The sequence below is a fragment of the Carcharodon carcharias genome, chromosome 8, assembly GCF_017639515.1.
Source record: "Carcharodon carcharias isolate sCarCar2 chromosome 8, sCarCar2.pri, whole genome shotgun sequence".
Lineage (NCBI taxonomy): Eukaryota > Metazoa > Chordata > Chondrichthyes > Lamniformes > Lamnidae > Carcharodon > Carcharodon carcharias.
The window spans coordinates 70,610,575-70,898,932 of record NC_054474.1 but is presented as its reverse complement, the minus strand read 5'-3'; the positions used below and the strand labels follow the sequence as shown (position 1 = coordinate 70,898,932).

Genomic DNA, 288,358 nt, shown 5'->3' with positions numbered 1-288,358 from the left:
TGATTTTATGTTGCCCGTGCGACTTCGCACTCATCGCTTGGGCAAAACAGGCAGGTGGGCAGCCTATTTTTAAACGAATTGTCATCCAAGGGTGGGATAAAAAGGGTCTGGAGCATTGCCATTGTGGCTAGTGAGGAGTTTAGAGGATAGTTTACTGCTGGTTGCTTAGTGAAACTTGACAGCTTTACCTTTGTTTTGAGCCTCAGTCTTTGTATTACGAGTCTTCATTTCAGGAGTCATAGGTGTTTCCAAGGCCCTAAGGATTTATACCATGTGGACCCTTCCAGTAACCAGACAGCCTTCTGTTTCTCTGGTAATGGGGATCGTGTACTCCACTAGCGGCAGTTCCTCTGAGGATAGAGGGGCAGAAGGGAGAGGAGGCCAGTTGTCCATAGACAGCACCCTAGGGAGTGACCTGTAGGAGGAAAGGCCCAGGCAAAGTGCCAGCAGGGAGTCCAAGGTGGAAGGGGCTGCAGAAGATACCACTATCCTGCTGCCAGTGTTTACAGGCAGTGATGCAGCTACCTCAACATGTCAGAGGTGCAGTGCTGAAGGAGGCTCTGCCTCTCCAGGGAGACTGTGACCTCCATATATCAGATGATTGGGCCAGAGGTCACCTCCAACTATGTGGGTGGTCACCCCTTGCTCTGAAGGTCATAGTGGTCCTCAACTTCAATGTCTGGCTCTTTTCAGGGGTCAGTGAGGGATCTGTGTGGAGTGTCCCAATCAGCTGTCCACAGTTGCATGAAGTTGGTGACTGACGCTCTGCTCAGGCAGGTCCTGACATTTATTCATTACTGGACAGATAAGGCCAGCCAGACTGAGCGAGCCAGGGGCTTCGCTGTAACTGCAATTGCTGGGTTCCCCCGTATCCAGGGTGCAACTGACTGCACATATGTAGCCATCAAGGTGCCAACAGGTGAGCCGGGTGCCTTTGTGAACAGAAAGGGCTTTCACTCTATGAACAAGGCGCAAATTCTGCAAGTCTGTGCAAGGTACCCTGGCAGTTCCCATGATGCACACATCCTCCGATACTCACAGGTACCAAGGCTTTTCATGGCTCCAGCTCGACTGGATGGATGGTTGCAGGTTGACAAGGGCTATCCATTGAAAAGGTGGCTTATGATGCCTCTCTGACACCCAAGAACAGAAGCAGAGCAGAGGTATAACAGGTGTCATGTCCCCACAAGGGCAGTGATGGAGAGAACCATAGGTCTGCTGAAGATGAGATCAGATGCCTGGACCGCTCAGGGGGTGTGTCTCTGATAGTCGTTGCATGCTGCACTCTCCACAGACTGGCTCTGGCAAGGGGGGTTCCACCAGAGGAAGAGGACCTTGAGGCAGCTCCACAGGCCATAGATGATGACTCCAGTTGTGGAACAGAAGAGGACCCCAGGGAATAGCATGATGCGGACATGAATGCAGATCTCTGGAACCTTCAGGGAGGCAGGGAGGCCTTGATTCAACGGTCCTTCAGCTGGGCTGCCGAGGCACTGCTTCCACCTCATGCAAGGGGTGCTGCCTCCTTACAGAATGTTTGAAATAACTCCATTGAACCCTAAGTCCACTCAGTACCAGTGCAACAAAGTTTAGAACCATTCACTTCCAGGATGAGATACTGGTGTGCCCTGCATCTACAAACAAGTGAAGCTTGCTCAGGCCATTAACAAAAAGCAAAATTTATATAATATTGGCTCTCACAGAAAATGAACATAACAATGTAAAAATATTAATGGTCACACCAGTGAACAAATTAAAACATGGCAGAACAGCAGATCACCCGTGAAAAATCCCTCTTGTGTTCATGGTGCCTTAAACTTACATTTGTGAGTGCTGTGTCTTGGTGACCACCACCCCCCCCCGACCCTCGCTAGCAGCGGCATTGGAAGCAACCTGCTGACTGCGCTGTCCTGTTGGCCTTGATGACCTTGGCGGTCATCCTCTAGCCAGTGGAGCCTGTGCAGGCCCCACCTGGGAGGGAGTGTCCAGCGCCACAGCTGGGCACTCCTCAGTCATTGCAGCCTTATCAGAAGCCACGGTCACTGGCAGAGGGGCAGAGGAGCTGCTGTTGTCATCCAGAACGCCCTGAGAGGAGCCCGCAGAGATGACAAGCAGCTCATGTGCCAATGTGAGGTTGGTCTGGACCTCCCTGCTCGCCATTGATGAACAGGCACCTAGCAGAGATACTTGGTGCCTGATCCATCTCCCACCTTGGCAATGACCTCCTATGTGAGGGCTTGCAGGTCTGAGTGCAAATCCAGAAACCCCTGACTCTGTTCCTGGAGTTGCCTCTCCATGAGAGTCACCACTCTCTCAATGGAGGAAGCAGTACGCTCAGCCGTGAGGGTCAATGCAGTACTGTTCCACATGGATTCCTCCATGACAGAGACCATGGCACACAAACCCTCAGGAATCTCTGCCAGATCCTCCTGTGCACCCCGCTGGACATACAGCATCTGCTGCCTAATGGACAACTCTAGAGGCTCATCGTCTGTCCCGGAGTCAGCATGGTCCTGGTCTCCAGCATTCCTCTGACTGCTGGTGTCCTGGACACTCTCTGCCTCCGCCTGCCCCTCATGCAAGTGTGCCATGGCCTCACCGCTGTGCACCTACATTGTAGCCAACCATCTAATGCCCACCAAGGCGCTGGTATCTGCACTGGTACAGAGAGGGGATGTGACGCAGGTGCACCTGATGGGCACTGGTCCTCCAATGTCAAGGGTGGTGCATCAGGGTCCTGCAATCATTTACTGGATGGCATTTCTAGGGTAGAATTAGTATTAGTCGTCACACTGTCACTGTGAATGCTAGGTGAGCTGGTGAGACAATGGAGATCTGCATTATGGTGCTATCAACTTTCAATGAACAATGGGGACTCCAAGTTTGAGGTTTCCATTACAGATGAGACAACACAAAAATGTATGCATACTTTGACACTCTCACTTCTGTGCACTGGACTCTTACCTTCAGAGACCCCTGCCTTTCCATGACCGGTGGAATGAGCTGGGCACCAGAACTTCATCTCTAAGGCATCCAACTCGTTCCTCATCAACGTGAGCAGGTTTGGGGTGGGGGGGGGGGGGGTTGCCTCCACCTGCCCTTGACCTCTCGATGTTGTTAAGGCTTCTCTTCTCCTGAAAGGACAGAGGAGCATTGATTAGTCCACAGTCTACCTGCAGCGCCATTACAGCCTGGCCAACCCCGCCTGATGCACACCTTGCAGGGTCCATCTTACACCTCTGAGCACCATGGGAGCGGAGGGGGCGGGGGTGGGGGGTGGAGGAGAAAAATGGCCAGCTATTAACACTTCTCCACGCTGATCGATGCCAACTCGGTACTCACCATTGCTGAGCACAGCAGATTGTTGAATCTTTTGCAGTACTGCGCCCATGTGCGCCACACAACATCATGGCCACTGGCCTGGGCTGCCACCTCTGCCTATGCTTTCTTGGTCAGGCGTGGTGGCCTCCCCTTGCCATCCCTGGGGATGAGGATGCCCACCTGGCAGTGAGCTCCTCCATGGGGATTCCCAAGCACGCACCTGAGAACTGGGGGGCCAAGTGCCAACAGGACTAGCCCTCCCGCCTGGTGTGCCCAGCAGGTGCAGACGCCATTGCAGTTCAAAAAGAATGTTGCGGCAAACAACTCCAAAGTTACAAAGTGTCCCCTGGCAGCCTTCAGGGAGTTGCCTCTGCTGCTTTTATATCCCCCACTGGGCTGCCATTGGACCCAGCACCCAACAGGCTCCCGCCCCTCCAACCATTGAGAAGACGTGTTTCAAGCTGGGCAGCTATTAATTGGCAACCTAGCTTGAAGTCGGGTTGGAAACACAATCCGACCCAGGTGCAGATTATACATCCGCTTCCAGGCCTGCCAACTTGGCGCACACACCAAGCATGAAATTCAGGCCTTGGTGTTTCCAAATTTAGAGAGGAAGGTAGCTTCAGAAATTTAAGCATGACATACACAGTAAAGCTCACACAGCGTAGGTGACACGGTATACGTGCAAATTGCGGCAGTGGACCCTGTTGGTCTCCGGGAGCCATTGTTTTTGAGGCTGGTCCATTATCTTTCCAAGTACAAGCGGGAGATAGAATCATCTGTAAGTACATAGATCATATCCATCCCAGAGAGACATTCCAACAAGTAACTGATCAATCTGTGATTAATGTTGGACCATTGACTTCTGAGGTGTGTGATCGACAGATGTTTCAGAGGTGTTGCCAAATCCTGAACTGCCCCATTCCGATGGTGCGTCTGATAGTGCAGCTCCAGATTCTGTCAATCCTGTTCAGGAACCTCCAGTGGTAGAGCTACACCGGTTTAGCCGTATACGAAGAGCACCTCAAAGGCTTGAATCACAACCACCTGAAATTGTATACAAAACAAAAACAGAATTACCTGGATAAACTCAGCAGGCCTGGCAGCATCGGCGGAGAAGAAAAGAGTTGATGTTTTGAGTCCTCATGACCCTTGAACAGAACTGGAAATTGTATACATATGTTTGTTGGATGTTCAAATATGTTTTGTAAAGAGTAATTTTAAAAAACTAAAGGGGAAGGAAATGTGGTAACTGCATGTATTTCCCTCCCTCCTGTCAATCTCAGGTTATGTGATGTACTGTGGGGTCTTCGACCAATGAGCTCTTAGCGCAGGTAATCTGGGGGTGGGGAGGGGGGGGAGGGTGGGGTGGAATCTTTTGGAGGAGAGATTGGGTTTAGGTGCAAACACTCCTAGATGTCTCTTTAATAAAGTTTTACTGTTTCTTTACAAAACCTATCTGCTCCATTGAGTCATCACATTATCAATATGCAAATCACACAATATTGAAATTTAATGAGAAATGCTTGAAAGATTGAATTCATAAGTAAATAGCAACTAAGTTGCAATTTCAGCCTAAAAGCAGAATGCTGGGAGTCAGGGTGGCTGGGCAGAATGGTACTAAAGGTGATACTAAAGGTATACTAAAGGTGATCAGCTCAGTTACTCTTTATTAGTAAAAGAAACAAATGAGATTCTGACAGTAATAAGACTTCAACAAGGACAATGAAAGTATCTCATTAAAAAAATTAAAGTTTAGTGAAACATGTATTTCAAAATTATGGAGGACTGAAATGTTCAAAGTCATTCCTTTGGAAGAGAAGACAATTTTTCCTTTGCCAGAAAGACTGACACTGGTTTTAGTAGTCCCATTTGGAGTTGAGACAAAAAGGATTTAGAACCAGTAAATAATTAACAAAAACAGCAACTTGCATTTAATTAGCATCTTTAATGCAGTAAAACATCCCAAGGTGCTACTCAGGAGCATTATCAACAAAATTTGACAACAAGCCACATAAAGAAGGGAGATGACCCAAAGCTTGGTAGGAGAGGTAGATTTTAAGGAGCATCTTAAAAGGAGGAAAAAGAGGTAGCATGTCAGAAAGCTTTAGGGAAGAAGCTCCAAAGCTTAGATCCTCAGCAGCTGAGGGTACAGATGCCAATGATTGAGTTATTAAAATCGGGGAAGCACATGAGGCCAGAAGTGGTGGAGCACAGATATCTTGAAGGATTGTAGGACTGGAGGAGGTTAAAAAGATAGGGATGGGCAATGCCATGGAGAAGTTTGAGAACAAGGATGAGAATTTTGAGCTAGAGGCAGAGCTCAGCCAGGAGCCATGTAGGATAGTGAGCACTGGGGTGATGGGTGAATAGGACTTGGTGCAAGTTATGAAGTGTGGAATAGAGTTTTGGATCAGCTTAAGTTTATGGAGGGTGGAAGATAGGAGTCCAACCAGGAGCGAAGGTTAGCAAGTTACATTGTTCTGGAATTGAGATAATAGAGAAGCCATTAGATCTTTTATTCTTGATCTCTACCACCCAACTATTAACACAATGATGCACTTTGATACAGTGACTGATAAATTCCTTTGGAGGGATGTTGGGTCAGCTTAAGGAGAAGGCTCAGGGATATTGGAGTGATAACCTACTCATGTGTTTAAATAAACACCATGGGCAGAATTTATACATTCCGGTGGCGGGCGCAATCGGGCATGAAATTGCATGAGATGAGGTCGGACGAGCGTCCTGGCGTCATCGCACACTCATGTGACATTTCACTCAGTGGGCATGCGCAGCAGTCGAAAGCGCGCCCGCCAACAATGCCCGTCAATTGGCCAGCCAGAGTGAAATCAAGTTGGGGGCCCGATCCTTGCGCGCACCTGATGAGGGAAATATTCAGGCCCATTTATTAAGCAACAGTGTCCAAAACTAATAAAAAGAGGATGAATGATAAGTATGGCTCATCCTGGAGAGAATTGAACTAAATGCTATGAAGAGGCATATACACACATTTATGTCTGGTAGCATGGATGGATCACACATTTCCTGATCAGTAGCTATTTCTAAACACTGTCATGGCAATATAGGATTACATACTCGGGTTTATGAACAGATAGTGTTATGAACACATAGTTCATAAATAGTGGGATATGTCAATACACTATTATCATTGGTTTTATAATAGGGATGTATAACTGTGGTCTTCTCTCCCCATGATTTTATAAATGGGCAGTTTTATGTACAGATGGATTTATGTTTTAACCACTTAGGTCAAAGAATGTACAACACAGAAACAGGCCAATCAGCCCAACAGATAAATCTATGCCAAAATAAAAACAAAATACTGCTGGAAACCTGAAACAAACACAGAAAATGTTGCAAAAACTCACGTCTGACAATCTACGGAGAGAGAAACAGAGTTGACAGCATCTGTGGAGAAAGCAACAGAGTTGACATTTCGAGTCCATATGACCCTTCTTCAGAGCTACAGAGAAGTAGAAGTGTGATTAAATAAATCTATAACAATGTTTATGCTACACATGAGTCTCCTCCCAGCCCTCTTCATCTAGCCTTATTAGCATAATTTTCTATTTTGTTGTCTCTCATGTGCTTACAGAGCTTTCTCTAAAATACATCTAAGCTATTCACCTCAATTACTCAGTATGGTAGCGAGTTCCATATTCTACCCACTATCTGGGGAAAGACATTTCTCGGAATTCTCTATTAGGTTTATTAGTGACTATCTTTTCTTTATGGCCCTTATGATCTCCCCCATAAGTGACAACATCTTCTTTACATCTCCCCTATCAAGCCCTTTGATCAGATTACCTCTGTGCCTTCTTTTTTCATCTTGTTCCATTTTTCCTGATCTCTCAATTCTAATATTTTCCTTGTAAATATCTATTGCACCCTCTCCACTGTATCTTTATAATATGTGGACCAGAATTGTGCGTAGTATGGTCAATTTTTAAAGATATTGTATTTTGTTAAAAAGGGATTCATAAACAACAGTAATTTTTAAACATGAAGTGCATTTTGAAACCGGCACTTTAAGATGTTTAGCTCCACGTGAAAATGTTCGCTCAACCTACAGTCTAGAACTATAAAGCACCAGCTGAACAGATCTGCATCCAAGAAGCGTGTGGAGGTCAGTGCCCTTGCTGTCATGAAAATATGGAAATCATTCCTCAATCAAAAGAAAATTGCCATGGAAACTAGCTGCTGAAAAACATAAGGTCCAGAAACCTCTGTTCATTCAGAATTGTTAAAAGTTAAAGACTGGTATCTCAGATTCTTTGGAAGCTGTGTTATTTTCTATCATATAAATAACCTAGAAGTCAGCATGAAATTGTATTAAAGTTCTGATTTTGTGTTCCTGACAAAATCTGTGGCAGGAATAGATGGTTGGCAGTGCTGACAGCGAACTGGGCTGACTAATTCTGTCAGATTATTTGGATATGACCTTAAGCTCCCGGAAGAAATTTAGACTTGCATCAGCAGCTAGCCAAATGCAGAAAATTTGGTTATTATCTCAAATTTAATGGGATGTACCCCATTTAAGCAAAATGCATCTATGACTCCCTGCACTGTTAGGATACAGTAACTCGAGGTTGATGTAAATGCTGCTCGTCTGTTATTTGGTTGGTGCAAACAGTGATGGCTTAGAAGGATCTGGTTGCATAAAATTTTAATGCTGTAGCTGTTGTAATATGCCTTTAAGGGCTAGCAGCATGCCATCACTGGGAATTGTGCCATGTGATCCAGTTTCAGTTTCATTTTTGGCTGAGCATACAGAGCACAGTGCTGATGTCTTCAAGCTTTCTACCTTTGTATAGATAGACGTTCTCATGTGTCCAGTCTCAATAAATGAACCCATGTGTTTACCCAACATCTTATGAGAGATTGGTGCCTTTTACATCGTTATAAAAATGCCATATGGTGGTAAAACAACATGGCAGCAAGATTAAGTACAGGTACGACATGCTAAACAGCCTTAGATCATGCTACCTGGCATGAGAAGACCCTTGATGTTTTGGTCAGACTGCAATGAGTTTGTAGCATCGGAGAGTGTTGAAATTATAGTGTGGTGACTGCACAGAATTGTTTTGAAGGTACAGGCTGGAATAGTGTTCAAGTAAAGAGCTGGTAAGCAGATAGATCCCTCATGGTGAGATTGCAGTGCATAGACCATCAGTTCCATAAGCGGGACAGCGCATCGAGAGAACCAGCACCGGGTTAACTCAGTCGGGAAAGATGAGTGACCAGGGTGTGGATCAGATCAATAGCACGCGAGGGAGAGTCAAACAAATGTTAAGGCCAGACAAGGCAGGCAAACTGTACTTCTTTCCTCTCACCAACTGTCTGTAAGCAGAAGGTGATTTGAGTTATTTTTAAACCATGCTGTGGCGTGTTTTTTCAAACCCTCAGTCTGTGCGATCCAATTTACAATAACTCACAGCAAATCAGATTAGCTCAGAAGGTTAGTTTATTCACATTCAAAAACTGGGGGGGCGGGGGGGGGGGGGAAGGAACACATGCACACACAGAAAGGAGGGGATAGTTGCAAAACTCTTTTTTCTATGGATTGCAACAGTAAAAGAACCACTGAATTAGATATTAGTTCACATGATTTCCAGAATCCGAGAAGTCAAAGTCCAAAGGATGTTTTCTTCATGGTGGAGTTCAGTCCTAATGAGTTTCTGGTTGGAGACAACAACACAAAAATCCTTGGAACGAATGACACTGCAGCACAATGGGATTTCTGTGCTAATGCTGCTTGGTAGGCATTGATCAGAGACTTTTAAAATCAAGCAGGCTTCGAGGAAGTGAGAGATGTTAACCAGATGCTTGCTCAGCCAGGCAACTGGAGTCCTTTTCAGCTGGTGTTAAAATAGCAGTCTGAGGATTTCTTAGTTCTCAAAAGGAACATAGAGATTTCAAAATGGTCATGAGTCAAGTGACTGCTTCTATCCATAATGATTTCAAAAGGGGTGTTTGTCCAGTGTCTGGAACTAGCTTTGATTTCAGGACTGATAATGTCCCAACCATTAACTTTTGACAGAGTTACCATCCATATTGAGATACTTGTGTCAGAAAGCTATTGTTTAAGCAGACCATCTGACTCTGCTAGCAGGGTAAGCTTATCAAGCTGCAAACATACATTGTCCCTTCAATGGTCCCCTTTTGAAATGGACCTGGACAGTCCCAGGTGTGGGATGGGTCTGTTAACAGCTCTGCAGGCATAATGAGTTTTGATCTGAGTTTTGTGATTTTGTGATTATAATGTCCTTGCAATTGGTTAAGATTCCACAATGATAAGGGGAGAGTTCTTTTGCAATTGTAACTCCTGCTAGTAGCTTCCAGAACAAAGGGCCAACCCTATGGTAATTTGATTTGTAGCTGCCATTTTTTTTTGTTCAGCAGAAAATCCATGTTATAGTGCAGCAATGGTAAATGCTGAGCCACTCGAAACTTGAAGCAGCTGCCACAATAATTTGCAATTTGTATGTATTTCAAGATGCAGGTTTTGAATTCACTAGTAATAAGAGCACTGAGTCTTATAGGTTTCTTACAAAACTAAATTAAACCTTTAATAATAGAAGGAATGATTTGTACATACACAAATCTACAAATTACTACAATAATGTCTAAATCTCTTAGTTAATCTAACTCCCAGTTACACTTTCATTAAGGCAACAGTAAGACACATAGATTTTAAAAGACCCAGGCAAAGTAACACACAATGCCCTGAACAATCAAATTCAAAGTGAGTTTTCTCAGCTACAGTTCTTTGTAGACATTAGCTTGAGGCTTGGATGCTGAAGGCTTTTCACACTGGTGTTAGATCTTAGAATGCCTGCCTTTACACACAGCCTTCTCTCCTTTACACATATTTTCCCCTTTGAATGCAAATCCCCATTATTTCACTATATCTTTAGACTTTACCTCTCTTATATTAAAAATCTCTCATAGTAACAATTTTACCAGCAATCTTTGGGAAAAATAAACATGCTGGGCAAGATTATTACCTCATCAGACAGGCACTGTTACTCACAATAAAAAAATTATAGTAGCAGAATTAGTCTAGGCTGGTCTGTTTTTTTTTGTTCAAGCTGGTTTATTTTCAAGACAACTCCCCAATGCTACTAACATCCAAATAACTTCCCCACAAAGCATTCCAGCTGTATCTTTTTATTCTGTTTCGATGGGATAATCAATGCCCATCACCTATTTAACTAGCAGTTGTCCTTAACAAGGTGATTGGCATGCAGTGTGATTATTTATACATTGACAGATTCTCCTCTTTTCTTTTATAATTAAAGCTTTGAAAAAAATTAAAGAACATTCTTTTTGAAACAAACAGAAGGAATGTCACGTATCTTCACATCTATAGATTCCATATTTTCTTCACCAAATATATACATAAACAATAAAACAAAAAAAATAGTTTTTTTCATTTCAGCATAGCATAAGACACCCCTCTTCCAATACATTAATAAGAGAAGGCACTTCTTTTCGTAAAGCAGTCTGATAGTTGTTCTTTTGAAAGTTGATCTTTTCATTGAGAACAGTTGGCGTGACATCAGTCATCTCAATTTCTCTGCACTTCTCACCCACTCTAACCTGTCTCTCTCTGAATTTGTTGCATTCCGTTCTCTCAGGTCCAACCCTGACATTGTCATCAAACCTGCTGACAAGGGTGGTGCTGTTGTTGTCTGGCGCACTGACCTCTACCTCGTAGAGGCTGATCGTCAACTCACAGACACTTGCTCCTACCTCCCCCTGGACCATGACCCCACCACTGAACATCAAGCCATTGTTTCCAGGACTGTCACTGACCTCATCTCCTCTGGAGACATTCCTTCCACAGCTTCCAACCTCATAGTCTCCCAATCTTGGACAGCCCGCTTCTACCTCCTACCCCAAATCCACAAACAGGACTGTCCCGGCAGACCAATCGTGTCAGCCTGTTCCTGCCCCACGGAACTCATTTCTTGCTATCTTGACTCCATTCTCTCTCCCCTTGTCCAGTCCCTTCCCACCTACATCCACGATTCCTCTGACACCCTACATCATATCAATAATTTCCAATTCCCTGGTCCCAACCGCCTCCTCTTCACCATGGACGTCCAATCCCTCTACACCTCCATCCCCCACCGGGATGGTCTGAGGGCTCTCAGCTTCTTCCTTGAACAGAGGCCCGAACAATCCCCATCACCACTACTCTCCTCTGTCTGGGTGAACTTGTTCTCTCACTGAACAATTTCTCCTTAAACTCCTCTCACTTCCTCCAAATAAAAGGTGTGGCTATGGGTACCCGCATGGGCCCCAGTTATGCCTGTCTCTTTATGGGGTATGTGGAACATTACTTGTTCCTACTCTGGCCCCCTCCCACAATTCTTTCTCCAGTACATCGATGACTGCTTCGGTGCTGCTTCATGCTCTCGTCTGGACCTGGAAAAATTTATTAATTTTGCTTCCAATTTCCACCACTCCATCATTTCACATGGTCCATCTCTGACACTTCCCTTCCCTTCCTTGACCTCTCTGTCTCAATTTCTGGTGATAGACTGACCACCAATATTCATTACAAGCCTACCGAATCCCACAGCTACCTTGAATACAGCTCCTCACACCCCGTTTCCTGGAAGGACTCCATCCCATTCTCTCAGTTCCTTTGCCTCCATCGCATCTGTTCTGATGATGCCACTTTCAAAAACAGTTCCTCTGACATGTCTTCCTTCTTCCTTAACCGAGGTTTTCCACCCATGGTGATTGACAGGGCCCTCAACCATGTCCGGCTCATCTCCCGCGCATCCGCCCTCACACCTTCCTCTCCCTCCCAGAATCACGATAGGGTCCCCCTTGTCCTCACTTATCACCCCACCAGCCTTCGCATTCAAAGGATCATCCTCCGCCATTTCCGCCAACTCCAATATGATGCCACCACCAAATACATCTTCCCTTCACCCCCCCCAGCGACATTCCACAGGGATCATTCACTCCGGGATACCCTGGTCCACTCCTCCATCACCCCCTACACCTCAATCCCCTCCTACAGCACCTTCCCATGCAACAGCAGAAGTGCAACACCTATCCCTTTACTTCCCCTCTCCTCACCGTCCAAGGGCCCAAACATTCCTTTCAAGTGAAGCAGCATTTCACTTGCACTTCCCTCAATTTAGTCTACTGCATTCACTGCACCCAATGCGGTTTCCTCTACATTGGAGAGACCAAACGCAGACTGGGTGACCGCTTTGCAGAACACTTTCGGTCTGTCCGCAAGCTTGACCCAGACCCCCCTGTCACTTGCCATTTCAACACTCCACCCTGCTCTCATACCCACATGTCCATCCTTGGCCCGCTGCAATGTTTCAGTGAAGCTCAACGCAAACTGGAGGAACAGCACCCTCATCTTCCAACTAGGCACTTTAGAGCCTTCCAGACTGAATATTGAGTTCAACAACTTTAGATCATGAACTCCCTCCTCCATCCCCACCCCCTTTCCGATCACCCCTTTTTTCAATAATTTATATAGATTTTTCTTTTCCCACCTATTTCTATTATTTTTAAATGTATTTCCATCCATTGTTTTATCTCTACCTTTTAGCCTATTTCGATCCCTTCCCCCCACCCCTTCCCCACTAGGGCTATCTGTACCTCACTCGTCCTGCTTTCTACCCTTAATGTCACCTATTAGCACATTTCTTAGCTAATATCACCACCGTCAACAACTCTTTGTCCTTTTGTCTATGACATCTTTTGGCAATCTCCACCTATCGCTGGCCCTCTATCCAGCTCTACTTGTCCCACCCCCCACCCCCTTAAACCAGCTTATATTTCACCTCTCTACTATTTTTCCTTAGTTCTGTTGAGGAGTCATACAGACTCAAAATGTTAACTGTATTCCTCTCCACAGATGCTGTCAGCCCTGCTGAGTTTTTCCAGGTATTTTTATTTTTGTTTTTGTTTTGGATTTCCAGCATCCGCAGTTTTTTGCTTTTATCTGATAGTTGTTGACTTGTGTCAACCATTGTATCTTAGAGATCTCTCTTCTCTCTAACATTTCTTTTATGCTGGCTAGGTCTGTTCTTAGCCTTTTTTTCAGTGACACTTTTCGTCGAATGAACATTATCCCAAAGAGACCGATTATCAACACAACGTTCTATGGGCAAACCTTTATCACATTGCCCCTAGTTCTGTCAGTATATTGGATAAGTAAACCTCCATATCTAGCGCTTCTACTAAGACCAGCATTTCAGCAGCTAAGGTGCCTTTCACTACCCTTTTTATTTTCTTGGCCTCCCAAGCCAGCGGGCAACATTTATCATTCTTTCCCAGCAAAAATATCATAAACCCTTCTGTGCTAGAGTACCCACCTGGAAGATTGGCATGTGAAGCATCACTAAAAATGACCAACCTCATATCTTCTGGATCACCCAAGGCTGGAAACTTGAGCACACATCCCTCCGAATTTATTTTTTAAGATGTTTTATTTGCTCTCAGAACTCCCTCAACCATAGCATGTTTCATCATGGTACTCAGCTCCAGCACATCTTAACTAGCATCAGGCCTAGTCTGAGTGCACAACCAGTTCAACTGCCCAATGAAACTTCTCAACTGTTCCGTTGCTTCCTTGGTAGCAGGATCCTCTTTTTATGAGCATCCAACCCGAGTTATTGGGATATTGTTGATTCAATGTCATTCCTAACTTGCTCTCCTTAATGTCTAAACCTATGTATTTAAAGGCCCCTGAAGCCTGACTTCCAACAGTGAATTCCTTCTTTATCTTCTCGCTTAACCATTGTTCAAATTCTACAGAGCCTCCCCACAGAAAATCATCAACATTCATGATAAAGATTCCAGCTAGTTTTTCCATATGGTACCTGTAGAACATCGTGGGATCTGCCTTTATCTGAACGCAACCTGATTTCAACAGGACAGACCTCATGGAAAAATATCATACTCTTGATGCCTCATTCAATCCATAAACACACTGGCTCAATTTCCATAGCTTTCATTCTACATCACTGGCTTCATTGGGCGGTTTCAAAAAAATTTCCTTTTGAAACTTCTCCCTCTATAAAAACACAGTCTTTATGTCAATCGATTTGCACTCCCAGGAATAGGATGCCAAAATAGCTAAAAAAAAAACTTCAAACTCACTTTCCCCACTCTGAGTCCACTCTGACATCCTGATCCCCTAATCTCTCTTCAAAGCCTCAGGCTACCAATTTCACCTTGGCCTTATATGTGGAGTACCTTTTCTGTACAGATTACCTGTGAGATAAAGCTGGCTGTTCTCTGTCAGGTATTTCAGAATATACCCCAAATTCCTTCTAACTTTCTAACTCTTTCCGTTTGGCTTCCTTTATCAGCTTGTTTTCCCATTCATTAGCAGCTACTAGAAACTCTCGGTCATAAAGACTTATACTTTTATTGACATTGCTAGCTTGCTCCCTAGTCCTCGTTCTTTAAAGCTATGGCCTCTACACACATTCCTCTCCCTTTCTGGACTACTACTATATGATTTTTCTTCCATACGAGCAGAACCCCACTCGCAAGTCCATGATTTTGTTTCTAGGGTCACGGCCACTTTCTGGTCCACTGTCAGAACTCATACTGCACTTCCTAGGTTTCCACATCTTTACCTCAGTTTGCCAATCGATAGGCCTCGTCTCCTGTCCTTCATCCTGCACATTTAGCTAATGTTTGTATTTGGCAGTGGCCTTTCCTGCTCTCCCTATAATGGTGGTATCCTTCCATACAGTGGTTCTTTCTGGCATGTATGTTATCTTTGTTCCTACTTTGGGTAGTTGCCCTTTTGGACGAATAGCATTACGTTGTACCTCAGTACTTTGTTCATAGTGAATGAATCCTGTATCTGCCATCATCTGCTCCTCATAACTACCGTGTGTGTGTGTGTATGTGAAGTGCATGATGCCTGCTCACGTTCTATGTCCTGTTCAGAACCTGTAAAGGTATAATCAGTACCAAGTAACTGCAAAGAACATACCCTAACAGTTTGATTGCCATGTTGCACAATTACTACTTTCCCATCACTCCCTATTATCTTACCAAGTCCTTTCCACTCTTTCCGGCCTTCTGTTTTTTGGTATACCATGTCTCCCTGTCTAAACTGTATTTCCGATGGTCTTAGGCGGTGCTGTAGGGCCGGCCGAACTTGTTCTGAAACCTCAGCTTTAATGAAAGCTTTTCTGACCACATGCAAGGTGTTCAAATGAGCGGAAAAGGTGGAATTAATGCTAGTCCCTTCTAGAACAGGGAAGCATCCAATAACACCGAAGGCAACTTCAGATTTCTTCTGTTTACCAACTGATACAGACATTTGCAGGGAGCCCTTTGCGTGCGCCGCCCGTGCTAGTGCCTTTTGCAATTTACAATCTGGTTGATCAGTCAATAATTTATGTAACATGTCATCTATTACTGCATGGCTTCTTTCATAAAGACCATTACTAAACAGGTTTTCAGCTGCAGTGTGCATAACTATGATGTTTAAATTTTCACACATATCTTGCAATCTCTCATTGGCAAATTCCCCACCATTATCTGTGAGGAACTTTGTTGGTGTTTCTAATTCTGTTCCTACCCATTTCTCCATGACCTTATAAACAATGGTCCTTTTGTTTTTACCATGTATTACAGTGGATAGGCTAAATCTGGTTGCCATATCTATGAAGTGAAGTAAAAAAAAAAACCTCTATCCTTGCTCCAAACTTTCAAGTCCATTGCCCCTGCATTGCCCTGGCTAGTGGCAAGCTCATAACAGGATGCAGTGGTGTCTTGCAATATTTAAGACAAATTGCACACTGAGCAGCTATTTGTTCAATAAAGTAACCATATCCTTTATCGACCACTCCCGCATCTCGAAGTAGAGTCTTCAGTTTCTGTGGTGCTGGATGTGTAAACTGTCTATGTAATTTCCAAATGATCTTCTCTTTGTCCACCAAATTCGCATTCTCAGCAGTTAACAGAACGTCATGAAATTTTTGATGAGAAATCTCTGGTTTCCTTAGTGGCAAGCAGTAATGGCCTGTCTGAGTAAAATGGAGATCCACATTTTTTCCAAACGTAACTGCTCTATCATTCTTCATATCTATCATCATCTGAGCCTTCTTCATTGCAGATCGACTTAACAATAGTGGTATCTTGCTAGAAAACACATCAGTACTGATAAACAGATTGATCCCTGCCATCTTACAAGGTAGGGCCACCCGTTTGGAGGATGTTAATGGGGAAAATTTTCTTCCCGTCGGGCGGGCTGGGCGGGAGCGGGCACGGGCGGGAGTGCAGCCGATCGCCACTCATGATCGTTTGGCTGCTGCCATTTTGCATGGGGGCCCAATGACTTGTTTATCAATTCACTTGAAACAATTTATTAAATTAATAAAGCCTTCAAGAAACCTCATCCCACCCATGGATGAGGTTTCATGAAAAATGCGTAGGCCACCTGGTCTCTTCACCTTAAGGTTGGACGGGCAGCCCTGTTAATCATTTCAATTAGTTTTTAAATGGCCTTAATTGGTCTTTGACAGAGCGGTGGGCACAAAGCCGACTCCAGCGCGCGGCTGCCGAACTGAAGATCGGAATGATGCACGGTGACATCAGGACGCCGTACATCACCATGCGTCATTTTACGTGTTGGTGAGCAGGGTCCGCCCCCACACACCAACCAGAATATTCAGGCCAATGAATTGTCATCTCTGAACCAAGCATGTCGAGATTTCATACTCCTTGACCTCTGTCAATCTGCCTCATCGAGAGACTCCAGATCGCAGTCAAGCCAGCCCATGCCTTATGAAAATTATGACAGTCCATTTTAAAAATAACAAAAAGAATAATGTTTTGGATTTCTTTTATATTGACACAACACGGAATATAAGAAACAAAGCCATCATAAAAATTCGGCCAGAAAAGGTTGCGATTATAATGGGTGGCTTCAGGAGTTGCTGAACAATAAATTGAATAAAACAAGAAGGAATGTCAAAGGGATATTGTCAAAATATCTACACAATTCCCAGTTTGAATTGGGATGCAGCTGACCTACTATCCAAATTCAAAATGTTTAAACGGCATACAGACCTATGGTTTCTTAATTCAGGAGTGTCTGAACCAGACAAGCAAGCCATAAAAATTCACCGCGCAATTGGAAATGAAGGTCTACACAGGCTGAACATGTCAGGATTAACAGAAGAGCTAAAGGATCCCCAAAAGTTATGGACTACATTGGAAGACAACTTCAGAATCAGATTAAACTTCCCTAATCATCGACTAGAGTTCATGTCATTTCAACAACAGCTTACAGAATCCATAGGCCACTTTGTTACCAGATGCAGAGAAAGTGTATGTACTGAGAGTTTTCAAACACAGAGCTAGCAGAGCTAGCAGACAGAATTGTTGAGTTGGTGATCACATTCACTCCCATGGAAGCATCCCAGAAAAGGGAGGTGGTGGCATTGTGATATTGTCACTGGGCTAGTAATCCAGAGACCCATGGTAATGCTCTGGGGACCCGGGTTCAAATCCCACCAGATGGTGGCATTTGAATTCAATCAAAATCTGCAATTAAAAGTCTAATGATGACCATAAAGCCATTGTTGTAAAAACCCATCGGGTTTACTAATGCCCCTTTAGGGAAGAAAATCTGTTGTCCTTACCTGGTGGCCTACATGTGATTCCAGACCTATAGCAATGTAATTTACACTTAACTGTCCTCTAAAATGGCCTAGAAAGCCACTCAGCTGTATCTAACCGCTACAAAGTCTAAAAGGAATGAAATCCAGTGGAACACTCGGCATTGACTTAGGCACTAACAATGGCAAACTCAGCACTGTCAACCCTGCAAAGTCCTCCTTACTAACATCTGGGGGCTAAAGCCAAAAGTGGGAGAGCTGTCACACAGACTAGTCAAGCAACAGTCTGATGCAGTCATATTCATAGAATCATACCTTACAGACAATGTCCCAGACACTACCATCACTACCCCTGGGTATGTTCTGTCCCACTGGCAGGACAGACCCAGCAGAAGTAGTGGCGCAGTGGTAGAGTGATGGGAGGGAGTTGCCCTGGGAGTCCTCAACATTAACTCCAGCTGCCTTGAAGTCTCATAGTATCAGGTCAAACTTGGGCAGGGAAACATCCCATACCAACAACCCCCCCAACCCACTCCCCCCATCACCCCATCATCAGCTGGTGAATTATGTTGAACACCACTTGCAGGAAGCACTGAGCGTGACAAGGGCACAGAATGTACTCAGATGAAGGAACTTCAATGTCCATCACCAAGAATGGCTCAATAGCACCACTGCAGACCAATCTGGCCAAGTCCTAAAGGACATAGCTGCTAGACTGGGTCTGCAGCAGGTGGTGATGGAAACATCAAGAGGGAAAAACATACTTGACAAACCTGGCTGCCGCAGATGCATCTGTCCATGACAGTATCGGTAGGAGTGACCACCGCATAGTCCTTGTGGGGACCAAGTCCCGTCTTCATATTCAGGATCCCCTCCATCATGTTGTGTGGCACTACTACCATGCTAAATGAGATAGCAGTCCATGTCTAAATGCAGCAAGACCTGGACAATATCCAGGCTTGGCTGACAAGTGGCAAGTGCCAGGCAATGAATATCTCCATCAAGAAAGAATCTAAACATTGTTCCTTGACATTCAATGTCATTACTATAATTGAATCCCCTGCTATCAATATCCTGGGGGATACCTTTAACTAGAAACTGAACTGGACTAGACATGTAAATATTGTGGCTACAAGAGCTAGTCATAGGCTAGGAATCGTGTGGCGAGTAGCTCACATCCTGACTCCCCAAAGCCTGTCCACCATCTGCAAGGCACAAGTTAGGAGTATGATGGAATACTCCCCATTTACCTGGATGAGTGCAGCTCCTGCAACACACAAGAAGATTTATACAATCCAAGACAAAGTAGCCCACTTGATTGTCACCACATCCACAAACATTCACTCCCTCCACTCACGATGCACAGTAGCAGCAGTGTGTACCATCTACAAGATGCACTGCAGGAATTCACAAGGCTCCTTGGACAGCACCTTCCAAACCCACAACCATGACCATCTAGAAGGATAAGGGCAGCAGATTGATGGGAACACCACCACCTGGAAGTTCCCCTCCAAGCCACTCACCTTCCTAACTTGGAAATATATTGCTGTTCCTTCACTGTCGCTGAGTCAAAATCCTTGAACTCCCTTCCTAACAGCACTGTGGGTATACCTACACCACATGGACTGCAGCGGTTAAGAAAGCAGCTCACCACCAACTTCTCAAGGGCAACTAGGGATGGGCAATAAATGCTGGCCCTGCCAGTGAAGCTCACACCCCGTGAATGAATTAAAAAAAAGATTCCAAGCAGATCTAGCAACTCAAGACTGGACAACCAAGAGGCATTGTGGGCCATCAGCAGCAGAATTGTACTCAACCACAATCTGTAACCTCATGGACCTGCATATCCCCCACTTTACTGTTACCACCAAGCCAGGGGATCAACCCTGGTTCAGTGAAGAATGCAGGATGGCATGCTAGGAGCAGCAACAGGCATACCTAAAAATGAGGCGTCAACCTGGTGAAGCTATAACACAGGAGTACCTGCATGCCAAAAGCATTAGCAGCAAGTGATAGACAGAGCTAAGTGATCCCACAACCAACGGATCAGATCTAAGCTCTGTAGTCCTGCCACATCCAGTCGCGAGTGATAGTGGACAATTAAACAATGCAGTGGAGGAGGATACTCCACAAATATCCCATCCTCAATGATGGAGGAGCTCAGCACATTACTGTAAAAGATAAGGCTGAAGCATTAACAACAATCTTCAGCCATAAGTGCCAAGTTGATGATCCATCTTGGCCTCCTCTGGAGGTCCCCAGCATCACAGATGCCAGTCTGCTGCCAATTCAATTCACTCCACGTGATATCAAGAATGGCTAAAGGCACTGGATACTGCAAAGGCTATGGGCCCTAACAATATTCTGGCAATAGTACTGAAGACTTGTGTTCCAGAATTTGCTGTGCCACTGGCCAAGTTGTTCCAGTACAATTACAACACTGGCGTCTACCTGGCAATGTGGAAAATAGCTCAGGTATGTCCCATCCACAAAAAGCAGGACAAATCCAACCTGGCCAATTACCATCCCACTAGTCTACTCTCAATCATCGGTAAAGTGATGGAAGAGGTCATCCACAGTGCTATTAAGCAGCACTTGCTTAGCAATAACCTGCTCACTGACACACAGTTTGGGCTCCGCCAGGATCACCCAGCTCCTGATCTCATTACAGCCTTGGTTAAACATGGTCAAAAGAGCTGAACTCCAGAGGTGAGGTGAAAGTGCCTGCATGGGGAATATAGCTAAATTCCTTCTAGTTGTGGCAAAGAAGTACCAAGCCTCGCATAAATGGCAGTGTTCATTCCCCCATGGATTCCAACACCCAGGAGAATCGATCAGAGAGTTTTGTCACTGAGATCAATGAGATTGTCAAAACTATAATTGTTTTAAAGTAGAGATAGATTGCTGAAGTAAAGCTTTGATAATTAACGAAATTTGCTGTGTTTGCTCTTGCCTCTGCTTTTTTCACTTATTGATAAACCTTATTCATACCTTGTAGTCTGAGATACAAGTTCTGTCAGAATGTTATTTGTCTATCAGTTGAAGAGTCCAGGAGAATATGTGGGCATTTTATGCAACTCAGATTCCCTGCAAGTGAAATTTAACTTCGGCAGATGTGTAAAATGGTGATAATGAACTGACCGCCTGTTATATAAACTTCCTAGTTTTCTATTCCATTGAAGTTAATGGAAGATCATTGAGTGTACTTCAGGTGGGATTGTTGCTTGCCTGTTTCCTACCCTCTCCAAAATCAGGCTGGGGTGGGAATTCATGGGAATGGGGCAGTAAGTGTAGTACCACAAATTTCAACTCACTGCTCCTCCATTTTTGTCCAAAAATGGGGATGAGAATCATCTCCAAGTAATATGTGTGATGTTGAAACAACTGTAAACTTAAAATTGAAACAAAATCGAGTGGTACTATAAGAATCTACCCTAAACATGCTCAGTTACAGCTGAACAGCAATCAGCAAGACAAATGGAATGTAGCCAAAATACAACGGAGCATGTTATATTTAAATTGCAAAGCATTTTGGGATGTTCTGTGGTTGTGAAAGGCAATATATAAATGCAAGTTCTTTCGTTCATGCTTCAAATATTGTGTCTAGTTATGATACATATACAAGGAACATGGGTAAACCCTGGAAATGGTGCAGCGAAGGCTGCATTATGAGCTAAAGATCAGAGATACATAAGTTTTTCACCAATGAAAGGTGATTGAAAGAAGACCACATGATGGATTATCATGGCAAATTGTATAAAAAAGGAACACTACCTCAAATTAAAGTGTGACTGTAGTGCAAGGAGCACAAGCTCAAATTAGCAGAGGGCAAATTTTGAACTCATTTGACAAAGTTGTTTGTGTAATGAGTAATGAACACTAAAATTGGACATCTGCTTAAGATAAATGGGCTAAGAATGATTAAATAATCGAAGAAACAGCTCGATGCTTTGATGGGACAGCTATATTTTTTTTATTGTAAGGATGGGCCAAATAGTTTTCCTCAGTTATAGCTATCATGAGGTCCTTTGCGTTAAGCTTTTAACTGGTTCCCAAAAAAGCATTGCGAGCAAACTATTTGTAAGTTGATTAAATTTTGCAAATTAGTGCAATAGTGCCTGTTTGTCAGAATATAATTGGCTTCATATTTCATGAGATCTCCACTGACATTGGAAACAATATTGGTCTGAAAGCAACATCTGAAAGATTAAGTACTTGTGTCTTCAGGACTGAAATGTAAGATACATTTTTGTGCAGGGTGACATGTCCACTTTGTATATTGTTAGTGAGATAGCACAAGGCACAGGGAATGGTGCTGCACACTGAGATTGATATTTCTCAGGCTGCATTAATACTCTAACAAATAAAAAATTGGTTTAGATGGGTGCAAACAAAAAGTGACAGTGTAATTTTGAAAATTGCTCAGTATACCAAAGTCTTCTGTTGTGAGATTGCACCACCTCCTGGTCCCCCACCCATCGTAAAAGTTTCACCCTTTTTTGAGTTTCCAAAGAAATGTAGGTAGTCAGGTTGCTTATGTTTGGGTCTGTAAATACTACAAATTAATTTCAAACTTCAGATGTGTGATGTTGCTTTCTTCCTTCAGCATATGGTTTTTGGTCTGTCTAGGATCAGTGGGTCTCATTGAAAGCATTGTGGTGGAGGAAATGAATGTTTAAGTTGGCGTGTAGGATGCCAGTGAAGTGGGCTGTTTTGTCCTGGATTGTGTCGAGCTTCTTGAGTGTTTTTGGAGCCGTACTCACCCATCACACTCCTGACTTGTGTCTTGTAGATGGTGGACAAGGCTTTGGGGAAACAGGAGGTGAATTCCTCACCACAAAATTCCCAGTCTCTGACCTGCTCTTGTAGCCACTGTATTTATATGGCTGGTCCGGATCAGCTTCTGGTCAATGATAACCCCCAGGATGTTGATGGTGGGGGATTCAGCAATTGTAATGCCATTGAATGTCAAAGGGAGCTAGTTAGATTCTGTTTTTGGAGATGGTCATTGCCTGGCAGTTATGTGGTATGAATATTACTTGCTACTTATCAGTCCAAGCCTGAATGTTATCCAAGTCTTGCTGCATATGGAAACAGACTGCTTCAGTATCTGGGGAGTTGCAAATGGTACTGAAAACTGTGCAATCGTCACAAACATCAGCATTTCTTACCTTATTATGAAGGGAAGGTCATTGATAAAGATGGTTGGACCTAGGACACTATCTTGTGGAGCTACTGCAATGATGCCCTGGGACTGAGATGATTGGCTTCCAACCACCGTAATCATCTTACTTTGTGCTAAGCTTGACTCCAGCTGGTGGAGAATTTTCCTCCTGATCAATTTTGCTTGGGCTCCTTGATGACACACTCAGTCAAATGCTGCTTGGATGTCAAGGGCATTTATTCTTACCTCATTTCTTGGTGCCCTTTCTTAACCTGTTGATGTGGCACAAATACAAAGGAAGAAAAAAGAAGTAATCATGATTAGATAAATTGTATAATTTTCATAACTCCTGTTACAACCATGTGAGGAGGGTTGAAATGATTCCCCCATTCCCCGACTTCAGGTTTGACTGTAACAGGGGGCAGAATATTGTGCTCGTCAGGCGGATGTGCACCTGACTTGAACGAGCGTAAAATGACGCGTGATGACGTCGGGCAAGAGTCCCGACGTCATTGTGCACTCATGCAATATTTCAGACAGCGGGCGCATGCAGGAGTTGGCAGTGCATCCGCCGACAAGTAATAATTAAAGTAATAATTAAATGAAAATTTTGGTGAAAAGGCCAAGTGGCCTTTGGATTTTTTAGGAAACCTCATTCATGGGTGGGATGAGGTTTCCAAGAGCAAATAAAAATTTTAAAATTTCATTCATAACATGTCCCTGCTCATGTGACAGAGTCACATGAGGGGAAATTTTTAACTTACTTAAGTTTTTAATTTTTAATTTTAAAAATCTTCAGATCCCTGAAGCAGCCCTGTGCCTCAGGGAGCTTTTTTTGCGTGCAACCACGTGCATGCACAAACCCGTGCACATGTGCAAACTTCAGCGCCTGCTCTCCTCCCACCGCGCCCCGGCAGGGCTGAGCACTACAGCACGTGTATCATGCTGGCTGGCCATTAATTGGCTAGCCAGCATGAAATTATGGTCAGAGCCCAATCGCGGTCTGCGGTCAGCTTCCCGACCGCTCCCGGGCCCACCCACCGAGCCTGCACAACCAGCGGAAAATCCTGGCCAGGGTTTTGTGTGAATTTAGAGAAGATATGCTTTGCCAATTCGGCAGGAGTCCCACTATTTATGCTTTCAAATTGTAAAGAATTAGTTGGACAGGTTTCCTTAGGTTAAACAAAGAACAAGATAAGTTTATTGAAACTGTTCCCCGAATTAAAAAAAAACTGTATAATTCGCAACCACCATTCATACAGCACACACATTTGTCTGGGCCCACACGCACACCAATACAGATGGCAGAGTAAGACAATAGGCTAACAGCATGTAAATAGTTCATAAAATATGAAAGAAGAGTATACGGTTAGCTGTTCCTTGGCTGATCTCGACAAGGTGATTTCACTATGTGGCCATTTTGTTCAGTTGCCTTACTGGGTATGGAGCAGAATTTCACATTTTTTCCAAAAAGGTCTCAGTTTTGCAGTAGATTTCTCTTCTCAGGATGGTTACTTTGCAAAATCAGACACAATACTTCCAAGAGAGAGAGGCAGAGAGACACACAGCTTCAGCAGCCTGTCGAGTATGATGTTATTTTGTTTCTCTCTCTCCTACTTGGTAAGCAGTCCTTAAAAATACCTTGTTAGCTGAATATTCCAGAGAAATTCTTTTAGTTCATTTCTGCTGCAGTTTTTGTTTCAAAACAGGTAATTGCATTTTGCGTCTTATCTCAGAAACATTTGAACAATCTCAGGTTGGTGTGAAGCCAACAGGGGAATGGGGTCTTTCACACACCCCAGGTGGTTGAGTGTCTTTTCTTTCCATCCCACTTGGTGGAATGCGATCTTGTGTATTGTAATAGTCTGGGCAGTTGCTATTGTTGTTAGGGTTCCAGTTTCTTTAAAATTCAGCTGAAAAAGAAAATTTTGAAACTATATTTTTAAAAAGCATACCCTCGTAACACTTTTTTATCAAAGCTAAAGCATTCACCATGCATTGTGATGACAGATTTCGGTTATGTTGCAAGAGCTGAAGAGGCTATTGTAGGTTTTTTTTTTCCTTTTAAGAAGAAAGTAAAGAGGGTAAAATGCCTTGGTTGCCAATTTGTGGAATGCAATCCAGGTGTTAGAAATCACTCCTTAATAAGGGTAATAACAGGTTCCAGAAATGAGCAAATTTGTATCATACTGTTCTCTTCATGATTAGCTGTGAGTGAATGAACACTTGCAAGAAAAAGAAAGGGATATGAAGATCATTGTGGACATTTTGCATAACCAATAGATGCTTTTTATGAGTTAGAAGGAAATTATTTTATTGCATTGTTATAAAATATCACTGTTTTCTTTTACCTGGGTTAATTTGGTCAGCTCATTGAACTTCTGGCACTAAAACTATATAGTATTGGCAAAAATGGTACTCATTGTAAAGGCCACCTCCTACCAGCACCTTATTGTTAACATCATTCCTTCCATGCTAAATATCTATTGCCTTCTTTGTCTTATTTTGGACAATAAAATCTCTATAGAGAAGTCAGAAAACTCTATTGTAGCACCCTCATTCATGCTTCCTTTGTTCTCAATAGTTCAAGACCTTATTCCATGATAATCTCTTGGGGTGCAGTCTTGACTTAAATGCTGCAGTAGACCATGTGGTCATCCCTTCTACAGACAAGGTCCCAGTAGAAGTAACAAATAATGTTAGAAACATTCTCTCGGATATCAAAATTAATCTGATCCAGGAAAATGTTACAGGTTCAGGGTGGAATTACACCAGAGAACAGCAGTCCTGATGAATTTTCAGCAACTCATCCTCTGCAATGTGGGAAGTCAGGGACACTTCCAGTGTCCAGGGCAACCATGTGTGCAGGAAGTGTCTCCAGCTGTAGCTACTCGAAATCCACATTTAGGAGCTGGAGATGTGGCTGGAGTCACTGTGGAGCATCCGCAAGGCTGAGATCTTTATGGATAGCACATACAAAAAGCTGGTCACGCCGCAGGTAAAAGTGCACAGGCAGAAACAGAATGGGTAACACCAGACAGAGTAAAAGCAGTATGCAGGTAGTGCAGGAGTCCCCTCTCCCTCTCTAACAGATTTTGCATTTTGGATACTGTTGGGGAGATGGTTTCTCAGGGGAATGCAGCAAGAGCTAAGTCCGTGTAACACAAGTGGCTCAGCTGCCTGGTTGGTGGGGGCGGGGGCGGGGGCGGGGGGTGGGGGGGTGGTGGGGGAAGTAAAAAGCATGGAAGAGCAATAGTGATTCGGGGTTCTATCATAAGGGAAACAGATAGACATTTCTGTAGCTGCAGATGTGACACCAGGACGGTATGTTCCCTCCCTGTAGCCAGGGTCAAGGATGTCACTGAGCAGCTGCAGGGCATTCTAAACGGAGATGGTGAACAGCCAGAGATCATGGTCCATATCGGTACCAACAACATGGGTAAAGAGAGGGATGGGATCTTGAAAGTAGAATATAAGGAACTAGGAAATGAATTAAAAAGTAGGTCCTCAAAGATAACAATCTCAGGATTACTCCCAGTGTCACATGCTGGTGAGATCAGGAATAGGAGAATTGACCAGATTGAATGCGCAGCTGGAGAGATGGTGTAGGAGGGAGGGATTTAGATTCCTGAGGCATTGGGACAGATTCTGGGGAAGGTGGGACCTGTGCAAGCTGGATGGGTTGCACCCCAGCAGGACCAGGACCAGTATCCTAGCAGGGATATTTGCTAGTACTGTGGAGGAGGGTTTAAGCTAGAATGGCAGGGGGATGAGAGTCTGAGCGGGGAGACACAAGAGAGGGAAACAACTATAGAAATGAAAGACAGAAAAGTGGAAAGCAAAAATGGAAATTAGAGGAAATAAGGGCTAGCAGCAGATGGGGCCATAGTACAAAAAATGTGTAAAAATGTTAAAAAAAACTAGTCTAAAGGCATTATCTGAATGCACAGAGCATTCGCAATAAGGTAGGTGAATAAACAGCGCAAATAGATATAAACGGGTATGTTTTTTGCAGCGAGGTATTAGGAAGGGAGGATTTGCAGTCGGGAAACTCAAGTTAAACATCACATCAGGATTTATGGAGTCATCCAATTTATCGTAACCTGAAATCATTGGACTGTAAACATGGAAGAAAAAAGCACTCTTCACAGTGGGAGAAACCATACATATGTTCTGTGTGCGGACGAGGCTTCAACTGATTGTCAAACCTGGAGAGACACAAGGACACCTGCACCATGGAGAAACCTGGGAAGTGTGGAGACTGTGGGAAGGGATTCAATTATCTGGTTATGCTAGAAACTCATCGGTACATTCACACCAGGGAGAAGCCATTTAGTACACTGAGTGTGGGAAGAGATTCACTAATTTAACCAACCTCCTGAGACACCAGCTAGTTCACAGCGGGGAGAGGCCGTTCATTTGCAATAAATGTGGGAAGGGATTCACTAATTCATCCCACCTGTTGAGTCACCAGCTAGTTCACACTGAGGAGAGACCTTTTAAATGCACGGACTGTGGAAAGTGCTATAAAAGTTCGAGGGAACTGATGCACCATCAAAGTGTTCACACTGACAAGAGATCATTCAGCTGCTCTCACTGTGGGACTGGGTTCAGGCTTACTGTATGCCAGCAAATTCACACTGGGGAGAGGCCATTCACCTGCAAGGAGTGTGGGAAGGAATTAATTCAGTTGTCGACTCTGCTGACACACCAGTGAGTTCACACTGGGAAGAGACCATTCACCTGCCTCAAGTATGGGAAGGGGTTCATTAATTCATCCAACCTGCTGAGACACTAACTCATTCACACTGGGGAAAGGCCACTAATTCATCCCACCTGCTGACACAGCAGTGAGTTCACACTGACAAGAGACCTTTGGAATGCCTGGATTGCGGGATGTTCCGGGAACTGACAACCCATCAACGAGTTGACACTGACTAGAGACCATTCAGGTGATGTCATTTTGGTCTGAATTTGGGCAATCATCTCATCTCACTGTACGCCCAAGCACTGACACTGAGGAGAGAATGTTCAGCTGCCCCGAATGTGGGAAGGGAGTCATTTATCTGTCTCACCTGCTGAGACACCAGCAACTTCACAAGTACCTACACTAATTGGATTTTACTGTTAATCACACCCGGGACTGACCCCCATTCATTGGGTTCTGTTTCTGCTGATGTCCATAAACTCCAAACCAGTTATAGGCTTTAATATTTTGGTTAAAAGTCAAATAAATCAGCTTTGTGTTAGAATAAAATGATTGCGAATAAGAAGACATATCTGCAGAGTGACATGCATATCCAAGAGTATCCAAGAGTACTTGATATTTAGGAAGGACAGGCAAAAAGGAAAAGGAGGTGGGGTGGTGTAGTTAGTTAAAGATGAAATCAGTGCAATAGAGAGCAAATCTATATGTAGAATCAGTCTGGGTAGAGCTAAGAGGTAACAAGGCGCAGAAAACATTAGTGGGAGTTGTCTATAGGCCTCCTGTTAGGAACTAGAAAGTTTAAGTCAGTTGTATCTGTATTTGTGTGTGTTAGGAATGAGTTTTAGCTTTAATGTTTAAGTTTGAATTGTATTTCTGTACTTGTGTGTTAAGAAAGGGAGAACTTAATTTTAGTTTCACTTTAAAAGGTGTCTGCATTCTAATGAGATTTTATGACTCTTAAAGGGGAGTTAAACAAACAAGGTAGAAGAAGAACTGTGTTGTTGCTTAGCAACAGGGGTTCAGAGGGAAACCCCCCCCCCCCCCCCCACCCCACACACACACACACACACACACACACACACACACACAGAGAAACCGAAAGAAGTTTGAGTTCAGTTGGTCAGTGTGCTCTAAAGTTGAAAGGAGTTGCCAGCAGAAACAGTATAGGAGAGGGACAGATAGCAAGCCCAAACTAAAGTTGAAATTAGCTGCCAGAAGAGGCTAGACAGGAGGGAGCTGCAGGAAGTAGGTTTCCCAAAGAGCAGAAGAAGGGTCCCAAGAAGACTTTCTAGTCAAAGGGAAGGAATCTGGAAAAGGTCCTGTTAAGTGAAGTTAAGAGTGAGAAACAAATAAAGGCTCCAAGCTTAAAGGGAGAACACTGTAGGACACAGAGTTGAAGTAAAATACGCTTGTGAGAAGCCAGAAGACCCAAGGAGACAGTTGAAGGTCTGTACTATGGGCATGTGAAGCAATGGTGTTCTGTTGGCATGGCTGAGTCAGAGAGAGAGAGTGCATGGAAGAAAGACTGAATGCATGTGGCAATCCAGGGGAAAGGACCATCAAAAAGAGTGTTTGAAACTCTGGAGCTGGACACATGTGGAAGGTGTCCAAGAGAAAGCTTCAGTTTGGGAGAAGATTCTGAAGCGAGTTATTTGAGGGTGGAGATTGAAAAACTTTGTGTGAAAGGCATAGTTCAGTGAGACAGTGTGACAAGTGCCTGGGGGGAGTTGATGAGAGATCAATAGCATTTGTTTGGGGTGGCATCTGTCACTTGGTTTCAGAGTGTGGCATGCTTGACACAGGTTACCTATTGGTTTACATGGACTGTGTAGTTATTGTGAACATCAGCGTGTAAGATAGCTTTTTTAACTTGTGTTGTCCTTATGAATCTGTATATATCTGTAAAGATATAGTTGTGGGTGAAGGAGTATTGTAATATAGTTCATCTTTTCCTATTTAATAAATGGTTTGTACTTTTGTTTAAAGTTTATCAGCTGACTCCTGTGACTCTGTTCAGTATCCACTTTCCACATAGCTAAACAAAAAGTAAAAGTGAGGATCTATCAAGCCGGGTTCCACACTGGGATCTGACTTGTCCAGTAGTAACATCAGATGAGATCATAACATTCTAAGCAGTATTGGTAAGGTAAGGGAATGCATTACACAAGAAATTAGAGATGCATGTAACAAAGGTGCTACAGTAATTATGAGTGACTTTAATCTAAATATAGACTGTGCAAACCAAATTAGCTATAATATTGCCGCAGATGAATTCCTGGAGCATGTACAAGATGGTTTTTTTAGACCAGTACGCCGAGGAACCAACTAGAGAACTGACCATTCTAGATTTGGTATTATGCATTGAGAAGGGGTTAATTAATAATCTTGTTGTGCGCTTCCTTTAGGGCCCAAAACTAGGGGCGGAATCATCCCAGGTTTGTACTAACTGAAGTAGTGGGCAGGTAAAATGGCGGGTTTTCACATCATGTTAGCCCAAACCCACCGCATTAGGTTTGCATTCCCAGGAAGCGTGCCATTTTAATGGCAGGGATGCTTTATTTGCCCACCTCACCGTCACCTCACTGCTTCATCAAGCCGGGCGCCATATTTAAAGTCCAGCCGTGTGTACACATCTCAGTGCTTCCAGCCCATGACTACTGCAGAGAAGATGTCTATGAAAGGCAAAAAGACTGCAGCCCCCAGGTTTAATGATGCATCACTAGAACGCCTTTTAGGTGCTGTGGAAGCCCGCCGTGATATCCTCTACACCAACCCTGGCCACAGAATGAGCAGCGGCATGACCAACCAAGCTTGGGAGGCGGTGGTAGTGGTAATGCTGCACAGAGGAGGTTGGCCATTCAATGCAGGTAGAGGATGAATGATCTCATCCGTGCAGCCACGGTATGGCAACCATCTCATCACTCTAAACTCACACACTCAAGCCCATCAGTCATTGACTGGCATCTCACTCACTGCCAGCTCAAGGGACATCACCACCCATTCTCTCATACATACCCTCACATGTCCATCTGGCCTCATCTCCTCAGCCCTCATCATCTTGAGGCCACTTGCACAGATCAACATATGCCCCCACACACACCCTGGGTTACCCTCATTCCCCAGTACAGCCCTCATCCTGCAGCTTCTTCCCTTGGCTGAGGCCACTTCTCCCCTTTCACCAAGCAAGACCAAGCTGCCATTGAAAAACCACCCACATATGGCTGATCTGGTAGGTAGAGACTTGCCATGAGCCCTCCTAAATTTGATGTGGTGCTATCTGTGAAGCCTGGCACTGAAGATTGCGAGTGCTGACTGAAACAAGTTACGCAAACAAACCTTGAAGTCCTGAGCAAAGTGCAGCCCACCAGGTGCATGTGGCTTATGTGCTGTTGTGAAACACATCGGTGTGTTTTCCTGCCAATGTGGGTGGACAATCCACCAGGGGGAGGGGGAGGATGGGGGACGATTCCGGCAGGCAGGCCTAATAATGATATACTGATGTATTTCAATGAGGTTCCCGATGTACATCGGCGAGCTGAGCAAACGATTGTGAACTGTTTTCATGCCTTCGTGAAACCGATCTCGCCATATTGTCTGCTCACGCCACCAAACACTTCCAATGCCAGCAGGCACAGAAAATCCTGGCCTAGGGCTCTCAGTCTCAACAAAGGAAACTATGAGGATATGAGGGATGATTGGGGAACTTCATTAAAAGGAATAACAGTGGATAGGCAAAGGCTAATATTTAAGGAACGAACGCATGCATTACAATAATTATACATTTCTTTCTGCAAAAGCACAACAGGTAAAGCAGCCAAACCATGACTAACAAAAGAAATAAAAGATAGTATTAGATCCAAAGATGAGTCATATAAAATTGCTGGAAAAAGGAGCAAGCCTGAGAATTGGGAGCAGTTTAGAGTTCAGCAAAGGAGGACCAAGAGATTGATTAAGAAGGGAAAAATAGAGAGAGTAAACTTGCAAAGAACATAAAAGTGGACCATAAAAGCTTCTATAAATATGTGAAAAGAAAAAGATTACTGAAGACAAATGTAAGTCCCGTACAGTCTGAAAGAGGGAAATTTATAATAGAGAACAAGGAAATGACAGAATAATTAAACAACTACTTTATTTCTGTCTTCATGGAGGAAGACACAAATAACTTCCCAGAAATACCAGGGAACCAAGGGTCGAGTGAGAAGGAGGAATTGAAGGAAATTAGTATTACTAAAAAAAACAGTGCTGGAGAAATTAATGGAACTGAAAGCCAATAAATTCCCAGGGTCTGATAATCTACATCCAAAGTTTCCTCAGGGAGGTGGCCATGGAAATAGTGGATGTATTGGTTGTCATCTCCTAAAATTCTGTGGATTCTGGAACAGGCCTGGCAGATTGGAGGGTGGCAAATGTAACCCCACTATTTAAAAAAGAAGGGAGAGAGAAAACAGGGATTTACAGACCTGTTAGCCTAGCATCAGTAGTAGGGAAAATGGTAGAATCTATTCTAAAGGACGAGATAACAGGACATTTAGAAAATATCAATGAGATTAGACAAAATTAACATGTATTTATGAAAGGGAAATCATGTTTGACAAACCTACTGGAGTTTTTTTAAGAACATAATTAGCGTAATAGGTAAGGGAGAACCAGTGAATGTGGTGCATTTGGATTTTCAGAAAGCTTTTGATAAAGTCCCACATAAGAGGTTAATGTGCAAAATTAAAGCACATGGGATTGGGGGTAAAATATTTGCATGAATTGAGAACTGGTTAGCAGACAGGAAACAGAGAGTAGGAATAAACGGGTCTTTTTCAGAATGCCAGGCAGTGACTAGTGGGGTACTGCAGGGATCAGTGCTTGGGCCCCAGCTGTTCACAATATATATGATTTGGATGAGGGAACCAAATGTAATATTTCCAAGTTTGCTGATGACACAAAACCAGCTGGGAATGTGAGTGATGAGGAGGATGTTAAGAGGCTTCAAGACGATTTAGGCAAGTTGAATGAGTGGACAAATACATGGCTGATGCAGTATACGTGGATAAGTGTTAAGTTATCCACTTCGGGAGGAAAAACAGAATGGCAGAATATTATTTAAATGGTGATAGATTGGGAAATGTTGATGTACAGAGGGACCTGGGTGTCCTTGTACACCAATCACTGAAAGCAAGCGTGCAGGTGCAGCAAGCAGTTAGAAAGGCAAATGGTATATTGGCCTTCATTAAGAGAGGATTTCAGTACAGGAGTAAGGATGTCTTATTGCAGCTGTACACGACCTTGGTGAGACCACACCTGGAGTATTGTGTGCAGTTTTGGCCATAGAGGAATGCAGCAAAAGTTCACCAGACTGATTCCTGGGATGGCAGGATTGTTGAATGAGGAGAGATTCGGTCGACCAGGCCTATATTCACTGGAGTTTAGAAGAATCAGAGGGGATCTCATTGAGACATGTAAAATTCTGACAGGGCTGGACAGACTGGATACAGCGATGATGTTTCCTTTGGTTGGGGCCTAGAACAAGTGGTCACAATCTCAGGATACAGGGTAGGCCATTTAGGACTGGGAGGAGGAAAAACTCCTTCACTCAGAGGGTGGTGAACCTGTGGAATTCTCCACCACAGAAAACTGTGGAGGCCAAGTCACTGAATATATTTAAGGAGAAAATACATTGATTTCTAGACTCCAAAGGCATCAAGAGATATGGGGAGAGAGTGGGAGTATGGCGTTGAGATAGAGGATCAGCCATAACCATATTGAATGGCAGAGCAGGTTCGAAGGGCCAAATGACCTACTCTTGCTCCCATTTTCTATGTTTCAGTGTTTTAACTCAGATGCAAAACCAAGTCCAATATGTTCCAATGAGATTTAGAAACCTCCACCTCTGTTTGAAAGCTAACAGCACAGCTCCCAAGATGAGAATAATACTGTTCAAATTATTTCTGCTTAGAGGTAAAGACCAACTATTTTTGTGCAAAACTATTCAATAAACATGTTTCACGCCTTATCATTATTTACATCAGATTGCTCTACAAACTGGAGGAATCACCTAAAGATGAGACAACATGGGCCAGAATTTTCAGGCCTCATTGGCGTCAGGCATCATGGCAAGCAGGGGCGGACAATATGGCAAGAAGGCCAAAAATCGGTTTTATGCCTTCATGAAATCAGTTTGCAATTAGCTGCTCCACCAGTCAATGGTCGCATATCAGGAATAACATTTTAATATATTTGCAACCAATTATGAGCCCTGCATGCCAGAATCATCCCCCCACATCAAATTTACCACACACACATTAGCATGACTTCCAAACGGCATGCTTCATGACTGCCTTTAAAAGGCATGCACCTGTTGACCTGAACTTCGAGGGGGATACAGAAGTGAGTGCATGCAACCATGTGCAGTGCTCATGAGTACTGCCAGTAGGACATTAAGGAAGAGGTGCTGCGCATTCATGGGTGGCACAGGCAATTCATTTTTTTTCTTGTCTGGTTTTCAGTGCAGTGACGGGCCAAGGGTTCCAATGGAGGTCAGACCGGGTGGTGGGAGGCAAGGCAGCACAGATACACTGAAGGAAATACTCAAGCACATGCCAGGGATGTGGGGAGAGGGAGAGTTGAGTGAAGTGGCCAGGCAATTGGAAAAGCTTGTCAAAAGTGTGCATTTTTCCACAGCTGAGACTGTTCAGCTGCAGATCCATTGACATGCTTGGAGTCGGGCCTCTGTAGCATTTCTGCCCACTCAAGCAACACAAAAGCATGAATATGCCACCAAATACTCCAGAACTTTTCACCCCTCAGGCGCAGACTGCAAATTAATGTGTATTTTAGGGGGCAGTAGAACAATTGGCCGAAAGGGCAAGTTGTTGCATCCCCTTGCAAAAGATTGCCATGGTGCTGTCACTGGCAGAGGTGCTCACAGCCCCTTGCAATGCCTTTATTAAGATTTGGACCAGTATCCATCATGGTTCATGCTAACAGCATAACCTTGCAGTGCGGTTTAGGCAAATACCTGTGCCTGAGCTGAAAGCACAGCATGCAGTCCAATGGTCAAAGCTACAGCCAATCGGTAAAGTGGGAGGGGTTTTGGACTGCCAATGAGTGCACTACACACTGGCCATCCAAGTGGTGGCCAGTGCTCTCATGCATGTGGGAATGGGCCTTGACACTTAACTAACAGAGGTTCTTAGTACACCCATGCTAACCCATGTGTCCTTCTCTTCAATTCTGCAAGAGGAGAACATCAGGCTCATGGAGCCTGGTGATTTAGCGGTATGCCTCATGGCTTACAGAGACCAGAGGAGAAGAAGAAGGGAGCAGCGGAGGCACCTGGCTCAGCAAAGGGATGAGCACCTCCCTCAAGTTGAAGGGACGGTAGGGCCTGCTATGCACACAGCTGAAGATCCACAGCGAGCCGTTGCTCATAGGCACCTCGCTAGACCTGGTGACCATAGAAGGTGCCTATGATTCCTGTAGATGACTGAGAACGAGTGGCACTGAAGACTGCACATGTATAGGGAAATGATCAGGCACATATGCCACCTGTTGCAGGATTTAGTGCCATGGAGACATGGAGGGCATCCACTGCTTGTAGCCGTGAAAGTGACCACGGCGCTCAATTTATACGCCCGCTGCTCCTTCCTGGGCTCCACAGATGACCTGTGTGGAATCTTTCAAGCCTCTACATACAGTTGTTTCCAGAAGGTCATGGACTTCATCTTCACGAAGGCACAGAACTTTCTTCATTTCGCCCAGGATCAGGAAAGCCAGGAAGCAAGAGCACTGGGATTTGCGCAGATCTCAGGTTTTCTTCAGATGCAGGGTGCCATCAACTGCACTCACGTGGCGCTTAGATCCCTGTGGCAACAAGCAGTCAGTTACGTCAACTGCAAGAGCTTCTACTTGCTAAATGTTCAGCTGGTGTGTGACCACCAAAATGCATCCTACAGGTCTGTGCATGATTCCCAGGGAGCATCCATGACTCCTACATCTTTAGCAGGTCTCAGATCCCTGACATTTTCCATGGTCCAGAGAGGCTGCAGGGTTGGCTCCTCGGGGACAAGGGCTGCCCACAGAGGACGTGGCTGATGACAGCTGTGCGGCAGCATCAGAGTGCAGCAGAGTGATGGTATAACAAGGCTCATGCCGTGACCCGGACTTTGGTAGAGCAAACGATAGGCATTTTGAAAATGAGCTTCTGGTGCCTCAATAGGGCCGGTGGAGCACTGTAATACAGTCCCCAGAGGGTGTCGCACATCATCATCGCTTGCTGCACACTCCAAAACCTGGCGCTGCAAAGGGAGAGTACCTGGCAGAGAGTGAGATGAAGGAGTTGCACATATCCTCCAATGAGGACAGCATTGAAAGGGATGTCGATGATGAGGTCCTCATTGGTGAAGATGCTGGCAATGAGGCCATTGCACTGGCCAGATGAGGCAGTCGCGCTCAGGAGGCTCCCATGGCCGCAAGGTACTTTTTAAAATTAATTTACGGGACGTGGGCTTTGCTGGCTAGGCCAGCATTTATTGCCCATCTTTAATTGCCCTTTTGAAGGTGGTGGTAAGCTTCTTTCTTGAACCACTGCAGTCCCTGTGGTGTAGGTACACCCACAGTGCTGCTAGGGAGGGAGTTCCTGGATTTTGACCCAGCGACAGTGAAGGAACGGTGATATATTTCCAAGTCAGTATGGTGTGGGCTTGGAGGGGAACTTCCAGGTGGTGGTGTTCCCATGTATAGCCTGCCCTTGTTCTTCTAGATGGTAGAGGTCATGGGTTTGGAAGGTGCTGCCTAAGGAGCCTTGATGAGTTCCTGAAGTGCATCTTGTAGATGGTACACACTGCCACCACTGTTCGTAGGTAGTGGAAGGGGTGAATGTTTGTGGAAGGGGTGCCAATCAAGCAGGCTGCTTTGTCCTGAATGGTGTCAAGCTTCTTGTATGTTATTGGATCTGCACTCATCCAGGAAAGTGGAGAATATTCCATCACACTCCTGACTTGTGCCTTGTAGATGGCAGACAGGTTTTGGGGAGTCAGGAGGTGAGTTACTAACTGTAGAATTCCTATCTAGTGAACATTAAGTACAAGTAATTCACACCCCTGCACCGTTGCACTGCATCTTCTTAACTCTGTTGCTACATCTTGGTGCGCCCCCAACATCCACAGTGGAGGTTGAGACAGCATGCTGTCTGTGATGACCTTGGCAGGCCTCGAGTCTGCTTTCGGGATTCTTTGTGTGGCAGTGGCACCCTTTTCGATCTGTGGGAGAGGGGATTCAGATGGGCTGGACACTCTCAGTGTCACCCGGGTGGATGGCCCTAGGGTGTGCACCTGCTGATCCTCTTCCCTATGGATGTCCAAAGGCCCCTGGCTGACTCCTTGAGAAAAAGGGGAAGCCAAGATTGAGCTGCCCACACCCCTCTCGTGTTGACACTGTTGGAGGCCAACTATGGCATCAGCGCTGGAGTTCAGCCCGCGCAGCAATGCAGGACCATGGTCCTGGACCAAGGCCCCCATCCAACCAGTGTTGACCTCAGTGCATTGGCATGCTTGCGCTAGCAGTCCAGACTGAAGGCAGACGGACTCCTCCATCATGCCTTGCAATCTGAGGAGTGCAGCGGATATCCATAGAACCATAGAAAAGTTACAGCACTGAAGGAGGCAATTTGGCCCATCTTGGCCATGCCAGCCCAAGGACACCCAGGTGCCCTTTCTAATCCCTTCTTGATGCTGTGACTGAGTCCTGAAATATGACGCGGACTCAGCAGATTTCTGGCCTCCAGCTTTCCTCCAAGTGCCGAAAACCTGGGAAGTCCCTCCTGCTGCCTGCTGTGGATCAGACAGTGCAATGTGCTTACTAGGTTGTGACCCGAGGCTAGAACAAGATCCCACTGAGATGTGTGTTTCTGCGCTGGTGGACGGTGTGGGTGAGCACTGTGACAGGTCTTCAATGAGGATGCCTTCATATTCCTCTTCTGAGGTGTCGAGTCAAGGACCTGGCTTGTGGACCCCCCTCGGCTGCTTTGCAGATGTGCTGCGAAAGCAAGGAGAGATAATTAGCACATGGCAGGGGACTGCGGAATAGGGGAAATAACTCACAGCATGGCTGTCTGATGGATGTTGCACTGTTGGATCCTCACTTGGTTGAGCACTACTGACCTCATTGTCAGCACAGGAAAGGTCCAGATCATCACCGGCCAGCTGGATGACTCTATTTTCAAAGTCTGTGAAGACCTCGAAGTCAGGCATTCCTCCACAGTCCACGACTTTTCCCTTTCGTTGTGTGCCAGCTTATCCTGCATGAATACAGATGGAGAGAGTGTAAGCAGGATGTTGCCAGGTCAGACAATAATTTGTATAATAGACAGGATGCCTGTCATGTGTGGTTGGTGAGTCGTGCCATGGATAGGATGAGGACATGATCTGCAGGGCAGATGAAGGTGCGTGTGAGAGTGTGAATGATGATGTCCCTTGAACCGGCAGTGAGTGAGATCCCTGTGGATGTGTGATGGGTTTGTGAGTTTGTGAGTTGAGAATGATGAGAAGGGTGACTTACCCTGGTGGAGAGGGTGAAATCATTCATCTTCTTTCAGCACTGGGTGGCTGTCCTCTTTTGTAGCTTGTTGGCGCTGACCACTGCCTCACATGCTGGATTGGTGACCTTGCTTGCTGGCCTTTACCCAAAGCAGGGGTAGAGGACTTCATGGCGGTCCTCCACTGCATCCAGTAGGTGCCAGAGGGAGGCAGCATGTTTCCTCCCTTTGGCAGCCAAGGCTTTGTAGCAGCTTACGATGCCTTAGACAGTGCTAGCTCTGTGCAGGGGCACCCTTTAAATATGGCATCCGGTTTAGTGAAGGCCTGAGGTGACAGTGGCGTGGGTGAATCAAAGGCTGCCCCGGCAGTGTGTTTCCTGAGACTGCATTATTACTGAGGAGGGACATGCCAGGAATGGGCCGATATGGCGCGAAAACCCGCCATTGCAACTGGCAGGTAAAACATCCTTTTTCCCGCCCACTACTCCACTTGGTGCAAATCTGGGATGATTCTGCTAGTGCAATCTGACATCTCAGCTCACTTTTAATGCCTTACACAGGAATTGCAATATTTGCTCATTCCATCTAAAACAGCAGGGCCTGGATTTTTCAGTGCTAATGATAACAAACTGTTAGTGTTTGCCATCATTATTCCACTGAAACTGACAGCAACTTTGGGCGTCTGCATAAAAAACACAGAAATTTAGAAGTTGCTGCTAGTGACTCTATGGACTGAATTTTGGGAGCTCCCGGCTGGCATGTTTCCAGTGGGTTGGCATGTAAACTGGGGTGGGTACCCATCCCATCATCTTTGCACCCACCCCCAAGCTTACCCCTATATACAAAAGTTGGGTGGGTGCTGAAATTGGCAGCCCACCCACCATATTTTAATCAACAATTAAGCATCAATTAGGCTTGTCATCAAGCCTATTGACCCTAATAATATTCTGTCCACGCCATAATACATTTGGCATGGGCAGTAGAGCAGAAGCGAGAAGCCCGGTTTTTAACCTGAAATGGTAAAAGGGTGGTGGTGGGTAGGGGGCGGTGGTTGCTCTTCATGGGCTACCCTTTGCCGATCGCGGGGCCCACCCTTACACTGAACACTCCCTTCCTTCCTGTCCACTCCCTCCTTTAAAAACACTCATTCCCCCCACTGCCCTGCTCCCTAACTTCCCCTAACCCTCCTGCCCCATGACCTCAGACTTACCTACTCTGGGGATCCTAGGCCTTGGTCTCCACTCCTCACCTGGAGTCCCAGCTGATGCCTACATGACACTGCCAGGACTGAGGGAGCTGCCGGCCAATCCCCAATGAGGGGCGCAAATCCCACTCGGCAGCACTTTATTGCTGTTGGGCGGGTTGACATGGAGCATGTCAGCTCCATGCTGACATGGTTTCTGGGGGTGGGGGAGGTTTGCCGTCTGTCCCTGCCCACACCCCTCCCCCACCCCGCGTATTATTCCACCCTATGTCTCTCCAGAAGATGTGCTGTTATGGTGCAGCCTGTGTGCAATCCCTATGCAATCAATGAATTGACAGAAATGTCACTTTTACACTGTTAATCTCACTGCAAAGGCCCCTGGAAAAGTTACACCTTGTTAGATTAGGTATGACAGGGTTGTTATTGGTGTATCAACTTCATAATTACTATGAAACACCCTCACTGGCTCAAATATCTAATTTTATACTGCCATGTGATTCAAAATAGCTATTTGGCCCATTTGAAAAATGAATATAAAATTCTAATGCACCTGGCAATAATCTTGCTGTACTTTCTGATGATATTGGCATGCTATTGGAGCCATCTGTCAGTTAACCCAGAGTTCACCAACCAGAATTTGGTGCAACCAAGTAAAGAATAAACTAATTAATGGCAATAAATTAATTAATGGAGAGGATCAATTTAAAAAGCATAGGTGATGTTGATGAAATTCCTATCAAAAAACATGTGGACACAATGTCCTAAAATTTCATTCAAATTTCTGGAAGTTGTTATTAAATTGCTTTTATTGCTAACTATGGGCATGTCAAATATGGATGTTGAAAAAGATATCCCCTGTGATGTTTGAAAAAGATTAATAATTATTAATCCATGATTATATTATTATATTAAGATTATACTTTTTAATGCTTAAGATGTAGCATAAAGGGTTATCTGTAATGATAGCTACTGAGCATGTCCATAAGGAGCTATGTCACATGCTCAGTAACTATCATTAGAGACAGTGATGTCACAGTGATTTCACTCACTGAGAGAAGATGAGTGAGAAGCCTATGTCTTGGTCTTAACCTTCGTAAAAAGTCATAATGTAAATAAATATGTTTTTCAACAAAAGACCATTGCCTCCAGCAAGATCTCTTGCAAAGTAAGAAGCTAACGAATCCCAAGATAAAACCGTGATAACAGATGGTGGAGCAGTGACTACACCCACAGAGATACAGTAGAAAATGGTGGGAGAAGCCTCAAGTGAAGCCCAGCAGCAGTGCATCTCTGTGGGTGAAGGACATCAAGGCCAATCCAGCAACCACACCGGAGACGATAAAATAATGAGGGAAGCCCAGCAACTGGCAATTTAAGCAACACGGGAAAAGACAACCTCGGATTAGGGTGAGAAATGGCTACTAATTTGCCCCTACCAGAACTATTTCAAAATATAGAGGGCCCCAAACAGGCTGAGCAATGACAAAATTGGCGAAGACATTTCACCCAGTATTACAAAGCCTCAGGTCTTGCAAGGAAAGGGAACAAAGATTAAGTTAGCACTTCATTATATGCTGTTGGAAGCATAGCAGACGATGTGCTGGCTAGACAGTGGATAAGTGAAGAGACAGCCTCCTACAAGAGATGCCATCAGAGCTTTTGATTCATACTTCAATTTTTGTAAAAATATTGTCATTGAGAGGGCGAAATTTAATTGGTGCAGTGAAAAGCAGGGTTAAGGGAAATGCCCTGAAAAGGCACCAACCACCATTTTCCAATGTCCCCATTGTGGCAGGAAGAAAGTCCACAGGTAGGAACAATGTCCAGACAAATTGCACAGTAACATGGCTGTGGCAAGTTAGGCCATTTTAAAGTTGTCCGCCATTTCAGGAAATTTGTATTTACAAGACAGAAGGAGAGATATGTTAAAGAAACCTCCATTCAACAAATTTGAGAACTTGGCAACCAGAAAAGCACCTTCCTTGGAGAAATAAAAGAAAATACAAACCAATATTGGAGTGCTGACATTGATGTCAATGAGCATCTAACCAAATTCAAGCTAGACACAGGAGTTGGTTTCTCTGTGTAATCTGATAGAGTTTCTTGGCTGAATAAAGTGACACTGCAATTCCAAGGTCCAAGGGGGATCAAGTTAAATGTTCAAGGCCAGCTAGATACAACAATGAAATAAAAGGATAGAGAAATTTCTGAAACAACATACATTATCAAGAATCAACAATGCTCTTTTTTGAGCAGTAAAGCTTGCATAGCTCTGAACCCGCTTCTAAAGGTTGGTGAGGTCAATGCAAAAACACATGATAATGAATTAAGAAAGGAATTTCCCATACTTTTTGGAGGTTTAGGTAAGTGGAAAACCATGTATCACATTACACTCAAGATGCATGCTAAGTCCCTTTGTCTAGGAAGGCCCCACAACCACTTCTGAAAAGAGTCAGGAGTGAGCTTGAGGCGATGCTGCAACAAGGAGTCATCTTATCAATCCTAAACGAACTAGGTGGTTCTCTGGTATGGTGTCAGTCCCTAATCTTCATGAGCCTATTCATATCTGCATTGATCTAACACACCACAAGGCAGTTGAAAAAGAAATACATGCATGGCATCAGTGGATGAGAATTTGGCCAAACTTGCAAAAAGTACCATCTTCACAAAACTTGACACCAACAGCAGATTTTAGCAATTGCCATTGGACCAGGAGTTCCAACATTTAACTACTTTCATTAAGCCCTTTGGATGGTACTATTTTAACTAACTGCCTTTTTGCATCACATCAGCTCCTGAAGTGTTCCAAAGGAAAACATCTAATATACTGCAGGGCATTGATGGCATTATATGCCACATGGATGACATCTTGATCCATGGATCAATGAAACAGGAACAGAACAAACAGGTCAAGGAAGTTTTACTCATGCTGCAAGAGGCTGGCTTGATGCTCAGCGACAAATGTGAGTTTTCTAGGTCCATGATAAAGTTCCTAGGGCACATTATGAAAGTAAATAGGATTACCGGAGACCAACAGAAAATGAAGACAATAAAGGAATTCGTGCCACCTAGAAATGTTACGGAGCTACAAAGGTTTATGGGCATGATCAACGAGCTAGGCAAATCCCTGCCTCACATTGTCCAAATAAATGAACCCCTCAGACATCTGTTATGACAAGACCAGGCATGGTGCTGGACTGAGCATCAGCAACAGTCATTCGAAAAAATCAGAATAATGCTAACATCTTCAGAGGTCCTAACCCACTATGATCCAGAGCTTCCTACAATTGTGGCTGCTGATACATCTGTAATGGGACTGGGAGAGTGCTATTCCAGGTCCAAAGTGATGGCAGAAGAAAACCTGTTTACTACTCATCCAGTTCATTAACTGAGACTGAAAGTGTTATGCTGTGATCGAAAAGGAAGCCTTCGCAGTGACTTGGGTGTGTGAAAAATTTTCTTATTATGTATTGAGCATGTATTTTAAGATTCAGACTGATCACAAGCCATTAGTAACCTTTTTGAACACAAAGGAAATAGCAACAATGCCACACAGGATTCAATGATTCCGACTTCGACTCAAGCAATGCAATACTACTGCGGAGTACGTACAGGGTCAATATCAGACCACTGTCCAGGATACCTGCCACATACCCAGTATAGGAAGACAAAATCTTCATAGCGGGAGTTCAAGCCGTTTTAGACTTGGCTACCAAATACTTGCCAGCAACTGACCAGAAGTTGTACAAATTTCATATGGCCCAAACACAAGATGAAGACTGTATCTAGATTTGCACATTCTGCCTGGATGGATGAACACATAGTACATTCCAAGCAACCCTGTTTTGAGGCAGTATTTTGAACAGCAGCACCACTTCAGTGTTGTAGGCAACTTCCTGGTATATGATGCAGAGTGGTGATACCACAAGCTTTCCACTGGAAGTCCTCCAGAAGATCCACCAGGGGTATCTTGGCATAACCAAGTGTCAAGCCAAGTCACAGCAGTCTGTATGGTGGCCAGGGATTTCTCACTCTATTGAACAGATGGTCTCCAGCTGTGTCACCTGCGCCATCCACAGGCAAGAGCAGAAAGAGCTACTTCTGTCCTCTTCCTTACCATCAAAGCCTTGGGAACACCTTGGCATGGATTTGTTTGACTATATGGGAAAAATATGTCTATAGTGATAGGCTATTAACCCACTGGATAGGGGTACAAAAGCTACATGGCCTCACCTCTGAAGCCGTTATTACCTCAATGAAGAAAATGTTCTCTACACATGGCATTCCTGACGTTGTCATCTCTGATAATGGACCATAATTCACCAACAAGTGTTTTCAATCTTTTGCAAAGTCGTATTGATTTGCACATGCCACAGGCTCCCCAAAATATCCACAGTCTAACAGAGAAGCTGAATGAAGAATATGTACTGTCAAAGACCTCTTGAAAAAGAATGAGGACTTCGAGCTCATTCTGCTTAGCTATCGTCCGACACCATTACATATTGGGTATGCCCCATGCAAGCCTCTGATGCAAACCAAAGACCCAACTTTTTCCTTTCCTTCCCCATTCCTTACTACCAAATGTCACATTGGAAGACCATCATTGAGCTAGGAAGAAGGAAGGAGCCTATAGAGCAAGTCAAGCTCGTACATTTGATCATAAGTTTGGGCTCAAGACCTTCCAATTCCTGGAAGGGGAGAGGTATGGATCAGAGAACAGAACCTTGCAGGAATGGTAATTAAGAAGCTATAGCATCCGAGATCATATCTGGTCAAGACACAATCAGGCATCATTCGAAGGAACAGATCTGCTTCTAATCTCAGTGGACAGAACACCATTAGCAGCATGGGGCAGAGTGCCCCAAATCTCAAGAGAGTGTCTACTGAAAAAAAATGAGGGAGACCAGGAGTGACAACCCCACGAACTGACCTCAGAGCAACAGGATTCCCATCTACCTCAGAAGGAGCTCTGCACCTGTTCAGAAAGACTGGTGAAACCACCAAAGAGACTTTCTCTTTAAGAGAAGAGACTTTTGGGGTAGGTGTAGGGGAATGTATGTATAATAGTATGGGGATAAAGACTCAGGGAATTAGGTTAACTCTAATGATAGCTACTGAACATGTGCATAATGAGCTATGTCACAGTGATGTCAACAGTGAGGGAAGATGATTGAGAAGCACATTAAAAAATAGCTTCCACTATTAGAGAATAGCTTTTGCTATTAGAGAATAGCTTCCATTATGTTTTTGTCTTACTTAATCTGTTTAAATAGTTAGTATATAACAAAAGAACATTGCCTCTAATAAGATCTCTTCTGGAATAAGAAGCTAACAAATCCCAAGATAAAACCACAATAACAGAAAAAATAGTTCAGTAGCAAAGTTGTAGAAGACTTACAATTAAAATACCATCTTCCATTATTACACTCCAATATAATAAAAAGTTGGATCCATGACTTGGGTGCAATTTTACCATGCCTCGTTCAGCCATTGTAGTTGACTATTAATGGAGTGAGAATAGGTTACTAACTTAATGGCTAAATAAGCAAATGCACAGTAAACTGACTACTGCAATGAAATAAAAACAGGAAATGCTGATAATACTCAGCAGATCTGGCAGCATCTGTGGGGAGAGAAAAGAGGTTATGGTTCAGGCCAATGACTTTCTGTCAGAACAACAGTGATCTAAAATATTAATTCTGCTTCTCTCTCCACAGAAGCTGCCAGACCTGCTGAGCATTTCCAGCTTTTTCTGTTTTTATTTCAGATTCCCAACTTCCACCATATTTTGCTTTTACATAAGTAATAGAATTGTGGCAAATTTTATCTTAGCTCTGGTAATGGGAAATGTATTTGGCACTTTGAATGGGGTGTTACCATGTACACTAAAGACTATAGGGAATTACAAGTGGACAGTATGGTTTTAGAAGCCATAAGCCATGCCTCAACAAACCATTAGAGCTCTAAACTAGTGGATGGGTACATTTCTGTTGGCACTTTAACCAGCTGGATTGATAACTAACTTGGCAATTAATGTCAATTTTCTTCCATTTCATCCCATCTCCACCTGAAATTGCTGATTCAGGATAGTCCCATTAGCTCTAGCACCAGATAGATTTGCTCTATCTCCTTTGAGTAGCTGTTCTTCATCTGTGAGTGTTGCGAGACTTTTCAAGCATGGAACATCAAAATTGAGTTAGATTCAGTTTTTACAAACATCTTCATGTCCCAGCTGTTGTTATACACATGGATATCCTGACTGACTTTTCCCTGTTTAGTTTAGGACTACCATCATGACTAACTCCTTGAAAGAATGAGATGATTAACACAGACCCGAGATTTAACCTTTCTGATCTGTTTGCCACCATAGCATTCCATTGAAAAATTGTGGAAAAGAGAAGAGTTGGGTTTGTATCAAACATGCACTGAAAGTTACTGCAGAGCTGTCAGCAAGAAAGATAAATGGGTGCTGGCATGCATCTCTAGGTGATGTGATAATAGGCTGAACAAGTTATTTTAATTAACTCTGTATAATATATTGGCAAAGCTACAATGTGAATATGTGTAATCATTTTACTTTTAGAAGGGCATTGACGCATTGGTAAGGTTCAAATAGGAGGAACCCAGAAAAAATGCAAATAGTCTGACAGAATTGGGCTTGTTTTCATCAGAGAAAAGATTGTGAAAAGAAACAGTCTAGATCATTAAAAGTCTGAAAGGCATGATCAGAATAAATGTAATCTTTGAACTAGAGAGATAGGAGGACAAAACTCAGAAATATCAAGTAAGATAAGAAATATAAGAAGAAGCCCTAGAGAATAGAAGATACACCTGATAGACTTACACCATGCCAATACTGGAAATCTGAAATAAAAACAGAAAATGCTGGTACATAAGATATCAGAGTAGGAGAAAACCACACAGCGCATTGAGCCTAATCTGTCAAAGGCTTCAACTCCACTTTCCTGCCCATTCCCCATATCCCTTGATTCCCTGAGGGACCAAGAAACTGTCTATCTCAGCCTCAGATATATTCAATGATGGAGCTTCCACAACCCTTCAAGGGACAGAATTCCAAATATTCAAATCCCTTTGAGGGAAGAAATTTCTCCTCAATATTCAGTAATACTGAACAGGTCTGGCGGCATCTGTGGAAAGAGAAACTGAGCTAATGCTTCAAGTCAATGCCCTTTCATCAGAACTGAGAAAAGTTAGAGACATAATAGATTTTATGCAGGTGAAAAGGGGGTGGAGGTGAAAAAGGAAGGGGAAAAGGTAAGATCTGTGATAGGTGGAAGGCAGGAGAGATTAAATGACGAAAGGGTTCATGGGACAAAACCAAAGGGAGTGGTAATGGGATAAGAAACAAAAGATGTGTCCAGAGGTGGTGGAAGAATAATGAACCATTGCCATCTGAAAGCAAAAAGAAAGAGAAAAACAAGAGAAAAATCAAAACCAGCAAAGAAAAAGGAAATAAAATGGGGGCACAGGTTACGATCTGAAGTTATTGAGTTTTTCCAAAATTTTCTGTTTTCTATTCCACCAATCCTTAATAAGAAAGCTGGAGAAACATCTGCTTTTAACATCACAAAGATATTAAGTTAGATATTAAAGCTAGTGCTCTGCCTATCTGTTCAAGTGCTCTGTCTATCTATTCAGGGATTTCAGGTAGATAATCCCATGGCACAATTTGTATAAGAACGAAGAATTCTCTAGATATCCAAAGGACTTTCATTCCTCAGGTAACATCATCTAAAAATAGATTATGTAGAAATTAATCTCCTTGCTCTTTGCGGAATCCATGTGCAAAATAGTTACTGTATTTTCCTGAGTAACAATAATGACTACACTGCAAAATAATTAATTGTATCTGAAGTACTTTGTGACATTTCTACAGATGTGATGAGATGCTATGATCAAAGTACTAATTAGCATCAATTAGTATTAGATATTGTTGTTGGAAATTTCCTCAGGGATTCACCCAATCAGCTACTGTAACTTCAACAGAAACCATGAAGGAAATTTAATCCCCCAAGGGATTGGAAGTAGATGAGAAGGTAAAATCTTTTAAATCTCTAACCCGACCTCAAACTGACTCCAATGTTTCCACGCCATATTGTCCACTTCCTGCCTCATTAGGTATGCACGCACAGGAAACACGCTGAATCACGGGCGGGCAGCCTTTGATTCGCCCGCCCTGCCATGAGCTCACCGCTGTCTCACTTCAGGTGGTATATTTAAAGTGCGGCCACTCACAGCATTCTCATTGTCTGCAGCCCAGGATTGCTCCACTGAAGACATGGCCCCAAAAGCCAAAAAGATGACTGCCCCCAAATTCAGTGAAGCCTCACTGGAACACCTTTTGGACACAGTTGAGGCCTGTCGTGATGTCCTCTAGCCCTGCTCTGGCTGCAGGAGGTCCAGCAAACTCACCAATCCAGTTTGGGAGACAGTGGCAGCAGTGATCAGTGCCAATGCTGCACAGAAGAATTCTGGCACCCAGTACAGAAAGAGGATGAATGATCTCACCCGTGCCGCCAGGGTAAGTCAACCACCTCATCACCTTCAATTCACACAAGCCCATCGCATATTCACTGGCATCTCACTCACTGTCAGCTCAAGGGACATCACCACTCACTCTCACACACACCCTCAGATCTCTGTCTGAGCTAATCTCCTCTGGAGATCGCATCCTTATCCCGTCCATGGTTCCATTCACCACTCATGCATGCCAGGCATCCTTATCATCTGCCCTGGCATGTGTCTTGCTTGCGCTCTTTCCATATGTCTTTATGAAGGACAAGATCACACACAATCGCAGGGAGAGTCCCAGACTGGGGGTGGAAGTCAAGGCCCCTCGCAGTTTGAAAACCGAGCCATTGAGCTGGCCGGAGAGGACGTGGACCATGCCTTCAGCATGAGGTGGGTGTCAAATACTCCCGTGAGGATCCTGTACCAGCTCATCCCTCAGACAAACATACTGTGAGTGCATTGTCTTGTTTTAGAGTCACCAGCCATGCACTAATTATCTCTATTTTCTTTCAATGGAACCTAAGTTCCATTGCTCCACAGTGCTCCACAACCTCAACTAGCCAGGCACTTAGCTCGAACCCCGGCAACACCTCAGATGAGGATCTTGAGGACACCACAGCGGAAGACCCATTGCAGCACGCACACCCTGCACTAGCGCAGAGACATACACCATGGCAGGACCTGGCAGGCTCGGGGTCACAATCTGGTGAGACCAGCACACAATCTGGTCCACAGCAGGCAGAGGCAGGGATATCCAAGGTCACAGCACTTGAAGGACGGCTGGAGGTAAGGAATCTACTGAGTCTGAATCAGATGATGAGTCTCCAGACTCGGTCCTATATCAGTTGGTGGAGCTGCAGCAGCAATCACAGGAACATCAGGAAGGAATGTCAGCTGCGTTCCTCAAATTGCAACAAACAATGGAAGAGTCCATCCAAGTGCAGACTGAGATAATAGCGCCAGCATGCCTACGCACCGAGGTCAACAGTGGCAGGATGGTGGCCACCATGGAGACCTTGGTCCAGGACATCAGTCTTGCACTGGTGCAGGAACTGCATTCCATTGCTGTAGCCACTGGTGGCATACATCAGTGGTCATGCGAGAGGGGCAGGGCACCTCGATCTCACTCCAGCTGCCCCTTCTGCTCAGACAGCCAGGGACCCTTGGGCCCATAGAGACGAGGACCAGCAGATGGACACCCCTGGACCTTCCATTCAGGTGACTTCAGGAGTGCCCAGCCAATCCCAATCCCCTCTTCCTTTGACCCATCACCTCCAGCTACACAGGCCAAGGAGAGTCTACTTGCCCCACAACAGGACACCCAAAGTAGGCCGGGGCTTTCCAGGTCAAGACCCTCCAGAGAACAGAACGTAGCAGTCAGCAGGCTGCCTCTGCTGTGGATGTTGGAGATGAACCCAGACATAGTGGAGGATTAAAAGTGGAAAGTTAAAAAAAAATGAGCACAACAGTGGCACTGGTGTTCACAATGTGAATATAATGTTCACAAATGTAAATAGAATCACACTCATTTCACATCTACTCTTGTGTTTGCCTCCTTTTTATGATGAGCTGGTTTGCTATCATTTAGGTGCGATACCGTGGTGCCTCCCCCAACTTATTGCAGATGTCACTATCATGGGCCTCTCATCTATGTAGTGTGCTTCTATATCATCACAGCCCTTTTTCAGATCATTCTAAACATCAGTGATGTTGTGACCCTAATGTTAAGTGTGCTTGTGGAAGGAACCTTGTTCACATGCTTTGCAGGGTCATTTCATGTTTATTCCTGGCTTTGTAAGATTGAGGCAGAGATGTTCTCCTATTTCCTTTGCATTCTTGAAAGATGAAGGCGTAGTGTATAAGAAGAGATGTGTTTATGCATGGAGAAGGGTCATATATTGTGCAACTCCATGTGCTCTCTGTCATCCAGCAGGGTTTTCATGCTATGAGCCCATACTCCTGTCTACCAACTGCATTTTGGACTTTACCAGTGTACATCAACTAAGTTCACGATAAGTGGGAGTGCCTTGCCACCTCAAGGTGTTGAAGCTCTGTCCCTCAGCCACATTATTGCCCTGGCATTGGGACCTACAACCTTGATCATTTCTCACCCTGTAATTGGCTGTATTGTGGCAATAATGCTCTTGTCACAATGTTCAGATGCAGCGCTGTACGTCCCATCACCTAAGCATTTGCCAAGACCTGTAATGCTAATTGCAAATGATGATTTTTGGCGGTTAATGAAGCCTTTGAGCATGCTCTGGAAGTGCACACCGTAGCTTTAGACAATGTCGAGGAGAGCAATGGGATAGGAGCGAGGATGTACAGAAGTTGAACTCTGCTCTTTATTAGCAATGACTCATCACCATGAAGGCCTCATGGTGTCTGCACATTTTGAAGTTCTTAAGGGCCAGGGCTGGCCATGAGGGAACAATGTGTACGTTAAAGAGGAGGCATTTTAATGTCTGGCATGCATGTGGTTAAACATTAACATTTTCAGGTGGTCCCCATGCGTAATAGGGTGAGGATAAAAGCAGGCCAGCATCCATAACTGATAGAAGCAAAATACTGCAGATGCTGGAAATCTGAAGCAAAAACAGAAAATGCTGGAAAAACTCACCAGTTCTAGCAGCATCTGTGGAGAGAGAAACATTGAGTCCGTATGACCTTTCTTCAAGAAGGGTCATACACAATCAAAACGTTAACTCTGTTTCTCTCTCCACAGATAGAATCATAGAACACTACAGCACAGAAAACAGGCCATTCGGCCCTTCTAGTCTGTGCCGAAATATTATCCCGCTATTCCCATTGACCTGCACCTAGTCCATAACTCTCCAGACCTCTCCCATCCATGTATCTATCTAATTTATTTTAAAACTTAAGAGTGAGCCCGCATTTACCACGTCAGATGGTAGCTTGTTCCACACTCTCACCACTCTCTGAGTGAAGAAGTTCCCCCTAATGTTCCCCCTAAACCTTTCCCCTTTCACCCTAAAGCCATGTCCTCTTGTGTTTATTTCTCCTAATCTAAGTGGAAAGATCCTACTCACATTTACTCTGTATATACCCCTCATAATTTTGTAAACTTCTATCATATCTCCCCTCATTCTTCTACGCTCCAAGGAATAAAGTCCTAACCTGTTTAATCTTTCCCTGTAACTCAACTCCTTAAGACCCAGCAACAACCTAGTAAATCTTTTCTGCACTCTCTCAATCTTACTGATATCCTTCCTGTAGTTAGGCGACCAGAACTGCACACAATACTCCAAAGTTGGCCTCACCAATGTCTTATACAACCTCACCATAACATCCCAACTCCTATACTCAATACTTTGATTTATGAAGGCCAGTATGCCAAAAGCTTTCTTTACAACCTTGCCTACCTGTGATGCCACTTTCAGGGAACTATGTATCTGAACTCCCAGATCCTTTTGTTCCCCTGCATTCCTCAGTGCCCTACCATTTACTGTGTATGTCCTACCTTGGTTTGACCTTCCAAAATGTAACACCTCACACTTTTCCGCATTAAATTCCATCTGCCATTTTCTGGCCCATTTTTCCAGTTGGTCCAGATCTCTCTGCAAGCTTTGAAAGCCTTCTTTGCTGTCCACAACGCCTCCAATCTTAGTGTCGACAGCAAACTTGCTGATCCAATTCACCACATTATCATCCAAATCATTGATATAGACAACAAACAACAATGGTCTCAGCACAGATCCCTGAGGCACACCACTAGTCACAGACCTCCAGTCTGAGAAGCAATCATCCATTATCACTCTCTGTCTTCTCCCACACAGCCAATTTCGAATCCAGTTTACAACCTCTCCATGGTTACCAAGTGTCTGAACCTTCTGAACTAACCTCCCATGTGGGACCTTGTCAAAGGCCTTACTAAAGTCCATGTAGACAACATCACAGCCTTTCCTTCATCTACTTTCTTGGTCACCTCCTTGAAAAACTCTACAAGGTTCGTTAAACACGACCTACCATGCACAAAGCCATGCTGACTATCCTTAATTAGCCCTTGGCTGTCCAAATAATTATATATCCGATCTCTCAGAACACCTTCCAATAATTTACCTACTACTGACATCAGGCTCACTGGCCTGTAATTACCTGGTTTACTTTTGGAGCCTTTTTTAAACAACGGAACAACATGAGCTACCCTCCAATCCTCCGGCACCTCACCCGTGGCTAAGGACATTTTAAATATTTCTGCCAGGGCCCCTGCAATTTCTACACTAGTCTCCCTCAAGGTCCGAGGGAATATCATGTCAGGCCCGGGGGATTTATCTACCTTTATTCGCTGTAAGGCAGCAAGCACCTCCTCCTCTTTAATCTCTATATGTTCCATGAAACTACTGCTTGTTTCCCTTCCTTCCTTATACACTACGCCAGTTTCCTGAGTAACTACTGATGCAAAAAAACTGTTTAAGATCTCCCCCATCTCATGAGGCTCCACACATAGACGACCACTCTGATCTTCAAGGGGACCAATTGTGTCCCTTACTATCCTTTTACTCTTAATATACTTGTAGAAACCCTTCGGGTTTACCTTCACATTATCTGTCTTCTTTTTGCCTTCCTGATTTCCTTTTTTAGTCTTTTCTTACATTTTCTATACTCTACAAGTACCTCGTTTGCTTCTTGTTGCCTATACCTGCTATACACCTCTCTCTTCTTCTTAACCAGATCGCCAATATCCCTTGAAAACCAAGGTTCCCTATGCCTGTTAACTTTGCCTTTAATCCTGACAGAAACATGCTAACTCTGCACTCTCAAAATTTCGCCTTTGAATGCCTTCCACTTACTGAACACATCCTTGCCAGAAAACAACTTATACCAATCCACTCTTGCTAGATCCTTTCTCATTTCCACAAAATTGGCCTTTCTCCAGTTTAGAATCTCAACTCAAGGACCGGACCTATCCTTATCCATAATTAACTTAAAACTAATGACATTGTGGTCACTGCACCCAAAATGTTCGCCTACACATACTTCTGTCACCTGACCTGTCTGGTTCCCTAATAGGAGATCAAATATTGCATCCTCTCTCGTTGGTACCTCTATATATTGATTTAGAAAACTTTCCTGAACACATTTGACAAACTCCAAGCCATCCAGCCCTTTTACAGTATGGGAATCCCAGTCAATATGTAGAAAGTTAAAATCTCCTACTATCACAACTTTCTGTTTCTTACATCGGTCTGCTATCTCTCTACAGATTTGCTCCTCCAATTCTCTCTGACTATTGGGCGGTCTATAATACAACCCTATTAGTGTGGTCACACCTTTCCCATTCCTCAGTTCCACCCATATGGCCTCTGTAGATGAGCGCTCCGGGCTGTCCTGCTTACTCACAGCTGTGATATTTTCCCTGACTAGTAATGCCACTCCTCCCCCTTTCATCCCTCCCCCTCTATCACATCTGACACAACAGAACCCCGTAACATTGAGCTGCCAGTCCTGCCCCACCTGCACCAAGTCTCACAAAAAGCAATAATGTCGTAATCCCACGTGCCAATCCATGCCCTAAACTCATCTGCCTTTCCGACAATACTTCTTGCATTGAAATAGATGCACCTGAGAACATCTCTATCACGTACGGACCCTTGATTTCTGTCTATACATGCATTCCTCGCTTGACCTTTATCCTCCTCCACCTCACTATCTGCTCTAACAGTCTGGTTCCCCTCCCCCTGCAAATCTAGTTTAAATGCCCCAGAGCAGATTTGTAGGGGGAGGGGAAACAGAGTGTTAGAGCAGATAGCAAGGTACTACTAGAGACTACTAGACCTCCTGAGATCTTCCAGCATTTTCTGTTTTTGTTCCATAACTGATAGTGTCAGATGTTAATGCCATAGAGAGGAATGTAACACAGAGGATTGAGTCATCTCTGATTAGATGTACATCTGCAGAATGTCCTCCACTGCCTTGGCCCAAGTGTCACCTATTAGTTTCACCATTTAAGTTACACAGGATGCGTTATCCAATTGCTGGAGATTTTTGTCAAACTGAAGGCATACAGCTACAACCTTGCTGAAGATAGTGGAACAGCTCTTGGCTCTTGTAGGCTGCCATTGTGACTGGGATGCTGGAGAGACGTTTGAAGAGGCAGAACCTTCTGATGTCTGATGTTGGGACTCCCTCCTCCAGTTAGCACCTCATCTCAACAAGGACACGTGCTCCCAAGACATCATCTTTCAAAGGATCAGGACAATGTGAGTGTAATTATTCATCTCATATTAAAGTGCCTGGTTGAAATGAGAGAACTAGCAATGCTGGTGTTAATGTTGGCCCAAGTTGGAAGGCAGTTGCCCAAGAGAGCAGTCGCTGCAACGCGTCATCCTCCTCGTGGAATCTGGTGGCTATGAGGGCCTCACTTACATGCCTGCCCTGTCTGGCCCATGCTATGGCCTCTTCCCCTGTGGCCTAGGCTTCCTCAAACTCAACGCCCTCACTCCCTTCAATGTCCTCCTCATCAGAGGAGATGTGCAGCTCCTCCATGTTGGCATCTAGCAAGCCCTCCCCCCTTTGCAGCGATAGGTCATGCAGTGCGCAGCTCTGACAATCTGGAAATCATTGCAAAGTCTGGTGTCCTGGTTTGCTTGATCTCTGTCAAAATTGATGTAATGGTTGGCCTTGGAAAAAAGGAAGTCTGTCACCTCATGTATGCATTTTGAGTGGACGCCTGAGAGATCATGCGGAGTTCCTGAGTAGAGTCTTGGAAGGTCCCACTCAGATAGAAGTTCAGTGCGGCGGTTACTTTCACAGCCAGTGGCAATGGTTGCCCTCCCAGTCCCTGTGGCGCCAATTCCTGAAGAATGTGGCAAATTTGAGTCACCAGATCTCTGGACATGCAGAGGCATTGGCAACAGTGTGTCTCACTGCAGATAAGACCTGCAAGTTCTGCACACCCTCAGTCTTGAGAGGCTCCTATGCATGACTTCTCTGTGAGCTTCATCCTCTGCATCTCGAGGGGGCCCTGAGGCCTCCCTTTGGTGAGCCTGATACCTCTATCACAATCTTCTCCTTCTTCTCTCCTGCCTGTATGCGATTATGCAGGCAGCAATAAATCCAGGCTCCATCTTTCCGATGGTCTCCTCTCTGCAGCATCAATGAGAAACAGACATGAGTCAGCATCAGCCTGCAAAGGTCCTATTTCTGTCAGCGACTTGTCAGTGAATGTGGGTTCAAGGGCTTTGTTCCAATGTCAGAAACTAATCACCCCAAAAAATCCAGGCCAGTGCATGGTTCGTTTCAAGGTTGTGCCTCCACCCCCTTACCCCCTTTACACGACCGACTGGTATAAGATTGCTTTGGCCACACACTTGGACCCTCAGTCCCTGCACTCTAATACCATTGGCTTTGGACTACACATAATGAAAAATGTTTAGTCAGCAACTGAGATTATTTGAAGGGGGACTGACACTTCTCTTCTGTGAAGTTCTCAGTGTCGTGATTGTAATATGCATCTGAAACGTGTCCAGTCACCCAATTGCCCTGGAGTGTGTTACCGCTCTGGGGAGTCTCCACACTGTGAACAAGGGGTTAATATTAGGAGATTGATTAGTGCAATTGATTGATTGATTGTGGGATTAGTCTCGCTTGAAAGCACATCATAGCTACATTTTCCAGATTCCCTGCATTGTCATTGAAAGCCTCCTAACATGTCTCAGCTGTGCATCTCTCCTCATTTGGGAATGCACAGTTCAACTGGATATCCCTTTAAGCACCTCCCCCCACCCCCGTGCATGCACCTGCCCTCCAATCAGCCCTCAGAGCCCTCACCAGCAAAGTATCTCCTCATTTCAATTTTGTACTGTGCCTTCACTGCAGGTTGGAAGATGGTGGTGCTGACGTCTCACTACCAGACCAGCTTGGACTTTTCCTGTGTGAATGTGGAAATTGCTCCCATTGCCCTGCAGGAGCTTAATGTTCAGGTTTCCATCCGATCTCGTGATATTTTCCACTCTTGCCTGCCATGACGCCCGCTGCGGGCAGGGCTGGAAAATCCTGTCCTATATCTTTATTTTTAATCCTGGCAGGTAAGCAGAGGCAAGAGGGCTGGATTCATGATGTATGTGCCTTTATTACACAGCTTGTTGACCAGGAGGAGTAGGAAGTTTTCTCCCAAGCTCAGAAGCTTACCTCTACAAGATCAGACCCCTGCAATTGGGTGACCTAGCTCCTCACACCACACTGCACCCCTCCTCCATTCCACAAGTTATATTCAACCCCTGTAATATCTGGTTCACCTCCCTCCACAATATCCAACTTGCCATCCACAATATTAGAATTACTGTGACTGCTTTCCTGCTTGACAGGTTGCAAGCCTATTAATCTGGCTGATTGTTGGCCAGAAAACCGGTTAAAAATGCTTAAAATGCTGCTGCTAAATTCGCTAGATCATGTGGGAAACCCTTACCTGAGTTTTTGAAACAAAATTTCTTCCTGTCCCTCCATTCTTCCCAGCCTGGAATAAATCTTGATGTCTATATTTATATGTTATTCGCTTTTCTGGTGATCTACAACTAATGTTATGATGGTTGATTCAGAGAACCCCACAGAAATTCCTGGAAGTTTCTTCTTATAAGATTTTAGATTTACCTTGTAAATGCATTTCAGAAATAATTCTTTTCATATTTAATTTAAAAATGGAGATTTAAATCATACAGAAAAGACAGACAGCATTTCATTGATCTGGTAATTAAATAAATGAGAGATGGGGAGATTTCTTTTAACAGAAGTTATAATATGGATTGAGTTAGGCTTTAGTAGGTGTGAGGCCAAGGTGATGTGTATCAAATTGGCCATGAGTAAGCCATGCCAGTCCTTTGTACAGCATCTTTAATTTTGAGTGATGGAACTTATCTTCGGAGACCCAGAAAATTAAATAAGAGCTATGAATTTTCCTGAATCCTTTAGTTGAGTTACACTAGATTTTAAAGTGACATGCAGAGAACAGGAATATTTTCTCACCAAAGTACAACTTCACTTTGGGAATTATACAAAAACTGTTTCCTCAAGCTCACTTTATGAAACTGTGTAAGAAACCTGAAGAAAATATCTTAACCTCTTGTGGAATGATACTATTTCCACATATTTGTACCAACAATAACTTCTTGTGCCTTATTGCCTCTATGTTATTACCTTACAAGTAAGTAAATATAACTATTAGCTTTATCCTGAACATAACGATCTGACACAATGAGATTTATCATTTTTGAGATATGCAAGCAAGTGTAGTGTAGTATAGCAAATACCAGTCACGTTGTACTGGTCAATATGTGCGTGGGGATTCTTACAGTTCCACACGCTATAAGATTGGTCTTAGTCATACAGCTATAGAGGTCTACAGCACAGAAAAAGGCCCTTCAGCCCATCGAATCTGCGCCGGTCAAACAAGTACCTAACTATTCTAATCCATTTTCCAGCACTAGGCCCATAGCCTTGTATGCCATGGCATCACAAGTGCACATCCAAATACTTCTTAAATGTTATGAGGGTTTCTGCCTCTACCACTCTTTCAGGCAGTGAGTTCCAGATTCCCACCATCCTCTGGGTGAAAACATTTTTCCTCACGTCCCCCTAAACCTCCTGCGCTTATCTTAAATCTATGTCCCCTGATTATTGATCCTTCCACCAAGGAGAAAAGTTCCTTCCTGTCTACCTGGATTATGCCCCTTATAATTTTATACACCTCAGTCATGTCCCCCCTCAATCTTCTCTGCTCCAGGGAAAATAACCCCAGTTTATCCAATCTCTCCTCATGACTAAAAGTCTCCAGCCCAGGCAACATCCTGGTAAATCTCCTCTGCATTCTCTCTAGTGCAATCACATCCTTCTTATAATCTGCATTCCAGAACTGCACGCAATACTCTAGCTGTGGCCTAACCAGCGTTTTATACAGTTCCAGCATAACCTCCCTGCTCTTATATTCTATGCCTCGGCTAATAAAGGCAAGTATCCCATTTGCCTTCTTAACCACCATATCTACCTGTCCCCCTATCTTAAGGGACTGGTGGACATGCACACCTAGGTCTTTCTGATCCTTGGTACCTCTCAGGATCCTACCATTCATCATGTATTCCTGTGCCTTGTTTATCCTGCCCAAATGCATTACCTCTCACTTATATGGATTAAATTCCATTTGCCATTGACCAGCCCGTCTATATCCTCCTCATTATTTACCATCCCACCAATTTTTGTGTCATCCACAAATTTACTGATCAACCTCCTACATTCAAGTTTAAATTGTTTATATATACTACAAACAGCAAGGGACACAACAAAGATCCTTGTGGAACCCCACTGGACACAGGCATCCAGTCACAAAAACACCCCTTGACCATTATCCTCTGCTTCCTGCCACTCAGCCAATTCTGGATCCAATTTGCCAGATTGCCTTGGATCCTATGGGCTCTTACCTTCGTTATCAGTCTCCCATGTGGGACCTTATTAAAAGCCTTAGGGTGAAGCTAGCTGTTTCACGCTGCTACTATGCAGTAGCAACACGAGTGGTATTCACCATTAATAGGATGCTACCTTCAAGGCAAAAAGACATTTTGCCTATCACACAAATGAGTAAATGTGGTATATGAATTTCAGTGCCACTGTGATGCTACATCCCAATGTCTGGCAGATCGTATCAAACAGCATGTCCCTGCCGCTCTTCGTAACTTGCATGCTGGCAAAACTCAAAACACAGTGTTTAACAGTAGAAGTGGTTCTGCGATTGGACATCATTTGCTAAATAATCCTCAATGTGTTAAGAATTACGCTGACAACCAATTTAAGATTGTCAGTTGGCTCACAGTGTGGCACATTTGTGTGTACTGGAAGCTACATATATTAATACACAGGGCCCTTTTCTTTGCAGGCAGAAAGAACATGAACACACGTTGTGCCTATTTCAGCTAAGCTAAATAAGTGACAGCCATTCACTGACTCATTTTTCAAGGCAATGCCTTGACCAATGAGGATCAAGTTGCCTGGTTTAAATTTCAAACAATGCTTGGCAGTTAACTGTCAGTCACCATCACTGGTACATTCTACATGGCAACGCTTCTACCAATCCACTTGCCTAACCAATCAGCACTCTCTTCACATACAGCATAAATTGTTGTTTCCCCTTATATTGATATTCTTGCAAAGTGTCCTGATGAGTACAAGACAAAAAGCTCCAACATTTCTCTTTTTTCACTAATAACAAGTTACATAAATGAAAGTGTTTTGATTATTTTATTAATTTCCCAGTTGGAGAAAGGCAGATATAAATGGTTGGGTACTAGAATCTAAGTGTAATATAAGAAGAGCTTTTTTTTCAGTGCTGACAGGGTATGCTGACAGGTACCTAGTGCAGTGTAGAAGCTTTTAGCTATTTTTATCATGGCATCATATATGCTGGTAGCACTAAGATCCAGTTCAGTGGAATTTGGAGCAGCAAACACAAGCAGATGTCTGGATCTAGCACAGTGTTACAAAAATCTGAATTTTTGTTCAGTTCCAGAGTGGGTTCAGAGAATGGAGGCAATTACAAGAACCTAGTACACTGTGCAAGAAGTCTTTTTTCAGTTTGGAGATGCGGGTACCCAGGAAACACTAGGACCCTGTGCAGTGCAGACGTAGCCTTTGTTCATTTCAGAGTAGTGTGCACTTGCAGAGCATCAAGACTCAATGCAATAAGGGACGGAACGAATGCACTATACAGTAGTAAGCCGTTGTTTAGTATCAGGCAAGGGGAGAGTGGATACTCCAGCTAGCAGAATCACAGATTTGTTACAGGACAGAAGAAGGCCAATAGGACTCTGTGCAATATGGGAAAAGCCTTAGTTTGTTTAAATGCAGGAAAGGTATCAGTCCAGCAGGAGAATCCTAGTTTAATGTAAAATGAACTTTGTTTAGTTTCATTGCGTGGCAGGGTATAGAGACAGATTAAAACTCTGCCTATTGGCGAGGAGCCTTTGGTTCCTTTCTAGAACGGGCGGGCTGACAGGGCAATAATAGCAGTGGGCGAAGTGGCAGAAGAGCCTTTGTTCAGATTCAGTTTGGGGCGGGTATTGTGCTGGCACTCGGACTCACTGCTGTAAAGGAGGAGCCTTTGTTCGGTTACAGCGTTGGGCGTGTACCCTTCCAGGCACTAGGACCCGGCGCAGTGCGGGAGGAGTCTTTGTTCAGTTTCAGTGTGAGGCGGGTATCCATCCAGGCACTAGGACCCGGCGCAGTGCGGGAGGAGTCTTTGTTCAGTTTCAGAGCGAGCGCAGCTACAGCCTCGGAGCCGGAGAGATCTCAATGGGAGCAGGGACCATGGCGCTCAACCTTAGCAATAACAGACTTGCTTTACTCACAGCCTATGAGGATGTCATCAACGAGAAGACCTCCACCGACTGGTAAGGGAATCTCGGCACTGAACGGGGCTGGATGGTAGGTCGAGAGCTGGGAGTGGAGATGAGGTTCGGGTAGAGATGAAGATGGAGGGATGCAGATGGTAAATCACAGCAGAGCCAGGCTTTGGGGATTTCCTCCTATTGCAGAATTGGGAAATGCACCAGCGCCTAGCTCTAGGCGAACAATAGGACACCATCGGATGCGAATGAACAACATTATGTAATATATACTATTAAAGACGGTGTCAGATTAAATATTACGTTCTGAAATATAAATATTTTTAAAATTGACTCAAAATGTTAACCGTTACATAACCGTTTTCAATATTGATGTTTTATTAATTAATTAATAGTATATAAAGGGATCGTCCACGATACCCTTGAGATACCATGGTTCAATATAATCAATGAAAAATCTGCAGTTAGTTACACTGTTTCATGGTGGGCTCTTTATATTTATCGAGGTGCATTTTAGTGTCTCTTTCCTATGATTATTCTTAATTGTTTCAATTGTAAAATATTAAATGCTGGCTGCTTCGATAGATAATCTTTGCTGGTAACGGAAGGCGACGCCAGTACCTGCCCTTTCTGGATTTACCCAGTGCTTGTGGTCTGAAGTTGGTGTGTCAAAAAATCTGAACCGTTTAAGGCTGTTGTGTGACGAGCAAACCTGCTCTCCAGTCGCCCTGTGATTACTGATAGGTGCCAGTCAACGAAGCGCAGATCGCTCTGTCTCTTTGTTGCATGGTAACGCAAGCTGAAAGGACAGCGTAAATGGTGGAAAGACTGCAATTTATTCACCTCCCCAACCACCAACCCCCCCCCCCCGCCCGCCTATTAGATGGTCTGTGATTTCGTGCATTAATCATTGTGCATCGTAACCGATGCTTAGTGTATTTTTATTCGCCACATGCGTTGTCCCCGTATAGTTATTTTTAAGAAGTTATAACATATCTATAATAATCATTATTCCATTGACCGGCCCCTTTTTCTGATTGTGGCTGATGATAATGCAGTCAGAGTGACTGATAACATTGGAATTTGGGGAAAGGTTGGCGTGGTTAGCAAATGTTTGAATTATATTGAGTAATTCGACTCTTTCTAGACATATTTCGCTATTAATTTCACTTCTTAAATGTTTAAAAGATAAAATCACTGGTTGCCTTTGCCACCGCTATACCTGAGTGAAATATTATAACAGTTATGGTATTGCATTCTATACATGCGGTTCTCAAAGTGCTTGCATGGCTCCAGAACTATGAAAATTGCTTGACTCCATGGAATGGTTTGCACTCCTTTTCTCAAGCCTATTAAACGTGTTTTTTTGCAAAATCCATCCAATCAGATGCGTTCTATTTTACCTGTTTAAAGCCATACCATTTTAAAGTGCTTGCTGGTAAAGCAGCTGGTAAAAAAAAGCCTTTGTACAAAGGTTGGACCAGATATGTGTAAAAGTTGCCGTTATTCACTTTGTTCAGATTTACTGTGATGAAAATTGTACCCAACGGACACTTGGTACATAGCTTCGTTCCATTTTTGATTGTTTTGCTCATCTCACTATTGTGGAGAATATCATCTCAAATTGACCTACCTGACCTCATACAGATTTATGTGCAAAAATGTAATTATCTATAATCTGAATATTTGTCAATATTTAGTTGAAATTGAAATCTCGAGAGCATTGTGTGACCAGAAAACTCTTGGAAAACAGAAGGGTTAAGTTTAGAAGAGGACTGGGCGGTAGGAAATGAGATTACTTTTGTAGCTATGAAATTCTGCCCACGATCATTTCATAGTGTAGGAATGCATTGCGCCCTCTAGTTAGTTATGATGATCATGTGTGGGTACAATCATTGCCTAGGGTAGGTAGTTATCATTTCAGTATTGAGATGCTTATCTAGGTAAGTATTCATTGTCTTAGGTAAAATGATAAATTCAGAGTTTGAGATATCGTAACAACATTTGTACTCAAATAATATCTATCCTTTTTTCTTGTCTCTATTTCATTCTTTCTCTCTCATTAAAATTATCATTAAAATGTCATGAACAACTACATAAAATAATCAAAAAAGGCTAATGAAATGCTGCTCTTTATATCTAGAGGATTAGATGTCATGCTTCAGCCCTGGTTAGACCATGCCTGGAGTATTATGAGCAGTTCTGTGCACCATCCCTTAGAAATTTTATATTGGCCATGATGGGAGTGCAGCATAGGTTTATCGAAATGATACCTGGACTCCTAAGGGTTGCATTTCAAGGAGAGATTACATAAACTAGGATTGTATTTGCTGGAATTTAGAAGGGCTGACTTGATCAAAATTTTCAAGATATTAAGGGGAACAAATAGGAAAGATAGAGAGAAACTATTTCCAGTGGTGAGGGAGTCTAGCACTAGGGTCATAGTCTAAAAATTAGGGCCAGGCCTTTCAATAGTAAAATTAAGAGACACTTCTTTACGTAAAGGGTGGTATGAATTTGGAACTCTCTTCCATTGATTACTAGGTTAATTGTTAAATTTAAAACTAAGATTGATAGATTTTAGTTAATTAAAGGTATTAAGAAAAACGGAGTTCACAGTTCAGCATAATCTCATTGAATGGTAGAATAGTCTTGAGGGGCGAAATGGGCTTCTCCTGTTGCTTTGATGTGGATAGGGAGGCAGATTACCTCACTACCCCTCCCCCCCCTAAAAAAAGTACCTTGGGACAAGTTGACCAGAAACCCAGGTGCTCTTTACCAATATTATGCTGGGAGCAACCTTAATTGGTTCGGAGTGGGACTTCCACCTCCAACTGGGAGGAAGCCCTGCCCTAGGGAGCTGCCAGCCATTCTGATTGGCTGGTAACTCTGAAGTCACAGCAGCGCCCGAAGCAAGTAGTGGCCACTGCTGGGACTACAAACAGACCAGGAAAAAGGAAAGCGATGGATTGTCAACTTCAGGCAAATCAGGGGTTTTTGGTCAGGCTTGCCTGGCAGACCCCAGCAAGGGGAGAGGAAGGGGGTGGGCAGGTTTGTGGGGGTCAGGTTTTAATGGCAAGGAGGAGGGACAAAGAGGAAGGCATGTTTTCAGGGGTGGCCCTGATGGGCACAGGGAACCCCCAAAATGAGGTGCCCCACCTCCTTGCCCAACAGCAGACCATGCAGTGAAAGCTGCTGGCCTTCCTTTCTTTGTTATTTATTGCAAAGTGTTTGGAGTACAGGAATAAGGAAGCCTTGCTACAATTATACAGGGTTTTGGTGAGACCATATCTGGAATACTGTGTGCAGTTTTGGTCTCCACATTTCAGAAAGGACAGAAAGAACAGACTTGCATTGGAGACGGTACAGTGTGGATTCACTAAATTGGTCCCTGAGGAGGCTGTCCTATGTTAAGAGACTGAGTAAATTTGGCTTCTATTCTCAGGAGTGAATGAGAGGTGATCTCATTGAAACCTACAAAATTATGAAGGGGCTTGATAGGGTAGACATTGAGAAATCATTTCCACTGGTTGGGGAATCGAAAACAAAGGGGCACAGTCTCAGGATAAGGGGCCATTTTAGAACTGAGATGAGGAGAAATTACTTCACTCAAAGGGTAGTGGATCTATGGAATTCTCTACCCCAGAGGGTTGTGAATGCTACATCCTTGAATACATTTAAGGCTGGGATAGGCAGATTTTTGGTCTCTCAGGGAATTAAAGGAAATGGGGGTGGGCAGGAAAATGGGGTTGAAGCCCAAGATCAGCCATGATCATATTGACTGGCGGAGCAGGCTCAACAGGCCATATTGTCTACTCCTGCTCCTATTTCTTGTGTTCTTGTGTTTCCCAGCCAGGCGAAAATTTGCAGTGGAGGAATGAAGCCCTTAAGTGGTCATTAATTGGCCACTTATGTTCTTCAATAGACTTAAGGGTGGGCAGGCTTCCTGATACCTTGCCCACCCACCGTAATATGGAAAACAGGTCAGGGTTGGGTGGGAAGGCAACAGGAAGGCCACCCATTCTATTTTATGAGCATCCCACCTTCAAATGGTGGGAGGCTGGAAAATTCACCCCATGTTCCTATTTTCCTCTCTCCATCTCTCAATATGCTTCTCCTTTTCATGCTTTACCCTCCTTTGCTTCTTGCATTCCATCTTGCCCCCTCTTTCAGTTACACTTTTGCTTGTATTCCTTTTGCTTCCATCTGTCTTACTGCCACTTTCCAATTAATCTTTTTCATTCTACGTTCCACCTGACAGCAGTAATGAAATGACAGAATATAGTAATTCAGAGATTAGAGAGGTTTGTAGCTAAAACATAATTTTAATGGAAGACTTTAATTCTCATATAGTTTGAGAAGAGCGGGGTAGCTCAGATCAGAAAGTTAGTAAATTTCTTGTGTGCATTCAAGGTAACTTTCTGGTCCAGCATGTTCTCGAAGCAACAAGAGAGCAGGTCCTGTTAGATTTAGTAATGAGTAATGAGCAAGGTTTAGTTAATAATCTAACAGTAAGGAAACATTTATCTAACTGATCATAATATGATCAAATTTATGTTTGGTTGAAATCACATACTATGGTTACCCAGATTCAAGATTTTGGGAAGCTAACTTGGATAACAGCAAATTCATCAAAAATGTTATCAGGTAAAATTACAAATGAGTAGTGGTGTTCAACAAATAATTTAATTTAATACAGGAACAGTCTTAGGCCCCCTGAGGACCATGAATTCTATTTATCAAATAAAATGGCCATGGTGGACAAAAGATGAGAGTTAACATAAAGCTAAAGGAAAGCGCATACAGAAGTAAAAAGATTAATGCAGATCCAGGAAACTGAGAGAGACAGCTAAAGAAGACAAAATGATATCAGCATAAAAGCAAAATACTGAGGATGCTGGAAATCCAAAACAAAAACAAAAATACCTGGAAAAACTCAACAGGTCTGGCAGCATCTGTGGAGAGAAGTACAGTTAAATGATATCAAGTGCTGCAAAAAAAGGAATATGAAAAGGAATTTGCCAATGATATCCAGATTAACAGGCAAAGTTTTTTACATTTTGGATTAGAAGAAAAAGGATGTTCGTGGGTAATGTGGACCCTATAAAAACAGATGGGGGTAATATTACAAATGAAAAAAGGTCTTGACACTTGGACTTATCGAATTTTACCATTCTTCGCTGTAGAGGAATAGAATAATATACCTGACATTCCAGGCAATGAACCAAGGACAGGAATTCACTAAAATTAACAAAAGCACAAATACAGTTTTAATAAAAGTAATGGCACTAAAGACTGACAAATCCTTTGGACCTGATGGTTTCTACCCCAGGGTATCAAAGGAAGTAAGTGAGAAAATTGTAGCTGTTTCAGCTATAGTCTTTCAAAGATTCAGAAATTGTCCATTTAAATTGGAAAATTCCAAATCTAACTTCATTTGTAGAGAAGTGTGTGAGAAGAAACCAGGAAGTTAGAGAATTGTTGTCTAACATCCATTATAGAGAAATTGTTGGAATCTGTAATTAAAGACAGAATGACAGAACACCTTAGAGAAATTTAAAACTGATTAGAAAGCGGGAACATGGATTTGTAAAGGGTAGGTGAAATAAACCGAGTTTAATTAAACTTTTTGAGGAAGTAACCAAAGTAATAAACATATCCTTAGATGTTGTTTATATGGACTTCCGGAAGGCATTCGATAAGGTTCTGCGTAAGAGGTTGTTTGCTTCAAATTAAAATTTGTGGAATTAAAAGTAAATTATTCACATGGTTAGGAGGTTGGTTAGATGATAAAAGACAGAGTCCGGAATTTTCCAGCCCTGTTGGAATTGGGTGTCATGGTGGGTGGGGCGGTGGGGGGTACAATATGGTAAGAAGGCCAAAAATCGGTTTTATGCTGTTGTGAAACCAATTTGCGATTGTCCGCTCCACCCATCAATGGTGGGCTGCGTTTCCTGCTGCTGCATGTTGAAAACATCATTTTAATACATTTGCATCTAATTATAAGCCCTGCTCACTGGAATCAACCCCCCACGTCAAATATACCACCCACATCAGGGTGACTTCCGAATGGCATGCTTCACAACTGCCTTTAAAAGGCATGCACCTGGCAACCAGAACTTCAAGGGGAACTTAGAGGTGAGTACACACAACCTTGCACATCACTCATAGAACAGCAAGGAAGAGGTGCCGCACATTCACTGGGGGCACAGGCAAGTCATTTTTTCCTGGCTGGCTTTCAGTGTGGTGCTGGGGAAAGGGCTCTAGTCCAGGTCAGGCCTGGGGTGTGATGTGACAGCACAGACTGAAGGAAATACTCAAGCACTTGCCGGGGGTACAGTGGGTGAGGGGGGTGAGGAAGTGGCCATGCATGTGGAAAAGCTTGCCAAAAGTGTGCATTCTTCCACAGCTGAGAATGTTCAGCTGCAGATCCATTGACATGCTTGGAGTCGGGCCCGCTCTGAAGCTTTTCTGCCCACTCAAGCAATGCAAAAGCATGAAAATACCACTAAATGTTCCAGAACTTTTCACCCCTCAGGCACAGACTGCAAATTAATGTGAATATTAGGAGGCAGCAGAGCAATTGGCTGACTGGGCAAGTTGTACAATCCTCTTGCGAAAGGTGGCCATGACGCAGTCATGGGTGGAGGTGCTCACAGCCCCTTGCAATGTCTTTATTCAGACTAGTATTCATCATGGTTAAAGCTAACAGCACAGCCTTGCAGTGTGGGTTAGGAGAATAGTTGAGCTGAGATCACAGCATGCAGTCCAATGGTTTTGGACAGTCAATGAGCGCACTACACACTGGCCATCCAAGTAGTGGCCAGCACTCACTTGCATGTGTGAAAGGGCCTTGAGACTTAACCAGGAGAGGCTCTTAGTACACATATGCTAACCCACATGTCTCTCTCTTTCATCCTACAGGAGGAGAACATCAGGATCATGGAGCCTGGTGATTTAGTAGTATGTCTCATGGCTTACAGAGACCAGAGAAGAAGCAGAGAGCAGCCTAGGTGCCTGACTCGGCAAAGGGGTGAGCACCTCCCTCAAGTTGAAGGTGCGGCAGGGCCTGCTGCGCATGCAGCTGATGGTCCACAGTGAGCCATCGCTTGTAAGTGCACCGCTAGACCCATGGTCTTTAAACGGTGCCCATGATTCCTGCAGGTGTCGCCGAAGACTGCATATGTCTAGGGGACTGGTCGGTCATATATGCCACCTGCTACAGGATTTGGCACCTGTGGGGACATGGAGGACATCCATTGTCAGTGGCCATGAAAGCAACCATGGTGCTCTTATTTTACACCAGTGGCTCTTTCCTGGGCTCCACAGGTGACCTTTGTGGGATCACGCAAGCCTCCACACCCAAGTGTATCCAGGAGGTCATGGAAGCCAGCCTCGAGAAGGCACAGAACTTTGTGCATTTTGGCTAGGATCAGAAAAGCCAGGAAGCAAAAGCGTTGGGATTTGCGCGGATCTCAGGTTTTCCACTGGTGCAGGGTGCCATCGACTGCACTGACCGGGCGCTTAGATCTCCGTGGCAATAATCATTCAACCACAATGGATTCCACTTGCTGAATGTTCAGCTGGTGTGTGACCACTACAAACACATCCTACAGGTCTGTGCATGATTCCATGACTCCTATATCCTTAGCAACTCTCAGATCCCTGACATCTTCCAAGGTCCAGAGAGGCCGCAGGGTTAGCTGCTCAGCGACAAAGGCTACTCACAGAGGATGTGGCTGATGACACCCGTGAGGCAGCCTCACTGCAGCAGAGCAACGGTATAAAGAGGCTCATGCCGTGACCTGGATTTTGGTGGAACAAACGATAGGCATTTTGAAAATTAGATTCCAGTGCCTCGACAGGTCCGGAGGAGCACTGCAATGCAATCACCAGAGAGTGTCACACATCATCGTCATTTGCTGCACACTTTACAACCTGCACAGCAAAGGGGGGAACACCTGGCTGAGGAGGAGATGGAGGACTTGCACATATCCTCTGATGAGGAAGATGTCAAAGGGGATGACATTGATGAGTCTGTCAAAGGTGAGGATGCCGGTAATGAGGCCATCTCACTGGCCAGAAAAGGCAGATGCGATCAGGTGTCCCTTGTAGCCGCAAGATTCGTGGAGGATGATGATGAGATGCAGTGAAGACAGATCTGACATCCTCACCTTGCATCTGTTTGACCCCTGTGTGGCTGATGGCAGTGCACATACCCTCAGTGCTCAGGTTCATGTCATGGAGGTGCAGCAGAGCCAGCCCCACCTCCAAAGTGCTGAGAGCACCACAGAGAGAATGATGGAATTCTGTGACACCAGCTCACAACTGGCAGCAAAGACAAGCACCATCGATGTGCATATATTACTAATGTGTCCAATTAGTGTGAAGCTGGAGCATCATTTTGGTTTGAAGGTTACATACCGTACAAGGAAGAGGCCCTGGACTGAGAGACCTGACATTATCTTGTGCAGGAACCAAGGTTTCACATTTGAGTGACACGAACACTGCTCAACATAACAAGGAGCCATAAGCAAGGAGACGTTTTTGGGAGTTACAATAGTGAATGTTGTGTACAAGTGATTCACACCTGTGCCCAGGATGTGCAACTACATCGTCTTAACCTTCTTAACCCTGCCAATGCTCCCCTGACACCCACGCAGAGGTGGAGGCAGTCTGCTGACTGCTGCGCCTTGTCTGTAATGATCTTGGTGGGCGTCCTTTGGAGGGCTGAGACCTGGAGGGCCACAGCCTGTTTTCAGGATCCTTCTGTGTGGCAGTGGCACCCATCTTGGCTTGTGGTGTTGGAGTTGTTTGGGTCACAGGAGGAGGGGATTCAGATAGACCAGATGCTCTTGGAGTCACCTGGGTGGATGTCCCCGGAGTGTACACCTGCTGATCCTCCAACCTATGGGTGCCCAATGGCCCCTAGCTGACTCCTTGAAGAGAAGGGAAGGCTGGAGTGAGATCGAAATGGCTCGCACTTCTCTCGTGTTGACACTGTTGGATGCCAACCATGATGTCAGCGATGGAGTTCAGCCCACGCAGCAGTGCAGGACCAATGTCCTGGACTAAGGTCTCCATGGCGTCCACCATGCTACCAGTGTTGACATTGGTGCATTGGCATGCTGTTGCTATCACCTCTGACTGAAGGTGGATGGACTCCTGCATTGTGCCTTGCAATCTGAGGAATGCAGCGGACATCTCTTCCTGATATTCCTGAGCTTGCCTTTGCAGATCCAGTATCTGAGTTATGACTGAGTTCAGAGGCCTCCAGCTGTCCTCCAAGTGCCAGAAACCTGCGAAGTCCCTGCCTCTGCCTGCTGTTGATCAGACAGTGCAAGGTGCTCACCAGATTGTGACTCCAAGGCTACTCTAGAAGTAGGTCCCACCAAGGTGTGTGTCTCTGTGGTGGTGGAGAGTTTGGGTGAGCGCTGTGACGGGTCTTCAATGACGGTGTCATCAGATTCTTCTTCCGCGATGTCTTCGGGGCTTGAGTCGAGGACCTGGGTCATGGAGCCCCTCGACTGCATCACAGACATGCCTGAGAAAGCAAGAAGAGATAATTAGTACTTGGCAGGGAACTGCGGAACAAGGGAACTGACTCACAGCATGGTTGTCTGATGGATGTTGCACTTGTGGATCCTCACTTGGTTGAGCACCACTGACCTCACCGTCAGCACAGGAATGGTCCAGATTGTTGCCGGCCAGCTGGTTAACTATTTTCAAAGTCTATGAGGACCTTGATGTCAGGCATTCTTCCACCAGTTTGTGGCCTCCCCCCTTTGATGTGTGCCAGCTTGTCCTGCATGAATACAGATGTGGAGAGTGTAAGCAGGATGATTGCCAGACCAGATGAGAAGGATTCCTGGCATATGTTGGTGGTGAGTCATGCCATGGGTGGGATGAGGACATGATCCACTGAGAGGATGAAGTTGTTTGTGTGAGACAGTAAATGATGATGTCCTTTGAACTGGCAGTGAGTGAGATCCCTGTGGATGTGTGATGGGTTTGTGAGTTGAGAGTGATAAGAAGAGTGACTTTCCTTGGTGGAACAGAGAAGATCATTCGTCCTCTGTTGGCACTGGGTGGCTGTCCTCTTTTGTAGGGTGTTGGCGCTGACCACCTCTTTCATCGTCTCCCATGTTGGATTAGTGATCTTGCTGGTCTTTGCCCAGAGCGGGGGTAGAGAACTTCATGGTGGGCCTCCACTGCATTCAGTAGGCACCTTTGGGAGGTGTCACTAAATTTGGGGGCAGCATGTTTCCTCTCTTTGGCAGCCATGACTTTGCAGCAGCGTCCAATGCTTTACAGAATGCTAGCTCTGTGCAGGGACCCCCTTTAAGTCTGGCGCCCGGATTACTGAAGGTCTGAGGTGATGGCGAGGCGGGAGAGCCAAAGGCCACCCCGCCAGCGATCTGGCGTGTTTCCTGGGAATGCATCATTAATAAAGTGGATCATGCCAGGAATGGGATAATATGGCGGAACGCCCGCCATTGCAGCTGGTGGGTAAAGTATCCTTTTCCCTGTCCACTACCACACTTTGTGCAAATCTGGAATGATTCCATCCAGAGAGTAGGGATAATAAGTATGTACTTAAATTGGAAGGAAGTAAGTAACTAGTGGTTTCTTACAAGGATCTGTGCTGGGATCTCAGCTATTCATTATATTTATATTTTTATTTATTAATAGCTTAGATAACACAATAGTTTGCTGATGACACGAAATTTGGTAAAGTAAGTAGCATAAAATTACAAAGAGAGATTGGCAGAATCAGTGAATGGACAAAACTGTGGCAGATGGATTTCAATGCAGGTGAGGGTGCGGGGTTTTCTTGCCTAAAATAAGATATAGTCATGCATTATTTAAATGGTGGAGGTCCATAGAGATTTTGGGGTGCATGTACACTGATTGCTAAAATGTAGTAATCAATTACAAAAATTAATCAAAAAGGCTTACAGAATGGTAGCCTTTTATAACAAGGGAACTAGAATTAAGGGGAAGAATGGTTTACTACATCTATACAAAGCCTTGGTTAGACCACAGCTGAAGTACAGTGTATAGTTCTGTGCTTCACAACTAAGGAAGGAATTGGCCCTGGAAGGAATGCAGCGCAGAATCTCCAGAATGTTACCAGGGTTCCAAATATTACATATATGAAGAGTGATTGTATAAACTAGACTTGTATTCACTGGAATATGAAAAGTTTACAGGGTGACTTGATTGAAGCTTTTGGGATTTTGCAGGAATCAATAGAGTAGGTAAAGATAATTTTCTCACTGCTGGGAAAGTATAGGAAAAGAGGGCATAACCTTAAAATCAGAGCCAACCATACAAAAGAAAAAACAAAAACAGAATTACCTGGAAAAATTCAGTAGGTCTGGCAGCATCGGCGGAGAAGAAAAGAGTTGACGTTTCGAGTCCTCATGACACTTCAACAGAACTGTTGAAGTTTTTTGTTTTTATCATACAAAAGAAAAGTTAGGAAACTTCTTCACATGAAGGGTGGTAGATGTGTGGAACTCTCCCCCACAAAGCAGTAGATGTACACTGTTCTGTTCTGTTGAAGGGTCATAAGGACTCGAAACGTCAACTCTTTTCTTCTCCGCCGATGCTGCCAGACCTACTGAGTTTTTCCAGGTAATTTTGTTTTTGTTTTGGATTTCCAGCATCCGCAGTTTTTTGTTTTTATCATACAAAAGAAAAGTTAGGAAACTTCTTCACATGAAGGGTGGTAGATGTGTGGAACTCTCCCCCACAAAGCAGTAGATGTACACTCAACCAATAATTTTACCCCGAGTTTGATAGATTTTTTTGCTCACTGAGGGTATTAAGGGATACGGGGCCAAGGAAGGTAAATGAAGTTAGGATGCAGATCAACCATAATTTCATTTTGGTAACTAGGGTTTTATCTAATGTGTAGTATACCTTTAAGAAGAATGTTATAAAGGAAGATCACATGAGTTTATGTAACCAATAGTGGAGTAGCACGGGCTAACTCTGTAGTTAGTTGGAAGTCGGTAGTTTGTAAGTCAGTAGCAGAAGTATGTAGATAGAGTTTGGTGTAGAAACACCCATGTTTAGCTGCTGAGTACCTTGTAAATAACCAGAATGTGTACCATCTAAGAAGTGTCTGCAGAACTACTCTATCTAAATTTCCAACTCGGTCACCCCGCAACAAGCATGCAATCGGGACTCACAAGCCACAAAATGGCAAAACAGACTAGAAGGGCTGAATGACTTACCCCTGTTTCTAATTTTACTCATTTGTCTCACTTGTACTCTCTTCCTGCTTTTTCTCTTCATCTCTTTCTCTTTTTACCAACTGTTTTAATCTCTCCCTTTAACTCTTTCACTTTTATTCCATGTTCCTTAGTTTCTACTCCATGATATTGACTTAAACTTTGGAAGACCTGCGATTCATTCTTTAGAATTCTGTAGAACATATAAAACAGAAACAGGCCATTCAACCCATCTAAGCCGTACTGGTGTTTATACTCCATGCTACTCATTCACTGGGAGTTCTTCAGTGCAGGGAACAGGAGTAATCATAGGGTAAGGTTTCTTTGTGAGCTTTTTGAGAAGATGTTCACTGGTCATGTGTCTTTCATTCCTTCGCAGGTCATGTGTTTTCTATATTCCTTTCATTTCTATTGCTTATTGTCAGTCAATGTCTGCTTTGTAGACCAGGTCATGTGCTTTCATCTGGATTAGCTGGGTCTGAGATGCTCTGCATTTCATTGAAAAATGTAATTTTAAAAATGATCTTGCAAATTTCTTCAACTCTACCTGATTTGTTTTCTGCTATTGATTCCAATAGTATGCTGAAGGTTTGTTTTTGTTGTGGTAATGACAGTGTCACTTCCTCTTGGTTAAACACTGGGATTGAGTAGGCAGACTTAGATAAATAATCGCACTTTGGTCACAGCTTGTAAACACAGGTTGTCCATTCTTTTAGAGTGTGATTGATGTATGCATAAGTATGTAGTTTGTATGTTATGTAGTGTGTACTCTAATAATTAAAAATTGCATGTTTTTTTTGCTATTCCTAACTTTTTAACCACCATTTTGAAGATCTCCTTAATGGTGATTTGACCAAAACATATAAACTGTCACAACTTCAAATGTATTGCTAATCAGAGGTTGTGAGACCATTCATTTTCTTGACTGGAGGACATCAATGATTTTTATTTAAAAAGCCTATTCTGCATTTTCTTTAGAACACAGAACTGATTAATCTTTTCAATGTTTTGAAGTAGTTTGCATTCCAAGAACGGAACATTCTCATTTAGCTCTATGGTCGCAATGAAATAAGCTTCTCTTTCGGACTTTGATCATGTATCTTTCATTTGAATGTTCATTTAAGAGTCAAGTACCTCAGGAAGAAAGGGGAGGTCTGCTTCCCAGGACTGTAGTAAGTAAACTTCAACTAATTTTAAATTAGAGATTTTCATAGAATAAACAGGGGATAATTGAAATCCCATTGATATCCAGTCATAGGGAGACATTGGGCTGAATTTGTGTGCCCCTGGTGGGCTTGTTTACTGTGGGGTGGGAGGAGGGGGTACATGTAAAATAGGGCAAGTGCGCACCCCACCACCTTCCTGCTCACCCCCACAATACGGGGGGGTGGCTGCAGGCAGGTGCCGCAGTCAGCAGCCTGCTGCCATATTTAAATGAATAATCAAGGGTCAATTTGGTTTGTTATCAAGCCAATCGACCCTGATAATGCACTGCCCATGCCATAACAAGTTTTATGTGGGCAACCGAGCAAGCACGGGAAGCCCGATTTATTTTTCACTGAAATGATTAAAGGACAGGAAGGAAGTGGGGGGGGGGGGGGGGGGGGGGGTGCGGTGGCGGGGGGCTCACTCTTCGGGCTGACCTTTGCCGATCGAGGGTCAAACCCTCCCTTCCTTCCTATCCACTCCCTCCCTTAAACCCACTCCCTCCTCCTGCCACTCCATTCCCTAACCTATTCAAACCCTCCCAGCCCAAGACCCTGGATTTACCTGCTCTGGAGTTGCATGGGTCTTGATCATCATCTTCTGCATCCAGGCGGTGGCCAGTGATGCCTTCTTGGCACTGCTGGAACTGATGGAGCAGCTGACCAATTCGATTGGCCGGCAGCTCCAGAGAACGGGACTGTCTCCCCAATGAGGGGCAGAAGCCCTACTCGGCCCTTGTTAATCCATCCCTCAGCACTTTATGTCTGCGGGTGGGTTGGCGTGGAGCATGTCTGCTCCACACTAACATTGTTTCCAGCTGGGGTGGGGGGCATTTCATAACTTGTATAAACTTTTTGCTTTTAAGTTTCAAGTGATGATTTGACATGAAGAATGATGTTACTGACCATTGAGTTTACTTTGTATTTTGGCATACATGAACAGGTCTGCTAACTGAAACTGTATTATAAGCAGTTACCTCTCCTCAAGTACTGTTCCTCACCTTTGACCCTTCTGTCCTTGTAAACTACACTCTATCTCCAAACTTCCCTCCTTCCCAAGTCCTTAAATGTATGGTTGCCTCCCAAAGTTTTGTCCATCTTTCCCATAACTCCATGTTTGAACATCTGCATCAGGCTTTTGTCCCTGCCACAGCAAAGTCACTAATTGTATCTCCTGTGACTGTAACCATGATGTACTATCCCTTGTCATCTTTCTCAAACTCTCTGCAGCCTCTGATGCAGTGGCCACATGATTATTCTCCAATATCTTTCCTCCACTGTCCAGCTGAATAGTCTGTCCACTTCCTAGTTCCACCCTTAATTATCCAGTAGTAGCTAAAGGACCCCCTGTAATTACTTATTTTCTCACCATTGTTCTATTACTTCTATGTTGTCAAACTGATTGACCAATGTCCAGTATTGAATGAGCCACAATTTTCTCTAACTAAATATTGTGTAGACCAAAGCCATTGTCTTTGACCTTTGCCATTAATTCTAACCTCCTTCCATGTTACTCTCAGGTTGAACCAGTCAGTTTGCAATATCAGTGTTGTATTTAAACCTGAGCTGAGCTTTTGACCCAGTGTTCTCTCAATCCACCTCTATAACATTGTCTATCTTCTCCCTGTTGGTAAATCCACCTCTGTAACATTGTCCATCTCCTCCCCTGCTTTTTTTTTTTACTTATCATCCACTGAAACCCTCATTGGTGCTTTCATTATCTCTGGACTCAACTATTTCTGGTGTCCACACAATAATTTTCCACTATCCATAAGCTTGCGTTGATCAGAAACTCTACTGCCCATATCCTAACTTGCATTAAGTCCCATTCACCCATCACCATTGTGCTCATTGACCTACATTGGCTTTCAGTCCACCAATTGATTTTAAAATTTTCATCCTCATGCTCAAATCTCTTCATGGTCTCCTTATTTCTGTAGCCTCCTCCAGTCCTCTAAGAACTCCTGCATTCCTCTAACTCTAACCTTCTGCACCTCCCAATCCTTTCTCCCCACTACTTGTAGTCGTGTCTTCTGCTGTATAGGCCTGAGGCTCTGGAATTTCCTCTCAAAACTTCCCCACCTTTTTTTCCCAAAGACCCTCCATTAAAATCTACCTCTTTAACCAAGCTTTTAGTCATTCTTCTAATAGCTCTTCTTTTGACTTAGTGCCAATTTTTGGCTAATAATGCTTCTGTGAAGTACATTAGTATAGTTTTCTGCATCAAAGACATAATTTAAATGTAACTTGTTGAACATGAGGTTTTTTTTGGAATGCTGAAACTTTGTTGGATTGGTAGGATTTCTCACCACTACATTTTTAGACCTTCAGCTATTGATGCTATATTTAAAACCTTTAGTCAGTTGAACCCAGACATTTTTCATCCAAGATAATGAACCAAATACTCCAAACAAAAGATAATTTAAAAACTCCTGCAAATGTAAAAAATCTTTCAGGCTCTTGTCATGTCTGTAAATTGAGATGAACGTCAACTCTGGTGCTGATATCTGGTGCTGCATATTTTTCTCTTTATTGGAAGATAATTTCAAAAGTTTTCATTGCTGCATTGTAACCTTGCCTATGCTGTAGAGTTCCAGTTACTAAGACTGTTCAAAATGCCTTCATATAACAACCCTCTTTTTGTACTTGTACACTGAATTCCCCTTTTTAAACTCAGAATATCTAGTCAGATGGTCAGGTTTTCACAAAACAGTAATCGGGTATTTATAGAGACTGAACTTTGTCGTAATGGGGCTGGTTTGGTAGCTGAGGCACTGTGCAACTCGTTAAATATGATAGCATTGCTAGGCTGTTTGTCTGGGATTACATCATGAGGCTGGTTGGATAGCTAATGTGATGGTGCTCCAACAATGGTGTTACACAGGGAATTCCAGAGTACTGAACTAGGTATGATAACAGAATAGTGATCTACATCCATGTCTGAATGGTGGAGTGCTTGGAGGTGATGGTGTTCTCCAACATAACTGCTGTTGTCCTTCTCTGTGGTATATGTTACGGAGGAAAGGAGATTATGTTAAGGTAACAAAAACCAAAATGCTGGAAAAACTCAGCAGGTCTACATCATCTGTGGAGAGAAAGATAGAGTTAACGTTTCGAGTCCATATGACTTCTTCAGAGCTTCTTCAGATGTTAAGGTAATCTTGGTGAGTTGCTGCAGTGCATTTTGCTGGTGGTACTTACTAAAGTCACAATACACAGTTGATGGAAAGGATGGATATTGATATATGGATTGATATCAATGGTTCAGTGACAAGGGCGCTGATCAAGTTAATCTGTTCATCCCTACATGGTGTCAAACTTAACAGTTGTAGCAGCTGTATGCATCGAAGCATGTAGTGAGCATTTTATCCCACTCCTGACAGAGAAAACTTAAGGCATCAGGGCATGAGTCATTCATGCAAGTACCAAGCCTTTGCCCTTCCTTCAAGCTCCAGTATTGATGTCGCTGTCCAGTTAAGTGTTAGATTAATGGTAATCTCCTGAGATCGTGATTGAAGGTTGGGGAGGTGATTGGGCTTTATGTTATTAGAGGTGGTCATTACCTAACCCTGTACCTAGTGTATGTTGGCTGCTACACGTCAGCCCACGTTTTATTTTCCAAATTTGGTTTTGGCATTTCTACACAGGGAGGATCTTCTGTTACTTTAGAATCACATAATTTTGAGAATAAAGCCAAAATCAATTTATTTATGTTAGCTTGTGGCTTATTGCAAGATTCATTTCCAATTACAAGCGTTGTGCAGTAGTAGACAAAATCATTTGTTCTTACCTTTACTTCATATTTTATCTCTCCTAATCATGCTTTTTTCTTTCCAGAATTCTGGAATGTAGAACATAGAACATAGTGTCAGTAGCAGAAACATTCCACATCTTTCATCTCTCATTTATGGAAAGAATAGGCCTGACTGAATGAAACAAACAATTCAACCACATCTATTATGTAGATTTATTGAGTGGCCTCTAGCATGATAGAACCAGGTGCATCATCCTACCAAATGTCAGGGAAAGACTGTGGCAGCAGATAATGTCTTGGACTCTGCTCCCAGGCTCAATTTACAGTTGATACTGATTCAGCTGATGTGAGCTAGGGAACAGTTGTAGTGCAAAAGTTAGTGTCAAAGCCTTGGTTGAGGAAGGGAAAAATTGACAAGGGTTTTTTGTGTAAAAGTCTGTTGAGAACAGGACTAGGTTAGGCCATGCTGCCTTTAGTTAAATAGCTGTCAAGACCTATTGTCTAAACCACTTGAATGAGGTGATTTAGGACTGACTGTACTGATGGAACTGTACCACACAAGTGCCAGCATTATCTGGAGAGTAAGGCAAGCTAGGGAGACCAGAAGTCGTGGGAGCAGAAGTAGGACATTTGGCCCACAAATCTGCTCCACCATTCAATAAGATCATGGCTGATCTGATAATCCTCCACCTCACTTTCTTACCATGTCCCCATAACCCTTGATTCCCTTACTGATTAAAAATCTGTCTATCTCAGCCTTGAATATACTTAATGACCCAGTCTCTACAGCACTCTGTGGTAAAGAATTCCACATGCTCACTACCATCCGAGAGAAGAAATCCCCCCCTCATCTCTGTTTTAAACGGTGACCCCTTACTCTGAGATTATGTCCTCTGGCCCTAGACTCTCCCACAAGGGGAAACAACCTCTCAGCATCTACCCTGTCAAGCCCCCTTAGAATCTTATATGTTTCAATAAGGTCTTCTCTCATTCTTCTAAACTCCAATGTGTGCAGGCCCAACCTACTGAGCCTCTCCTCATAAGAAAATCCCTCCATACCCGGGATCAACCTAGTGAACCTTCGCTGGACTGCCTCCAATGCCAGTAGATCTTTCCTCAGATAAGGGGGTAGGGGGTAAGCGGAGAGGGTGAATCCATTTTATCTGGTTTCATATATTATGGACACCAATTGTTTCTGTGTTGAGTTTTAGCAGGCCTGATGTAAATAAATATCAAGTATGGATTCATAAAAGTATTGTAAAATTGAGGAGAATCTGTTCTGGTGAGTTATATTAGAATTATGCACCTGCATGTAGCATGCTGTGGATTTATGGTAGTCAGGCAATCAAATGTGTATTTATTTTGCAGTTATTTTCCTTTTGAGTGTCCTTCCTTTTTACAGAAACTTTAATCCATATATGGGAATGGTAGCATAGTAGTAGTAATGCTGGATTAGTAATCCAGAGACCTAGACTATTGCCCTGAAGACATGAATTCAAATCCAACCACAGTAACCTGGGGAATTTAAGTTTAATGAATTAAATAAACTTGGAATTTAAAAAAAGCTAGTCTCAGTTATGGTGACCATAAAGCTACAGGCTTGTCATAAAAACCCATCACTGATGTCCTTTAGGGGAGGAAATCTGATGTCCTTAACCAGTCTGGCCTCCAAGTGACTCCAGATCCACAACAATGTGGTTGACTCTGAACTGCCCTCTGAAATGGTCAAACAAGCCATTCAGTTGTATCAAATCAAATTGAATAAAAATAAAGCCAGACAGACCATCTGGCATCAACCTAGTCAAAACAGTCGATCGAGCAAAGCCCTCCTCAATAACATTTGTCCCAACATTAGGAGAGCTGTCCCACAGACCACTCGAGCGACAGCCAGACATAGTCATGCTCATAGAGTCACTCCCACTGACCAAGCTGGCAAGTCTTGAAGGACAGCTTGGGCCTGCAGCAGGTGGTAAGAGAACCAACACCAGGGAAAAACCTACTTGACCTCATCCTAATCAATCTACCTGCCATAGATGCATCTGTTCATGACAGTATTAGTAGGATTCACCACCACACAGTCCTTATGGAGATATAGTCCTGTCATTACATTGAGGAAACCTTCCATTGTGTTGTTTGGCACTACAACAGTGCTAATGAAATAGATTCAGATTAGATCTAGCAGCTCAAAACTGGACACCCATGAGGTGCTGTGGATCATCAGCATATATTGTAGTCCACCACTATCTGTAACCTCATGGCTTGGCATATCCCTCACTCTACAATTACCATCAAGCCAAGGGACCAAGCTTGGTTCAACAAAGGGTGTAGGAGACCATGCCAGGAGCAGAACCAATGACACAAATGTAACTTGACACTTATCAGCCCAAGTCTTAATGTTGTCCAGGTCTTGATGCATTTGGACATAGACTGCTTCATTATGTGAGAAATTACAAAAGGGACTGAATGCTGTGCAATAAAATGAAATGAAATTTCAGCTGTTGAAGCTACAACTAAGTACTATATGCATGCTAAACAGCAAAGGCAGCATGCTATTGACAGAGCTAAATGATCCCGTAACCAACAGATCAGATCAAAGTTCTGTAATTTTGCCACATCCAGTCACTAATGGTGGTAGACAGTTAAACAACTAATGGGAGGAGGAGGCTTCATGAACATCCCAATCCTCAATATTGGCGGAGCCCCAGCATGTGAGTGTAAATGACAAGGCAGAAATGTTTGCAATCATCTTCAGCCAGGAGGGCTGAGTGAATGATCCATCTTGAACTCCTAAGGTCTTCAGCATCACAGATATCTATCTTCAGCCTATTTAATTTGTTAAACATGATATCGAGAAATGGCTATGTGCAAAGGACACCACAAAGGCTATTGGCCCCAATAACATCATGTTTGTAATGCTGAAAATTTGTCTCCAAAACTAGCCATACTCCTAGCCAAGCTGTTCTATCCAACAATATGGAAAATTGCCCAAAAACCAGGACAAATTCCATCCAGTGAATTATGACTCCATCAGTTTACTCACAACCGTCAGCAAAGTGGTGGAGGGTGCCTTTGACAGAGCTATCAAGCACTTACTTGGCAATGACTTGCTTATTGATGCTTATTTTGGGTTCTACCAGGGCCACATGGTTCCTGACCTCATTACAGCCTTGGTCACAACATAGAAAAAAGAGCTGAATTCTAGAGGTGAGGTGAGAGTGACAGCCCTTAACATCAAGGTAGCATTTGTCTGAGTGTGGTATCAAGGAGCCTTGGTAAAATTGAAGTCAATGGGAATCAGGGGAAAAGCTCTCCACTGGTTGGAGTCATACTTAGCACAAAGGAAGATGTTTGTGATTATTGGAAACCAATCATCTCAGCACCAGGACATCGCTACAGATGTTCCTAAGGGTAGTATCCAAGGCTCAGCTATCTTCAACTGTTTCGTCAATGACCTTCCCTTCATTGTAAGGTCAGAGGTGATGTTTGCTGATAATTGCACAGCATTCAGTCCCTTTTGTAATTTCTCAGATAATGAAGCAGTCTATGTCCAAATGCATCAAGACCTGGACAACATTAAGACTTGGGCTGATAAGTGACAAGTTACATTTGTGTCACACAAATGCCAGTCAATGACCATCTCCAACAAGAGAAAATCTAATCATCTCCCCTTGACATTTGATGGAATTACAATTGCTGAATACCCCACCATCAGCATCCTGGGGTTACCAGTACTGAACTGGACCAGCCACGTAAGTACTATGGCTACAAGAGAAGGTCAGAGGCTGGGAATTATGTGGCAAGTAACTCAGCTTCTGACTCTCCAAAGCCAGCACACCAACTACAGGATTCAAGTCAGGGATGTGTCAAAATACTCCCCACTCTCTTGGATGAATGCAACTCCAACAACATTCAAGAAGCTCAACACCATCCTAGACAAAGCTGCCCGCTTGTCTGGCACCTCATTTATCACCTAGACATTCAGCCTTTCCACCAGTGGCGCACAGTGGTAATGGTGCCCTAAAGCAGCTTGCCAAGGATCCTTTGAAAGCAGCTTCCAAACACTGAACCTTTAGCACCTAGAAGAATAAGGGCTTCAGGCTCATGGGAATACTACCACCTGCAAGTTCCCCTCCAAGTCACACATCACCCTGATTTTGGAAATTTATTATTTGTCACTGGACTTCTTCCCTAACAGCACAGTGGGTGTACCAAACCATAAGGACTGCAGTGGTTCAAGAAGATGGCTCACCACCAACTTCTCAATGGCAATTAGGGTTAGGTAATAAATTCTGGCCTTGCCAGCGATACCCACATCTCATGAATGAATTTAAAAAATCATTAGCATTGGATCTCTGCATTGAATGCTGACTCATTACAGAGAATGTTTCTCCTTTACTATAAAAAATCAGCATATTTTCACTAGACTGTACAGATGTGTGATTGGATGTCTTTCCTGATAATAAATAAATTGTTTACAACAGATAATTGTAAATCATAACAGCTTTTGTGGTTTCAAATTGTGCCAATACATGGGGGCAAATTGTTTTGCATCCTGTACTTCCCATTATTAAGAGAAATTAGTAACTCACTGATGTTTAGAATGTTCTATTTAAGAGAAGTATGTCCATGTTTCATTCCAGGATGCAGATGAACAAGGCGTTCAGCAAGATCTAATCTGGAAGAAGGAGTTTGATGGTACTACTAGTTACTGCCATGCTATAACAAGCCTTGTATTTCCTTCCTTTTACAAGCTGTCACTATCTACATTGAGTCCACATAGTAGACTGTTGGCAGAATGAATGACTACAAGATATCCTTGGGCCTGATTTGCACCTATGTGTTATTCACTCTGTCAATAGGCATTTAATGTTGACCATGTTATCTAATAATTCCAACCTCAATATGGTGGAAATTATTTGGACACTACAAAAACATTTGATTATCTTGCCTTGTTTTTGGCAGCTGCAATCAAACAGTAGTTTTGATAGCCAGCAATTATTTTATTATTTTAATCACAAAATTAACAAGATAGATACAGATGAGCAAAGCTATTCAAGTGTCTTAGTTCCATTATTCAGGAAGATCCAGCAGCCTCCAGTCCCTACCATATCATCTCATTTCTAAATAATTCCATATTCCTTTGTGTTCATACCCTACCAAGAATTTTGTTAAGATCCCTGTAGAGACCAATAAATCTAAAAAGAAATTCTAACTTCGAGTGAATGACTGAAAGGATCACATGACAAGATTTCACGTTTTAAGACTTCTACTGGAACAAACAAACTAAAAGCAACATTGACTAAATGTTATTTCAGCAGGCACCTTATACTCTAAACTACTGAAAAGATCTCCCATTTAACACATGCTTGTATACCTGTCATCTCTCCTCAGCTGTCGCTGCTGCAGGATGAAAAGTCATGGTTTTGCCAGTTTTTGTCTTATAACTAAGCCCTCTGATAGTAAGCATTAGCCTTATCGCTCTTTACTGCACTGGCTTTGAGACCAGAAATTCTCCCTTGTGTTTCAGTGACCAGAACTGGACACAGCACTCAATGTGGTCGATCAAAGCATTCTACAGTTTAAATGATTATTTTTTTCGAATTGTATTCAATTGACTTACGCAGTTCAATTTTCTATCAGTTCTATCTGTTTTGTTGATTGCAGCTTGGCAGTTATTTAGCATCAAGTCTACCAATGCTCTTCCTGCTTCATCAACTTCACTCCTAATTATTTCAACACAACTCATCGAGTATTTTGGCTGCCTTTTTTTTTAACCAGATGTAATATTTTCTATTTGTCCATATTGTATTTCATCTTCCACTATGCAACCCATATTCATATTTTATTCACCTCATGTTGTAGTTCCTAGATGGCCTCATTGGATTCAACTGTACTTAGTGATTCTGGAATGAATTTTCTAAAAAATAATTGCTCAACTACACTGGGTGCCAAAAGTGGTGTGATGCCCATTATGTGTTTGCTCTCCAGCAAATCAGTGCTGCAATTTTTATTTATTTTTTGAAAATTGTCCAAGCAGGATTTTTTTTAAAAGCTTATCTCAATTTAATGATTAAAAACATGAGTTTTTTTTGTTTGTGGCCATTTCAGATACTAAGCACAGATTCAAAAGATATTGTAGATATCTGAAAGATTTACAGCATCTGCAGTATTTTACTTTTCTACAGTATCAGTGTTTAATTCACTTTCAGTTCTCTTCCAGGAATGCCCACCTCAAAGAAATTCTGCTCTTTTCTCTGGATGTTCATTTGCCTCTTTTACTTTGCCCACCTTCATTGTTTTCTATTTCCTTTCTTGTCTTTGATCATGTACCTACCAAAACTGGCTTTCCCAGCCAAATCTCCTTCCTCAGCAACTGTCTCCAGCTCCACTTATTCCTTGTGGATTTCAACTCAAAATCCACCCTTTGTGTTTCAGATCCCTGCGTTATTATAGATATCTCCTAGATATTCAGAGTTCCTCAAAATGCTGTCCTCACCACATCCTGAGCTCCACACTCAATGCCATGTGCAGCCACATACACACTTTCAACCTCTCTCTTCTGTAGTACCAACTTGTTCTATTTCAAAGATGTACAGGTCAGCAGTTTAATTTCTGATGAAAGGTCATCGACCTGAAACATTGGGCTGGATTTTATGTGTCCCTGCCTGGCGTGTTTTCTGCAGAAGAGCAGGTAAAATAGGGCGGGTGCCAGCCCACCACCTTCCCACCCACCCCAAATTCACCCTAATAACACAGTAGGTGGGTTTCGGCACCCACCTACCATGTTTAAAAAAATAATTAAGGGTCAATTGAGTTTGTTAGCAAGCCAATTCATCATGATAATACTCTGTCCACACCATAATGTGGTCGGTGTGGGCAGGCGTGTGGGGGTGGGCAGGTCATTTTTTAAAGGGCAGGGAGGATGGGGGTACTGTCTTTGGGAGGTGCTCTTTGCACATCAGGGGTACCCCCCCGACCCCACCGCCAAAGATAGTACCTGACCTTTCTTCCTACCCACCTGCTCTCCAAACCCACACACTCCCCCACCCCGCCCAATACCTGGACTTACCTTACTCTGTGATCCATTAGGCCTTCATCTTGGGACTGGTTGCAGTCCTGGAAGCGCCCACTACTGAGCTCTTGGCACTGCTGGGACTGCTGGAGCTCCTGAGGGTGGGGCCTCCTCCCCAGTGAGGGTGGAAGTTCCACTGTTGCCAATTTAAACCATCTACAGTGTGTTATAGCTGCAAGGTGAGCTTGCACAGAGCAAAGCAGACTTTTCTTCCATGTCAGGGGTGGTGAGTATGGGGGGCAAGCCGTCCACCCCACCTTAAAATGCAGCCCATTAACTCTGTTTCTATTTCCACAGGTGCTGCCTGACTTGAGTATTTCTAGCACTTTCTGCTTTTACTTTAGATCTCCAGCTATTTTAGTGCTTCCTGACCTGTTGCGCATTTCCAGCATTTTCTTTTTTTATTTCAGATTTCTTGTTGCAGACTTGATGTTGACTAATCTACTGTTCCCGAGAGAGGTTCCAATGAAGAGGGCTCCCTTGCCCATTTTATCCTTTCCTTCTAGAACGCCAGGCCTTGTCCATCCGAACAAGGAAATAACAATTTGCTTTAAAAAAATTGTCGAAGGAAGGAGGGAAAAAAGGAATTCCATAGATTTAATAGATCTTAGTAGAATAAATATTGATTTCAACACAGTTAGATTTGGAGACAGAAGAGTATAGAATGGTCTGTTTGCAGGCTCAAGAGAGAAAATTGCAGAGGAAATCTGATCTTGTAGAATGGATCAATAGAGAACAGGTTGCCATTACAAAATCAAGAGATTGGAGGCTAGAGGTGAAGAGGAACTGTATGAGATAGTATGTATTTTTTGTAATCTGTCCCAGAGTGCAAGGGAAATTTAGAAGAGCCTGCACAAATACAAGAGATAGATTTTGACTTGGGTGGACTTTGCCTTTATAATGTGCTAAGAGAAGCATTGAGACCATGCTTTGCATACATATAGCCTGTGTGAACTACTAGGTTTCTGTCTGACTATGGGCACGGTAATATACACAAGTACTTGAATGTACATCTTGATGGTTCAGGGAATTTGTTGCCACTAGCTGTAGCCTTGGTCATTCACAGTGGGCTCAGAAATTCGTTCAGTATCTTTTACAAATTAGTTTTCAATAAACCCCAAGATTTTAAGTAATTAGTGCCCGTTTTAAACCTAGAGTACAAAAATGATTTACTGCTGTAATCCTTATTTTCTATTCTCTCCCTCAAGTCAATAAGTAGTTTTGTGTCATATCTCACTGTTATGTGCAGGATGCAGTAAAATGCCTATGCTGTGGAGCTATTTTTAGCTTGGTGCAGTGATGCATGGGAGCGCATGTAATCCCACCCATGTGTTGCCATTGTCTTCACTCTCCTCAAGAAAAGGTTTTCAAATCATTTGTCTTAATACCTATGGCCCTGGGGACACCATGGATATTCTTGCTTATGTAGAAGTGTATTGGTAAATGAAGTGATGGAATCCTTTGTTTAGCGATACACTAGGCCCACAGTGATGCCTGCATACATGCATCATTTTGCTTGTGTTGGGACAAGCTGTGTGTGTGTGACAGATTGATCATTGCTTGCATCTAAAAGAAATCCATACAAGTGCAAGCCATGTGAATCAACTTAATTCTGCAGCTAATATGTCTGATTGTAAATGTGTCTTACTGCAATGCTGAATGTTTCTGAAACTAAAACAATCAAAGTAAGAAGTTCGTTTTGGAACTGGAAGGAGAGAAACAGTGGGTGGTATTTAATGGAGGCAACAGGGGTCTTGTTTGCCAGCTGGAGAGCTGGCAAGAGCCCTGCATTGTCTCTTTTGGGGAAGACCCATCAAATTAGGTGCCATTTAGGCACTCAACTGCACTGGCAGGCCTTCTCTGGAATCAAGGACTTTGGGGGAAGATGTCCCACCCATTGAGAGCTGCCAGCCAATCAGAGGCCTGCAGTTTTACTGAATGTCAGCACACCGGGCGGTGGCTGCTGCTGGTATGACACCCACACAAGGCCTAGTATCACTGCTGGATCCTATGCCACAGGTGAGTGATGGCAAAAAGGGGATCACAGTGTGGAAGTTGCAGGGGAGGGGTGAGGAGAGTTCAGCAGCAAGGGCATGGAGTAGCTCTCATTGGGCACCCCCCCTGCCCCCCTAACTTCCCAATGCCAGGTCCCTTGAACAGGCACTAAGTGCCTTTGAATGAGGGACTCACCCCACCCACTGGAATCCGCAAGCAACCTTCAGGATTTGCTTGTTGTGCTCCCTGCATAGTGGGCTCCCCGTCCATTGCTAGGTAAATACCTGGCATTAATTTCCCACTTAAGGGCCACAACGGGGGCGGGGGGGGGGGGGCTGTCTATGGGCCTTCCTGTCATGGACTTAATCAGAGTGGAAGCAGGAAGGCAGTGGAATTCCCACCTGCCATCCTCACGCATGATTAAATGCCCTCCCACCACCAAACTCACCACAGAGGAAAGCATTAACTTCTTAAACTTCTCCTTAGAGGGTTGTGAATTTATGGAATCCTCTACCACAGAAAGCTGTGGAGGTAAAGTCACTGAATATATTTAAGAAGGAAATAAATTTCTGGACTCTAAAGGCGTCAAGGGGTATGGGGAAAGAGCTAGAGTACACGTTGAAATAGAGGATCAGTCATGACCTTATTGAATGGCGGAGCAGGCTCGAAGGGCTGAATAACTTACTCCGCCTATTTTCTATGTTTCTATTAAATACCACCCAGTGAGTAGGTCACAGCAACAGTGAGAGCTTGGGCTGCTATTGAGGAAAATATGTATAAACATACAGACAATAGAAAAATAGAGTGGTGTGGATGCTGATACAAGCAACACACATGTGTTGTAATAGCTAAGAGTGAAATTGACAGTGTCAAGATGGCGGACTACAGCTACCTACAGGCATATTGAACTTTTTTTAAGGAAGACCTGTGTTTTTTAAAAAAATACAAGTAAAGACTGATCAACAGATGGCTGATAATGTAAAGTGACCACTTTTTGGAAAATTCCTATGTGCGTTACACTGACAGATCTGACCTGACAGAACATGGAATATCGCAGCTGAAGAGGTGTCAAGGCCTACTTCAGAGACACTTGAAAGGGAAATATGGAAAATGCAAAAGACTGGATTGTTAATCTCCTGTGTTTACAGAAACAATGGAGACTGATTCCCACATCTCAGCAGTCATCCAAAATTCCATTTCCTGTTGATTTATATCTCAAAGTGTAAAATGAGCTGAGATGAAAGAAAAATAGACCCTGGATACAAGACATAACAATTTCCTTTCCCAGGAATACATAAGAAAAATGGTTAAAAAGCTGGCTGCAGACCAGTGTTTGAGAGTGACATAAACAAGAAGAAATAGCAGTCAGTCACCCCTGCAAAAACAAGCAGGTGATTTCTCTCTCTCTTTTGTTTGGCGGGGGGTCAAGTGTTTTCTAGCAGAGACCACAAGTGAAAAAAAAACAGTCTCTTCAGCTACCCTGCAGAGAGAATCAGGATTCCATCCCCCGGGACAAGCCAACAAGTGTCTCCAACAGACTGCAAGTCTGCCAAAGTCAGCTCTACCAAAATCACCCAACTTAACGGATGCAATTTATCACCATCTACACTTCACGGATAAACCCAGAATGAATTTGTATATTTTTAAACTTTTAGTTGGATTCTTAACTTCTCCTTTCAGATCAGAGTGTGCATGTGTGTGTCACGTCTTTATTATTTTCCTTGGGTTTTAGTAACTAATACACTTAATCTTTCTTTGACTCAAGAAAGCTTGGTTAATTTGGCTCCTTTGGACTGGGAAAAGGTATTCATGGGGAAAGGATTTTTAAACTAACTTTGTCGTGACCAACTGAGGGGGTTGAATAAAAAGGGGAGCCAGCTTATTCCTCCTCACCCAGGATCATAACAAAATTGGAGTTCCATCCCATTCACAACAAATTGGGAACCTCATCTGGGACTTTAAGAACAACAGCAAACATAGAATCTTTGGACACGTTAAGTGCCATGTTGACCAGTCATCAAAGCCAATATAGCCAAGACTGTAGAATATAAGAGAAGTAATGAACTGACTGCACAGTACTCTAGTTAGGCTCTGCCTCGAGTACTGTGTCCAGTTCTCGTCACTGAGACATGAAAGAGACATTTAGCCCTGGAAATGGTAAACAGAAGAGCCACAAGGATGATCCCAAGATGTAGAGCTTTCAGATATGATGAGAGACTGGAAAATCATGGTCTTCTCAACCTTGAAAGATGGGCTCGGAATCTGTCACTGGCTTCTGGACCGTGATGTCAAGAACAATGGGCGTCTTGAACTTGCACTTAATAACAGCATGCCTGACAGTGCAATCTTCCCAGGCAGCAGGTGGGCTCCTGATGCTACCATCCCAATCAAAGAATCGGCAGCTCTGCAACATTGGTAGTGCCACCAGGAGATGTGGGCACTGCTGAGGCAGGTTGAGAATCACGAAGGCGCCTCTACATGAAGGCATCCTTGGAGGCGTGCTTTTAAATCTAAGATTTTTAGGGATGAAGTCATTAGGCCCATTGAAGCATGGGGAAACCCCTCTAGGTGGATCTATTGGGCTGCAAGATTCTAGTTAGGCCTCATCTGGAGTATTGCATCCAGTTCTGGGTGCCATACTTGAGGAAAGGTGTGAAGGCCTTGAAGAGAGTACAGAGGAGATTCACAAGAATGATTCCAGGCATGAAGAACTGGAGCTATGAGGATAGATTGGAAAGGTTTAGAGAAAAGAAGGCTGAGAGGAGACTTGATAGAGGTATTCAAGACCCTGAGGGATATGGACAAGGTGAGAAAATGTTCCCACTCAAGAGAGCATCAAGAACTAGAGAGCATAGATTCAAAATAATTGGCAAAAAGAGTAAAAGTGACATGAGCAAAAATGTTTTCACCCAGGTGATTGGAGTTTGGAATGAACTTCTTGAGAGTGTGGTGGAGGCAGGTTCAATCGAGGTATTCAGAATGGAACTGGATTGCTATCTGAAAAGGAAGAATGTGCAAGGTTACAGGCAGGCGAGTGAGACTAGATAGAATGCTCTTTCAGAGATCCAGTGCAGACTCAATGGGCCAAATGGCCTCCTGCATTATAGACTCCATAAAAGATTCTGTGATTCTTGCCTGTGGCTCTCTTTTTGGGATCCTGGAGCCTCCAGCTCTTATAGCCCATGTTCTGATGCAGGAAGGTTGACTCTATTGCGACAGTGCCCTCTATGCAGGGTGGGGGTCTGCTCTGCTGGCAGCAAAATGCTGGTTCAGACCTAATTTGATCTGCAATTGGATTAATTGGTTGTCCGCCTCTGTGGTACAGGCAGCCAATCCAGATCCCTTCCCGCCCATGGGAAACTTCTCCAGCAGTGGTAATGCCTCAGGGAACAGTCCCAGTAATACTTCCTCCTATTTTCCCAAACCCCCCCACTGCCAATTCCAAGCCTGCCATCATGGGGCTAGGGAAATACAGCCCTTTTTGTCTGAGATTTGATTTTATGGTGTTGCACAAGATTGTAAATCAGATATAAAGTAACTGAGAGGATCACAAGGTTTAAAGTAGCAAGACAGATTTAGGGCTGATTTCAGGAAGTTTTTCTTACCTTCAAGGAGTGATCAATTCATGGATTGGAGTCCTGGCGCGGTTAGTGGTGGTAAAATCAAACTGCAGGAAGATGTTCACCGCCATGAATTTCGGCTCCAAGGGTTTCAGCCCCAGGCCACCGGATAGGGGCTCCTCCTCCCAGGACCACCTGGGTGAATGTAAAGAATTTAAGGAGAAGTTTATGAACTGCCTCCATGAGAATAAGTTTGACAATTCTCTGTGCAGAGAGCAATCAAGGGAATACCTGGAGTGCAGAATGGAAACGCAGCTGATGACAAAAGAGCCACTGGAGAAACTGGGATTCAAAGGTCTCCTTGACAGTAATGCAGCAGAAAAACAGCAGATGAAAACCTAACAGGAGAAAAGCATGTTATATCTACCAACTGCTCAAGAGGCCATTGATGGACATTTTCCTACTGAATCTGTATATGTTGTAAAAGAAGTTAAGTTTCTATGTAATAATATGTGGAATAAGTGCAGAGAATGAAAAAAAAAATCACAACCAGTTGGATGTTGCTGCAGGGGCTACACTTTCAGTCTGGATGGATGAGATAAGATAGATTGAATGACCTTCTTTATCTGTATTTACCTTTTGATCCTGCAATTTCTTTTGGGCCGGATCTGCCACTCTTTTCCTAGGTGTGTGTGGTCCATTTAATTTCATTGTAGTGAATTATCACATTTCCTGCTATTAATACTTTGCAAAAAAGCATAGGATTCTTCCAAAGACTAGGATTGCAATTATCCTCATCTCAGGTCATGAAGTCTATAAATAAACTCCACACATTTTTGTGATGCTCCATGTGCCAGGAAGAGTCCCATCTGTGCATAATGGCAGTTAAGAGCTGGATGTTGAAATGCAAAATTTTTGTATGCCTTTTAGTCACATTCGCTTTTTAAATATTTTATTGAAATTCTGGTGTCCTCCTGGTTTCAAATTTTGGGAACTATGTGTTTCTCTTGCAGCTGAAGTTCATTTATTTCAACAATGAGGTTGAATATAATAAATTGGTGATGCGCCACACTTCAAAAGTCATTTATTGGTTGTGAATCCAAGTTTAAAATGGTTATAGTTAGTTAAAAATCAAAGTTTGTTCTTTTGGCTTTCTTTCAATTAGCTTTTGGTATTTATGCATGATTCTTTGATTCTGGTACTGTAACAGTACTATTGTTAACCAGACGAGAGAAGTTAAGCCAGTATTACCGAGAATCACACCCAGCAAATGTTCTATGGGGCTCAGTTGCTCACTAAATGTTCAGCCACTCTTTATCACTTCTGTAATTGTCCTCTTACAATCCTGTCCTGCCTTGGTTTTGTAAAATTGTCTGACTATCCTCTAGCTCCCTGTTTCTAATTCATTCTTGGGATGTGGGTGTGGCAAGACCAGCATTTATTGACTATCTCTAATTGCACTTGAGAAGATGATGATGAGCTGCCACCTTCAACTACTCCAGTCTATGTGGTGTAGGTACTCTGAGTGCTCTTAGGTAGGAAGTTCCAGGATATTGACCCAGTGATGATGAAGTACTGGTGATGCACTTGCAAGTCAGGATACTGTGTGACTTGGAAGGAAATTTGGAGATGGTGGTGGTCCATGCATCAGCTGCCCTTGTCCTTCTAGGCAGTAGAGGTAGCAGGTTTGGGAGGTGCTATTGTTGAAGCCTTGGCAAGTTGCTCCAGTGCATCTTATAGTTGGTAGACACTACAGCCACGGAGCACTGCAGTGCCAATCTCCTGGATTATGTTGAGCTTCTTGAGTTGTTGTAGCTGTACTCATCCAGGCAAGTGGAGAGTATTCCATCACAATCCTGACTTGTGCCTTGTAGCTAGTAGAAAGGCTTTGGAGGGTCAGGAGGTGCATTATTTGCTATAGAATATCCATTCGCTTACCTGCTCTTGTAGCCACAGTATTCATGTAGCTGGTGCAGTTAAGTTTCTGATCAATGGTGAACCATTGGATATTGATGGTGAGGGATTCATCAATGATAATGCCATTGAATTTAAGGGAAGATGGTTAGACTATCTATTGTTGGAGATGGTCATTGCCTGGCACTTACGTGATGAGAAATTCGAAATCTGAATGTTATCCAGGTCTTGCTGCATGTGGATATAGACTGCTTCATGATTTGAGGAACCAAGAATGGAATTGAACACAGTGCATCATCATCATGCATCCCCATTTCTGACCTTATGATGGAGGAAATGTCATTGCTGAAGTAGCCGAAGATGGTTGGGCTTTGGGGAATTTCCTGAGGAACTCCTACAACGACATCCTGGGGCTGAAATGATTGGCTTCCAATACCCACTACCATCTTCCTTTGTGCTGGGTATGATTTTAACCAGTGGAGAGTTTTTCTCCTGATTCCATCTATTTCGATTTTACTAGGGTTCCTTGATGGCACACACCGTCAAACGCTACCTTGATGTCAAGGGCAATCACTTCCACCTGACCTCTGGAGTTCAGCTGTTTGGACCAAGGCTGTATGGGATCTGGGAATGAGTGTTTCTGGAAGAACCCAAACCGAGCATCAGTGAGCAGGTTATTGCTGAGAAAGTACCACTTGATAGCATTGTCAACACTACCACCTTTCAACACTTGGCTGATGATCCAAAGTAGACTTATGGGGCAGTAATTGGCCATTTGGATTTGTCCATTTTGTAGGCAAGACATACCTTGGTAATTTTTCACTTTATTTCTGTGAATTTTGTGGTATTTGTTTACTTTGCTGCATTTTTTCAATAGCTTTGTTTTATTATTGATGAGGTCAAGATTGGCTTATTTATTTTTTACCTTTTACCTTCTAACTTTTAGCTAATCTCCCTTTTTTGAAAATAAGTTTGTGTTATGACCTAAGTTCATTGGTTACTGTGTGTCAACCCAAAGATTTACTTACTGATGTTCAGCTATGAGAGCTAGGGAAAGATACTAAGATGTCAAGGACAGGGTAAAAGTCAAGAAAGAAAATTGAGAAAAGAGCTTGAGGGGGTAAAAAGATGTGAAGGAAAGATGTGAGCAAAACAGTAGAAACTGGCAAACAGGCCGGTGTAAGAAAGAAGAAGTGAGGACAGAACAATCTTGCCAATACATTTACATTGATACATTAATAGCTTTGGTGCTCTTGTTCTTTCAAGCTGTGTAATAATAATACATTGAAGTTGCTGATCGTGCAGTATTGCCACAAAGGAAGTCCCCACATGCTTTGATGCATGTCTTTATGGGTGCCTTAATTCTTAAAGTTGTAGTAAGGTGGCTGCTTAATGCAGTTTTATATGTGGGTGCATTTTAATTTGGTTTAAAATATTAAAATTATGTAAGTGCCTGCAGAGCCTGATTCTATTAGGAAGTGTATAATTGCTGATGGATTGTTGATTCCAAAGACTGTTTTGTTTAATTGATGGATGCAGGCTTTAATTGGTCTGGAAATGAGGTCTATACAGACTAATTACTGCACCATCTCCCTCCCTGCATCATGGCATGAACATAATGACTTCATTCACGCAAAAGATTTTTATATAAACCTTGTCCTTTATCCTTTTCCCAGTCCATTTAAAGCAATTAATTGTATTAAACCTCCAGCTAACTGCAAATGCACTGAATATTCCTAAACATGACAATAAAATATCAAAAGCAGAGTGATGGCATATGCTAGTGAGGTGCTGACAATCATTGAGTCACTGGACCTAATGGTACCAGCATGGTTTGTTTTATAATCTTGAAAGGGATTTATCTGAATATTTGGAGAAATTGAGTCTGGGGAACCATATACCATTTCTCTCGCAACATCACGTGTACTGTGACACAATAACATTCTCCAACATAATTTATGATGACATAGACTTTTTAATGTTGGATGTAAGGAAGATTTAACCCCCTACATCCAATTAGGTTGATTTATATCCATATTTGTTTTCAGCTATCTGCTGTAATTACACTTTTTATCTACATTGAATAGTTTCTGGAGTTGCTGCCAAGGCAGTAATTCAGCTCACATCAGTGATAAAGCAAGTCAATATTCATCTACTTAGATGGCTTTGCTGACAAAATACTGATGGGATGACCTCCAAATATGAGAGGAGGTCATTGAAATATTGTACAACTGAAGTCCCAAAGCTAATACTCTTGTTATGAAATGAAGGGGTCAGATTCTGACCTGTGGACCCACTGCTGTGGCTGTTTCCAGCCCAATGTAGGGAGGAATGTCACTCTCTTTGATAGTCCTTCAACCTCGCTGCATACTAATAGCTGGACAATTCTGTGTGCTATGTCGGCAGTGCCAAATGTGATGCCATAGTCAATCTAACTCCAGCCTTGAGCAAAAAGGTTTCCTCAAGAGAATTTCTAAATCCCACTTGAATAGGTTTTTGACAGTTTAAAAATTTAGGTATGTAACAACATTTATTTATTGTGTGAAAACTCTTTAAATTTGCTTATATGGAGGAATATAAATGAATAGAATGACATCTCTCTACTGTCCAAAACCTAACCCATACCTTTCTCAACTGCAGGCTTAGTTTCTCCAAAGTCATCCTTGCCACCCTTCCTATTTCCATCCTGCACAAATTACAACTCATCTAGAATGCTGTTTTCCACATCCTCACCCAGTCAAATTACAACTCATCTAGAATGCTGTTTTCCACATCCTCACCCAGTCAAATTACAACTCATCTAGAATGCTGTTTTCCACATCCTCACCCAGTCAAATTACAACTCATCTAGAATGCTGTTTTCCACATCCTCACCCAGTCAAATTACAACTCATCTAGAATGCTGTTTTCCACATCCTCACCCAGTCAAATTACAACTCATCTAGAATGCTGTTTTCCACATCCTCACCCAGTCAAATTACAACTCATCTAGAATGCTGTTTTCCACATCCTCACCCAGTCAAATTACAACTCATCTAGAATGCTGTTTTCCACATCCTCACCCAGTCAAAAGCCCACAGTGACTTGATTTACTCACCAAGCCTTCAAATCCTTCCATTGCAGTGCCCCAGTCTCAACAATCAATCCCTAAATGTTGCTTCTATTCCTTCAACAACAAATTAATCCTCATTTTGATCCATTTAGTTCCTTCAGAAACTCCCTACCTCGGCACTTGTGAAATCTTCCTGCTTTCAAAAGCTTCAATAGACTATAGCTTTGTGAAGTGCTCTAGGACACATTGGACATGGATGCTATAAAAATTTAAGCCACTGTTGAGACATTAAAGTAAACTAGCTTGGAATTTCCCCATTTTTGTTCAGAAACAGAACTCCATGCACCTAATTCCTGGCCGAGAAAGTGGGAAATGAGCCACCTCACGGATGTGGCTCTTGAGCCAGAGCTCTATTACAATGTCTTTCTTGCATTTTTCTCTCTCTTTCCCCCCCCACCCACTAACACACACACACACACACACACCCGCCCCCCCCCCCCCCCCCACTCCCCCCCCCCGGAAAATAAGCATCCATATATCTGATGGTGGTGGTGGTGGGCTTGACAATTTAGCATGTGAGGTATTGTGAGCACCATCTCAGTAACACAGCATGTCGCTATCCTGGTTTCAACCTGATTCAGGGTAGCTGAAGCCACCTCACTAAAGTATTTAACAACTTGTACTTTAGCTTATGCATTAGTACATCAGCATTAGCTCTATAAAAAAGGTTTTACCAAATTAGAATATGCTAACTGCTCCAAGGTTACAAGTACACTTAAAAATTCTGAATCCCTCTTTCCTGGGAGAGGGCCTAGGATACATGGTTGCACCCATTTCCTTTGTCACCATCTTTTCAAAGTATATCTGCAATGATGGTGAACAATCATCAATATAATAACTGTTGCTTTCAGAATCCCTGTTGAGCTCTCCTTCAGCAGTCCTAATTTATAGTGCTCAAGAGGAATGAGCTCAAAATATACAACATGGCTCTGACTGAACTTGGCCTTTGGATGAACGTTAATGCTTTTACTATCCCCAGTTCATCTGTACTTATCAGTATCATGCTGGCCTGGCAAATAGATTGTTATTTAAATCCTTGCAAGGACATTTGAGGCTCTAGTAAACTTTTTATTAAATTTATTATTTGAGGCAAACAATTTAAGGAATCAATCCTACAGGCTTAAGACCTCTATACTTAGCCATTAAAAGCGAACAAAAAGTAAATCTACACATGCAGACTTGTCCATCTGGCTATTGAAAGTACGCAATAAGCAAGCCTATGACCGATATTCCCAGACCCACTAACCTAGTTATTGAGATACATGCAGTATGCAAATCTACATACAGATGGACATAGTACTTATATGAAGTGAGCGACTATGAACAAATATTTGTAGGACAATAGATTGTTGCCATCTGTGCATTCTCGTCCCAACTGAAAAATTAAACCCTTCAGGTGCAGATTCCACTTTACCATTTTATTTATAACAACGGTGGTTGTGGCAGCCCCACTTGAATGGGCCATTAAAAGAAAAAATGTAAGACTACCAATAGAAAAATGCAAATAAGAATTCTTAAAATTAATTCTCTGAATGTGGGCATTGCTGTCATTTATTGTTCATATCAAACGCTTTTTGATACAAATGAGTAGCTTACTAGATCACACCAAAGGGGAAAATGAACACAGCCATCTGATTTCCATGGTAGGTTCAAACACATTAATGTGGGACTGGAGTTGTATGTAGTCTAGGTCAGGCAATGACAATAGGCTACTTTCCCTAAAGAACATAAGTGAGCTAGTTCTACTTTAATGACAATTGAATAACTTCATGATCATTTTTTTTATTCATACAAATTTTTAATTTCCAGCTTCTTTAACTGAATTCAAATTCTCAAATTGTCATAATGAGATTTGTATTTGTATCCTCTGAATTATTAGTCCAGGCCTCAGGATTCCGAGTCTTGTAACAAAACCACCATACTACGGTACACATAACTTAAATGAGATTATTCAGATGTGTTGAGATTTCAGCTGTTGTTCATTTAAATCTTGTCACATAGCTGGGAAACTTCCAGCCTTGCCATCAGTATTCGCAGTTCAGAAGAAAAGTACAAAATAGAAATCAAACGTGGGATTTTCCCATCCCGCCTGTGGCACATTTCAGGGCAGGCGGGAGCAGAGAATGCAGCAGTAGGCAAAAATTCGCAAATCTGTCATCGCAAAAACAGGTTGCAATTCTCCCAATGGTGTGTTTATGGTGGGTTGGTTATCCGGTCGACTAGTGACACGAATGCTATTCGCATTCATTGATATGTCATGAATGCTCATTAAAACAGCTGCTCGCCAGAATCTTGTCAGGCCTTCCAATCTTGCATCATGCCAACAGGAAATTACGTCAGCCTCAAATCCATTGGAAAAGGGGTGGCATGCACAAGTCGGACCTCAGTTCGCTGGTAACTTCAAGGTGAGTGGAACATACATAGCCTACCCTCATAGCGCTGCGCCGGTCTTGTTGTGATGAATGCCATTGTACTGAGACTGTAGGATTAGTCTGCTCCTGCTCTTTGCCTACATTGTCCCGAGGAACACCACTGTGCTACACACAAATATATGAACAAGGAGCAGGTGTAGGCCATCCAGCCCCTTGTGCCTGCTCTGCCATTTAATAAGATCATGGCTGACCTGATAGTAACCTGAAATCTTTGGTACTGTGGTACTCATACAGGCCTCCACTTTCAGAAACTAGTATTTCAACCATTGTTGGGCAGTGAATCAAGGGTGAGGCTCATGAACACAAGGGAGTAAAGGGGGAGGGAAGGCTGTGGAGTAGCAGTGAGGGAAAAGGGCAAACATAAGGGGGGCCTTTCTGGAATCGCTCTCTAACCTTGTTGTCGCAGGAATAAGCAGCAGTCTGCTAAGAAAGAAAGAAGGAAGACCTCCGTGTGATGAAAGCCAATGTCTGCATTAGCACTGTTAAAGGGCTACCCAGAACTTAGTGGCTTCACATCACAGCCACTGAATCTCAAGAGTAACACACAGGAATGTAGAATTTGAGAATGCAGGTAATAGTGAAGGAGCATAGCTATATCATATATGGTATTCCATCAATGAAGGCTTGTCACATGTTCACCAGAATTGACACTCCTAACAGGCCAAAGGATATCCATTCATTGACCATGAACAACTGATCAATCATTAATAAGCCACATCAGAGATTGGAGCACAGAGCTCGGTTGAGTAACTAATCCACTGAAACTTTAGCATCTCGCGCAGGGCTCAAGATGTTACATATCTGTGATGTCATCTTGGTCACCTCGATGTATGTGCTGGTGTCTCAGGGACAAGGTGGCATCAGCCACCATGCAAGTAGGGCAGGAAAAACTATGGACCCTTACAGTTTCCAAACATGTCATCTTCTGAACTTCACTTTTTTGCCCCTTAAATCATTAATGTCTTCAATGTTTCCTTTCAGAGAGCAGGCAAAAACAGATATGGATCCAAGGCTCAATGCTTCCTTTCTCAGGGTCCTAATGCAATGGAGGAGGTAAAGGAGGAGAGGTGACTCTGCGTGCAGCTCCAGCAGGAGGTACATGATCAAGCAGAGCCAGAGCATGAACAGGAGGATCAGGAGGAGAGACCCAGACAACCAGGGTGACTCACCCCCTAGGGTTTATCGTAGAAGAGTGTCCTATTTACAAGTGCATGACAGGCAACATCGAGCACGTCTGCACTTGTCCCAAGCTCTAGTATATCACATATGCCACATTCTTCGTTAAGACCTGAAGCCATGTAGAGTTGGAGGGTGTCCCGTTCCAGTGCCTTTCAAGGTGACCGCAGCAGTTAATTTCTTAGTTTCTGGTTTGTTCCAAGGATCAACAGGGGACCAATGCGGCACCTCTCAGTCTGCAACACATCAATGCATAAAGGACATCAAAGATGCCCTTTACAGGAAGGCCCATCATTATGTCAGGTTTTCTTTGGACGAAGATAACCAAGCTGTGGGATTCACTGGCTTTGCCGCCATCTCGGGTTTCCCAAGACTGCAGGGTACAATAGACTACACTCATGTGGCTATACAGGCTCCATGGCAACAGGCCCCAATATTTAAAAACCACAAGGGCTATCATTCCATCAATGTACAACTGGTGTGTGATCACCGGAAGCCCATACTGCATGTTTGTGCATGGTACCCTGGGAATTGCCATGACTCCTACATCCTGAGTCACTCCCAGGTGCCTGAGATTTTCAAGGGGCCATTACTTCTGCAGGGATGGCTGCTTGGGAATAAGAAGTACCCACTGAAATGCTGGTTGATGACACCAGTGCGTTGCCCTCAGAGTCGTTCCCAGAGAGGTACAACGTTGCTCACAGCTCCACACGCTGTCTTATAGAGCAAACCATAGGGCTTCTGAAGACGCGCTTCAGATGCTTGGACTCTACAGGTGACTCACTACAATACACTTCCGACAGGGTTTCCCACATCGTCACAGTATGTTGCACCCTTCACAATCTGGCAATGCAAAGAGGTGACCCCCTGCCAGAGGATGAACTGGAGGACCATGAGAGCTCCTGGTAGGATGAAGATCTGGAGACCCAGGAACCTCATAAGGCTATTGAGGGTCAGTATGTGCGCGATTAAGCCATGGAGGAACAAAGATATGGGAGATGTACCCATGATATGTTAATTGCTGACAGGTTCCAGGAAGAGTAAAGTTGCGAGGGAATATGACCACATCTCTCCTAGCCCTCAATGCCATTTTCTTTCAGCTCAGGGGATGTCCACCCACTTGCAGCAAGAATTGAGTCCTGCATTCACACTTGTGCATTCTGACCTCATGAATCACCAGGCCATAATCTTTGTTTTCATCTGTGGGGCCCTGTGAGTGAGCTCACTCTGGGAACTGAGAATCCATTTAGGAACAAGAGAGAAGACTTGAAGCCTCCGCCGCCATCTAATGATGAAAACATTGTTGTGACTGAGATGTGAACATAGCCTGGGGATCTCCTCCTCCCATGCATGTCTCTTCTTCTGCCACTACCACTGAGGAGACACACATGCCACTGATGAGCTATCCTCACTCAATGGTGTTCCTTGAGGAAGAAGGGTTAGCAACGCTTACATCACAGATTTCCAATAAAGATTTAAACACGTCTCCCTGACATCATACAAGGGTGCGGAGACTAGTTCAACTGAGGTTGACATCACAGGGATATGAATCTCACAGTGAGACACTATCACTGAGTGAGAGCAAGGCTAAACCTTGAAATAAGAGGATTCCAACGTACAAAATCACAATGCCTTCAGTTGACAGGAACATTCACATAACCATCAAATGTATGAACAAAAGTGCAATTTATTTACATGTCTAGCACACCAGCGACCCAAAAGTGACATCAGTTTTTCTTAACTTTTCTAACTCTACTGCTACGCCTGGGTGCAGCCCCGACATCCGCAGCAGAGATGGAGGCCGCCTCCTGACTGCTACTTCCTGATGTCTGTGATGACCTTGGCAAACGTCCTCTGGTAGCCCGAAGCCTGGAGAGCCCCAACCTGATAAGGGTCACCTGCTCAGGGACAGATGTGCCCTCTGCAGTCGAAGCAGCTGAAGTGGATGGGCGTCACTGTGAGCGGCTGCACGCCCCTGGAGTGTCCTGAGAGGAGCCCTGTGGGGTGTCTGGCTGAAATTCATCCTCCTTGTGGGTGCCTGAAGGCCCCATCCTGACTCCTGCAGGAGATGGTGCAACAGGAGATGGTCAAGGTGCCTTGTCCCCATGTCACCCACATCTTGATGGTGCCAACCAGGGTGTATGGCCATGGAGTGCAGGGCTGAGTGCAAATCCGGCAAGACCTGCTGTTGGACCAAGGTCTCCATGGTGGTCGCCAGCCTTCCCATGGTGACCTCGAGGCGCTCGCAAGTCAGAGTCACGACATCAAACAGAACATATATGGATTCCTCCGTCATTCCCTCTACTGAGTGACTGTAGAATCTCTGCCTGATGTTCTGCTGCCTGTTGTTGCATCTCGAGCATTGATTTGGCAGCTGCTTCCAGAGGCTTATCATCTGACTCGGACTGAGCAGGTAGCTAGTCTGCAGGAGCCCTCCAAGTGCCAGAGATCTGGGCTGTCCCTGCCTCCAACTGCTGCTGGGACATGTCAGTGAGGTGTTCCCCAGAAAGTGAGCCTGAGTCTAATCTACATCTGTACCCCACTGATGTGTGTGTCTCTGAGCTGGTGGAGGATGTGTGTGAGTGTCATGATGGCTCTTCTGGAGTTTCCTTTTCGGATGAAGTCTGTGGGCTTGCAATGATTGTGCTGGACTGGCTTGGTGGCCTTGATCTGCTGGTGCCTAGAAAATAGAGTTTCAGTTAATGAGCATGAGCTATATAAAACTGCATATGACTCACTGTGAATGTCAGGATTTGAAGAAATGATGGAGCTGTGATCCGTGCTAGGTTGGTGGGAGAGGGGAGAGGCCAATCTCCCTTTCCCCACAGGAGCGGTCTCCATCCTCCCAAGCCAGCTCAGCTGCAACCTCCTCAAACTTGGAGAGGGCAAAGATCAGCTGTCCCTCCCCAGGCCTGTGATCTCACTTGCCTGTTGTGTGCCAGTTTGGCTTCTTTGAAGAAAATAGAAAGGCATGTGATGAGAACAGATGGAGCATAGATTAGGTGAAATGCATGTCCCCTGTGTGTGGTGAACTCTCCCCAGGAGGGCCAGAGGGTGGAGTGTGAGCAACATGATAGATGGGATGGTGGTGATATGAAAATCTCAGTGAGAGAATGAGTGTTGATATGTGTCCCCCACTAATGGTTGTGTGAGATCCCTGAAGAGAATAGCCGTTTGAGTGCATAATGCAATGATGAGAGTTTGATATTGGAGGTAGTTGAAGGATGACTTATCCCAGCAGAGCGGATGAGATCACTCATTTTCTTCCTGCACTGGGTGGCCAACCACGCTGACCTGCTCCGCAACAGCCTCCTAAACTGGAGAGGCAAGGCTGCTGCGCTTCCTGCAGCCATCCCTGAGATAGAGCACGTGCCTTTGCACCTGCACCCCTCTGATCAATACCTGGAGGGCCTGGTGTGAGAAGCAGGGTGCAGCCTCCTTCAGGCTTTCGGCCTCCCTCTCCTGGCTGCCAAGCATCTCTGGTGGGCTGGAGAGAGTGAGATTGCGTGTTGGACGGGCTTTTGAATATGGCATCCGGACCTTTGAACCTGCCAGCTCCCGACCCGCCAGGTGATTCAGACCGATATGTGCCTTTGCATAATTAATGACCCTCCAAGCGCGGAATTGGGTGCGAGTTCCCGCCATTCCGGCCAGTGGGGTGGCTGCTGCTGAAACCACCCGCCACCACACTTAGTTTCATTTGTAGAAAATTCCACCCCAAATGTATGATTGTGTCTATTCTTTGGGAAGGGAATGATGCTCTTTAGTCAAAACAGAGACCTTTTTTAAAGAAAGGGGGCTATTTGATCATCATTTCTTCAGGATTCTGAGAGACATGAGTGGTGGTTACAGTTGATGAAGCTGTTTGTGATCTGTCAGTCACCATAAGCTGTGCATTGTATATTTTATATTCATCCAGATGAAGAAGGAACACCTGGACACTCACTGCTGTGAGTGACAATGTTAATGCGACCAATTGGTTATCTTCTAAGGATATCACTAATACAAATGATTAGATAAAATGAAAATATTCAAACCTTGTGCAGCATTGTAACATGAACCAACCACAGAATCAGATGGATGTGTACATTGTGCTTTAACTAAAATAGGTTGTAGTTCCACACTTGTAACCTTACTGCAGCTGAACAAAAGTTCAATGTTACATGCAGTAAAACTGAACCATTTATTGCAATTATCAGTATCCCATGTATGGAGTTGAGTTAGTAACCATTAAATTGAAATATAGAATCTGGTTTGTGATCTGTAGCTGCCCTGAACAGTGACACAACAAAATTATGTCTGCATAAAATAAAACACTCAAATTCAATTAAATAAATGTCCTTGGGTGAAATTGGAAAACTTATTGAGCACTGCCAAGCTTTGTTTTATTTCTCTCCCTCCTCTCTGTAAAGCCACAAACCAAGAGCACTGCTGCTGTTTCTACATTTGCTTCTAACCGTTTCCTTCCTCATCTCTTCCACCTGCTCAGATTCAGGAACATGTAGTGCAACAGCATTTTTTTGCTGTTAAACAATGTACAGTGAACTTGTGTGCTAAGTAACAATTCTACAAATACAATGGGCTGGGTTTTCACAGTTGGGCTAAATCCGGGGGCCTTAAAATGGTGTGCGCAGCCCAGATGTGAAAGTCCCAACATCATTTCCAGCAGATCTCATTTTTGCTGGTGGGGAAAGGGGCCAAGGCATGAATCATACAGTTAGGAAACCAGAACTCAACAACCCATTTGAAATTAGTGCCAAGCCCGAACAGACCCCATTTTCACTGTTACAAGGGCCGTAATCCACAGTGTGGGAGTCATGAATTTATAGAGGAGAAATAAATATTCTAGAAGGGCAGATGAGGTCTGATAAATATCATGATCTGGAATTATTTAAAACCCCAGCCCTTTAAACATGAAAAAATTCAAGCTGCAGCTTTCAATTAGAGTAAAAAAGCAAACACGTACTGCTAGAATGCATTGATTGACAGGGCTTCTGGTGTAGCTTAGAATAAACCACTACCATCTGTCTGTTTCTCCAGTTTCAATAGACTTCATTGTTGATATTTCACAAGGGCTGTTATTACACCTGAGTGCATTATGAATTCTTGGCTGAATTTCAAAAGTTTAAAAACTACTTAGCCTCGGCTCTGCTGAGATGAGTTCACATTTTAATTGACAGTTTTAAGAGGTTATTAAAGGTTAGCTGCCTTGATGTGGTTACTGAATAGAAGTTTGTTTGTTGTTATATCAGATTGACCATTTGAGGGGATTTAACATCTTTGAATAGTTGTTGTGAATAATTTTATTTCCTGTATCAAGTATGAGTGACAGCTCCCTTAGATTGTTAGAAGTTTACTATCTTTCATCTCCACTTGGCACGGAGTGTGTGCTGTTTGAAATAGGACCTGACTTATTTTATCCTTGGCACAGGGACGTGGAATTAAAATGTTAAAATGATTTTTTTCCTTTATGTCCAAGGCCTCTTATTTTCTTTAAGATAACCAGTTTCCCACTCTTAAGTACTTTACAGTCTGTGTTGCTACTAATTTTCCAGGAAAGATTAAAAGGCATATTTCTTAAAAATAAGCCTTCAGTCTCCCCAAAGCACAGGTCTTGAACTTGAGATTTGTTTGGATGAGGTTCTGTCCATCCGTTCTGCCCAATACTGTATGCAGAGTATCCTGAACCAAAGGTAGTCAAACTATCTCAATGTGTAATTTTTTGAGGCTCCCAGAAGTTTGAAATATTCACTTTTAGACTCAAACACTGGAGCTTCATCAAATATATTTCTCAGATCACACCATGTGCTGTGGACTCATACATTGTTGCTTGGTATGCTGACTGTAGTGCAATAGTGAGTGATATGGCACTCTGGATACTTATATACTGTATGCATATGCATGAATAGTTCCTAAATCATGTCGGAATAATATAACCATATAATATCCCTCTTTCTTTTAAAAAATATAGTGCCTGTATATATTAGCATAACTGTTCCAGTCGCTAACCTTTTTGTGTGTCTAGAGTAAAGAAGATTAACAATTGACTTTTATAATTAAATCGAACAGCTTATGAGTCTTTTATAGCTTGTTTTCTTTTCTTAAAACAAAACTACTCGTGATATTACTTAAGTAGGATGTTGTAGATTTGGTTGTCATTACTCTCAGTGAGGAGTTGGCATGTGACACTGGTGATGTGTTGTGTGTGTTGCTTCTGGTGTTGTAAGAGTTGTGCTTGATGTTGTGTCACTTGCTTGTGACATTGTTGACATGGCACCGCTGTTGGTGATGCTGTTGATGTGTCTGGCTTGTTAGTGATTTTGCTGGTGATCTTTTCTGCTTTTCCAGCTCAGGATGGAGTTGAATATGAACTCTGTTCCTTCTTATTTGCTGACTGGTGTTGGTCTTAATGATGTTTAACCTTGGAGTGTCAGCTTCACCAACAACTTTTGCTGATTTTATGGTTTTTATGATTGGTTCCTGTACATGTTGAAAGGACAAATTGTACAACTTAGGCATGCTTGCTGAAGTGCTGACCTCCTTCCAGCTGTGCATAATTAGTTGTTATCTTATAGCCTTCTGGTCAATTGGAGGGTGCATCTTGTTGTCTTGTACATTTGCCATTCAGTAGCTCAGCAGGGGATTTGACGCCAGCCTTGAGAGGTGTAGCTAGGAGTGACAATAAGGCAAGGTTTGCATCTTCCTTCATCTCTCGGCATTTCCGAGGGTTCTCTTGACTGTCTAGATGTAAAAGTGGGACCTAGGAGCATATCCTTACAGTGGAGTATAAACATGTGATATAATACGTAATCCAGCATGAGCTGACCTTAGGTCAACAAGCTGCCTTCGCTCTCTAGAGTTACAAAGGCTTAACTGTTACGGTCCCTTGTCCTAGTGATGTTGCTACATTTTTACAAAATTTCTCTTGATGAGTATTTATGGGGAGCATGCAGGTGAGATGAAGTTGGGAAGTGGAAGTCATGCCAGTCTTGTTGCAAACCATGTTAACATTTTGAAGCTCTACCTCCTGCCTGGCCCCCAACCATCAAGAGGCAGAAAGTCAGCAATGATGGGGAAGGAGAGAGACCAAGGACTGGGGATGAAGAGAGAGGCCTCTGATCAGGTTGAGGGAGGAAGAGGCTTATAATAAGCAAGCAGTGAATGTTGGGGATCAGATTGATGAGATGAAGACACCTACATTTAGGCCTATGAAGCTGGTGATGGGAGCTGGAGGAAGCTAGAAGCTCCCTGAGGGAACACTTCTGGTCCACAAGGAGTGCTGAAACAACTTCTTACCTTGGGGAAACTAGCAACTCTTGCCTCCATTTTACTTGTCACGGACAGAATGCACCTGCTCTCTTACTGCCCATAATCAGTATGGTTTGTATGGAAAGAAGTTTGTCTTTTCTTATTCTTGGCGTGCATATTCCAATGAAATAATCCAGCATCAAGTGTTCATGAGTTTAAAATAATGAAGGTTACTTATTCTCACACAGTTACTCTGAATTAACGCAACATCATGCATTTGGTTGCAGGCACCTATGCACTGACAAAAAAATTCACCTTTACAGATTACAGTTACTTCAGTCTCTGATTTATGATTTCCGGCCTCCCATATGGCACGCCTTTGGATTCGTGAGTGGATTTGATGATTTAAAGTTGAAGTGAGCTTCTTGTAATGCGAAGGGTTCACAGCAGGTTGTGTTTCTTTTTACTTTTAAACTGGAACAGGTTAAATACTTTAGCTACAAGTCACCAAGCAGCCAGTTTCAGAGTCTGCTTCTCAGAATGACTGACAACTGATGGTTCTGATGAAGCTGCTGGGTCCTGAGTTAATGAGGGTGCTGTACCTGAACAAAAACAGAATTACCTGGAAAAACTCAGCAGGTCTGGCAGCATCGGCAGAGAAGAAAAGAGTTGACGTTTCGAGTCCTCATGACCCTTCGACAGAAGGCGATGTTGCCAGACCTGCTGAGTTTTTCCAGGTAATTCTGTTTTTGTTTTGGATTTCCAGCATTCGCAGTTTTTTTGTTTTTATCTTAGTGCTGTACCTGAAGCCAGTTTCGATTACATGACCACAGGGATAACATTTCTGAGGCCTAGCTAGCCTGGTTTGGATGGGGGAGGCCATTGTGGTACAATGGGAAATTGATAATGGCCATTGAGTTTTGACCTTCCCTTTTGTCCAGTATGAAACATGGGGATAGGCAGTGTGGAAACTCTATAGTCTTTAGGTGTTTGCTCATCCTGAAGCAATGAGATGTGTGAATTCCACAAATGGCTATGAAGTACCCTCACCTATGTCTATATTTAATTAATTATTTGCTGGAGACTTGATACCGTCTGTAGTCCAAACACCAAAACTCTCATGATTTGCAGCAGCCATCTTAACAGCTTGTTTGTGCCAATTTTTAATAGTATTGACTGGAAGTTCATACTAAGATATGCCTGTACTGAGCATGACACACTGCTGAATTTTCTGACCCCTGGAAAAAACTGCACAGTAGGAAATTATTTGAAATCAGGCTTTCAATTACACTGCAAGAGTTTGATTTTAAATATGTTAATAAATGTCATACTCTCCACATGTGCGCCACTTGGACACCCTGATATATAGCAGCACTTGTGGCAGGGTTGAGGTTGCATTCTGCACATTTCATTTTTTAACCCCCGATTCTAACCTTTCCCACCCTTTTTGCGGGTGTTAATACCGAGGCTGGTGTGTCTGTTTTATCATTATATGAGCAGTTATTTGTTTCTGAAGGGTTATAAACATGACTCTACATAGAGCATAAAATGGTGGACTGTATGTTACGTGCCCTCGCCATGTCTGTTTTGGATGGGGGAGGCACGTAAAATAGGGCGTGTGCTCAGCCCACCACCTGGCCGCCCATCTCTGAGCTCACCCCCATAATACAGGGGGTTGGGTGGGCGCAAAAGTCGGCAGCCCACCCACCATATTCAAATAAATAATTAAGGGTCAATTGGGCTTGGTATCAAACTAATTGACCATGATAATGCACTGCCTATGCCATAAAACATTTGGCATGGGCAGCTGGGCTGAAGCTGACAGCCCAATTTTAAAAAATATTCATAGGGCGGGAAGGAAGGGTGAGTTCTCTTTTCAGGGGCTGCCCTATGCCGTTCGTGGGACAGTTCCACTTCAGCTGAATTCCTCCTTCCTTCCTTCCGACCCACCTGCAGCTTAAACCCAACCCATCCCCCCATCCTGCTCCCCTCCCTGCCCAAGACCCCGGACTTACCTGCTCTGGGGATCGATGGGCTTCTTCTTTCTTTTCCTGCAGTCCCAGAAGCAGCCATTGACATGCTCTTGGCGCTGCTGGGACTGACAGAGCTGCTGGCTGGGGCCGAAGTCCCACTTGGCCCTTGTTTAGACACCCTCCAGCACTTTATGGCTGTGGGGCAGGTTGGCGTGGAGCATATCGGCTACTCCAAGTTTGCTTCCAGGAGTCGAACCATGCACCTTCTCCACACACCGCCCCCCCTCCCCTCCCCCACCCCGGTATTATTCAACTCAATATCTCCAGATATACTGCACTTTACGTATCCGGCACTAGACTCTGTCTACAGAAGCACCTCAGTTTTCAGTAATTTCTTGCACTAACTCTTTTATATTTCAGCACGTGCTTTTGAAATTTCTCTGGATCATCCATAGATATGGGATGTCGGCTTAGGAAGGTCAGGAGAGGGAGCAGCTGGAGCACAGCTGAGCATTTGGAGCCATGAATTTATACCAAGGATTTTTGAATATTTTTAAAACTTTTTATTCTATTATTAAAATTTATCATCTTCTTTCTGTTAAAAGCCTGAAAAGGCAGATGGGAGGCAGTAATCTTCCCCTTCATTATCATTCCAATGCTCATTCTTGCTCCATGGCATCTGCTGGGAGGTGTACAGGACAACCAGAATTACAGTTTCAGCTTGACTCATAACCCGCCTTTCCAGTTATTAGTCAGTGCCTCCCCAACACACACTATATTGATTCATGCCATGTCATGAAGTATTTTTATATATATGACATAAATTGTGTTTATATGGTGCCTTGTCACATCAAAATACTTTAAAGCATTTCACACAATTAATTAGTTTTTTGAAATGCAATACCGATTGTGTAAGCAAACCACAACCTGCATTTATTTAGTGCCTTTAAAGTAGTAAGATGCTGCACAGGAATGATATCCAACAAGATTTAGCACCGAACCACATAAAAATTTATTAGGGCAGATGACCAAAAAAATTGGTCAAAGAGGGAAGTATTAAGGAGCATCTTTAAGGAGGAAGTGAGGCAAAGAGGTGTAGGGAGGGATTTCCAGAACAATGGTCCTCGACAGCTAAAGGCACTGCCATCAATGGTGGAGTGATTAAAATCATGGGATGTGCAACCATACTACAAACACCTTTGGGGCTTGGCCTAAATAGCCAAGTGGTTATGGTACTGGGCTTGTAACCCCAAGATCAAGAGTTCAAATCTCACCATAACAAATTATGAAACAATGTAACTTCATCTGAATTGGAACAGATGGAAACGTGTTTGTACTCAAAAGAGTTACAAACACCTTTGAGATGAGTGACCAGTTAATTTATCTGTTATTGGTTCAGGAGGTAGATTGGTCGAGACTCAGAGTGGACTCCCAGTTCTTTTTTTAATTTTACCAGAGTATTTAACATTCACGTGAGCCATGAGAATCAGAAGGCAGGGTTTTGGTTTTGCTTCCATTGTTAAACTTGTTACATATGAATGCCACTCTCAACACCAGCTGGGACCACATAAACTAAAGAAGCTCCTTCCCCTGAGATTCTACATGCATAACAAGTTGAATTCTGACAGAACTCTTCACTGTAACTGCCAGTGAAAGGCTTGAATGATAACACCCTGGGAAATTCTGGAAGAATTAGCCAACCCCTACCTAAGTCAGTGCTGCATCATGCAGTAAACTCCTATGTGAAAAAAAATAATTTCAATCCAAATAGACTTTGGCTGCGGACAATGAGCATTTTAACCTATGGTCTGTAAGTTATATGAAGTCATTAATTTGGGTGAAGGGACATTTCTGTCCTTTTTTGAAGTCAGTGATCTATGTTGCAGTGCAGGTACCGTTTTCCAATACCATGCTTGAGTGACTGTTGTATGAGTTTTGGAGAACTAACTGACCACAGGGACATTGATATGCTCCTCAACCAAGATGCCACAATCCACTAGAAGTCACTGGTTAGTTCATAAATTGATTCTTTTTGTTTTATTTCCCAACTTTACTTGGGATTCATCAAAGACAATCGTAGAATCACCCTGGCCAAGATGTGCTAACTCACTGCATATAGCTTAGCACTACACCATATGCCACATTCACTTACTCAACTATTGGAGAAATGGCTTTGAGAATTACAAGGACAGTATTTTACCTCTAAATGCTAATTTGAATTCAAAGAACAAATTGTAAAGTGATGATTTTCATTTGTGATCTTCAGGGGGAAAGATTGCAGCAAGATTTTCAAGTTATTTACATTTTACAAGTTAAAGGGAGCCGGAGATTCAACCATAGATTTTGGCACTAGAAATATCATTAAAACAGTCAGCCTAAATTTCTGATCCAGGGTAGCATTATTCAAACTTGCAGACTGCAATTGTGCACATTATTAATGATCTGTGTTGGATATTTATTTACATTTTATATCTGTTGGATGGTTGCATTATTTTAATGAGGAAGAGAACTCCTGCAGTAATGAAGTCTCATGTTTATTAAATACTTTTTTTTCTATGGAGGTAGTTTCATAATTGGCTTTTCCATTTTTTTCTATGTTTAGAAGCTTTCATGAATGTTTGACTGGCATGTTGTGTTCAGTGGCAGACTCTCTGTTTAGCATTGACACTCTTTTCTAAAAAAAACTCTCATTCTTGTTTTGCTGGCTGGATATTTTAAATAGATTATAAATATAGGTATATTTGGACACATACAGATCTGGATCATAAAATTGTCAGTGGAATGTAATTGGCCCAGACTGAATAATACCAGAGTAATATCCTTTAGTTTTTTTCTTATTAATCTTTAGGGTATGGGATGAAATTTCAAAATTTTCCTTTGTAGTTGAGTGATAGGTGAGTAAGTACCAATTTAGAGGGGACAATCCATAAAATTAGAAAATCTATTTGTGTTAGAGTGAATTCAATTGATCAAATTACATTTTTGTCATTCTATATTTGTTCCAATTAATATGTAGCTTAAGCATACATGTAATAAGTAACTGTGTGACACAGGGAGCAATCATATTGCCATATCCAACTAACTAGTTGATTATAGAGGCTATAGAGGTAGAGTAGGTAAGAGAATTGAGAATGCCATAGAATTAAATTAAATTAAGTGTAAAGGAAGTAACTAAGGAAAAATGTTCAATAGTTCTGCAAACAGTTAAGAGCTAAAACAATGGAAGTGCCCTATAAGTGATATTACATGATCATTAAGATTATTGAATAATGTCTACATATGTAGACATTCAAACTGTAGACTTACAAAACACCCTTTTGTGCATTGCAATCTTAAGTCATTGTCTAGATGCTATTATTTTTTTTTTGCTTTTGTTGAAGCACATTAAATGAGATGTGAATGTTTTGGCACATAGCAGAATAGAAGATGAATTTTAGTTAAGGGGATTTAGACTTTGTTTTGGGAAGCAGGTGTCAATGAGACACATGCTTGGCTATGAGATACTGGAAAAAAGTAAGAAAACAAGTTTTGCCTGAACAGGCATCGAGCACTGTTACATAATAATGCTGAATCCATATTGCTAGGCAAGTGAACCTGTGTATGCTGACTGTTGTTTTGAGAGGATTTAAATAAATTGTTTAAGTGTGAGACAATCATATTACAAGAGGCCAGCAGAGTAATAAGGCATATGAGTTTGGTCTGAACTACAGTTCAGCACTGAAATGTTGTTGGCTTGAAAATACTTTCTTTCAGTTATTAAATTCCCCAATTCTCCTTGTAAACTGGCTTAGTCATCTAATCAATCCATGCCTGTACTGCACCTCGACTCGTTTTACAGAGATCAGCCTTGACTGCCTAGAATGAGCCTTATGAAAGCGAGGTATAGTCCCCTTTATAGCCTAACCTCCACTACAAAAGTGTTTCCCCACCACTCTTCCCCTGGGGGGAAAGATTTGAGAATTGGGATGAAGGAGAGAAGGAGACTTGGGAATGAGATCAGCTGGAGAAAGGAGGAGGCTAAGGAATAAGATTGGGGGATGGAGGAAGGAGGACTGGTAAATGGGGGTGAGGAGAAGGAGGAGAATTATTTCAATTGATGAGCCAATGGGAAGCAAGGACATGGGTTCTCACCGAAAAAAGCAAAGGAAAAGGTTAGAAGGTCGTAGAGCTGAGGATTATTAAACCATGGTATCTTTCATCGTAAGTAGCTATTGAAGCAAAAACTAAAACATTGTTTAAAAGGGAACAGGATATATATTTGACAGGGTGCAATAAAAAGCATCTTGCATCTTGTGAAATGTAATTACAGAAGAGAACATCAGCACAGGCACTGAAACCAAATGGTCTCCTACTGTACTGTAATTTCTATCATTCCATGAAAACCCTCCTTTACTGAGTCCAAGCTCGGTGTATGGTTTAGAAATGTTGGTACTTAGCTTGGACAAAGTGCCCCAAGCACTGAGTCTGGTGCCTTTTGTGTGATTTCTTGGTTTGCTTCAACCCATGCTAACCTGTTTTGTCTTGAAGGCTGTGTACAGATCGGCCCTAACTGAATCTCCTGGTTTAGAATTGGCACCTTCACACACAACCTATGGCCCAATAGTCCAAGAAAATAGGGAGAGAGATGGGGATTATTAAAAGGGCATTAACAGGGGAACCTGACCATACCTTGTGCAGGGGGATTCTGGCAAAAGTTTCATGGTGAATACCAGCAGAATTGCTACTATTTATAGGCAGAATATTGGGATCTTATAGCTATTATTACCAGGTACAGGCCTGTGAGTTATTGTACTACTGATAGTTATTAGGCAAATGTTAGTGTTAATAGTATTAATATTGATGCAATTTTAGTGATTTGCCATTAGTTGCTGATGCAAACAAAGTTCTTCAGGTCTCAGGAATCACAGTCCCACCTCTTCCTGCCCACTTCTTCACCTGCTTACTTGTATCATACCGCTTCTCACACAACACTACTGATGCAAAACCACAAGCAAAGATACTCAACCACAGGGGATTCAACCTTTAGTTGGAAAATGCAATAAATGCAATAACATTTGCCATAATGTCATCAAACCTCCTACAATCACTGTTGACAACTCTGTCTTTATATGACCCATTTTGTTTGGATATTCTGAAGGGGTGGAATATAACAGGTGATGGGGGGGCGGGGTGGCATCCTTCCTAAATGCTACTTGAGCCTCCTGCGCTGCTCTTCCTCCACCTCTATGATAAATGCATACAAGGTGTGACCATAAGGAAATGCTGTATCTGTTCCTGATAAACCTTTGCTGGGCTGAGGAGGGGGCAGTGATATGAAAATATCCTGATGTCATGCCTGCGTGTGGGAAGAACACCAAGAAGATAGCTGCAAAGTATAATTTCCCAGCTACAGAAATTGCCACTGAAACCTATATTCTTCAGAGCCAGAAACTCCTCAATTCCAGATGTCTTGGTTGATCCTGACAATAGCTGCACCTTCAGCCTGAGTCTAACTTTTCCTGAGTGATTTGTGGCAAGCAGCAAACTACAGCAACATTGACAATCATTATAATATATGTACATGAGCTCACTCAGGATTCTGCAGGCAATCATAAGAAAGGTAAGCAAAACTTATTTACAGGGATAAAGATCAAGAAGATAACATTTAATTTGTGTAAGACCTTAGGCCACAGTTAAAATACATCAGTCAGTGTTGGAAAATAAAATATGGGAAGGGTGTAAAACCAATAGAAAAGTTGTGGGATAGATCCACTAATATATTACCCTGGATGAGCAATTACAGTTATGAAAAGACACTTGCAATTAGGCCATTTTTATTGGGCCTGATTAGGTTAAGGGAGCCTTCTGCAAGACTCATAATGGTTAAAATGAAGTAATGATTTCTGCAGTGGTTGATGACATGGAATCATGAGGGCACAAATTTAATGTTATCACAGAAAGAATTGGTGGTGGCCTGTTACAGTTCACCCAGGGAGTCAGAGATGCTGTGGCACTTTTTACATGCATGTTGTAGTCTGGAGCTATGGATAGGCTCCAATGTTCTTCACACCACATGGCAAACCACTCTTACCATCTACCATTAGTGTGTGATGGAATGATTTGCAAGTTGATACTCAGTTTTGATGGCCAAGGAAGGTGCGTAACAAGTCCTGGAGTGGGACTTGATCATGGAACTTCTGGCTCAAAGGCAGGGACACTATCCAGTGTGTCCCAAGACCACCTCAAAAAGAATTAGAGGACATTAAAAAAAATTCTTTAACCAAAAGGGAATTAGAATGTGGAGTTTGCTGTTGTAAACTATTGCAGTAGAACCTATAAATTATTTTGTGAGGGGTCTTAGATAATTTCTGGAAAAAAAGGAATAAAAAGGTTAGGGGTATGGCAGATTCTTGTGGAGAAAAGTACTGGTGCAGTTTTGGTGAGCCGAATGGCTAGTTTTTGTGCTAACTTACTATGGCATTGGTTTTGTCAATCAGAGGCTGCTGTGTAGAGACATAACTTTATATATGGTTCTGTCCCAGGGATAATTTAGTTGTTCAGTTGAATTGCCATTTGCTATGCAAATGGCTCTATGCCAGTATCATTGCTGGTACAAACTTTGTAATCATGCCAGCTCTTCCAGATTAACTTGTTATATAAGTTACTTCAATGACACACATCCCGTTATTGGTACTGTGCCTTTAGTTTAGGCTTTGAGTACAGGTTGCTGTATAACAATATGCAAATTAAACCAATTGATTTTATCTGGCTCCATCCATTTCCTATATCTAGTAATGGGATCAATCAATGGTGTCCGTCATTTGAGCCTGTAAAGCTGTATATCCATTATCATCCATAGTATGATCAGCTGAAGTAAACCTGCCACTATCCCATTGAAACTGCACAGGGAATGAATGAGTAAAAATGCCCTTTCAAAAGATCATTCACGTCAGTCCTACTGGCTAGTGAGTGCAGCAATAATGAGGCTGATAGAAACTGAGAGTCACAATCAGCCATTCCTCAATCCTCTCCCATCAGAAGTCACTGGAGACTGATGCTTTAAATATGAGCAAACCTATCAACCCCTCAAACATTGGAGGCTTTCTTAACAGATCTTTTTGATCCTTTAAAGTTTGATTCTTTTGATGCTAATATTTGTTTTTTTATTGATGCAGCTGAAGTGAATGCCATTTCTCAGCAGAATGTGGAAGTAATTTTGAGCTGAGTATTTTATTTATAAAGAAAGGAGACTGAGAAGAATTCTCTGGTGGTCTTATTAACACAGTGGCTCTTGTCACTAACTAACTCAAGCATTACAGTGTTTGGGCAGCAGCTGCCACTCACTTCTATTCTGCCCCTGCTGTGTAAAAATGTTGTTAACACATGCCCTTTTATGCCCATTCCAGGCCAAATGCGGTATCTGAGTATCATTATTTTGGGATGTAGTATCTCTCACTGGGGCCATTCTATGAATTGACAACCGAACCAGAAGAGCCCAGAATTAAAATTAAAATACTGCTACAGCAGCTCTATAGCAGGCAAGGTGGATAGTCATAAGAAGATAGAAAGATCTTGATGGGACAGCAATGGATGTGGATGAAATAGGTTTGATTGAATGAAACAAAGGTCTCAATTGGACAATGGGGTACCGGAAGATTAAGGTTCAATGGGACAGTGGAGGACGCAAGGTAAAGGGCATGAAAAGACTTGTTTGGAGATGCTTCAATTAATTTCCCTTGTCCTAACTAAACTCTGTTCCCTTCCTCACCATCTTATCTGATAATTCTATGGGAAATGGAATTCGTATCTTTTTTTGAAACTAATAAGTTCTAGGAAATGGCTTTCAGATTACAAAGCAGTAAGAAAGTAAATAAAGATGATCATATAGAGAGAAATCTGTAACCAAAGTAACAATGTGGCTGCCAATCCAATATGAACAGAAAGGTTTTGACAAGCAGTGGGAATAGATTGCCACCTGGTTCTGGCAGATGTCCATCCTGTTCATATTCATTAAAGGCAGGGCTTATAGTGCAGCTGCTGCTGTCATGGCAACCGCATTCCATCTTTCTGCAAATGAAATTATGGTGCCTCTGCAATACTGCCAAGTGGCTTAGTCCTGTTGAAAACTGGCAGAGGCAGGAAATGGTGGTGGGTGCCTTTGAATACTATATGAGAGGAACACATACATAGATTATTGGTGATAAAGATGAAAAGGGAATGCTAAACTACTCACAATGAGCAACAGTTAGGAATGAAGCTTGTTTGATTAGCTCCCATAGAGTGGGTTATATGTCTGTAAAAGGCAAAAGTAGACCATGGAAAGTGGTGATGAAACAGAATTGATTGGAATCTTAGCTAAATGATGGGTATGGTGGCAGTGAAATGAAGATTCAGATTATTATAGCTAGGCTGGTGAAGCAGATAGGCTAGGCACTCGAAAGGAGGCTAGTTGCTTCCTCACAACAGCCTGTCTTAATGTAAAAAAATGCCCAAGATGCTTGACAAATAAGTGTTAGGAAATGAAGAGTGAGCTAGAAAGGGAGAAATTAGGAGGAATGCCAAAGAGTTAGACATTGAGATTTTTCATTTAACAATGAAAAAGCAATAAAGTTTAGGGAGGAAGGTTTTGAGAGTAGGAACAAAATGGCTGGAAACTCTTCAAACAATGGTGAAGTGAAAGGAGAACGGCACCTGGAAAAGGATGGAGCTATAAGGCAACGGAGAATAAAGGAGGAAATATAGGCTTTTTGAAATTGTGGGTTTGGGTGAGGTGAAGCCTTGGATAGATTATAGATGTGGATAAGGAGTCAGTATAGGACAATGAGGAAGGAGCTAGAAGGCCCAAGGAGCTATAAGGCCAATGAGGATGGAGCTAATAGGTAAACAAAACTTAGACAAAACAGAATAACATAAATATTCCTCTTCACTGTGGCTAGTAAAAATATATTCACCAAGCACAGGGAAGATCATCTGAAGGACCTCTTTAGCCACATCTCTGGCTATTTGCATTGGAATTGCCTGAGTTCTCATTAAAAAGGTGAAAGTCGACCAGTACCTGGAATAGATGCAGTTTGTAGGGAGGGATATTCCTGGCCTCTTGCCTCAATTTGTTCCTTGCCAAGTGTTGTGTTTCAGTGGAGGGGCACCTGAAGAATCCTGGCACAATGGTCTGTTGCAGCACCCATGTACCAGAGTGTTTGCATTTTTCTCGGTCATAGGCCGATGACTTTGCTTGCAAATAACAGATGTTCTTTAAACTTTTACCCACCAGTACTCTTTTAAGATCATGGGACTTCCTGGTAACTGCATTCTGATTTATTTTTAATTTTCTACATAAATCCTAGATAAGGTGGTGGGAATGGGATGGATTGGTGGTGTACCTATGCCAACCATGCATCTGTGGCATGAACGAATACAGGAGTAGGAAATTCACAAGCCTCTGGCAGGTAAACTGCACCTATTGAGTATCCAGTGGGTATCCATTGAAGAGCACCAATATGCACAGCAGGGATTCGAACAAGTTAGAGTTTATGAAGGCTGAAGAATGCGAGGCCAATGAGTACAGCTTTACAATAGCTAAATCTGAAGTTGACAAAAGCTATTATAAGGTTTACAGTAGCAAAGGGGCTCAGGTAGGGGAAATATGAGCAATTTTACAGAAGTGGAAGTGTATTTTTGTTGTGGGATAGGATCTGGCTTAAAACTCAGGGTGCCAAATCTGAAAGCTTATTCATTCAGCCTGGAATAGTGTCTAAGGAAGGTGATGCAATCAGTGGCAAGTGAGTAAAGTGTTTGCACTAAAAACGATGGCATTGGTTTTCCAGGGGCTGGATTTTACATTAGCAGGAGGGTCCCATGGATGGATGCAGAAGCAGGCATAATGTCTACTTCAGCCCAGTCCCATGGTCCCGCAGTGATTTACCATCTGTTGGGAGAAGAAGACCTACCTCCAAGAGCTGCCGGCTAATCAGATGGCTGGCAAATCTTTGTTCCCAGCAGCACCACTGATAGCAGTGGCCACCGCCAGAACTGCATCTAGTGTTGAACAACATTCCCTGTTGGAACTGGATGCAAGGTAAGTTGGGGGGTGGGGGGGGAGTGGGTAGTGGTATAGCTGGGGCCATGTTGCCAGGCCCCAGCAAATGGAACGAGGGGAATGGGGGCCAGGGTGGAGAAGACAAGAGGGGACGGTCTCTTATTGAAAGAGGAACCTGTAAACTCAAACCCCTTTCCTGTCCAAGGCCCAAGCAGTGCTACCTACCATGTTTCAGACCTGTTGCCAGCCTCGGCGGGCTGCCCATGAAATAGCAGCAGAGGCGGGTAGTGGTAATTGGCCATTAAAGGCCTTAATTGGCACCAGGGTTGGTGGGCCACCCTGACACCTGCCCCAACACTTGTAAAATTGCAGGCAGGTGGGTAAGCACCAGGAAAAGTGTCAATTGATATTTTAGGCACAGCCTACACCCACCCCCACTCCCTGCCTCAAACCTGCCTGCCTGGGGGTGTAAAATTCTGCCCCAGTGTTGGACTGGAAGATGATGCAACTAATCAAGACTTTATTGGAAAATCTGTGTGGCAACAGTTGAGGCATTGGGTGAGGTATGGGACAGGTATAGCTCGGTGTTATCAGCATATATGTGTATGCTGACCTCATATCTATGTATTGCCTGCTGATTAGCAGCATATAGGTAAGAGAATGTGGCCAAGGATAGATCTTATGGGGACTTGAAATGATGGTGAGGAGGATGTATTGGCTGTGTTTGGATAGGTAGGAATGCAACTGTGCAATTGCAGTCCATTGAAGCTGAATGTTAGAGAAGAGCTGTTGGTGGAAGATGGTGTGGTCACTGTATTAAGCACTGTAGAAGTGTTGAGGTGAGAAAGGGGTCATAATGCACCATGGTCACAGTCACAGAGCATACCATTTGTGAATTTGGCGAGGGATTTTGTTTACTGTGCAAAGGACAAAACCAAACTAGAAGGGTTTAAACAGCAGTTTTAGAAGAGATGGATATTGATTTGAGAGACAATTCATTATTTAAGGAGCTGAGATTGTTAGTTGGAGGGAATTTATGGGTCAAGGGTTTTTAAACAAAGTTTTTTTTAAAAATAAGGTATTATTAACAAATTCGAAACAGAGTGGGATGATGCCTGAGTGGAGGGCTAAGCAGATAGGAGGAGTTTGCAGGCTGGGGTGGGAGGGGGGAATGAGGTGAGAGGAAACTAAACAGATTGCCTTGTCCCTGGAGTATTATGAACTTTTATTCTTGATGTTGAAATGGGAACAGAGAAGCAAGACTTACGGAAATGGTTGATCATGGCAAATGGATCACACTGGATCACAGTGCAGTTATCCTAATTTTGAAGAGTATATAGAGAAAGACAACTAAACTGATACCAGGAAATTGCTGCTTGAGGTGGAAAGCGAGAGGAAAGAAACGGAAAATGTTTAGAGCAGGCAAAAGACTCTAAGGAGCCCTGATTTGACATTTTTAAGACTCTAAAGACTATAAATAAACTGAATCTGAAAATTTTATAAAGAATCATAAGCTCTGTAGATAGGAGGAACAGATTTGACCTCAGAAGAATGAAGGCGAAATAACACAATGTAGTGAGTGTGTGGAAGATACTGTCCAGGGACACATGGAAATCAAGTAATTGAAGAATATAAGGAATTTGTAAAATATGTGTTATTTTAAACTTTGGGAATTGGCAAAGGGACTGCCCTCATCTTTTCCAGACCTATAAATTCCTCTGTGGCCTCTGAATTGTAACTAGAGACGTGCAGCTCAATTTGTGAATTGTTTCTGTGTCCGCACATCTGGGAGAGTTAAATCTGTGTTTGGAACCTTGACCTGAGATGCACAATTTTTTCCATATGACAGCTATGTTCTTCTAAGTAATACCTGGCCATTAGTTCACGTTGGCTGAAAAGAGAAAGACATCACATCTCCCAGAACCATGCTAAAAAACTTTGAAGACTATTATTATACTGGGAAGCATCATAGACATTTCAACTTAGGTGAAGCATTTTTAGCTCTGAATCCAAAGGAAGTAGTTTCCAGCCCCGCTTCGAGACTTAACTACAAAAACTGAAGGAGTGCTGTACTGTTGGAGGTAATGTCTTTTAGATGAGACTTTAAACTGAGGCCCCATCTTCCATCTAGGATGGACCTGTAAGAGCCCATAGAAGAGGAGCAGGGGCATTCTTCCTGGTGTCCTGGCCAACGTTATTTCTCAACTGCGTTTCCTACATTTACAGTAGTGAATGCACCTCAAAAGTACTTAATTGGCTGTAAAAGTATTTTAGAATGCCCCGAGGCCATGAAGGCTGCTATATAAATGCAAATTCCTTCTTTTTTCTACTTCACACACAGCAGGGAGTTGAATGATCAGTTAATATGTTTTTCTCTTGGCTGTTCATTGAGGGAAATGTGTTTGTTCTATTCCACAAAGCCAGGTGGTGAAGACTAGAACTGGGACCTAATCTTTACACCCGTTACCAGCTTTTTGCTTAGAGTTACACATTGTAAACATGCACTGCCAAACCCAACCACCACAGTTTCAGTCTGCTCCTACATAAGAACACAATGAATTCCCAGCTAATGCCCACCACTTGAATACAATTAATTATACACTCCTTTAATATACAATTAAAGGTGTTGACTGAGTAAAATCTGCTTTTATTCAAGTAATGCTATGGGATCTTTTCATTGGAAGAACATCACTTCTGACCATGTGGCAGTCCCTCAGCATTGCACTAGAGCATCAACCTAGATTATATGCTCAAATCCTGGAGTGAGGCTTAACCTCCAACCTCTGACTCAGAGAAGTACTAAATGAGTCAAGGCATCACAGTGACATTACATAGATATGCACCTGCTGTTTCTCTACAGGGGTTTCTGACCTCAGCTGTTGTTTAGGAAGAACAGATAGGCCAAGAGGGAACACCAGGTGGTTTGGGACTATAATGAAGTAATGTGCTGTGATTCTTCAAATGCTAAATATTTAATTGGCGTTAAATATTTACACAAGTAAAGTTGAAGCTGCCTTTTATAATTGAAAACAAATTGAGTTTGGTTGGTTGGATGAGTGACTCCCAGTATAGTGTTTAATGCATAAAAGAGGTTGGAGTGGAGTGGGAAAAAGACAAGCCTTAAGGTAGACAGTGCAGAGCATTTTAATCACTTTGAGATACTTGTAACCTACTAGAAGACTGTCTTTCAAGTTTGTTTCTAGCCAAATAATACACAGTAACCTGATACCAGCAGTTAGGGCTCTTTTCTCAAGAAAAACTACCACAAATCCCTAATTACATGCAGTAACGTCTAGATATAATGCAGAACTCATTGACCTTTAAAAGTAGAGAATAGTTTATAATGATGTCTGTGAGTAAAGATGAGATGATAGTGAATCCAAGTTAAGTTATGGAACTCAATTTATTTCGAAGAACGTGCATCAAAACAGGTCAATTTTAAACCAAAGTGGGCACATGTTGTCCCTTATGAATGGGACAACAGATCTGATGGAATCAAAAGTGCACTTTGACCTTTGCCTTGGAATGAGTCCGAAATGTAATGCTAGATAGGTGAAGCACGGAGGCATTTGAAGATGAGGATTTTAAATTTGATACATTAGGGGACCGGGAGCCAGTGTAAATCAGTGAAGACAAAGATGATGGAAAAGCAGCACTTGGGTGGGACAGGGTTTGGGCAACATATTTACTTCCGCACATGCTGTGAATCAAGTTGTCAGTGATGCTAAATTATAGGTCGTTTCATCCTGAACATTAAGTATTTTGGCTGAAGCTGAACAGCATTCAGAGGCCTTTGTCTAACTGCACCATTAGAGAGGGAAAACAGACTGATTATCAATAGAACCATAATCTGTGGTTAAAGGCCTACTTACACAGCTGGCAATAGGGAACTTCAGTCCTAAGCATAGACTTCCTGGTGCTCTACGTTGTTTTCACTGTGCACCTAAAATTCCTAACCAGTGTTTCAGGCTGACATTAAAGATCCCATGGCACTATTTGAAAGATATCCTGACCAAGATTCTTCCCTTAACCCAAACCACTGAATGCAAAAACAGTATATAACTGGTCATTCATTTAATTGGTTGTTGTGGGATTTTAATGTGTGCAAAACAATCTCATCTTTTACTCTCTCTCTCTCTCCCAATCTAATAATGGAACTGATGTCAATTCATCCCATATCCCCTCTCTGCTCCACTACACATACACTCATGTCTCATTCCCCAGCTCAGCCCTCCAAGACTTCTTATCTTGCCTCCCAAAGAATCAGCTACAATATAGTGCTCGGCACCCTTATGTGCTTCAGAGCAACAAAGTTAAAGTATTCTGTCACCAGATGACATCCAACTGAGAAATCATCCCTTTGTAATTCACAGTAAAGCAGTCGGGCAGGCCTTCAGGACCATGCTGTTGATTAAAAGAAACAACCATTTCAGAAAAGGAATTAAATTCTAAATTAATATAAATGCTATCTGTAACCTTGAGGATATGCAGGAAGCAGGTTAGTCGTGGAGGCAGGATCAATTTGGGAGCCAGCAAACCTGATTATTTAGCTGATTCTGTTGTAATGGAGCCTGTTTCAAACAAGGACATTGAGCAATATGCACCACTTAGTGTATTGCAATCTATTTCAAAATGTATTATAAACTATGGTGCACTCATGCTACTTTGCACACTACATGGGTGAAGAGATATGTGCCATATGTGATGCATACTGGCACAATATGCTGTATAGCTGCTATTTATGCTGCAATATATATTTTTTTTTAATGAAGCTTGATGAGTCTTTTTATATTGCTGAGGGTTTAATTGGTTGATTATGTGCCTGTCATATTGTAGATGTCAAATTGGCATACTTTCTGTAAATGCCTTTTAAGCAATGAACATGTTAATATTTGTGATGGTTAACCCTTGTGAGTTAAGTTTCCAACAAATGGATTAGTAATTACTCTACTCTATGTTTGAGTTGGTGCAACAAAAGTGCCTTCTAACAATACAGCACAGATTATGAAACCTATGATTGACACCTAGAATAGAACTAATTTATAGACCTATGAGCCTTAATGTTTTCTTCACACATTACTCTCGCTCATGTGTCACACGTGAAGATAAGAGCCTGTCGGCATAAGTGGTAGTAGAATAAGGGCCGGAATTTTCCAGCCCTGCACGCCAGCGGGATCTTCCGGTCCTGCTGATGTGAACAGAGACTTCAATGGCTCATGGCCCTGCTGTGGGGGAACCCATTGCCGGATGCTGGAAAATTCCTGCTTAGGTCTTTAATGCTCTTTGGGACAAAGAAGTTGTTAAATTAAAGGTGCTAGATTTTGTCAACATCAGCATACTGAGTATTTGGTATTGGTCTGTAGAGATGGGACTAGGTTGAGACTTCACTTTCTTATTGATATAAGCTGCTATCTACATAAGCAAGTTTGTTGTAAGGGGGTGGGAGTGTAAATGTACAGGCTTTTCATACTAATGGAGCTAATCACTTATTGCAGTGTTCATCATAGGTTTAATAGCATCTGCAGAAGCAATTAGTTACGAATTAAAGCATACCAATATCCGTAAAGAATCTGATTTAACGTTACTGAAGAAAGAGATATGTTGCTGAAGCTTTTTGTCTTCCTCATCAGGACAAATGCAAGAATGCCAAATTTCAAACAATCATAACAATTTATACTACAGGAGAAAAGGGTACTGATTGGTTGGCAATCCAAGGGGTTGCCATGGAGAAAATAACAGGCAACTATAGACTCCCCAAACTCCTGGATAATTCAAAAAAGAGTCATCCAGTCACAGAGGTCTACAGCACAGAAAAATACCCTTCGGCCCATCGAGTCTGCGCCCGTCAAACAAGTACCTAGCTATTCTAATCCCATTTTCCAGCACTAGGCCCATAGCTTTTTATGCCACGGCATCGCAAGTGCACATCCAAATACTTCTTAAATGTTATGAGGGTTTCTACCTCTACCACCCTTTCAGGCAGTGAGTTCTGGATTCTCACCAACGTCTGGGTGAAAAAAAATTTCCTCACATCCCCTCTAAACCTCCTACCCCTTACCTTAAATCTATGCCCCCTGGTTATTGATCCCTCCACCAAGGGGAAAAGTTCCTTCCTGTCTACCCTATCTATGCCCCTCAAAATTTTATACACCTCAATCATATCCCCCCTCAATCTCCTCTGCTCCACGGAAAATAACCCCAGTCTATCCAATCTCTCCTCATAACTAAAAGTCTCTAGCCCAGGCAAGATCCTGGTAAATCTCCTCTGCACTCTCTCTAGTGCAATCACATCCTTCTTATAATGCGCATTCCAGAACTGCATGCAATACTCTAGCTGTGGTCTAACCAGCGTTTTATACAGTTTCAGCATAACCTCCCTGCTTTTATATTCTGTGCCTCAGCTTAGAAAGGCAAGTATCCCATATGCCTTCTTAACCATCTTATCTACCTGTCCCACTACCTTAAGGGGACCAGTGGACATGCACTCCAAGATCCCTCTGATCCTCGGTACTTCCCGAGGTCCTACTATTCATCGTGTATTCCCGTGTCTTGTTTGTCCTGCCCAAGTGCATCACCTCACACTTATCCGGATTAAATTCCATTTGCTACCGATCAGCTCATCTGACCAGCCCGTCTATATCCTCCTGTAATCTAAGGCTAGCCTCCTCACTATTTATCACCCCACTAATTTTCGTGTCATCTGCAAACTTACTGATCAACCCTCCTACATTCAAGTCTAAATTGTTTACATATACCACAAACAGCAGGGGACCCAACACCGATCCCAGTGGAACCCCACTGGACACAGGCATCCAGTCACAAAAATACCCCTCGACCATCACCCTCTGTTTCCTGCCACCCTGCCAATTCTGGATCCAATTTGTCAAATTGCCTTGGATCCCATGGACTCTTACCTTCATTATCAGTCTCCCATGCGAAACCTTATCAAAAGCCTTGCTGAAGTCCAAGTAGACTACATCAAATGCATTGCCCTCATCTACACACCTGGTCACCTCTTCAAAAAATTCAATCAAATTGGTCAAACATGATCTCCCCTTAACAAAACCATGTTGATTGTTCTTGATCAATCCCTGCCTCTCCAAGTATAGATTAATTCTGTCTCTCAGAATTGTTTCCAATAGTTTCCCAACCACTGAGATTAGACTAAATGGCCTGTAGTTCCCTGGTTTATCCCTTCTTCCCTTCTTGAATAACGGTACCACATTGGGGTACCTCCAGTGGCTATCCTCCAGTCTTCTGGCACCTCTCCTGTGGCCAGAGAGGTATTGAAAATTATTGCCAACGCCCCTGCTATCTCCTCCCTTGCCTCACTCAACAGCCTGGGAAACATTCCATCCAGGCCTGGAGATTTATCTACTATTAAGTCTGCCAGACCACTTAGAACCTCCTCCCTTTCTATGCTAATTTCTTTAATTATATCACAGTCCTTCTGCCTGATTTCCATACCCACGTTGTCCCTCTCACTTGTGAACACCGACACAAAGTATTCATTTAGAACCCTACCTACATCTTCCGGCTCCGCACACAAATTACCACTATGGTCCTTAATGGGCCCTACTCTTTCCCCAGTTATCCTCTTACTCTTAATGTACTTGTAAAATAACTTTGGATTTTCCTTTATTTTACTTGCCAATGTTTTTTCATGCCCCCTTTTTGCTCTCCTAATTTCCTTTTTAAGTTCCTTCCTACACATTCTATACTCCTCTGGGGCTCCCACTGTTTTGAGCCCTTGGTATCTGCCATAAGCCTTCCTTTTTCTCTTTATCCAATTCTGCATATCCCTCGACATCCAGGGTTCCCTAGATTTGTTGGTCCCCCCCTTGGTCTTTACTGGAATATGTTGGCCCTGTACTCTCCCTATTTCCATCTTGAATGCTCTGCCGCAGATTTACCTAAAGGTAGCTGCTCCCAGTCCACTCTGTCCAAATCATATCTGATCTTATTAAAATCAGCCTTCCCCCAATGTAGAACTCTGATTTCTGGCTCATCCTTGTCCTTTTCCATAACAACTTTGAATCTAATGGAGTTATGATCACTATCTGCAAAATGCTCCCCCACTGAAGCCTCAACCACTTGCCCAGCTTCATTCCTTAAAATTAAGTCCAGGACTGTCCTCTGTCTTGTAGGACCTTCTACGTACTGACTTAAAAAGCTCTCCTGGATGCATTTTAAGAATTCCGCTACCTCTAAACCTATCACACTATGACTAACCCAGTTAATATTGGGGAAGTTGAAACCCCCCCCCGCTATTGCTACCCTTTTACTTTTACACTTCTCTGAAATTTGCCTACATATCTGCTCTTCTATTTCTCTCTGACTGGGGGCCTATAGTACACTTACAGCGATGTGAGTGCTCCCTTTTTGTTTTTCAGTTCTACTCATATGGCTTCATTTGAGGAGCCTTCTAAGATATCATCCCTCCTTACTGCTGTAATTGATTCCTTGATCAATATTGCCATACTCCCTCCACTTTTACCTCCTTCCCTATCTCACCTGAAGACCTTATATCCTGGAATATTGAGCTGCCAATCCCACCCCTCTCTCTACCATGTCTCTGTGACAGCAATGACATCACACTTCCATGTATTAATCTGTGCCCTCAACTCATCTGCCTTATTTGTCAGACTCCTTGCATTAAAATAAATACCATCCAACCTTGCCAAATTTCCTTGTGCCTTAACTGACCTATAATTTCTATGCCTTCCAGACTCACTTGCTCTCTTCCAATTTTTGCTGTGCACCTCCCCCTGCTGAAGCTCCTCTCATGATCCCATCCACCTGCCAAGTTAGTTTAAACCCTCCCCAACAGCACTTGCAACCCTCCCCACAAGGATGTTGGTCCCATTCCGGTCCAGGTACAACCCATCTGCCTTGTACAGGTCTCACTGCACCCAGAAATGGTCCCAATGTCCCAGAAGTCTAAAGCCCTCCCTCCTGCACCATCTCTCCAGCCACACATTCATCTGGACTAACTTCGTATTTCTATACTCACTGGTGCATGGCACCGGAAGTGATCCAGAGATTACTACCTTTGAGGTCCTGTTTTTTAATCTGTTTCCTAGCTCCCTAAATTCTGCTTGCAGGACCTCATCCCTCTTTCTACCTATGTCGTTGGTACCAATATGTACCACGATCTCTGTCTGTTTTCCCTCCCCCTTTATAATGCCCTGCAGCTGTTCAGTGACATCCTTGATCCTGGCACCAGGGAGACAACATACCATCCTGGAATCATATCTATGGCCGCAGAAATGCCTGTCTGTTCCCCTCACTATCGAGACTCCTACCGCTATTGCTCTTCCCCTCTTGTTCCTCCCCCACCTCCCCTCCATGCAGCTGAGCTACTCACAGTGCCATGAGTATGGCTGCACTCCCCAGAGAAACCGTCACTCTCACTGTTTTCCAACACAGAGAAACGGTTCTAAATCGAGATGCACCCTGGGGATTTCCTGACTACCTGACTGATGCCTTTCATCTTACTGATGGCCATCCATTCCCTCTCTGTCTGCACTTCCATAAGCTGTGGTGTGACCACGTATAAAAACATGCTATCCACGAAACTCTCAGCCTCGCGGATGCACCTCAGTGCCTCCAGCTGCCGCTCAAGCTCCGAAACTCAGAGCTCAAGTAGCTGCAGCTGGTGGCACTTCCTGCACACGTGGTCGGTCAGAGCGCAAGGAGTGTCTAGGACTTCCCAATTGTTGCAGGCAGTACGTAACATGGGACTGAGCTGCCCTGCCATGCCTCTAGTTGAAAAAAACCCCTTACTTTAAGTTAAATACAGCAAAAAAAATGTTAACTTATTTAAGTACTTTAAATAAAAACTAGAACCCTTTCTTTTCCTTAGCTTAATCTATTTTAAACTAGAAAATAAACGGAGAAAAACACTTACCCACTACTCACCAATCAGCTCTCACCTTTGTGCTGACGTCACTTTTTGAAGCTTCCCGCAGTTGCACTGGTTCTGATCTCTCTGCCGCTCTCTCGCGTTGTCTTGTGATGTCACTCTTATTATTTTCAACAAGAACTGACTGCAGGACACTCTTCCCAGCAAGGCTTGAACGTATTCCTTTTGTTTGTAGAGAATGGGTCCCTGTGCATGTCACTTCTAACAAGCATAAATGAGCCATGTTACAACCATGAGTGATTATCTTAAATTGGTTGTTAGTGAGCTATTAGCGCACTCACAGTTGTTCAGCAAGTTCTGCCCAATCACTATCACATCTAACAGTAGGTGTTCTGTTTTGGGTTTTGCAGGTGAGGACTGGTTGACTATGGTCTGTTCTCTGTCTGTTATGAACAACTTAAGGAACATGCTGTTTGATTCAATCAGCCAATCGCTAGGACATATAGTTTACATACCTGGCATCACACCAGTGCCAAAATTCATACATGATGTTGCTCAATTGCATGGTAGGCAGAACATCTTTTTTGGACTGGCAGCAGCATCCTGTTATTGGAAAATACCACTCACGTAACCACTGCCTATTGGCAGCCTGAAACAATTTGCTTAACTTGTTCACATTTTTGAGATACTTTGCTTTTCCAGGATAATTTGAGGTAGACTGGACACTTTTCAGATCCAAAAGTGGAGGTCATTGACCCATTTGCGCGCTTGTGCAAGCTACCACTGACCTACCATCACCAGTCAATAGAAATATTGAGATTCATGTAGCTTTGCATGTTATAACATTGGCCTTATCAACAATATTGTAAATAGGGCTCTAGCCATTTGCAAACAAGCTTGATGCAGCAATAGAGTGCATCAATGCTATCCTGTGGGACATTGGCTACATATTGTTCACTGTATATCGTGCAAACTCGCAAATGGGCAAAAGGCCACCACTTTCAGACCTGACAAGTGCCCGGTCTAGAAAGGCAAAATAATTCAAAAATTTGAACAACAGCTTAAGTTCGCTGCTATTATGCAGTGGTTATGCAGTGATATTTTTCCACTAACCAGATGCAGCCATCAATCCAAAAAGACATTCTGCCTATGACACAATTGAGCAACATCATGTATGAATTTCAGTGCCAGTGCAATGGCAGGCACATAAGCTGTATGTCCCAGTGGTTGATCAAATCAAACAGTATGTTCCTTCGATTGTTTCGAGTATAAAAATAGGGAAGTGTCGTTGCAACCGTACAAGGCATTGGTGAGACCACACCTGGAGTACTGTGCATAGTTTTGGTCCCCTTACTTGAGGAAGGATGTAGTTGCATTGGAGGCGGTTTAGAGGAGCTTCACTAGATTGATTCCAGAGATGCGGGGCTCGTCTTATGAGGAGAGATTGAGCAGTTTAGGCCTATACTCACTAGTGTTTAGAAGGATGAGAGGACATCCAATTGAGGTATATAAGATGCTAAAGGGGATAGACAAAGTAGACGTGGAGCAGATGTTTCCCCTTCTGGGGCATTCTAGAATGAGAGGCCATAGTTTTAGGCTAAGAGGTGTAGATTTGAATCAGAGGTGAGGAGGAATTGCTTTTCTCAAAGGGTCGTGAATCTGTGGAATTCACTACCTCAGAGTGCAGTGGATGCCAGGACACTGAATAAATTTAAGGAAGAGATAGACAGACAGATTTTTAATTAGTGATGGGTTGAAAGTTTATGGGGAGAGGGCGGAAAATTGGAGTTGAGGCCGAAATGAGATCAGCCATGATCGTACTGAATGGCAGGGCAGGCTTGAGGGGCTGAATTGCCTACTCCTGCTCCTAGTTCTTATGTTCTTATGTTTGTAAAAGGCAGAGTACATACCATACTCAACCAGCCGGCACTTGCAAAACCCAAAACAAAATATCTGTTGTTCCATGCGATTCTGCATTTGGGCAGCTCTTGCTGAACAATCCTGAGTACAGTAACAGCTACACTAGCAATCAATTTAAGATAATCAATCGAGCTTGTAATGTGGCTCATCTACATTTTCTAGAAGTGACATACATTCATACAAAGGGACCCATTCTCTGCAAAAAAAAAAATGCCTTGCACCTTTTTTGAATTACATGGGAGATTGGTGAGCCAATAGCTCCCCACTACTTTTTCTATGGCAATGCCTTAGCAATCAGAGTCAACCAATCAGCCCCCTTTTTTCCTGTAATATAAATTGTTGTGATCATTTGAAACTTGGCATTCTTGCTTTTGTTCCTAATGAGTGCAAGACGAAAAGCTTCGCAACATGTTTCTCTTTTCAGCAATATTCAAGTTCTGTATTACCATATGACAATCTGATTTTAAAAAGTTGTCCTGTTTTATCCTGTTTACATTTCCCCTGATTAAACATAATTAAGTATAAAATATCCTGATTCCTTGGGAGAGCATTGGTTCTTCATGTCCCTAGGCAGAGCATTTTCTTTCAGGATTTTAAAAATACTGTACATATTGCATCTGTGGCATTCTTAGTTCTGCCCCATGGTGGGAGCTCTGAATCTTTTCTCCCATCTAAAGTGCATCATCTTTGACCTGTCATGTGGTCCAGCAAACAATCCTTGCAAGTCATGATCTTAAGTGTGCGTTTTGGAACTGCTGACTGAGAGCAAAATATCCAATCTCACGGATGGCTGAAACTATCACTGTAATTAGAATTTACAGAATTCTTAACAGAACATCTGAAGGTGACTGTCTATCTTCAGCGCCACTGGCTGAAGTAAAGGCTAAAGTCATTCATGTAGCAGTGGACAAAAACTAGTCTATCCTATTAATCATGCCACTGCTCAAGTGCACTTTTGTAGGACAAGAAAGTATCCTCTTTGCCTGAAGTAGATTATTCGCTTTCTCTTTGATAACAGGATTAATAATAAGTACCCTCCTTATTGGTCCTAAGTATGAGGCACTGGCACCCTTAATTCGATACTGACTCCATGCAGGTGAAAAGATGGTACTCTTTCCAATGTAGCCTCTATGCTGTCAATGGACTGACATTCCAAATGCTCATGCAATCCCTTCCCCAAAATCAGTTAATTGTTATTTATAGGAATAAGAATCACAACACAATGTAACCCCTGCTAGCTATAGCCTTTCCAATATAAGTGCATCTTACAATCTTTACATTTCATGTCCTAACCCATGGCCTTATATCCAGGAGTAGTAATTTTCTTCATGTTGACTCAAAAATGTTTATACTATTTAAAGGATATCAGTTAAGGTGTTTAAGCATTTCATACTTCACTAATTAAAATAAAACTCTTTTCCTTCTGTCCATAATATTTAAGTCCGACATCTATTGTGTTAAAATACTTTAGAACACTTTCATGCATGGAAGTTGCAGAAGTTTCTAGAAAAGTCCTGTCCTGAGCATTGGTCTCTATCCTGTAGTTTGTACAATGTTCACTAATCAGGAAAGTCTTCACAAGCTAGCTTCCAGAGTTAATCCTTGCCCTGCTGACTACACAGAATTAGCTTTTGCCTTGGCACAGAAAATGCTGCCACTGGTGTTTTTCAGAGTAAAAACCTGACCCAACAATGCAGCAGAAACTTCCAGTGACTTGTGGAACATTGATTGGAAGCTGCAAGTTTATCACACTCATCCTGGAAGATTAATTGATAACTAAAAGGGGTAATAGTTGTCCTTAATGCACTATCCCCATAAAGTCAAACATTGTAACAGGTTCCTGAGTGATTTCTAATAATGTTAATGCTCAGAATATTTTGTTGCTTTTCAAGTCTTGCAGGATAGATACAATAATTTCTTCTCCATCCTTGATTGGTCGCTTAGGATTCTTGCATCCCTTGAATGGATGGATCATATTTTTGACTCTCATTTTAATCATAGTTGTCTGACTCATTTGGTGGCTAACATTTACACAATATTATGAGAGAATGAATAATTACCCCATTGTCAACATTACTAGGTATATTTCAGAGACCAACAATTTGTGAATGCAGCAAGCACAATTTTTTCTTCTTCAATGTTTTCATCTTGCCTCTCTATTTTTAGAATAAAAATAAATCATACTGGAGTAATTTATGCTGGGGTAATATATCGCTGGGACCTCATCAAGTGATCATTCTTCACATGGCACAAAATAATTTTAGCTTCCTAATTCTAGTAGTAAACAAAATGTCATATGTTGATTTAGCATACATGTTTGTTATTAATTAATGTAATAAAGTTTACTCCAGAAAATGATCTTCAAAGTTTGGATTAACAGAATAATGTTATCAGTAGTTCAAAGGTGCAGGGTATTCATTTTTTTGTTGTGGTACCTTTCCATGAAGGGATTTGGGAGCCCACTAACGGTAGTGAGATTGCATGACTACAGCTCTTGCACTGTCCCTACTTGCACAGCTCCAGAAAATGCCAGGTACACAATATGAATGCTTTGCTACATAGTACCTCCATCACATATGCTGCTGCTACTATAGATGATTTGCTAATTGTTAATACATTATGGGGCTTTGATTGTTATATGAATCCATAATGCCATCATTTGTACTAATGCTGTATGTTTTGGAGTAGATTTTAATTCCCATTGGCTTAGAATCAAACGAACTAGGCTGAGCCTCTGAATCAAGATAGTATTGGATTCCAATCTGGGTTAGTGGCTTCAGTGACGAGATTAAACAATGAATACAAGTCTTGTGCCTTTTGTTTGAGTTTCAGCGGCACCTTCACAATGATTATTCTATAAATATTGACGATGAGATAATTGATTTCCTCACTCAATATTTCCTAAACAGAAGTGAAAGTAAAAACTGGGAAGTTGGGCAATAGCTTGGGTCTCTATTTTTTTACTCCATTCTGTCAAGTTACAAGGAAGTAGATGTATGAGTAATCTGTTAGACAGCGGTATTGAAAACCATGTGCATATTTCCTAATCCAGTGCGAGGCGTGCATTACTCTGGATTCCAGTGGAAGAGAATGTAGAAAATCTGGGCCTCATATATCCCGTGTTAAATATAGGGATGTGGTTGTAGTTTCCATGGGTATGTTCTAGCATGGTGTATTTGGGTTCATTTGTTCCCTACCAATCAATGGAGAGTAAAGAAAGAAAATAAAGTTTTCCATCTCTATCTTTCTTATCTGTCATTTTACAAAACAAAACATAGAGAAATCTATTATGACTATCTCTAGCACCAATATATCAGAATTCTTGGAACATCTATATATTATTATTTTTAAAAACTGGTGAATGTGTGCACTGTTATGATTTTTGGCCATGATTTTATGTCAACACTTAATTTTGACAGTCAGTGTAAACATTTAGAATGGAAATCTTGGATGTAATCAGTTGCTCGTAACATTGCAGCAGAAGAATTTGGCCAGCAGGTGGTCCAGTTGAGTGAGTTTCTCAAATCTGTCTCCAAATTTGTTGCCATCTTAAGTATATAAGAAACAATCATCTACTGACTATAGGTAGCATTACAGTCAGTTTACCAGTTAGTACAATTTTCATAACATCAGTATAAATCTTCTGTCATTCCTTTTTTTCTCTTAAGATACTGAATCTGCCTGAAAGATGATATCTGCTTAATATACATTCTCATCCAGGCTTGAGCTTTTTCTAACAAAATGGACTGTTATCTAATACCTGATTTGCGTACAAGAACAGTACAAGTAAGAGACCCATTTTTGTTTGAGTTCTTTCTACAAATCTGTGGAGGCACCTTCCTGAAGCATTAAAGATGCAACAATATTGAAAGCATTAATTCCACAAAGGATGTATTTTATACTCCTTACCAAAAACAAAATTCTGCAATCAGCGAATATGAAGATCTCATTATCACATGATTTTCTTCTCTTTGCTGCTCTGAGTGTCTCCATGGCTTTCGTAATTATTGCTGAATCAGGGGCTGATTCTGTACATATTACACTTTGACTGCATGGTGACTACAGGAGCAGTTTTCTCCCCACCCTGCCACAACAGAGTAGACAAGAATCATATTCGATGGAGAAACTTATAATGCAAAAATGGGAAGGGACTTACCATTCAAAAGATTAAGGTTGATCAATGTTATTTGAAGAAATGAAAATAATGCTTACTTCAAGAAGCATATGGTGTTGGGATCAGCCTTCCTTTTTTTTCAGCTTTTCTCTGAGTAGATACATTAGGCTTCCATGATGAGCTTGTCAGTTTTTGAGCGATTTCTGTTAGCTGGTCACCACCAATCAAGAATCATTGTGATGCCGAACAAAACTGATCAAATTCTTCAACAATGAGATTTGTGCATCAGTTGATCCTGGGACTTGAACCCATAACAAGGGCATCAATCAAGCAAAACAGTTATGGCACTTGATTTTCTTTAGGTGGAATTTTACAGCCCTTTCGTGGGGGAGATGAGGACGTAAAATGAGGCAAACCGTTCAAAAGTCCATTGGCATCAGTGGGACCAGAAAATCCTGCTGGTGGGAGGGGCCAGAAAATTCCACCCTTTGTCTTCGTTTGTGTGACTCCATCCCTCTGCCCAGCCACTGTCTGAGGTTGAACTAAACTGTTCACAACCATGATGGCACAATTGACCCTGGAATGATCTTTGACCCTATATCTGCTCTATTACCAAAACCATCTACTTCCAACTTCATCACATCACCCCCCTCCATCCCAGCCTCAACTCATTTCCTGAAATGCTAATCATGCCTTTGTTACATTTAGGTTCAACTATTCCTATACCCTCCTGGTCAGCTTCCCACCTTGCACTCTCCTAAACTTCAGCTCATCCACAACTCTTCTGTCTGCATCCTAATTCACACCAAATCCTGTTCACCCTTGTGTTTGCTGACCTACGTCGGTACTCAGTCTGACAATGCCTTGATTTTATAATTCTTATCCTCGTTTTCAAATCCTTCATGGCCTCATCACTCCCTTTCTCACTCCTTCCTCCAGCCCTTCAAGCCTCAGAGATCTTTGCAGTCCTCCAATCTGGGCCTCTTGTGCATCCTGATTTTCAGCTGCCTGTTTAGACTCTAAGATCTAGAATTCCTACCTAAACCCCTCTCAAGCATTACCTTTGCTTCTTTTAAGATGCTCTTTAAAACCTAACTCAACCTTTAGGTCACCTATCCTGATCTCAGCTTATGTGTGTTATGATCTTTGTAGAGACAGGGATAACCTTTAAAAAGATACTTGCGTTCTTTACTCCAGGTATTGAAGTGACCGACTTATAGGAATTGCAAGACAAGATTTAAAGTTTTAAGACTTTTACTGTAACAAACAAACTAAAGTCAACACTGACTAAACATTATGTAGCAGGCAACTAATACTCTAAACTAGAAAAGAAAATCGTTATTAATGATTTAAATGATTGATAACCCCACAACGCTTACATATACATTATAAAACGCTCTCCATAGGATTACAGCCTTTATAGGAAACAGTTCACAGCCACTTCCAGATTCCAAAAGGTTCACCACATCTTGTTTTTCTGACTCATAACATTGAATGACTGTCAAAAAGAGCTGCCATCAGTTTTGGGAGAATTTCTAAACCAACTACCAGTAGTTAGCTCCACTCTGGCAAATTTTTCTCCTTCCCTAATCAGGGAAAATCTAAATTCGATTGCCACATTATGTCTCCTCGACCAGAGACCATCTTCCCTCCTGCGCTTCTGCTTGGTAGTTCACAGATAACTCGCAACCGCCTTCTTTCTGCTGACCACACCAGGTACAGCCTTGTGTCTCCCTGTGAAACTTCTCTCCCCTCTCTCTTTCTGTCTGAAATCTTGGATATAGAAAGTCAGCTCCAGTTGCTTCTGTCTTTGTTTACAGATTTGAGAACTTTGCACCTTGCTTAACAAGTCTCAGTCTGGGCCCTTCTGTCCCCATGGTAACCAAGCCACCTGGCCTGTTGCTGGGAAAAACTCTTAACGAATCACTTGACCCTCTTCATTCCTCCATGTTCCCTTGAATTAAAGAGACAGTCCCAAAACATAATCATCTTACAAAATCTTGCATTCATAACATGGGACTCAGTTTTGTTGATAATACTCATATGAAGTACCTAATTAGTACATTCTACTACATTAATGGCGCTATATAAAATGCAGTCTTTTTTTAAAGCTCATTGAATGGAATGCTGAAGGCCTAATAATGGCTTTCAGGATCTAGGTTGGTGTGTTCCAGAGGTTGCTTAGAATCAGGCCCTGGCCTCTGCTGAGTTTGTTGGCCTCAACTAGACTGGAGGGAGATGCACTATAATTGACCTGACCTAGGAAAGAGACCTGAAAGTGTGGTGATGAGGTCAGGGTTGGGGAGTGGGGAGGTTGCAGGGGTATACAGAAAGAATCGACCACAGTTCCAAATTCTGATTTCTATTGGAAATTGTATGTGTGGACTCTTTTTATGTCTTTATTCAGGTATTTTTCTTGGATTCAGCATCTCAAACCATTCTCATAGATGAGCCCTCACCTCACATTAACTGGAGTGTGTTTTTAGCTTCCCAATATTTAGATAATTTGTCGTGATCCCAGGGATCTAACAGAGTCTCCGGTCACTGTATGTTAGCATACTCCTCGTCACCTGCTCTTGCATGATCATCTTCAATTTCAGAAGGTGGTAGGATAAGCACTGTATTGGATGTGTCTTGGGCTATAAATTGCCAAACAGAATTCATCAAAAATGTGCGGACTAGTAAAATGTCACAGTATAAATTTTACAATTATTTATAGTCTTAACTATTTCCGCTTAGAATTATAGGAAACAACAGTCCTATCTGTTGTGCTAAATTGGATTCTAGGCCATATCTGGCTCAAGGTCCCTGACTTAACCTTACCTAGCAGCTTATTGCTAAATGTTCATGGAATCTCTGCCCTATCTAGCTGTCCGGTTTCAAATGGACTAATCAATTAAATCAGACAGATAGAGATAAATTCAAATTTTGACCAGGATCAAGGAAATTGAAATCTGTCTTTTAAACTCATTGAACTGTGAATCAAACATATATTTAAACAGAACCTAGGGAAAGCTTATATTTTAATTGAAATCAGATATCTTTAATAGAAATAACATAAGGCTTTCTTCTTGTAGCAACCTTCTCCACCTGTCCCAAGTTTGGAATAACAAAATATTTTAATTAATCTTTTGCTTTTTAAAATTAGTAAAATCTCATTTTTCTGCTATGTGCAATTTTATTTGCCATCTTGCTGCTTTCTGTGGGCCAATTACAACAGAAGAAATAGAGCCCACCCATATGTAGACAGACATATACCAATGTCATGCCAATGAGTGAAGCATGTTTCCTGCCATTTGTGTTGCAAGAACTCTAGATATAGATGCTGCCCAGGTGATGGGCATTGTTAGATTGAAGACCAAACACATATAAAGAGAGCCTGCTGGTTAGTAGTTAGGAGGTAAAGATTTAATGCTGTATTCTGTGAATAAACCTACTATTAAGAAAAAGATCTGTGTCTTCTTTCATACTTCACCGACTGACTTGGATCCATTTAACAGCTTGTTAGGTTCTAGCATACAGTGTTCTGTAATTTATAGATGAGGCAGCAAGCAGAGTTTGTTTACAGGCCTGTGCCTGGTGACTGAGATCAACTCACTTGGCTCAAACAAGTGAACCTACAACCTTTCTGATCTGTAAGTTCAAAATCACACCTCATAGTGCAATTACCAATTCAGCCATGAATGGAGCACTCCCTTTGAATTTATGAAAAGAATTAGAGGAATATGGACATTTTTTAAAAAATTCCCAACACATTTGAGCAAGTAGGAAACTAATAGTCTTGTAGATTCCCAGGCATTCACAGGATTTTTTAAATAAAAAATGATGTGTCAGTGGAATATGTCACTTGTAAATAATATCTTTCCTTCCCTCCCTGTATGTGCATTTAGGGGGAGATTGCAAGCATTAGATTACAGGGTTGTAAGCTTCATTTTTACTGCTGGTTTGTTCTATGACTCTGAACTATGGACACTTCACACTTAATAATTTACCTAACAGTGGAATGTAATTATTTACTCAACAGAAATAATTTTTCATTTCAAGGGCAGTTTTAGCCCAATTTTAACCATGTGCTGCCCAATGCAACACAACCAGTAGTGACCCTCATTGTGGAAAGGCTAGTGAGACTGATTACAATCTGCACTCTCAATGGCATTGATGCAATTTATATACAATGTAATGGAAGAGAGGGTGAGGCAATAATCTGCTGAGAACCTGATACCTACTTTTACAATGTGTACAGTATTTTTTACAATTGTGTGTCCTTTTTCTTCATTTTGATTATGTTTATTCCCTACTTAAGTGCAATGAGAATGAGGAACTTATAGAAATAAGTATAAGCAAATAAATACCACTGGAAAAATTAATAGGACTAAGTGGTGACAAGACCTAGACCTGACAACCTGCATCCTAGGATTTTAAAAGAGAAAGCTGCGGAGACAGCGAATGCATTGTTTTTGATCTTCCAAATTCCTTAGATCCTAGAACAGTTCCCAAAGATAGGAAACAACATAAGGTAGGAAGGTAGCAGCATAAACCTGCTATTTAAGAAAAGAAGAAGGAAGAAAATGGGAAACAAACATTAGGCCAGTTAGTTAATCAGTACTAGACAGTAAACTACTAGAATCTATTAATAGGGACGAGGTAATGGGGCACTTAGAAAAAACATATTACAATTAAGCAGAGTCAACAAAACTCAGTTTTTTGAGGAAGTAACTAGTAGGCTGGATAAGGGAGAACCAGAGGATATGGTATATTTAGATTTTCAAAAAGCTTTCAATAATGTGTCACACATGAAGTTATTACGCAAACTTAGGACTCATGGGATTTGGGTAAATATCCACATGGATTGAGGATTGGGATTGGTTAATTCACAGAAAACGGAGTAAGAGTAAACTTGACATTTTGGGTTGACAGACTGTAAATAGTGAGTACTGCAAGAACGGTACTTGGGCCTCAGCTATTTACAATCTATATTAATAACTTAGGTGAGGGGATTGAGTGGAATGTATCCAAGTTTGCTGATGAAAAAATTTAGGTTGGAAAATAAGCAATGAAGAGGATGCAAAGAGTCTGCAGAGGGATACAGACACGTTGGACAAGAACATAGCAGAAGGAATACAATGCAAAGTATCTACTTTGGAAAGCAAAATAAAAAAAGCAAAGTATTTTTTGAATTGAGAGACTGGAAAGGTTTGCATTCAAAACAATCTGGGTGCCCTTGTATATGAATCACAGAAAGTTAACATGTAGGTGGTAGCAGGCAAATGGTGTGTTAGTTTTTATTACAAACAGATTAGATTAGAAGAATATAGAAGCTTTACCACAATTATACAGGACATTGGTGAGACCATACCTGAAGTAATGTGTAGTTTTCATCTCCTTACCTAAGGAATGATGTACTTGCCCTAGAGGGAGAGCAGTGAGGGATCACTGGACTGGTTCCTGGGATGAGAAGATTGTCCTATGGGGAGAGATTGAGTAGACTAGATCTATATCCCCTGGAATTTGGAAGAATGAGAGGTGATTTAAGCAATAAATATAAAATTCTTAAGGGGCTTAACAGGGTAGAAGTTGAGAAAAAGTTTTCCCTGACTGGGGTATCTAGAAACACAGTCACAGTTTCAAAATAAGGGATCAACCATTTAGGACTGAGATGTTGAGTAATTTCTTCACTTAAATGGCTGTGAATCTTTGGAATTCTCCATCCCAGAGAGCTGGGGACGCTCAGTCACTGACAATATTCAAGACAGACATTGACTTCAGGGTACTATGGGAATTGAGGGATATAGGGGTAGTGCAGGAAGGTGGAGTTGAGGAAAAAGATCAACAATGATCCTATTGAATGGGGAAGCAGGCCTGCAGGACAAAATGACTCAGGACTCAAGTTCCTAGGTCTCAGGCTCTTATGGGTGCTAATACCTTTTCGGTACTTTGTCACAGAGGCCAGTCTTTAGGTGGTGAGTTGGCAGTGTCCTTTGGCAGGCTATTCCAATATTGGACATCCTGCCTGAGACTGATATTTTCTCATCTAACATTCACACATGGGGCAAAATTTTTAGCTTGAGGGGCAGGCGCGCACCCGACCCGCTCGAGCGTAAAATGACACGTGTTGATGTTGGGCAAGCGTCCCAACGTCAACGCGCAGTCGCATGATATTTCAGTCAGCGGGCACAAACGGGAATCAGCAGCATGCCCACCAACAATTAAAAGGCCTGTTGAGGCCATTAAAAAGACAATTATCTGACATTTTTTGCTGCCTGCCCAACCTTATGGTTTTATTACATTATTCATTTCTTTATTTTTTTTTGGAAAATGCTTCATCTCTCTGGGGCAGCTCTTAATGACTTAATACCACACTTCATATAGCACATTTACCAATTAATCTTTGGGGAACCTGATAGTATATTTTTATTCTGGCAATGCAAATCCTGCTTATTGACATATACAGACAATCACATCACTATTGTAAATTTATCAAAATAACCTGCAGTTTATTATTGGAAAATTCTATCTGTGCTGGAAGAGAAACTCAATTTTATAATTTAGACATAGGTTAGATGAATACCTGTGGGGGTATCATTGGGATATGACACATTAAATTACTCCCATTTGTGCACATATTTTGCCGATGGCTGCTTATTTACACTTAAATTTCCCGGCAATTTCATTACCATATCCCAGAGCATCAAAATGGGTGCAAACGAGGAAATCGGCATGGACAATTGAGGTACAAGGAAAATCCCACTCTCGTATATTTGCATTGAAGGCAGTTCAGAAAAGATACACTACGCAGATTCCTGAGGTGAAGGGGTTTTCTTAAGAGGTAAGGTTGAGAGGTTGGGCCTATACTCACTGGAGTTTAGAAGAATGAAAGATGATTTTACTAAAACATATAAGATTCTGAGGGAGCTTGGCAGGGTAGATGCTGAGAGGATGTTTCCCCTCATGGGGGGATATCTAGATCTGGGGGCACAGTTTCAAAATAAAGGGTCCCCTGTTTAAGACAAAGATGAGGAGGAACTTCTTCTCTGAGGCCCGTTAGAGTTTGGAATTTTCTTCCACAGAGAGCAGTGGAGGCTGGGTAACTTTGATGCTAAGTTAGACATATTTTTGATCAGGAAGGGAGTTAAGGGTTATGGGGGGCAGACAGGAAACTGGTGTTGAGGCCACAATCAGATCAGCCTTGATCTTATTGAATGACGGAGCAGGCTCGATGAGCCAAATGGCCTACCCCTGCTCCTATTTTTTATGATCTTACGATCACCATATATTTTTTATGTGTGAAAGCTATGACTCACCACCCGAAGACTGACTTCTTTGACAAAGGACTACTGGTACTGTTAAGAGCATGAGACCTAGGAGCTTGAGCCCTTGAGTCATTTGGTCCTTCAAACCTGCTTCAGATCATGGTTGATCTTCTACCTCAACTCCACCTTCTTGCACTATGCCTGTATCCCTTAATTCCAATAGTACCCAAAAGTCCATGTCTGTAGGGTATACTCAAAATCTGAGGATCCCCAGTTCCCTGGGATAGAGAATTTCAAAGATTCACAGCCATTTAAGTGAAGAAAGTTCTCATCATCTCACCCTAAATGGCCGACCCCTTATTTTGAGACCTGACCCATGTTCTAGATACCCTAATGGGGAAACATTTCCTCAACATCTACCCTGTCAAACTCCTTAAGAATGTTATACTTCATTTTAAGTATGAGAATTTCAAATCATCTTTAATTCATGCATATAAGAAACAACATATTTAACAACATGGAATCGTAGACAATAGTTTAATGACCCATGATGCATTCAGGAGTAGGGATTGAAAGACTGGTACAAAAGAACAAGGAAATTTGGGCAAAGTGTAATTATATGCAACCAGACTTGCACCTGAATTTCCTTGATCTTTTACTCTGGATATCTGCTTTATGCCACAATTAAATATGTCCTTGGATGCAAGCACACAGGAAATTCCACACCTTGGTCCCAACTACTTCATCCCACATCCAGCTGTTTGGAAGCATTGTGCTTGACTTGGATATTTTTCTCCCTTGTGTAGGATTGATGTTTTGAAATGTTTTACATACTGAGTTTCCATTAGTGAATATAAAAGGAGAGGCATTGTGTGTGTGCACATACATGTTTCTATCTAGCTGTGCAATGATACACTGAATCCCACCTGGAACAGTGCTGCTGTGTGGTCTTTGGGTCATCTGCAGGCCAACAGTCCAGACTTTAACGCATTCAGTCATTCCCATTTGAGCAGCGTGTGTTTCTATTGTGGAGTCGTTCATGGGCTTTCTTGTAAACATTTTACCTACTATATGTGGGTTCTTTCTGTTTGTTTTCCTTTTATTCAATCCCTCATCTCCCACAAAAATCTGATTCTTGAGACTGCAATGTGAGCTTGTGTCTCTTCTCCTCCTCTTCCCCCCACACCAAAAATGTTATTTACCTCTGCCTTTTAATGTATAACAGGCTGTTTAAAATCTAGCTCTCCAACTTATTTCCCCACTTCTAGACCCAGTCTGTGGGGATCATCAGCTAAAATCCACTTCATGATGTGTCAAAAACTCCTTTGACACCATACCGGAAAACTTAATTTTAGAGAATCTGTTATACATTAAAATGTAATGCTAGATAACATTTTTGGCACAAGCTATCTCTCTTTGTAGGGAAAAGAATAGCAATAACACAACTTCTGTAGGACATGAAGAATTGAATAAAAGACAAACAGAGAAATAACCCATACCATAGGTAAAAAATTTACAGGGCATCTCACAAGCTATTTCCATTAGGTAGACATGTTAGTGAGTTGTCTGGACTGCAGTGCCGTCTGTCTTTGGTCACTTGGCTTATCCTTACATTCTTTTTTGAACAAGGGTGTAACATTTGCAAATCTCCAGTCCTCTGGCACCACCTACTCACAGAATCACACAGTGCAGAAGAGGCCCTTCGGCCCATTGAGTCTGCACCAACACGTGAGAAATGCCTGACCTACCTACCTAATCCCATTTACCAGCACTTGGTCCATAGCCTTGAATGTTATGATGTGCCAAGTGCTCATCCAGGTACTTTTTAAAGGATATGAGGCAACCCAACTCTACCACCCTCCCAGGCAGTGCATTCCTAACCCACTGGGTAAAAAAGTTTTTCCTCAAATCCCCACTAAACCTCCTGCCTCTCACCTTGAACTTATGCCCCCTTGTGACTGACCCTTCAACCAAGGGGAACAGCTGCTCCCTTTCCACCCTGTCCATGCCCCTCATAATCTTGTACACCTTGAGCAGGTCGCCCCTCAGTCTTCTTTGCTCCAACGAAAACAATTCAAGTCTATTCAACCTCTCCTCATAACTTAAATGTTTCATCCCAGGCAACATCCTGGTGAATCTCCTCTGCACATCCTTCCTATAATGTGGCAACCAGAACTGCACACGGTACTCCAGCTGTGGCCTCACCAAGGTTCTATACAACTCCAACATGACCTCCCTACTTTTGTAATCTATGCCTCGATTGATAAAGGCAAGTGTCCCATATGCCTTTTTCACTACCCCACTAACATGCCCCTCCGCCTTCAGAGATCTATGGACACACATGCCAAGGTCCCTTTGTTCCTCAGAACTTCCTAGTGTCATGCCGTTCATTGAATACTTCCTTGTCGAATTACTCCTTCCAAAGTGTATCACCTCACACTTTTCAGGGTTAAATTCCATCTGCCACTTATCTGCCCATTTGACCATCACGTCTATATCTCCCTGTAGCCCAAGACACTCAACCTCACTGTTAACCACCCGGCCAATCTTTGTGTCATCCGCAAACTTACTAATCCTACTCCTTACATAGTCACCTATGTCGTTTATATAAATGACAAATAATAGAGGACTGAGCACAGATGCCTGTGGTACGCCACTGGACACTGGCTTCCAGTCACCAAAGCATCCTTCTGTCATCACCCTCTGTCTCCTACAACTAAGCCAATTTTGAATCCACCTTATCAAATTACCCTGTATCCCATGTGCATTTGTCTTCTTTATAAGTCTCCCATGTGGGACCTTGTCGAAGGCTTTGCTGAAATCCATATAAACTATGTCAGCTGCACTACCCTCAACTACACACCTGGTCACCTCCTCAAAAAATTCAATCAAATTTGTTAGGCATGACCTCCATCTGACAAAGCCATGTTGGCTATCCCTGATCAAACCTTGCCTCTCCAAGTGAAGATAGATTTTCTCCAATAGTTTCCCTCCCACTGACATAAGACTCACTGGCCTGTAGTTCCCTGGCTTATCTCTACAACCCTTCTTAAATAGCGGAACCACATTAGCTGTTTTCCAGTCCTCTGGCACCTCCCCTGTGGCTAGAGACGAATTAAAAATTTGGGTCAGAGCCCCTGCGATTTCCCCCCTTGCCTCCCTCAGCAGTCTGGGACACAAGTCATCCAGACTTGGAGATTTGTACACTTTTAAGCCTGCCAACACCTCCAATACCTTGTCACTCCCTATATCAACTTGCTTAAGAACCTCACAGTCTCTCTCCCCAAGTTCCATACCTTCATCCTCATTCTCTTGGGTGAAGGTGGATGTGAAGTATTCATTCAACACTTTAGCAATGTCTTCTGGCTCCACCCATAGATTGCCCCCTTCGTCCCCACTCTTTCCCTGGTTATCCTCTTCCCATTGATATACTTATAGAATATCTTGGGATTTTCCTTACTTTTACCAGCCAGAGCTTTCTCATATCCCCTCTTTGCTCTCCTAATTGCTTTCTTAAGCTCCACCCTGCACTTTCCGTACTCCACTGATGCCTCCGCTGATTTGCTTCCCTTGTACCTGCTAAAAGCCTCTCTTTTCTTTCTCATCGTAATCTGAATATCTCTGGGCATCCATGGTTCTCTGGGCTTGTTACTCCTTCCTATCACCCCATTTCTTTTTTGAATGCCCCCCCACTGCTCCTCTGTAGATTTCCCCACAAGTAACTGTTCCCAGTCTACCTTGGCCAGATCCTGCCTTATTTTAGTAAAATCCACTCTCGCCCCGAATCCAAAACAATTTTTTGCAACTTGTCTATTTCTTTGTCCATAACAAGCTTAAACTGTACTATGTTGTGGTTGCTATCATTAAAATGCTCCCCCACCACCACCTCAGCCACCTGTCTGGCTTCATTCCTCAGAATTGGGTCCAGCAATGCACTGTCCCTTGTTGGACCTTCTACATATTGGCCTAAAAAGTTATCCTGTACACATTTCAAGAAATCCACTCCATCCAAGCCCTTAACACGATGTCTATCCCAATTAATGTTGGGAAAGTTGAAATCACCTAATATAATTACCCTATTGTTATTGTTTTTACACACCTCTGCAAATTGTGCACATATTTGCTCCTCAATTTCCAGCTGACCATCTGGGGGTCTATAATAAACACCTAACAATATGGCTGCCCTTTTTTTATTCCTAAACTCTTCCCACAAAACTTCATTCGATGCCCCCTCCAAGATATCATCTCTCCTTACTGCGGTAACTGACTCCTTAATGCAATGCCTCCTCCTCTTTTACCCCCTCCCCTGTCTCATCTGAAGATTCTATATCCCAGAATGTTGAGCTACCAATCCTGCCCCTCCCTCAACCATGTCTCAGTGATGGCTACTATATCACAATTCCATGTGTCAATCCTCACCCTTAACTCATCCGTTTTACCTGTAATACTCCTGTCATTAAAGTAGAGGCCATCCAGCCTTGCCTTGCTCCCTTGAAACTCAATGCAGCACTTATCTAAGGAGAATTGGAAAATTATGGCCAGTGCCTCTGCAATTTCTACCCTTACTTCCCTCAACATCCTCAGATGCACCTTATCCAGCCTTGTTCGCTTACCAACTTCAAGTACAGCCAACCTTTCTAATACCTCCTCTTGAATAATTTCTTTACCATCTAGTGTCTCAATTACTTGCTGTTTCACTATGATTTTGGCAGCGTCTTAAAGCCAGGTGCAAAGTACTCATTTAGTATCTCAGCCATGCCCTCTGTATCCATCCATAAATCCCCTTTTTGGTCCCTAACTAGCCCCACCGCTTCTTTTATTACACTTTTACTTTTTATATGCGTATAGAAGACACAATTTTATTGTTGCAATTTATTTACCACCTTTTATAGACTTTTGGTTAAAATCCACTTACTATCTGTGTCTCAGTCCACTAAAATCCTATACTACAGGCTGATTGCTGGAACATAACATTGAAACCCAATCTGGATTATCAGAACTGCAAATTAAGCTCGTTGGTAAAATATCAATAGGCGATGCATATTTGTGGTCCACAGCAAAAGACAGTCCTGCTAGAGCATAATCACTAGTAGTAAAACACCTGTTTCTATCAATTTCCAATTCATTCCTTGCCTTGTGACTGCTTCTTTTGCGATGTTCTCTGGCTTCCAAACATGATGAGGATATCAGGTCAGCCTGTTTTGTTTGCAATCACCCCCTTCTCCAATTAGATATATAATTTATTTGCTGCTAACTCTTACTGTTGCTAAAATCTTGCTGCTGCTTCGAGTCAGAGTTCTTCATCAGATCTCTTCAAATTATATTTTGACACACCGAATGACAATGTTATCCCACTTCAAATTTATAGCATATGTTCTATAAGGCTGATTTCAGGGAAAAAGAGATTGTAATTGCAGTGCTCTTGCGATAACAGCAGCCTGTTCAGCAAGGCCACTTAATTAAAATAATTCAAATGCACTCCCTACTTATTTCCAGGTGCACAGGGAACACTATAGCAGCAGGAAAACAAGGATGAAGAGTGCAGTGACTCTTAGAGTTGTAGCTAAAGGCCAGCTGTTAATATTTTCCTGGAGCCTGACCATGACAATCCTAGAAAGATGTCTGCATGAATAGGGAACTGCCTCCTTCACTGAAGAGAGTGCTGTTGGAGCAGATGCAGCTGAGCAAGGTTTTGGGGACTGAGAGGACTCCTCCATTTTTGTATAATAAACTCTCTAAAATTAAGTTTTCCAGTATGGTGTCAAAGAATTTTTTGACACATCATGAAGTGGGCGTTAGCTGATCCCCATAGGCTGAGTCTTGGAGTAGGGAAGCAAATTGGAAGGCTAGATTTTAAACAGTTTGTTAAACATTAAATTATAAAAGTAAGTAATATTTTTGATTTTGAAGGAAGGAGGAGAAGAGACACAAGCTCAATTTGCAGTTGCAAGCGCCAGATTTTTGTGGGAAATGAGTAATGTACAGCAAGCCTGGAGGTGGCTAACCAGATAACTGCAGCCCACTACACTAATGTTGTGGAAAAAAATGAGGAAGAGGTTCTCTGTACTGAAGAGCTACGCCAGTTGATTAGGAAAAACATGCTTGTACTATTCGGGGCAAAGCAGGAAGTCCAAAGCAAGATCCCACATCAGCACTGCAGATGTAATTTATTAAGTCTTGTGTCTAGGTTGTACTTCCTGTGACATGGTTTCCTCACACTTGGGTGGTATTACATATATTTAAAATTAGACTTAATGTTCAATCTTCCTGACACTAGGTGGCATTGCTGTTCTTTCATGCTCTGACTTTCAGGTTTGCTCAGTGAGTGACAGCACAGGTATGTTTTTGTGCAGGATATTCCCCGGCCCAAATAGTTACAGGAAAGAATTTCAAGTTTATTTAGCCTGCCTACACTTTGGCAACTCCCTATGCTACCACACTACCTTCCACCCAAAAGGATAGAGGAGAAAGTAAGAAATGGGAAAGGAGAATGATGGGCAGATAAATAACAACAGAAAATCTCCAGCCCCAGAAAATGCTCCAGCCTCTGGCATCCTGCTCTCCAATTTTCTGGTCAAATCTCTGCCAATTCTGCATCTCTGACCAGGCTTTGGCAGCAGTTGTCTGCTCACAATGCAGGGTTGCCCAGCCTCAAAGTCATCCTGCCCTATTCAGAGATTAGGCCTCAGACTCATGCTTCCTAACACCCTACTGGTGATGTTCATCAACCTTATGGCCCATCTCAAAGTTTACCAAACTATAAGTATATTGTCAAACAATAAGCACTTCAAAAATAAATTGCCAAATATCTAACTTAGTGCTGGGAAAATGGCTTTGGATTCAGACTCCTGGGGGGGGGGGGTGGGGGGGAGATATTAACTGGGAGGAGGCATAGGAATAATGGTGCGGAGGATGAGGAGACAGAGGAGGGGAAGGGAATAGGTAGGTAAAAGATAAAGGAGTGGGGGTGTGAGAAGGGGATGAGAAAATGACCAGGAGCAGAGGCAATAGTTGCATGAAGTGGATAGGGTTGCCAACACTCCCAGAATGGCCAGATGTCTCCTGGAATCAGCATCAATTTCCTGGCCACTTTTAAAAGCAAGCTGGGAGATTTTAAAAGGCAAAGGGTTCACTTTTACCCCTTACACCAGTCAGAATTGTTTCTCCACACTATCTCAGGAAAGACATACATTTTCTGAAACAAAATAATTCATCCCACTTGGTACTTAGAAAATCTCAGATTGGAAAACGTGGCCAAAATTTGAGGTTTCATACCAGCAACGCTTGCGTTCACCAACAGGGGACTCAGGCTAGGCCGACCAGGCTGTTGCGCTGTGGACTCGGTTTGTGCGCTGATCACTTCTGCGTTCTGCAAATGAGGTTAGGGTGGAACACACAGCTCTGGCGGTTTGTGCCGTAAATATGGATTGAGATTAAAACAGTTAAATATTGATATTTCATCTCAGTTTGAGTAGTTCTGTTGGAAGCAAGCTAGATAGACAGACAGAACTTTCTGTATCCATGCTGAGATCTGTCTGCCAGTTAAAGGCACTGGTTTAATTATTCACATCACTGAATTGGGAGGGCAGTCTAAGGATTTTTATAAAGTTTAGCACCAAAGCAGTTGCAGTTGTTGCCAAGTTTGATGGACTATTAACTCAGTCAGCTCTGTGTTGTTTTATCTGTTTTCTTCTAATCTTGGGACATTGAATACAACTTGAATTGGAAGCCAGAATTAAACATTTAAGAGGTGGTTGTTGCGGGGGACAGAAAGGATAAAACGAAGAGAGAAATAAAGGTAAAAAAATTGAACATGTGAGAATGACCAAGGGAAGTTGGGTGAGATAGCAAGGTGGATGAGAAATTGGGCCCTTTAAGAAATTCACCCACTCGCGCCTTGCCACTGGCCTTCTGTAACATCACTTATGGCAATGCCTTCCGGAATATGTCCAACCCGAGTTGGCAACCCTAGAATTGAAGAGAACAATGTTGGGTGGAAGATGGTTGCACAAAAAGGAAGATGTGATTGAGGAGCTGGTGAGAAAGAAGTTGTAAAAGTAAAATACCACAGATGCTGAAAATCTGAAATAAAAACAGAAAATGCTGGAAAAACTCAGCGGGCCTGGCAGCATTCTTGGAGAGACAAAGGGTTAATGTTTCAAATTCAATATGACTCTTCAGAATTGAACAAGAGTCATGTTGGACTTGAAACGTTAACCCTGTTTCCCTCTCTACAGATACTGTCAGACATGCTGTGTTTTTCCAGCATTTTCTGTTTTTATTGCTAACTTTTTGCATTTCCTGAACAAGGACATCCAGATTCCTTTACTACTGCATTCTGTAGTTTCATTTTATTTAAATAGTATTTTAATTTTTTATTCTTCCTACCAAAGTGCTAAATTTTTACCCACTCATTTCACCTTTTTATATCCTTTTGCAGACTCTGTGTCCTGCTGAACTTTATTTCCACCTATCTTTGTGTCATCAGCCAATTTGGTTGCAGTACATTCCATCCATTCATCCAAGTCATTATTATAGACTGTAAATAGTTGATGCCCTGCACTGATCCCTATGGCACTTCACTAATTACAGTTTGCCTGAAAATGACCCATTTATCCTGACTCTCTGGTTTCTGTTATTTAGCTAATTCTCTGCCTGTGCTAATATATTAACCCCCACTTCACGAGATCTTATCATTTGTGGTTTTCTAATCTGGGACCCTTCTAGAATTTAGGGAATTTTGGAAGATTATAATCAAGCATCCACAATTTCTCCAGCCACTTCTTTTAAGATATAAGGATGCAGGGCATTAGGTCCAGAGGACTTCGGTTTGCATAGTACTTTTTCCTCTCATAATAGTGATTGTTTTAAGTTCCTTCTTCCCTTTTGCATCCTAATTTTTCATGACCACTGGACATCTCAAAGCGCTTTACAGCCAATGAAGAACTTTTGAAGTGTAATCACTGTTGTAATGTAGGAAACATGGCAGCCAATTTGTGCCCAGCAAGCTCCCACAAACAATAATGTGGTAATGACCAGGTAATATGTGTTTTTTGTGATAAATCTCCTGCTCTTTGAAATACTGCATGGGATCTTTTACATTCACCTGAGAGGATGGATGTGGCCTTGTTTTAACATCACATCTGAAAGACAAGAAAGGAGTTGGGTTCTATTAAGCACAAAAAACTGTCATCCAGTTTCAAACTGTTAGCTGCAATTTCAATCTGCTTGAGCTATCACTTTTGTTTGTGCTGCTCAGAACAATGCAACTTTACATTGAGAACAAGCAATTGCTAATTACTTTTTCCTCACTAGCAACTTTGCCCCATCCCTATAGCACACTTGAAGGACACTAAAGCCAGGAGATGTTTTGCAGGTATATCAAGAATAAAGCTTAGTTACCAAAATAAACGCTTTTTGTTAAGTAAGAAAAGCAACCTGACCTCATTCCCCAGTTGCCATAATATTTAAGATGACAGTTTTCTTTTATTCGTTCATGGGATGTGGGCGTTGCTGGCTAGGCCAGCATTTATTGCCCATTCTTAATTGCCCTTGTTCAGAAGGCATTTAAGAGTCAACGACATTGCTGTGGGTCTGGAGACCAGACCAGGTAAGGATGGCAGATTTTCTTCCCTAAAGGACATTAATGAACCAGATGGGTTTTTATAACAATCAGCAAGGTTTTGTGGTCATCATCAGACTTTTAATTCTAGATTCAAATTTCACCATCTGCCATAGTGGGATTAAACCCAGGTCCCCAGAGCATTACCGTGGTTCTGTTGAATACTAGTCTAATAACAATACCATCATGCAACCGCCTCTCCAACAAGGATCAACAAGGATCCCACTAAAAGCTGGCAGGGGCCTACTTAACATACAAGTGTCTTGAGCACTGTGATTTATTTTTAACCTCATCCCCCCTTCTCATTCATTGTCATCTGCATACTTCCCTGTCCTGAATGATGCCACCAGCAGACTTTCTGTTCCCAATCATGTGTTTAGATGTTCTCCTCCCATCAAACTCCACTTACCCCTGATCATGTCCTGAGATTCCTTCCACTGACTGACTGGCAGGGCCCATTCCCACGGGACCCCAACGGGGGGTTTTTGCTAATAAATTCATTTCCACCTGCCAACCAGGCAGTCTATCTGGCCAGTAGCCTGCAAAGAATTCCTTAAGAAGGCCTTGCATTAAGATTGGCAGGACTTCCATGCCCTCAGCCTTTACCTGGCTTTTTGCCTGCTTCTGGGCTGCCCCACATTCTTCCCACCTTCCCATTAATTTGTGGTTCAAGGTTATAGAAGATAATTTTATGGTTATCATATGAAATGAGCTGCTTTTAATAAATATAATTTGGTAAAAATGTTAAAAAAAGGTTTAAAATTTGGTAACTCATTGTTAATTGAGGAAATCTCTCCCCAGTTATAGGTACTGATTAAGGTAGCACAAAGGTTGCCACCAGCAACTCCATAACCAGTGACGAGTCAAACATATAAAAAATCCATTTACAGATGACCTCAATTGCACCTCTTAGCTATTCTAAATCACAGAATTGAGCCATTAACTTTCTTGGCTGCTTTGGAGCAGTGTTAGCAACTGCAGACCATTTTCAAAAGAAGTTGTTCAGAGCATGAATCATACATGGCCCTGTCAGTAAAGTTTCTAAGCATGAATAAAGTCTTGGACCAGCATCGTTTACAGTCAGCAGGACTAGCAAAGTCATCAGCATGACTTCTATTCATCCTACAGAATTAATCTGATTTCATCTTGAGGCCCTGGATGAAGTTTACAACATTTGGAAGCATTTTGCATATGTAATCCTGGAATAGAATGGTCTGACTCCCGGCTGGGATGGAACAACAAACAGCTCCAGTTCTATAGCGCTTGTGTACTGAGAGAGCATTTCCAGGGCACATCATAGACAGTGGCCAACACTGCCAGTGAGAAGGCCCACATACTGGTGTGATGAGGATTTTAATAAAGCTTCTTGAGTGAAATTTATGTACTATGAATTACACCCTGTGGCACAATTACTGGTTGTGTCTGAAAAGTGAAGTTTGAGATATGAGACATCATACTGCTAGTAATAGATCTTCTGCTGGGGATAATAATGGTGGGAGCAATTGAGGTGACAAATTCAGAGGATCAAAATAAATATATTGGAACAGCTTTTAGTCCATTGGTTTTGAAAGCAAAGTGAATGGGTGACAGTACCCACAATTAACAGTCCATTAGTTTCTGGTGAAGAACTGAAAAGATCATCCTTGCCCGGCCTCAGTTCAGACGCTGTACAGCCTACATGACAAGCAACACTTTAGTGAAGTCACTGGTGTGAAAAGCATTCACCGTGACACAGTTTTCCTCCATACTTCCCACTGTGCCTGATTCAGTGCCAGAAGGCACCCGAGAGCAGCCAAGGAACCAGCTGCCAAATTAAACCAGAGCATCTGTCAGTTTCACAGGAGGTTATCAATCAAACAACCATTATCATCTCCTGAATTAATAGCTCCTCCCATCAGATTAGCCAGTTGTGACCCAGGTATGTGTTTCAACACTTCATCACAGGTTTCAACAGGTTCCAACCTGCATTCATCATATCAATTTTGACATCCTATTTCCTAATGCTGTTCTTCTTCAAAAGTAGAGAGGATTGACCACGTCTCTCTATGATATAATAACTTGGATTTGATCCAAATCATGAGAGCTAGAGTCTACTCTGCCAAGAGTGGAGCTAAGCTTAGAGTAGAAAATCAGTAACTAGGAACAGACACTGGCTACTCATGGTAAGAGTGATGGAAGTCACAAAATGAATGTAGAAAACAAGCACCATACTCAGAAGCCCAGCACTGGCCATTTGGCTGGGGGTGAGGAGAGGTGATGCGAGGAGCAGTACAGTCTACTGTCCAGTAAGAGCAAAGATGCTTATTATTTACTGACCCAAACAGAAGGTAATCAAGATAAGATGAAATTAGGGGTGGAGAAAGACATGGGCTAAATTAGAAATCAATAAGGTAGATGTATATGGTTATTTTGTGCCCAATCACAAGCTAAAAATAATTGAAGAAATGAATCTTTCACAGTAAATGTTGTCAGATTTTAGAAGACTTGCTATAGTGGCTGCTGGTTCAATTGAAGACCAAGTGGTAGCTCTTGATTCAGTAGGAAATAAACAGTTGTGAGTCTGAGGTCAGAAAATGAAAGAGAAAGGTGGGATCAGTGTACTGAAGCAGCATCTAGATGATTTATGAAGCTATGTAGGCTTTCCTTGTTCTACCTTTTTATGCTCGTTGTCTACATAACAATCACTGTGTATTTCAAAAATATTGTAACATACTTCAAAATGTTTCAACATGAAAGGTGCTGCGTAAATGCAAGTATTATTATACTATATTAGTGGATCTCCTCTAGCATTCCCCAAGGTAAGTATTGTATATCTTTCTTGTCTGCCTGTTGTTTCTCACCATCCCTTTCCTCTTCAGCTTTGTTCTCTTCTGTCCTTCCAGAGGGAAGGTAGAATGATGGAGGAGGCTGCTTCCAAGGGCAGAAGTTGCATTTTCTGCTGATAGCAAGAGGAAATATGGCTTGCAGAGCTAGGCTACATCCCCATGCCCCATTCGTTTTCCTTTCTTCCCTAGCCTAACCTAAAACAATTTCTTTCCCTTTTACCTTCCAAAACAGCGTTTCTGACACATCTTCCTTTTTCTTTAATCGAGGGTTTCCCCCCATTCTTGTTGTCAGAACCCTCAACCGTGTCTGATCCATTTCCCGCACCTCTGCCCTCACCTCTTTCCCTCCCTCCCAGAACCATGATAGGGCTCCACTTGTCCTCACTTTTTCACCCCACTAACCTCCACATTCAAAGGATCATCCTCCGCCATTTCCGCCAACTCCAGCAGAATGCCACCACCAAACACATCTTCCCCGCCACCCCTGCCAGTATTCCATAGGGACCGTTCCCCCAGTGACACCCTGGTCCACTCCTCCATCACTCCCACTCCTCATCCCCTTCCCACAGCCCCTTCCCATGCAATCGCAGCAGGTGCAAGATCTGTCATTTGTCCTCCTCCCTCCTAATTGTCCAAGGCCCCAAACACTGAATGGCAGAGCAGGCTCGGAGGGCCGTATGACTTACTGCTGTGCCTATTTCTTCTGTTAGATATGTTAGATATGGATAATCATTATCAGTTGAAGTAGAACTAGGGCATGGGAGATAATCTGATTCCGGGGTACATCTGTACGTTTGAGTCCCAGTTCCACATGTCTTCCCACCATGGGGAAGAGTCCATTTGTTCTACGTCCTCCTTTAAGGCTTCAATCTGTTGCTGCAGTGTATAATAAATTCTGTATATCTGGTGAGCCTGCCTCCGAAACGTGCTCTGGTAATAAGAGAATTTCGTTGGAGAACTGGTGCGGAATCTTCAACCCCTGCTCCCCCACTATCATTATAGCAATTATAGCTATTAGTGCCGGCAAATTATCTGAGTATTCATTAATCTGAACTTCAAGGGAGTTTATATGTAGATGACATTTATATACCTATGACTTATGTAGACTATTAAACAGTGGTCATCCAACTTTTGCAACCTGCTACAAGTATTGATTCATTCCCAGAGAGAGACCATGTCCTAACTTCCATGAAACAAAATTAGCTGCCAATGTCTTTGTGGAAATCATAAGACAATAGAAATAATAGGCTGGATTTTATGCAGCCCATCGTGGTGGGAACCCTGGCAGCTGGGCTCACTTAAACTTGGGAGGTGCCCTGCATCAGTTTTCCGCTGGCAGGAAAACCTCCCTTAATTAATTCAGAGGGAGTAAAGAACTGATGCAGCATTCCTGGTGGCCTATGGCAGGATGCCAATCATTAATGAGCCAATTAACATCAATAATCCCTGTGCCCACCACAATTTAGTGGTGGCTCTGAAATTAAATGGAGGCCTGCGCCCTCAGAAGGCTGCCCAGCAAAATCTATCGGGTTTGCCAGTGGCCTCAATAGAGAGTACCTTGTTATCAGGCATTCTGTGTCCAATTGGGGGACCTGGCATAGGGCAGAAGGTGGCCGCTGAAAGCTACCCCCCGCCTATGCCTCCGAGCCCCTTTTTGTCCACTCCCATGACCTCTGCCCCATGACCCCCATCTTGCCTTCCCTGACCTGTGGCCTGGAGTCCCCCCGCTATCCTGGACCTTGGTTGTACGCAATGCTGCCAGCAGCCACTGTTCCCACTGGCATTGGCGGCTTGATGAGCTGCTGTCCGGGGACCTCAATTGCAGGAAGGGCCAACAGTGGCCAACTGAGTGCCTGAAGGGCATTTGTTTCCATCGGACCTCCCGCCACGGGACTGATGGGGGTTCCTTGCTGGTTCTCCAACCAGTAGGCGAGACACCCGTCAGCCTAACAAAATCCCGATCAACATTTGCATATGTAAACAAATTCAGAAATCTGATTACCTTGAAATCCCTTGGTATCCCTTTACTAATGCCCTAGAATTAAAGAACCCCAGTTTTAAAACCTGCATTAAAATGCAGATGATGTTTGCTGTAGCATTGAATGTGGTACAGCTGGTTTTGTTTCTCTTATCTTGTTGAGTTGATGCGGCAGTATCTGTCAGACCATTCTGTGGATTAAGTTAATGCTGTCAGCAGTCCTTTTCATTTTGTAAGTACAAATCCTGAAGTGAGGAGTGAATGAAACATGGACCATGTCCAAGTTCATCTAATTAACGGATTTTGCTGAAGTTCCTTCTCAATGTATAAATTATTCATGTCATACAGCAATAGACCCTACTCCAATCCTTTGAGTTGTTAGTACATTGTGTAATATCTACTGTCTTTTACTTCTTCATAAAATCCATCTTAAAATATTATGTAACTGTATGCTACTTGCTACCAGGAAGAAGTGGTCTTTAAATCTAACCAAAATTTACAAAGAATAGGAGAATGGCAAACCAGCATTAAACAAGCCTGTGATTAGCTGACCTAATGCTGGGAGAAAACTGGGATTAGGAAAATGATGGCAGCGCTGAATTAGCATAATCTGGATGGGGTATCAAGAAATTTGGGATGGAACCTAATTCCATCAAGGTTCCTCCCCTTCCTGACTTCATTACCTCCACCACTGAAGGTGGATAGAGATGATGTTTTCACCCATTTGTCAGATTGTCTGTAAACAATATATCTCAAAACTAATGGACAACCCATTAACATTGGGAGAAAGGGTGAACTGACTTTTTTTAGAATGTTGTGTATTGTTTTATTTAGAATGTGGTTGATTGTTTAAAATGTTGTGGATCGTTTCCACTGCTGTGATAGAATTTGCCACAGCTGTCAAGTGTGAGCAGAGTTTTCAGAGCAGATTGTTGGATATGGACTGGCCTGAATCCTCCACAGCGAGATGGAAGTTTTTAATAAAAAGATGCTTTTCTCAGTTCTATAGTTACAGATTATCAACCAGGCAAAGAAAAGCCTCAAGGAAGAGCTGCCTAATTGTAATAATGCTGAGCTAGCACTGCATGGTGGAGGTATGCACTCTACTGAATTGCCGTCTTCAGAATTGCTTTTTCCACCTGCTACTCTTTGCAGTGGTGTTTTTGGGGGTAGGATTCCTTGGATTTCCCACCAAGCAGGAGCTTGAAACAGGTGCATTTGCAGTCAAAAGGCCATAATTGGGATTGGATAACACCACATCCCAGTGACTGCTGAACTGTGATTCATTGTGATAAGCAGCAGAAAAGTCCTGGGTCAAACATGCTATTTTTGTGTTACCTAATATAGGGAGCTGCCATGAAATTGGAGAAAAAGAGAGGGAGAAGGCAAGTAAGTTGTTGACTAGTTGAATAGAACAGGTTGCTTGAGCAATAATATGGAGAAAAAAAGAACAAAAAGCAACTGGCAAAAGTAAATAATCATAGTACTGCTTAAAGCTATATATAGATAAGTAGGTTGGTTAACTTAGATGGAAGTTTTCGATCTATGACTTTAATAACAAATATGCGAAAATATTGCCATTATGTACAGACAAGTTCATACCGAATAGAAAAGTACTCGGATAAGCTAGAGGAAAAACAAGATGCAGCAACCTCGAGAAGAACCATGATCCGGGACCTCACACCTTAATAGTTTAAACCCATTTCAGACAAAGGGATGGCACCCATGATACTAGAATTCCGTCATATCCTGTGACCAGAGTAGGCATGATAAAGTAAAGTATAAATGTAAAAAGTAATGTATCTTCGAGGGAGACTTCTGATCAGGAAGTGGCTGGACTGATGGCCGCTTAAGGGCCTCATCCCGCTATTTTATCCATGGCAGGGGAAGGCCTATGCCAAGCAGGTAGCCTAGCAGCTTTAGCTGTACCAGCTGGTGTCAAACAGGTGGAGGGGAAATTTCCTTGTGCCCATTGGAAGCGCCCCCCACCTCCCACCCCAGGATCACAGTTCTGCCTTTACCCTCTCACCACCACCCCCCCCCACACAGCCTCCAAGCCCAACTACTCAGTCTTCCTAACCCTCCTCTAAGGGGCCTGCCAGCCTGACACCCGCGAAATCCTCCTCCACTTACCTTGGTGTCCGGCTCCAGTGACAATCTCCGACTGATTGGCCGGCAACTCTCTGAGGCAGGATTTCCTGTCTCTGAGGGACGGAAATCCTGCTGCCAGCCTTCAGCCTACTGTGGTCACAGGATATGATAGATTTCTAGTATCATGTGTGCTACTTTTTTGTCTGAAACTGACTTAAGCTATTAAAATGTGAGGCCCCGGATCATGGTTCTTCTCAAGGTTGCTGCATCATTAATGGAGGTGATGGAGTAGTGGTATTGGCACTGGACTAGTAATCTAGAGACCCAGGGTAATGCTTTGGGAATTCAGGTCCCGCCACGGCAGATGGTGGAATTTGAATTCAGTAAAAATCTGGAATTAACAGCCTAACAATAACCAAGGAACCATAGTCGATTGTTGTAAAAATCCATCTGGTTTACTAATGTGCTTTAGGGAAGGAAATCTGCTGTCCTTACCTGGTCTGGCCTACATGTGACTCCAGACCCACAGAAATGTTATTGACTAAACAAGGGCAATTAGGGATGGGCAACAAATGCTGACCTAGACAGTGATGCCCAGTGAATTTCAAAAAATTAAATTGGGGCAACTATACTTCCTGTAGGCAACTCCCCACTGTCTTTTTAGCCAGGGGTCAGGGACAGGCACTCCAGTAGCACCATACTGGTGCTGATGTCCCTCCATGTCATTCAAGTGATCCTGTCCCAAGGACTTGGGCTGAGGACAGGGTGATGACAAACAGGTAGGTAAGTCCCAAGACAGCTTAATCTATACCAATGGAGTAGGGTTCAGGAATATCTAGCCCCTGCTTTTTATTGCATCTTCCTAGTAACAAAGCTAGTTTATTTTTGCTGCTGCAGCCAGCTGTCCAACACCCAAATGTTTAGGAACCAGTAGCACTCGTACAATATAAAGATAACATTTGCACCACACGAGTGCCAGGCAATGACCATCTCCATCATCTTAGTTACAAAATAAACATTTTTGTTAAGTAAGAAAAGCAACTTGACCTCATTCCCCAGTTGCCATAATATTTAAGATGACAGTTTTTTAAAAAATTCGTTCATGGGATGTAGGTGTCACTGGCTAGGCCAGCATTTATTGCCCACCCCAATTTAAGAGTTAACCACATTGCTGTGGAACTGGAGTCACATGTAGGCCAGATCAGGTAAGGATGGCAGAATTCCTTCCCTAAAGGGCATTAATGAACCAGATGGGTTTTTCCTGACATGTTTCATGGTCATCATCAGACTCTTAATTACAGATTATTAAATTGAAATTTCACCATCTGGTGGGATTTGAACCTGGGTCCCCAGAGACCTGATGAAGAGTCTTCTGTTGAATAGTCATACCGACTCAAAACATTAACTCTGTCTCCATCTCCAGAGATGCTGTCAGACCTGCTGAGTTTTTCCAGCTATTTTTGTTTTTGTTTCCCCAGAGCATTACCCTGGGCCTCAGAAATACTAGTCTAGTGACAAAAATGCTATGCCACCACCTCCATTGATGAAAATTCAGGAGCATAAACACTAGCACAGATCAGTTAGGCCAAATGGTCTATCTCTGTGCTACAAATTCATGTAATGTAAATTTGAAAGGAATGGGTTAACGCTTTCTCCCCTTCAAAATGCACCACTCAATGTTGAAATATGATATTATGATACAGACAGCTTGCTAGTATTTCAACCCAATGCCTATTCTTCACGTGAGCGTGACCAGGTTATGTAGCCTTGAATGGACTCCACTAAATCTAATCTGGCCCTGATCTTTACTTTTTAATACATATGCATTTCCCAACAATGGTCACTAAATAGTGATCAGGAGCATGAAGCTAATAACAGAATCTCAACTATATTTGGCATTCTCGGCATAAGCTACAAATCAAACCTTGGACCTTTCAGATTTCTGTGACTCAAAAGCACCTCATACGTGGTACATTCAATCACTACAGTATTAAGAGTCATTTTAAGACAAATAAGAGAATATATCACATCTTTGTTTGCAAACTTTACAGGATAGTGGTGTCCCTTAATAAATATAATGTTTGTTAATTTAATAGAGATTTTAAAATAATCTGGATTGAGAAATGTTGTTAGTGTGGAATGAGATTTGTAATATAATCTGTACTTAACTAAATAGCAGAGTTGCTTCAGCTGCATACATTAGAGTGGCTGGGACCCTTTCATGTCATTTTATTATTCCCTTTGTTTTCTTTTTATAATCCGTTCCTTCATACAATGGGATTCTTACATGATTAGGTAATGGGCTTCCAACCCCTGTACAATGTTGCTTGTGCAATGAGAATGGCATGTCCCATTTAACCTCCTGGGGTGCCTATGGGGGTGTCTCATTAGTGTGTCTGTCCAAGTATAATGTCCTGCAGCTCTACATTAATCTGATTCAACTTTCATGTAATTAATGTGTGCTTTTCAATCGCTCAAGGATTCTGGGCTAATGAAGAAAGCAGTGTGCTGGGAAAGAATGGTTGATAAAAATTGTAAAGAGAACACTGTTTATGTCATCTGCCCATGGCCAGGATGCCAGAAGGAAATTTCTGTGTAAACATTAGGAGAAAATGTTGTATTGTACACTAGGTTTTTTTTTCACATGGAATATAGCTAACTGATACTTGAGTAACAGCTTAAGGGAGAGGGAATGAGGGATGTAGATAGAGAGCAAATGGAGAAGAAAGATTGGTGTGAAGGTTGAATGTGAACAGATTCATATGGGGCTGGACTTTTAGCCCTCATCAGGGCTGGGTTTGGAGGTGGGTGGGCACTAAAAAAATAGTTCCTCCAGCTGGCATGCCAGTTCCCCAGCTCCATCATGCCACTGGACCATTTTTGCAAAGATGGGATGTGGGGCCAGCAGAGTTACCCGCTTGCGCAAGGTGGGCAGACAATCCAAGTAATTAAAAGCCACTTAAGGCCAATTAAAGGAGGCCGACTGGGATTTTCCAGTCAGCTTCCAAGTTCCCACAAGCAGCAGTACCAGTTTAACTGCCTGGACTTGGCCTCCTGGCAGCAGACTGAGGGAAAAGTGCTCCATGTAGACCTAGAATCCTCCCTGCTGGCCTGGGTGCAGCAATAGCCACAGGCCTCCCTGTACTGGAACTTGCTTTTCCCCTTGCCCTTTGCCCTTTCCAATTTGAAGCGCCCTCTCCCATACTTAACTGCCATCGCAGCTTGCTGCTCCTTCAAGCTGGAAGGTCTCTGATTGGCCTTCCAGTTTCCGGAACCCAGCTGCCATCCTTAATTGGATGGCAAACCCACCCCCTATCTATTAATTGGACATCATGGGGAAAATCACTATTATTGCAGTGTGGGCTTCTGACCCACTTTTAGGCATGACGATGGGGTCCTGAAGTCTGCAGGGAAAATCCAATCCATGCTTTTTGAGGGTAGATTGGCTGTGTGGGGATTGAGGGAGTTATTGAGGGGAGGTGCCTTTATCAAAATCGCCACAGTCGTCTTTAGGGAGAGGAACTGTACAGTTATGAGGGTTTGGCATGGTAAAACTTTGAACAGAAATTGGTAAGGTTATTTGAACTGGAATCAATGAGATTATGTTGAAACTCAACCAGAAATCAATAATACAATTGTTTGGCTGATGTGCATGACCGTTATACGCAAGTCACACACTGATTACTCCCACCACCCCTCTGACACTTGCTCCCCCTTCAAGATGTTTATGCTATTCCACCATTTAACCTCCTTTATGACCTTCATTATCTAGCATACTCTAAGCTCCAACCAAGTTTCTCCAAGATATCCTTTATCCTTTCACCACATAGCCTTCAAAATAAATGATGACCACATCCTCAAACAAAAATTGAGCCTCGATCTCCACTCCCTTTGTGCTCTCTCTGTGTTCACTGGCTATGTCCTTCATACTCCCTATTCATTGTGACCCCTCAACATTGCCAACATGCATGACCCCTTTACTTGTGATTTCAATCAGTTGAAGCCATTTCTAACCCTTTCCTTGTATCCCACACCACCCACAGCTCTTTACCCCTTCTATTCAACCTTTTGTGTTCACCCCTGGAGAAACTCTCCCTCCCACTTTAAAATCCTAGCTACTTAGTCTTTGGCATTATGATACCTTCTAAATCTGTTGATTTGGTCAACCACTCTCTCAACTTTATCTTTGATATGCATGACCTTAACAAAGTCTTAACTGTCTTCCAGCTCAGTAGTTCCCCTCCTTTGGCTGCACCCTCTCTCCCTTGGGCCCAAATGGCTTTGCCATCCATCACCAGAATTGACTAGATCACAGGCATCACTCTCCCCTGTCAAACCATCTGCTACTCTAAGGTAGATAACCTTCCAACTTCTTTTCTTCACAGCCATCTGCCTCCTTAAACCCTTCTTTTTAGCTACTTCTACTCTCACAGTTTACAGAGAGCGCAATGGCTTAGGGATTTCTTATTCACCAAGATGGAAACCTTTAGCTGCCTCTGAACCTCCCCCTCACTTCCTGTTTAGCGCCCAGCCAAATATCCGCCCCCCCAAGTTCCCTATTCCAACTCTAAAATCCTGTATCTCTAGTTTCTCCCTCATCACTAGCCATGCTGTATGCAAGCTAATTTCTTCCATAAGATTCATCTACTACTCCTTTGACCTCATCCCCACAGGACTACCTAACTTCACATCCTGGCATTGTAAACGGTTCCTTCTTATCATCTGTTTTCTAAAAATATTACCCTTGACCTCTCTATCTTGACATCTACAGCTCCATCTCCCTCTCCATTGTTGCCTCCCAGATCCATGCCAGTCACTCCTACAACTCCCTATTCAAATTCTTTCAATTGGGTTTCCACCCCTCCTACAGCAACAAAACAGCCCTAAGAATAAAAGTCACCAATGATTATCTGTGACTGTATTGCATTGTCCCTTATTTATTATCCTTAACAATTCCACAACCTTTGACATGGTCACCCACATCATCCTCCCCTAAGGTGTGTCCTCTATTACCAATGTTAAAGGAACTGCCTATGCTTACTTCCATTCTTAATTATTAGATCATAGCAGAGCATCTCTACCAATGGAATGTTTCTCTTTCCAACTAGGGTCTTGCAAGGATCCAACCTCTGCCACTTCTTTTTCTTCATCTAAGGGATACTGGACTAGTAATCTAGAGGCCTGAACTAATGATGAGTTCAAATTCCACCACAGCGGCAGGTGAATTTAAAGTCAGTTAATTAAATAAATCTAGAATAAAAAGCTAGCATTGGTAATGGTGAACATAGAACTATTAGTTTGTTGTAAAAACCCATCTGATTCAGTAATGTCCTTCAGGGAAGGAAACCTGCCATCCTTACCCAGTCTGGCCTATATGTGATTCCAAACCCACAGCAATGTCCTCTGTATGGCCTAGCAGGTCACTCCATTTTATTCAAGAAGGTGACTCTGCAACAACTTGTTAAGTGCTATTAGGAGTGAGCAGAAAATGCTGGCATTTCCACTGATACCACTCATTCCATGAATGAGTAAACTAAATTACATACTGCCCCTGCATCGATTTCCACATGTACATTCATGACACCCAATTCTACCCCTCTGCTGCCTTTCTGGATTCCTCCCCTCCCTCTGTGTTGTCAGACTGTTTGTCTGAGCTACAATTTCCTCCTGCTAAACATTGGGAAGACCCAAGCGATTGTCTATTGACTTCCCATCACAATTCCATACTATTTCCACTGACTCCAGCTGCTACCTCAGGCTGGACCAGGCTAATCACAGGATCCTATTGTAGACTCAACTATTCCAATGCTCGCATGCCTAGCCTCCCAACTTTTACCTTCCTAACTAAAACTCTGCTGCTTGTTTTCCATCCCACAAGAAGTCTTGCTGATCTGTCACTGACCACCCAATTCCACAATGCATCAGATCTAGTTTAATTTAAAATCGTCATCTTTTGTATTTAAATACCTGCATGTCTTTGCCCCTTCTTGTTCTGTTATCTTTCTCCAATGCCATAACCCACTCACCTCCTTACCACTACCCTAACCCCTTAATTACCTGTTTCTCTACCTCTGATCTCTTGTGCATTTCTCCCCTCCCTCTTCCCATTTCCTTCTATAGACCTATCCCCTGGAATTCCCTCCCTAAATTATTTTATCTCCCATCCCCCTCTTACGCTTTTTAAGAACCTCCCTAAAAGCCATCTCTTTTACCAAGCTTTGGTCCCTGCTTATCTCTTTCATTAGCTCAGCAATTTTTTTCTGCTTTATACCTCTGAAGCCTTGAGATGTTTTGCTTTGGTAAGGTTGCTACATAACTGCCTGTGGTTGTGATATAGTTAGTGATGCTGAGATTGAGCAGAACTTGTTGATGGGGAAGGGCAAAGAGGAAATGAGCATAAATCAAGTGTGTACTTCAAGTTAGGATTGGGCAGAAATCATTAAGGTGATTGGTTGCAGGAAACAATAAATTGAGCAGGAATCATTGATCGTGGAAACCTAGGCCCAGATTTTCAAATTTATAGTGGGAATCAGGAAATTTGCCAATGTCACAATCCCGCCTCCTACTAGCCACTGATTGTGGCAAGGATGGTCTACTGCCGGAGACGGGGGCAGGCCATTATCAAGGCAGCCAGGTTAAAATATTGCTTGGTTAAAATATACATAATTCTTCCAGTTCCTGGTTTCACTTGTCATAATGTGGGGCCCGAACATTCTTTTGTTAACTCTCTCTGTTTGCTGAGGCATTGGCCCAATTCTGGAGATCAGTGTGAGACTCCCCCTAATACTCACCCCCTTCCTCCCTCACTCACCATACTCACTTAGACCCCGTAACCTCTCCTCACCCCCTCACCCCATACCTCCTTCAACTCCCATACCACTCAGTCCCCTCCCCCCATACTCCCCACCCAACCCACTTGCCCATTATCCACTATAAACAGAACCTGAATCCTATAACATTTGGAAGTCTCTGAAAAGCTCATAACTCTGTCAAAAGAAATGAACATTACTTGAATTGCCACCTGAAAAAACATTTTCCTCTTTGAAGAGCTCATAAATCTGTCAAAATAAGCAAGCTAACATTCCCCTTGACAGCTGTGTCAACAGCCAAGGACCCATAATAGTATTCCACTGAGCAACTATCTCAGCAACCCCTGCTGAGCAGAATCCATTAGAGCTTCTAAACACAGCCAGAAGCTCAACCATCTGTCAAAGTTTAGAAGAAACCAAAGAGATAGCTGAACTGAACTTCAAGAAAAAAATTAAAGCGGTGGGGAAAGTTCACACAATCACATCTGGATATCAATAGTGTGCAATGCAGAATAGTACTTTATCCATGGGCAATGTACTCTAATGAATCTGAAGATTTTTCCACTTTCACACTGCTGTTTTTTACTTTGACAGCTTGCCAGTTGTCAGAAGTAACAACCTGGCAACCACGTTATTTAATAGTCACTTACCTTTTGAAGAACAAAGCACTATGAGCAATTATGCAGTAAAACCACATAGCTTAAGCTACAGCATTTCATTATGAGATGTGAAGGAAACACCTTTTGTACTTAGCTTTCATACAGTTTCCGCCCCAAAACCATGGTTTACCCATAGTTCATGACACCTCTGTGCTGATATGATTCAGATTTCCTACCAAAGCCCGTCCTCCCCATCAAAATTGCAGTTGTTAGGAAATGCTCCCTTCCACAATGGTGCCAGCAACATTGAGTCTGCAGCTTGTGGGCTGCCAACCCATCCCGTTATCCCACACTGATAAAAACTGCTGATGCCCTGAATGTGGGTGGGAATCCCAGGTTTGTGTCCCACGCACTATCTTTAAAGCCCACCAAACGCACTTCAGCCCTGTGTCAGGATGGGAAAATCTGGCCCCTTGAGCAGGAGACAAGTTGTCCGTTTCGGATGCTGCGCATAGAACTGAACAGGTCCCAAACAACAAACAATATTTAGGGGGGACATTGGTGACAAGCTAAGTGGCAAGCTAAGATTAAATGATAAATGAGGAATGTTGAGAGTTAATTGGTGAGTAGGTTTCCAGTTGAATCTCAGTGAGTGAATGTGAGCTGGGAGTGCATTAGTTACGCTGATTTCCAGTTAACAGCATTAATTTGCATGGAGCAGTAGAAATAGGTAGTTACAAGTTATTTTTAGCACTGTGGAAGCAGTGTGTGGGTGGCTTACAGGGGTATTATCTCCTGCATCTCTATGATTCTACAGTGAGTGATATTTTGCAGGGTGTATAGTTTAAACATGAACTCTTGACAGAAGCTGTCCCTGGCTGCTTATGATAACTACCTGTCACTCTGAAATGGAGTGAGGGACAGATTTCTCCAGTTACAGAGATTGTTTCGTTAGATATATCCATAACTGAGAGGAGGAGTGAAATAGTCAATGGCAGGGGAAGCAGGCTTGTTTGGTGGGCTGGGAGTTGGGTGCAGGCCAGCACCCCTACTGCTCTTGGCCCATGTGTTGGAAAAGCATTTACCTGCTCAATCAACTCCCTCCAGATGCTGGGTTTCCTGAGGCCTGGGAAATTCAACTGGCCAGTGTTGATTTTAATTTAAATTTAAGTATCTGAAGTCCACAACTTCATTAAAATATCTAGATGAATAGTCCACCTCTTTGAAGTGGGTTAGGTTGGTTACCTACCCCTGTCAGGCCTCAGTTCAAATCAAAATTACATGGATTTGAGTCAAGTTGAGGTCATGTTTGAGACTTTGTGTTTAACATTCCACGCAACCCAAACTCATCCATTTTTGGGGGTTAAAATTCATCCACAGTTTCTGTCATGCTGTTCCCTACATTTGAATTCTGTTTGCAATTCTGCTTCGGCAGCCTTTACATTATACTCACTGGCTCCAGGCCTGGAGGCAACTAGCCAGACTTGCTAAGGCTGGAAACTAGGAACAGCCAGTAAAGAGGAGCATCTCATTGCCAACAATAGTAAATCTGACAAGTTTGCCGTGGACATCCGTAAACTGCATGAGATTTCCATGTCAGAAGCCACTAGTCCTTACATTTCACAAAGAACAATAAACAGGACCTTCCATCTCTTTAGGCTTGTTGAGCTTTGACATTCTTACTGCAAAAATCCTAAATATTCAGTTTGATTCCTACATGTCACATTGTTTCCTTGCATTGTTGAGAGATGTGAATCAGACCTCCACTGACCTGTTTCGGTATTAACCTGTGGATGACATGTCTTTGTTAATCTCCAGAATCATCATTCTAATAACATTACAATTCCATAAACCAAATGGATCAGACAGCCACCTTACAACCTCCATAGGGAGGGTTTGCTAACAGCACTCTTGGTTCCAACATGTGTAAAAATAAACCGGAGAGAAGACTTGCCACAAACAAAACCAACAGAGTAGAAAAAACTAGCTATTCCTAGCTATGTGAGAGAATCCTAACTAATATCCTCTTGATGATTAGCATATTGAGTAATTCCACATGATCAGATTTGGCCAACATTCACTTCAAAACTTGGAATGAGTATCAAACTAACCAATTGCACAAGGACTTGCTGAAAGGGAGAAAAAGAGCCTGCAAAGTTATGAGGTACCTGACTCTTAGTTGCATCATGCTTATAGAGGACAGTGTTTTCGGTGTTTTTCTTTATTTATAGGCTTTCTGCTAGGGCAGACTTGGTAAGCAGGAGAAACATTCTGGCATAAATGTAGCTGTGAAAGGGGCAAATGACTGAGTTGTACAATAAAGACTCACCATTTGTGACTTCCTCTTTTGTGAATTAGCTTATCCGCGCAAAAATCTTTGTACACCGTTCACCCATTGCAGACCCAAATGTTCACTTATTTGTGTTAACATGGCAAAAATCTTGTTAAAACCAATTGCTACTTAAACAGGTGATAGGCATTAATTATCCTAACTGAATAGAATAAAAAGGTACAGCAGGAACACTGTGTGGAAGCTACTCGGAAATTAGTAGCACTGAGGAGTTGTCTTCGAAATCAACCAGCTTTAACCAAGAGACCAGCCTGGATTTATTCTTGCACCACAAACTCTTATTGTGAGTAACATGGTAGCAGAGGATGAACTTTGAGCTTTGCTGACTGATTGCTTTATATGAAGCTTTCTGTTTCAGTCCTCTGAGGGAAAAGTATACTGTTGCTAACAATTTAAGTTACAGAATGGCGGAAAGATGGTACAAAATTACAAGCTTTGACTATCCACTAATTTTTTCTGACTCTGAACCTTGTCAGCAATGGAAGGCTGAAGCTGAAATGTGGACCCAGTTTACTGCTATACCTCAGAGGAAGCAAGTTATGGCTTTGGCTTTATCATTACCAGCCAAAAGTAAGATGAGTAAAGTATTTTCAGTGTGGAAAGTGAATAATTTGGATCATGAAGAGGGATTAAACCGTCTGATACAATTTTTGGATAAACTCTACAAAAAAGATGAGCTATTGGAAGCGTATGAAGCTTGGGTGATCTTTGATAGGTTTAGGAAATCAGATGGTCAGTTCATGGAAGAATATATCATGGATTTTGATAAATGGTACGGGAGACTACAGCGATTTGAACTTGAAATTCCAGAATCGGTATTGGCATTTAAATTACAGGACTGTGCTCATATTTCCCATGTTGATAGTACCAACAGGGGTTCAGTTCCAGGGGAAAGAATCCTGCTTAGATCAAATGGTTGCTGCCCTAAAAAAATTTCTGGCCACGTTTTTTAGCAAACGTGAACAACTATGCTCTAAAACAAAGGATAGAGAATTCAATGGTGACCGAATTTCGCGGTCGACCAAATATTAGACGAAGATTCCAATACAAAGAGGGGTTAATGATGAGGTCTGAAAATGGTCATGACCCTATCCAATTTGAGAGTTGGGACAAAAAGCATGTCTGGGATGGTGTCCGTAGACAGTTAAGCCTAAAAAATGCATGGGAAATGGTTAATCGGTACTTTCAGTGTGATTCCCAGTATCATTACGCAATGACCTGTCCACAGCGAAGGAGTCGAGTTTTTGAAGCGACCCACAAGATGGATTCATCTAAAACTGAAAATGATCATGGTGACTGCCATGATGGAATTGTATTGATCACAGAAAGTTTGAATCCAGAGATAAGTATCTTGATGGTAGATTCCTTCAATTGTGCAGTTCTGGACAGTGGTTACACTTCTACGGTGTGCGGCATGGGCTGACTTGACTGCTATCTGGAGTCTCTTGATGAGGCAGACTGGCTGAAAGTCAAGGAGTATGAAAGCTCTAACTGCTTCAGGTTCAGAGATGACAAACGGGTGGTCCTCCCTTGTAAGATATCAGGGATCAATCTGTTTATCAGTACTGATGTGGTTTCTAGCAAGATACCGCTATTGTTGAGTCGATCTGCAATAAAGAAGGCTCAGATGATGCTAGATATGAAGAATGATAGAGCAGTCATGTTTGGAAGAAATGTGGATCTCCATTTTACTTGGACAGGCCATTACTTCTTGCCACTAAGGAAGCCAGAGATTTCTCATCAAAAAGTTCATGAAGTTTTGTTTCCTGCTGAGAATGAGAATTTGGTGGACAAAAAGATGATCATTTGGAAATTACATAGACAGTTTGCACATCTGGCGCCACAGAAACTGAAGACTCTGCTTCGAGACGCGGGAATGGTCGATAAAAGATATGATGATCTTATTGAACAAATCACTGCTCAGTGTGAAATTTGCTTTAAATATTGCAAGACACCACTGCGACCTGTTGTGAACTTACCATTAGCCAGGGAGTTTAACGATGCAGTGGCAATGGACTTGAAAGTTTGGGACAAGGATAGGGGTGTTTTACTACACTTCTTAGAAATGGCAATTAGATTTAGTCAATCCATTGTGATACATAGTAAAGACAAAAGTACCATTGTCGATATGGTCATGGAGAAATGGGTAGGAACAGGATTAGAAACACCAACGAAGTTCCTCACAGATAATCATGGGGAATTAGCCAATGAGGAATTTCAACGTATGTATGAAAATTTAAACATCATAGTTATGCACACTGCAGCTGAGAGCCTGTTTAGTAATGGTCCTTGTGAAAGAAACCATGCAGTAATAGATGAAATGTTAGATAAAATATTAGCTGATCAACCAAGTTGTAAACTGCAAACAGCGCTAGCATGGATGGTGCACACAAAGAACTCTCTGCAGATGGTTGGGGGGTACAGTCCATATCAGTTGATGTACGGAAGAAATCCGAAGTAACCTTCAGTGTTGTCAGATGCTCCCCCTGCTCTAGAAGGGACTAGCATTAGCACCACCTTTTCTGTTCATCTGAATGCTTTGCATGCGGCCAAAAATCTTTCATTAAAGCTGAGGTTTCGGAGAAAATTCGGCGGGCCCCACGGCACCTCATAAGACCATCAGGATGGTATATTATAAAAGGGAAGGCCAGAAAGAGTGGAAAGGACCTGGCAAGGTTCTTGGGAGTGATGGGAAAGTAGTAATTGTGCAACACTGTAGTCAAACTGTTAGGGTACATTCTTCACGGTTAATTGGTACTGACTATACCTTTACAGGTTCTGACAGGACATAGAATGTAAGGAAGCACCATGCACTTCACATACACATTCACTAAGTAGTTATGAGGAGCAGATGACGGCAGATGCAGGATTGACTGACTATGAACAAAATAATACTGAGGTACAGGACGACGCTATTTGTCCAAAAGAGTAATTACCCAAAGTAGGAACAAAGGTAACATACGTGCCAGAAGGGACCAATTTGTGGAGGGATGCCACCATCATAAGGAGAATAGGAAAGGCCATTGGTAAATACAAACATTGGCTAAATGAACCGAGATAAAGAAGTAGAAACTCAGAAAGCACAGTATGAGTTCTGACAGCAGACCAGAAAGTAGTTGTGACCCTAGAAAAAGCTCACGGACTTGCGAATGAAGTTCTGTTCGCATGGGAGGATGATCATATAGTAGCAGTTCCAAAAGGGAGAGGAGTGTGAGTAGGGGCCGTGGCTTAACAAGGAGGACTAGAGAGCCAGCTAGCAATCTCAATAGAAGTAGAAGTCCTAATGACAGTGAGATTCTAGTAGCTGCTTATAAATTGGAAAGTAAGCTGATAAAGGAAGTCAAACAGAAAGAGTTAGAAAGTTGGGAATTTGGGTATATTCTAAAATACCTGACAGAGGACAGCCAGCTTTATCTCACAGATGGATCTGTACAGGAAAGGTACTCCCAGATGGCATATATAAGGCCAAAGCGAGATTAGTAGCCCGAGGCTTTGAAGAGAGATTAGGAGATCAGGATGTCAGAGTGGACTCACCTATTCTGGGGAAAGTGAGTTTGAAGATTTTTTTAGCTATTTTGGCATCCTATTCCTGGGAGTGCAAATTGATTGATATAAAGGCTGTGTTTTTACAGAGGGAAAAGTTTCAAAGAGAAGTTTTTTTGAAACCACCCAAAGAAGCCGGGGATGTAGAAGGAAAGCTATGGAAATTGAATAAGTGTGTTTATGGGTTGAATGATACATCAAGAGTATAGTATTTTCCCGTGAAGTCTGTCTTGTTGAAAATAGGTTGCAGTCAGTTAAAGGCAGACCCCGCAATGTTCTACTGTTACCATAAGGAGAAATTAGTTGGGATCTTTATCATGCGTGTTGTTGATTTCCTGTGGGGAGGATCTGTAGAATTTGAACAATGGGTAATCAACAAGATAAAGAAGGAATTCCAGGTCGAAAGTCAGGCTTCTGGGGCCTTTAAAGGCATAGGATTAGACATTAAGCAGAGCAAATTAGGAGTGACATTGAATCAACAATCTTATCTAGAAAATGTTAATTATATCCCAATAACTCATGGTAGATCCTCACAAAAAGAGGATCCTGCTACCAAGGAAGAAATGGCCAGTTGAGAAGTTTGACTGGGCAGTTGAACTAGGTGTGCACTCAGACTAGGCCTGACGCTAGTTATGATGTATTGGAGCTGAGTACCATGATGAAACATGCTATGGTTGAGAACCTCTGAGCAAATAAAACAATTGAAAAATTAAATTCTGAGAGATGTGTGCTCAAGTTTCCAGCCTTGGGTGATCCAGAAGATATGAGGTTGGTCATTTGTAGTGATGTTTCACATGCCAATCTTCCAGATGGGTACTGTAGCATAGCAGGGTTCATCATATTCTTGGTGGGAAAGAACAATAAATGTTGCCCTCTGGCTTGGGAGGCCAAGAAAATAAAAAGGTTAGTGAAAAGCACCTTTGCTGCTGAAACATTAGCCTTAGTAGAGACATTAGATGTGGGGGTTTACTTGTCCAATATATTGACAGAAATATTATATAACAGGCAATGTGGGAAAAGTTTGTCCATAGAATGTTATGTTGATAACCAGTCTCTTTGGGACAACGTTCATTCCACAATAAGTGTCACGAAAAAAGACTACGAATAGGCCTAGCCAGCATAAAGGGGATGTTAGAGAGAAAAGAGATCTCGAAGATAAAATGGGTTGACACAAGTCACCAACTATCAGGCTGTTTTACAAAGAGGGGTGCCTGCTCTAAGAAATGATTAAATGTTTTGGAAGAGCGTTGTCTTATAATGATGCGATGAAAATTTTTTTTTTGTTTTATAATTGTGTGTATATATGTGTGGTAAAAGAAATTTGGGTATTATAGAGGGGGAAATACGTCACATTATTTCCTTCTGTTTGTTTAAAAAGAAAAATGTTCAAGTTTTTTTTACTTTAAAAAGAAGAGGGGAATCTTAATATGGCGATCATCTTGTTAAAACTAATTGCTAGTTAAACAGGTGATGGGCATCAACTATCCCAATTGAATAGAATAAAAAGGTACAGCTGGAACACTTTGTGTGGAAGCTACTATGAAGTTATAACACTGAGGAGTTGTCTTGGAAACAAACCAGCTTTAACCAAGAGACCAGCCTGGATTAATTCTTCCACCACAAACTCTTATTGTGAGTAACAATCCACAGTTTTAAAAATAAAAAATAGATGCCATCTTTAAAATGCCGAAAGAAGGAAAACCGCCTAAATAAAGTTTAAAAGAAGAAGGTATCCATGACGTACTTCCCTCAGTAGAAAGTGCATGTTGCGCATGCATCATCTGCTGTTGTTTGCATGTGAGTGTTTCTTGTTGCTGCGATTTAATTCCTGATCAGAGTCCACCTCCACTCTCAAGTAAAGTACTGTAAGTTTGACAAATTTTATGTTTCTTGTTTTCTCGTTTTAAACAATGTCTCCAGTAAATTTGTCTTTAAATTTATTAAAAACATAGGGCACAGTCATCCCAAATTTGCACTAAGTGTGGCAGCAGGTGGGGAAAAAGGACATTTTACTTGCTGACTGCAGTGGCGTCTTTTCAGGGCATATTGTCCCAATCCCGCCTCATTAATCATGCATTCCCGGGAAACATGTTGGATCGCTGGCGGGGCATCCACTCATTCGTCTGCCACACCATCACATCAAGCCTTCAGTAATCTTCAAGGGACAGGAAGCTGCTGTGAACTGATGGCTGCCAAAGGGAGGAAACATGCTGCCCCCAGATTTAGTGACGCCTCCCTTTGCACCTACTGGATGCAGTGAAGGCCTGCCGCGAAGTCCTCTGGGTGAAGTCTAGCAAGCAAGGTCACCAATCCAGCATGGGAAGCAGTGGCACCAGTGGTCAGCCCTGCAAAAGAGGATAGCCACCTAATGCTGAAAGTCTCATCTGTTCTGTCAGGGTAAGTGACTCTTCTCATCAGTCTCAACTCACACCTTTACAAACCCACCACACATCAACAGGGATCTCAAACCTCAAGGGGCAACACCACTAACTCACACACACTCTCAAATCTCCATCAGACTTGTACTCTCTCGAGCTTATACTCCTCATCCCGTCCATTGCTCTGATCACCACACAAACATTCCATGCAGTACCATGTGTCCTGCTCACACTCTCTCCATCTATTTTCATGCAAGAGAAGCTGGCTCACAACAGCAGGGAGAGGTCCCAGACTAAGGGTGGAGTGGCCCACATTAGGCCCCTCACTCACTTCAAGAAGAGTGCCATTGCACTGACTGGTAAGGATGTGGACCGTGCCTGTGGTGACAGTGAGGTTGGCGATGATCACCCACATGAGGATCCTACATCACATCATCCCTCCCTTGACACAAATGTGAGTGCTCTTTCTTTTGGTTTTGACTCTGCTGCCATGCACTAATCATCTCTACTTTGGTTCACAGGGAGTTCTGCCAAGCAACCAACATCCTCAGCCAGCCAGTCCCTCAGCTCCATCCAGGTCCTTACCTCCAGCCAAGAGGACACCTCCTCCATTGAAGAGCTGGAAAGAAGCAGCCTGGAAAACTCATCACAGCGCTTACCCACACCCTCCAGTGCAGAGACACACACCTCGATGGGATCTAGATCTAGAGCAGGTTCACAATCTGGTGGTCACCGCACAGACACATGTCCGCAGCAGGAGGAGGCAGGTTCAGCTGACCTCCTCAGCATTCAGAGGACTGCTGGGGAAGAGTTATCTGTGAGGTCCGAGTCAGATGACGACCCTTGGATTTGGCCTTCCAACTCATTGTGAAGAGTCAGCAGAAGGTGGGAGAACATCACGCAGAGCTGTTGGAAGTCCTCAACAGAATGGCACACGAATTAGAGAAGTGCATCCACCTGTTCTTTGATGAAGTGGTGCCCACATGTGCACTTAAGGAGGTCTCCATGGAAAGGGTGATGGATGCCATGGAGACCATTGTCCAGCAGAACACGGAGATGTGCATCGACCTGCACCCTATCGTGGTAGCCATGGGTGAGTTCCTGCAGTGGCAACGCAAGAGGGAAACAGGGCACCTCAACATCCTCCAAGCGCTTCTTCCCCTCAAGGAGTCAGGGTGGGGCCCTCAGGCACCTGAAGGGAGGAGGAGTGCCAGCTGAGACCCTAGGGTCATCCACTCAGGAATCTCAGCGCCTGTCTTCTCCTTTTTGCCTATGACCCCCTCAAATTCGGCCTCTGTCACTGCAGTGAGAGCAGCTGGCCCAAAGGAGGACAGCCAAAGCAAGGAGGGCCCTCAAAGCCTCGGCTCTCCAGAGGACACACGGGTAAGTTATCAGAGGTATCAGGGCCAACCATTGCACAAGCTGCCTGCAACCTTGCTGCGGATGTCAGGGCAGCACCTAGAAGTGTTAGGCCTAGAAACATTAATAATTTCTGATCACAAGTGGTTGCATGGGTGAACACATTTTGTCACTTTATAATCTGAAAATAAATTCACTTTCACTGAATATTGTGTAATGGTGTCTTTCAGCATCAATGACCGGCATCACAAGTCCTCCCCCGCATCTCCCCCACCACTAGCAGTTCAACTGCATGAGTGATTCTGGAGGGAGAAGTTTGTTTGTGTAACAAGGCTTTTCAGAGCCTCTTGCAAGTACTCTCCCATGTACACGGATTCTCCCTCCATCATACTCATCTCATTGTCCTGAGCATTTTCAGTGTTGCCTGATGGGATTCTCTTTCAGTTGTCCTTTTGAGCTGACCTGCATCTCTGCCCACCCACTCATCACAACACTTGTGCCCACTCAGCATGAGGTTCCTTTCATTTTTGATTTTAGAAGCATAGTACTGGTAAAGTTTATCTTCAGCTATCCTGTCCTTTCCCCTCCCCAAGTCACCCATGTCTTTTCCCCCAACACTGTTGACCACCCTGGCATCACCTCCAACCTCCCCACTGTCACCGACCAACCAGATCCCTTTTCTTTCCAGGATATCCAGGGGAACATGCACATTCCCCACCTTCCCAAGAATCCCACTCTCATCCACATTGACCTCCCTGACCTCCTGCTTCCCACTCCCAGGGTCCATGTCTGCCTCTGAGTCCCCACCAACCACCCTCACCATCCCTTCTACTGCTACTGTCGCATCCTCACCTTCCCACCCTCGCAGCTCACTCAGCCGTCTCTCATTCTCACTATTCCTTCCTACCACCCCCACCTTCATTTCATTCCCCTGGCGGCAGTCATCAACTCCACAGTCTGCTCCCTTGAATGTTCACCTAACACTCCCCTGCCCTTACACCTTCCTCCACCCTTACTCCTTCCTCCCCCACACTTCTATTCCCCACCTCCCGGATTTCTTCCTCCCTCGGATATCTTCCCCTCTGAAAACTCCTTCCTTCCTCCCTCCGGACTCCTTCCCTCCTGAAAACTCCTTCCTCCCTCTGGACTCTGCCCAGCATGCGATGTATGTGTTCCTCCACAGTCCGGCTGCTCTCGGACCCCAGCTTCTTCTGCTTCTCAGAGGTCCATGATGTGAGCAAGGCCCTGACAGTAAGTCCTGACTTCTGCATGTCAGACTTGTCAAGATGTGTTCTGCACTGGCGTGTTTTCCCACCGATGTGGGTGGTAAATTTCACGTGGGGAGATGATTCTGGTGAGCTGAGCTTATAATAATATGCGGATATATTAAAATGAAGTTCCTGTTGTACGGCCGCGGGAAACACAACCCACCATGACACCCAACCCCAATTGGCATGGAAAATTCTGCCCATAATTTTTATCGCCTTTGATCCTTTATATGTGTAAAATTTTAGGATGGTTGTAACCATCTAATTGATTCCCATTGTAAAGTATCTTCGTCATTCACAATTTCGCTGTTTGTGAGGTTCGCAGGAACGTAACCCCTGCAAATGGTGGGACTTACTGTACTAGTGTTTCTACTACCCACCTAAACCGAAGTCCTCAACTATCCTAAGCAAGGTGCTTTTTTGCAGCTGTTATCACCAGAGATTTTAGAATCACATTTCAATCTGTCCATTTAGCTGTTGTTTTTGTGTCTTCATAATGTTCCCTTGGAGAATAATGTGAAGTACTGGAAGGATTTGCTGTCTGAAGAGTAAAAGAATCAAGCAATCAGAAAAAAGTGATCACTGTAAAGATAATTGATCAGTTGCAAAAATATGTGCAATCACTGCACCATTGACAAGCTATCACGAAACAACCTCGTAGAGCAATATATGTTACAGATCTTTGGAAACTATTGGAGAGGTCTAACTGTATTTCGTAGGCAAGTTTAAGTACATTAGGTAACCCAGTTATATTAAAGAGCCTGGATCCAAATGTGTATATATGCCTCATCAAGCTATTGTGTTTTAGATCTATGCTCTTCTGCTCACAAAGACACAACAGAACACGGATGTGCAGATGTGAGTGCTCCTTCTCCACCAATATAATTACAGCTGGCCAATGAAACCTCAACTTTCAGTGTTGCATATTTGACACCCTTGCCTGGATCGGTATTCGAGTGACATCGTTAAATTCATGGTTGGGTTTGGGAATGTAGGAGTAAATTGGAAGTGGGAGGAGAGCTGTGCTTAGGTGCATGCTCCCCTCCTTTTTAATATGGAAAGGTTGGCTGGGGTATTTCATGCTATAGTTTCCATTATCTATTCAAAACACTATAAATTTCAATGTGCTTAGTCTGTCCCTGAAGCTGCACTTGATGTTTCCTAGAGTCTGTGGTGAGATAAAACTGGATGTCCGTATTTTATGCAAAATCAAGAGGCTTGATCTTTCTGATCAATACTGAAAAGAGGCATGTCTGGAGTTTGAGTGCTCACATTAGGACTGTTAGATAATTAATTATTAAGGTGCATTTATCCTGAAAATGGATCTGTTTGGTTGATCTTTCTTTTTAAAAAGAATTCTTGTGAAATGCAAGCTACAGACTGAGACCAGTGACATTCTGGAGAATTTGAGTAGTCTGTAGTCTTTTTATTTTCTTTTTGTAAAATCTTCTGACATAATTAGTGAAGACTGTGACCACGTTTCCACATGGAAGTGTTATTTTTCCTCAGTAAAACAAGTATAACCAGATTCTCAATACAATATACATGCATCAATAATAAAATATACACTCAACATTTATTGAATTAACAGTTACTTTTTAAACTACTTCATTTACAGTCAGTGACTCAATCAAATGTCCTGAAAACAGCCTTTCATTCATCTTGTGGTTTGCCTGTAACTCTCCAACACAATGTAGCAATGGCTGATCTGAACACAACCATTTTGTAAACTCTTGTACACACTTTGTGGAATAGTTTAGAGGAATATTTTATTTATATATTTGTACTGACAACTTGGTAATGAGTTGTAATGCAATAATTTCATAACTGATAATGTACCAATTTCATACATAGGTTCATTCCTTGTGAAAATGATCATATGAATTTCTACAAAAGATCTGGTTAAATGTGGGATTGTTGGCTATAATTGAATTAGTCTGTGCAGCAATGGGGCAGAATTTCACAGGTCACAGCAGGGGCAGGGCCAGGGTTGGAAAATGAGGCAAGTTGTTAAAAACTCCATTGACTTCAGTGGGATAGGAATATCCTGCCGATGGGAGGGGCCGAAAAATTACGCCCATGGAGATCTGCGATTTAGTTGGAGGGTTGTGTAAACATAGGGGCCTGGGATACAGTGGCAGAGAAATCTGTGTAAGCATAAATGTCTGAGACACATTGAGGAGAGAAATCTGTAACCATCATCTGGGATACCATGACGGGAGAAATCTGTAAGTGTAGGGGTCTAGGATGCAGTGAGGGGAGAAATCTGGAAAGATAGTAACCCAGGAGAAAAATCATAGGGTCATTAAAGTGTTTTTAATTTTCTTTAAATACTTGCTTATTAGTTCTAAAACTATTAGAAATGGGGAAATGTTTGTGACTAGGTGAGTTGACTGGAAGTCATATAATGAAGCCACCATGAATATGTTCAGCCAGAGTTGGAAACCCTACACACATTGCAGCCCATGTAGCTCAAGTTCTATTTATATTTTGAGTTGCCATTTGCTGTTTCATTTCCTCCGGTTTGTGAAACAACTGTTCATCTATGTAGTTGTGAAGGTAGGGATTTAGTGATAAACCCCAGTGGTTGGTATTATACTCTTTTTGAAATGTAGTAATAGCCTGGACTTGACTACACTGGTCATAATTTCAAAGTTTCCATATGATACAAAACTTATAAATATAGTAGACAATGAGGAGAATATTAGCAGACTTAACAAGGACAGGACCAGTCTGGTTGAATAGACAGATACTTTGCAGATGCATTTTAATGCAGAGAGGTGTAAAGTGATGCACTTTTGGAGGTAGATTGAAGCAAGGCAATATAAATTAAATGGTATAATTTTAAATGGGGTACAGAAAACACAGAATGTATGTAAATAAATCTTTGAAGGCGCCAAAACATGTTAAGGCTGTTCAAAAAGTCCTTTGGCTTTAGAGGCAAGGTGAGCTGGACTGACTTAATCACCAAAAATGCATCCTGCAGGTCTGCGCTCGGTTCCCAGGGACTGTCCACTTCCTATGTCCATTCTCAGTCGGTCACAGATCCCTGACGTCTTCCAGGGTCCACAGGCTGCAGGGATGGCTCCTTGGGGACAAGGGCTACCCATACCTATGCGACAGCCTCAGACTGCAGCAGAGGGAAGGTACAATGAGGCTCATGCTGCAAATCGCACCTTGGTGAAGCAAACCATCAGGATGCTGAAAATGAGGTTCCTGGGCCTGGACCAGTCTGGTGGAGCCCTGCAATACAGTCCACATAGAGTGTCATGCATTGTTGTCACCTGCTGTGCCCTTCACAACATGGTGGTTAAATGGGAAGAGGAGTTGGCTGAGGAGGAGATGGAGGAGCTGGGGGTCTCCTCCGATGAGGAGGACGTCCACAGTGATAAGGGTGAGGAGGTCCTTGCAGGCGATGTTGACATCGGTGAAGCCATCACACTGGCCAGACATGGCAGGCGTGTTCGGGAGGGTCTCATTGCTGCCAGATTTGTGGAGGATGATGACAGCCTGCAGTGAGGAGACATCATAGATCCTCACAAAGCATCTGTGAATGTTTGACTGATGGCAGAGCAAATACCCTCCGTGATAAGGCTCCTGTCATGGGGATACAGAAGAGGCCCTAATAGTCACTTGATTCTAGGAGGATGATGACGACGATGACATGCAGTGAGAACTCTCCATAGATCTTCACATAGCCTCTGTGAATGTCCAACTCCTGTTGGGCCAAGGGCAGCTTGCTTGTGCTCTGTGATCAGGGTCATATCATGGAGACAAAAACAGAAGATACTGGAAAAACTCAGCAGGTGTAACAGCATCTGCATTTTTCTCTCCACAGATGCTGTTAGACCTGCTGTGTTTTTCCAGCATTTTCTGTTTTTGTTTCAGACTTCCAGCATCCGCATTATTTTGCTTTTATCATATGGAGATCAGCCGTGAAACTTTAAATGCACCTGATGCTTTGTCAGCCTTCAGCACCTGACCCCTTCAGGAACACAGCGTCACTGGTCACAGATGCTGACAAGATAAGGGTCAGCCCCACACTAAAGGTGCTGAGAACGCACAGAGAGAAAGACGGAACTCTATGATGCCTGCCCACAATATTCTGGCAGCAATGACAAGCACCATCAAGGTGCAGGCATCAGTAATGTGTCCAGGAAGTATGAGGCTGGAACATCACTTTAGTCTGAAGGCTGCAAAACACACAGGGAAGAGGCCCTGAACTAAGACACCTGCCTTTACCTTGTCGCAGGAAGCAAGGTTTCACATGTGAGTGACATGAACACTGCTCATCAGAACAAGGAGCCATAAGCAGGGAGACATTCTTCGGGGTTTATTTACAATAGTGAACATTGTGTACAAGTGATTAACACCGGTCAGGCTGTGCAACTACATCTTCTTACTCCCGTTTGTAGACCTGAGGGGCCTTCATGGCTGCTTGTAGGTATTGCCCGTCTTTTACCAGGATCTGATCAAAGTCTGGAACATGGTCATCTCGCAACGCAGCTCTCCCCCATCAAGAGTAACGGCTATCATCAGAGAGCTGTTGCTCAGGAATTCACCCCTCCGTCCTTTTCAGTGGCTGCCGGGGTGACCAGGATCGGGGACGTGCTGGGTGGCAGAGGAGTGAGCTGGATGCTTCCACAGGAATTGACGTGCGTGCGTCCATGGGCGTCCGGCTCACGGCCGATGCCATTCAAGACCTTAGGATGGTCGTGCTCGGACCCGACGTTATACTGGGTCTCGGTGGCCCAGGTGTGCGGTGGTCTTCCGTCTGAACGTTCCCCTGTTCAGACAGAATTCCACATTGGCCCCAAGCCCCGAGCCCTCCCTTGGGTGCCGGTGCCCCGCAATATGAGCCACCTCAGGGAAATGCCCTCTGTGTCATTTAGCACATCGCGGAGGAGTTTCCTATATGGACTGCTGCTGTACACCCTTCACTTCCTTGCTCTCATCTGCTGCCCGGACACACCCTGGCGTGCCTTGTTGCCGTCCGGCAGCGGAGGTCCCCATTGGGAGGCCCTCTACAGAGGTGCCCTCCCACTTTCCACTGGGGACCTGGGGTGGAGGGTGTTGCATGCAGCAGTGCCCTATAATCGTAGGATGTGTCGGTTCACGGACTCCCAAGATACCTGCCCTTTTTGTGGTCTTGTGGAGTCCGTGGACCATGTCTATATTAATTGTTGTAGGCTGCACTCCCTTTTCAGTTATTTAAAGAACCTTTTATTACTGTTTTGTTTGCACTTCAGTCCTACGCTCCTGATCCATGGGCACCTAGTGCAAATTGGGGCCGGGAAGGAAGAGGACCTCCTTGTGCACCTGCTCCTGAGCTTGGCCAAGTTAGCCATTAACAGGTCCAGGCAGCAGGCGATCGAGGGGGTCATCCCACTTAACTGTTTGGTCCTCTTCTGCGGCTACGTTCGTGGCCGGGTGTCTGCTGGCACTGTCGAGGTCTTCCGTGCCCGGTGGGCACCGCGGGGACTGGGGTGCTTTATCAACCCTCTTAATCACATTTTGATTTGATGTTTGTAAGTTTCCTTTAAACTTTGTCTTTGGTCTTATCAGCCAACCTAACTTAGGGGCTGTGTTTACTTTATCCCTCATTTTGTTAATTTAGTTTAATTGTTTGATTCTGAAAGAGTTACATCTTCTTAACCTTCCTAAACCTGCCATTACGTTTTGGTGCTCCTCCGATGTCCACGGCAGAGTCGGAGGCAGCCTGCTGACTGCTACACCCTCCTGTGATTGCCTTGGTGGTCTTCATCTGAAGGGCCGAGACCTGGAGGGCTCCAGCCTGCTTTCGGTGTTCTGCTGTGTGGCAGTGGCACCCTCCTCAGGCTGTGGAGCTAGAGCTGCTGGGGTCACAGGAAGAGGAGATTCTGATGGGCCAGACACTTCCAGAGTCACCTGGATAGATGGCCCTGAAGCATGCACCTGCTGATCCTTCTCCCTAAGTGTGCCCAAGATTCCCTGGCTGATTCCTTGAGGAGAAGGGGTAGCTAGAATGAGATCAAGCTGCCCTGCACCCCTCTCACATACACACAGTTGGAGGTCAACTATGGTGTCAGCATTGGAGTTCAGCCCGCACAGCATGCAAGAGCGATGTCCCGGACCAAGGTCTCCATGGCGGCCACCATCCTACCAGTGTTGACGTCAGTGCATTGGCATGCCAGGGCTATCAGCCTGAAAGGAGATGGACTCCTCCGTCATGCCTTGCAATCTGCAAAATGCAGCAGATGTCCCTTCCTGAAGTTCCCAAGCTTGCTTTTGCAGCTCCAGAACTGAGGTATGACTGAGTCCAGAGGCTCATCATCTGACTCGGACTCAGCAACGTTCTGGCCTCCAGCAGTTCTCTGAGTTCCTGAGACCTGGGAAGTCCCTGCCGCCACCCGCTGTAGATCAGACAGTGCGATGTTTTCACCAGATTGTGATCCGAGGGTACCCTAAAGCTAGGTCCCACCAAGATGTTTGTCTCTGCTTTGGTGGACGGTGTGGGTGAGTGCTGTGATGGGTCTTCAATTAGGATGCCTTCAGATTCCTCTTCTGAGGTTTCTTCAGGGCTTGATTGGAGCCCCTGGGTCGTGGACTTGATCAGCTGATTCCCAGATGCGCTTGCGAAAGCAAGGGGAGATAATTAGTGCGTGGCAGTGGCCTGTGAAACAGGACACATTACCCACAGGATGGTTGTCTGATGGTTGTTGCACTGCTGGATCCTCACTTGGTAGAGCACCGCCAACCACCGTCAGCGGGAACGGTCCAGATTATCGCCAGCCAGCTGGATGGCTCTATTTTCAAAGTCCGTGCAGACCTTGATTTCAGGCATTCTTCCACCAGTTTGTGACCTCTCCCTATTGTTGTGTGCCAGTTTGTCCTGCATAGAGATGGAGAGAGTGTAAACAGGATGCCTGCCAGGCCAGATGATAAGCATGTGTGGGTGGTGAGTGGTCCCACGGATGGGAGAGGACAATGAAAGTGTATATGTGAGAACGAATGGTGATGTACTTTGAACGGGCAGTGAGTGAGATCCCTGTGGATGTGTGATGAGTTTGTGAGTGTGTTAGTTGAGTGATGAGAAGAGTGACTTACCCTTGCAGAACTTAGGAGATCATTCATCCTTTATCGGCACTAGGTGACTGTCGTCTTTTGTAGGGCATTGGCGCTGACCACCGCTGCCACCCCCTCCCAAGTTGGATTATTATGTTGCTGCTCATCCTGCGGCCAGAGCGGGGGTAGAGGATATCACGACTGGCCTCCATGGTGCCCAAAAGGCACTCAGGGGATGCATCTATAAACCCGGGGGCAAACAATCTTCTCGCCATTCAGGAGCTTCACTTCTGTGCAGCAGCCCTGGGCTTTAAGCACTGAGGGGTGTGCATGGGCTGCACTTTAAATATAGCACCTGGCGTGATGAAGCAGTGAGGTGACGGCGTGGCAAGCGAATGAGAGCCTGCCCACCATCAAAACGGCATGTTTGCCAGGAATGCATAATTAATGCAGCGGGATTGGGTTGATATGGTGTGAAAACCCACCATTGCGGCCAGTGGGTAAAACGTTGTCTTTCCCACCCACTACCGCACGATTCCGTCCATACGTACCAGGTAGATCTGAATTTAGATCCTTTGTCTGAGCTAAGGTGACTTCAGTTGAGGTAGTGACAGTGCTTCTAATATTATTCTCAGTCCCCCTTCGTTATGGAGGAATTTTTAAGCCAGGGTTCCCATTCCTCATTGCTCTTCAGCAGGCACTGCTGGAAAGTATGAACATATGACTCAGGTAAATACACAACCTGATTTCCCCTGAATGAATAACCTACTTTCTAAGGTCTGAGTGAAATTTTGGTTTTCATTCTGTTACGGGCAACTTTGTGTTCTGGATGATGCTCAAGACTGACCAAAACACATTTCAGGTAAGCATTCACAAGATGCAGAAAATGGGCAAGTACTCCATGTGAAAGGGCAGAGTGCTAATGCAGTGAACTGCTCACTTTTCACAAAGAATTTACTTTCAAAGTAAACATTTGAATTCTCATGCTAAATGCTTATGGTTCACAAGACACATTAAATTATACATTTAAGTTTGCATTGGACTGATTTAACATTTTGTAACATAAATCTTTTCTGCATGTTTCTTACATTAAATGTTGAAATTTTGGGACTAGGAAGAAATGAGCTGGAATTGCCTAAATTTCCAATTGAACAAACCAGCCTGGACTTTATTATAGTTTCTATTGTTCTCTTCAAAAAGTCTATCATGGTGAATGAATCATAATTAAAACCAAAACATTTCATGACTATTTAAGAAAAGACCCAGCTGCAATATGGCTTTAGTCTGGGCCTCTGTCTTGTTGTCAAGTCGATTGATTTTAGAACAGATTGGGGTTATTAAGGAAGGAACATGCTTAAACTCCCTAGAAAGAAAACAAGGAGTAAATTTTTCCGTGTCAGCCTCAGCAGAAAGGAAATATTTTGTAGGTGAGATCATTAAATATAAACCAGGTCTTAAGTTTTCCATTCTGAGAGTAGTATAAACTATTTTTTGGCTTTGCTTTGGATACTTCTATACAATGTCGAGATCATTTAAAATATTGTGTGGTGGAAACATCTGAAGCATCCTTTATTGTTTTATTATTAACACTTTTTTGCCTTCTCAATTTTGTCATTCGCTCATTTCCCCCTCATGCAGCTTTACTTTGATAGAGTTCCAATCATAAGCAGCCCTTCAGTGCTTTGCTCAACAGACCATTTGTCAGAGGTGAGTCTAGACAATACCTGAAGAGACTATTAACCATGGATGGCATCATGGCTGTGGAGCCCCATCCTGTTTTTGCCACACGCACACACACGCACACATACACTCACACGGACACACGCACACAGACACACATCTGCAGAACCCTCCTGATGTGCAATCAGTAACAGGCTTCCTGGCTGTATGGCACTGCATCAGGGAAACTCTACCAACCGGGTGATCTCTGGGTTCATATTGCCAGTAAACTATGGGGAAATTTCCTTTTTTAACTTCTGTTTCAGCAACAAATTTATCTTGATTTCCCTTCCCAATGTTCAATTAATGATCATACAAATTTTATTGAATTGTGATCTGCTTCCCTTGATGCCAATCATTCTATTGAGATCAGTGTAAAAATTGTATTACCATGAAAACATTTGGAGATGCTACCCAGTATTGAACCAGTCTCCGTATGATCATTAAACTAATTCCTGCTGTCCATAAATATTGTTATAACTTCTAAAAGTGAAGAAAATTACATGCAAGGAACCAGACAGCACGTATTAGGAATTGCCATGATTTCCCACCCATTACAGTTAATGGATTGAAAAGATTAGGGGTCCTATTATGAGCTTTAGAAGCATCATGGTTTCATAAAACTAGCCTTGCAGTTTTGCTTGAAGCTGTGATTCCCCTGCCCTGATTTCTCTGCAGTGATTTTCTTTTCTATTCCAAGATGCTCTTCCAGATAATATTGATGCCCTCCTGCAGTATGGTTCTGCAGATGCTAGGTGCTTTCCAGGCCCCCTCCTCACTGACCGTGCTCATTTGTGCACTTATACATTTGAGTATCAGTAGTTTATTCGACTGCCAGAAAGCCTGTTAACCAACACACACATGTATCTTGCAAACACACACGCCCCTAATTAAAATCAACTAGTTCAGCATAGATCATTTTCTGCTTGAAACCATTTCATTGATAAATGAGCTGCCTGTGTTTGTTAACTACCTGCTAATAACAGTCTCCATGCAGAATGAATTGTGTTCAAAAAGTTTCTCTAGACAGAAAAAAATTAACTCCTTATAAGGACCATGGCACCATTTCCTTTTTTCTGTATGGAAAAATAATTTTTCACACCATTTAGTTAAATCCCATCCCACCCGCCCCCACTGCCCCTCCCCACTTTGCCGCCCTAGCTGAGATTAGTTAGAGTTATGGCTGATTTGATGAGCTAGTTGAATCAGTTGTTGCCTTTTGTATTGCCTGGGTGGGTGGGATCAATTTGCAGGTGGGTCAGAGTGCCAACCCAAACAGGTTCAAACAGTAGTGCTGGTGAAATATAGCTCTTTTTTTTTCAACTTACTACAAATATGGAATCCCAGAAAGTTATTGCAGGTTTAATTAAATTTCCATCAGTTTTCATGCATTTTAATGGATTCCTTAGCTTCATGAGCTTCTACTTTCAATTAACTTGTGTTTATCTATGGAGATTTTGTGGCACAATGGATAGTGTCCTTACCTCTGAGCCAGAAGCTCTTGGTTCAAGTCCCATCCCAGGACTTGATAGCCAAGGAAGATGGTTTCATTATGCATTATGTTTTGATTATCAACCTGCAAATCTTTCCAACACATGCAAATGGCAGATGGTAAGAGCAGGAGAGATTCCTCTGAATCTCCATGTGATGGAAGGAAAGTTAGAGCTCAGCCATCACTATGCAAAGCTCCAGACTACAACATGTAAAAGTGCATGTCGCCACAGCAACTTGAACTTACTGAGTGATTCGTAATGAACCATTCATCATATATTTATCTCAGCCTATTATAAAGTACCAGTCAATCTCCTATGTTGTTGCTCATGGTGAGTTGAAGGATGTATCATAGCCTTCAAAAGAATTCAGATGGTTCACAGCCAGGTTCAGTTGTACTACTCCTGAGTCATTGAAAGATCGAATTCTGGTCTTGAGTGCAATATTTAAGCTGATCTTCAGTGCGGAATGAGGGAATGCCTGCATTGTCAGAGGTGCCGTCCTTCAGATGAAATATTAAAACTGCTTGTTGAGGTGGAAGAAAATCAGTCACAATATCCTCTCATAATTGAACAATGTGTGGCAAAGTGATCGATTGATTGTGCTGTTATCAGTTTATGGAATGATAGTTAACTATTGACATACTGACCAGGATTTTAGCCATCCCAGGAAGTGGAGTGGGAGACATGGGAGCTGGCAATATTGTCAGGAGCTGGGTCGGATCGACTCCCTGACGGGGTCCTGCTGTCGGGGCATTTTAGTGGCCATATGATGGCAACATCCCAGTCACAACCCAGAAGAGAAGGTCTCATGGGCCAAAAGAGGGGAGGCCTGCGGCGGGCAAGGAAGGCAGCACCTGCAGCCCCAATGTCCTCCCCAAAGGGGTTAATCTCTGACCCTCAGCACAGTGATTTAAACATTTTTAATTACCTGGCCCAATTCCTGAGGTCTCCTGCATTCCTCAGCATTGACCACCTCTCCTGGTGGTGTTGAAAGGCTTCAGAGCTGCCTGCCCTCTGATTGGGCTGACAGCATCAGGAGCCCCCCTGCCGTGACCTGCTTTTTTACGCTATGTATGGAGTCTCGATGCTACTCGTAAAATTCAGACCACTGATTTTGTTTCTTTTTAATGTACTTCACTACAGTCACAAACATCAGTCAGCATGTAGAGTGGGGTAAATTTTACAAGTTAACACTGCAGGAGCAGATCTTCATGTGACAGAAGCACATACTGGGAATTGTGCTGCAGTAATCTATGTTCGTATTTAAGATTTTGCTGAAATATTTTCGGAGCACTGGATAAAATCAAAGGCTCTGGCATCCTCACACTATCCATTGTTAGAAAACCCTGTACTACAACACAACTCACCTAAGCCAGGAGAATTCAAGCTGGCTTTCCCTCTAAATGAAGAAAATTAAAGAGCCGGAAAACATTTCAGAAAAAAAAATATCAAATGCACTTCTGTATTTCACTAAATGCTAGTTCAATGCCCTTGTGCTATAGAGTTGAAATCTGACTAATGCCAATGAGGCTGGGTATACATGGCTGCCTTAGAGAATTGTTACATAAACCAATAACAGTGGTAGATTTTCTACAGGTTCTGGGTATCGCAGTTCACACCACACCAGGCATATTGACCAAGTTATAAACTATATTGAGACTATATTCAGTGATGTTGTGGAGCTGACTTAGGCTCCCACTGCCTCCTAGGCTGGATTAGTGAGCGTGGTGGCTGGTCTTCGCCCAAAGTGGGGGATGGAGGAGTTTTCAGCGGGCTTCCACTGCACCCCAGAGAAGCATCACTGAATTTGGGGACTGCTGTCTTCTTTGCTTTCGGGGCCATCTGTCATCTGGAGCAACCCTCTGGTATGAAGACATGAAGTAGGCTGCATTCTGGTGCATATGGTACCCAGAGCAAAGAAGTGCTGAGGTCATGACGTGACAGGCAAATCTCATCCTGCCCACCAGCGATCCGGTGTGTTTCCCATGCATGCATTATCAATGAGACAGGACATGCCAGGAAGCAGATGATATGCAAAATCTCGCCATTGCAGCTGGTGGTAAAAATGTCTTTTTTCATATCTGCTTCTGCACTTACTACAATTCAGGAAAAATTCTGCCCTAATTGTGTGAAAATTCACAGCAATCTAAACAGTTTTCCCTCCTGATTTTATTCCAGGGATGAAGTCTTTGCCCTTAATTACCTGGAATCTCATTGTGCCACAACTGAGATTGCTGTATGGGAGATTGCATGGGTATGAATCTGGGCTGTTTCCACGTGACATTATATGTTGGATCTGAGTCAAAGGAGGTTTCCTATTTTATGCAGCTGACTCTCTGGGGTGCTTCTGAACTTCACAATTTTGTATGTATGCTGAGGATATGCTGCTAACACCATGTGTGCTATTATAAGAGTAATTCAGGAAATGCATTGTAGTTCCTGGGAGGTGGATATATGTAATTTGGGCACCAAATCAAAGCCAAAAATTGGCTGTCTCTGTCTCTTCCTGGTCCTGGTTTAGGGATGTATGTAGGAATAGCATTCTGATTAATAAAGTTATGGTTTGGTCAAAAACGTCTCAACCATAGCTGCAGTTTTCATGTAAATGAATCATATTGCAGGGTTTACTTAACCTCCATTTCCACATGTGATTGTCCATTCTCTTCGTCAGTATTGGTTTTGGAATGTCTAACTTACTTCTGACCATGCTCACTTCCAACACTATGAGCTGGCTACTGAATGGTGGTTGGAGCTGGCTGCTTTGCTCAGGGTGGAAAAAGGAGAAAGGGAAAGTCCTGATGCCTTCCTTGAAAGCTACCCTATTTAAAATGAAGCCATTCCAACTAGTGCAAGAACCAAAAACAAAAAGTGCTGGAAAAACTCAGTAGGTCTGACAGTATCTGTGGAGAGAATGACAGAGTTAACATTTCAAGTCCATATGACTTCTTCAGAACTAAAGAGAAGTAAAAATGGTGAAATATATACTGTTTAAGGGAGGTGGGACAGGTGAAGCTGGATAGAAGGCCAGTGACAGGTGGAGGCAAAGGAGAGATTGCAAAAGATGTCATATACAAAAGGTTGAAGGGGTGTTGATGGTGGTGATACTGACTAAAGGAGGTGCTAATGGTGACATTAAGAGTAGAAAACAGAATTAGCAAGTGACAGATGGCCCTTGTGGGGGTGGGATGGGGGGAGGGGAAGGTGTGGGAAAAAAATTGAAATAGGCTAAAAGGTGGGGATAAAACAATGAATAAAAATGGAAATAAATTTTTAAAAATAATAAAAATAGGTGGGGAAAAAAACAGTATATATATATATATATAAAAATTATAAAATATTTGAAAAAAGGGGATCAAAAAGGGGTGAGGATGGAGGAGAGTGTTCATGGTCTGAAGTTGTTGAACTGAATGTTAAGTGCCTAATTGGAAGATGAGGTGCTGTTCCTCCAGTTTGCTGGAACATTGCAGCAGGTCAAGGATGGACATGTGGGCATGAGAGCAGGCTGGTGTTGAAATGGCAAGCGACAGGAAGGTCTGGGTCATGCTTGAGGAAGTTCTGGGTCATGCTTGCAAAGCAGTCACCCAGTCTGCGTTTGGTCTCTCCAATATACAGGAAACTGCATTGAGAGCAGCAAAGGCAGTAGACTAAATTGAGGGAAGTGCTAGTGAAGCACTGCTTCACTTGAAATGAGTGTTTGGGCCCTTGGATGGTGAGGAGGGGAGAAGTAAAGGGGCAGGCGGTATACCTTCTGCGATTGCATGGGAATGTGCTGTGGGAGGGGGTTGAGGTGTTAGGGGTGATGGGGGAGTGGACCAGGGTATCCTGGAGGGAATGGTCTCTACGGAATGCCGACGGTGGGGGAGGGGGTGAAGGGAAGATGTGTTTGGTGGTGGTATTGTGCTGGAGTTGGCGGAAATGGTGGAGGATGATCTTTTGAATGCGGAGGCTGATGGGGTGAAAATTGAGGACAAGGGGGACCCTATCATGGTTCTGAGAGGGAGAGGCATGGGAAATGGGTCAGATACGGTTGAAGGCCCTGTCAACCACCATGGATGGGAAACCTCAGTTAAGGAAGAAGGAAGACATGTCAGAAGCACTGTTTTGGAAAGTGGCAGTGCAAGCTCTATTATTAGCTGGGTCAAAATCCTGGAACTCCCTTCCTAACAGCACTGTGGGTATACCTACACCACGTGGACTGCAGCAGTTCAAGAAGGCAGCTCACCACCACCTTCTCTAGGGCCACTAGGGATGGGCTATAAATGCTGGCCCAGCTAGCAAAGTCCACATCGTAGGATTGAAAAAAAATAGCTGTATGATATCTAGGAGGTGCAATTTTGGCAGCTGATTTTGTGGAGCACATTCCACTGTATGGTGTTAAGACTTCAGCCAAGTAATGTGATTATGCACCTTAAACGGGCTTTACTTTTTTTTAAGCATGATATTGCTACCAGAAGCTGGTGACAGGTCTTCCAACACTGACCTGACTCCAATCCCTTTTCAGTTGCATATCCCAGTAATATCTCTGCTGTTTAGAGAGAGTCTGCCACTACCAAGGACGACGAGATAATGATGATGCAATGGGATACTATCTGAAGCAGCTGAAATAGGCGGAATAAATCGTAAAGGGATTATAAGTGACCTAAATGTACCCACATTAGATTTTGATTTTCTCGGATTAAGCCCTGCATTTGCAGTTCAGGCATTGGAGGGGTTTGAAAAGCGTCCATCTCTAATCTTGCAAACAGTCCCCTTGTCTCTGACCTTCCCTTCCAAAAAAGATGTAGAGGTGCGAACGGAGGGAAATTCGTGGCAGTGAGAAGGGAAGAAAATGTCAGTGGCCATATTCACGGTGAACTTCCCTGCTCAATTCCTCTGAAAGATACTCTGGGATCATCCAAATAAAAAGAAGCAGTGGCATAGTGGTATTGTCACCAGACTAATAATCCAGAGACCTAGGGTAATGCTCCGGGGACCCGGGTTTGAATCATACCATGGCAGATGGTGGAATATGAATTCAATAAAAATCTGGAATTAAAAGTCTAAAGATGAGCATGAAACCATTGTTGGAAAAACCCACCTGGTTCACTATTCCCTTTGGGGAAGGAAACCTGCCATCCTTATCTGGCCCAGCCTACATGTGACTCCAGACCCACTGATGTGGTTGACTCTGAAATGGCCTTGCAAGCCATCAAGTACTCTGGGTGGGCGACTTCAATGTATCAAATCAATAAAGAGTCTAAAACAAGTGAAACCAGACGGACAACCTGGCCTAGACCTAGGCACCAGAAACGACAAATGCAAACTCAATCCTGTCGACCTCACTAACATCTGGGAAGTAGTGCCAAAATTGGGAGAGCTGTCTCAAAGACTAGTCAAGCAACTGCTTGACACAGTCAAACTCACGGAATCATACCTTACAGATAATGTCCCAGACACCACCATCACCATCTTGGGTGTGTCCTGTCCCACCAGTAGGACAGACCCAGCAGAGGCAGAGGTGGTGTACTGTTGAGAGGGAATTGCCCTGGGAGTCCTCAATATCAACCCCAGACCACATGAAGTCTCATGGCATCAGGTCAAACATGGGCAAGGAATTCTCCTTCTGATTACCATATACCATCCTCCCTTAGCTGATGAATCAGTACTCCTCCATGTTAAAAACCGCTTGGAGGAAGCATTGAGGGTGGCAAGGGCATGGAATGTACTCTGGGTGGGGGACTTTAATGTCCATCACCAAGAGTGGCTCAGTAGCATCACTACAGATTAAGCTGGCCGGTCCAAAAGGACATAGCTGCTAGGCTGGTGTGAGGGAACCAACAAGAGGGAAAAACATACTTGACCTTATCCTCACTAACCTGCCTGCTGCAGATGCATCCGTCCATGACAGTATCAGTAGGAGTGACCGCCGCACAGTCCTTTGGAGACGAACTTCCATCTTCACATTAAGGATACCCTCCATCATGTTGTGTGGCACTGCCACTGTGCTAAATGGGATAGATTTCAAACAGGTCGAGAAACTCAAGACTGGGCATCCATGAGGCGCTGTGGGCCATTAGCAGCAGCAGAATTGTACTCAACCAGAATCTGTAACCTCATGGCCCGGTATGCCCCCTCAACTCTACCATTACCACAAAGCCAGGGGATCAACCTTGGTTCAATGAAGAGTGCAGGAGAGCATCCCAGGAGCAGCATCAGGCATACCTAAAAATGAGATGTCAACCTGGTGAAGCTATAACACAGCTTGTGTGCCAAACAGCATAAGCAGCAAGTGATAAACAAATCTAAGTGATTCCAGCCAACAGATCGGATCTAAGTTCTGCAGTCCTGCCATATCCAGTTATGAATGGTGGTGGACAATTAAACAACTCACTGGAGGAGCTGGCTTCACAAATACCCCCTTACTCGAGGATGGAGGAGCCCAGCACATCAGTGCAAAAAATAAAGCTGAAGAACTTGCAATCTCGGCCTCCTCCAGAGATCCCAGCATCACAGATGCCAGTCCTCAGCCAATTCAGTTAACTCCACATGATATCAAGAAACAGCTGAAGGCATTGTATGCTGCAAAGGCTATGGGTCCTGACAATATTCCGGCAATAGGACTGAAGATTTGTGCTCCAGAACTTGCCACGCACCTAGCTAAGCTGTTCCAGTGCAGCTACAACACTGGCATCTACCCAACAATGTGGAAAATTTCCTGGGTATGTCCTGTACAGTCAAAGCAGGACAAATCCCTACTGGCTAATTATCAGTCTACTCTCGATCATCAGTAAAGTGATGGAAGAGGTCATCAACAGTGCCATCAAGCGGTACCTGCTTAGCAATAATCTGCTCATTGATGCCCAGTTTGGGTTCCACCAGGGCCACTCAGCTCCTGACCTCTTTACAGTCTTGGTTCAAGCATGGACAAAAGAGTTGAACTCCAGAGGTGAGGTGAGAGTGACTGCCCTTGACATCAAGGAAGCATTTGACCGAGTGTGGCATCAAGGAGCCCTAGCAAAAACTGGAATCAATGGGAATCAGGAGAGAACCTCCCCACTGGTTGGAGTCATACTTGACACAAAGGAAGATGGTTGTGGTTGTTGGAGGTCAATCGTCTCAGTTCCAGGACATCACTGCAGGAGTTCCTTGGGGTAGTGTCCTCAGCCCAACCACCTTCAGCAGCTTCACCAATGAACTTCCTTCCATCATAAGGTCTGGCGTGGGGATATTCGCTGATGATTGCAGTGTTCAGCACCATTTGCGACTCCTCACATAGTGGGGCAGTCCATGTCCAAATTCAGGAATACTCTCCACTTGCCTGGGTGAGTGCAGCTCCAACAACACTCTAGATGCTTGACACTATCCAGGACAAAGCGACCTGCTTGATTGGCACCCCATCCATAAATATTCATTCTGTCCATCACCGACAAACAGTAGCAGCAATGTGTACCATCTACAAGATGCACTCTAGGTACTCACCAAGGCTGCTTAGACAACACCTTCCAAACCCACAGCTGCTACCATCTAGAAGGACAAGGGCAGCAGACACATGGCAACACCACCACCTGGAAGTTCCCCTCCAAGCCACTTATCATCTTGACTTGGAAATATATTGCTGTTCCTTCACTGTTGCTGAGTCAAAATCCGGAACTCCCTTCCTAACAGCACTGTGAGTATACCGACACCACATGGACTGCAGCAGTTCAAGAAAGCAGCTCACCACCACCTTCTCAAGAACAATTATAGATGGGCAATAAATGCTGGCTGAGCCAGCAATGCCCACATTCCATAAAAATGAAAAAAAAAATCCCATGGATGTTTAGATAAAGATCCAGCCCCGGTAGTTTTTATTTTTAAATAAAAGTTTTTTTTTTTACTTATGCTATTAAGAAAAGGTATATGTTATGAAATTTAATATGGTACCCAATGAATGGCATCTGTCTGGTGTAAATTTGGGAAAAGTTAGCTAACTGAAGTCTATCTTGTAAGTATTTGATTTCAAGTCCAAACAAACTATCAGTGATGTCATATTTGTTGTGTTTGCAATTATGAGCATCCTATCTCCAAAAGCCCATGGATAAATTGGAAGGTTTTAGGAAGTGTGACTTGGACCTTGGATTTTCTGTTCCTCACTGAGCTGAACTTGAAGCAAAGAGGAGTGAGAACATGATCCCTTTCTTTAAAATTCTGAGAGGGATGCAAAATGTAGATGCAGACAGGTTATTTAGCAGTGACTCTGAATGTAGAATTTGATACAAATACAAAATTAGCAAGCTTCAGTCAAAAATAAAAGAAGCTTAATTTCCTTCTACAGAACAATGAACATGTGAAAGGACTTGCAGAAGTGTTTGTTGCTGTGTTGATTGATTAAATATTTAAACTAAGGTGATTAAATAAGTGGGTTGGATCAGAATTGAAGGTGATCGAGGTTAATACAGATTGAAATGATAAAACAGAGGACTACAAACATTCCTGGGCATCTGCCATCGTGGAAATGTCATATCATGAAAAGCAATCTGTCAAAAGTAAGTAATGAAGGGTGTAAGGTTAGATAAATGGTCTGGGGGTTTCATTTGATTATCTTTGAAGAGAGAGGTCAGAGAGAGATTTGTCGAAACTTCTTTCAGGAGATTACATAAGTTTTAAGCTTTCACTTATACACTAGCAACATCCAGCATTACCTATCTCCTCCACTTTTGATTTCTTGACCTCCTTTACATTGCCTGCATATGACTTGCTCCTGGATGAGCAAGAGTTTTTTTTCTGCTCAACATTGACAAAACAAAAGCTATTGTGTTCCCTTCACCTTGCTACCTCTCTTCCATCCTCCAAAATCCACCTGAAAACCTCTTCAATATTACTTTAATTCACCAATCTCTCTCTATTTTTTCTGTTCTCTGGTTATTTTCACCTTTTCTAAACTGCTTTGAAATGTTTTATTACACTAAGATTGACAAATAAATGTACGTACTTGTTGAGTCCCTGCCGGGGCTTATTACACATAGTCTGGAAGTAATAGACCAATGGCAATTTTTTTTTTGTTCCATGTTTTCTTATATTTGGATTTATCTAAGCATCAATACAGCATAGTTCGCTGTGATGTAGAAGTGTATGATTACCACTGTAATGATAGTTTGCTTTTAGCCAATCTCCATGTGCTTTACATTTGAAACAGAATAAATTATAATGCTGCAGTCCGTTAGAGATCTGAAGGATCTTGAACCATAGTGCACCAATGGGCATGCAAAGAAGATGTAGAGTTAATGTACCACAGAAATTAATCCATTTAATTCCTGCCAAATATTATAATTATTTTTTGATTCCAATGGACTAGATATGTTGTAATGGCAAAGCTAATTAACCAGTTTGAATTCCTTTTCTCCACAGGGCCCTGTACACTTACGAAGATAACACTGACAATCTGAAATTAGCCGATTCAGGAGGTATGTGACTAATGCAGACTAGATTTATGCCTCTAGTTAACGTTAGGCCTTTCCAACTGGATTTGATCTAGATTCACCATCAAGAGATGCAATATATTCTGCAGTAACCCAGTTTAATTACAGTCTTGTAAGGAAATGTATTTCTGGTTCATCATATTCAAAGCTCTGCACTTCATAGGATTTGGGCATTGACCTGCACAAGCCATGGTCAGTTCAGTGACAACGTTTAATAATCTACGATTTTAATTTGAAAATGCAGGGTGTCCATTCAAATATATGTCTGTATTGGCAGACTTCTAATTCTATAATCTTTTAACATTCTTACATATCTAAATCTATTAAGATTTGCAACCTTGCTTGCCTGCCAAGCTAAATAGAGATGTTCAATGTTTTGCAATGCCATTAGATGGTTAGAAGTCTTTGGCATGGATTTTCACTCCCAAGTCGGGAGTATAGAGTCTCTGGACCTAGGGGTACCATTTCAAATAACGTTGGCAGCTTTAGACCTTTTCCTCAAAGGTTTAAAGTCCATGAGTCATATTTTGGACATCCCACTATCAAAAATTGGATCTGTTTCAATGTGCAACTGCTTCTGTTAATCCCGGATGTGCAAACTACAACCTGTCCCCATTCCTCTCCCCCACCCCCTGAAAATAGTTGGTGCTGGGTTTAGGGGTGGGACTTCCAGGATTGGGGAGCCAGTGCCATTTTGTGTGAGCTGGAGATCCTCTCTGTCACTGTGAAAATTCAGGCCTTACTTTTTTTCTGTCAAGGTGGAACAAGGTTATATAAGGCTTCTGCAGTTCAAGCATTGGAGGTGGGGATGTGAGAACTCCTTCAACTTATTTTACAGCATTGTCTACATATAGTGCAGTTTGCCAGGGCAGATAGTGATAATAAGGCTATATTTTGAAACAGTCCAGTTGCCAAGATTGGTAGATGAATGGAATGGGAGATACAACCCAGTATGCCATGACTAAGTGAGGCTGGGAATTGATGCTCTGTGCCCTATTTCTTTTTTATTTTTAGACATTTCATCATACTTGTTTCTATCCTGACCTTTGGAGGATGTTATTAATTTTAATTTTCTTTATTATCTGACTTTCGTCCAAGTCCTACTAAGAGCAGGAGAAACGTTTAGCTGTGGAATCCACTGCATGACAATGATTAAAGCAGAGACCATGTTGGCATTTAAGAATAGGTTTGATAGATTGTTGAATAATAGGTAGGATTGCGGGAATGAGACAATTGCTCAAATGGAGATACAAGACAAACACAGACTGGTTAGGCTGAACAACCTGCTTCTGTGTTACAATTTCTAGGTAATTCTATAATGTAACATCTAGAGATTGGAATTATGTGATAAAAAATAATTGATTCTCCTATACTGAGTTGAATTGGCCTGCAGGCTAGTTCTGGATCTTATCACTTCAGATACTTTGTAGTATCATTTCTGGTGCTATAGCATCAAACTGAAAAAAAAAATACAAAGCTGGAAGATTCTTCTTTTGAGCATGGAGGGGTCCCACAAATATGAGTAGAGATGAAATCATGAGGTGCGTGGCTACTTTCGCACATTTAAAAATTGCGAAGCCCGGTAGCAGGCCGGTGCCATTGATTCTGTTTAGTAGAGAATTCGGAGAGAGGAACTTTGATGGTACTGGTATGGCTAGTGTAGATGAACAGCAAAACAGGAGAAAGAGGCAATGAAAACAGAGAATGCTGGAAAAACTCAGCAAGTCTGGTAGCATCTGTGGAGAGAAACAGAGTTAATGTTTCAAGTCCATGTTATCTTCTTCATGAGAGCTGAAGAAGCAAATTGGGGTGGTGGTCCCCATCTTTAAGAAAGGGGACCAGAGGGTGTGTTCCAATTATAGAGGGATCACACTCCTCAGCCTCCCCAGGAAAACCTATGTCAGAGTGTTGGGGAGGAGACTTCTTCCATTAGTCAAACCTCAGATTCAGGAGGAACAATGTGGATTCTGCCCTGGTCGTGGAACAGTGGACCAACTCTTTGCCCTCTCATGGATAAATTGAGGGCTCATGGGAGTTCGCTAATCTGGTCTACCTGTTTCGTAGACCTGGAGAAGGCATGCAACCGGGATATTTTGTGGGAGGTGCTGTGGGGATATGAGGTGCCAACGCTGTTTCTGCGTACTATAAAGTCCCTCTATTTACGGAGCGAGGGTGGTGTCCGCATTCTTGGTGTTAAGTCGAATTCGTTCAAGGTGGGAGTTGGACTCTGCCATGGGTGCGTCTTGTCTCCACTCCTGTTCGTGATTTTCATGGACAGGATATCAAGGTGCAGCTGAGGTATGGAGAGAATCCAGTTTGGGGGCTTGAGGGTGGCATCTCTGCTATTTGCAGATGATGTTGTGCTTCTTGCTCATCCGACTGCAACTTCCAGTGCGCACTCAAACGTTTCACTGCCAAGTGTGATGCAGCTTGGATGCAGATCATCACCTCCAAATTTGAGGTCATGATTCTCTCCTGGAAAAAAGTGGGTTGCTCTCTCCAGGTGAGGGGGAAACAGCTGCCCTTAGTGGAGGAGTTCAAGTATCTCGGGATCTTGTTCAAGATTGATGGCGGGGGATTGCGAGTTTGACCAGCAGATTGGTACAGCAAGTGCAGTTTGTGGCATTCTACCAGTCCGTGGTGGTGAAGGTGGTGAATTTTGGACAAAGCTCTTGGTTTACCAGTCGATCTACATCCCCATCCTCACCTATGGTCATGACTGTGGGCAATGACCAAAGAGATAAAATTGTGGGAAATAAGGTTTCTCTGCAGGGTTGCTGGGTGTACTGTCTGGCACAGGTTGAGGAGTTTGGCAATCCAAGAGAGCCTCGGAGTAGAGTCGCTGCTCCTACGGATTGAGAGGGGCCAGTTGAGGTGGTGGTGGGCTCCTGCTGGAATTGTACCGGGCACGGCCCACTGGATGGAGATCTTGAAGCCGGCCCAGGACATGCTGGAGGGATTAGTGGCTGGCCTAGGAGTGTCTGGGAATCCTGCAGGAGGAGCTGGAATCTACAGCTGAGGAAAGGGAAGTCTGAACGGCCCTGCTCAGCCTACTGCCATCGCAACACTCACCAGAAGAAGCGGTGTGAAAATGTATGTCTCTGATGTTTCTAAGTAGTTAGGACAATTTTCTAGATGTTGGTAACAGAGTACCCATTCCGGATCTTCTAGCTGTAACTGCTATTTTACACCCTGATATTGAATTGCCCATATTTGGAAGTTGTGGGTGTGGTGGGGATGCAGGGTTATGGGGTCCTGGAAGTTGTAGGCCTATTCTTTTAAATTAGTGTTCCATTCAAATGCGTAAACAAATGATCTCCCTGCCACCTGGTGTTGGTATTTTAGCAACTTGGGTGCACAATCTAGAGTTGGTCGGGACATATTTGTGATGACTTTCATTACATCTTAGAAAGTCTATATTTGTTTGTCTGCTGGTTTCTTTAAATCTGTCTTGCTGAAAATCCATTATTCAACTGGGTATAATTCATATCCTGCAGATCTAATTGGAAATAGATTTCCACAGATGGTGCACCTGACTGCTGACTTTGTACAATATTGATCAATTTAAGATTAATTGCTAGATAACACATGCCAATCAATGGAGGTCCTGCACCTGGGGGAAGTCCAGTTGCATTAACTTGAGTGAACTGTGAAAAGCACCATCTGTCTCTCTATATCCCAGTTTTGAACTACAATGGGTACATGTATAGCCCTTGGGCAAAAAGCGTCTCTTCTGTTTTAGTATCTGTGGAAGCTGACCCACCTCATTCAATTTTGAAAGATCCATATATGGTTCCTTTTCCTCTGGAAATAGTGCTGCACAACAAATAAAATATTGTTGTAATGTAGGGGAAAGTACAGCCAATTTGTAAACAGCAATTGAGTTAAGTGACAATATGATCAGTTTTAGTAGTGTTGACTGAGGAATAAATGTTGGCCAGGACACTAGAAGAATTTCCCTGCTCTTTCTGTAATAGTGCCATGGGATCTTTTTCAGCCACAGGAGTTTTGGTTTAGTCTCCCATTCAAAAGATGGTGCCTCTGACAATTCAGTACTCCCTCAATACTGCAAGGACATAAGAGCCTGAATAATGTGCTCAAATCTCTAGAGTGGAACTTGAACCCATAACCTTCTGACGAAGAGTGGAGTACTACTACCAAACCAAGGCTCTGACTTTTATCAGTGTTCCACAACCTATAGAAACGTAGAAAATTTATGATACAAAAGGAAGCCACTTGGCTCATTGTGTCCGTTTCAGCCGAAAACAAGTTACTTTCCAGCTCATGGCCCATCGCCAGTGTGACGGATCATCTTGTGGAGCTCCACAAATTGTCATGAGTGCCCACAGATCAGTATTACATTATTACTACTTGTCCTTTTAAAATTAGCTAAGTGTTGCATTTTGTTCTTGTATTTGAGCAGGGAGCATGAGCTAAAAGTTCAATAAAATTGGTAGATTATTACACTGCTTATTATCAATTGCTACTTTTTACTCATTACTTTTAATAAATTTGTTCCAAAGTTTATAGCATGTACCACAACCTGAAAAGACATTTATTTTCTGCTTTCCAAAGTGTCAGAGAACATGAGGGCTTATGTCTTATCCAGTTAGCTAACTACAATGACAAAGTTGCATTGCCAGATATTTGGAGATAAAACTCAACTTTGATAGTGCCACAAAACATGAATTTGATGGAAAAGGAAATTCAGTGGAACATATAATGGGGAGCCAATCCACTACCATGCATTTTGCATTTTACACACACTCGGGTTTTTAGGAACTAAGGACTTGCTTATTGGCACAGTCTTTAATGTGTAGCATGAGAAACACAAAAGTAAGTAAAAGCCCAAAGCATAACAGTATCATCTCCGAACATCCGCTTCTGGTTTTTTAGGCTACTTTATTGCTATCAGCAGTCTTGCAGTAACCTCTCACTAAAATATGATTGGCATTGTAACCTTACTCATAAAAATAAGTGCAGTATCAATGTAACAGTGCTTTGATTTTTACAAGTTTTAATTGTGTCATATTTCTAATGCTGTTATTTGGACGCATTCAATGATGTTGAAATACTGGAGTACCAATTAGTATCTTAGATGTTATTATTTGACTTCTTTTGTATGTTCAACTAATTGTTAAATCCTAATATATCTATACTGCAAACCACTTGTTATGATCCCCATTGGAACCAATAACTTTTCAAAAGAAAGGAATTCCCTCAACGCCAACAGAAAAAAGTTCACTTTATAAAACCTTTACTGTAACAAAATAAACCCAAATCCATATAAATCAAGCATTAATTAACAAGCAAATGATACTTCAAATAAAAAGGTAAATTTCACTTTAAATTGTGATACAACAAAGATACATGTACAAAACTACAAATACTCCCTCCTCAGAATATATGACATTAAACTCAGCTACTGAATCCTGTATTTCACAGGTGGAGCTTTAGTTCCTTTACTAATACAGGAGGTAGAGCCCAGGCTCCTTCAGACAACAGACTCACAACATCCGATTTCACAGGCCCCCAAAAGGCATGTCCATCCCAACCGATACTGCTCTGCTCCTAGAATCCTTTTTGGTCTCCTTCGCTAGCTGTGCCATGACTTCCCATCTCAGCTGCCTTACACCCACAGCTTTACGGTCCTTGTCCTATTCTCAGAAAACTCCCTGCTTCTTTATCAGGAGATCTGTTCTGTAGCTATGTTCTATTCCCAGCTAGAGAACTCCACTGTAATTCGATGTTCAGTTACCTGTCTACTTAACTTTTGCTTCACCTAACTCTCATTTTCCTAGAACTTAGATCACATGAGCACTTCTCAGAAGTACTCTCAACATTGCCAGGAATCATTTTAACTTAATTTCACTTTGGGTTTAAAGGGCCCTTCACAAAAGTAAAAATACAGGCTTTTTGCAAGGCACAAGGTGGTTCACACACTGTAAAGGCAGAAAACAGAATCAACAACTGATGCCTTTTTGATGGATGGGGTTAAATCAGCAGGGAGAAGGATTCAGTGATGATGGGCATTACATCAAAACAGTGGATACCACTGAGATTTTCAAATTGGTGCAACTTGCAATTACAGCTAGACTACTTGGGTGTAAAATTCATTTGCATAGCACTACTTCTAGTGACACTCAACAGTCCCGCCCGCAGAATTGTAGTGTGTGAAGCTACTGGAGTGGTTTCCATAGGTACATCCCCTGCATGCACCGAAGTTGCTGAACCTGCGTGATCATGAAGTTACTGACGTCAACAGATTAATAAAATGTCTGGATATCAAAATTGGTCAACAAATGTACAGGGAATAGCTTCTATATTTATTCCTGAAACAACAAGCATTGGTGAGCATGATGGGGTTTTTTAAAGGGTCACTCAACAAAGTACTTTTTACTTATTTGTGCTCAGACCAAAATTGGTGGAAGCTCTGTGCTGAGTTGCCACAGGAAGGCAGGAAATTAATTGTCTTTCATAGGTATGGGGGGGCAGTAGTTGCAATATGCCACTTGCTCTGCAAGGTGAGCAGGAGTTGCAGAGGAGGAGACAGAAAGGGGAACCTCTGCAAGTGGAATAAGTACAATTAGAAGTTGAACAAAGTGAAAAGGGCAGAATCTTATGATCTAACAGTTATGGAGTGATAAGCTCAAAAGGTGGAAAGCTGGATCACATATTACACCAGGAAAGATATTGAAATCTTAACATCAAAGATATAATAGAAAAAACATCTATGCCTGAGTCTTCCGTTTGGCACGTGGGGCGGGCCCCACATGGTGATGTGTAAAATGACGTGTGGTGATGTCAGGCGTGTGTCCCGACGTCACCGCATGTCATTCCGATCTTCAGCACCAGAGTTGGCTGCATGTCCGCTGAACTGTCAAAGGCCTATTAAGACTATTATTAAACTAACTGAGGTACTTGTCTGGGCTGCCCGTCCAACCTTAAGGGCAGGCAAAGAGTCCAGGCAGCCTTCGCATTCTTCATGGAACCTCATCCATGGGTGGAATGAAGTCTCATGAAGGCTTTATAAGTCTAATGAGGGGACCTGTCTGAAAATTTTTTTAAATTCTTTTCTTCATAATCAAAAGTAACCTCCTTGAGGTAGCTCCGTGCCTCAGGGAGATTTCTGCACTCTTTTGTGTGCACGCGTGAAAGAGTGCAGGCCCCGACTCTCCTGCCTCCCCCCGCCCGCACAAGTAGTGCTAAGTGCTTCCGGATGCGTGTCATGCTGGGCGGGCCTTAACTGGCCCACGCACGCAAAATGGCGGTGCGCAGCCAATTGCGGACGGCGATTGGCTACGCACCCGCCCACTCCCAAACCGCCTGCCCGACAGGGAGAGAATTCTCCCCCTAGAAATTGAGAATATAATAAAGAATAATTAGCACAGATTTTAGGAGGGAAGGTCATGTTTGGCCGAATGTATTGATTTCTTTGAAGAAGGAACAGTAGGAGTAGGCAATTGTAATGCGGGAGATGTAATATGTATGGCCTTTCAAACCACCTTTAATGAGGTGAACTCATGACTAACTGGGGGTCAGGGGTCAAGTAGCAGAATGAATAGCAAACCGGCTACAAAACAGAAGTCGGAGAGTAGAGGTTAAAGGTAGTTATTCAGAAAAGGTGGTATCAGTGCAGGGACCACAGTTGTTTACTATTTAAGTAAAGATCATCCTGTCCCGCCGAAAGTCAATGAGCTTTTGGCTGAGCCACTGGATTTCCCGTGGCGGGTCCTGCCATGACAGGGCCAGAAAAATCCCAGCCTTAGACTTGTGAATCAGAAGTACTGTCTCAAAATTTTGTGGATTGCACCACATCAGGAAGTATAGTTAATACAGAGGAAGATTGCAGCAAAATAAAAGATGTTAAACTTACAGAATGGGCTTGTAAATGGCCAATGAATTTAAATTTGGATATGTGCAAGGGCACACTTTTATAGGAGGAATATGGATGCCACTTATTCCTTGGAAAATAAGAATTTAAATGGCATAGGAATACAAAGAGATCTGGTTAAGGCATGGAAGGACAGCTCAGCCAAGCGGAATGTCCATCCTGTGGCACGTGGGGAGTCGTGGACACTTCTCATGGCCCAGACGAGCCCATGTGCAGGAAGTGTCACTGTTGCACAAACTTGAGTTCTGCATTTCAGAGCTTGAGCAGCGGCTGGAGTCGCTGAGGTGCATCAGTGAGGCAAAGAACTAAGTGGATAGTACATTCAGAGAGATGGTCACACCACAAGTTAGGGGCAAGCAGGCAGATAGCGAATGGGTGCCTGCCAGGCAGGTAGTGCAGGAGTCCCCAGACGTCCCTCTCACTAACCAGTTTTCCATTCTAGATATCAGTGAAGACGATGGATCCTTGGAGGAGTGCAGCAAGAGCTAAGCCGGTGGTACCGCAGGTGGCCCAGCTGTACAGGAGGAGAGGAAGAAGAGCGGAAGGCAGTACTGTTAGGGGTTTCTTTAGTTAGGGGAGCCAGCAGGCATTTCTGCGACTGTCAATGTAACTCCAGGATGATTTGTTGCCTCACTGGTGCTAGGGTCAAGGATGTCACAGAACGGCTGCAGGACATTCTTTTAGGAGAAAGCAAACAGCTAAAGGCCATGGTCCACATTGGTACTATTGACATAGGTAGGAAGGGGGGTGTGGTCCTATAATTTAGGGAACTAGGTAGAAAATTAGCAAGCAGGACCTCTGAAGTAGTAACCTTTGGTTTACTCCCAGTGCCACGTGCAAGTGAGTACAGAAATAGCAAGATAAGTCAGATGAATGCGTGGCTGGAAAGATGGTGTTTGAGGGAGGGCTTTAGATTCCTGTGACACTGGGACTGGCTCTGGCAGAGAAGGCAGCTGTACAAGCCAGACGGGTTGCATCTGAACAGAGCCAGGACTGAGTTCCTTGTGGGTCGTTTTGCTCGTGCTGTTGGGGAGGGTTTAAACTAACTCAGCACGGGTGTGGGAACCAGGAGAGAACATTAGAAAGTAACACCAGGGTGCACAGAATGCTGGGAGAGGCAGATAGCACTAAAATAGAGAATAGGGAGTTAATAAATGGAGTTGGAGTAAGGGAGCAAGTAATGAAGTCTAAATCAGGGTTACACTGCATGTATGTGAATGCACGGAGTATAGCTAATAAAATTGGGGAGTTACAGACACAGATTGCCTTGTGGGATTATGATGTTGTGGCAAAAACGGAGACCTGGCTTAAGGAAGGGAAGATCTGCGTGTTAAATATTCTTGGTTACAAGGTGTTCAGAAAAGATAGGAAAGGGAAAAAAGAAGGAGGGGTGGTGTTTTTGGTTTGGTGAGTATTACAGTAGTGGAGAAAGAGGATGTGTCAGAGGATTCAGGACAGAATCGATTTGGTTGGAGCTAAGGAATAAGAAGAGTACAATTACATTGCTCGATATAATATATAGACTGCCAGCAAGTGGGAAGGATATGGAGGAACAAATCTGCAAGGAAATTTCAAAGAGGTGTAAACATCATAGATTAGTTATAATTGGGGACTTTAATTACCCTATATAGACAGGGATAGTGGTAGTGTAAGAGGCAGAGGGGGACAAGCGTTCCTAGATTGTGTTCAGGAGAATTTCCTAAAGCAGCATGTGTCCAGTCCAACAAGAAAGGAGGCACTGCTAGACCTGGTTCTTGGGAATTAGGTGGGCCAAGTAGATCAAGGGAAGAATTTTCCCCTCCGTTGAGGGGGAAGTGCAGGAGCGGGCACGGGCAGGCGCGCCTCCGATCGGTACCACCAGTCAGGGTGCACCGGCATTTTACGTGGTGGGGGGGCCAATTAAGGCCCACCCAGCTTGACGTCCACCAGGAAGTGCTATGCACTCCCTGTGCAGACGGGTGGGGGGAGGATTCTCTCAGCCGAGAGTGCGCTCTCACGCATGCGTGAATAAAATGCACTGATCTCCCTGAGGCTAAGTGCTGCCTCAGGGAGATCAGCTCCAAATTTAAAAATGTTAAAGAGACAAAAAAAAAATTCCCTGACATGTCCCCTCATGTGACACTGTCACATCAGTTGGGACATGTCCATCACTTTCAGTGAAACCTTTATTAAATATTTAAAAGCCCTCATGAATCCTCATCCTGCCTGTGGATAAGGTTTCCTGCTTTTTCTTAAGCCCGCCAGGGTTCCCGGCCTGCCCACCAACCTTAAGGTTAGATAGGCAGGTCCACTAATTACATTAAGTATTTTTTAAATGGCCTCAATAGGCTGTTGACATGTTGGCAGGTGCACAGCTGATTCGGCTGAAAATGGAAATGATGCGGGGTGACATCAAGAGTTCCGCGAGTAGGCCCCGCCCCCCCCCCACTCGCTGACCTAAAGATCCTGCCCCTAGTAACAGTGGGGGAACATTTAGGGGACAGTGATCATTGTATCATAAGTTTTAGGATTACTGTGGAAAATGACATTGGTTAATCCAGAGTACGAATAATCAGCTGGCAGAGAGCAGACTTCAATGGGGCAAGAACTGAGCTGGGCCAGATAGACTGGAACCAAAGGGTGATGGGAAAAACAGTAGCTGAACAATGGGCTACCTTCAAAGAGGAGATGGTTTGGGCACTGTCCATGTTCCCTCAAAAGGAAAGGGTAGGATAAACAAATCTAGAGCTCCCTGGATGACAAAGGAGATGGAGGTTAAGTTAAAGAAGAAAAAGTGTGCTTACAACAGGTATCAGGTAACAAATGCAAATGAGAACCAACCTGAATACAGAAGGTTCAGAAGGGATGTGAAAAAGCATATATGAGAAGCAAAGAGGGATGATGAAAAAAGATTGGCACAATGCTGCTCTTCAAATTACAAAAAAATTCAGAAGCACTGGAGAAAATTCAGAAAAGACACCAGAACTAAGAGGGTACAATTTCCAAGAAAGACTAAACAAGATAGGGTTCTTTTCTCCAGCAAAGACTAACAGGTGACCTGATAAAGGTCTTCAAAATTATGAAGGAATTTGGTAGGGTGGATGTAAAGAAGATTGGAAGTCTAAAATTATGGTCATAAATATAAGATAGTCACTAACAAATTCAATAAGGCTTCAGCAGAAACTTCTTTACGCAATGCTGAGAATGTGGAATTTCCTGCCACATTGAATGGTTGAAACATTGGCAATGTTGCACATGTCTCTTGCGTGGAGCATAAGCGCCAACATAAATCTGCTGGGCTGACTGGTCTGTTGCTGTAAAATCTATTTAAAAATATTAGGCTTAGGGTGTGAATATCCTTATTAACAAATCCCACTTTAATTAGTCTTATTTTCCAAGTTTCCCTAGATCTCTTTGCACGTCTAGTCTATTTGTTTCCTATTTTATTACAGTGTGTACACTTCAAAAAAGACTTGTGTTTATATAGCACTTTTCATGACCATAGGACATTCTAAAGTGCTTTGCTCTCAATGAAGTACTTTTGAAACGTAGTCACCTTTGTATTTTAAGAAACGTGGCAGCCAATTAGCACACAAGCTCCCAGAAACAGCAATCTGACATTGATCTGTTTTGCAATGTTCATTGAGGGATAACTATTGGCCAGGAAACCAGGGATAACTCCCCTGCTTTTCTTCAAAATAGTGTCATGGGATCTTTTATGCCCAACTGTGAAGAATAAAGAAGGCACCTCCAGCAGTGTAGCACTTCCTCACTATTGCACTGAACTGTTAGCCTTGTATTTGTGCTCAAGTCCTGAAGGGAGTGACGAGGGAGGAATAGGGGACTTGAATCCACAACTTTAGCCAGTGCTGAGGTTGTGAAAGAGGCTATTTACGTGCAGGCCTTTGAGCTTTTAGACTCTTGCGTCAAAATTTAATTCCCCCCCCCCCCCACCCCCCCACCACCACCCACCCCGCAGCAGTGAGTTTGGAGGCAGGAGAGTGCGGTTGGGTGCCCTGCCGCCTTCTTGACTTCGCCCGATTAAGTCCAGGGCAAGAAGGCTTGTGGACGGCCTTCTTGCCCAGACGCAAATTGAAGCCTCTAAGTGAATAATTAATGATGCCCACTTAAGGGCCTCATCTTGCTGCCGCTGGTATTCAACCAGGGGACTTGCCATGCGGGAAGCCCAAAAAGCAAACACTGCCAGATTTGCTTTCAGGCTCGCAGTGGGAGGCCCTCATTCAAAGGCACTCAGTCCCTGATCGAGGACCCAGCATTGGGATTGGGAAGGGGGGCCCACTGAGAGACACCTAGCCTCCCCCCCCAAACCTCCAAAGAAGGTCACCTCCAGTGACCTCCTCCCCACAATTCCCTTCCCCACGATTCCCTTCCTGCCCTCACTGACCTGTGGCCTGGGTCCTTCGGCAATCCTAGGCCTCTGGTGGGTGCATTGCCGGCAGCTATTGCTGCTCCCAGTGGTGCTGATGGGCAATGGAGAACTGCCAACTTCTGATCAGCGGGCAGCTCGGCTGGGATTTCCGCGCCCAGGGTCCTAAATCCTGAAGAAGGCCTTCAGCTAGACACTGATGTGCACTTAATAAGGCAGGCCTTTGCCAACAGAGGCAATCAGGGGCTCTCACCAGCTCCCCAGCCGGCAGATGAGCCCCTGTCACCTGAATTAAATTCTACCCTTATTTTCCAAAGAGTCCTCCATATTTCTCCTAGCAAAATGTACCATCTCACATTTATCCATATTGAAATTCATTTGCATTTTGCATGCCCATTTTACAAGTTTATTAATGTCTTCTTGTAATTTGTTGAAGTCTCACACAGCCCTATTCAAATGGGTTTAGCTTCGCTGACCCCAGAGATGCTGGTTGGATTTTAATCACCCTTTCAAATATCTCCTTCATTGGCTCTGTGTCAATTTTTGTCTAATTCCATTCTGTATAGGTCCTTGAGACATTTTTTAAAGTTAAGAATGCTATATAAATGCAATTACTTTTGTATTTGTCATAATAAAAATAATTAACTCTGGCATATTGGTAACTTAATACAGTAATATCTGACGATTTTCTTTTGTATTACTACGTAAACCTGAACTGAGTTTCACAGTAGTGTAATCTTGGCTGAAACACCATCTGCTGTCAAAGTGCAGGTTGTCAAACACCAGATCACACTGACTTCAGCTTTTATTTCAAGCACAGCCCCTCTCCTTCCTGCCAACCTCCCACTTCCAGCCCCCACCTCCAAAACATTGTAACATGCTGAGAGAATAGGCCCTTGTGACAAAACTGGGAGATTTTGTCTTATTAGGCTTATTTAGCTTTAGATAACAATGGATGTTCTGTTCAAAATGGCATCGGCCAGCTGTATGTGTCAATTGGATGTCTTAAAGAAATTCCCTTTGATCTGAATTTAAGTTGGTCTGTGGAGTTCTAATAAACTGTGGCTGGTTGAAATGCAAATAGCCATCATCAAATTATTCAAAAACATTTTAAATATTTGCCTGTGTCCTTAGTTGGTTGAATTTGTCCTGTAACCTCATTATTATATGTGGATTTCTGAGATTTTGTATTGTTAAATGTGTGATCTAATATTTCTGGTATTATTGATATGGAAATGCATTTTAGATTTATAAATTAAATGCTTGAAATAAAGAGCCCTTTGATCTATTGAGCTTGATCTATCTGAACAAGTGAAACTCATTGTGAAAGTGTTTTATTTAGGCTGGCTGGCACAGTCAGCTGAGAAGCCAGCTTCAAGACAAAACATGATGTTTTTTTTGCAGCTAGGTGCAGTTTCTGAAACCAAATAAAGGCAATCTAAACATTACACCAGAGACAGAAATTAGAAATTATCTTCATTGTGTGTTCTAATAACATTTTTGAAGCAATAAGATCTTTATTTTCTTGTCTGCATCAAGCCCATTTCAGTTTGTTAGTCCTTTTTAAAAGGAGTTTGAAAAGAAAGTCACTCCCTTATTAGGCATCCACCCTTGAGCATATGCGACAGTTTTGTTCTTAGCTCTACTTATGAAATGAGAAGAGATGCAGTGCGAATAAATTAAAGTCCAATTCACATTGTTACTGCAAAATAGAGTATTTGTTAACCCTGTCTGTTAAAACTCCCTGATCACAAGGGATGTGACTTACTTATAGAGAGCCTGGTGTAACCATTAAAAGAGATGCTGTTTTCAAGAAAAAGGAACTATTCAGAAACTGTCAATTAACATCCCTCTCTTTCTCTGACCACTTATCCCTTGTACTGTAATGTCTGCTTTTTTCACCTGACCGACCTCCTTGCTGAAATGTTTTGTGTTGGCAGTTCGTTTTTGCCTCCTTGCCTTCACTGGAACACATTGTGGCTATAGTGAGATTTGTACTAATCTAATTTGTCCAACTAAAGTGGGTAAATCTGATCAACCAACAATGTTGAGCCTTAGACTCCAGCTTTCTGGATAGGAATAAAGCCCTTCATCAGCCAAAGTGTCATTACCTGTTAAATGTTTTTTATTATTTGGCAATTGAATTGCACAGATAGTTCTTGGCAACTTTGGCTTTATACCTGACCAGTCCATCAATTGGGACAGGAATGTGGGGAGTGACAGGTTAACTCCTCAAATGTGCATACACTAAGCATGCACATTTTTACCTATTTTCTAATGCACCTTGTTTCAAGCTGACGGCATGTTAATCCAAGGAAGGATATGTGACTAGAAAAAGTTCATATTAAGCCACTGTGAATTAGCACTTTTAAACACGAACAGTATTTGTTATATGCTCTTAATATCCCTGACAAGTCTTTCTTTCCTTATTTTCAGCTGGCGGTCTGCAGGAAATTGCCACAAAGTTTGACAACCAAAGTGTGATGTATGGATTCTGCAGCATCAAAGACTCTGGTTCTGGCCTGCCCAAATATGTCCTCATCAATTGGGTATGTAAAAAAATATCTTTTTCAGTGTCTAACTACAGTGCTTTAATAGATGCAAAACGTCCACAATTAATACCAGCTTTCCAAACTCCAGAAGAATGCACTAAAAAAAGCTCAAGAGATATATTTACCAGCTTCAGAATCCAAGCCTTCTTGATCATGCTTTTGTCACTTCCAAACTTGATCATTCTTTTCCTCTGGCCAGCATCCTGTGTTTGCCATTCACTAACTAGCCCATTTAAATTTCTACTGCCCATATCATATCTCACACCAAGTCCTTCCCATCCATCACCCTTGTACTTGCATTGTCTCCCAGTCCTCCATTAGATCAAGATTAAAATTCTCAATTTTGTGATCTTCTTGCCCCATTTCTGTAATCTCTTCCATCACTGTATCACCACCATTCACCAACAACTCTTAGCCCTCCCCTCCCCCTCACCACCCTCAACTCTAAAATCTCTATTCCTATGACTCTGATTTATTTTGAAATCTTTTCACACCCTCCATCCCTTCACCCACCTTTGATGACCTTGCTTTCAGCTGCTTAGGTCCTATGTTCTTGAAATCTCTCCTACACCCTCTCTCCACCTCCTCACTTCTTTTAAGACCTCTTTAAAACTCACTTACTTACCAGCTTCCTTGCATAAATCTTTTGATCACATCTTTGAATAGCTCCGTCTTCGGCTTGGAGTACAATTATTTTTTTTCTGTGAATCACCATTTAGCATTTTAATGCTATGTAAATGCAAGTTGTTCATTTGTTAGGTATGTTTATTCCAGGCATAACTGGATAGTTGTGCAGAATTATGTAATTTTACATTTTTTGAGTATTTCTCCTGCAGTCATTTTGTCTGGCTTCCCGGTTACATGCCTCATTTGGCTCAAGGATGCTCTTATGTGCAACACTTAGGGTCAAGTGCATGGTTATTCTGCCTTCTAGCATTGAAACTCATTCAAGGACTAGCTCTCTAATTTGCCGTGGCTTTCGTTCAGTGTAGGTCTGCCATAGCATAGCTCAGAATCTCTATGTTGAGACCACTGACGCTAGTTCTGACCTTCAAAGTGATTGATTATTTCCAAACGAAATGCTTAAGCAGAATCTGCCATTGTCGATGCCAGTGTGATAAGCTCCTAAAAAATTAAGATTTAAGAGTTGCCATCCAATGGATTTAGCTCTCGCCTGTTTTGCAGCAGTGTTCAGTGTGCCCCCTGCTGTGGGAAAGAGTGTGGTGCAGCCTTCATGCAGTAAATTATAGGCCTGCCAATAGTGCAATCAGTGGTTCTAAAGTGATGTCTGCCTACCTACTTTATCGTTCAACAAAATAAAATCTTTCAGTAATTCTCCCAGTATATTGACCTGAGTTTTAGGTCTCTTGTAAGACACCATAGCTGTATGATCAAGTACCATATCTTTATAAATATTATTTTGAAACCTTCCCCAAAATAATGCTTGAGAGTGGAAACTGTAGAGAATCATGAGCTTCTGTCCTAAAGCTCCATAACTGAGCACATTACTACATCTTGGCAATGCAAAAAATAAATCCATTAAATGGGATTGAATAAGCATTACTGTACCTTTCCCCACTTTTTAAATATACTTTATTAACATTTCTTTATTTCTTTGTGTCCATTTATCTTTTTACTAATGAGCACATTGCTAAGGTAATGTCTGAAACTAGCCAAGCAAAGAGTTGCGCCTGATTAGTTGGTGAACACAGAAGTAATTCTCCTTTTCCAGATAGCTCTTCTCTTTGCCAGTCAACTCCAAGTAACTGCCTCAGTACGTCCTAAGGATAAACCTTTCTGTAGCTTCCCAGTCTGCATTTTGATGTGAGCAACTGTTGCTCCCATATGATCTCAAAGGTCATCTATGCTGCAGCTCCTGTCTGCCACCCAGATATGAAGAGGTGTTCCCTGTACACTCCCAAAAACAATCCCTGTTTTAGTTTCTTGAACTAGTGCAGATTTCTTGAACAAGTGCATGTGGTGTGAGAATGAGCTAAGAAATGAACTCCCTTTAAACTCCTGCTTCAAATGAAGTTACAAATCTTGGCTAAAGCATTGTGCTAGTGAGGTTTTTGCCCTTTTTCTTTGTTCTTTAGGTTGGTGAAGATGTTGATGACCATCGAAAATGTACATGTGCCAGTCACGTGCCCACAATTGCAGACTTTTTCCAGGCAAGTGTGCTTCTTCTGGTATTTCAGATCATCCTTTGTTGTTTAAGAATAAACTGACCCCGATTTAGCTAAGTCATTGGCAGTGACATCAGATAAGTTGAAATTTATTGCTCTCAAATTGTTCAGTTCAGCAACTAGCGCATTTTTACAAGTTCTGCTTCTGTAGTTTGGGTTGAAGGAGATCAAAGTCTGTTCACCAACTTCCCACACTCCATTGCTAAATCGGTCCCTTTAGTCTCACGGCAGATGTATATGCTATATGACTGAAACTACAGAAGCACCAAATGTAAAAATGGCTCATTCATTCTGATCGTTGGGTGGATCTTCTAGATATAATTCAGCATTGAAGTGAAACTGCCATTTAATAATTAAAAGGCTTGGAAACCTTCAGATACGGCAATGGTTGGCCAAGAAAAATGCATGTCTTTAAAGACAGGAAATCTAATGGCCAATCCTTGGTCAAATTAAGTTAGCTAGTCGGGGCAATGAGGCACATTAATTGGTATCACCACCCGAGAACTGGTTTGGTGGAGGATTGGTAGGGATGCAGTGGGTGTGGAATAAAGTAATGGTACCAGTTCCCATTTGTTATGCAGTGGTTTCTGCTAAACTGCATCAATATTGATGTGAGGACTCAATTGCAATATTCTCTATGTGGAATAGCCTACTGATACTTGCAGACAAAGTTTATTTGTGAAGAATAACTACTTGCATAAAGTACATGTGGGCTGTTGGCATTGTCCAGCAAGAATCAGTACATTTAGGAGAGAAGGGAGAAAAGGAAGGAAAATAGAGGATGTGTTAAGCTTCAAAAAAATATTCATCACCTTTTTCCCTTCTCTCTCTTCCTATCTCCAAACAGGGGGCAAATGTTATCGTTAATGCCAGCAGCCCTGAGGATGTAGACTCGACTGCTATCCGTCAGAAGCTGACCAATGGCACAATGCACATTTCGAGCCCAGTTTTGCGCCGACTCCACCTGAAAGAGGATGATGAGTTGTTGGCTCCAGTGGTGAGTAAAAGACAGAGGGCCAAATTTTTTGCCATGGAGGCAAGAACAAGAGCAGGATTTGTTTTCAGGCCAGAAACTCACCTCCAGGGGAAATTAATTAAAGTTAAGATTTGCATGTGAGTGAACTCTTAATTAACATGGAGATGGGTTTCCTGCCCGATTAAGGGTTACAGGCCAGCCTTCAAAGCTGGAGGGCCAATCAGAGACCTTCCAACCGAAACACCCAGCTGTAATAAAAGGTAAGTAACTGGGGATTTGAGAAATGCTTCAACAAAAAGGTGCTCTCTCAGTCATTTTTTCAAAATCTTAATTGAAAATACATAAAAAGCAGCCACTGTGGGTGGCGTATGAGGGAAATCCCTCTAACAGGTGGTCTTTTGGCTATATTCCCATTCTGGGAGGCAGGGAAAACCTGTAGGCCTGCCAGAAGCACTGGCATCCCAGCCTTCCAGTCAATCTGTGGGCCAGCAGCTCTTCAGTCCCAGCAGTGCCACTGAGAATGATGGCCACTGCTGGAACTGTAGCAATACCCAGACCAAACCAGCAATGGAGGCAGGAGAAATTGGTGAGTGGGGTGTGCTCACCAGGCCCAGTCTGGCAGGACCCGGCGAGGATGGGAGGGATAGTGGTTGAGAGGCCGAGGAGAGGGTCTTCAAGTGAGGTCGGCCCTTTCTGCTGGGGCTCTCCGTGGGGCACAAGGCACCCAATCAGGAGAGACCCCCTTCCTCAAGTGAGTAAGGTGGGCAGCATTTACCTGGCATGGGCACCCTCCACCACTGGTAAAATACCAGCAGCAGTGGGAAGAGGCCCTTAACTTGCCATCAGTTAGTCTCTTAAGAGTCACAGTTGGCCCAAAGGCAGGCAGGCCACCTGAAACCTACCCCACTGCTGGTAAAATACTAGTGGAGGCAGGTAGACGACAGGCCCAGTGGCTCCTGCTATCCAGCAACACAGTTGTGTTACTATTCATATTACCTGATTTCAACGTACAGAATTGTTAGGATTCTGCATGAATTTAACCATGAAGGATGTAGAACCGGAGATATTTAGTCTCTACTTCCTCTCTGCACTTCAAATGCCTGTGGGTATGACTGATTGATTCATTCTTCTGTGCTGTAAATTACAAAAAGGAGCTAGTCAAAAGTCTCAATAGTTCCTGCACAACAACTCCCTCTTGCAATACCAATTGATTTTTTTGTAAATGTTCATGTTGCAGGGCACGACATACCAGAAGACCAACGCTGCAATTGAAATGAAGCGAATCAACCGAGAATTGTTCTGGGCACAGGCAAAGGTACAACTCCTTATTGTCACCATTTGAAAATCATGAGAGACTTTGCCAACTGTGTAAGAATTTCAGTTTTGAAAAGAACAATACAGATTTTAGTTATTCTACTCCTACATAATGATCTTTCAGCAAGACATTCCTTGTCTGAGGAATGTACAGAACGTCACTTGAAGTCTGGTGGCATAGAATAAAATTTTAATGAGCAGTTTTGCTGACCTGGTCTGGACGGCCTGCATCGGCCCTGAATGATCAGAGTTGCCTGCAGCTGCTCTAAATATCCTGACCTGCCCTGAGTTGCCTGCATCTGATCTGAATCAGTTCGACCACACAATCAATTGTTTTACTCCATTTATTTTAAACAATTGTTTTTAAAACAGCTTTGGAACAAGAACAGAAATAACACAGCTTATCAGTTATTAGCATCTGTGGATACAGCATTCTGCATTTTGGTTGTGCTTCAGTTGTGGAGCTTTGCTTCAATTTATTATCCTCTCTTCTTGGACAACAATCTCCTTAAGAATAGGAGTGGATCACAATAGGTTTCTTGATCAGAGGTAGCACTACTCCTCCCTGTCGATTTGAAAGCAAGTTAGGTTGCAGATTGATAGTGAAGATGAGCAATTGATAATTGCAATTCACTATGACCTTTACTGCTATATAAGAAATGTAATTCATCTAAAGCAGGCTTGCCAACACACAGCTGAAGCCATTTTATGTGGCCTCCGGAGCCACTTTGCAAAATGCCAATATGACAGGTAAGTGAAGTTGAAGATTCTGCAAGGGGCTGCTCTTCCAATCCCAGGCCGTTACTCTCCGACAAACGTGGGAGAGAAAGTCTCTGAATGAACGAGCAGTGATCACTGGCGGCAGTAAGTGTGCTGGGGGGGGAAAGAGAGGATTTGAGTGGGGGTCAGATGAAGAAGAGAGAAGGTTCTGTGGGGCCCAGAGAGAAGGAGAGAGGCTGCGGGGTCTGAGGGAGAGAGGGTGCTACGGGGCCTGATGGAGAGAAGGTGCTGTGAGGCCCGGGGAGCGAAGATGCTGCAGGACCAGGGGAGAGAGAGAGGCTGCGGGATGCAAGGGAGAAAAGGTGCTGTGGGGCCCAGGGGAGAGAGAAGCTGTGGGGTCCGGGGCAGAGAAGGTGCTCTGGGGCCTGGTGAAAGAGAGAGGCTGCGGGGCGCGTGGGAGAGAAGGTGCCGTGGGGCCCAGAGAGAGAGAGAGAGGCTGCGGGGCCCAGAGAGAGAGAGAGAGGCTGTGGGGCCTGGAGGGAGAGAAGGCGCTGGGAGGCCCAGGATAGAGAGAGGCTGTGGGGCTCAGGAAAAGGGAGAAGCTGTGGGGCCTGGGGGGTGCAGAGAGGCTGCGGGGCCCAGGGAAAGAGAGAAGCTGTGGGGCTCAGGGAGAAGGTGCAACAGGACCCAGGGTAGAGAGAGGCTGAAGGGAGAGAGGCTGCAGTGCTCGGGGAGAAAGAGAGATGCTGCAGTGCTCAGGGGTTAGAGAGAGGCCGCTGTGCTTGGCGGGGAAGAGAGGCTGCGGGGCCCGAGAGAGAGAGAGAGGCTGCGGGGCCCAGGGCAGAGAGGTCACCGCAGGTCCTGGAGGGACAGAGGCTGCGGGGCCCGAGCAAAGAGAGGGATGTGTGGCCTGGAGGGAGAGAAGGTGCTGTGGGGCCCAGGGGAGAGGGAGGAGCTGCAGTGTCTGGGCAGAGAGAGGTTGTGGGGCCTGGGGAAAGAGAGAGGCAGCGGGGCCCAGGGGGAAAGAGGCTGCAGAGCCTGAGAGAGAGAGGCTGCAGGGCCCGGGGAGAGAGAGAGGCTGAGGGGCCTGAGGAGAGAGAGAAGCTGTGGGGCCCAGGGAGAAGGTGCTACAAGACCCAGGGGGAGAGAGAGGCTGGGGGAGAGAGGCTGTGTGGCTCGGGGGGAGAGAGAGACGCTGCAGTGCTCAGGGCTAGAGTGAGGCTGCTGTGTTTGGTGGGGAAGAGAGGCTGCGGTGCCCGAGAGAGAGAGGCTGCGGGGCTCAGGGAAAGAGAGAAGCTATGAGGCCCAGGGAAAAGGTGCTATGGAGCCCAGGAGAGAGAGAAGTTGTGGGGCCTGGGAGAGAGAGAGAGAGGCTGCAGAGCCAGAGAAAAGAGAGAGAGAGAGAGACGGAGAGAGAGAGACGGGGAGAGAGAGAGACGGGGAGAGAGAGAGACGGGGAGAGAGAGAGACGGGGAGAGAGAGAGACGGGGAGAGAGAGAGACGGGGAGAGAGAGAGACGGGGAGAGAGAGAGACGGGGAGAGAGAGAGACGGGGAGAGAGAGAGACGGGGAGAGAGAGAGACGGGGAGAGAGAGAGACGGGGAGACGGGGAGAGAGAGAGAGAGAGACGGGGAGAGAGAGAGAGAGAGATGGGGAGAGAGACAGAGAAAAAGAAATTGTCTCTAAGTGCGGTAGGATTTTTTAGCCACTGGCCGCAATGGCAGCTTTTCACGCCGTGTTGTCCCAATACTGCCTCATTAATCATGCATTCCCACGAAACACGCCTTTCAATGGTAGGTGTGCTCTCATTTGCCCACTATGCCATCACCTCACCGCTTTATCACGCCGGCCACCATATTTAAAGTGCAGCCACAGGCACACCTCTCAGTGCTTAAAGCCCAGGAATACTGCACAGAAGACAAAGCCCCATAAGGCAAGAAGATTGCAGTCTCCAGGTTTAATGACACATCCCTTGAGTGCCTTTTGGATGTCGTGGAGGTCTGTTGTGTTGTCCTGTACCCTCACAGAATGGGAAGCGGTTGCAGTGGTGGCCAGTGCCAACATCTTACAAAAGAGCAGTCACCCACTGCCACAAAAGGATGAATGACTTCCTCCGTTCCGCCAGGATGAGTCACTCTTCTCATCACTCTCAACTTACACTCAATCACATAACCACAGGGATCTCACTCACTGCCGGTTCAAGGGACAAGACTATTCACTCTCTCACTCACACCTTCATTGTCCTCATCCTGTCCATGGGACCACTCACCACCCACACATGCCAGGCATATTTATCATTTGGCCTGGCAGGCATCTTGCTTATACTCTCTCTATCTCTTTTCATGCAGGACAAGCTGGCACACAACAACAGGGAGAGGTTACCGACTGGTGGAAGAATGCCTGAAATCAAGGTCCTCACGGACTTTGAAAATAAGTCATCCAGCTGGCCAGCAAGGATCTGGACCGTTCATGCTGACGGTGAGATTGACAGTGCTCTACCAAGGGAGGGTCCAGCAGTGCAACATCCATTCGACAACATCCTGTGACTGATGTGTCCTGTTCTGCAGTCCCCTGCCACGCCCTAATTATCTCTCCTTGCTTTTGCAGGCACATCAGGGAAACAGCCAATGGACTCAATGACCCAGGTGCTCCAATCAAGCCCCAAAGAAACCTCAGAAGAGGACTCTAAAGGCATCCTCATTGAAGACCTTCACAGTGCTCACCCACACCCACCAGTGCAGAGACACACACCTCAATGGGACCTAGCTTTAGAGTTTCCTTGGGATCACAATCTGGTGAGCACTGTCTGATCCACAGCAGGCAGCGGCAGGGAGTTCCCAGGTCTATGGTACCCGGAGGACTGCTGGAGGCCATAAATCTGCTGAGTCTGAGTCAGATGATGATCCTCTGGACTCAGTCATGTCTCAGTTGCTACAGCTGCAAAGGCAAGCTTGAGAACATCAGGAAGAGATGTCCACTGCACTCCTCAGATTCCAAAGCATGATGGAGGAGCCCATCCACCTTCAGGCTGAGGTGATAGCGCTGGCATACCAATGCACTGCAGTCAATACTGGTAGGATGGCAGCCACCATGGAGAACTTGGTCCAGAACATTAGTCCTGCGCTGCTGTGTGAGCTGAACTCCATCGCTGATACCATAGTTGGCCTCCAACAGTGCGTATGTGAGAGGGGTGCAAGGCAGCTTGATCTCACTCCAGCTTTCCCTTCTCCTCAAGGTGTCAGCCAGGGGCCATCGGGCACCCTTAGGGAGGAGGATCAGCAGGTGCGCCCCCCCCCCCCCCAACCCCCTCCCCCCGGGGCGATCCACCCAGGTGACCCCGGGAGTGTCCAGCCCATCTTCCTGTGACCCCAGTAGCTACAGCTCCACAAGCTGAGGAGAGGGTGCCACTGCCACACAGCAGGACTCAGAAAGCAGGCCGGGGCCCAAAATGTCTTGGCCCTCCAGAGGATGCCCACCAAGGTCATCATAGACGGGCGTAGCTGTCAGACTGCCTCCACCTCTGCTGTGGATGTTGGGGGAGCACGAAGATGTAGCAGCAGGTTTAGGGAGGTTAAGAAGATATAGTTGCATAGCCTGAGCACCAGTGTTAATCACTTGTACATAATGTTCACTACTGTAAATAAACTCCCAACAATGTCTCCTTATCTATGGCTCCTTGTTCTGATGAGCAGTGTTTGTGTCACTCAGATGTGAAACCTTCACCTGCAACAAGGTGTCTCAGTCCAGGGCCTCTTCCCTGTGCTTTGTGCAGCCTTCAGACCAAAGTGATGATCCAGCCTCACACTCTCTGGACACATTCCAGGGATGGCCTCCCGAGCACGCCTGCATCATCTGGTCAGTGCGATGGACTCATCGCCGGCATCCTCGCCTTTAAGGACCTCCTCACCCTCATCCCCATCAAGGTCCTCCCCATCAGAGGAGATGACCAGATCCCTCATCTCTTCCTCAGCCAGCTCCTTTCTCCGTTGCAGCACCAGGTTGTAAAGGGGGCAGCAGGCGACAATGTTGCATGACACCCTATGTGGACTATATTGCAGGACTCCACCAGACCAGTCCAAGCACTGGAACCTCATTTTCAACATCCCGATGGTTTGCTCCACCAAGGTGCGAGTTGCAGCATGAGCCTTGTTGTATCTTCACCCTGCTACAGTCTGAGGCCACTGCACAAGTGTCATCAGCCACATCCTCTGTGGGTAGCCCTTGTCCCCGAGGAGTAAACCCTGCAGCCTCTGTAGACCCTGGAAGATGTCAGGTATCTGTGACCGACTGAGAATGTAGGAGTCATGGACACTCCCTTGGAACCGTGCACATACCTGCAGGAAGTGTTTGTGGTGGCTGCACACCAGCTGAACATTCAGCGAGTGGAAGCCCTTGCGGTTGACATAGTTGACCTCTTGTTGCCACAGAGATCTATGCGCAATGTGAATGCAGCTGATAGCACTCTGCACCTGCGGGAAACCCAAGATCTGGGCGAATCCAATCGCTCTTGTGTCCTGGCTGTCCTGGTCCCAGGCAAAATGCACAAAGTAGTGTGCCCTCGCGGAGATGGCATCCGTGACCTCATGGATGCATTATTGGGTGGAGGCTTGCGATATCCTACAGAGGTCACCTGTGGAGCCCTGAAAGGAGCCACTGACATAAAAATTGAGCACTGCGGTCACTTTCACGGCATTGGCACTGGATACCCTCCATGTCCCTTTGGCGCCAAATCCTGCAGCTGGTGGCAGATGTGACCATCCAGTTCCCTGGACATGCGCGGTCTTTCGCAATACTGGTTCTAGAACATCTGCAGGAATCAAAGGCGATGTCTATAGACCCTGGGTCTAGCTAGGCTCACTGAGGCTCTTTAACATCATGTGTGGGAGCCCCAGCCGCCCCTTCTTCCTGAGGGTGCTGCTCCTCCCTCTGCCCAGCCAAGTGCCTCCATCGCTCTCTTCTCCTTCGTCTCCGTTCTCTGTAAGCCATAAGGCATACAGCTAGGTCACCAGGCTCCATGCTCCTGAAGTACTCCTGCTGCAGGATGAAAGAGAGAGACGCATGGATTAACATGAGTGTTCTAAGAACCTCGCTTGGTTTACTCTGAAAGCCCCTTAAGGCATCCCAGATAGTGCTAGCCACCTCTTGGATGGCCAGAGTTTAGTGCGCTGCATGACTGCCCGAGACCCCACTAAATTCCACCCCACTCCACCAGACCAATTGGCAGCAGTTTCGCCCACTGTACTGCATGCTGTGCTCTCAGTTCAGATACAGCATTCTCTTAACCCGCACAGCAAGGCTGCACTGTTGTGAAACATTGCATATCAGCATGCTTGGATGATCCAGCATCGGGGGGATGATTCCAGCGAGCTGGGCTTATAATATGTAGATGTATTACAATGGTGTATCCAATTGGGGGTAACACAACCCGCCATTGACGGGCAGAGCGGATGATTGCAAACTGGTTTCACAACGTCAGTTTTTGGCCTTCCCGCTGTATTGGCTGCTCATGGCACCAAACACCACAGATGTTAGCAGGCACTGAAAATTCCACCCAGAGAGAGGGAGGGTGTGTGTGTGTGTTAAGGAGAGTGAGTGTAGGTGAGTGTGTGTGAAGGAGAGAGAGTGTAAGTGAGTGTGCGTGTGAGAGAGGAGAGTGAGAATGTGTGTGTGAAACAGAGAGGATGAATGATTGTGTGTGTGAGAGAGAAGGCATGTGTTTTTATTAGTTACTCTTTTTTTAAATGATCAATTTATTGTTTTGACATTGCTTTATTTTTGCTCAACAAGTTGTTTCTTTTCTTCATACTCAACATTTTTTGAAATTTATGTATCTTACCGAAACCTGCTCATCGGCTCTTGCGTGAGAAAAAATGGAAATGTGGCCCCCCCTGCAAAAAAGCACGCCCAATCTAAAGTATATTACTATTATTTGGGAAACCCAGATTAATATAGTAGAATGGCTCTACTGAGTAACGTTAGCACCCCATTCAATAGTTAGAATGACTGTCATATACTTTATTCGCAGATAGGAAAACCAGAACAGCTATTTCTCTCTGTCTCCAGTACCTCTAAATAAAACTTGCAAAGTAACCATAATTTCCCTATGGATCAAAATGGCTGTAATTTGTCAGACCATTTCTTTCTATTTCTCCATCATCTGCTTGTGCATTGGTGCTTATATGCTGACCATGTTCTCTCTCTTTCTCTGCATTGAAATCTCCTTAGGCTGCTTGCACTGTAATTCCACCTCCCTTCGTGTTATTGAAATCATGGATATCTTTAATTTCTGTCTATCCTCCTTGTCCCTATTAACTAAAATTTGCTTTACTTATTTCCACTGTTGAGCTCTGTTTAATTTAAGAATCTTTATTTTTTGAAGGTAACAACTACTCTCGCTGGGTTAAGGAAATCTTTCAGTGGCACTACTTGAGCCTTTCAAACATATAACAGAAAACGTAGATGTGGCTTTACTGTGATTGATATTTGCCCTCCGTTTTAGTGCCACTAAGTTTTTTTCTCCTGCAGTGTACCTGGGAAATCAGAGACAAATTTCCAACCTATTCTGATTGTCTAGCTGAAAAGGTAATAAGGGAACAGCAGCAATAAGCTGAATCCTGTTAATACACCTTGTTCGCTCAGAGTCCAGTGGCCCCTTTTGTCCATTGACGCATGCGCCATTCATGTATCATTGTCCGTCTTCCCTTGAACCACTGCAATGTCACTTCCAACCTAATGTGTGACTTATGTTTTAGAGAGAGGAAGAGCTGAGGAAAGAAGAGGAGCGTAAGAAATTGATTGAAGAAAGAGAAAAATTTGAGAAAGAGAGAATGGAACAAGAGAAGAAAGAACAAGAAAATAGAGAGCAAAGATACAGAGAACGAGAGAAACAGATAGAAGAGGAAAGGTATGATTGACATTTGGGGAGCATGTTGTAAGTGGATGGAGCAGTGATTAATGGAAATTTGCCTCTTGCATATAGTGCTATGGAGAGATGCTGAATGGTTACACAAATTTCTGGTTCCCAGCGTTAATCAATGTTTAAGCCATTTCGCATAGTAAAACTAGTTTCCAAATGGCATTTTCTACTTAATATGATAGGTGGTGGTAGATATCAGAGGCTCTTGTTCTGTAAGAATGGTAGCAATCAGTGTTTTTGAAAAGTACAGAGAATAACAGCATGGAATGATTACAGGCCGGTATATTTTGTTTCAAAGTGTGCTGGGATCCTTGTCTTCCTATTATGAGTTTTGTGACATAATCTAGTGACAAATTGCTAGATTTCTTTTTCCTAAACTAGAAAATAAATTCCCTCAGTGAATAGAAAACACTCACTTTGAAAAGTACTTTTTTTTTTACTTGTCTAGATGAAATGCTAAGTTCCTGTAATATTGATAGTTACTCTCTGTGAATGATTCCAGGTACCTATCTGGACAAATGCGTACTTCCAAACATGAAGTACCCTCTTTGCTTTTTTACTGTTTGCTTAAATTTCCACATACAAGGCATGCTCAATGTGGGATCTCAATTGGACAATTGTTCAGGTGATCACTCCAAACCATGAGTGATGCCACGAAAACCCCAGGCACCTCCTATGTGGTGGGAGAACACTTTGAAGGACAGTTTTTCTGGAGACATTCTTGCATCATTTTAGTGCCTGCCATTTATTCAGCAGTCCATCCCCACTTCAGTATGTCTGTGGATCCCTCTGCTGCAAGTTCTTTTAGATTGAACATTCAGAAGCTAACATACTGGTGAGAAACCAGCCATTCACCACTCTGGTCCAACACTGGCCACTCACCACACTGGCTGGGTTATTTGGTGCTCTGGAAAATTGTGGTGAATTTGCTTAGGTTAGGTGACATTTCAAGTTTCCACTAAAATTAATTTGCATAATGACAAATATAAAATTATACAGTACAGAAGGAGACCATTTGGCCTATTGAGTCGGTGCTAGCTCTTTTGCAGAGCAATCTAGTTAGTCCCACTCCTTGGCCCTTTCCTCACTGTTATGATATGGCAGGTGGTATTTGCCAGGCTGACCAAATCTACAGAGGAAGCTTGGCCTTGCTATCACAAATATTTTGCAATTTATATTTATTACTAGAATGATTCCGCACTGAAGTCAGAAGTAATGAGTCCACTACCACCTTTAGAGATTTGAAAGCTTAGATTAAAACATTTATTAAAAGAAGAAAAAACTTAATCACATACACAAGATTACAGTTACACAGATATAATAGTTCCCAAAATTTCTACTTAACCAGGCTCCCAACAACAACAAAAAAAACAGAATTACCTGGAAAAACTCAGCAGGTCTGGCAGCATCGGCGGAGAAGAAAAGAGTTGACGTTTCGAGTCCTCATGACCCTTCAGCAGAACTTGGTCATGAGGACTCGAAACGTCAACTCTTTTCTTCTCCGCCGATGCTGCCAGACCTGCTGAGTTTTTCCAGGTAATTCTGTTTTTGTTTTGGATTTCCAGCATCCGCAGTTTTTTTGTTTTTATCCCAACAACAACACCCCCTTTAAGGCAACAACCCGAATAGATTCCAAATTTATAAAGTCATAGAGCAATGTTATCACAAGCACCCACTGGACAATGGAATTCCAAAGGCTTTTAACACTATTTTGGTTACTGGAATAGCAAACTTCTGCAGGGTGGCTAGAGGCTTTTCCCCCAAGTCTGTTTCACATGATGCACCTTTCAAGTTCTCACATGGGCACACCTCACACAGTCTTCCATCCTTCTTTAAATATGTTTTATCCCTTTTGATTTGTAAATCCCATTGTTTCCACTTGTCTTTAGAAGTTACTTTTCCCAGAATATAAAAATCTTTCATGTTTTCATTATTTCCAGCACTTTGAGAAAAATCAACATAATAACTTTGCCTTTTTATTATTCATTCATGGGAAGTGGGCATCTCTGGCTGGGCCAGCATTTACTGCCCATCCCTAGTTGTCCTTGAGAAGGTGGTGGTGCCTTCTTGAACCGCTGCAGTAAATGCGGTGTAGGTACACCTACGTGCTGTTAGGAAGGAAGTTCCAGGATTTTGACCCAGCGACAGTGAAGGAACGGCGATATATTTCCAAATCAGGATGGCGAGTGACTTGGAGGGAAACTTCTTGCCAGATATAAGCATTTTCCATGTCCCTTTGAGAATCAAACAGTGCTCCACTTCTCTAAAAATGCAAGTTCCATTTATACCGTATCTACTGACCTCACTCTAGCTTTACTTATCTCTATTTTAAATGCCTGTTTTACACCTAGCTTATTCAATAATGTAAACCTTGCAGTCTAATCATCTCTAGTTTAATTAAATTATCCACACACACACAACCATACACACACACACACACACACATAAGTCTGCTTTAAAGTACCCCACAATAATATTAGGGAAAATATGATAGTTCCTTGTCACCACATACTAACAATTTTTTCTCCTTGAACTATTTCTCCAATTCCGTTTGGTAGACTATTTATGAATCTGTACCCACCATCCTATCAGGCATTCTAAATCCTAACCACTCATTATGTAATATTGATTTTTTTCATATCTTATCTGGTTCTTTTGCCAATCATCTTAAATCTTCTGAAACTTGTTTTCATTAATCTATTCATTTAGAAAATGTCTTAGCTTGAGCCAGTTAAAAGAAATAAACTATCTCTCCTATTATATTGTTTGAGCTGCAATCTTTTTTAGGTCTGTTTAGAATACGATAGCAATATAATGCAATCATAGGGTTAGGACTAATGTATTAACTGTATTCAGAATATTCTGCCACTGTATGCTAAAAAAGATCAATGTATACAGTCTGTCTTTGTTGTTTTCTTCTATGGTCCATCAATACTTACAGTAATATGCCATTTGTTCATCTCTATTTCACATGTTAGTGAATAGTAGGTAATGATGGATTTTCACTATAATTGCCCAGTTGGGAGTCTACAGTGTTAATCCACCTGATGTGAGGTAGTTTCTTTATAGCCTTGAAGACTCCATTTTTTTAGAGTACCCAACATTTTATAATGGATTGAAAGTGGAATCGTCAGCCATGGGCAAATCAACATGATAGTGGCTGATTCCAAGCCCAGTTTCAGCATAAAACATTAGTGTGGAGTGGGTGTGTATGTGTGATGGGGGTGGGAAGAAGTTCAATTTAATGTTGTCATCTCTTCTTTCAATCATGCCATTGGTATTGTCTTTTACTTTTACTACTTATGTGTGTGCTTTTTAATTTTAGGAAGAAACTGCAAAGCCTGGAAGTTGATGAAATCAAATGTACATCAAAGCAGAACAACAATGGGGTCAGTGAAGCTTCTAGTTTTCATTGCAGATGTATTAAATATCCCAAGTAATTGGATGGCTGTGTGGCATGTCACTGTGCCACCCCTTGAAGCAGAAAAGAGATGGGGAATGAACCAGTTGGTCCCAAAGTAAGTGCTGCCCCATGCTGACTGACTGGCATTTACCCCAACATAGAAAACCGAGATCCCACCATTGTCTCCATTACATTTCTGCTATTACAGATTTTGAACAGAGCTTTTCAGAGTGAGAATGTGTGTCACTTGCTAGCCTCATTCAACTCATTCTAGAAACCTACTAATCCTTCCAGTGCCCTCTGTTATCTTCTTTACAAAGGGGGTATAAAGAGCTTTGCGTTCCAGATCTGGCTAACTTTTAACATCCTAGCACCACCTCTTTGACAGAATAAATACTGTTTGTTCTGTGTATAATTAGATTAATAATTTTAAGAAATAAACTTTAGAACATTTGTGAGTTGGTCTAAAGAAAATTCAAGGACAAAGTTATACAGAGTGTGTGAGAGAAAATTACCTTCCATTTTTTTCTACCATAAATGTTCCACCATGTTTCTTTGCATTTCATTTAACTTTCAGTGTGCAATCACTTTATCAATATACAGAAGGATTTAGTATTGATGTGTGGTATAACATTCAATATTTATTTATTCTTTTTGTGGGATGTGGGTGTTGCCGGCAAGGCCAGCACTTGTTGCCCGTCCCTAGTTGCCCTTGAACCAAGTGGCTTGCTGGGCCATTTCAGAAAGCAGTTAAGAGTCAATCATATTGCTGTGGGTCTGGAGTCACATATAGGCCAAGCCAGGTAAATGATGGCAGATTTCCTTCCTGAGAGGGCATTAATGACCAGATGGGTTTTACAACAATCAATGATAGCTGCCATGGTCATCATTACTGAAACTAGTTTTATATTCCAGATTTATTACTGGATTTTTAAAATTTCACAGCTGCCTTGGTGGAATTTGAACACATGTCCCCAGAGCATCAGCCTGGGCTTCTAGACTATTAGTCCAGTGACATTATCACTACACCACTGTCTCCCACTGAAGGTAGGGGAGAGGCATATCAGGACAACAGATCATAGAATCATTGAATGGTTACAGCACAGGAGGAGGCCATTCAGCCTGTCATGTCTGTGCTGGCTCTCTGCAAGGGTAACTCAGCTAGTCCAATTCTCCGCTTTGTTCTTGTAACCCTGAATTTTTTTTCTCTTCAGATGCTTATTCAATTCCCTTTTGAAAGTCACGATTGTACCTGCCTCCACCACACTCTCAGGCAGTATATTCCAGATCCTGATCACTCTGTGCATAAAAAGATTTTGTCTTATATCGCTGTTGGTCTTTTGCTATTCACCTTATATCAGTGCCCTCTGGTTCTTGACCCTTTTGCCTCTCTATCTACTCTGTCTGGACCCCTAATGATTTTCAACAACACTGTCTAAGCTCTTCTCAATCTTTCCTCCTCTAAGGAGAACAGCCCCAGCTTCTCCAATCTATACAGGTATCTGAAATCTGCCTGAAACCATTCTCATAAATCTTTTCTTCACCCTCTCTAAAGTCTTCACATCCTAAAGTGTGGTGCCCAGCAATACTACAGATGTCTAATAAAGGTTCAGAACAACTTCCTTGCTTTTTCTGCTCCCCCCTCTCTGCTGTTTACACTATTACTATCCCAATTTATATTAGGATGATTAAAGTCCCCCATTATCATTACTCTATTGTTTTTGCAACCCTCTGTGATTTCCCTGCAAACTTGCTCCTCTATATCTTTCAGTCTCTAACTTGTGGCCTACAGAGCACACCCAGTGGTGTTAAGGTGCATTTATTGTTCTTTAAGCCTAACCATATAGTTCTGTCCTTGACACCCCTAGAACATGTGCTCTTCCCAGGACTGTAATATTCTCCTTAATCAACACTGCCACCCATCCTCCTTCCATTCCTTCTTTATCATTCGTGAACACTTTGGCCAGGATTTTCATCAAGTTTGGATGATTTGGGAGCCCTTTGAAAATGGTAGGCAAGTCCCATTTCTGGGATTCCTGACTTCATTCCTGGGCTGTCTGATTTTTGGGAGTGCCATTAAAGGGTGCGAGATGGTTATTATCAAAAGCCTGCATCCAGCATTCCCAACCTGACCAGCTGCATTGTGGAGATAGGCATGTCCTACTCCTTGCAATTTTCATGCAGTTGGGCCAGGTTCTTAAAGAGCCATGGTTCACAGTCCCTCAGGGGAGTCGTGAATCCTGGTCTGCACGAGGGGACCTTTTAAAAGGTAAATTCAAAAGGTCCTCCTCATGCTCCCTACGCCAAGCTCTGCCCTTCCACCCACTCTTCACTGCACTGTCCCGTCCCCTCCCCCCACCCCATGTCCCTCATGTCCCCTACGTGAAGCTCTGCCCTTCCACCTAGCCTGCTGTGGCCCCTCATGCCCCCTATACAAAGCTAGGCACTTCCATGTCCATTGACCCACAATACTATTTAGAATCAATGAACCCTTCCCTGACAGCAGGATGTGTAAAAACAGATTTTGGAAAAAAAGTAATTCATTCATAACTTTCTCCAATGTTGAAAAAAAGTCATTTCACTACAAGCTAATAAAAGTGTCAATCATCCAGACCATTTAGAGTACCAATAACAAAAACATAAACCCTTGAAACCACTCAATGTTGTGTAAACAAACATTGTGAAATTGACAGCATAGCTCTGAGAGCCTGAGCTTACAATCAAACAATGTTTTCTCTGGGGAGCAGGCATTTCAGCAAGAGTAATAGTTGTCTGGGTGCTCAGCCAAGGAGTCTGCTGTCAATTTCACAATATTTGTTTGCACAACATTAAGTGGTTTCAAGGGTTTGTGGTTTTTTATTATTGATACTTTAAATAGTCTTAATGATTGACACTTTTATTAGCTTGTAGTGAACATAAGAGGAAATTATGAATTAATTACTTTTTTTCAAAGCCTTTTTTTACACATTCTACTGTCACTACAGGGGCAATTGATTCTAGACAGTGAATAGTGGTCAATGGGCATGGGAGTGCCATAGCTTGGCATGGTGGGCCATAGCAGGCTGGGTGGAAGGGTGGAGCTTGGCACGGGGACATGAGGGGCCATAGGGGTAGGTGGAAGGTCAGAGCTTAGCATAGGCAGCATGAGGGGCCATGGAGGTGGGTGGAAGGGCAGAGTTTAGCATTGGGGGCATGGGGAGTCATAGGGGGTGGCTGTGGGATATGAGGTGGCATGGATAGGGTATGGGGAGTGTTTGGAGGGTGAGAGGATGTGAAGGGTGAGGACTGTAGGGGCTTTTATGTTTTTATTTTCACTGGGACAAAGTCCCACAACACCGAGGCAGGCCTTTTAAACAGCCCACCTACACTCCCAGCAGCCCCTGTGGCTGCCGTCAAACTTCTTACCAGGTCAGCTGGCCCAACTCCAGCCTTCAACCGCACCAACCCCAGCAATAATGATTCCACCTTTGCAGGTGGCAGGCAGGCTGAGCCAGGAACTTTTCCAACTCCCACTACCTGCCTTGATGATGAAAATCCAAACCCTTGTATCCAGGAATATTTAGTATCTAATTCTACCATTTGTTTGGTCTCCATTATTGCCATGACATCACATTTCAAAGCGCCTGCAGCTCACCAACTTTACTGACTATGCTAACTTTACATACATGCATTGTAAACCTAATTTAAATGTTATTGCATTCCCTTCTACTCTTACCTCACCTCATGCCTTAGTATTTTTTACTCCAGTGCCATCTGTCTTTCTCAATCCTTTGTCTACCTTGTTTCTACTTTCTAATGCTGAATCCTGGTGCCAATTCCCCCTGCTGAATTAGTTTAAACCCTCCCAACAGAACTAGCAAACTGACCCACGGGAATATTGGTCTCCGGCAACTCGTCCTAACTGTATAAATGCCACTTCCCCTAGAACTGGTCCCAATGTTCCAGTAATCCAAGTCTCTCCTCCCTGCACCATCTCTCCATCCACAAATTCATCTGCAATTTCCTCCTATTTCAATTGTCATTGGTGAGTGACACCAAGAGTAAGCGTGAGATTACCACCTTTACAGTGCTGCTTTCTAATCTCTTCCCAGCTTCCTAAAATCTGCCTGCAGGAGCTCATCCCTCTTGTCATTGGTACCAATATGGACCACATCCTCTGGCTGTTCACCCTCCAACCTTAGAGCGGTCTGCAGCTGCTCAGTGACATCCTTGTCCCTGACACCTGAGAGGCATTATACCATTGTGGATTTACATTTGCAATTTCAGAAATGCCTGTCTGTTTCCCTAACTATAGAATAACCTATCACGATTACTTTCCCAATCTTCCCCCTGTCCCCCTTACAGCTGAGCCAGCCTTGGCATCATGGACTTGGCTTTGTCTGCAGTCACCAGAGGAGCCATTATTCTCACCAGTATTCATAACTAAATATCAGTTACAAAGCGAGATGCACTCAGGGGACTCTTGCACTATCTGCCTGGTCCTCCTTAACTGCCTGTCTTGAATGTCACCCATTTCCTCTGCCCACACTTTCTTAAGCCGTAGGGTGACCACATCCAGTAGTATGCTATCCATGTGGCTGTCAAGCCTCGTGGATGCACTGCAGTGATATCAACTGCTGCTCAAGGTCCAAAACCCTAAGGCTGAGCTGCTCCAGCTGACGATACTTCCTGCGCATGCGGTTATCCAGGAAACAAGACACATGAAACAGAATGTGCACTCCACAGGACTAAGGTACCCTGCTACATCCCTATTTATTAGGCTAGCTAAACTTAACAGAAATATATTAACCATTTATATATTTTTAAAAATATAAATAATTTTAAAAACTCACCATCACCTCACCAATCAGCACCCTCTCTTGAGTTGATGTCACTTTTATTTTATTTCGCTCCCTGATGCTCACACTCACTCTGCTCTGCCCCTAAACTTATTCAGGCACATGCTACTTACCTCCAGGGCTCACCAAACAACCAGTCACTTTACTGCTGTCCTGTGACGTCACTCTTGAATTTTTTTTGGTGATTTGTTCATGCAGTGCTTTCTCTCTCTCTACCCCCACCTCCGCTGCTCCTCTAATCCTGCTATGCTCTCAGATCTCCCATTGTTCTCACCTTGATATACCAGATCTTTTATATTTTGCACCTTATATAATTTGCTTAATTTAATAGAATTTAACAAAATGTTCAATATTTGCTTTTAGCATATTTTATTATGTATTTCATAGTTGTAGTAACTAAGCCTTGCTTCAACTGTCTGTCCCGTCAGATTTAAAATGGCATTTGATGAGCTGAATGTGAGCCTGTGCTGGATCATTCAAAAATGTGCATAATTCTAACCTTGTTCATTTTGAAATAGGAAGTGCAGAAAGAGGAAATGGAGGAAAACGAGGATGAAGAGAACAAAGGGTCCAAGATCAGCGATTCTGCTGAGAAAGCAGCAGTAAGCCTTTAATAAAGATCAAAGTGTGCTGATAGAGGATAGACAGAAGCATTTTCTTCTGAAGTGATAACAATCCTGGATGTCCTAAGCTGTAACTTTATATAAAGAGAGATAATGTTACTGAAAGATGGTAGGGCAGAAATTCACAGGCCTGGTGGAAACTTCTAAAGTGTTAATCAGGCAAATAGGGCAGAATTTGGGGAATTTATGTCAGGTGTCCGCCCTTTTATTTACCCCAGTACAAATTACTAAAGCAGGCACTTCTTGTGTGCAGTTTCTTTCTGTGGTGATATCCCTGAAAGATACAGGACTGGATGGAAGATATTGGTCATCCAAAATCCTGTCAGTTCCACTTCAGTTGCCTTCGCTGTGCTACGGCATGAAGCAGGCTAGAACTAGACATTAGCAGAAATGGGGCCCAACTCCTTTTTCAATGAGTATTTCTCTGTTTCAGCCTTGGAGAAGTTCAAATTCTGGGCTCTTTAGTTCTTTATCTGAGGTTGCATGGCTCTAGTATACTGTGGCAATATACAACAGCAAATTCATCCCTTTCATCACTGGAACAGTGCTGGCAGCCTCTCAAGTTGTGGAAATTAGCCTGACCCCAGAGTTTCGGATAGCATCAAGGTATTAGCAGTAGATGGGCAGAAATTCTGTCCCTCCCCATGGGCCTTCCCAGGAATTTCTTGTCTGGTGAAAATAAAAGTATGATAGTCTAAAAATTTTGAAGCAAGTTTCAAATATGTAACCTTCAATCATTTTGAGAATACTCAGTTAACCTTGGGACAATATTGTTAATCACACAGTGAGGAAAATGGAGTAACTCCTGAGTGATGAATCCTGAGACAGCCATAAAGTCCTTGTCACAAGTGTGATAAAATGTCACCCCTTTGATATGATAGATTGTGTTTTAATGTTCTAGTCCCTACCTCAGTCATTTGAAGTGTCTCTTAAGCTGTGAATTTCAGTGATGCAAGCTGTAACATTGGGCTGCCCTGTATGCTTTCCTGCCAGCAGGTTTGAAGGCAAGGGCAGATATAAAATCCACGGCCTAACCACCCACCCCTGCCCCCACCACAGTTAAGCAGGGGACAGGGAAGCTGTTGGGCAGCCGGCCCACTCTACTGAAGCCACTTAAGGGCCTCATCCCACCCCCACAGGACCACACCTGTCAGAAAGCTGGGCTGTTTTAGCTGCACAGTCTGGTGTCTGGTGGGGGAGTGGGCATGGGGTTGGAAGGGCTCTGCTCCTGATGCACTGCTGGGACTACATTCATCTGATTGGCTGCAGCTCTCTAAGGCAGGATTTCCTCCTGAGAGAAGGGCGGAGGTCCCGCCTCCAACTACTTAACACTGCTTCCAGCATTATATGGCAAAGGCCAGCCATCTTGACCGTGGGCCGGATTGCCCCCTGATTTTTTAGCCGAGGTGGGTGAGTGGGTTTGGGGCCTATGACACCTGTTTAAGTCCAGTCCCATGGTCAGAGAAAAAGTGTTTATCTATTTTCTTAGTATTGCTGAGCATTATAGGAATTTGAAACTGAATTGCAAAGTGTATAGGAAAAGTTTTTTGTACATTTAAAAATCAATGAGAAGTCAAGAGCACAGGGGGTTAAAGGAACAGAATTATTATTCTTTTCCTTCATATTAATGGTTGAGTAATGAAATTACATGCTTCAAAGCTATGCCTTCCAATTTTTATAGTGGTTCATTGATAATGGGAAGAAACAAGTATTCTGCTGTTTTTCTCACAAGGAATTTCAACCCACCCCCTCGCCATATGTACAAACATTATGGCACCATTGCCTCAAAACATGTTACAGAACATTTGGTTTGGATGATCAGATTTGACATTCAGATAACCTGACAGAGAAGTCTTAGGAAGGGATACAATTCAATTAAGTTATGAACAAAATTAGGAAAGATGGTTAATCAAAGCATAACTTAACTCTAACTGTACAACCATGTATATAAAAATGCTGAAGTAGTTTTAACGATAGCAACCCTCTATCTTCAATTTGACATGTCCTGTTTTTCTCACTCCCTCCTATCAACAGGAAGCTGCGGCTCTTATTGCACTGCGGGATGGAAATCCTAGAGAATTCTTTAAGCAGCGGGAACGAGCCATGACAACAAGTTTTGAAACTGTACATTTTACAGGCCAAAGACCAGGTAGGAAAGTATTTTTTGGTTCCCATTTCAACACCTCCTATCCCTTATTTCCCTTTAGGCCTCTCATTCTCCATGAAAATTCCTTCCATCAAAATGGCAGTGTTAATGGTCCTGCCTATCTTTTGTCATCAAATCCATTTCATAGGCTAGTGCAAATAAAATGTTACAGCCTGTTTAGAGGCTTGATGAAATGATCATGATCGGGTGATGAGCTACAAGATGTGAGTCAAGCAACCTAATGTAAAGCTAAGTGTTATTAGTAAACCATGAACCCTCAGGTAATTAAGGTTTTTCACATGGTACCTGATCATACCAGATGCTAACTATTCAGCGGGTGGCATGGAGCAACATCTGAACAGTTCAATCAGTTAAGTTGGTGGGGAGCATATGACATTACCAATGCATGGCATGGAATTATTAATCAACATGTTGAATGACTTGGGCTGCAATTATGTAAAGTGATATGAATCTTGCTAGACAGAATAGTTGAAAATGGAATGGGTGACTGTATTGGATTTGGAAATGGATGGGAAAGCCTGTCATATTAGATGAGGAAGGACATAGGAGTGGGGGAGGAGAGCATTCAGTTGTCTCAAATAAAGTAAACTGGGAAGGGTAAAAGTTGTCTTCAGAGTGCCAGGTGACATAGTTGAAGTGGGCTGAGCAGTGCCTAGTTGTGTTGGATAACTTAACTGGTTGAGGTTGAGTCACTAACAGACATGTTGAATGATATTTTGGAAGTTCTACCAATATTTGGGCAACCCAAAATGTCTTCATTTTGAGTGCTCCTAGAGCCACTCTCCACAACATGTCACTATAAATTAGGATATTTCTTCTGTACAATTAACCAGTTCCAAACGCACTTTCCAATGAACAGGGCTCCACTGTATAAATAGTTTCCTGCTATAGAGATACGGACTGGAGCAGCAACAGAATTCATTCAGTACTTGCTGGAGATGCTGTCTATTCCATTCATTGCTCTACATATTTAGATACCTGGGTTTTCATCTCTTCATTAAACAAAGTCACACTTTTGTATTATCGCCTAGAGTAATGGAGACACCGGGAGAGATGATGTCTAGACCATGCAAAGAAATGGGTTACAAAATGCTTAATGATGTCATTAAATCTAACCAAGGTCAAGCCTGCCCTTTGTGCTTTTCTGGGAGCATCAGGTGGTGGGAGCGTGGGGAAGAGTTGCATTTACATTTTTGTTTAATGATCTCCTCAAATACCTCCTCAACTAAACTTGAAAAGAGGTTGATGTTTTAACAATCCTAAGGCTTGTCAATTAACAATCCTGCTGAGTTGAAGCCATTCTAGGTACTCATTTGGTTGAAGCTGGTCAAACCTTTTTAAACAGTATAGAAGAAATTACATTTTGGAGGGCAGTTGAACAGCAAATACTGAAAGAAGGTGCAAGAACAACCTTCTTGCTCCCTATAATCTCCCTTATTACTAGTACTAGCATCAGTTCTTTAAAATTCCTAATGCTGCTATCAACAATGTCAGATTCTTAATATTCAAACCAGCACCAACCTTCCCAGTGCTGCTCTCAGCAATGTAGTATTCCCAAAATGCAGTCCAATACTTGTCTTCCCACTGCTGCTCTCAGAAGTGTACAATTCTCTATATGTTAACAATGACCTGCATACTGCCTTCAACAAAGCATTACCCTCCATATCTGACCTTTTGTTTGGTGTGACCCCACACAGTTCTTGTGGAGAGGAAGTCCTGTCTTCATTGAGGACACCCTCTATCATGTTATGTGACACAGCAACCATACTAGGTGAAATAGATTCAGATAGATCCAGCAGCTCAAATTTGGGCAACTATGAGGTGCTGTGGGCCATCAGAAGCAGCAGAATTATATGCCCCTCACAATCTAAAACCTCCTGGCCTGGCACATCCATCACCCTACCATTACCATCAAGCCAGAGGATCAACCCTGGTTCAATGAGAAGAGTAGGACAGCATGCCAGGAGCAGTATCAGGCATATCTAAAACTGCATTTCCAACCTGGTGGAGCTATGACAGGACTACATGCACGCTAAACAGTTAAAGCAGCATGCTGTAGATAAATGATTCCACAACCACCAGATTAAATCAGAGTTCTGTTGTGGATGATGGACAATTAAACAACTATCTAGAGGGGGAGGCTACACAAGCATTTCCATCCTCAATGATGGCTGAGCCCAGCAAGTGCAAAAGACAATACTGAAACATTTGCAATCATCTTCAGCAGAAAGTGCCCATTAGATAATCTGCCTCATCCTCCTGCTGGGGTCCCCAGCATCACAGAAACTATTTAATTCACTCCACATGATATCAATACATGGCTGAGCATGCTGCACACTGCAAAGGCTATGGTCCCTGACAATATCCTGGTAGTAGTGCTGAAGTGTCCAAAACTATCCAATTTTCTAGCCAAACTGTTCCAGCAAAGCTACAACACTGGCGACAAAGTAGAAAATTGCCAGGTATAGTTTGTCCACAAAAAACAGGAAAGGCTTGATCTGGCCAATTACTGTCCCATCAGCCTACTCTTAATCATCAGTAAAGTGATGGAAGGTGTTGTTGACAGCATTGCCAAACAGCACTTAGCAATAGCCTGCTCATTGATGCCCAGCTTGGGTTCTACCAGGACCACTCAACTCTGACTCTCATTAGAATTTGGGTGTAAACATATGCAAAAGACCTCAGTTCCAGGGGTGAGGTGAAAGTGACTGTCCTTGACATCAGGGCAGCATTTAATGAGTGTGGCTTCAAGGACCCCTAAAGAAACTGAAGTCGACGGGAATCGGGTAGAATTCCCTCCAGCAGCTGGAGTCATACCTTGCAAAAAAAAAGGTCGTTGTGGTTTTTGGAGGCCAATCATTTTAGTCCCAGGAGATGGCTGCAGGAGCCAAAGACATTCGTCAATGACTATCCCTCCATAAAAGATCAAAAGCAGATGTTTGCAGAGAGTTCAGTTCCATTCACGACCCCTCAGATACTGAAACCATCTGTGCCAGGATGTAACAAGACTTGAACAACATTCAGGCTTGAAATGATAAGTGGCAAGAAACATCTGCACCACACAAGTGCCAGCAATGACCATCTCCAACAAGAGAAAGTTGAACCACCTACCCTTGAGATTCAATGCCATTACCATCGCTGAATCTCCCACCATCTACATCCTAGGGATCACCATTATCCAGAACCTTAACTGAACCAAACATACAATTGCCCAGATATGTTCTGTCCACAAAAAGCAGGAAAGATTTGAGGCTGGGAATTCTGCGACGTGTAACTCAGTTCTTCACTCCACAAAGCCTCTCCACTATCTACAGGACACAAGTTAGAAGTGTGATGGAGTACTGTCCATTTGCCTAGATAAATGAAGCCCAAAAATACTCAAAAAGCTCAATAATATCCAGACCAAAACAATCTGCTTGACTGGCATTCCGTCCACCACCTTAAATATTAATTCACTCCAACACCAGCACCCCGTGGCTGCAGTGTGTGCCATCTACAAGATGCACTGCAGCTACTCGTCAAAGTTGTTTCAACAACACCTTCCAAGTCCATGACCGCTACCACCAAGAAGAAAGACAACAGGCACATGGGAACACCATGACCTGCAAGTCACAAACCATCCTGACTTGGAAATTTGTTGTTGCACCTTCATTATTGTTGGGTTAAAATCTTGGAATACCCTATTTAACAGCACTGTGGGTGGATCTACATGGACTGCAGCACTTGAAGAAGGTAGTTTACCACCACCACCTTTTTGAGGGCAGTTGGAGATGGACAATAAATGCTGACCTTGTCGGTGATGCCCACATCCCATGAATGAATAAAAAATTGGGGTCATCTGTGTTACCTATAGGCAGTAGGTAAATGCACTTGGATCACAATTTTCCTGGATTATATTTATAACCGAATCTCAGGGATGAATCATTTGCACTTGCTATACTTGTTTAATTCCTCCGCAAGAGCCAATCACATGGGCTTGGATGTAATAGAAAAAATAAAATACATACATCAGTCAGCTTGCCTGTCATTAAGCTTATGTTTGAGATATATATGGCCATTTTTACCAATGCCAAGCTTTTATTCATCTCTAATGAATTAGAAATCTTTCCATTCTCTCTGTTTCAACCTCAGTATTTGTTGTGAGTTGATTCCAACTCAACTCCATTTGTCAGGTCATTTGTCAATTCACTACAGCCAAAACCCACTCATCAAATTGACTATCAATCTGTAGCAATCAGGTCTGCATACTTTGAGATGGTGGCAGACTGCATTCACTAAGCTGAGTGTTTGTTTACTCCAGTCTGTATTCTTTGCTCTAGGTGACAGCATGGTCCCATTAAGTCCATATTGATCACTGTAATGGTATCGATCCAATAGGCTAAAATTGTGACTAACAGAGAAACAGAGAATCTTGATTTTTTTTTTCTTCATTGGAAAGTTTGTGTGTTTTGGCCTTTCTTTAGGTGGTGTTTTGTTTTGTTGAGAACTTCCTCTGCTATGAATCTCTGAGCCATCTGCTGCTGTAATTAAACTATGCAGAAAGGATCAATGAGATGGAGATGAAACCCAGAGTCTTCCCGTGAATTTTAACGTGAATAGTTTTTCTTTTATCTACATTTTTTGACTAAAATTTTTTGCTAATCCCGTTTCAACAAGTACATCCCCACCATACCTCTTCCAAAGTTGTTCAAGTGCTAACTTGAAAAGAAAACAGTTCATTGTCTTGCACTGTGAACAGATGCTCACAAGCTGTCTGAAGGGATTTGATGATTTTGAGTGGAGCCATGTTATTATCATACCCAACTCGCAATGTGTGACAGTTCTGCAATTGAATCAGCTTAGAAAGCAGAAGGCTAAAACAAGATAAATAATGGAAACACAAGAAAGTCAAAGACATCTGTAAGAGATGTACCACAGGCACAAAAAACTGGAGCGCAGTTGGATAGTGGTTGTAGTGAGTAAGGAGCAATGAAAATTAGAAGTAATTGACATTAGGAAATGGGGTATGTAGTGAATACAAAGGAAAAATGGTAAAAAGTAGACATAATAGAAAGCAGGCATGAGCAAAAATATATGATTGAAAGGGTGTGAAAAAGAGAAAACAACAAAAAGTTATAAGGCAGAGGGGAGAGATGATAGAAAAGGGATGTGAAGGGAGGAAAGGATTGTTGATGCATTCAGTGGTTTGGGTGCATTTTGATGCAAGTAATAATGAATAACTCTTCTCAATTAGGCAGGAGCAGTTTAGCAATGTAATATTTATCTGAAGTTGGGGTGATTCTGGCTAATTAAATTGCATTATACCATCTGTGACATTAGACTAAGTGTTTGAGCTGACATCTGTAGAAATACATGGAAATTGGCTGAGTATCTGAATATTTTCATTAGCTATTTTGGTTGGTATGACAATAAGCAGGTTACACTGTATTAGTTGCATTATCCACCTCATCAATCCCTTTTGCTACCCCCTTAAACCTCTTAGCTATTTGGCATTGTGTGTTACTGACTGGTGTGACACATTCTCCCCACAGGTCGAGTGAGCAGCCCTTTCCTTAAGAGTCAGCACAATCTGCCCGAGAGACCAGGGTCCCCTCCAAGATCCCCTTGCCCTCGAATCGCCGCTAACCATATCCCCTTCCAGTCTTTCCCCTCATGTATGTATACTTTCTAATAAAATATAGAGTATCATGTTTCTTGGAATAGAAGCATGCACTTTATAAAATATGGAGACTCTTGACGGATTCCAGACACTGCTAGAACCCATCTAAAATAGTGTATAAAGCTAATGTATCTTGAGTCTCTAAACTTAATGAATGTATTCTCTTAGCTAGTGTTTCACCTCTGAGACTTCTTTCAGTTGTCCAGTGACAGAGGGAATGAATGTCTTCTGCTTTCTTGAGTTCTGGGTGATGGAATAGGGTAGAACAAAAATGTCCAATTTACCAAATCTGATCTGTCTCTCAATTTCATCCAGTCCAATAAGCAGCTCCATGTTTACAAAATTATGCTGCAACTCTGAACCTATTCTTGTTGCTTCTGGGCCAGAGGCTCAGGAAGGTAGAGTGAGCTCTATTCCTGAAAAGCACTTATTCCTGAAAGAGATGATCTGCCAGTGGGAGATAAAGATATAGGCAACCTTGGAGCTCTTTAACAAGAATACACAAGGTTGACATCTACCTCTTCTCCCAGCATTACAGGTTCCCCCTTCAAGGTGAAACCCACCTCAGGATCCATAATACTGCAGATCCTGACTGGATAGAGGAAACAGCACTGCTGGGAGCAATAGGTACATGTCAGTGCATTGTGCAATCAAAGGTTCTGAGATTGTTATATAAGATTTTGAAAACCCTTTATACCCCAAGTTTTTGCTTTGAAATGTGGATGTAATTGGATGAATGCAAAAGGTCCCATGGTTAAGTCGCTTGTAGTTTCCTCCACATTTGTGCCCAGATAGGCTCAATCTGCGGACAAACAATTTGCATGGCTTAGAAGTTCAGAATTTAGGTGAAATTGAAAACATGTGTAACTACAATATAATCTGTCTTTGGTCTTTTATGTCCACCCACCAAACTTTCTACTTGAACAAATCACTGACCACAAAACAAGCCACACCCCCAACTCTGAAATGCAAGTCTCCTTCAATTGCGCTTGTTGGGAGTTGCCTCAACATTGTGTCCAAATTTTCAGGCTCAGCAGGAGGCAAATACAATTGCAAATTTATGTGCGTTTTTCTTAAAGAAAATGTATCCTCCCTGAGATAAGCTCTGTAGTTTCTGTTTCTTATAATGCATTTTAATGGCAATTTATGTCAGATTAAAAATTGAAAAGCTTCCCCAATTGCAAGTTCTTAAAACATGCTGTGCTGTATGTGTATGAATGATTGTTAAATGAGTTAAAACTTTAAGTTTTAAGACTCATAGGCCAGGATTTTCCACCCCACCCAAGCCAGGATCTTGCGGTTCCACTGATAGTCATTAGAATTCTTGGTTAGCCGTCACATCCCCATAATAGGTCCCGCCATGGCAGGGCCAGAACATCCGGGCCATAGATTAAATATATAGTGTGACTTTGGCATTTCCCTGGGTCTCAATTGTTTACACTGATTCATGCGCATTTTAAGTTTGGACAGATTGGGAAGAAACTTGAGTGTAACTTGACAAAGTGGGCACGATCTCAGGTGCAACTTCTGGATTGACATGGAGGAAACTCCAGGTCATCATGGTATTTATTTCATTGCTATTTGTGGGATCTCTCTTTCTTACTGTTACTAATCTGCAGTTAATTGTTTTTTATGAATTTAATAAGAGCTGCCCTAATGTGTTTGCCAACAACCGATTCACACAAAACAGCCCTTTCAGAGGCCCCACACATTTTATTTATATTCATTTGTGGGATTGAGAGTCACTGGCAAGGCCAGCATTTATTGCCCATTCCTAATTGCCCTTGGAAGGCAGTTAACCAGGGAACTTCAATAATAATTCTGTCTAGAAATCAACTTAATCATATGTGATCCATTCACTAGTTACGGTGTGTAGATCTGGTCCACTTCTCCAAAGTACATACTCCACTGCTTCAGAATGGAAATGGTAAAATTGTAGAAATTGTTAGTTTGGGTAAAATACATTTTCAGGACAGAGTGAAGGGTGCCTGATTTGTATGTAGATGGTGCCACACCTGATGTAGGAGTAGTTCATGCTGTCACATATGTAGCAGGAATAAGACTGGGGTTCTTATTCTTGAATTTACCAAGGTTCATCCGACTGGGAGGAGAATTACAGGCTGCTGGTGCAGAAACTAAAACCCCAGCCTTGGTCTCTAAAAGGGGAATTAGATTAAATGCACCACCTGGGGTAACTCAGTAATATTGAGTTGTATTTAACTTAGCAAAGAGCAACAGCTCCTAAATACTACTGATTTTCTACTCCTAGTCACAGTTCGCGTTTTTATCTTTACAATTCAATTCCTTCTCATTTGGAAGAAAAAATTTCGACTGAAAATGGCTATGCACAACAGAAGAATGGTTCAGGTTATTACAGATTTTAATATCAGCCCACAAGAAGAAAGAAGAACTAAATTATGAATGGATCTGTGCCATTCTCATATGCCTTGTAGAAGCTGTTTAGGGCCTGATGTCATCAGAGGTCTGAAATTAGGGCAGCTGTCCACTTGCTTAGTAAAGGAATGATGCATGCATCCCAAGGGACTCTGCAAAACAGGAGGGAGCTACATAAAAGATCTATATTAAGTAAGTAATTTATACTTTCCAGAATGTGTGAAAACAGAAGATAAACGTAGCTAATATGTGACTGGAGAGGAATAATGGACCGTGTGTGTGTTGTTACACCAACGTAGGCTGAAGGGGAAATTGCTGATTTACTCTTCAATGTCATCTTCTTTTAGGCTAGTCTGTTCACAGTTTAGAAATCAATTACATGCACACTTAATTTTTTTCCTTTTTAAATGTGTTCTCTGTACTTGTGCAAAGCTACATTTTATTTGCTGCTATGTAACACTAGTGAATGCCATGTCATGTATCTATGTTTTTGCATCTCGGGCTAAGTGCTCTTCAGGAAGCTCTTCAAATAGAACTTACAAATACAGAATTCAGAAGATGGGCAGCTTCTGTCTAACAGCCCAATAATGGAAGAACTTCCATGATGCTCTTTAAATTTTCCAATTTAACATCTGGGGAAGATGGATAGAAACCCAGTAGAAATGGTGTACATGGCAGTTTTTAACCATTTAGGCAGTTTACTCAGGAGTTGCACTGATCCAACACTGGAGAAACTGCACACAAATTTGTTATGTTTTACTATTGGATCACTTGGCTCGCAAACTGGTTGCACACTTATCTGTCGGTAGGTGAGTCAATTACAACATACTGCAGATGCAGAGACCAATATGAAATGAAGCACATACTATTTACTTACACAAACAACAGAGCACTAACATGATGTGTGCTTCTCCAACCAGACCCTACTCTAGACGAATATTAACATGGTAGCCTGCGCTATACAGCTATTGGGTCTTACAGTCACGTGGTCAATCTGCTCACAGTCTCTTAAAGGTGTATTACACCTAAAATTACCACACCCCTCTCCCTTTACTTGAAAGTACACTTTACAATATATTAACTATTTACAGAAATGAACTATTTACAAATTCAGTCTCTCAGGAGGCTTTTTCAAATGTGTCAACCGTTGTAGTTCTGTGACTTTGGATGGTTTATCTGAGGCCTCCCTCTTAGAAGTTATCTAGGCTCCCCAGTAGGAACCTGTAAGTTTGCCTCCTCGACTCTCTCAGGCTGAACGGGTCCCACAGGTACTTCCAAAGCAAGAGGAGTTCCTTCTACCTGTGGGGTAGACTCCAACGGGAATGTTTTCACACTCTTTCCGGTCCCATCACATGCACCCCTACAGTCCCTCCTCCTCCTGGTTCAACAATATGAAAGGTAACTGTCAGGCAAGTTCTGAGAATTAGGACGTCGGGCAAAGCTAAATGCAACATGAAATGATCAGCTTCCTGTTGTGTAAAAAAAAATTCAGGACCTTGTCAGTAATTTCACTTTCTATTCCTACTTGTCTTCTTTTGATGAGTTTTCTTCTTGGCAGTGTGATCTCAACTTAAATGAACTCAGTGGTTGACTCTTCCAGCATTTCCTCATCTGTCAGCTCCTTTGAAAACTCAGGGGTCTCTATTTTTAAGGTTTCTTGGCTCCCACATATCTGGTTCTTCGGTTCTTCCATTTCTTTTTATATTTGTTGATAGTTTTGCTGTGTTGTTGCACTTTCTCAGCTAACTGATTCTTCATCTATGCAGAATTCTTTCTCTTCTTCCTCGTACCTTTTTAGTGGTATAATTTGGGACCTGAGGGAATCTTGTAATATGTGAAAGGTTTTCTTTTTCTTTTTGGAGGTTACTCACTTCAACTCAAACTCTGTCCTGAAGCATCAGGTCTACAAACTCCTTTTATTGAGTCTTTACATACTTCTTTTTCCATACAGTAACATTTCCTGCTTCTGATTGAAAGCTCAGTAATCTCTCAAGATTGATCTCTCTTAACCAGTTTCTTCCCAGGAGACTCTGTCCTTGCCTGCTCTCACCATGAGGGGTAGATTATCAGACTGGCTTCTATATTGTACTGGAACCTTGCATATACCTTTCACTCGTTTGTCTTCGCCAGTATACGTCTTTAGTCTGGCATTTGAGTTTTCTTGCTTTTTGGTGAGTGGCCTCCTCCATTCAGATACTTAAACATGTGTTCCCCTATGATTGTTGTGGATGCGCCCGTATCCACCTCTATTCAAGTGGGTTTTCTGTTGACTTCTACTGTCATGTAGATTGGCTCTCTTTTACCCATTTTTAAGTTGTGTAGTGAGTAAATATCTGACTCTGTTTCTTTTGGTTCCTCCATTATATAAATTTCACGACTTCTGTCTTTTTGTTTGAAATTTTGCCTCAATCTTTCTTTACAATATCCCATAATGTGCCCATTGCGAAGGCAGTAGAAGCACTCGATTCTCTTAAATTGTCATTCATCTGTAGGCTGTCTGGTTCCAATTCTGCTGTTATTAATGTGGTTTTTATCCATTAAGCCATTGCTTTTTGCTGGTCTGTTAATGGCAGCTGTTTCCCACCTTTCACAGGAGCCCTGCGCTTCCAAGCCATTGCTATCCGGTGCCTCCCTCCATTTTGTGCCCCCTTGATTTCTTCTGAGTTCCTGACTGCATTTTCCATTGTGAGCGTCAACTCCAGCGCCTTGCTGAAGTCTAAATTTATTTCTGACAACATCCTTTTTTGAATGACGTCTTTGTAAATCCCGCACACTAATTGGTCGCTTAACATGTCATTAATCGACTTCCCGAACTCTCAGTGCTCTGTCAATTGTTTTAAGGCTGCTACATAGCAAGTAACTGTCTCTTCAGGGGCATGGCACCTCGAATTAAATTTAAAACACTGCAATGTTACCGAGGGTTTCGGCTGAAAGTGGCCTTTCACAAGATTCACCAACTCATCAAAGCTTTTGGAATCTGGGGTGTTGGATATCATTAATCTACGAATTAGGCCATACGTTTTACTGCCACATGATGATGAGGATCACCCGCCTCACCTTCTCCCCGATATGTCATTGGCCAAAACAAAAAACGCAAGGCGTTCAATATAATGTGGTCATCGGTAGTCTGATCAAACTGTTCGATGTGGCCAAATTGTGGCATGCTGGAGGGCGATAACTTTGATGACTATGGTGAGGGCTGTACTTAAAATCGACCTGCAAGGCACAGCTGATTCACTTCAATTGAGTTTTCGGGGCTTTCTTTGGTGTCGTTGACTGGTCGTGTTTTGCCTTGTCGCCAGTTGTTATGTTTTAGTATGGGGTCACTTTGCTTGTGAACCGGTTGCAGACTTATCTGTCGGTAGGTGAGTCAATTACAATATACTATAGGTGCAGAGACCAATATGAAATGAAGCACATTCTATTTATTTAGACAAGCAACAGAGCACTAACATGATGTGTGCTTCTCCAACCAGACCCTACTTTAGACTAACATTAACATGGTAGCCTGTGTTACACAGCTCTTGGGTCTTAAGTCACGTGGTCAATCTCTTCACATTCTCTCAAAGGTGTATTACACTTCAGATTACCACAAAATTCTTTTGTATTTTCTCTCTCACATGAATTGAAGCAAATTTAGAAACAATCACACAAAATCAAAGAACAGAGAAGAATTCTCAAAATTAATGACGTCTTTATATTTTGAATAGAAATAAATATATTGGATTTTAGATTTCTTCATCCCTTCTGTCTTAAAGATGATAACACATGCTGACTGATGGGCAACAACTTGCTGTGGTATCTTGCCTAAGAAACCAGTTTTAATATGACAGTCAGGACATTAAGTCTTAATTACTTATTCATTTGTATCATTTATCACAGCCTGGACAGCCTCTGTCCCTAATTGAAACCTCACGTCCAGCAGGTGTCATGGGGTAATGGCCAAACATGAAAATTCTGCCTGATTTCCTCACTTGCCCTGAGTCCAGTGCCAGTGAAGCTAGTTGTTTATTCCTAGCACTCCCCCAGGTGAAATTATCTAACTCAGGACATTCTGAAAATCAAATTTTTCTGGACTTCATGGCTCAGTATTCACACACATATCAGTGCAGGTATTCACTGATCCATTCAAGGAAGGATTTTTCCATCTGACAACTTTGTAAAAACATTTGTTAGAATTTAGCCATAAGGATATTGCTGTTGTTACAGCCAACTGTAAGTTCAAACAAACACAGCAAAGTGCATTTTGAGGTTACAGACTTTAGTTAAACACTACTCAGAGCATGCCAAAGATGCAGTGGCAGAATGAGGAATTCTGGCTCATGAACCTGTCCAAAATCCCATTTAAAGCAGTTATTATTTCTCAGTGTCGATCTAGGTTCCTGCAAATACTACATATATCCAAAAGATTGCTCCAATATATGCTTGGATCCTCCCAAGGGTATAGTATATGTACTTTTGATCATGAGCATGATTGAAATTGTTCACAATCAGAATCTGAGTAAAAATTGTGGTAAAAGATGTACATACACCAGTTTCATTTATTCCTATAAAATGGAAAGAACTCATTTATGGAATTTGATGGCTGGTAAGTTAAGAATTTCTGATAAAAGCATTTTCACATGAAAATCCCAGTGGATTCCCTGCATCACCTATCCTATTACTCCACAAGGTACTCTATAAATTTATAAGCCTCGTATTTTACGTGCTTACACATGGGTCACTTGAAGCTTATAACTGCTCCAAAGATTCTGATTTTTAAAAAATCTGTTGTTGGGTCATTTCAACTGTCCTACCATCCATGTGTGCCACAAAAGTAGTTTCACATTTCTGTCTTTCCTGTGTCTGAAAAACAGTTTCACATTCCTGTCCTCCGTATACCTGAAAATTAATTCCATATTCTAGCGTTCCTGAGTGCCAAAGAAGTTCCACCTTCTTCTTTGCTATGTTCCTCAAAGTAAATTCCTCCTTTTCTATGTGCTAGAAAAGCAATTCCATCTTTCTGTCTTCCATTTGTGCATTCGAAGCTAAGTTCCACCTTCCTAACTTCCCTAAAAGCAGTTCCATATTCTTACCTCCTTTGTGTGCCTCAAAAGTAAGCTCCAGCTTCTTGACTTCTTTTGTGTTCCACAAGAACAGTTCCATCCACCTGACTGTATCCTTGAAACATGAGGTTCCCTTGATTGTCATTCTTGTGTGTTGTTTGTGGCTAAATAACTTCTATCTTTGAAATTGAATTTGGATTGTAGTTCACTGAGAAAAGAACACTTCCCTGTCACTTGAGTAGAGCTACTATAGAAAGCTATGGTAGAGCCATTTAGGTCATGAAGCATAGGCTACATGGAAGGAATTTCACTAATTCATTTCTTGATATGGACAACTAAAACGTTGATTTTAATCTATCCTTTAATTAATGGAAAAAAACATGTAAAAAAATAAATAGTGAAACCTTTCAGTCCTTCATTGGTTAATGCCCCGAACAGAAAATTATACAAAAGAACATCCTTGGCATACCCCTGAAGAAAGATCTGATGGCTCCATCTTGTGAATTAAATCCTGCCATTTCTAACTTGTGTAGGATTTCTTAATTGTATGTAAACAGCAGATGACTGTAGTTACATGTATAAATAGTGGCTGTTGAATTTGCTGCTGGATTTGTTGCAAAGAGTAATTGCCCTTTATCACAGCTTACTTAAAATTTTATTTTCAATTCTAGAAGTTCAATCGTAGCATAGCAACTTGAGCATTTTCTCTCCGGAAAATCAGTGTGATTGCTCCCTCCCCATTTTTATTGTATGAAGCATTGATTGTTTTCTGATTTAAGATCAAGTGATTCTACATCTTTCCAATTCTCCTGTACAGTAGTTCATTGCAAATAGTTAAAATCATTCCTTGCTGATGTAATTGACAAAACAATCCCTGGATTTTAAAAACATTAAATTATAGTGTGTTGTCTTTTATCCTTTTTAAATTGTGATTTGACTGATGATCTAGGTTTCTATTGATTTTTGCAATCACCTCTCTTATTATAGCTCACCAGACACAATTTGAATCTACCAGACTGGAAGATGTAACGTCTTTCAACGCTCCTGAGTCGAGCATCGTTGCAACACCAATATACGAGGAGAATGAAGAGACTGAAGTGGAAGAGCTTCCAAATTTAATCCAGGATACAGGTATAGTTGGAGAATGGATCCCATTGTATGGAATTGGGTGGTTTGAGCTCCACAATGAAGACGTGATTATGAATTTTGGTCCAATGCTAACATGAATCCATTAAACCAGGTCCAGGGAATGATAAGAAAGAATCTGATGTCATCTACTTCAACTGTTGGCAGTATATTGCTTTACATATATATCCCACATCATTCTGTAATCTATTTGCCTTCACTTCCAGCTGAAGAGTATCCTTGAAAATGGAATCAAGGTGTAGGGTAAAAACTATATACAGCTGAATCTCGTGCCAGCTTAGCACGGATATTAAGCTAATGTCTATTTCTTGTTACAAAGTTTGTAGTGTTGTAATGGGCTGCACCATCTTTCTTGGCCATTACCTTGAAAGATCCTTCTGAATTCATTGTAGCTAATTAGTAGTTATATCAATTATTTTGTAAATCTCTAAACACACTACTGATCCTCACTGATGTTGATGGAAGTTGCAGATGCTATCTGGGTACAAGAGAATCTACAGATGCAATTCCAACTGCTGTTGGAAGTGACATGTATTTACGTACAGATACGAGATCACACTCTAGAGAAATAGAATCTAACTATCCTGATATAAATAACATGTTTGACCAAGACATTAAACAGTACATGTGTCTTGGATCTAGGAGCAGCATATAGCTCTGATCAAGAAAGAATGGGCAGTTATCAGCTCTGACTGAGAAGAGTGACATAAGAGTATGACTACATGGAGTATGCAGTTCTGATTGAGTTTTAAGGGAGTGCACAGTCAGTTGTAGAATAAGGCTGTTGCATACTGCTCATCAGGGGTAGTGTATGACAGATAAGGTGACAGTGTGTGGCTCTGAATAGAGGGAGCTGTGTTTGACTTGGTCTGTAGATAGATGATCTGTGAATGTTTTAAATGCAGAAGGAAGTTGTGAATGGCTCTGATTGGTGGAAAGGATCCAGGTATCTCTCTGAATGCAGAAGGGGTAGTGTATAATTCTGAGCGAAGTGAACATCTGTCACAGGGAAAAGGGTCAGTGTATAACTCTGACCTAGGATGACAGGAGGCCAATATATGGCTTTGACTTGGGAAGCAAAGCGTACAGCTTAATTAGGGTGGCGGGGGGGAGAGAGTGGTGTGTATGGCTCCAAGCAGGAACCAGTGTACAGTATTGAGGCCTGTGCTGCTTCATGGTGTGAATAGAAGCATCTGGATACAGGAGGAAAAGGAAATATATGGATTCATAGAGTTTTGTGCATTTTATTAGTTTGCCTGTATCCTACCAACACATCGACTGGTTTATTCTCATGTCTCTGTTTCCATTCTGTTCCATACAGACAAGCCTGCACTTGACTTTCCAGAAGAACCGCCCATTCAATATGAGGAGCCAGTGCCAGAATGGAATGTGCCAAACTATACTGAGGAACCTGGTCTTGTAGATATAGACACTCCAAACCCTGTATGGCCTGAGGCACCCAGCTTTGTACATACTGAAGATTCAGTACACAGTGATCAGGCAGGCTTCATAAGTACTGAGGAACAACATCTTGTGGACATTGGGAATCCACAAATGAATGAGAATTTTCCACAAGTGAATGAGAATTTGCTGGACTTTTGGGAGGCCAATGGAACAGACCAGCTATCATCAAAATCACACAGTGAGTCAGCAGAGAAGCCATTGATCTACACCAGTGCTGAGGAAACGGAACTGATTTTAAATATGAAAAGCCCACCATTGGATGAGACTGCGTCAACATGTGCAGACATTGAAGCAAATAGCCAACTGCTTGTGGACTTCCAGGAATCAGCAGAGAAATCTGCAGAGTTGGAGCCCACTGAACTAGAGCAACAACAACCACAGAGCTGTGTGGAAGCTGAGGAAGATAATTTGCTGTGTTTTGGTAGTAATGAAGGTCTGCCAGCACCACCTCCAGACTGTCTTGATTCACAGCAGTGGGAGAATCTGCCGAGCCTCATAGAACTGGAAGGGTCACAACAGATGAGTGAAGACTACTGCTTTGGAATACAGGAACTGCCCAAGCCCCAAGATGCTGAGGTAAGCTGGAATGAAACGGGCAAGGCAAACACATGATGTGGGTTTTGGTGTTCAATATTATGCACAAAAGCAGGAAACATTTTCATTTTGTTTTAAACTACAACTGGTATAAAATTCAAGTTTGACTCCTTTGTTTTAGCTCCAAAATATTAATCAAAATGTGCTATAGTGACTGAGTTAGCATAAAGTATAATAAACTAGCACAGAACTTCACACAACAGGCACACTGGTTGCAGATGTTAACACTACAGGATAGACCACATTTCTGTCGAGAAAGCTTCCTTATCAAAAGCAGAGCTTAATGCAATCACCCTACATGTACTTTTGATTTGTTTGATTGCAGCAAAGCTGATGACAGTAAGGGTCCTATTTGAAATGAATAGGGAGGAATCAAACTGGTTCCCAAAGGATGTGAACCGACAGCACATAGCTGTATGATTTGGCACTACATTGGTAATTAGTCTGAGAGATTACAGGTGTTACTGGAAAGGAAAATAGAAAAATATTGCACTGATGCAGTTGGATGTGTTATCCTAAAGTTCACACAATGTGATGCAGAGTAAATGAAACCTTACTCTGGTTCTGAGCATGTCATACCTGACATGAGAGTACCTGATGCTGGCATTGGGTGTCTTTCCAGTGCTGACATTCCTCACCTTTGAGCACTAGCATCATGCAAAAAGCACATTCCATGTATAGCAGGGAAAGGGCTGCTGGGCTAAACTTCTGTATTTTTCTAAAATATAAACAACTTAATTTATTTATTTTCTCCAGGGAAATACTCTCCTTGAAGGCAAGAAATCACAACAGAGCATAACAGTTAAATTGTAAAATCTTTCCTCTCAGATCAAATAAGCCTGGAAAGCACTGCCTCCTCTTAGCAACACACATTCAGGTTGAGTTCAGTATAATACCTGGTTGCATCCTGTCATTTTAATTAATTTTACTGTTTCTATTCTATAGGCAGTTCAAGATTTTTTCAACCAATCACAGGATGAATATATTAAAGTCCAATCACATGTAGAGGAAAATGCCAATAAAATACCAGGTGAGAAACTGGCTAATTCCTTTTGTGCTATGCTATCATGCTTTGTATGTTTTTTTTCACACAATAAAAATGTTTCAATTACCTTTTGTTCTTAAACTTCTCTCCCATCCCAGTCATTCCCCACCTTTGCTTCCACAAATCCAAAGGCAATGACCTTGAGCATATCTGGTGCACAACCAGCTTAGCCATCACCAAATTTATCATAGGGTCTTACCCTTCTCTATCAAAACCAAGTCTATGCTTAGTTTGGAGAGCAAAGATAACCCTGGCTTTTTTTCTACACTTTCAACCATTCAGCTGCTTCTCCCACACTCCAGGATGCCCTTGCCCTAGCCTTGAGATAATGAGAGACCCTTTCCACTGGAAGTAACCAGAGGATACATATTTATGATAATTGGCAAAAGGACTGGAGGTGGATTGAGGAGAATTGCTTTTATGCATAATATGGAATGCATTAACAGAGGATGGTGAAATCAGGTTCAATCATAACTTTTAAAATGGAATTGTATATATACTTGAAAAAAGAAAAAAATGCAGGGTATTGGGGATTAATAGGACAAAAGAACCTCCTCCTGTGCTATAAGATTCCTATCAGAATGCACTGCAAATGTTATACTTAGATTTTAATTGAGGGAGGTGAGCGGAGTTTAAAAGAGGATAGAAAGCAGTTTCTGCGTGCTTAAGTACTTAAATAAATAGTAGGGGAAAGGCATGCTGCTGGACTAAATTTTTGAATTTTTCTAAAATATGACCAACCCAATTGATTTATTTTCTCCAGGGAAGTGCTTGGCCTGAACCTGCATCTTTTTATCCAACTTCCCGACAGCTCTGTGTTTGAATCTCTCCAATGAGATTTCCACCACTGCCACAGCACTGAAATGGCCCTGGCAAAGGCCAAGAATTTTATTATTTGTGCCTGTGGCAATGATGCACTTTCTCTTGCTTCATCTTACTCACCCTCACATCATCCGCCCTTCATACACTTCCAATTCATTTAAAGCTCTGTTGCCTGATACTTTCTAACGCTAAGGGCAGAGTTTCTTGTCTTGCGGGCAGGTACGTACCCGACTCAAACAGGAGTAAAATAGTGCGTGATGACGTTGGATGAGTGTCATGATGTCATTGCACACTCACGCAATAATTCGCTCAGCGGTCGCATGTGGGTGCCGGAGCATCGCCCGCCATTAATTAACAGGCTACTTAAGGCCCTTAACAGTCCAACTGACTGTGACTTTTCGTTGCTCGTGCGATTTTCCTGCTCATCGTACGGGCAGGCGGCCAGCTGACATTTTCACAAACCTCATCCAAGGGCAGGATAAAAAGGGTCAGCAGCATTGCCAGTGTGAGTAGTGAGCAGTTGTGGGAATAGTTTGCAGCTGGTTACTTATTGGTACTCGACAGCTTCATCCCTATTTGGGGTTTCATTCTTAGCATTTGCAGGCCTCATTTCAGGACTCATTGCTGTCTGCCAGGCCCCCTGAGGATTCAGACTGTGTGGACCCTTCCAGGTATCAGACAGCCTTCCCTTACCCTGGTAAATGGGGATTGTGGTATCCACTGGGAGCACATCCTCTGAGGAGGAGAAGAGAGTCAGAAGGGAGAGGAGGCCAGGTGTCCCGAATCAGCTTCCAGGTGAAGGATCTGTGGGAGGAGAGGGGCAGGCACAAGGGGTGCAGGGCCAGCACGTAGTCCAAGGCAGAAGAGGCCACAGAAGACACCACTATCCTGCTGCCAGGGTTTACAGGTGGCAATGCAGCTCCTTCAATATGTCTGAGGTCCAATGTCGAAGGAGGCTCTGCCTCGCAAGGGGGACCATGATCTCCATTTGCCAGGTGATTGGGCCTTAGATCAGCTCTGAGTGTATGGGTGGACACCCCATGCCAGTGGCTATGAAGGTCACAGTGGCCCTCAACTTCTATGCCTCCAGCTCTTTCCTGGGTTCAGTGGGGGATCTTTGTGGTGTGTCCCAACCAGCTGTCCATAGTTGCGTCAAGCTGATGACAGAAGCTCTGTTCAGGCAGATACTGATCTTTATTCTTTAATGTACGGACAAAGCCAGCCAGGCTGAGTGACCCAGAGGCTTTTCAGCGATTGCTGGGTTCCCCCGCGTCCAGGCTGCCATCGACTGCGCACATTTGGCCATTAAGGTGTCAGCGGGTGAGCCGGGTGCCTTCGTCAACAGGAAGGGCTTCTACTCCATGAAGGTGCAGATAGTGTGTGATCACAAGGTACATAATCTGCAAGTCTGTGCAAGGTATCCTGGCAGCTCCCACGACGCATACATCCTGAGTCACTCCCAGGTGCCAAGGCTCTTCAGTTTTCCAGCCCGATTCAATGGATGGCTGTTGGGTGACAAGGACTATCCATTGAAGAGGTGGTTCATGCTGCCTCTTCGCCACCCAAGAACAGAGGCAGAGAGGCATTACAATATGAGTCTTGTCTCCACAAGGGCAGTGGTAGACAGGACCATAGGTCTTCTTAAGATACACTTAAATGCATGGACCATTCAGGGGGGAGCACTACAATATCCCCCAGAGCAAATGTCACTGGTTGCATGCTTCACTTTCCGCAAACTGGCACTGGCAAGGGGGAACCCACTAGAGGAAGAAGATCTTGACGCAGCTGCACAGGCCACAGATGATGAGTCCAGTAGTGAGTCAGAAGATGAACACAGTGAGGAGAATGCTGAGGGAGTGGAGCCAGACCTTGCTAACCTCCAGGGAGGCAGGGACATCAGGGATGCCTTGATCCAATGCTCCTTCAGCTAGGCTACCAAAGATCAGCTTCAAACGCATGTTAGGACTGCCTCCTCCATGCCGGATGTCTGAAACGACCATTTCATTTAAACATACAGAACATTCGGTGCCTGTGCAATAAAGTTTAGAGCCATTTACGTCCAGCATTACATACTGGTGTACCCTGCACCAATAAAACAAAAAGGTGAAGCATACTCAGGCCATGATGACAAAAACAAAATTTATCTCATTTTGACAATTCCAAATTATTTACATAAACTTGTCTGGTCTTCATTCCCAGACCAGTATAGATAAAGTAAACATAAATTAACATAAAATCACCCATGACCTTACCTCTTGTGCTCATGGTGCCTTTAACTTATGTTTGTGAGTGCTATGTCTTGGTGCTCCCCCCTCTGCCACCATCATTGGAGACAGCCTGCTGACTCTGCTGTCTTGTTGGCCTTCATGACCTTGGCGGTCATCCTCTAGCCATTGGAGCCTGTGCTAGCCCTGCCTGACATCTTCCCAGTCATCGCAGCCTCATCAGGTGCCACTGTCACTGATGGAGCGGCAGAGGAGCTACTGCCACCATCCGAAGCACCCTGAGAGGAACCCGCAGAGATGACAGGCAACTCGTGCGCTAACGTGAGGCTGCTGTGGATTTACCTGCCCACCATTGATGGGCGGGCACCTAGCTGGGATACAGAGTGCCTCATTCATCTCCCACACTGACCACCTGAGGTCAGTGCAGCCCCCAGGAACCCCTGATTCTGTGCCTGGAGCTGGCTCTCCATGACAGTCACCACTCTCTCAATGGAGAAGGCAGTGCACTTGCCCATGATGGTCAACGCAGTGCTCATACTCCACATGGACTCCTCCATCATGCAGTCGGTGGCACCCAGACACTCATGAATCTCTGCCAGATCCTCCTGCACATCTTGCTGGACATCCAGCATCTGCCACCTAATGGATGACTCCAGCGGCTCATCGTCAGCCTTCAACTAAGCATCGTCCTGGTCCCCAGCAGTCCTCCAACTGCCGGCGCCCTGTGTACTCTCTGCCTTTGCCTGCACCTCAGGCAACTGTAAAGTACCCTCACCAATGTGCACCGAGATACTAGCTGCTGCTCTAATACCCACTGAGGTGCTGGTATCTGCGCTGGTGTCTGATTCAGAGAGTGGGTATGATGCAGGTGAAAATGACACCCGCTGGTCCCCCGGTGTCAAGGGAGGGCCCTTCAAGGTCTGCAGATTGGACACCTGCTGTTGAGCCTAAAAGGCAGAAGGACATGGCATTAGTTTGGTCATCACATTGTCACTGCGCATGCCAGGCACACGGGTAAGACAATGGAGATCAGCATCATGGTGCAATGGTTTTTCAATGATCAATGGGGTCTCCAGGTTCGAGGCTGCCATCAATGAAGAGACTACACTAGAATGGTTGCACAATCTAAAAGTCTCACCTCAGTGCGTTCTGACCTTTGCCCGGCACCCCACCTCTCCACACCCGGTTGCACAGGGAGCATGTCGGCTCTCGACCTATAGGCCGTCCTGCTCGAACTGGGAGAGCAGCAGCAGGTTGGGTGGGCCTTCACCTGTATGTGCCCTCTCGGCTTGGTTATGGCTCGTCTTCTCCTAAAAGGACAGAGGAGCAATGATTAGTCCACCCTACCTGCAGCACCATTGCAGCCTGGTCAACCCCAGCTGAAGAACACCCCGCAGGACACATCCGAGCCGTGGCCCTTGAGCCACAAGGCACTCAGTCAAGGGGCTCATCCCCTTGGCCAGCTCCAGCGTGATTGACAGTTGGCACTCAGAGTCCAATACACCTGAGGTCCATGGGGGGACAGCCACACCTTAACAGACTGACATGCCAACACAGTACTCACCCTTCCTGAGCGCAGCATGTCACTGAAGCGCTTTCGACACTGCATCCATGTGCGCCACACTATGTCATGGCTGCTCACCAGGGCTGCCACCTCCTCCCATGCCCTCTTTGTGAGGTGCTCTGGGGACAAGGGTGTCCGAACTGGCAGCCACCTCCTGCAGTAGGACAGCGAGGCGCTCATCAGAAAAGCGGGGGACAAGTGTCCACCCAACCTGCCCTCCCACCTGGCTTCTGCAGCCACACTCAACTCCATCATTGCAACAACAGACTGACATCCTTCTCGGCTGGCTGGGCCATTTTTAAACCGGCCGCCAGGTCACCATATGACCCGATGGCTGACAGGCCCCTGCCCCCACCCGTTCCTTCCTGGGCCTCAATTGGCCTGCCAGTGTGAAATAGCAATGGGATCCCAATCGCAGCCAGCAGTTGGTTTTGTAGCTGCTCCCTGGCCCGCCCGCCCGCCGCGGCCACCTGACAAGGGAAACACTCTGCCCCAAGTCCCACTCACCTATCCATCATTGACTCCTGATTCCCGCAATGGCTCAAATTTTAAATTCTTATCATTGTGTTTAAATCCCTTCATCGTCTCAAGTCTCTATCTCTGTTAACTTTTCTAGCCCTAAGCCTGCACCCCTCAAAAATGCTTTCTTTTGACTGAGGCATCCTCTTCATATCACCCCACCACCATTCGCTTTCTGCCACCTTGGCCCCGAGCTCTGACCTTCCCTTCCTAATAAACCTTAAGTTCTTTCTCCCACCTTGTTAAAACCCATCATTTTGCCAAGTTTTGATCATTCCCGATCTCCAATCTCCCTTTCTTGTCCAAAGTTCTTGAATGTACATATATGCCTCCTAAATCTGTGCCCAGTTTTCCCAGAACTCCATTTTTGAATCTGTCCAATCATGTTTTCACCCCTGCCACAGTACTTGAATTGGCCCTATCAAAGTCACAAATAACGTCCTACGTAATTGTGACCATGATAAACTAATCCTCCTGATCCTTTTTAATTTGTCTGCAGTCATTGACTTCATCATTCTCCCCCAACACCATTGTTTTGTTATCTGGCTGGTCAGCACATCACCCACCTGGTTCCATTTTTAGCTACCCGGTCTTAGCCAGAGACTTATCTGCAATGGCTTCTCTTCCCCCTCCCAGGTGACCTTGCTTTCAGCTACCTAGGGCCTAATGTCTGGAATTCCCTTCCTAAACTTTTCCAAATATCTATCTCTCCCCCTTTAAGATGTTCCACAAAACCTGCCTATTTGACCAAGTTGTTGGTCATTTGTCCAATGATCTCTTTGTGGCTTATCTGTTTGATGACGTTCTGTGAAGCACCTTGGGATGTTTTCCAAAGTTAACAGCACTGCAGAACTTCAAATTGTGTTCTTTAGTGTTCATTTTCCCTTACGTCTCTTTGAAGGCTTAAAGCATCACTTTCGATATTAAAGGTACAATGTGAATGTTAGCTGCTGTGAATCAAATGAACCATGGAACAATTGAGCATGGGGGATTTCCATCTCCTCATCCCAGGACACTCTTTCTAAGGTGGTCAGAGCTGAAGGCATTGATTAGATGAGGTTTCATCAGCAGTCTCTACAATGTGATGTAGCCCAGCATAACATTCACCTCTTTTAGATTGCTTTTTTTCATCCAGGAGCGAGCTTTTAATGGCTTAAACTCAAGGAGCCCTAAACCCTTTTGTGAATGTGCAGAAATGTATTTTTTAACCAAGCATAAAGTCACACTATAGTGAGGTGACTTTAGCTACAGCTAGTGACAAATTTGTGCAATGAAGTATATTTTCTGTTCAGCAAAATTTAGGTATGAACATTTATCGCACTCATATTGAATTGCTCTGCATGGTATTTTTAGACAAGCAGTAATCTATTTGATATAAAGATAATATGCACAGCAGAATGCAATATGAGCGACTTACAAGTTTGCATCTGTGATGCCCTCACATTAGTTGTTGGTATAATAAAAACTGAGTTTGACTATTTGCTCACCATAAATCAGTCTCTTGTCATAAGAGATGCAAAGTAGAAGCCAAGTGTTTCCTGACAAAAAAGAGATTAAAGCAGAGGGTGGGATTTATTCACTGTTTAAAGTCAGCATTTAGGAATGAAAGGCATCTACAAAGTTGCTTGCTGATGAACTGCGCATGTGCAAGCTTTGACCCAAGCTGAAATGTCAAGTCTCCACAATGGGCAGCAGATTATTGGTTGAGATTGTATTGTGAATTAGATACTTGATATTGGAAAGAGGAGTATTATTGAAGGAGTAGGATGCCTAATGGTCATGAGGTAATGGAATATATTGTGGTGGAATCTTGAGCATAAGAGTATGAATTAGGAAGTAAAATATGAAATGGGGAGAATGGAAAACCATTGGTAGTGCAGAAGTGTGTGGTCTGCAGAAGTGTGTGGTCTGCAGAAGTGTGTGGTCTGCAGAAGAATGAAAACAATATGGCCTTGAACCAGGTGGCAAGGATGGAAATAGATGGTTATTGTAAACCCGCTTTTGAATTTGTTACTGACGTTCATAAAATGTTCTACTTATGAGACAAGTTACCAGTGTCTATCCAATGACTTTGCCCCTTCCCCCACCTATTGTTTGTGCCCCTGCTCTTTCCCATCCCCTGTGTTGTACAACCTCTGCCCCAATGTCCTTCCTTTCCTCTCCCTAATATATATTATGTATGCTCTGTCATTATCTCCTCAACCATTCTGTGCTCATCTAAAACTTTGGTCAGTAGGCATCATATCCCAGATCAACACATCTGTGCTGATTTTAAGTGCTTGACTTTTATAAATAAACTGCATAACTGCAGTGTAACCATAGTAACACTTTACTATTTTGCCCATTATAGAAATTGATATTACCTATTGCGACAATGACACTGACACAGATCCAGACCATTCTCCTGCAGACTGATCTCACTCGGCGTGATGCTCTCCAGTATGACAATTATGCTTCAAGTAAATCAAAAAGACAAAAACTGCTAAGTTTTAATTTTAGTCTGTGTTTACTATTTTTAATTGTAATAATTTGAATGTATTATTTTCTAAATTAACCTTATTGTATATTAATTCTACTCACAGCTGCTAGGTATAGTGCTGAAGCTGATATTATGTGACTAGCAGTGTTAACTATCACCAATTGCTTTTCAAGTACCATTTTCAAAAGCACAAATTTTGTGAAATGCTAATTGCTGTTGTATGAAAATAAACACTTTCTGAAAATCCAGTTTTTCAAATGTGTCCTCATTTGTACAGATCACAATATCTGATCTTGGATTTTCTTTCTCTTCTGATTTGTTTTTACCCATTCTCTCTTCCCCCAAGGGTTCTATTACATTTTTGGAGAGTTATGGTTAATGAGAAGAAGGGGATTGATTGATAGAGCTAACCAAAGAACTAGCAATAAACATAATGGGCTGAAATAGCCTTCTTCCGTGATAGCATGATTCTAATAGGAATATATCTAAGCTAAGTTTTGGCTGGGTTTTTCCAGTCCCACCCGAGGCCAGGATTTTTGGTGCTGCCGAAAATCAATGGGCTTTTGGCTGGCTCTCCAAATTTTACATTTGCTCCCATGGCAGGACCGATCACGGGTGGGATTGTAAAGTCCCAGCCTTCATCTTGGGTCTTAACTGTTCTAATACTGTCTAATAAAATCATTTGACAAACATTTACAGCAGTAACATATGTTTTATAGTAATTATTAGTTTTGCTAGATCCTCAAAATAGCAAAGTCACAATTCATTCTTTGAGCCTCCTCTGCCATTCAATATGATCAAAGCTGATCTTCTACCTCAATTCCACCTTCCTGCACTATTCTCAAATCCCTTGATTCCCTTAGTATCAAAAATCTTTTGATCCCTGTTTTGAACATACAGCTATGATAAACCAAGGAACAAGTAATTGTCTTATCAAGTGCTTATTTTATCTTTTGTCGCCAAGTATTGGGCCTGGCTTAAGTAATTCTACCTGCAAGTCTGTCTTTGAAGGCTTCATATCGAGTCAGGGGAGGGTGGGGAGGGGATTTATTTGAGCCGATGGGTGTCCCACTAGTGGGCTGGCAAACTGGTGGAACCCCTGGTCACCTTCCGACGGGAGGCCCGAGGCAATTATCAGATAATGAGGCATTGGGCCTTCCGTCGAATTAAGGCTACAGAAATCCCACTGCCAGGTCAGAGGCTGGCAGCGCAACAGGGAGGTGCGGCCAGACAGATGATAACATACCACAGCCTTCACCAGGAACCGGCGCTGGATCTCTGGAGAGGGGGGGTCAGTGGTGAGGGAGGGCAGCACCCACCCCCCACCTCTGCCGTGGCACCCCCAATGACAGGTCACTTGATCGTGCACTCACCCCGGTTTTGCTGGGTGTCTTTCTGGAGGCCTAGGAGATATGCGCGAGTCTCCTTAATCCCGCAGCCACCATTAAATCGCAGTGGGCTCAAGGATCATTGGATTTAAGTCACTCATTGAGGCGCCTAATTACCTTTCTACCGCTAGTGTGGAAAATTCTCACATCAGCCAATTCCTACCACTCACTTCATAGTTTTCCCAGCACCAGGGATCGGATCTGCAACTTCACACTCAATTCCCCAGCCTCGCCCATCATTTTACCTGCTCCAGTGGGCTCTACTGAATTTCACCAATAATCTGAAAAAGTTAGGCTGATAAATAGCTTCAAAATGGTGACCGAGACCATGCAGAATTGAAATAATCATAAAATTCAAAAAGCTTCCAATGAAGCATGAATTTTTGAGCAAACTATCGCTATTTTCTTTATCATAATCCCAGAGGCCTTGAACTACTAACCCCTTAATCTTTTCAGATCTCAAGAAAAAAAAGCCCCAACTTCAAGTCGCTCTTCACAACTTAATCCTTCAGTCCCAATTAATGATTGTATGTAATATAAATGGAAGCAAATGTAGCAATCACTTTGTTTTATAAATACTGGGAGTATATTTACAAGTGGCGCATATGAATAAAGGACTGTATTCTGCAATTAATGCACGTCGTAGCAATGGCATATAACAAGAGTGTCAGCTATGATATAAATAGTTTGATCAATATTAATTAGTTCCCATGTATACTATTTATGCAACTCGCACTTATGTAACACCCTATTACAGAAATAATTTCAGTGCACTTTACAGAGGGAGGGAGGTAAAATAATTAAGCAGACAAAAGAACAGCTGCCGAACCATGGTAGGGAATTTAGAAATAATGTCAAAAAGATCTTTAAAGATGAGGAGAGGTTACAGAGGGCGTTTCAGAATAGGACCGAGGTAGCTCAAGACGATGCTACATATGCTGAGCAAAGGAATGATGGAATGCTTTAATCGATTGCTAGCTGCATGTTGCCAGTTATAGACCGAAAATATTTGGATATAGATTGTGCTTCTTATGGCTAGTAATAAAGTGACATTTTGCCCATGGAGGGGAATTGTAGTTTTGAGTCCCCTTCGCACGTGTTTTTTATTGTAAAAACACTCCTGTTCTCCCATCCCAACAGGAGTTCTTGGAACACCACCTACCCAGTGGTTTTGCCTGTTTGGAAGATAACAGATCATTTTTCTCACCATCTTTATACTCTCATTTTATACAATTTCACATTTTTTGAAGATCCAGAACAAAGAAAATTATGAAAAACAATGAAAATTATTTTCAGAAATCTCTTCATAAAGCACTCCTAAAAATTTCCTAAAGTGATAGTGGAAGTGCTCAAAGAATCATAGTGTAGGAAGGTGTTTAGATCAGAGAAAAAAACAGAATAATTGCTGAGGAAGGTAAGAAATAGAAGGGTTTTCTTCTTTCATTAAACCTGGACATCGCCAAGGCCAGCATTTATTGCCCATCCTTGGTTGCCTTTTGAACCGCAAGTGGCTTGCTAGGCCATTTCAGAGGGCAGTTAAAAGAAACCCACATTGCTGTGGATCTGGAGTCACATGTCAGCCAAACCAGGTAAAGGGTAGGAGATTTCCTTCCATAAAAGACATTAGTGACACAGATGGGTTTTTGCAATAATTGAAAACTTCATGGTCACCATTACTGAGACTAGCTTTATATTCCATATTTTATTAATTCAAATTCTGCCAGCTCCCATATTTGATTTGAACCCATAATCACTAGGACCCATAATCAGAGGCCTGGGCCTCTGGATTACTAGCCTAGCAATATAACCACTACATCTTCTCCCCAAAAGAAGTACACAAATCTTTGAAAGTAACAGGACAACTTGATAAGGTTTGTCAGGGACATAGTTTATGCATTCATTATTGTCTGTGATCAAAGTTTTTAATATGTATGAGGTTAGTGTGTGTTCTTGCCCTCAGAGTGATTTGTCCCAATTTAAATCATTCCCAGTAATTAAGCATTTGTGATTTTAAAAATAAAGAAGATTATTTATTATCACACTTTTGCCCCGGATGTTTTAATGTGACATCGCACACATACTGTCTCACACACAAAGAATAGATACAAATGAGGGAAAATAACAATATAATTACAAGTTGAAATGATTTCAATCTCTTCCATAGCAGGCCTGTAGTTTCTTAGCTGAACTGGTGCTGTTTATGGAGTGGAAGTTGGGTAAAAGCAGTGGATTCTCAGTAAGCTGCAAGGTTTTTTGTAGTTGAATTGCCAGGAGATCAGCTCTTTGGTGAACCTGAAGGTGGAATAGTTTGCAGAGAGATCCCTTCTCCCTCTTTCAAGGTATAGCTATTTTACCTTGGCTGCATTGTCTTGGAGCTGGCTCAATGGACTTTTGGATGGAATCTCTTGTGGTGTTACCCTGATAAGAATAGCTTCTGCATTTAAAAGCAGGTGCAAACATGGCTACCTTAACCATATGACCTATACAAGTCCAAGGACTTTCCCAAATAAGGTAGTGGGTTGGGCTGATACACATAACTTTCACACCTTGAATGTTTTAAGCTGAGGGACGACCACAGTACAATGAAAGGTTAATGAGAGCCATTTCATATTCATCCTAACATCTGTTTAGTTTTGGTGCCTCTGTTGTCCATAGTGATGAATCAGCTGGTATCATAGTCCTGATTGTTTATAGTTCATCCTTGACAAAAGGACTTGTGTGTTTCACAAGTGGCTGGGATTGTTCAATTTAATGAAGTATTTGCTTGAGGTTCAGATCTTGTCGGGAGCTGATATTGCCAACATCACATGATGTGTTGTCAGCCATCTTAAAACTATTGTGTGCATTTAAAAAAAATACAGCTTTAAATTTTGTAATATCTTCATGCCTGTACTGGGCATGACAAGCTGTTAAAAAGGCATATGGGATCCTTGGCTTTATAAATAGTTGCATAGAGCAAAGAAGCTATGCCAAACCTCTATAAATTACTCATTACATCCTGGATAATTGTATCCAATTCTAGGCACTACTCTTTAGGAATTATATTAAAGCCTTGTAGAGGATGCAATGAGCACTTACCAGAATGATACCAAATATGAGAGACTTCAATTATGTGGAGAGAATGCAGAAGCTGAGCATGTTCTATTTAGAACGGAGAAGGTTAAGGTGACTTGTAATAAATGTGTTCAGAATTATGAAGGATTTTGACAGAGAAAATAAAACAGAAATGTTTCCACTGGCAGGAGGATCAGTAACTAGAAGAGATAATAACTAAGATAATTGACAAAAGTACCAAACTGGAAGATGAGGAGAAATTATTTTATGTAGTGAATTATTGTGATTTGGAATGGATTGCCTGAAAGAGTGATGAAAATACATTGATTAGTAACCTTTAAAAAAGAATTGGATACATAGGGAAAGGAAAAAAATTGCAGGGCTAAGGGGAAAGAACAGGGGAGTGGAATTAATTAGTTAGCAATTTCAAAGAGTTGGCATAAGCACAATGGGCTGAATGGCCTTCTGCTGTGATTTATGATTTTAGGCACCAATTTTGTGCAACAACATAAGAATAGAAATAATGTACATATGGATACAGAAAATGTTTGGTCATAGAATTACCCCTTGACTTAGAAAGGGTGGTTAGTAAAAGATTTATAAATAAAGGATACTTTATAATGTTCCATTGATGCTACAGTTGGATTCAGCACTCTCAAACTATAAACACTCTGAAGGCTGCAAAACAAAACGGGGAATGATTGTAGTGCAGCAGGTGTGATAAACATTAGAAGACCAATGCCTGTACATTAAGACCTTTTAAGTGCACTGAACAGACTGTCAGACAACTTGCACATGCTGCCAGAGAGCATGGAGTCATTGCATACAGCAACGAGACAGTGCAGTCAGCCATGTGTCTAGTGGCCAGCACTATGAGTGCTGCAGTGAAGCCCATAATGATGGAGCTTCTGATGACAACTCAGCTTCAGCGAGAGGTCGGATGCTGCCACCGTGGTCTGGGCTCTCACATCTCCTCAGCCTATCAATCTTTGAAGGAAACCATGGATAGGAGTGCAGAGACCATGACTAGAGCCTTCAAGGGTATCACTACACAGTGAGAGTGTAGAGGCACATTCTCATGACAGTGGCATTTGGCTCATTTGGGGAGGCTCATGCTATCCTCTCCCAGGATGGCAGCCAGCATGCTCCCCTGTTAGCCTTTGATTCGGTGCCTTTGTTGGTTCCACAAAACCAGTTGGTCCAGATTTCCCTGGACATCACTAAGACACAGTAGTCCAGAGCTGTGCTGTCAGGGCTTACAGATGCTCCAGGTCTCCCACTATGGCCACTTCAAATGCCCTTGGGGAATGATCAGCAGCTTTCTACCTTGCAGGAGCTCAACAGGGAATCTCCTCATAGGAGTACTACCATAGGCAGAAGAGCACAGAGGCCAGGAGTGAAGGGACTGCATAAGGGTAATTTCACTTTTATATCAAAGAAAAGAAAATTTATTAAATCAAGAATGTACAAATTAGGAGGACTTTATTTTTGCATTGATGTCCTTAATTATGTGAAAGGAAGACTGAGATAATTATGTTGGAGGACATTCAGAAATTGAGTGGAAGGACAGGAAGGAAGGATCAGATGATAGGTGGGATTTGTTGCTGTGCTAGGGGATGGTTTGCTGAAGAGAACCTCCCCTCAATAAGCAATTGCCTTACAGCTCTGTTATCACAGCTCTTCCTGATCAACTTCGTCCTATCCCGCTCTTGATCCTTCTCCTCCATTTCTTCCTCCCATGGCAGCTGCAAGGCTTGGCCCTTGGAAATGCAGAACTGTGTGCCAAACTACTACAAATCTGAAGACTCACTTGGGACTATGCTGCAAAATTCCTCTGCGTCATACAGTCACCATCACCTTTGCTTGAAGGTTTTGTCAATTTTGAGTTTTGTGGCTCTTATTGCTTTGGTGCTCAGGATCTATGCCTGGATTCCTGACAGGAGTCACGAGCTAAGGTCTACCTGAGCCTTCACAGCTACAGTCAGTGCTTTGTATGTCGTGGTGTTTGACTTCAATTCCAGCTGTGGCTGGTTAGATAATTCAGCAACCTTTTCCACTCTGAAGTGCAACCTTCTCATGAACTGTCATGTAGAGGTAAGACACCCTGTTGCCAAACACCTGCATGCTGTAAGGCCCTCTTTGGTCTCTTTTATATCCCTCCACAAGTCTGTGTTGCTGCTGTTCCCCTGGTGTGGCAGCCTCCAAAGCCAATACTTCTGCAGCTAGTAAAGTGAAAGAGTACAGCTGCAACCAAGTAGCTCTTCAATGGCTAATAAAGACTCGCCAAACTCAGCTAAGGCATGCAAAAAAGTGGCTCCAAAAATCTTCATATGCCAGAAAGGACGATCCAGGAACTCACTTCAAAGAAGGTAGGGATCCCTTTATATCCCTTTATAGCCCATTGCTTCAGCCTGAGTGTTGCGTCAGCACTCATGTTTTCTGACAGGTGTTGAGTTAAGAATCAATCATTTCTGGACACCAATTTCACAAAAGGTTCCTAATTTATATATTTATATATTTTGATGAGATCATGGTGCATTCCAGACTGCTGCCAGGGACACCCAAGGAACATCTTAATCAATATGGCAGAACCTGGCATCCCAGCACAAAATTATTATGTTCCATTTCGAATTAGTGCTGGAAATCTAGATCAGTCATAATCAAAATTTCTATCCCATATTGTACAGTAATATCAGTTGTTGTTCTTTGCATTGTACCAAATATATTGTTGGGTAAGATCTTAGGAATTCTATGGGAATGTTAGTGATGCCTAATCAGGCACGCTTGTCAAGTTTTTTATTCAAAGGCCTAAATAATTTTTCTGTGGGGCTAGTTGAGATATATTTTTAGAATATATTTGATGTTGGGTATTTGAATCAATCAAATAGCTACTAAAGCAGTTGGAGAATAATTACTTTGCTTATTGGTTTTGTATGATGCAGCATACAGGCTGGAGGAAATAATTGTGATTATAAAGGAGACTTTAGAAGCAGAAACTACAACAAAAAGCTACTGCTGAGCTCATCCTAAATGTCAAGGAAATACATGTGTATAAATATAATATTTGTTCATTGATGTCACCTCATCCAGCAAGACGAAATCTATAAACATGCACTCTCACGTAAAAGTGATCAAAGCAGACTCCAATGATGTGAGAAGGGTTTGCTGGCGATTGTCACTGAATCTTTCCTATTTTCTTGTAACGGTACAAAATTCAGTGAGATTTCAGTGAAATTTCTTGGTTGCAGCAGAGTTCTCTCCAGTGACAGGCCTAAACCTACTCAATTTATTTATTTTCAGTCAGGAGTCATTTGCTGGACAGGTGGATTCGGAATGATCTCTTCAAGATTCACCTTTCCAGCTGCTTCATAGGATTCTCTGATCCGCAGCAAAGCACAATCAATAGAATGGGTAGGAAATAAATAAAGCAAAGTGCAAGGGGAGTTGCCATAGCAGCAAGGAGAAAAAATCCAGACAGAAATCTAAATAAATCAATGCTGTCTGGCACAGGGAACCAGCTTTTTATAATATATAAGGCAGTAAATTGAATTATTATGCATTACAGAGCATATTGTTTATATATAAATATATATAGGATTAATATACGATCTATGTGGTTGATAATATATGAGTTTGCCTACATTACAACAGGTTTAGGGCATTGTAAAAATTTCAAAATGGTTTGAGATTTTTGTAAGGTAAAAGAATTGAGGGGCTGCAGAACCAAGGCAACAGATCAGCCATGATCTAATTCAATGACAGAGCAGGTCGAAGGGGCTGAATGGCCTACTGAAAGACTGAAAGACCCTATGTAGATATAAATTATTTCTTAAAAGAAGCCAGAAATATGCTCCTACCCTACAGCTATATTGTTGAATATATATAGACAGTGAAACTATTTGTCTTATGCTAATATTTATGTGTGTAAATTATTACAGCATTTGTTTATATATCTACAGTGAATAACTCCAGCAGTAATTAATTTCTTAAAATTCATTCATGGGATGTGGACTTCACAGGCTGAGCCAGAATTTATTGTCCATCCCTAATTGCCCTGCAGAAGATGGTGGTGAGCTGCCCTCTTGAAACGCTACAGTCTATGTGGTGTAGGTACACCCGCGGTGCTGTTAGGAAGGGAGTTCCAGGATTTTGACCCAGTGACAGTGAAGGAACAGCGATATATTTCAAAGTCAGGATGCTGAGTGACTTGGAAGGGAACTTCCAGGTGGTGGTGTTCCATCTATCTGCTGCCCCTGTCCTTCTAGATGGTAGTGGTCGTGGGTTTGGAAGGTGCTGTCCAAGGAGCCTTGATGAATTGCTGCAGTGCATCTTGTAGATGGTACACACTGCTGCCACTGTGCATTGGTGGTGGAGGGAATGAATGTTTGTGGATATGGTGCCAATCAAGTGGGCTGCTTTGTCCTGAATCGTGTCAAGCTTCTTGAGTGTTGTTGGAACTGCACTCATCCAGGCAAGTGGTGATTATTCCATCACACTCCTGACTTGTGCCTTGCAGGTGGTGGACAGGCTTTGGGGAGTCAGGAGGTGAGTTACTCATCGCAGGATTACTAGCCTCTGACCTGCTCTTGTAGCCACAGTATTTATTTGGCTAACAAAAAACAAAAAAAACAAAAAACAAAAAAAAAACAGTAAAATAAAAAACAAAAAACTGCGGATGCTGGAAATCCAAAACAAAAACAGAATTACCTGGAAAAACTTAGCAGGTCTGGCAGCATCGGCGGAGAAGAAAAGAGTTGACGTTTCGAGTCCTCATGACCTCTTGACAGAACTAGTTCTGTCGAAGGGTCATGAGGACTCGAAACGTCAACTCTTTTCTTCTCCGCCGATGCTGCCAGACCTGCTGAGTTTTTTCAGGTAATTCTGTTTTTATTTATATGGCTAGTCCAGTTCAGTTTCTGGTCAATGGTAACCCCCCAGGAAGCTGATAGTGGGGGATTCAGTGATGGTAATGTCATTGAATGTCAAGGGGCAATGGTTATATTCTCTGTTGTTGGATATGGTCATTACCTGGCACTTGTGTGGCGCGAATGTTACTTGCCACTTGTCAGCCAACCCTGGATATTGTTCAGGTTTTGCTGCTTTTGGTCATGGACTGCTTCAGTAACTGAGGAGTTACGAATGGTGCTGAACATTGTGCAGCCATCAGCGAACATCCCCACTTCTGATCTTATGATGGATGGAAGGTCATTGATGAAGCAGCTGAAGATGGCTGGACCTAGGATACTACCCTGAGGAACTCCTGCAGTGATGTCCTGGAGCTGAGATGTCTGACCTCCAACAACCACATCTATCTTCCTTTATGCTAGGTATGACATCAATTTTCCCCTTGATTCCCATTGACTCCAGTTTTGCTAGGGCTCCTTGTTGCCACACTCAGTCAAAGGCAGCCTTGATGTCAAGGGCAGTCACTTTCACCTCACCTCTGGAATTCAGCTCTTTTCACAGTGAAGGAAACACTTTGCAAAGCTTTGAGGTAACCATGCTTTCTAAGTGCAAGTTTATTTCTTCTTTTATCATTTAAAATGTATTACAAGTCTTGTTAACTTGATATCTTTCAAATTTCCTCCAAAGATTCAAAATCTTGGCTGAGACTCCACACTTATAACAATTAATTTTCCGCACTAGATAATTTCATTGGCAATGATTCAAAATGACCTGTTGTTCAAAGGGTACATATGCTATTGATTGCTAGTCCTAAATATCTGCTCCGGGTTCAGCTCATATCTACTGCATAAATACAGAAACTTTACGACATTCAGTACATGCCTATGGTGAAGCAGAGTGTGGCCTTGGCAAATTGCAGGCTGGCTGGAAAATCCAGAAATGAGGGTTAAAATACATCTTAATTGGCTTTTTAATTAACTAAATAACTTACTCTACAGATCCAAGGTGGTTCCCTCATAGAAACCTGGAAGGGGGTAGGATGATGTCAGCATCCTGACCCAACGTCCGTTTCAAGGAATTTAACTCCCTGCACATACAAGACCCTGTCTCCCATTGCCTGGGAATATTCCCCCATTGTGTCTAACACCAGAATAAAAGAATCAGATGACATAAATGAAGCTAATGAGGCACATCTATGGGCTATTTATGGGCTAATTTATTCATGGTTAAATGCATCAGCCCTGAAATTATGACAACAGTGAATGAAAATACAGTGTATTTGCCTGAAATTTCTTGTGGCACTATTTTGATATAATAATGTTTTAACTTGTTTAGAAGAAATGTTGCAAAATCAGCACTGTCAACATTTAGAATAGGCTGACATCTAATACAATGGCATATAGCTCAGTGGAAATATGCAGAAGAGAATTGGACCAATTTCTTTGTCAGAAGGGTTTATTTAGAGAAATATAGAGGGTTGGGTCCTGAAACAGGAGCCTGATGATGAAGCAAATTCAGTGTTTAGTGACCTTTTCTTGCACTTACGTTCAAAAATTAATTGCACTTTTATAAGTCCTCATTAACAAATTTTTATCCAGATGACATTTGAATATCTAAGTGCAATATAGCTGCACAATAAACTGGTTGATAAGTGTGTGTCAACCATGTTAGGATATAAATACATTTTTGTCATTCATTTGAATAAATGTCATCCAAAATAATGAGCTTGTTAACTTGGGAGTATTGTACAGTACTTCTCTGTAAATGGCCTAATGAATATTTATCATCATCCATCATTGGGACACCATCCAGATACTGTAAGGATATGTTATTTTCCTGTGCCAATTATCACCATAACCAATACTGATCCTATCTTATAATGACGGTAACTAGTAGCAGGTAAGCAATCGATGAATTCATGGGTAATCAGCAAGTCGATTTAATCCAGTTAGAGTCTTTTCACCTCAGATGTTAACGTAGTGACAAATGGAGTCATTGTCGACTCATTACTAGGCCCTCCTATGATGAATATTGCCTTTCTCTTTCAGTGAACAATGTCTCAATAATAATCTGGAATTTATAGAGTAAAAATGACTGTCAGGGGTGATGTTCTATATGCTCTCTGTTATTCCTCTCTGCTATTTGGATGCAGGGACCAACATCACTGATAGTCATTTCTATCCTATTTTAACAAAGATGTCAATACGTCATGTTAAAACAGTGAAGAGAGATATTTGACACAAGCATATTGTGTATTCTTACTGTAACAATGCTGGCAATATTTTCTATCCTTATAATCTTTAGAAATAATATCCTCATTGATGCATAACCCAGGGTGCAGCCATGTGAAGCATTTTTTTCTCTGTTGGGAAGCTCTGATGAATAGTCAAAACCTTGAAGAGGACACTACCTCAGTTTGAAAATATGAGGGAGAAGTGCAAGAGAATGCAATAGATTGCAGTAGGAAGAGAGATTTGTATGTATGAGCTAAGAGTGTGACAATTATTCCTAGACTCTCATCCACAAAATCAGTTCCAAGTTAAATACATGTGGCAGAGAGGCTTTTGGGAGCATCAGATGAACCATTTGCCTGAGAATACCAGGCCTCTGATCTGCTCTAGCAGCTACAGTATTTATGTGGCTGGTCCACCAGTTTCTGGTCAATGGTGACTCCCAGAATTTTGATGGCTGAGGATTCAATGATGGTAATGCCTTTGAATGCCAAAGGAAGTTGGTAAGATGTCTCTTGTTGGAGATGGTCATTACCTGGCATTTGTGTGGCACAGTTGTTATTTGCCACTAACCAGCCCACGCCTGGATATTATCTAGATCCTGCTACATTGAAGCATGACTGTTCCATCATAAAAAATTGTGAATGGAGTTGAACATTCAGCAATCATCAACGAATATCCTCTCTTCAGATCTTATGAAATGAAACTGCTGGACCTAGGACATTGCCCTGAAGAACTTCAACTGTGATGTCCTGAGACTGAGATAATTGACCTCCAACAATCATGACCATCTTCCTAAGTGCCAGTTTTTGGTCCTGTCCCTGGGGATTTTTTCTCTGGTCTCTACTGACTTCAACTTTACTGGTACTGCTTGGTACGCTCAGTCGAAAGCTGCCTTAAGTTGAGTGCAGTCACTCACTCCTTGCCTCTGGTATCCAGCTTTTGTGTCCAAGTTTGAGCCAAAGCTCTATGAGACCTGAAGTTAAGCAATCCTGGCAGAACACAAAATGAGCATCAGTGAGAAGGTTATTTGCGAGTGAATCCCTCTTGATGGCACTGTCAATGATTGCTTGTATCATTTTGATGATATGGAGTAGGTGGATAGGGTATTAACTGGTCAAGTTGAGCTTGTCCTGTTTTTTTGTGCAGAGGTGTTAACTGTGCAATTTTTACACATTGTCAGGTTGATGCTAGTGTTGTAGCTGTATCAGAACTTAACTTGGCACAAGGCTTTTTCAGTAGCACAGGTTGTCAGCACTATAGCTGAGATGCTTTCCAGGCCCTGAGCCTTTGCTGTATCCAGGGCACTCAACAATTTCTTAATGCCATGTGAAGTGAGTCAATTAAGCACCTGTGATCTTGAACATCTCAGCAGGATGTGTGGTAGATCATCCTCTCAGCAATTCTAGCTGAAGATTGTTGTGAACGCTTCAGCTTTTGTCTTTCACACTCACATGCTGGGCACTTCTATCGGTATGAATGGGGATGTACATGGAGCATCCAGTTAGTTATTGAATTGTACAATACCATTCAGGACTAGATGTGGTAGAACTGCAGAGTTATAACCTGATCCATTAGTAATGGAATCACTCAACTCTGTCTATCGCATGCTGATCAACTGTTTAGCATGCACATAGCCCTACGTTGTCACTCCACCAGGTTGACACTTCATTTTTAGGTGTGCTTAGTGCTAATCCTGGCATGTCCTCCTCCACTCTAACCAAAAAGATTCTCTCCTTGGCATCTCTAGAGTATTGTCCCTCTCCAGCACTGAAATGTACTCTTTTATCAATAATGCCATCCCTCCTCCTTTCTTTCCATCCCTATATTTCTTGAACAGCTTGTATCCAGGAATACTTAATACCCAGTCCTGTCCTTTTTTGAGCCAGGTGTTCATTATTTCCATATCACCATACTCCCACATGGCTACCTGCACATACAGCTCACCAACTAGCACGTGTTACCACACCCCGTGTATTAAAATATGCACACTGTAAATCCACTTTTGACTTTATTCCATTCCCTCTTACTCGGAACTTACCTTTTTTTTACTCTAGTACTATCTGCCTCTCCTGATCCTTTGTAGACCTTGTTTATGCATTCTAATGTTCCATCCTTGTTTCCATGCCCCTGCCAAGTTAATTTAAACCCTCCAATAGCACTCGCAAACTGACCTGCAAGGATATTGGTCCCAGCTCTGCAAACCGCCCACCACCTTCACCAGAACTCGTCCCAATGTCCCAGAAATCTAAGCACACCCCCTCACCTTCCCCATCCCCCCCACCTCCTCGACCCCTTCACCTCCTGCCCCATGCTCTAGCCTTCTATTTCAATACTCATTGTGCATGGCACCAGATGTACTCCAGAGATTACTAAATATGAGGTCCTGCTTGATATTTAGAGGTACAGATACATGAATTATTCAAAATAGCACAACAGATTAATAAGGCAATAAAAAAAGCAAACCGCATGAATTGGTGTTCATTTCTAGAGAATTAGAATTGAAAAGCAGAGAAGCTATATGTATAGAATAAAAGCAAAAAACTGCGGATGCTAGAAATCCAAAACAAAAATAAAAATATCTGGAAAAACTCAGCAGGTCTAATTCTGTTGAAGAGTCATGCAGACTCGAAACATTAACTGTGTTCCTCTCCACAGATGCTGCCAGACCTGCTGAGTTTTTCCAGGTATTTTTATTTTTATTCTACATGTATAGAACTTTGGCTAGAGAACCCAGAGTAGACTGTGAACAATTCTGTCTCCATACTATATAGAAGTATAATATATATATAGTATTGGATATAGTACTATATATAGCACAATATACTATATATGTGATTCAGCAAGTGGACAACTGTCGTGAAGCTATGTATATAATATTTTGGAAAATATTTTTCTTTTAAAATAGAGGTCTAGTCTGTGGGTGTGTCTTAACTGGATTAAAACCAACTAGTCTGGGTGCTTTGATGTGTACTAATTTTGACATGTAAGAGAGATAGCGTGCATTTGCATTTTTTGAATAGAGCATACAAGAAGTGGGGTGAACAATGACACCTATCTAGCAGATGCCAAGCCATATGTTTATATTACTAATAAAACTGGTACTATGAAGGGGGTTTTATTGTTAGAGAGATTTAGTTTAGAGGTTGTTGATACAATGAGAATTAACATTCAATGGGCAGTGGTACGTAAAACAAGACAACCGTTTTGGGTGTTCAGAGCAGGGGCAAAATGAGATCAAAAGGCAGCCGCAAGCCTCCAGCTGACTCCACAGGAACCACAGTGAAAAGAAACTTATTTTGAATTTGTAAGGTGAAAATGCTTTCCCTGGTGTTTGGTTAAGTCTATGGGCAGGATTTTACTGTGGGCAAGCGGGGGCGGGGCCCGCTCGCCAATGTGTAAAATGACAAGGGATGACGTCAGGTGGAACTCTTGATGTCACTGTGCCCCATTTAAATTTTCAGGAAGGTGGGGGCGCAGAAAAATCTGCTGCACATCTGCCGACCTGTCAATGGCCAATTGAGGCCATTGACAGGATCAATTAAGCAATTAAAGGACCTGCCCGTCCAACCTTAAGGCTGGTGGGCAGGCCAGGAGCCCTGGCGGCAACTAGAAAAAACATAAAACCTTATCCACTGGCGAGATGAGGTTTCATGTAGAGTTTTTAAAATTTTAATAAAATTGTTATGGAAATTATGAACATGTCCCAACTCATGTGACAGTGTCACATGAGGGGACATGTAAGGGAATTTTTTTTTCTATTTTTAATATTGTTGAAAGTGTCAGCGATCTCCCTGAGGCTGCACTTAGCCTCAGGGAGATGAGTGCGCTCTTTCATGCGCATGTGCAAAAGAGCGCGCTCTCGATTTTAGGGATCCCCCGCCAGCACAGGGAGCGCATAGTGCTTCCCTGCGGACATCACGCTGGGCGGGCCTGAATTGGCCCGCCCACATAAAATGGCAGCACGCTTCCGATCGGGAACGCCGATCGGAAGTGCACCCGCATGCGCCCGCCCATCAACGTCCCCCCCCTAATGGGGGGAAAATTCTTCCCTATGGGTTGCAGTTGTCTTAATGGAGATTAGTTTGGGAATTTGTTAAAAGTTATAATAGTAGTAATTTGAAGCCATGTATATATTTATATAATATATATATTTTAACCTGTGTAAATTAATAAAATGTTTCAATTAGTTCAATGTAAAGCCTCGAGAACTGATGGTCTGATTCCTGAATTTAAAGCTGCATCTCAAACACAACACTTAAAATTATAGGTTATGACAGCTGTTTAAAGTTCCCTCTGGGATTTTTAAATAACAAGCTGTACCAATTGCATTGGTCATAACAACAACATTTGCTAAATAATCCTCAATGTGCTAAGAATTACACTGGCAACCAATTTATGATTGTCAGTCGGGCTCGCAGTGTGCACACTTGCCTGTATAAACGGGGCCTATCCTTTGCAGACAAAAAGAACATGTACACACATTGCACCTGTTTCAGCTCAACAAAATAAGTGACTTCAATTCACTGGTTAATTCCCCTGGTCAAGACATTGCCTTTTCAGAGTCAAGCTGCCTGGTTTAAATTTCAAACAATGCTTGGCAGTTAACTGTCAGTCACCATCAATTGGTGCATACTCCATGACAACGCCTCTACCAGAGTCCACTTGCAAACCAATCAGCATTCTCTTCTCATACAGTATAAACTTGTTGTTTCCTCTGAAGTTGGCATTTTCTTGCGAATAGTCCTGATGAGTGCAAGACAAAAAGCTTTGACAAAAGTGTCCCTATTTTCAGCAATATTCAAGTTCTGTACTACCAAATGGCTGCATGTATTTAAAAAAAGGTACTGGAGAAGGTGCAAATAAAATTCATAAGGATGATACTGGGATGGTATTCTTACCAAGAAAGGCTGAGCAAGATAGGGAACTTTTCTCTAGACAAGAGAGGTGACCTGATAGACAGTTTTAAGATTATGAAGAGGTTTGATAGGGTAGACGTAGAGAAAACGTTTCCACTTGTGGGGTTCTGAAAACTAGAGGTCATAAATCTAAAATAAAAACAGATAATTTTGAAAATTTCAGACCCAGCAGTGTCAATGGAGAGAGAAACAGAATTAACATTTCAGATCGATGACCCTTCATCAGAATTGATGGTTACGAACATGAAACGTTAACTCTGTTTCCCTCTCCATAGATGCTGCTAAACCTGTTGAGTATTTCCAGCATTTTCTGTTTTTATTTCAGATTTTCAGAATCTGCAGTATTCTGCTTTTGTATTAGATCATAAATATAAGATAATTACTAATAAATCCAGTCAAAAAATCAGGAGAAACCTCTTTATCCAAGGAATGGTAAGAATGTGGAACACACAACCTCAACAAGTAGCTGAAGTGAATAGTAGGGGGAAGCTCATGTCGAGCATAAATGTCAATATTGACCAATTGGACTGAATGGCCTACTTCTGTGTTGTTATCCTATGTAATCATATGACTGACTCCTTTACTTCTCAGTAACAGCAAAGATCCACTTCTCTCGTTGTTTCAAACTATCTTCTCTAAAAGTGAGTTCCTGCCTCACTTAATAGAAGGTCAGCCTATAATAAGCTTTGCTGATCCTGAATTCTGGACAAACTGCATTGCACAGAAGAAATTAACCGAAGACTCAGCCATTAATTACCAAAATCTTCTGAAATCAAGAGAATGATGAGATGAGTCTGCCCTCTAGTGGACAATTGAAATCTAACAGCAGGGCTTGATGGAGTAGGCCTCTGATTCCATTGTGCAAAGGTTGTGATGGCAGACCCCCCAGCAACATAATGCACTCGAATGGAACGATATCATCTAAAAAGGAGCAGGCTGAAATAAATTTTGTCTGTTGGATTTTTTTCAGTCAGAAGATGGTTAAATTCTGCAGGGACAGACTGAGTAATTAACGTAAGTATAATTGGGCACCACTAGATGGCACCATATATGCAACCATTTGAAAATAATAATCTGCAATATTTATTTAATAGCCACTTGGGCAAGGTTCTCGAGCACTTTCAATCTTGAGCTTCACCCAATTAGAATTTGCCCAGAATTTGTTGGGAAAGTAATGGTGAGTTAAAGGCACACACTGTTAATCATGGGAAAAAGAACAGATATATGGTAGCAAATCAGAGATATGCCATGTATTGGGATACACCACAAATTAATCAACAATTTGTTTTTAGTCTTCCAAAAATGTCAATCTCCTCATGAGTGTTAAGAAACCATTGGATTTGCACTGTAAATACAAATTAAATTTGCCATTAAAAGTTAGGGCAACTGTTTAACAGCATGACAACTTTATTAATGGGGTGATTTATGGACCTGACATGCCAATCAATCTTGGGAGCCCTGAAAAGGACCAATAGAAACTGTGCACTCTCACTGTAGGTAGAAAGTTGTTCCTGGAGTTTTCTTGTTTTTCCTTACTGACTCTGTTTTAATTTCTCTTCATCCAATATTTCTTGTTCTCTCTTTATTTCTCTTTCTGTATCTAATTTGTCTTGAACTCACCTTATTTCCTTTTCTGTCAGTCATTTGCCAACCTTGGCATTGGATTTGATCCCGGGTCAAGTTTCTGACCTCATATTTACATCATCACTAACAGCGACTATTTTCAACTCCGTAACAGCTGATCAGTCTCAGCTCATTTGCTGCTGAAACTCTCATTCATGCCTTTATTACCTCTGGACCTGACTATGCCAACACACTCCTAGCTGGTCTCCCACATTCTAACCTCCATAGACTTGAAGTCATCCAAAACTCTGATGCCTGTGTTTTAACTTGCACATTCCCATTCTCCTATCAGCTCTCTGCTCAATGGCCTACATTGGCACCTGGCCTAGCTACATCTTATATTTAAAATGCTTCCATGGCCGTGTCCGTCCCTTTCTCTGTAACCTCCACAATCCTCCGAGCTATCTGCGCTCTTCCAATTCTGGCCTCTAGAACATCCCCAATTTTAATGGCTCCATCTTTAGTGGCCATGCCTTCAGTTGCCTAGGCCTTAATCTGTCGAATTTCCACGCTGTATCTTTTGCTACTCTATCTCAATTTCCTTCTTCAAGATGCCAGTTAGTATCAACCACTTTGACCAAGCTTTTGGCCATCTAATCCAATATTTCCTTACATGGCGCAGTGTCACATTTTGTTTGCTGTAATGTTCCTGGGAAGCACCTTGGGACATTTTATTACGTCAAAGGATCTACACAAATGTAAGTAGTTGTTGTTATCCTTATATTTAACTGATTATTAAGATAAACTATTGGTCTCATTCATCAAGTTCACTGTTATCAGCTCACATTTCCAGCAATTTGCAGCACAAAAATAATTGTAGCTGAAGGGTGAGGAAAAATGCCCCACTTCAACAAATTCTGGGCCTTTGAGAGAAAGCTGGAGGTGAGACATTGGAAAACTTTCTTTCAAGTGCAGTGTTGTGTTCTAAGGATATTGAAGATATTGAAGATGGGGACAATATCCAGGGTAGGGCTGCATGTAAGATTTGTGTCACATGATTGCCTAAATAATAGCCATCTCCAACAAGAAAGTATCTAACCATCTACTTCTGGCATTCAACAGAAGTCTTGGAGGGGGTGGGGGGGGGGGGGGGGGGGAGAGAGATGGGGGCTGGTGGGGAGGGCTGGTTGTGGTGCTGGCAGAGGCTGAATGGCTCCTGCTGCTATGTTCTAATCAAGAATGAATGTTTCCTGAATATTAAACAATAGGATCTCAGACGGAAGTGTAAAATACAAAGGCAGCTTGTGTCACCAGAAGGAAGGATCCATATTATAATGTAAGACATTAGCCTTATCCCAACTCTAGAAATCACCCAAACACTGGATAATTTATTAATGTTATCTAAGAAAATTTGTTTAACATTGTAATCTTGCTATCATTTACAATAAATAGTACTGCGTCACCCGCATACTATTAATTACAGCCTTAGCTGAATAAATCAAGTTAATTAAAATACCAGTTAAAATTATTATTTTAAGTGAAAGTTGACTTAGTTTTGTTTTTCAAAGCTGCTAATAATGTTCAACTTAAGCTAAATTGGCATAATCATTCCCATTATCTTGCACTCATACTTGTTCCCAGTTGCCATATCACTTTTTAACTTAGTATGAATCCACTGTGAGGCATCAATTATAGTTTTATTATCCTTCAATCCCTGATGCAATCTAGTTACTGTAATTAATAGTTTTTTTTAAATTACAATTTTAAATTCTATTGTATATTGCACCTAATTTAAATTTCATTTTTAACCTAATTTGACACAACACATTGTATAATGTTAGTTGCCACTAAAAAAGTCACTTTGTGTTTGCATAACCCAGGATCCAGAGAATGAAGGACCCTGCACAACCTGCAAATGTTGAACTTAGGTCAAGTTTGTAATTTTACCTATCCTAATGAAAGCTCACGTCTCTTACAAGTCATAGCTACATTAGCCGTGCTGCCACTGTCTCTTGTTAAAACCAGATTCAGGACCACATAGCAACTTGCTATTTTTTGGAATGTTAAATGTGCAGGAAAATAAATGTGTATCTATTTAGGGCTTAACCTGGGATGCTAATGCAGCCATCTTGTGTAAAAGAAGTGAGCTTGAGTTAAGACATGCAAAGAGTCATACAACGTTACAGAATCTTGCTGAACCTATGAGATGGAGAAAATACGTTTGTGAGAAAATTGAACAGAACAGAGGGATAATGTTAAAAGAAGTGTGATAATGGAAAATGTAACAAAGAACGGAGTGGATTCAGTCTAAACCCTTCTGACTCAGACTAGAAATCCCAAGTTGTGAGTATGCAATGGCTAGAAAAGTTCATACCAAGTGAAAGAATTGGGGTGGGGAGAGAGTGTCAGAATGGGCTCTGTAGTGCCTGTTTTGTGGACACCATGACGTCTCTTAAATTACCAAAATGGCATCATGATACATGTGCCAACCTTTAACAGAAATGCGCAGATGCCACATTAGTAAGCGGATTTTCAGACCGAATGAATGACCTTACCTGGGCCTGGGGCAATTTGCAGAAGGGCAGGGATGAAGACCCCCTGAGGCTTCAAATGACCCTGCTACCTTGGCCCAGGTAAGGGTCCCATGCTTAGGTCTATGAGCCATGATCAATGGCAGAACCAGTGATTTTTTTGGTGGTGATGGTAGGGGACCGAGAACTTTGAGGGACTACAGCTGCTTACAAGCAGATTGTTCTGGAAGGGGACTTGTGTTTCCTCAGGAAGACAATGGGAAGCCACCCCATGTATTCTTTTCCTTAGTCATATTGCTCATTGGAGTTGATAATGGGAGGCTCTTACCAGCAACAGAAGCAGAAAGCATAGGACAGCGGTCTTTGGAGAAATGAGCAGTGGACCTGCCCTTTGGCAGATCACCACCGTTACCTAATGACTGCCAGCAGGACCAAGAGCAGGCAGACCGTGACATCAATCAATATGTAATGCTGCTTCTGCCTTCTCTTAACTCCTCATGGCTGAACACTTGTCCAATGACATGAAGGACCCCGGCCACCAATGCCATTCAAAGGGATCATCAGCTACTTGCAGGTTAGATGTTGGATTATTTCTTCTAGCCGTTGCTTTAATTCAATGTATATTTGGTGTTTTCTAATACTTGTTTGAGGTTTCAGTATTCAACAGGCCTGGCTGTTGCTGAAGTACTTTTTTGGTGATTTAAAAGGCTTGTGCATACATCAGTTGCTTCCAGACATGAGTGGCCTATTAGGGCTATGTCCGACTGGGAGAACAAGCAAAGGTCACACAGAGCCAGGCAAAGGATAAGGAAGAGATGAGAAGGGCTCTCAGCAATGTCTCTTCCAAATATGGCTAGACATTTTCCGGGTTTCGCACCACTTTGGGCCTTGCGGTGAAGCCAAGCACTGAGCAGGTCAGCGCGCTATTACACATGATCGGTGGCTGTGCAGACAATATCTTAGTCAAGCAAGGGATCAACAAAGAAGAAGCTATGTACAATGATGTAATAATAGCACTTGATGCCCACTTCAATCTGAGAAAGACAACCATTGTCGAGCGGACTAAATTAATAAGTGCACCCGACAGCAAGGGAAATGTACTGATGAATTTGGAAAGACTTGCAGAGAACTGTGAATATGGCAGCTTAAAAGACGAACTAATCAGGGGCAGAATTATCGGAGTCTTGCATGAAACATTGCCTGACCACTTGAAAATATATCACCATTTCTTCACTGTCGCTGGGTCAAAATCCTGGAACTCCCTCCCTAACAGCACTGTGGGTGTACCTACACCACATGGACTGCAGCGGTTCAAGAAGGCAGCTCACCACCACCTTCTCAAGGGCACTTATGAATGGGCAATAAATGCTGGCCCAGCCATCGAAGCCCACATCCCATGAACGAATAATTAAAAAAACTTGCTGCTGAGAAATGATTTAATCTTGACAAAGGCTGGAATTTTCCGGTTCCTCCTACCAGCAGGATCTTCCAGTCCTGCCAAAGTCAGCGGACATTTGAATGGTTTGCTGTAGCACCATGGGGGAACCTGCTGTGGTGGGACCAGAAAATCCCAGCCAAAGGCAGTTCAACTGAACAGAGCAACTGAGGTCTGGAAGCAAAATCGATCAGTGGTTCGGGTGACAGAGAGAACCATATCCCAAAAACCACAGACTCAGACGGGTATGTTCAATTAAAAAACAGAGAGGTGGCCGTAAAAAAAGCAGGGGATTAGGAAGAGTGCTCATCAACTGCCCCAGCTAACTGCAATTGGTGTGGCGGGAAAGAACACAGGCGTGAAAATTATCCCGCCAGAGAGGCCAAATGCCATTTTTGCAGAAAGAAAGGTCACTTTCAGGCTCTGTGTCACAGCAAGAACCTTGTACAGAGAAGAAAGAAAAGTCTTCAGAAACTGGCAAGTTCGTGAAGTAAGAGATATCAATGATATTAGGGTGCCTTTCCTTGGAGAGATCCAGGAACAAGGAGAAGTTACTGGAGGGCTGATACCCAAGTCGAGGGAGACATGTCACACTTTAAGTTAAACACAAGTGTCCTAGGCCCAACCATCTTCAACTGCTTCATCAATGACCATACTACTATTTCACTAAGATACCCTCAAGCCAACGGTGAAGCTGAAAGAGGATTGCAAACAATGAAAGCATGAGGAAAAACGATGACATACAACTTGCACTTCTAAGCTATTGTCCAACTCCAGTCCAGAACAGTTTAGCACCATGTGAACTTTTCATGGGAAGAAGGCTGAGAATTCAGCTCCCTACTCTCCCACACACACTCATGCAGTGAGTACAAGCTGATGACTTGGACAAGATGAGGGAGAAAGAGGACAAAATGCAGGACAAATCCAACCCAGCCAACTACCGCCCCATCAGTATACTCTCAATCATCAGTAAAGTAATGGGAGGGGTCATCAACAGTGCTATCAAGTGGCACTTGCTAACCTGCTCTCTGCTGCCCACTTTGGGTTCTGCCAGGGCCACGCAGCTCCTGACCTCACTACAGCCTTGGTTCAAACATGGACAAAAGAGCTGAACTCCAGAGCTGAGGTGAGAGCGACTGCCCTTGATATCAAGACCGCATTTGACAGAGTGTGGCATCAAGGAGCCCTAGCAAAACTGGAGTCAATGGGAATCAGGGGGAAAACTCTCTGCTGGCTGGAGTCATACCTAACACAAAGGAAGGTGGTTGTGGTTGTTGGAGGTCAGTCATCTCAGCTCCAGGATGTCAATCCAAGAGTTCCTCAGGGTAGTGTCCTAGGCCCAACCGTCTTCAGCTGCTTCATCAATGACCTTCCTTCATCATAGGGTCAGAAGTGGGGATGTTCGCTGATGATTGCATGACGTTCAGCACCATTGACGACTCCTCAGCTACTGCAGCAGTCCGTGTCCAAATGCAGCAAGACTTGGACAATATCCAGGCTTGGGCTGAAAGTGGCAAGTAACATTCGCGCCACACAAGTGCCTGGCAGTGACCATCTCCAACAAGAGAGAATCCAACCATCGCCCCTTGATGTTCAATGGAATTACCATCACAGAATCCCCCACTATCAACATCCTGGAGATTACCATTGACCAGAAACTGAACTGGACTAGCCATACAAATACTGTGGCTACAAGAGCAGGTCAGAGGCTAGGAATTGTGCAGCGAGTAACCCGCCTCCTGACTCCCCAAAGCCTGTCCACAAGGCACAAGTCAGGAGTGTGATGGAATACTCCCCACTTGCTTGGATGAGTGCAGCTCCCACAACACCCAAGAAACTTGACACCATCCAGGACAAAGCAGCCCACTTGATTGGCACCACATCCACAAACGTTCACTCCCTCCACCACAGTAGCAGCAGCGTGTACCATCTACATGATGCATTGCAGGGATTCACCAAGGCTCCTTGGAAAGCACCTTCCAAACCCACAACCACTACGATATAGAAGGGCAAGGGCACCACCTGGAAGTTCCCCTCCAAGTCACTCACCATCCTGACTTGGAAATATATCGCTGTTCCTTCACTGTCGTTGGGTCAAAATCCTGGAACTCTCTTCCTAACAGCACTGTGTGTGTACCCACATCACATGGACTGCAGCGGTTCAAGAAGTCAGCTTGTCACCACCTACTCAAGGGCAGCTAGGGATGGGCAATAAATGCTGGATCAGCCAGCGAAGCCCACATCCCATGAATGAATAATTTTTAAAAGTATCTTTCCAGCCAGATGTGGAATTATGACAAATGTCACAAAGCACACAACCTGCCAGGCCTCCAACCAGGAAAAACAGTTTGGATCTGAGACCAAGCCCATTCTGGACAAATGGTTGAACAGGCACCACATCCGCAGTCCTACCTCATCCAAACCAGAAATGGCACATTGAAGCAGAACAGACGTACAGTAGTTGCCACACAGCAGCAATTTTCTACACAGTTGGAGCAAACATCTATACAATTGAACAAACTAGAGATGCTGCATTCATTGAGAGATCCAGATGACAAACAGATAGCTGAACCAGAGTCATCCATAAATTCTTCTTCTGTCCAGCAGAGCCTTGGAGATCACACACAGGACTCAAATCCCCAAACTCCTCCTAAGCAGCTGAGGACCCATTCGAATAGACTAGTGAAACTGCCATAGTAGTTGCCCCTATATTAAAAAAATAGAAGTCAAAGACTTGGGGGCAGATGTGGTATAATTGAGGGGGGGGTGGTGGTGCGCTGTGGGTTGCAGAATCAGTGGCTTCGGAGATGTAGTATAAGGGGTTAATTCTAACTGTGTGATATGCTATTGAGACACAATACACATCACCACAGGAAGTGATGCAATGTCTCATAATCTTGTTCTCTCTTGTAGACCTCATGGAAAGATAAAGATGAAGCGCTGTAAGATGGTTCTTAATAAAGTTAACATTTTCCTTACCTCAGCAAGCTCTGTAAATATTCTGTGTTAGCACAACGAGACCAAGAGCATTATATGTGACACCCCTGAGGCTACAAGAACTGAAGAATAACACCAGCTGACTTATATTCAAAGTAATAATTTTAATTGACATTTTAATTAACTTGATTGATTCAGCTAAAGCTGTATTTAATAGTGGGGGCGGGGGCTGATGAAGTATTATTTACTCTAAATTATAGAATATAGTGTTAAACACATTACTGTTGATGTTCCCCTTCTGGCAAACAGATGATGGGTGTTAAGCATATTGAAGATAGAGACAGCATCCAGAATAGGGCTGACAACGGCAAGTAAAATTCATGTCACACGAGTGCCAAGGCAATGATCATCTCCAATGAGAAATAGTTTAATCATTTCCCTTTGACATTCAGTAGCAAATCCAAGGGAATGAATGACCTATTCCTGCTCTTAGTCAAAAATTGATATGGCTGCTGGGAACAAGTATTAATGCTAGATAATGGAAATTATTATGCCAATCTATCTTAAGCTAAACAATATTAGCAGCCCTGAAAAACAACACCAGTTGACTTACACTCAAAATAATAATTTCATTGGCACTTTAATTAACTTGATTTATTCAACTGATGCTGTGGTTAAAAGTATGAAGTTGGTGAAGTATTATTTACAATAAATGGTAGCAAGATTACAGTGTACAACAGATTATATTTTATTTCTTGCAAGCATCTGATGGATATTCTAAGCATTTTGAAGGTAGGGACAACCTCAGATTAGCCACAGATGTAGTTACGACACCACTAGTTTAGCAGTAAGTTCAGAACAAAATGCTTAACTCACATTCACACAATACAGCAAAATACTTCATGTGCGTGCATTTATTAAACAAATATATACAGATTCGCATTTATATGGCACTTTTCACAATCTCATGTCATCCCACAGCTCTTTACCGCTAGAAAAGACATTTTGACTCCTTTCTATCGGAAATGTGGTGGCCAATTTGCATATAGCAAGTTCCCACAAACAGCAATGTGCTACAGTCAATTAATTTGTCTTAGTTTTTTTAAAATTCATTCATAGGATGTTGGTGTTCTGGTTGAGCCAGCATTTATTACCCACCCTTAATTGCCCTTGACAAGGTGGTGATGAGCTGCTGTCCATGTGGTGTAGGTACACCCACAGTGCTGTTAGGGTGGGAGCCTCAGGATTTTGACCCAGCAATGGTGAAAAAATGGCGATGTATTTCCAAGTCAGGATGGTGAGTGGCTTGGAGGCTGCCCTTGTGCTTCTACATGGGTAGTGGTTGTGGGTTTGGAACTTGGTTCAAAGATAAATATTGGCCAGGACACCACAGAGACCTCCCCGGTTATTCTGGTGCTGTTGGGGACAGTTTAAACTAATTAATGGGGGTGGGAAGTAGGATGAAGCATTAGAAAGGAGAAGCAACATGCACAAATGATTGCGAGAGACAGATAGCAATACAATAAGAAATAATCAGGCATTAGGCTGGTCATCAGAGTAAGAGGAAATGCAATAAGGTCTTAACTAGATTTACAGTGCAGGTATGTTAACATACCAAAGAAATGGTAAAGAAGGTTGGTGAGCTGCTGTGTCAGATAACCCCATTGGAATAAGATGTCATGGCAATAACACATACCTGGCTCAAAAATAGGCAAGACTGAATATTAATTATTCCTAGATACATGGGGTCAAATTTTCGTCTAGCTGTGAAGGTGCGTTTCAGTTTGGGAAAGGCCAAACTTAGAACGTTTTTGAAGGAAATCCAATTTTCCTCGGCAATCTTGAACCCACTCCATTTTTGTATGCCTTTTTACGTGGGTTGGGAATGCCTCCTGTGCAAAATGCACATCCACCCCTCCTGATATCAGATTCCCTAGTATAACAGTGGGATGAAAATTGCCTTTCCCAACCTCTGCCATTTCCGTCAGGACCTACAGTGTTTAGTGAACCGAATAAAAGTATGTTTCTGCTGTCAAGTTGTGAAAAAATTCGCCAGGCTCGGAGGAGCTTGTGAGTAAAATGCACCAAACACTGCCTGCAGGAGTGGGGAGTGGAAGAAAAATTCCCTTAAAGCCACACCCAGTGCATCTGAACACCAGCAAGAAGGAGCCTCCAAGCTCTGCCGACCGGGTATTAAGAAAAACACTTTTAAAACCTGCAATTTAGTATCTAGCAGTCCCATCCCATCTGCGGTACATAGAGGCACAGCTGAGTAGTAGCATCAGCATCAGCATCATCAGCAACAGCAGCATAATCAGTACCAACAGCATCAGTATCGTCAGTGGTAGCAGCAGTATCAGCAGCAGCATCAGCATAATCAGCATCAGCAGCATCAGCATCATTATCAGCAGCAGCATCAGCATCATTATCAGCAGCAGCAGCATCAGCATCATTATCAGCAGCAGCATCAGCATCATTATCAGCAGCAGCAGCATCAGCATCATTATCAGCAGCAGCAGCCTGAAATGCCTCTCCAAGTCAGGGAGGCACCACGACACTAGGTGTCTGTGAGGAGGCATAGAATGCTGAATAAGCTACCCACCTAGAGGCTTTACAGGAACAGGGTCATACCTTGAGATGACCAAGAGGCAATGATGGAGGATGAAATGCCCATCCCAAGAGGTGGTGGCTAATCTTTGGAACATTTTGTGAGAAGACCTCCAGCCAAATGGAAACCAGAGGCTTGCATACCCTGTGGCCTTGAGGGTGATCATGATCCTTAATTTCTTCACAATGGGCTCTTTTCAAAGCTCCGCATCTGACGTCTGTGGGATCCCACAGTACACAGCTCATCGATGCATCCATTAGGTAACTGATGCCATTTTTGACAGGGTGGGACACTTCATCTCCTTCAACACAGATGCTGCAGCACAGAGGGGGTGACAGGATTTGTCTCGGTCTCAGGATTCCCCCAGGTGCAGGGTGTAGTGCACGTGGTGATAAGGGAACCCTATGTGAATGCTGAAAGATACATCAACCGGAAGGGCTATGACTCCCTGAGCTTGTAACTCCTCTGCAACCACCCCAAAAGGTTTCTACATATCTGCACCTACTACCCTGGCAGTTGCCATGATTCATTTATCTCAGGGAGTCTCGACTGCCAAGAATGTTTAGACCTATCCTGCTGGTGCACAGCTGGACACTCAGGATAAGGGCTGCCCTCTGAGTATGTGGCTTCTTACGCCCCAGACATCCTCAGACCCAACCACAGAAAAAGGAACAACGAGAGCCACCATCACACGGGAATACTCATTGAACAGCCCATTGGCCTTCTAAGGATTAGGTTCAAGTGGCTGGGCTGCTCAGGGGGCCTCACTAAAGTATTCACCTCACAGAGTCTCCAGGATCAGTGTGGTTTGCTGCATACTCCACATGCTGGCACAGGAGAAGAGGGCTGGTTCAGGACCCAGAAGATGAGGCAGAATGGGGCTTCTCCTCAGATGAGAAAGACTAAGATAAGGAAGAAGAAGCATTACACGCCCATGAGGAGGGTGAGGTGGAGGGCAACAGGAGGGCCACCAGAGACAAGAGAGGGGTGATCCATGCACACACTATGAGGAATCCATGTAGTACACCATCGTTGCCAGAGACCTTTTCACATAATGGTGCTTCATGTGATGGGGCCCTGCCAAGTGATTAACCAGGAGGTCAGAGTTGGTTCTTGGCTACACCAAAGGAAGGCCATTGGAAAGATCCTGTGATTCAAGCTGACAGAAGATTGATGAACCACATGTGGATGCACAGCTTGGGTCAACTTAGACAATAAAGACTTTCACTGCCTGCATACATCTGTAAATATATTGTCCATAGTTATTATTTTCCACAGATAAAGGTATTTGTTTGTTCTATTTACGCGCCTCATTTTTTACTTAACACAAGTAAACTTATCTAAATGCTACAGTGATTCCACTAGTGCTCTAAATCACATCAGACTCTCCTACATGACACTTTTTAAAATTCATTCATGGGATGTGGGCTTCACTGGCTGGGCCAGCATTTATTGCCCATCCATAGTAGCCCTTAAGAAGGTGGTGATGAGCTGCCTTCTTGAACTGCTGCAGTCCATGTAGTGTAGATACAGCCACAGAGCTGTTAAGGAGAAAGTTCCAGTATTTTGACCCAGTGACAGTGAAGGAACGGTGATATATTTCCAAGTCAGGATGGTGAGTGCATTACTCCCCTTGTTGCAGTGGAAGAAGTGGAGGCAGGTTGCTCAGGCCTGACTATATGGCTGTGAAGGTCATGGTGGTCAGCCTTGTCTTGTAGTGACCCATTGGGGCCTCACCTTGGACTGCGCTACCTGCATCTCCGTAGGGACAAACATCTTCACTTGGACCTAGCTAGCAGATGGAATATCTGGCTGAGGGGCTGAGGAATCAGCGGACAGTGAGATTCCACCAAAGTATAGAATCCTCACCCTCTTCCTCTGAATGCTATGGTGGTGTCCTGATGGCTGGATGGGCTTTGCCGCTGGGGCACTGCTGCCATCCCCTCTAGCCACCTATCTGCCACACTCTCCTCCACAGGTTTGATATCCTTCAGGTTTGGGGGCTGGTCCTTGCCATCTCCATCAGGTTATGGGGCCTCTACTGAAAGGCAAAGATGAAA

The 288,358-nt window shown here is 43.0% G+C and overlaps 1 protein-coding gene across 2 annotated transcripts; it reads left to right on the top strand.

The window, feature by feature from the left end:
- The first annotated feature begins 60,333 nt into the window (after positions 1–60,333).
- On the top strand, positions 60,334–258,975 carry dbn1 (drebrin 1). Of its 2 annotated transcripts, XM_041193775.1 has the most exons (14): positions 60,334–60,500; positions 195,747–195,802; positions 210,514–210,626; positions 212,726–212,800; positions 213,663–213,812; positions 215,029–215,106; positions 222,577–222,728; positions 226,066–226,129; positions 231,500–231,583; positions 233,639–233,753; positions 247,857–248,000; positions 249,337–250,055; positions 251,019–251,103; positions 258,599–258,975. In XM_041193775.1, the coding sequence occupies exons 1-14, from the start codon at positions 60,403–60,405 to the stop codon at positions 258,661–258,663; spliced, it is 1,998 nt and encodes a 665-aa protein (XP_041049709.1). In that variant the 5' UTR covers positions 60,334–60,402; the 3' UTR covers positions 258,664–258,975. The 2 variants fall into 2 exon arrangements, with proteins under 2 accessions (XP_041049709.1, XP_041049710.1); XM_041193776.1 differs by lacking the exon at positions 195,747–195,802.
- Positions 258,976–288,358: the final 29,383 nt, after the last annotated feature.

What these genes read in the sequence shown, in the direction of transcription:
- dbn1 (XM_041193775.1), top strand. Translation starts at nt 60,403, where the DNA reads ATGGGAGCAGGGACCATGGCGCTCAACCTTAGCAATAACAGACTTGCT. An exon ending in GAGAAGACCTCCACCGACTG is followed by an intron (nt 60,501 to 195,746) that starts GTAAGGGAATCT and finishes TTTTCTCCACAG; the next exon opens with GGCCCTGTACACTTACGAAG. An exon ending in GAAATTAGCCGATTCAGGAG is followed by an intron (nt 195,803 to 210,513) that starts GTATGTGACTAA and finishes CCTTATTTTCAG; the next exon opens with CTGGCGGTCTGCAGGAAATT.